This window comes from Takifugu rubripes, chromosome 21 (assembly GCF_901000725.2).
Source record: "Takifugu rubripes chromosome 21, fTakRub1.2, whole genome shotgun sequence".
Taxonomy (NCBI): domain Eukaryota; kingdom Metazoa; phylum Chordata; class Actinopteri; order Tetraodontiformes; family Tetraodontidae; genus Takifugu; species Takifugu rubripes.
Window position 1 is genome coordinate 7530477 of NC_042305.1, and position 275955 is coordinate 7806431.

General features: G+C 43.8%; 26 protein-coding genes, 4 long non-coding RNA genes, 1 other non-coding gene and 3 pseudogenes across 56 annotated transcripts in view; 18 read left to right on the forward strand and 16 right to left on the reverse strand.

Moving 5' to 3' along the window:
• Positions 1-3336: 3336 nt before the first annotated feature.
• eeig1a (estrogen-induced osteoclastogenesis regulator 1a) lies at positions 3337-17630 on the reverse strand. Its single transcript, XM_003974538.3, has 12 exons — positions 17499-17630; positions 17104-17408; positions 9053-9173; positions 8376-8405; positions 7527-7643; positions 6953-6999; positions 6592-6743; positions 6380-6484; positions 6075-6270; positions 5868-5989; positions 5649-5718; positions 3337-5537 (listed from the first exon to the last, which is right to left on the reverse strand). The coding sequence occupies exons 2-12, from the start codon at positions 17244-17246 to the stop codon at positions 5492-5494; spliced, it is 1149 nt and encodes a 382-aa protein (XP_003974587.2). The 5' UTR covers positions 17247-17408; positions 17499-17630; the 3' UTR covers positions 3337-5491.
• Positions 17631-21085: 3455 nt separating this feature from the next.
• Positions 21086-27161, forward strand: slc25a25a (solute carrier family 25 member 25a). The gene is made up of 10 exons (XM_003974539.3): positions 21086-21357; positions 22537-22663; positions 22781-22868; positions 22955-23066; positions 24305-24463; positions 25009-25161; positions 25249-25356; positions 25446-25613; positions 25695-25845; positions 25928-27161. Exons 1-10 carry the CDS (start codon positions 21196-21198, stop codon positions 26101-26103), a joined length of 1404 nt encoding a protein of 467 aa, XP_003974588.2. The 5' UTR covers positions 21086-21195; the 3' UTR covers positions 26104-27161.
• A 467-nt stretch (positions 27162-27628) lies between these two features.
• zdhhc12a (zDHHC palmitoyltransferase 12a) lies at positions 27629-29575 on the forward strand. Its single transcript, XM_003974666.3, has 5 exons — positions 27629-27926; positions 28162-28295; positions 28536-28622; positions 28777-28943; positions 29046-29575. The coding sequence occupies exons 1-5, from the start codon at positions 27830-27832 to the stop codon at positions 29359-29361; spliced, it is 801 nt and encodes a 266-aa protein (XP_003974715.2). The 5' UTR covers positions 27629-27829; the 3' UTR covers positions 29362-29575.
• Positions 29576-30419: 844 nt separating this feature from the next.
• LOC101077132 (serine/threonine-protein kinase N2-like) lies at positions 30420-39644 on the reverse strand. 4 transcript variants are annotated; one of them, XM_029829037.1, is made up of 20 exons: positions 38595-39644; positions 38193-38328; positions 37122-37273; positions 36477-36690; positions 35735-35857; positions 34889-35007; positions 33549-33692; positions 33325-33400; positions 33010-33202; positions 32802-32928; positions 32636-32706; positions 32498-32555; positions 32318-32409; positions 32052-32228; positions 31886-31948; positions 31736-31812; positions 31496-31638; positions 31303-31410; positions 31139-31219; positions 30420-30885 (listed from the first exon to the last, which is right to left on the reverse strand). In XM_029829037.1, the coding sequence occupies exons 2-20, from the start codon at positions 38326-38328 to the stop codon at positions 30682-30684; spliced, it is 2358 nt and encodes a 785-aa protein (XP_029684897.1). In that variant the 5' UTR covers positions 38595-39644; the 3' UTR covers positions 30420-30681. The 4 variants fall into 4 exon arrangements, with proteins under 4 accessions (XP_029684897.1, XP_029684895.1, XP_029684896.1 ...); XM_029829035.1 differs by having other exon boundaries at positions 34889-34998; positions 38193-38355; XM_029829036.1 differs by having other exon boundaries at positions 32654-32706; positions 38193-38355.
• LOC115247467 (uncharacterized) lies at positions 33627-34952 on the forward strand. Its single transcript, XR_003886521.1, has 3 exons — positions 33627-33699; positions 34337-34459; positions 34845-34952. It is a non-coding gene; the product is annotated as an uncharacterized lncRNA (long non-coding RNA).
• A 140-nt stretch (positions 39645-39784) lies between the features above and the next one.
• Positions 39785-43228, forward strand: LOC101067281 (protein SET). Its single transcript, XM_003974540.3, has 8 exons — positions 39785-40069; positions 41138-41195; positions 41420-41562; positions 41653-41756; positions 41842-41955; positions 42064-42234; positions 42338-42469; positions 42542-43228. Exons 1-8 carry the CDS (start codon positions 39997-39999, stop codon positions 42563-42565), a joined length of 819 nt encoding a protein of 272 aa, XP_003974589.1. The 5' UTR covers positions 39785-39996; the 3' UTR covers positions 42566-43228.
• LOC101077359 (protein cereblon homolog) lies at positions 42999-44703 on the reverse strand. Its single transcript, XM_003974668.3, has 2 exons — positions 43901-44703; positions 42999-43622 (listed from the first exon to the last, which is right to left on the reverse strand). The coding sequence occupies exons 1-2, from the start codon at positions 44322-44324 to the stop codon at positions 43465-43467; spliced, it is 582 nt and encodes a 193-aa protein (XP_003974717.1). The 5' UTR covers positions 44325-44703; the 3' UTR covers positions 42999-43464.
• A 161-nt stretch (positions 44704-44864) lies between these two features.
• Positions 44865-49639, forward strand: odf2b (outer dense fiber of sperm tails 2b). Of its 2 annotated transcripts, none has more exons than XM_011615353.2 (17): positions 44865-45265; positions 45425-45532; positions 45794-45921; positions 46029-46158; positions 46253-46384; positions 46451-46525; positions 46603-46674; positions 46749-46865; positions 46993-47178; positions 47568-47677; positions 47792-47927; positions 47999-48109; positions 48299-48562; positions 48642-48742; positions 48819-48981; positions 49056-49181; positions 49267-49639. In XM_011615353.2, exons 1-17 carry the CDS (start codon positions 45164-45166, stop codon positions 49411-49413), a joined length of 2208 nt encoding a protein of 735 aa, XP_011613655.1. In that variant the 5' UTR covers positions 44865-45163; the 3' UTR covers positions 49414-49639. The 2 variants fall into 2 exon arrangements, with proteins under 2 accessions (XP_011613655.1, XP_029684898.1); XM_029829038.1 differs by having other exon boundaries at positions 46749-46850.
• A 164-nt stretch (positions 49640-49803) lies between these two features.
• gle1 (GLE1 RNA export mediator) lies at positions 49804-54492 on the reverse strand. The gene is made up of 15 exons (XM_003974670.3): positions 54268-54492; positions 53856-54095; positions 53619-53774; positions 53218-53366; positions 53060-53120; positions 52363-52620; positions 51827-52049; positions 51622-51734; positions 51301-51513; positions 51023-51213; positions 50816-50945; positions 50623-50727; positions 50434-50516; positions 50274-50337; positions 49804-50090 (listed from the first exon to the last, which is right to left on the reverse strand). The coding sequence occupies exons 1-15, from the start codon at positions 54364-54366 to the stop codon at positions 50022-50024; spliced, it is 2154 nt and encodes a 717-aa protein (XP_003974719.1). The 5' UTR covers positions 54367-54492; the 3' UTR covers positions 49804-50021.
• Positions 54493-54730: 238 nt separating this feature from the next.
• ptgesl (prostaglandin E synthase 2-like) lies at positions 54731-57604 on the reverse strand. The gene is made up of 7 exons (XM_003974671.3): positions 57266-57604; positions 56714-56905; positions 56580-56635; positions 56349-56501; positions 56041-56241; positions 55821-55938; positions 54731-55669 (listed from the first exon to the last, which is right to left on the reverse strand). The coding sequence occupies exons 1-7, from the start codon at positions 57584-57586 to the stop codon at positions 55541-55543; spliced, it is 1170 nt and encodes a 389-aa protein (XP_003974720.2). The 5' UTR covers positions 57587-57604; the 3' UTR covers positions 54731-55540.
• Positions 57605-57948: 344 nt separating this feature from the next.
• Positions 57949-84836, forward strand: LOC101067502 (ral guanine nucleotide dissociation stimulator). Of its 6 annotated transcripts, none has more exons than XM_011615359.2 (18): positions 57949-58591; positions 76413-76717; positions 76811-76885; positions 77197-77390; positions 77645-77769; positions 77936-78151; positions 78316-78419; positions 78536-78620; positions 79926-80003; positions 80175-80261; positions 80337-80369; positions 80463-80584; positions 80905-81000; positions 81098-81302; positions 81433-81507; positions 81627-81893; positions 81988-82102; positions 82209-84836. In XM_011615359.2, the coding sequence occupies exons 1-18, from the start codon at positions 58571-58573 to the stop codon at positions 82382-82384; spliced, it is 2379 nt and encodes a 792-aa protein (XP_011613661.1). In that variant the 5' UTR covers positions 57949-58570; the 3' UTR covers positions 82385-84836. The 6 variants fall into 6 exon arrangements, with proteins under 6 accessions (XP_011613661.1, XP_011613660.1, XP_011613659.1 ...); XM_011615358.2 differs by lacking the exon at positions 57949-58591 and adding an exon at positions 62725-63246; XM_011615357.2 differs by lacking the exon at positions 57949-58591 and adding an exon at positions 63318-66359 and having other exon boundaries at positions 77197-77372.
• Positions 84837-85996: 1160 nt separating this feature from the next.
• On the forward strand, positions 85997-89292 carry smarcb1a (SWI/SNF related BAF chromatin remodeling complex subunit B1a). Its single transcript, XM_003974541.3, has 9 exons — positions 85997-86145; positions 86767-86878; positions 87003-87132; positions 87307-87444; positions 87804-87931; positions 88026-88192; positions 88286-88476; positions 88571-88702; positions 88868-89292. The coding sequence occupies exons 1-9, from the start codon at positions 86062-86064 to the stop codon at positions 88905-88907; spliced, it is 1122 nt and encodes a 373-aa protein (XP_003974590.1). The 5' UTR covers positions 85997-86061; the 3' UTR covers positions 88908-89292.
• A 71-nt stretch (positions 89293-89363) lies between these two features.
• Positions 89364-120837, reverse strand: sh2d3cb (SH2 domain containing 3Cb). 2 transcript variants are annotated; one of them, XM_029830127.1, is made up of 12 exons: positions 120680-120837; positions 117338-118010; positions 114765-114804; positions 113655-113783; positions 112625-113007; positions 112260-112357; positions 91598-92022; positions 91400-91515; positions 91145-91316; positions 90610-90721; positions 90329-90535; positions 89364-90259 (listed from the first exon to the last, which is right to left on the reverse strand). In XM_029830127.1, the coding sequence occupies exons 1-12, from the start codon at positions 120696-120698 to the stop codon at positions 90090-90092; spliced, it is 2544 nt and encodes an 847-aa protein (XP_029685987.1). In that variant the 5' UTR covers positions 120699-120837; the 3' UTR covers positions 89364-90089. The 2 variants fall into 2 exon arrangements, with proteins under 2 accessions (XP_029685987.1, XP_029685988.1); XM_029830128.1 differs by lacking the exons at positions 117338-118010; positions 120680-120837 and adding an exon at positions 116914-117066.
• On the forward strand, positions 93392-100314 carry LOC101068092 (UDP-glucuronosyltransferase 2A2-like). Of its 3 annotated transcripts, none has more exons than XM_011615363.2 (2): positions 93392-93544; positions 98526-100314. In XM_011615363.2, exon 2 carries the CDS (start codon positions 98540-98542, stop codon positions 100118-100120), a length of 1581 nt encoding a protein of 526 aa, XP_011613665.1. In that variant the 5' UTR covers positions 93392-93544; positions 98526-98539; the 3' UTR covers positions 100121-100314. The 3 variants fall into 3 exon arrangements, with proteins under 3 accessions (XP_011613665.1, XP_029685989.1, XP_003974592.3); XM_029830129.1 differs by lacking the exon at positions 93392-93544 and adding an exon at positions 94568-94596; XM_003974543.3 differs by lacking the exon at positions 93392-93544 and adding an exon at positions 94612-94699.
• LOC101068321 (UDP-glucuronosyltransferase 2B31 pseudogene) lies at positions 100488-103405 on the forward strand (annotated as a pseudogene).
• LOC105419352 (UDP-glucuronosyltransferase 2A2 pseudogene) lies at positions 103904-107030 on the forward strand (annotated as a pseudogene).
• On the forward strand, positions 107507-110763 carry LOC115247655 (UDP-glucuronosyltransferase 2A2 pseudogene; annotated as a pseudogene). The gene is made up of 2 exons (XR_003886735.1): positions 107507-107671; positions 108640-110763. The product of XR_003886735.1 is annotated as a UDP-glucuronosyltransferase 2A2 pseudogene (transcript).
• Positions 120838-132507: 11670 nt separating the features above from the next.
• LOC101078718 (spermatid perinuclear RNA-binding protein-like) lies at positions 132508-166727 on the forward strand. Of its 3 annotated transcripts, XM_029829513.1 has the most exons (19): positions 132509-132762; positions 144268-144354; positions 144743-144861; positions 146769-146992; positions 147885-148050; positions 148814-148958; positions 152545-152720; positions 153974-154069; positions 154153-154264; positions 155493-155590; positions 156969-157062; positions 157184-157252; positions 159847-160055; positions 160751-160894; positions 160990-161124; positions 161736-161876; positions 161944-162067; positions 162718-162768; positions 162873-164017. In XM_029829513.1, the coding sequence occupies exons 3-19, from the start codon at positions 144859-144861 to the stop codon at positions 162959-162961; spliced, it is 2076 nt and encodes a 691-aa protein (XP_029685373.1). In that variant the 5' UTR covers positions 132509-132762; positions 144268-144354; positions 144743-144858; the 3' UTR covers positions 162962-164017. The 3 variants fall into 3 exon arrangements, with proteins under 3 accessions (XP_029685374.1, XP_029685373.1, XP_011613666.2); XM_029829514.1 differs by lacking the exons at positions 144268-144354; positions 162873-164017 and adding an exon at positions 164381-166727 and having other exon boundaries at positions 132508-132762; XM_011615364.2 differs by lacking the exon at positions 144268-144354.
• On the reverse strand, positions 144002-144858 carry LOC115247514 (uncharacterized). The gene is made up of 2 exons (XR_003886590.1): positions 144725-144858; positions 144002-144119 (listed from the first exon to the last, which is right to left on the reverse strand). It is a non-coding gene; the product is annotated as an uncharacterized lncRNA (long non-coding RNA).
• A 5050-nt stretch (positions 166728-171777) lies between the features above and the next one.
• Positions 171778-176712, reverse strand: LOC101078944 (probable G-protein coupled receptor 21). The gene has a single exon (XM_003974675.3). The coding sequence runs from the start codon at positions 175926-175928 to the stop codon at positions 174858-174860; it is 1071 nt and encodes a 356-aa protein (XP_003974724.1). The 5' UTR covers positions 175929-176712; the 3' UTR covers positions 171778-174857.
• A 6086-nt stretch (positions 176713-182798) lies between these two features.
• On the reverse strand, positions 182799-187208 carry p2rx7 (purinergic receptor P2X, ligand-gated ion channel, 7). 2 transcript variants are annotated; one of them, XM_003974676.3, is made up of 13 exons: positions 187004-187208; positions 186382-186532; positions 186234-186305; positions 186068-186140; positions 185508-185604; positions 185177-185257; positions 184952-185087; positions 184665-184801; positions 184403-184493; positions 184160-184225; positions 183717-183821; positions 183525-183632; positions 182799-183391 (listed from the first exon to the last, which is right to left on the reverse strand). In XM_003974676.3, the coding sequence occupies exons 1-13, from the start codon at positions 187120-187122 to the stop codon at positions 182894-182896; spliced, it is 1734 nt and encodes a 577-aa protein (XP_003974725.1). In that variant the 5' UTR covers positions 187123-187208; the 3' UTR covers positions 182799-182893. The 2 variants fall into 2 exon arrangements, with proteins under 2 accessions (XP_003974725.1, XP_029686013.1); XM_029830153.1 differs by lacking the exon at positions 187004-187208 and having other exon boundaries at positions 186068-186154; positions 186382-186458.
• Positions 187209-187659: 451 nt separating this feature from the next.
• Positions 187660-189794, reverse strand: gstt1a (glutathione S-transferase theta 1a). The gene is made up of 5 exons (XM_003974545.3): positions 189570-189794; positions 188955-189042; positions 188698-188854; positions 188154-188330; positions 187660-187993 (listed from the first exon to the last, which is right to left on the reverse strand). Exons 1-5 carry the CDS (start codon positions 189673-189675, stop codon positions 187796-187798), a joined length of 726 nt encoding a protein of 241 aa, XP_003974594.1. The 5' UTR covers positions 189676-189794; the 3' UTR covers positions 187660-187795.
• A 1299-nt stretch (positions 189795-191093) lies between these two features.
• On the forward strand, positions 191094-192014 carry tas2r1 (taste receptor, type 2, member 1). Its single transcript, NM_001078602.1, has one exon. It carries the CDS (start codon positions 191094-191096, stop codon positions 192012-192014), a length of 921 nt encoding a protein of 306 aa, NP_001072070.1.
• A 5347-nt stretch (positions 192015-197361) lies between these two features.
• mmp11a (matrix metallopeptidase 11a) lies at positions 197362-213899 on the forward strand. Of its 2 annotated transcripts, none has more exons than XM_011615532.2 (8): positions 197362-197619; positions 205387-205613; positions 208286-208429; positions 208918-209051; positions 209203-209441; positions 209579-209783; positions 211249-211509; positions 211617-213899. In XM_011615532.2, exons 1-8 carry the CDS (start codon positions 197503-197505, stop codon positions 211733-211735), a joined length of 1446 nt encoding a protein of 481 aa, XP_011613834.2. In that variant the 5' UTR covers positions 197362-197502; the 3' UTR covers positions 211736-213899. The 2 variants fall into 2 exon arrangements, with proteins under 2 accessions (XP_011613834.2, XP_029685752.1); XM_029829892.1 differs by having other exon boundaries at positions 197362-197586.
• A 906-nt stretch (positions 213900-214805) lies between these two features.
• On the forward strand, positions 214806-218143 carry tor2a (torsin family 2, member A). Its single transcript, XM_003974677.3, has 5 exons — positions 214806-214969; positions 215473-215738; positions 215815-215990; positions 216103-216230; positions 216982-218143. The coding sequence occupies exons 1-5, from the start codon at positions 214849-214851 to the stop codon at positions 217224-217226; spliced, it is 936 nt and encodes a 311-aa protein (XP_003974726.2). The 5' UTR covers positions 214806-214848; the 3' UTR covers positions 217227-218143.
• Positions 218144-226130: 7987 nt separating this feature from the next.
• Positions 226131-226203, reverse strand: mir219-1 (microRNA mir-219-1). Its single transcript, NR_105372.1, has one exon. It is a non-coding gene; the product is annotated as a microRNA mir-219-1 (primary transcript).
• A 3861-nt stretch (positions 226204-230064) lies between these two features.
• Positions 230065-232933, reverse strand: ptrh1 (peptidyl-tRNA hydrolase 1 homolog). 4 transcript variants are annotated; one of them, XM_029830138.1, is made up of 5 exons: positions 232320-232933; positions 231816-232108; positions 231608-231707; positions 231400-231445; positions 230065-231241 (listed from the first exon to the last, which is right to left on the reverse strand). In XM_029830138.1, the coding sequence occupies exons 2-5, from the start codon at positions 232006-232008 to the stop codon at positions 230969-230971; spliced, it is 612 nt and encodes a 203-aa protein (XP_029685998.1). In that variant the 5' UTR covers positions 232009-232108; positions 232320-232933; the 3' UTR covers positions 230065-230968. The 4 variants fall into 4 exon arrangements, with proteins under 4 accessions (XP_029685998.1, XP_029685997.1, XP_011613668.1 ...); XM_029830137.1 differs by having other exon boundaries at positions 231816-232181; XM_011615366.2 differs by having other exon boundaries at positions 231816-232032; positions 232320-232931.
• Positions 232934-233263: 330 nt separating this feature from the next.
• On the reverse strand, positions 233264-235197 carry LOC101080080 (natterin-3-like). Its single transcript, XM_029829709.1, has 3 exons — positions 235079-235197; positions 234617-234725; positions 233264-234395 (listed from the first exon to the last, which is right to left on the reverse strand). The coding sequence occupies exons 2-3, from the start codon at positions 234720-234722 to the stop codon at positions 233302-233304; spliced, it is 1200 nt and encodes a 399-aa protein (XP_029685569.1). The 5' UTR covers positions 234723-234725; positions 235079-235197; the 3' UTR covers positions 233264-233301.
• Positions 235198-237041: 1844 nt separating this feature from the next.
• Positions 237042-238552, reverse strand: LOC101061072 (natterin-3-like). Its single transcript, XM_011615534.2, has 3 exons — positions 238527-238552; positions 238290-238383; positions 237042-238175 (listed from the first exon to the last, which is right to left on the reverse strand). Exons 2-3 carry the CDS (start codon positions 238381-238383, stop codon positions 237091-237093), a joined length of 1179 nt encoding a protein of 392 aa, XP_011613836.1. The 5' UTR covers positions 238527-238552; the 3' UTR covers positions 237042-237090.
• An 8900-nt stretch (positions 238553-247452) lies between these two features.
• Positions 247453-252467, forward strand: fam163b (family with sequence similarity 163 member B). Of its 3 annotated transcripts, none has more exons than XM_029830328.1 (4): positions 247453-247918; positions 249450-249538; positions 249891-250006; positions 250163-252467. In XM_029830328.1, the coding sequence occupies exons 3-4, from the start codon at positions 249914-249916 to the stop codon at positions 250604-250606; spliced, it is 537 nt and encodes a 178-aa protein (XP_029686188.1). In that variant the 5' UTR covers positions 247453-247918; positions 249450-249538; positions 249891-249913; the 3' UTR covers positions 250607-252467. The 3 variants fall into 3 exon arrangements, with proteins under 3 accessions (XP_029686188.1, XP_029686189.1, XP_003974730.1); XM_029830329.1 differs by lacking the exon at positions 249450-249538 and having other exon boundaries at positions 247453-247709; positions 247785-247918; XM_003974681.2 differs by lacking the exon at positions 249450-249538.
• A 665-nt stretch (positions 252468-253132) lies between these two features.
• adamtsl2 (ADAMTS-like 2) lies at positions 253133-267124 on the reverse strand. 4 transcript variants are annotated; one of them, XM_003974682.3, is made up of 20 exons: positions 266963-267124; positions 264185-264224; positions 262949-263054; positions 261359-261501; positions 261184-261259; positions 260769-260871; positions 260314-260459; positions 259984-260107; positions 259792-259872; positions 259492-259667; positions 259079-259382; positions 258165-258528; positions 256344-256447; positions 255977-256103; positions 255695-255908; positions 255470-255625; positions 255004-255174; positions 254732-254911; positions 254506-254650; positions 253133-254362 (listed from the first exon to the last, which is right to left on the reverse strand). In XM_003974682.3, the coding sequence occupies exons 3-20, from the start codon at positions 263045-263047 to the stop codon at positions 254235-254237; spliced, it is 2841 nt and encodes a 946-aa protein (XP_003974731.2). In that variant the 5' UTR covers positions 263048-263054; positions 264185-264224; positions 266963-267124; the 3' UTR covers positions 253133-254234. The 4 variants fall into 4 exon arrangements, with proteins under 4 accessions (XP_003974731.2, XP_029686067.1, XP_029686066.1 ...); XM_029830207.1 differs by lacking the exon at positions 264185-264224 and having other exon boundaries at positions 261359-261498; XM_029830206.1 differs by lacking the exon at positions 264185-264224.
• A 191-nt stretch (positions 267125-267315) lies between these two features.
• LOC115247611 (uncharacterized) lies at positions 267316-268887 on the forward strand. Its single transcript, XR_003886658.1, has 3 exons — positions 267316-267638; positions 268016-268067; positions 268373-268887. It is a non-coding gene; the product is annotated as an uncharacterized lncRNA (long non-coding RNA).
• Positions 268888-271060: 2173 nt separating this feature from the next.
• On the forward strand, positions 271061-274234 carry mymk (myomaker, myoblast fusion factor). The gene is made up of 6 exons (XM_003974683.2): positions 271061-271540; positions 271632-271746; positions 272489-272637; positions 272722-272838; positions 272950-273090; positions 273190-274234. The coding sequence occupies exons 1-6, from the start codon at positions 271406-271408 to the stop codon at positions 273397-273399; spliced, it is 867 nt and encodes a 288-aa protein (XP_003974732.1). The 5' UTR covers positions 271061-271405; the 3' UTR covers positions 273400-274234.
• The window catches only part of LOC115247708 (uncharacterized), a 4712-nt gene continuing 763 nt past the window's right edge, over positions 272007-275955 (reverse strand). The window contains exons 2-4 of the long non-coding RNA XR_003886810.1: positions 273320-273389; positions 272711-272828; positions 272007-272240 (exon numbers count right to left, since the gene is read on the reverse strand). This is a non-coding gene — a long non-coding RNA (uncharacterized lncRNA). The remainder of the gene's footprint in view (positions 272241-272710; positions 272829-273319; positions 273390-275955) is intronic.

The following is a 275955-nucleotide window of genomic DNA, read 5'->3' on the forward strand; positions in this document are numbered from 1 at the left end:
TGGGGAATCGATTTTATTTCCAATCGATTCAGTGACTGAATGTACCTAGACCGGGGCCTGAAAAGCTCATGTGTAATGGGTCATTTATTCGGGAGTCAGGATTCAACCTCGTGCTAAAATCTCTGAGTCCAGAAGAATCCGTGTACAGAAGAGAAAAGTGTCGAGTTAGAAAAAGAAAAAAGCTGAGTCATGTAATTGAATACTGGTGGGGAATTGAATTCTTTTCGCTGAATTGAAACTTTACACGTCTTTATATGAAACTCTATACCGTGCCTGTGTGGTTAAAGCAGGAGCTGATGAACGGAAACTAGGTTTGCAAAAAAAAAGTCTGCATGTCAACGTTCGTTCAAGGACCGATCGTGTCATCGTGTTATGTCACCGAACTCCTGCTCGCCCATCGCGTAGCATCCATCAGACCCTCGGCAGTTGACGTAAACAAATGTCTGGGATCACAATCCAACATGAACTCTGACCCTGACTCGACCACTTTATCAGGTCCAGCTCGCCGACTGAAGGTTTGAGGCCCTTTTGCCTTCAGGGCTGCCGTAATTCTTCAGACGTTCAACAGGCCGTTGGAGACATTCCTCAGATATTTCTTCCAACCTGCTGTCCAGTTTTGCTGAGGCGATGTGAATTAAAGCCTCACACATCACACAGCTGCTGCAGTTCTGTCAGCTGCACATCTATGATGGGAATCTCCCATCTCACCACGTCCCAAAGGTGATCTAACGGATTTAGATCTTGTGTCTGTGGAGGCCACTGGAGTAAGGCCAACTCTTCGTGTTCTGGAAACCAGTTCGAGATGATGTGAGCTTTGTAAAGTAGCCATCAGAAGTCGGTCCACTTCAGACCAGCCGGTCTGGCACCAACAACCAGCCGTTCTTCTCCATTCTGATGTTCAGTTTGAACTTCAGCGGGTTGTCTTGACTACCAACATCTGTATCCATGTTGTCAGATAGAGATCTGATCTGATCTTTCGTCAGATGATGATCCATATCAATGACATCAGCTTCCTCTTTTAAGGCCACTACTGAATTTCGCTAAAATACCACAACACATTAGCCACACCCTGTGAAGAGCAGCAAAAGATTCTATAATTATATTATATATAATATATTTTTATAATATATATAAATAATATATATTTTAATATATATTTTATCATACACACACATACACACGCACACAGAGTAACAGTAACACCCAAGCTGAGTATATGGCTCCAACAGATACCAGGAACCACATCAGAGATCTCTGTCCAGAAGAGCGCAGTCCTAGGAACAGCTAAGATCCTTCGCAGAACCCTCAGACTCCCGGGCCTCTGGTAGAGGACCCAAGTCTGAAGGATATACACACACACACACACATGCATTTCTATAGCGATTATATATATGTGTGTGTGTATGTATGTATATGTATGTATATATGAAGAACTTTGTTAAAGTGGAAAGTTAACAGCTGGAAATTACATCGAAGTCCTCCTGGAGGCATTGGCTTTTGCCACACCACCTGGAAGGCTGCTTTCAACAAAAACTCAACATGTTTTGCTTTTTTGGTCAAATGTAGTCTGGGGGCTGCTTCTTTGAATGAGCTGGGGGCGCTACACAGCCAGTACAGACACTCAAAGGTTAGCTCCAAGACAACTGTAGGTTTCTTAGGTCTTAACACGTAACGTAACCCTGATTTTTATATCTCACTTTAACTGACCTAAATCCTGTGGTGTTTCTCAAGGATCCAGTCTGGGGCCCCGTGTGATTCGATTAAAATAAAACATAAGTTTGAAGACCAAATACAACAATACGCATGATTTGTTATGTGTGAAAACTATAAGCAAGTATTTTGCATCTTGACCAAAGAAAAATCAACTATAGAACTTTTAATAAACTAGACGGCCTCACTCCAAATTTGATTTTAAAATCTGAAAAATCTGAATATAATTTTATTTAACTCTTAAACTGCCGACGAAATTATTAAATAAGACATTTACATTCAAAATGAAAACTTTTTTTTCTACTGAAACAGAAACTCTTGAGGGTTTTTTTCAATTAATGAAACTGCCAACCGCTGGTATATTTTGCAAATGTTGCAACTTTCTGTGGCCTGTTGTGGGACTCTTGACTCGAGCAACAGAGGAATGTTTAACACTTTATTTGTAGTCACCGTAAAGCATCGCCCACACCTCTGACGTACAAAACTGTACAGTTGTGTTGAAACCAAATATTTCTGCTCCATTTGATGTTGATTCAGGCAGCGCACATTTTCCTTAGCAACATTTTACAACCAAATATGGTAGAATTCACATCTACAGTAAACAACTGAACACCCGGCAGAGATTTTTACCTGTGATTTTCATTGTACACACAAACTAAACCATCAACAACTCACCGACCACTTTATCACGCCCTCCCGCTCAACAGCTTGTTAAGAGCAATATCTAATCACACACTCACGCGGATGCAACTGTAGACGCAGTCAAGACGACCTGCTGAAGGTCAAACCTGCATCACAATGGGGAGGAAAGGGAATTTAAGGGATTTTGAATGTGGCCTGAGTGTACCCACCAGACGGGCTGGTCCCAGTAGTTCAGAAGCCCTTGTTCCACTGGGATATTCACTCACAGCCATCCCCAGGGTTTACAGAGTATGGTCCAAAAAAGAGAAGACATCCACTGAACAGCAGTTGTGTGGATGACGAGGCCTTGTTGATGAGGTCAGAGGGGACTGGGCAGACTGGTTCCAGATGATTGAAAGGCAAAAGTAACTCGAATAACTGCTGGGTCCAGTCAGGGAATGTAGAACACCTGAACACACAGCAGGTGGAACCTTGAAGACGATGCTGTACAGCAACAGGACACCACACCGGTGACCCCTAATGTCAGCTAGGAACAGGAGCAGGAGGCTTTAATTCACACAGACTCTGCAAAACTGGACAGAAGGTTGGAAGAACTTTGGCTGGTCGGACGCGTCTGGAGATCAGCTACAACATTAAGGTTGGGTCAGAATACGACACAAACAACATCGTCACGGGGGGCGCGGGCTCTTTTAGCAATGGGAAGAATTTAAACAAATAGTATGTTTTAGCATAATATGTCCTAGATATCAGTTTGCATTTGCTACGAGTCCATCTGAACTGACCGAGACACGGCGCGTTGAAGGTGCAGCGCGCCCCCTTCTGTCCGAATAAAAGCACTACAGTGTCTAACTTCGGACTTGAATTATAGAGTGTCAGGAATCTACAGACGTCACTGAAACAGAACACATCCTTGTTCCTATCTTGGTAAATACTGAATCTCCCCGTTTGATTTTCTTCTAACAAACAATAACAACACAGGTTCTGCTGTTTTTAGATTAGGTCTTTATTGAAATTTCTGCAATGAAATGTCAAAAAACAAAAATATAGTAACTATGTGATGAACATCAGAACAGTTCCGACTTTGATTCTCTATAAATTTAGGTTATACTAACTTTGTTACAATAGAATAATTTGTTAGAATGACTAAAAGGGAAAAGGAGGAGGGCTGTGTGCATAGCTTAAAACCAACCTCCTGGGGAAAAAAAAAAACAGAATACAGAACATAAAATATATAAATAAATGCTTTAAGAATACTAAAGGCTGTGGTGACGTAAACCCATATTCAGACAACAGTGGTTCATCCCCAAAAGTGAGACCCTTGTGATGGATTATTGAAGATGGAGTGAGTAGTGTGGAGAGAATCAGCTTCTGTCTCTGTCTGGCTGGAGTCAACCAGCTTAGTGTGACGAACACGTGAACGCAAAAGGAGCCTTAAAAGCAGATTCTGATCGCAAACGAGTGGAAAAAGTCTGTCTTTTACATCATTTGTTAATATGTTATTCATTTCCTGCCTCAATGAGGAAAACTCAGTTGAGATAATGTAAAACTTGATGATTAAGTGATGCAAAACGTAGCTTAATAACAGATTACTGATGTTTAAATGTCCTGCATTTAAACTGCGACTGAAACGACAGCTTTTTCCCACATTTTACAAACAGGAATTAAGATTTTAAGACTCTGGGCTTGTTTTGCTTTGATTCTAAATGTGATACCCCTCCAAAAAGGTTAAAAAAAAAAATTAAAAAAAAAAAAAAATCAACCAGCCAGCTGGTTCACAGCGTTGCATTTCCTATCAGTTTCTGTGATTTTTAAGTTGCTTTTTATAATGATGTAAACAAACCAACAGGGGTGTCGTTCAGGGGGGCATTGCTCCACCAGGGGGCAACACAGGCTCAAGCAGCCCCTGCAGTTGTCCCTGCTCAGCTCCACCAGGAACAGTTTGTACCACAGAGCGTGTTAGTGTCGCCTGGCCTGACATTTTCTTTTCACTCAAGAGTTTTCATCCGCCATGGCGGAGGCGCAGCGGTGACGCAGTAGTAGACAAGCAGTGACAGTTACAACACAAACCACTCCAAAAGAAACAGAAGAGGCCATAAAACTAAGGGGATAGTTCTCTCCTCGCCCTCATTAGCAGCCTGTCGTCAGGGTTCTGTCGGCGCTTCGGAGTCACTGGAGAGAACCTGTACAGGCACACAACTCCCCGATCGAGAGGGACCAACAGTTCAACTGAAGCAGTTCTATAATGTTGGTAACATTCAGTGTTGGATCAGTGGAAGCTGGAACATCGGTAGAATTCTGATGCACCAGGAATGTGTAAACTGCATAGTTTTTTTCATGTTTTGGCATTTGATATCAGTGTTACAGAAAATACGATGGATCAAAATGGGTGGAGGCGTAAAAGGTCATGCGGATGTGGTGGAGGTTGATTACGGGTCTGGACCGAGCGTTTCTGTTCTCCACGCTTCCCTTTTACGTCATCAGCTGGCTTCAGTCCAGCCAAGCCTCTGGAACCTCCAATACTGATTACATTAAAGGCAAAATATCAAAAATGTTTACCTAAACCTGGAGCGCTTCCTCGCAGCAACCATGGCCCAGTTCCGTGTTTGATTGTAAGCAGGTTCTGCGTGTTTGTACAGTGACGGGGGTTTGATGGGCTGGACGTTCTGATACTAATGTCAGACAGTTATGGATGATTATTCCATTTACGCTTTGCAAGAAACATCGTTTTTGCTGACCCTGATGGTGGAAAAACGATGTTCGTTACATTTGTTTCCACCTTCAAACACAGTACTACTTAACAAAACCGCGCTTGCTGAGAGCGGCCCGTCCAGATTAAAAACTAAAACAAGAACTAAAGTTTCTTTCTTTCATCTGCTGACAGTAGTGTTGGTACAGAGAACCAGATAAACTGGGGACCTGCGCGTGTTTTTGGACGTCTGTAGTGCAAGATCCAAAAAACTGAACATCTGCTTTCACTGCAAGTGGCTTCAGCCCTCAGGGTGGCCGAAGGGAGCGCAGACGAGCAGACAGAAAGAAAATTCACCTAAAGTGCAAATTGACGTGGTTTTCCGCTTGTGGCTTCAGACCAGCTGAGGCTTCGGGGAAAACTAGCAAGACCAGCTCACCTACTGGTCTTTGCCTAATGGCTCTCGATCACCACAGGCTCATATCCGCCTGCGGACACCCTGCGGACACAAAAACACACCTGGTTTGTGTGTGTGTGGGGGGGGGGGGGTAGATGCAGAGGTGAAACAGGAAGGGCAAAATGTCGATTATGGATGTTTGAGTTCACTCACCTGTTCCCAAGTCTGATGCCACTGAGCGCTGTGGTTCCATCTCTGCTGACAAAAAGACGCAGGTTGCTGTCTGGGAAGACCCAAACACAAAAGAGACAAGATCACGTTAATAAACTGACCCCAAACTCCTTAAACTGCTTTGTATTTTGGCTTCTCAACACCGTCTAGACCTTTGAAATTACCAGGAGAGTCGATGCCAGATTGTTCTCTCTAATATACCTTCAGTATTGTTGATATCAGCAAAGTTTTGGCTTTGGACAATTTTTTCCACAATATCATCCGCATCCATGCGAGTGTCGTTGACCCAGGAGGGGTGGTTCTCCACGCTGTCCTGCTTCCTTCTGAAAGGCAAATGAATACAAAAAATGATGGTGAGACTTTAATACTTTTTTAATGTGAGTAAAGTAATCCTGCGCGTCCCCGTACCTGGAGGGCCTGTTCAGTAGCAGCACAGGCCTCGGCGGTCGGGGGGGTCTTTCTGGACGTCCAGCGTCCTTCTCACTCTCTGTAGGTGTGTCAGGATTAAAGGCCAGACCCCCAGAAGTGCTGCTTCCTGTGGATGTGTTCCTGCGATGTGTGAGATCTGACAGGCTGGAGGAGCAGGAATGCTCGGTGCTGTAGCCTGCAGGAGAGCATGGCCACAAGGGGGCGTCAGAACAGACTTTAGACGTGGTGCAAAATCTTTACATTTTATTCTCTATTGGCCAGAAGAGTTTCAGAACATTGGTTACCTGAAATTTTGCTTTGCTGGCTGGCATAGCTGGAATTGCGGGAGTGTCCGGACTGGAAGGCCTCTGCAGGACCAGGGTGGTTTGCTTCTGAGTCTTCAAGAAGACCTGAAGGTACAACCGCTGATGATTACCGACACACTTATGAAATATCCTCTTTAGGATATTAAGGAACCAAATTCTAAAAAACCCCAAATCTGTACAAACAGCTGTACCTGAGTTGATGATCGAGGGTCGAGGCTTTGCAGAACGACCCAGAGAGACTCCCCCAGCCGGCCCAGGTTCGGTTGTTCCCTCCCCCTTACAGTCCAGCTGTAGGGTGTGTTCCTGGCCAGGGATGGAAATGGATTTTGCTGTGCTGGGAGGTCTGCAAGGGGAAAAAAATAACACTTTTATCAGTCGGCAAAAGATAAATGAGCACAAAGCCTCAGTTGTGTTTAGCTTGGCACACTCAGATCAGATTAAATGAATTGACTTCAGGGAAACTTGGTCACCGCAGCAACAAACAAGACAGTGCAATTAATCCAGACAAAATGTTAACAAAGTGAAGAAGCGGAGACGTGCTTATACACTTACGTTTTAAAACAGGGATCTCCAGAGAGGAGGGTCATCCCGATGATCACCTTCAGAAAACAGGGGAAAAAAAGATAAATAAATCATTTTAAACTTAAGTCAACGTGTCTTTCATAAACAGACGTAGTGAAATAGGTTCCGACTGTTGGGATACACTGGCTCTTGTTCCCACTGAAGATCTTTTTCCACTCGTATCGCTGCACCACACACGTCTGTAACGGACCAAACTGCTGGCGCTGGCAGGACGGGCCCGCTAATCTGAACTGGTGTGTGGTTCTGTTTGGCAACAGTATTCCAGAGCAATTTGATGACAAATCTACTCGTGATTTTCTTGGCCCTTTCTCCAGGAGGGTTTCAGTTTTGGGCTCTTGGTGGCGCTCTAGTGCTCCTCAACTGTTCACCCACAGAGATACAGAACTTAATCTCCAAGTAAAACTGATCTGATGTCAGTGCCTTGTTAAACAAGGTCAAATTTTAACAAGAGTTGACATTTAACCTGAATTCCAGAAACATACAGTTAATAGCAAGTGAGATGTGTTTTCTCCGGTTTTGTGGTGGAACAACCACAGGTGCTTGCCTTCAGTATGGAGTTGTCCTGCCGTGTGTTCTTGGTGTCGTATCCCTCCAGCAGACAGCAGCGCACAGTGGAACCAGAACCGGCAAACTCAGCCATGTTGAGGTCTGTGAAGCCCAGCTGAGGTCGAAAAATTGGACATTCAGTAATGAGAAAGGTTTAACTGAAGTTTGCTGCTATTATTAAGCTGATGTTTTCAGGTGATCTGCTGCTTCTAGAGCCTAATGTATTTATAATAAGGGAGAAACATCAAGATCAACTGGTGCTAATTAATCCAGCTTGAGTCCTGGTGAGGAATGGGAATCTTTGAATAAATAAACGCGTTATCTCTTTGTCTTTTGAAAAGGAGGGAAATAACAATCCGCCAGCAGAGCACGTTGTAACGGGCCGACACACCTCTGCTGTGGAAACTGTTTAAAATGAGAGCAACCAGCTCTTCTGAGCCAAAAGGTTCCCAGTCTCCATTCTTCAGATTTCCCTTTCACTGGGCGCTTCTGTTTTCATAGGTGCATATTTAAGGAAGCCAACTTCTAAGGAGGGAAGCAGGGTATATTTAACTATGGGAAATCTAAATTGAGTACGGCTAAAAACAGAGGAAATGGTTCCTGTCAGGCAACAACGAGCAGGGACCAACTAAAGTTTATCTTGATGAGATCTGAGGCGTGACTCTATGTGACGAGCCCCTACGGTTACGCCTGGACTGGCCTTGGCTGGAATAGTGCGGGAAATGCCAGCTTAGGGAAGATGAATGTCACGCATGGCTAGTGGCGAACTCCCCGAGGTGGTGCGGGAAAGACTGATGTTTACAGAAGAGGGTGAGCTCACCTTTACAGGCAAGCTGAAAGCGCTTACCTTCGAATAAGCTTTTCCTCCTTTGAGTTCCTGCAGGGAAAACAGGAAGAAAGCGATGAATCTTGCGAACCAACCAATCTAACTTAGTATTACAGAGACTTTCAATTACAGCCAGAGGCCAAATTACAGCCCAAGCCCGCAACGCCGGATTCAACCACAGGTCTCTGCACTTCCTTGAATTATGTATGCTAGTGCTGTAAATACAGCTATTTTAAACATATAATGTCAAGTATTCAAGTCAAAAACACACTAACTCACAGTTCAACATCTGAGTTAAGATCAGACTCTGTAAAAGAAGCGGCCAATTAGTAAAGTTTTATCTGCTTTTAACCTGTTTTTAATTATGGTTCACTCCTGCGCATAGTGACAGATTTTCTTCTTTTGTTGCACAAGAGAAGAAAATCTGTCACTGATTCCCAACATTCCATTTTTTTTCCTCCTTGGAGTTTCAGGCAGGCAGGAACTTGCGCCGTCCTGCTGTTTTATAACCGCTCATATGCGCAGCGGCTCCGGTTAGAGGGCACAGACTTAACTTTCTGGGATTTTGATGTTAATTTGATATTTTGCGGGGAAGAAAGAGCAAGGACATCACAATAAAACAGGCTGGGCTGCATTTGTCCGTCAAATTCCAGAATGTAGATCAGAATCCGACGAGCTAAACTGAAGGAGAGTTTTACCTTTCTGACCGACACCCTGCAGACGGAGGGATCCAGGACGCCCGTGTGGGGATTGGCGCTCATTTTAGACACAAAACTAAACCTCTTTCTCCAGCGAACACAGTTCTCCTGAACCTCCTCCCTGTAGGAGAAAAACACAAAACACAAGAAGCATTAAATCTCAGTGGTTTATTTCAAAATGGCTGAAAATGACTGTTCTTTCCAGAGATTCTGATTAATAAAATGTAAAAAAATTCTTATTTTCCACCAGCTATTCTTAGACTGTCCTTTGACTGGTTATATCATCCATTTCTCACAGCCTTGTGACCACTGAGGGTCAGATTTATAAGAGCATGTTGAGTTAAAGCTGCTGAGCAGTGGGTCAGAACAACATATTCTGAGGAGCAAGACGAAGGAAAAATTGGGTATGTAGCAAAAACAAATAAATTATATTCTATTAAAGGAGGTTTTAATCATGCGAGATTAAATTAATTTTACCGCAGATGTGCTCACTATTAAAATGGAACAGAAGCCCAAAAGGCAACTACTTGTGTGGAAATGCATTCTAGCCATGTGCATTAAATCAGTTTTGTCATTTCATGTGTTTGCTTGTGACCTCCATAAATGTTAATATTTAATATGTGCTCGGCTTGACGAGACCTGTGACATCCCAGGTTCCCTTTTTTGTGGATGGCTGCAAGAACAGTGGGCTCGGGGTTAACAGAGGGATATCACAGAAGTGGGAAAAACCCTGTTTCCCCTCTTCTTTATGGACAGACAAGCTGTTAAGCAAACAGCAAACAATGGTCAATAGATGTCTGTGAAAACACCGGTGGCCTCGTGAGAAGTGCCAGTGGGAAACAGTCAGGTATCCCTCCGCTCAGACAAATAGATGTTTGTTTTTGCAAACTAATATGACATTAAGAAATTCCACAGAAAACATAAAACAAACACCCCGACGAGTGTGACAATGTAGACCTGTGAGGACAACATTCCTGTTTAAACGTTTACCAGGAAGACTGTGATGGAGGCGGAATGTAAGGGGAACGATTGCAACAAGAACGTCAACGAGAGCAATGACCGAAGCATCAGGCTGTAGAGCAATTAACCGCGCGTCCTCCCAAACTCACGCTTGCGTGCTGCTGCTCTGAGTTATCGTATGGGACAGAAGGTGCAAACAACACATGTAAAACACTAAAGCTCAGCAGCTGCTGCTCACACTTCCCCTCCCCCCTTCATCTCATTCCCAACACGGTCCGGTGTGATTTCAGCCATTACACACAGAGAATCAAGTCTTTCATCCAAATTGGGTTTTACAGACAAGTAATAACAGTTTCCTGTCGCTGGTCCAGTCCTTAATACATGGACAAAGCCACACGGGCCGTAATTGGGAATTTGAATGTTCTGATATCAAGGCAAATCAAGGCAGGAGTACATATTTTAAAAAAACAAAAAAAACATTTTGATAAAATGTATCGAGTCTGGACATGAAGGATTTTCTGTCAGCCACTGATCCCTGTAGTGAGGTTTCCAAAAAAGCCCCCCCACACACACACAGGCACACACAAGAGAGCTCTTATCAGACCCCCACGCTATTGCTGCTCTGCTGTGTTACAAGGAGAGTTCTGAAACTGCATTCCTCACTCCAGATGGCTTTGTTCAGCCTCCATGGAAACCTCACACTCCTCAAATCCACCGACGGTCTGCCAGCAGCTCGGAGGAGGAGCAGACACACACACACACACACACACACGCTCTGGCTTTGCTGGTGACATTTTTATAAGCCCTCTGTGTTCTGGTGTTAACCTTACCTGCAGCCTTTTCATCTCCTAACCTCTCTTTATATCCTGACACGTTTTATTTCAGGAGGAGTCAAACTTCCTTCTCAGCCGGGAGAATTTAATCCAGTGCAAAGAAACTAGTCCCCCCAAAAAATAGCATATATAGGAGGATTTTATGCATGCAGACTTCACAAAAATACTGGATTCACCCAGAACTGCTCAAAGGGAAGGTGGTGAATACACCCTAGCGGCAGATTCTCGGTGGATGCAAACCACAGTGACGGATGACCGGCGGGAGCTGCTCTCGCTGCAGCTGGAAAAAAAAGAAGAATGGCATAAACAGAAGACTCAAGGAGAAACCACACGTGTAAAAAAAAAAAAAAAACGCACTGTGCGTGCCTGATCCGCTGCAGACAGTCCTTTTGATTTTTGGTCTGCATTTGGATCAAATTAGTGTTTTAAAACACAAACTGAGTCAATCAAACATAATTTCCAACAGCTGAAAATAGAGCCGGCCTCATGTTTCCTACACACGTCATTCCTGAAGATGCCGAGCAGGAAAAAGTGAGACTAACAACGCCGACATCATTGAAACTCAACTCACAGTCGTTACTTTTAGCATTCATGCTAACGAGAGCACCAAATATGAGCTTTGGGATCAGCATCTGGAGCCAAACCAAAAAACACACAGACAGGTCTGTAGACCACCCCTCCCCCCACAGCAACAAGAGTCACACATTTACCAACATTCAGCAAAGGTGAAAGTCAAATGGGCTCAAATTCCTAAATCATCAACAACTACACGCAAAATTAGAGAATGGAGACAGAGTCAAAGGCAGCGCGAGCCAACAATAACTGGAACATAAACCCTGCAAATTTATAACATCCAGATGAGATTAGGAGGTCAGAGCTGGGATTCAATGAAAAATAAATGCCTGAAAACCTGCAAGGACATACCTAGCTGAAGCACCGCATGGGTGACGTAATTACAAATGTTATTACTGGAGTGCACCCCTCAAAGGTTATTTAGTGATCTATAAATCTTGGGGCGTGATCAAATCTCAGAGACTTGATTAAATCAGCCTGAATGTCAGAGCAGCGCTGCACGATTAGCTCAGACCAGGTGGGGTCCGGGCCGTCGGGCGAAGTGTCACGTGTTGCTGAGGGCATGTTACTTTTAGGCTGGAGTGACTTGCAGTAAGAGATTCCCACTTTATCAAAGACTTGGCTTTGAAATTCTTTGCATTTTAAAGTTTGACCATGGAGGTTTTTGCAAACATTTTCAATATTCCTGTGTTTTTATTGGCTCTTACGCCACTATATTTGGAAGTGTTTATGATTTGCATATGTATACAGATTGAAGTCATGGCGCAATTTGGCAGAACCACAGCAGAAGCTCACGTCTGCCAATCAAGCGTACGTGCTGCCCACAAACCCGACATAATGAGCTTGAGTTTGTTATGGCTTTTTTCCTGCTGCCAAAAATCTCCAGCGGAGAACATTTTGAGTCTGGATGCGACTGAAAGAGCAACTAAAATTAAGCAACAAGCCAACATGTCTGAGCTGTCACGATGGCCATATTAACATTGAACGTAAACACCAAGGCCTGACTTTAAATGGCCCACCCAACAAAAGTCAGCGTGTGATGACTCCATGTGTCAGCGATGCAGCAGTATGGGATCCTTATCTCCCATCCTGGCTGCACAGCTTCTGGGGCCCCAGGACACAGCAGAAACACAAACATCGGCCGGACCGGGTCGGGTCGCATGGAGGGCTCAGATAAACAGTCCTGAGAACAGAGTGCTGAGGAAGCAGACAGATCCTGCAGGGGGGGGCGGTGACGTAAGGACGGACCGGCAACAGTCAAGGTCGTTAGCGTCCAACGGGGTTGATGCTGAGAAGGTTCGTAGTGCTGGAGGGACTCGTGACACCGGCTGGTGTCATCTGACAAAACAGTAGGGATGATGTCAAAGTGACGTCATCAGGGACAAAACAGAGCGCACGATGATTATAATGCTGCCTTTGAAATGGGAATAATCAAATTATTTGATAAATTATGTTCGGTTAACCTGTTTTCATTGGCCACAGTGCTCAGTACCAAGGGCAGATGCTGTGGGTGTGGCGTTGCTGTGTGATTTAGTCTAGATAAACCTTCGGTGGACAAGAGTTTCACACCAATTCACCAGGATGAAGGAAATGTCTCGAATACATGGCCAGATACCAGAGGAACAGTGTCCCAAACACCCCGCGCACACAAACGCACCTTCCCCATCGGTCCCACCAAAACACTAAGTGCTGGGAAAGTGAGAGGAAAACAGGAAGCAGCTGTTGGGGAGCCGCTAGTCCTCATCAGTTTCTAACGCTGCCCACACGCTCTTCTGTCTTCTTTTTCCTTCCTTTTCTCTTCCCATCCCTCACACGGCCTCAGTTGCGACCGAAAGCTTCTGCAACACGGTGGAAAATGTGACACGTTGGTTCCCAAAAAGCCACCGCAGGTACATGTGGCTGATTAATCCTATAGACAAAGGTTCTTCCTGCAGTGGCTTCCTCTCTGTTCCGATCATCAGGTAGCTGTTTTGTTCCCCTTAATTTCCCCTAAATTGTTGTATCATCAAAGGAAAAATGATTTAAGAAAGCTCTGATTTTTTCAAGTGTTCCAACTGGACGTGTATGTGAGCCAACACTCACTCTGGTATGTGCGGAACGACAGGCATGTGAGGGCTTAAGGGCCCATCGTGGATCTGCTATAAAAATACTGTAACAGATTCTTGCTACGTGCAACTGCATCCATCATCTTTCCACTGTTATGAAACACGACTGAGAACAAGATGAATCACAAAGTTGCGAGATTCAAACCGGTCGGGAAGCTCTGCTGGTCGGGAAGCTCTTCTGGTCGGGAAGCTCTGCCAACTCCACCCAAGAAACAAAACCACGACCGTGAAGTCCACGCTGAAGCTGAGCCCCAGACTCACTGTCGGAATCCTCCAACTAGCCCCGACGTTTACAACTGAATTCATGTTGTAAACATTGACTCGATGCGGCATCTAGCATACAAGTTAGCATCATGCCATTAGCCGTTGAAAAGAACCACGTGGAAGGACCTCCACAGCAACACTTCAGCTTTGCTCCTCCAAAAATCGGACCTGGATCCACCAGACAAACATTAGGAAGTCCAGCTCATTTTAAATGGCACAAATGTGGTGGTGAAAGCTGATAATCAGCAGGGTTTTGAGAAACAGTGACCAAACCAAAGTGTGAATTGGTCGTGTTGAAGCCATGAAAGTTCAGAACCCTCTTGCTAAAGCACATCCTGCATCTGAACAGGAAATCAACCCGTTCTGAACGCGTTCCCCTATCAGAAATATTTACAGCAGCCTCTCAAATCCTCCACGTTCCACTTAAGATTCCTTCCTGCCAAAAACCAGCATCAACTTCTTTATCCACACCTTCTTATCAGGTGTGTTTAGCCTCTAGTTGTTCGAGCCGACACATGTTTCTTGACCTTTGACCCTCCCCTATCTCCTTCCCTCTTATTTCCACTGCTGGCACGTTGCTATCAGATGTGATCCCGTCCCGGCCAGTGTCAGACCAACGGGGTACTGTTTAGTTGACATGCAGTTTAAATATCTGCCTTGCAACTTGAAAAACAGAACACTGCAAATAAAATCTTGGTTGATGCAACACTGACGTTCTCCTGCCAAATCAGAATGGAAACCATATGTTTTATAACGCTGCTCATCCTCCAGGAAGGACCAGGACCAACACTTAAAGACCAAAAAACAATATTTGTTTGAAGGTTTCTTTGCACAAACTGCTACAAAGAGCAAAAAGGGAGCAGGGAGTAAATTTCTTTATTAAAGCAGCCTTTAACCCTTTTAACTGAAATAATCTCCTGGAACCATCTGCTCGGGTTTCTGCGCTAAACTCCCCGAAGATCTGAAAACTGGAACAAACACGGGGGGCGTTACGTAACTCCTAGTTTGCTTCTGGCTCCCCCCCATTTGCTATCGCCAAATGTTATAAATGTACAGCACTGTCTTGTATTTTTATCGCCGTTGCCTTAAACTGATTTGAAAGACACAAAAGGCCTCTGTCCACCGAGACATCAGTTGCTTTCGAAGGTTACGTCATGGCAAACAACACAGCAGCTTATCGTTAAAGAGGGCCTTCGAAGGGTGTAAATTCCTGCCATTAGGTGGGAAAAAAGTACATGTATTTAAATAGTTGCCTCTCTTTGTAATCAGGATTATTAAATAGCGCTATGCAGATTTGACATAGCGTCCCAGCTATTCGTGTGGCCGCCAGGACTTGAGACAAATCAAAGCTGCGCTAGCAGCTGCTAACACTGACCCAGCAGACGCCATGAACCCAAATGTTCATGAAATAGAAGAAAGTGGATTACTGCCAAAAAGTGGCAGAACGGCTCCTGACAGCCAAAGCTAAAACTGTCTTGATGTCCAGTATCAGTCAGCGGTGGACACTCGCACTCATGTGACCCTGGAGGGGGGGCAAAGTGGAGGGTGATGGGCAACCCTGCTGTTAATCCCACCACTGTTCTTGACCCGCAGTACAGCGAGGTCCAGGCCGAGTCCGTACAAAGAACGGGCCTGTCAGATCTGTGATATAATTGTAATCCGTGTCCACCGCAGAGGGACGGTCCCAGCGCCATCGCCTCCTCCTCCTCCTCTGAGAGGGCCTTGTTTTCAGTCACAGAGATGATAGCTGAGATGGCGAAGAGGGATGAACTCTGGCTGTTATGTAAGCTCCAGAGAGGAGATTGACCTCTTAGACCTCAGACATCAGCCCTCGGCCAAAAACAGGAACTGAGAGGGACACCGTCCAGCTCGCTATGTCTTCACAGACAAGCTGAGGTTGACAAATAAACATTTCAGGCAGTTTTGAACCAACCCTCCGCAGGCAGCACAATGTGATAAAGAATGTAATAAGACATTTTCATGTTTAATTAGACTGTTAACTTTATGACTAAACTGCGTCGCCCCTTTAATCCAGGGTTTTTATTCACCAAAGTAATGAAAAGTTGAATCTTTTGGAGTAAACACACCAAGACCAGAGATTATCTGCAGTTCACTGGAGTGTTTATCAAACTCCCACTCTGGTCCCGCTTCTGATGAAAGGTAAGAAAGCAGAGACCATCCTCTGAGACCATCACCCTGTTTATATCCAACAGTGCACAATTCAGACGATGCTACGTGACAACCTCGGTCGGCTTGGGTGGTTCGGCCATTGAAACGCCCGTCTGAACTCAAGTAAACAGGGACAAGAGGAGGCAGATTAAAAGGTTGAGTCACAGACGCCTGCGGCCATCTCTGAATGTGAAGCATCTTCTACAAAACAGCCAATTTGGGCACACTTGGGCCGGAAAGAAGCCACCGATATTCCCCGTCTGACACTTAAATGAGGGTGAAATATGACACAAGTGGTCTGCGATCTTTGTGTGTGTTTGTCTTCTTATCCAGCCCCAAATTGGCAAATATTCAGCTGGATGTTCTCTGGAGTAAACGGGCTGTCGTGGTTCGGAGGGTATAAACCTGGATTTATTCGAGGCTGGACTGTCTCATCTCGTGGCATTAAGACAAGGGAAGGAACAAGTACCTGATGGTGGCTTATGATATTAAAGACCGAGCTGGCAACGTCAGCAAAGGGAGCAGCCTGGCTCTGGAATGAAGGGTTATTCTAGAGAAGGGATAATTTGAGCCGTGTGAGCTGGTTTGAAAGATTCTGTTGTGTTTAGTCTGTCTGTGGAGTGGAGGTGCCAGGGCAGATACACACAGAGGCCACTTTAAACGGCAACACCCTGCACTTAACTTGACTCTGAGGATTCCAGCGTTTCATTACTGAGCTCAGCTCGCAACAACTGCTGCAACATGCATTTGTGTCAGGGGCATATCGGCTTTAAACTCACATCTGCAGGATAGTGACTTTTAGTTTTTGTACAGATGCAACAGCAAGATGTGTGTTCGGGTTGGACATCATGAAAGCAAAGAGGGAAATTACATCCAGTCCCAATGCCTAAGGTGTACTAAATCTTATAATGCCACTTCAACATGACCGTATTTAACATAAAAACACCATAAATGTTTATATGGTCATGTGAACTCTTAATAGCTACATCGCAGGAGTGGACAAATCCAATTAACCTGCTCAATAAGTCCAAAAATCCACCATAAACGCATGGAAAACAGCACAAACAGAACTTTAGAGGCATTTTAAAAACGTGTTATGCGTGTAAAAAAAGTTTGAAGGTGTTTCCGTGTGGATTGTGTTGTTCACCTGGAAGAAGTAGCGACAAAATCTCCTTCCAGAAGCCGCAGCTTGCAGAACAAAACCCCGTTGACAAAAGGCACTGCGGTCAGCTCCTCCAGGGTGAGATGGGTCTGAAACTTGAATTTCTTCTTTTTCACAAAGAAAGCCATTGTTGGGCCCTTTTTTATTCTCGCAACTTAAGCTAATGAAACCCAAAAGACGGAACAAACGGTCCGCTGAATCTAAGTGAAATGTCCCTCTGTTGTTGTTGGATCACTTCGTGTTTTCATGGGTTCTTCTGCGGTTCTTCACAGATGATTCAGCGCAGAAATCTGGAAATAAATCCGGTCGTTTGGGTTAACAACACGCATAAACGCGGCGATTGTCTCACGGTCGCGGTTTAATAACAGTTACAGTCATACCTGAAGACATAGTGGGTAGTTTCGGGTTCGGCAACAGCTGCGCAGCTAACAAAAATGTCAGAAAAAGACGCTTCACGTCTTCTTGCTTCTGGTACCGACAGTACTTTCGTTCAAAATGGTCAAGTTAGCGTTGCACTTGAGTTTCCGGGTATAGATTTCAAAATAATATCACCACCCCCACCGCGATGACTCAAGGTATCGTTAGTGTATTTTACTGTGTACTGTATTCAAAAAAAAAATTAAGCTCAATCACCTACTTTTAAACCTCTATTTTTCTTCAATGTGACTGTTTTTTAGTGTTACTCCTACAATTGTTATCAATTTGTTTCTATTCCATGCGCTGTTATTTATTCAAATTGAAGTCAATGAAAAGATTAATTTTAGTTTTGTTAAAATGTATTTCATGCAGTTCATTCTTCGTTATTCGCCTGCTTGCTGATTTTATTTTTTAAAACCGTAATTGCATGACTTCCGCTTTCACAGTACAAACGGACTTGACTCGCCGCCACTTTCAGTAGTTGTGGTAAAAGGAGTGAAACAGCGACGTTGTGTGGCGACAGTTTTAACTGCAGCCTACAAACAAGTGACGTTTTCTGTAGTTCTGAAAAAAATGACACAACAAAACTAATCAAATATGTTTGAAAGTCCATCACAGAGGATTGCTTTTATGAACTAGTTTACCCACTAATTTGTAATTTCATAAAATAAATCATGGTGGTATGTCCCACTAATGCTGACGTGGCTATCGTGACCGTCTCTGATGTTTCTAGTAGTACATCCATTGTTTGTGTTTAAATAGTCTTAAGCCTTGGATGACGTTCTAGTTAATTTTCACGGCAAAATATGTCACGACGGCTGAATTATATATCTTAAGTACTATTTAATGCCAAAGTGGGGAACTGCAGGTGATTTCGAGTGATTGATGGTTACTGGAAAGAAATGTAGCTGCTGTTGGTTGCACATGCAAGATAAATATTTCAGCAAATACAAGTGTAATAATTGTCTTTCTCATATATTTTTCCGATAATCGTACGGTAGAAGTGGTCAATGAAATAAATACAGCTTTGGCAGCAGAGGGCAGCAGAGAAACTGTTGAAAGATAAATATGACGCGATGTGACATAAGAAGATATGTACTAAAAGCTGACCGTGATGGAGTTACTGAAAGATTGATTTTGATTGAAACATCAGATTATGTTTTCAAAATGGTGTATTTCTTATTTATCTCTGGAGATTGTGATAACGCATTCAGAACGCCTTAACAACTTTATACTGGTACATTTGAATGAATTCCACTCTCAAGGGTTGATTTGTATGTACACATATTTAATACTTTACTAATGTAAAAATATCGATGGCTAGTAATGTAACGTAGTTGTCGTTTCACCCCATGGGCTCATTTTCCCTGTCTGCTCGTTTGGAGAGCAGAGATTTACGTAGCAAGTGCCACAATCATGTGACCAAGACAGCGTTTCTCCTCTTTCATTGTAAAAGTGAACATGAGCACGTGTGCGTACGTGTGTGCGGGTGTGGGGGGTGAGGTGGGTGGAAGGCTTCCAATTTCACCATCTTGTGCTGAAACTTGTTCCCAATTATTTTGGCGATGTCACAAAGCCCCCTCATCAACAGGCTCATGACCAAAGTCAGACTAGTTGAAGGAAAAGTAACAAAACAAAGAGCAAAAACTTTCACACTCATGTTCTGGAAATTATTTTTGCTACTGGCACTGAGGGTCAATGACACAGTTTATTCATAAAAAACATTGTGTTGCCCGCTTTAGCTTAAACAACAACATAATAATAATAATCTAAAAAGCTCCATAACTGAACTATAGACTATTACAACAACCGTGTTGCTATCAGATTATGGTGATTATGGTGTTGCGATATATCCTCACCTCTCACCTGTTTCTGTCTGATCCCGCAGGTTAAAGTGTTGCAGCTTGACCCAAACATACGCTTTTCTACCAGAGGTTATCGTTCACCTGTGTTGTGACGCAGATGCTGTTTTTCCTGTCTGTGGACTTTACCTGCTGGGTTTGTGGAGGGGAAATAATGGCACAGGGGGAATATTTATGAGTTTTTGCAGAAAGGACCATCAACATGTTTAGACTGAGGCCACAAACAAACAAACTCAAATATAATTTTGCTTGTTCAGGCCTAATTTGACATGAAATTGTATGAATATTACACATATATCATTATATCATAGTTATGATCTATTAATACATTTATTTTTAATGTGTGTGTGTGTGTGTGTGTGTGTGTGTGTGTGTGTGTGTGTGTGTGTGTGTGTGTGTGTGTGTGAGAAAGAGAGAGAGAGAGAGAGAGAGCTGACATCCTGGAGAGTTTAACTATCAGCTCTTGGCGAACTTTCAGAGCCTTTTTTGGCATTTGGAAGCCATCCTGGTTTTCCTTTCCTCCCAGGACGGTCTGCTGTCTCCAGTCTGACATAACATACTCAAAGCTTCTCAGAAGCTCAATAAAGAAGAGAATTACACAGCAAACCATGACATTTATATAGACCAGACAGGATCTGTGTGCTGTGTGCTTCCTCCACCTCTGCCGAGCATTTATTGGTGTTTCTCTGGCCTTTTATACATATTCCTTCACCAGTTGGTATTTTATAATAAAATCCAATTGACTGTGATGTAGAGAGCATTTAAAAGCACAGAACTCAACAGTAGGCATCTATTCATTAAATTATTACCCATGCCAAGGACAGCTGATTGTTGTACTTTTAGCGAAATAACTCAAAAATGAATGGATTTAAATTAAACTTTCGGGAGACGATGAACCAAAATCTCACAAAATCTTGGCCAGGAGCCCAATTACCGGTATAGAGGGATTTTGACCACTAATCATTGAACATTTTGATCTTCTAAAGATCATAGGTATGGTTTAGAGGCTTTGGTCAAAAAGAACACAACTATGTCATGTAACCCTGTTTTGCCCTGTAGGGAAACAATCTGCTTGTTTTTGTTGATCAACCTCCATTAAAGAAAGACAACTGAGATCAGTGCCTTGATTCTCTAACTGGGATAATAGTTTTTAATCTGCCGCTTCAATCAAAAATCATTTTATTGAGGTTCACCCTACAAGACCAGCAATAAACACTGGCAGACAAAATCAATGAAAGTATTCCAATTATTTGGAGTGTTATTTTGGGGTGTAACTCACAATGTGTGGGAAAATGAGCTGTTTGGGGGAGGTCTGCGCTTGCTGACTGCTTTGTTTCTAGTTACTATTATTATTATTGCTATTGTCTCAAATAATCATTCCTAATTTGGTATATCTTCAAATTAACACAAACGCATCTTTTTATGTCAAATGTCTTTGTCCAAACCAATATTTTGTGTTTTTACAGTATCAGATGTGCTGAAACGTTCATATTGTCCTCTTCTGCTTTCGCTAAAGTTTAATTCATTAAACGCGTTGTAAGAAGAATGTGGGCGTGGTCGGCGGAGCCATTCAATGGCCGAACTCCGCGATTGGTCAGCAGTGAAGCTACGCAGGTCTGTGGGCGGGGCTGTAAAAGGAACCATTGACTGAACGTTTTCCGAGAAGGGGTGTGGCCAGTTGTCACGCTTTAGTACCGGCATTTTGCGCCCACACTTCATTGAATGCCGGCAGCAGTCGCACCGAGGTGTGCTATTTATTTATTTATTGTAGTTTCTTTTAACTTATCCATAGCTAAACATGCTCGGCCTGTGCCTTTACGTCCCTGTTTCAAACTCGGATGCAGTTGAAGTGAAATATTTTGAGTCTAACGGACTTCCGTCTGAGCTCAAGTCTCTCTTTAATAAACTAAGCCTGTTCCTGCCGTCCGAAGAGTTTTCAACTTACCAAAAATGGCGACAGGTAAGGCAAAAAGTCCCATTTGCAATCGTTTTACCACTGACGTTGTCTAGGAGCCGTCGATATTATTGACCTGGCTACTTTTAAAGCTCCGGTTACTTTAATTAATCCCGTATTTCCGCGTAGCCCAAATTAGCCTTAAGAGCAGGCCGCGACGACACCGGCTTCCAAGGAATTCCTCAGCTCGGCGCTTAAATGTTTGAATGGAGGAAAACGTGCTAAAGTCGGTTCGAATGCACTTCCAGTCGATTCTTTACCGGTAACTGGACCCAATTTAAAGTGGGGTGAAAACATGCAAATTATGAGGGGAAAAATTCCCAAAACTATCGAATTCGTCGCCGCGCTGCAACGTCAGCCACTTCCAGGGAAATTCCGCCCTTCAGAGGAATGTTTCAGCACAGTCTGCTCCACAGAGTTAGGGAAGCAGCCAGTCTGATTTATACACACAAATGCATTGTAAATGATTACTTCACCATTCTAAACGGTAGTTTGATGTTTAAATCCTGTGTTTTGAGAGAATGCACTGTCTCATGAGTCGCTATGGAGATGGAGTGTTCTAGATCTTTGTCGACCGCTGGCGGTGCTAAAAAGTAGTTTAGTCAAGTAAAAGAAACTTTGGAGCGACTTTTTAGTTCGTTTGTAATCTACAGCAAACGGCCAGTCATTTGTGTGCAGAAACAGCTGCAGCAGCCATAAACTGCTGCAGGACCTGGCTGTTCTTTCTGCCAGCATTTGTCAGTGGCTTGGAAACTGGCTAGGACTATTAAATCCTTGTCCTGTTTCAAATCAGAAGTTCTGAGCTTTGGGATTAAAGCAGTTGATGTATGACCTACAATGGAGGTCAGAAATAGCCCGGTGTGCTACTACCTAATTCCCTTCCCTATTCAGCCCCAGGGACAAGGACGTCAGTCCTCAGTTATTCAGGACTCCTGGGTTAAGCATGTGGGTCATGCCCCAGCGGGTGGGCATCATCTCTGATGGATCTGTGTTTTGTGCTCCCTTGAGTTCCTTTATTGGTGCTTTTTCACATCTGCTGAGATATTCATCAAATGTCCACATGTAGGACCCAATATCAAGCTCTGACCATATCACACTACTTTTTCCATCTTTGGGATGTTAAAATGGTCTTACCTCACCTGGCTAGTCTGTATTAATGGGTTTTATTGCCGACATTTGTTTCAGAAATCACAGGAAATAGAAGAAAGTGGCTCAGATGACCAGCTGGCCTTCGAGGAGTTTGTCCATTACCTGCAAGACTATGAGAAAGACCTGAAACTGGTGGTGAAGAGCATCAACAAGAAAAATGCAGGTTTGTGGCTGGGCCAAAGTTTCACTTGTGCTTGATTGGGGTGTCTAAATGTTTGCCAGCAGCTCACATAGACCATGGATTTTATATATTTATCATATTATTTCATTTGTCTTTAAGGACGTATTGACCTTAAGGAATTCATGCAGTCCCTTCGGGACCTCGGTGTGCACATTTCTCCACAACATGCAGAAAAGGCCCTTAAAAGGTATTTCATAAACCTATTTAATTCACCCTGATATTGGGTTGTTTGATTAAATGTACAGTCTAATAACTTTGAATTCTATGTTTAAGTATGGACACAAATGGAGTGATAACCATCAGCAGTTCAGACTGGAGCCGAAATCCCATGATGGAGAAGATGGAGAGCATTCCGGAAATTATCCTCTACTGGAAACGCTCCACGGTTGGTTAACCCCCTTTCACTGTTGCCAACACCATTTGTCTGGCAAGTTTTGTGTGTCCCACTGTTAAATTGGTGCTTTCGCCAAAGTTGGGTTCTTAAACTGTGTCACCTGAAAAGCCAATTTAGTGACTGGTTCTGTCTGCACAAGTTGTGCGTCAGCAATTAAGCTGTGTCGAGCTGTGAACCATCGTGTCACTCCGAGGGGGATTAGGGTGGAGCATTTCCTGACCTGTTATGTAAAGAAGAGCGGCAGTCGATCTGGACAGGTGCGGACAACTGATACAGTACAGGTCCTGACACAAGACGATGGGCTTGGCTGTCCTGCCAAGACATTGTGCCAATTAGCTGGTGCGGTAACCTCAAATAGTCCCACAGGGAGACAGAGAAGAGAAAATGCTTGTAGAGTATCAATGAAACTCTACCAGCAGATTCTTTAAATAGGTGAAGAAAAAACCAGACGGTTGAGTCTGTCTGGTCACAAGTTTAACCCCTGCAACGGAAACACAATGTTCTAGGCTGTTCAAGGCCACAGGGCCACTTATTTTGACTTCTTAAGACTAGATAAGGAAGCGATGCAGAATCAAAAGCAACCCGCGGACATCGCATTGAAAAGAGGCTCATTCAACTAAAACTGAAAATGATGCAATAATATTAAGATCATCTTCCTTGTTACCCTCCATAATTGGGCATCAGAGATTTTGGTATATTTGTTCAATTTAATGGTTGATTGGTCAGGAGGGCCACACCACTGATAAAGGGGTCTAGACTTGGCAGAGATCCTGTGCTGCAGGTTCAAACTGATTCCGTGCCGACCATGGTCCCCGCTGAGCTCCTGACCTGGATCATTATGAAAGATCTCTTCCCACAGCACCAGCTGACCTTTGAAACTGGAGCCATGTCTCCAGTAAAGCCTCTCGAGCGAAGCCGTGCAATCGCCTGCAGTCAAATAAATTTTGCTCTGCGCAGTATCTGTGACTTTTAAAAAGTCTCAGATGACAGGAACATGCATTTGACCGTAACGCAAGACTGCAGTCATGAGCTTCAGCAGGAAAGGAGTCGGCCCATGTGACTGTGACTGTTTCACCAATTATATCTTTGTTGGGCCATTTTTATTGAATTCTTGTTCTGTGTGATTGATGTTATGTAATTGTCTGTCTTGTCCCAAAGAGGAAAGGTTATTTATGATTATTGAGATCCATTTTTGACTGATTTATTTCTCCATGTTGTGTCTCTGACAGATTATAGACGTGGGTGAGAACCTGATGGTACCTGATGAGTTTACCATGCAGGAGAAGCAAACTGGTATGTGGTGGAGACACCTAGTCGCCGGCGGAGGAGCTGGAGCTGTTTCCAGGACCTGCACGGCCCCGCTGGACAGGCTCAAAGTCATGATGCAGGTGAGGACTCCTTCCTTTGTCCAACTGCTTATTTAACTGGGCGTTGTTTAAACTGTGGATTGGGAAATGATTTAAGCGTCTGTGTGTGACCTAAATGGGACATTTTCTACAGTCAGTTGCTCAACTCCCAGTTACCCAAGCGTCATAATCAAGTTAATGTTTGAGCAGAGTCAGAGTCCAGCTGCTGACGGGCCATGCTGTCCTGTTCACCAATTATGGCTCACATACGTTTTACACACCCTCTGTCTAATGATCACTGGTGATATCAGGCTAAAGGTCTAGTTGATCTGAACTGAGATCTGTGACAGTTGCTGTTTGCGTCACCAGTAGTTTGGAGGGTTGTCTGATGCAATCTTTCATTCTTGCGATGCCATTAGAATAAACTGATTAATTATTTAATTAGATGCCCCAGTGAGTCTACACCCCCGCCTTTCAGAGTAAATTCAATTAAACAAACAACTGAAACAAAAGCTGCTGTGGAGGGAATTCACTTTCAGAGGAACTCTGGTCAAATTTCCGTTTTAAAGGTTTCATGTCCTCCGTAGGTTTATGGGTCTCGAACCAACAGCATGTGCCTGATGACTGGCCTGATGCAGATGATTAAAGAAGGTGGGATGAGATCACTGTGGCGAGGAAATGGCGTGAATGTCATCAAAATTGCTCCTGAGTCGGCCCTGAAATTTATGGCATATGAGCAGGTATGAGGAGTGAATTGTATGCAAATATATAAAATATTGAATCTGAGCTCTGTCCAGTCACTGACACGTCTCAATCTACCTGCCCAGATTAAGCGTTTGATCGGCAAGGACAAAGAAACTCTGAGCGTCTTGGAGCGGTTCGTTGCTGGTTCCATGGCTGGCGTCATTGCTCAGAGCACAATCTACCCCATGGAGGTGAGTCGGCGCTCCCTTTACCATCAAAATGACCCGTTAATTTTGAATATGAGAGTTTAAACGACTTCCTTCTCTGAATCCTCCCTCAGGTGCTTAAAACTCGCCTCGCCCTGAGAAAAACCGGCCAGTACGCCAGCGTCTCCGACTGCGCTAAGCAGATATTCAGGAGAGAAGGACTTGGTGCGTTTTATAAGGGCTACGTCCCCAACATGTTGGGAATCATCCCCTACGCCGGCATCGACTTGGCAGTGTATGAGGTGAGCAGTTGTCCACATCCATGTGAGTGGACAGGTAACAGTCATTTACGTATTTGAATGCTCTTTTTTTTCTCCCATCAGACACTGAAAAACTACTACCTGCACAACTACAGCGCCAACGACGTTGACCCCGGCATACTCGTCCTACTTGCCTGTGGCACTGTGTCAAGCACGTGTGGGCAGCTTGCCAGTTATCCTCTGGCTCTGGTCCGAACCCGCATGCAAGCGCAAGGTAGGACTTTTGCTCTCTGGGTAAATATTTGTTGTGTGTGCATTGTCGTTTGAAACTTAGCTGTCTGTTTCTCTTTTGGCAGCTGGTCAGCAGCATTTGAAAATGAGCGGACTTTTCAGGCAGATCCTGCAGACCGAGGGCCCGACTGGGCTCTACAGAGGCCTGACGCCTAACTTCCTCAAGGTCATCCCCGCCGTCAGCATCAGCTATGTGGTTTACGAGCAGCTGAAGATGCAGTTGGGGGTGACGTCGCGCTGAGATTCAGTCACATGACTTTCAGAGACTGAATGCAACAAGTGACCCCCCCATCCCCCAACTCCTGCCTTTGCCACCCATCCCAAGGTTATAATGTGAAGGGAATCCCAGGGGCCATTGGGGCCCCTCTGGGGGTTCATAGAGTCGTCTCATTCTGTGAATGTCGGCTGAGGAAAGATGAGAGGACGCTGAATGTCGGGCGTACAGAAGGTGGAAGAGTTGGACTCTGAGCTCGTGGGCTGATGACTACGACTGCTGCTAATTATGTTTAAGAAAACAAAGTGAGAGTCGAAATGTGATCAATTGAAATGATACACAAGGACCAAAAGTTTGTTAAGCTTTAATCGGCACTATAAGCTTTATTTAGTTCTTTAAATTTGACGAGGTAACTGTTTATGGCTGTAGTGAGTGAGAATTGTTCCCAAATGAGAGAATATTTGCACAGGTGAGATCTGATCTCTCTCCGTTTCCCCGTCCTCAATGAGTGAATGACTTATGGATTATTTATTTCCACCTATCCTCTATTTATTCATTTTATTGTCTGTCTAGATGACAGACATGGTGAAAACACTGCATGTTTCTCTTCTTTTTTTTGAAGAAACACCTTTTATATATATATATACATATATTTTTTAATGTGCAGTGTGACTACGATCAGGGCGTGGAAAGTGACACCATATATCATCCTATGTCACTGAACAAGTATGTGCTCAGAGTTCCTAATGAGTGTTGGCCTTTGAGTGCCTGAAAAATAGGAGTTGGTGCAAATCCCCTTAAAATGTTAGTTCACAGGTGTATTTGGGCTCGTTCATTTTGAAATGTCTTAACATTCACCTCAGGTATGAGAATGTGGTTGTTGTACATTGGAGTGTATCCATTTTTTTCTGCTCATGTTCAGAAATGAGGGCTTAAAAAGCTGAACAAAATGCACTTTAAACAATGGCAGCATCTGAATGAAGACATAAATCCAGGTATTAACAGCTAATTCTTTTTTGTTAAGAATGCATTTTAGTGTTAAAATGGACCATATTGATGCAAATAAATGCAATATTGTTACAATGGGTCTGAATTTCATGTCGCATATGTTTCAAAGATTTTCATTTAACTACACCCTGGAAAATATTTTACAGAATCTATAATCAGACGTTAACAGGCAATAAAGCAGCTGGGCCCTGTAGCCTCTATACATATGTTACATAAGAGAAGACTTTATAATGGGGTGTTCCATTATATTATACAGCATATACTTGCTATTTAAATTAGACTGAGTACGTGAACGGAAAACTTAAGACCAATCTTTGGGTGAAGGTGACCTTTGGAGATCAAATGAATGCCCTTAACATTTTCAAGGGTAGTTCATCTAACAAAACTAGACAACCAACCGTTTCACTATTTAGTTGGGAAATTTAATAAAGTATATTATTTATTTTAGAATTGTTCCACAACCCCTGTTTAAAAAACAAAACGTGGAACGCAGAAGTTTTACTCTACGTCTCGAGGTCACGTGGAGGCTTGGTGACGTTTAACGACGTATTTGACGTGCGACGCCGATGACGTCACAACCGGAAGTTTCTGGATATGATTTTCATTCGTAAATGTATCATTAGCGCCGTAACGACGTGACATAGACTTACCGAGAGTATCAAAATGTCAATTGTCGTCTTGGAGGGATTATGTTTTCGGAGCGGCTAACAGCTAAAACGCTGAGACAGACCGCTTTGCTCTCGGAATGGCTCAGAACATGTTTCGGAGCGGATTTCTAGTTCGGACTACACACACCTTGATCACCTGGGCTATAACCCTTACACTGTTTTTGCACAACACCGGTAAGTTGATTTACACGTGGCCGAAAAGCCAAACTCGGTAGTAAAATCTGAATTTAAACACCTAAAACTACAGATTCGGGTTTACTTCCGGGTCAGGGGTAAACCGCAACTGCGTCCAACATCAAAACGTTACGAAAGAAATATTAAAGCGAATGTAATCTATTAAAAGGCCCTTTTCCTTTAATAAATGATGAAAAGGAATCCATCCAAATGCTTATTCATTGTGCGTTTCCAGACTTAAGGAAGTGTGAGGAGCTAGGGGAGCTGCTGATGCCTGTCGTGTTCATCCTCCTGGTTGTGCTGTCAGTGCTACTCTACTTTGCTGTTTCATTAATGGACCCAGGCTTCGTTCTCAGTGACACCGAGAAGGTAGATATACACTGAAAATATGCCAAACTCACCAAAAATGCACTCAACAAGGAACTCCTGATAGATAGAACTGTAATACGGTGGTTATGCATGTTGTTAGGTAATTGTAATTGTAATTGGTGTCACTAAAAAGTCGCTGTTAAAATAAAAAACAAGCATTTGACCACATGATATGTCGATTATGTCACTGTTGTGACAACAAAATGCAACTTAAGCTCTGTGTCACTATTTGCTGCTCAGGGCTCCCAAGATTTAACTGAAGAAATGGAGTCGATGATGGAGTCTTCGGCTCCTTGGCTGCGCCGTTGTGGCTACTGTTTGTTGCAGGTAAACATTGGAGTAGAGGGCCAGTGATATGATATCAGTGTTTTCAATAATCAGAAATTTCTCTTCAAGTTAGGCTTCACAAAAATAGCATTCACCTGATGTACTACACTCTGGTGATAAACTTAATCTACATTTATCTCTTTCTTCTAAACAGCAACCGATGAGAGCGAAGCACTGCCAGGTATGTAAACGCTGCGTCAGACGCTACGATCACCACTGTCCTTGGATAGAGAACTGCGTTGGCGAGAGGAACCACCGCTGGTTTGTCATCTACCTGCTGGTGCAGCTGCTCGCTCTGCTGTGGGCCTTTCACATCGCTCTGTAAGGCTGCGCAATATCTTTTTATATTTAAATGTTTCGCATTAGCTGAGAAACATTTGATCTTCCAGCACAAGCTCACTGACGCTGACATTTTTCTGGCAGGTCTGGATTATCACCCAGTGTCACCTGGGATTTGTGGTTCAGAAGTAATGGTTTCCTCCTGGCAAGTCTGGTCATTGTTGGTATTTTCTCTGTGGCGGTGGTACTGCTGCTGGGCTGCCACCTCTACCTGGTGTCCATCAACTGCACAACCTGGGAGTTCATGTCACAACACAGAATCTCCTACCTGAAGAACTGTGACAGCGAGTACAGCCCCTTCGACCGTGGCGTCTTCTGCAACCTGTGGGACTTCTTCTGCACCTGCAGGACCGTGATGTGGGAGCAAACGTTCCTTCGGAAAAGCACAAGTTCTATTTGACTTTGCCCCACAAGGGCCCAGAAACCTTTTCGCTTCAGGTGTGGCCACTCCAGGTTTTTGCATGGTGACCATATGAACAACTTCATGTCGACTTGTCACCTTGGTTTTAATGATCAATGACAGTTTTGAATATACTGTATAATGGAAGATCTTTTTTACTGTACATATTCTCTTTGTATTTATTGACAAGGGTACATTAAAACAACGATATTCATCTTGTTTATAGAGTACAACTGTCGCACATTCTGAGTCATGATGCCTCAGATACACAGAGAAACACAAGACTGACATATATGTAACATTCACTAGCATTAACTTAAAGTGCTATAGTAGCTACATTGACTTCATCTGGTCGTTCCTCCAGCTGACAGGCTAACCCAGAGCAGGTCAGTGGGTAGAAACTTGGAAATGTGTGGATTTAGAGGAGTAATGTAATCTGTTTAAGAAATACTGGATTGAGTTGTCTGCAAAAAAGACAAAAACTATGAATTTGTCCTTCAAACAGGCCTGAGTTTATTATCCTAAAAAGAAACTTTAGGAGTAATTTAGCCTGGTCTAATTGCAGTGTAGTGCCCAGTAGATCCCCCAGCTCACTGATACCCTGCTTTTAAAAATAGATGGATGGAAATACTGGGTAATATAGATGTGTTCAAGTTTCCACCCTGCTGCCCTTTTCCTGCCTTTATTGCACTGACATCATTAAAGCGCGTTGTCACAGAATATGATTTGCTAAATTCAAAATTTCTCACTATTATGGCTATATTTATATACCTATGGCTTTATTCATACTGCTAGCAAATACAGGATTTCTAGTGCACAGGTTCAACACGGCGCCATGCTCGTCTACTGCTAGAATGGGAAAACAGTCGGCCCAGTGGCAGCTCGCATGGTGACATTGTTGCAATGGATTGGATTGAAATGGATTGTTCTGATTTTTAAAAAGTCTTTTTATTCCTTTTTAAAAGGTAAAGGCAGTGAGCAAAGCCTGTCACAGTGGTGCATAGAAATGGCGGGAAATAGTGTACCGCTGAGGGATAAATACTGTAAATAGAAGAGGCGAAGGCCACAAAGCTAAACTGAATCTGTCTCTGTTACAGAATGCTTGAAGAGGTTCCGAGAGGTTATCAGTGCAATTTGGGAAAAATTAAATAAACTTGTACATCAGAAAAGTTAAGAGATGTATGTTACACTTGGTAGTGTTGGGCGTGAAGGTGTTTCGGTAAACGAGTCAGTGAAGTGAAGTGAGAGGTACAGCTTTTCAGTGATGATAGAAATATTTACAGCACATCTGGATGTCCGTTCTCCACCTCCTTTGTCTTTTCAGCCATGAAGAGCGCAGAAGTCAAAGTCTGCAAAGGCCTCCTGCTGCTCCGCAGTGAGGATGAAGGGTTTGGGTGGCGGCGAGAGGACCGGCTGGAGCCGAGTGAACTCGCTGTCAAAGTTGCTGACGTCCACGGACTCCTTGATCGATGGCAGGAAGGGCGGCTTTACTCTCTTGGTCAGCAGGGCTTCCCAGTCGATCTCCTGGAGAAGAGTCCACAAAGTGAATGAAGTCAATGCAGATAACTGGCTACCTTCAATCAGGGTGAAATCACTGTTGGTTCAGCATAATTCAATCAGGTTAATACCACGGAATCAATCACTAACTCTAAAAAAAATAAAATAAATACTAAATTCTGACCAATATCCGCTAGATTTTTTTTAATATATGGAAATATTTGACATCCAAATACAGCTGGTGTATTTATTTATGAATTCTATGAGGGAAGGATTTTACCTCAAAGAACTGATCTCCTTTCACCTCGTTTGCGTCCCTCTCTCCCGCTCCGAGTCTTTTCAAAGGATTCTTCTTCAACAGCTGCAGACATGTTTGTTAGAGTTGTGTTCCACAGGATTCTTTGTTCTGATAGCTCATGTGAGCAACAGCAAAGAGACGCCCACCTTCTGGATGATGGGAACAGCACCGGGAGGAATGCACTCTGGATACTGCACGTCATCGTTGACGATGCTGTCGAACACCTCCTCCTCATCCTCACCAGGGAACGGAGACTGGCGGCATGGCAGACACGCTGAGTCACAAACCTACATTTGCAGTTCAAAAGCTGTAAATGTGAAAAGAGAGAACGCTACCAACCTCTCCCACAAGCATCTCGTAGATGAGGACGCCCATCCCCCACCAGTCCACCGCCCGGGTGTAGTCGTCATCCGTCAGGACCTCAGGAGCCAGAAATTCCGGAGTCCCGCAGAATGTGGAGGTGCGATCTCCATGCCCCATCCCTGGGTTGAAAATATGATTGCCTCGGGTTTAAATGGAGAATCAAGCACAGTTTTGACCTGCAGGATGCTGGTGGTGTGATGAACTAAATCAGCCGACCTTCTTTACAGAGGCCAAAGTCTGTGATCTTCACAAATCCATCTGCATCCATCAACAGGTTGTCCAGCTTCAGATCTCTGGGTGAAAGTAAACACTGCTTGTACAAACGGTGTCACGTCAGGTGGCTACCCGGGCAGTGACGCCACTTACCGATAGATGATTTTATTCAGGTGTAAGAACTCTAAACCCAGCACCACACAGGCCGAATAAAACCTGCGCAACAGCAACAGATTATGCAAATACAACACACAAAGCGGTGGCGCTTTAATACGTGTCTAATATTTTTATCATATAATTGAGAGGAGGATAAACAAACCTGGTCTGGGCCTCAGTGAAGACGCTGTTGTGGATGTGGATCATCAGGTCACCGCCTGGCAAATACTCCATGACGAAGCACACATGGTCACCGGTCTGGAAGCAGCCGTGCAGGTTGACCAGGAAGGGGTGTCGAGAGGCATTGATCATCTCGAAGATCCTCTTCTCACTCATGAGGCTGCAGCGTAAATAAAACAAGTGTCAGATTAACTGAAGTTCAGTGGCCCAGATTCCACCTACCCATTTGCAGGTTATCTCAACACGTACCTGTCCACCTCATCACGGGTCACGATGTCTTTTTTCTTCAAGGCCTTGATGGCGTACAGTTTGCCAGTTTTCTTAAATTCTGCCAGCAATACCTGGATGGAAACACCCACAACCAGCCCAGTGAGGAAAACCATAAGAGGAGGCTTCGATGGGTTGTGGTGAGCTCCAGAGAGATGTTACCTTCCCAAAGTGTCCTCGGCCCAGAACTGAGATATACTTGTAGTCGTCCATTTGCATCCTTATGAAATACAAATAAAAATCAGAACACAAAAGTGACAAAAGGGTTTATTTTTCTGCAGCAGATATTAGAAGGAGTACACTTGAGCAGTTGTGTACTTTAGAGTGGATACAGGCTGATCTTCACCTCCTTCCCTGTTGTTTAAGGATGTCTGCAAATAAAGAAGTTATTATTGTTAATGCATTGGCATTGTGATTACGACAAATGACTAAAGAGGAATTAAAAATTTGTCACTCTTCAGTTCACCATGTTGTCGAGAGTGAGGGTTGAGGGTTTGTTTGTTGTCGCGGTGATGACGGAGGAGGTGTTGTCTCCTGGGCTGGTGAGAGGGGCCCCATCTTCTTCAAAGCTGAGTCTGAAAACTGGAGCATCGCTGCGAAACAGCCAAAATAAGGCAACTTTAAACTTTGACAGACCCTCTCTGGGGTCTCTAAATGCATTAGTTGACTCCAACCTTGGTAGTGGAGTTGTGGTTTGATTCTCCTTCACAGTGGAATGCGGGGTGCTGGTGGCAAAGAGGTCAGGGGTCGCGGTGAGGGACGAGCTGAATGTCGTGAACGAGCTGTAGCGAGGTAGGATGCTCATCATCAGGTGACCCCATGTGGCAAAATTCATATTCATCTGAGCAGCTCTGAGGAAGTTCTTTCCTGAGGAGTCATTTGTGGGACGCAACACGTGAAGAAGAGCCTCTGAATAATTTCTGCTTGATGTGACCAACCATTGAAGATAAAAAGAAACAAGAAATTAAATAAAAAAAGGCCATCTCTACCTCTCTCTTTAGTGAAAATACATCTCTGGCGCCTTAGCCTTGGCTGCCGTTCGACAAAGCTGTCAAAAAATCGAAGCTGTAACATTCAGAATAGAACATCCATCAGCGGTTTGGTTTCTGGTTTAAATAATGTCAATATCCAATAATAATTAGAATATGTTTGCACTGTGTTATTGGAACACTTAACTTCCTGGAATAAGGCCACTATGTTCAGGTGTGTGTACCTTGGCATGGAGGACACCCTGGGGCTCCAGAATGAACTCGTGGTTGTGGTTTGGCTTGTACAAAATGTCTTCGAGTCGCAGGAATCGTACCGCACACATGGTGTTCCTATCCTGCCAGAAAACACTGACCTCCAACTCACGAGTCTGTTAAGTAAGATGACATGCACAAAGTAAATTCTCTTAGGATAAATCTGAAGTTGTATACACACCGCAATGTTTTTGAAAATGTTCTATAAATTTCTGATCTTAACATTTAAAAGTAATTGAAATAAAGTTTGAGTTTATTTTTACTGCTACCGACGTGCGGTGACAGCTAAACATGTACAGTGTTCGAGAGACACCTGCTGGTAACAAACAGAATTGCAGCAGCGTTCAAGTTGGACCGGTTCTGCTGTTAGAATTAAACAAATGACCCAATTGCAGGAAGGAAAACATTGTTACTATTTGAGAGTTGAAGAATCGAGGTAGGTGAAATAAGATCTGTATTTGTATTACACAGTTCTGATTTTTTTTAAAAATTGTGACAGGATAATAAGACAAAGAAATTTAATATTGTAACCAATCTAAAAATCTACTACTTTTGATAGAAATCCACCAAATGTTACAAAGAAAATTTATTTTAAACACTGTAACCTAGAAATATTACAGAGTACAATCAAAAATAATTAAGCAGCTAACAATATGATAAATTAAAACATGTTTTCCTTTTATTTTTGGAGAAGCTTTTAATTTCTTAGCAGAAACTCTGCATGTTTTACGTGCTGAATATGCCTGTCTATATTTTTCAGATACTGCCTGTCCTCCATGATGCCCTTGCATGGTCTCTGAGGTCCTGTAGGTGATATATTGTCTATGTCAGCACTTGCACCATTAAGAACGCTGCTGCTCGTACCGGCACCAATGTCATAGAGGTAAAGAGCTGCACATTTCATCAAACAAGGACAAGGCATTGTCTTACTTGGGATTACTGGGTGTCTGTAACTGGGTTATTTCAAGATGAAAGAGCATAATCAGGAAGAGTGCCTGAGTGTGGGTGGTGGTGGTGGTGGTGGTGGTGGTGTGGAGGTAGAGAACAAATGCTGTGAGCTCACAACAGTGTTTCAGTATGATGGTTGATTAATTATGCTAAATTTGTGGTGGATTTATTATCTATTTGCTTAATGACACATTTTCTTAAGAAAAGATACAACTATTTAATTACTGGAATACATCAGGCAACAGTGAAGGCTGAATATTCCCAAAGTTGAATTCTACATTGATATCTTTCCTCTGCTTCTTTTTTAATTTTACCTACAGTGTTTTTGCATGGTGATGAAGCACATCCAGCCCGCTTTACTCACCCGCTCCAGCTGGAGGCAGAACGTCTGATCCCAGCTCAGCCGACTGCTGGGTGCCCAGCGCGTCTGGCCGACCACTCTGGCGTCCAGCCTGAGCACGGCGCTGACTTCAGCTGCAGGACGTAAACCATGAATTCATCAGTCAGACGGAACCTTTGCATGGGCCTGATTCCAGCATCATCTCAAAGCTGTAAAAGCCAATCTGCCGGAGTGCAGGAAAACTTCTGACGTGTCACTTTTAGGTCTCCTGGAGGTGCTACAGGTTCCATTTTTTTTCCACCAGATGATTTTTAACTATAACTGTTGGCTAACTAGGAGTGAGACAGCTGCAAGAGCACAGCAGCTACAGTGGGCTAGAATACAGGAGACTGGAAACAACAGCAGGGAGACTAACAGACAAACACAAGAAGGTTTGAACAAAAGTAGGAATCTAGAATGTGCAGATACAACAGGTATGAGCACATGATCTGGAGGCTAATGTGGAAATGTAATAGTCTTTATGATGCTTGTCCCCCATTAACACAACAGTAAGGCATCACACTGAAAGATTCCATTTTAACTTGTTTATCAAATTTATTTCCAGGCCAAAACAGCAGCTAAATGTCAGACAAAATGATTTAACTGAGGGTCTTTCGGAATCATTGGCAGAGAAGTTGACCTAATAAAAACCATAATAGATTAACCTTTACGCATGACTCAATTTCAGTGATATTCTTTTAATAAATGTAAGGAAAGGGTCTCGATCGTGCCATCAAACCACAAATCACATCTTCATGCTAGTTAAATGTGCTCAACAAAATAAAACAGAATCTACACATTTTGGTGCAAGTGGTCCAAATCTTCACTCACCAGCTGGTTCTTCTGGCCTGTGAGCAGTGAAGGAGCTGCTGTCCTCTGTCAGATTTTCCTGCTTGGGATTTTTCAGAGGTTTTAGCAAATCCTCACATCCAAGAAGTCTGATTTCAAGCTTGCCTGAGGAGAAAACACCTAATCAGAGAAACTATTTACTAAATACTGGCCTCTCTGAAGAAGCGAGCTGAAGGCATTTCTGGTGTCTGGTGATAAATCTTTGCTATGACAGCGCTTGAAATTACAACCTCTCATTTGTTGGCATAAATAAATCTGTGGGACTGAAAGCTTCAATCAGGGCTGCCTGGAGTATTTCTGACCTGGTTTGGCTGAAGCGATAACAACTGCCGAGCAGAAAACCACCGACCTGAGACCTGTTCTCATTATTCGCTGCCAACGGAGCAACTCCAGGATTTGTCTCCTCGTTACATCATCAAAGGGATTTTTTTCCCCCCCAACTTCCTTTTGCATCGTGTAGGGAGGGGCAGCTTATAGCCAAAACTGTCCAAAACCAGCAGATTACATGTCCTGATTATCCACCCACCAGAGGTCAGCGTATGGTAAACCATGCTGAGTCCCCAAAAGGCACCAGAGAACCTGCTCATTTTCCTTAAAATGTATTTTAAAATCTGCTTTGTTGACATTTTAAAGCCACCACAGGCCGAGGCCTGTTTTTTCATCCACAGACCTTTTGAAAAATTATCAGTTTTGTTGTCACTATAAAATTGTAAATGATGCACACCGGTCAAGGATGCAGGCCTGATGGACAGGAGGGACGGGGACGTTGACAGGGGACACCTGGATGTGGAGCTGTGGGGGGACGGAGGTTCTTCTGAGCCGTCCGTCCTCCCTGCAGGCGGCTGCAGGCTCTCCTGGCTGTTTTCCTTCAGGCATCTCTCCAGAGACAGTCGCAAAAGCTCCAGCTTCTGGGAGCACTCGTGCACCCGCAACTGTGCCTGATGGGAAGATAAACGTCCTGGTGTTATTGTGCGACACGGTTGGCGCTGATCCGCCTCTCTGGGCTGATTATATGAGCCAAAGTAAACACAATCAATGTCAGGTAGCAGCCAAACACTCAAGTATTCTTTGACAGGATTTTGCTTTTATTCTGGCCTGACTTTATAAAGAAAGATGCGCTACTTTAGTCGGACTTTATGTGAGACCAGAAAACGGGCCACGTTATTCTGCAGAACGGCTGAGAAATGGAGCAGAGAGTTACATGAAATGTGCTGCTGAAAGCTGAAACCTTTATTTTTCTTTAGGTAGCTCGAACAACAGGACTCAACATGGGTACGCTACAGTTTCCTTCTATTTTTAAATGAAAGAGTCTAAAAGTAATGCGACGGCTCCCTGAGCTCGGGCGGAATCGAGCTTGGACCAGTTCTACCTCAGCCGCTGCCGTGTGGTCCAGCGACGAGATTCCCTGCAGCTGCTTTGCCACATCTTCGGCCAGCACCAGCGCATCTGTCTCTCTCTGAACGTAGTGCTGCAGCTCTGACAAACGAGCGTCTCTGGGACTGATGGCGAATGGAGAGACACCTGAGAGGAAGCCAGAGAGAGAGAGGAAACGTTTCAGCTCGGAGGAATTCCTTTTACATGAGTAACTCTCTTCGGTGCTGTGATCAATACCTAGAAGCCAAGTTGAGCTGCTCTTCACTATTAATGTAATGGTTCAGCAGGTGAAGTTCCTAACATTATGTGTTTTATGCTCCTGACATTTGCCTGGAACCTCTCTCAAACACATAAAAGTCTATAAAAGGTGGGTACAAATGGGAATGGGAAAAAGAAAAATCTTCACCTGTTGCTGAGTTAATATGAGGAAGGCAAATACAAGGTGAAAAACCCTCTTTGCTGCTTGGTTGTGTTATTGGATCCATTCATCATTATTTCCCTGAAAGGCTTGAAGGTCTCTCAGAATAATAAGCATTGATGGTTTCCGTAAGTGATTTATTTGGCTGGTTGTGGCAGAAACAGCAGATGTTTCACTTCTGCTCTCATTAGGTTTCATTATGCTTCCAACGTAATGATTAAAGTGCCTTTTCCACTTCTGATCTGACAGCGATGCGCAGTTCAAATGGCTGTTTTCGCTGGTGAGACTTCCCCATCTCAACATTATCAGGGATCAATAACAGGAAAGGAGGTCAAGGGTCAGAGAAAGAAAATTTGAGTCAAAGAACTGATGCACAGTGCTGATGGTCTAGTGTTTCACAGGCTGCTGCCAAGCCAGGAATCGCTTTGCAAATGTTAGTTTATGAGCAAACACGCTGGTTTTGCAGCCCGTGTAATTAAAGAAATCAGTTCTGACACAGTCGTGCAGCCAAAAGGCTCATTCCCCGAAGAATAACAAGCGCAAAACATTTTGATATTGGAAAGGTATTCACCTACAACCCCTACTCCTTTCTCTAAATGACTCCATTTGTTTACACATTATAAACAGATGTGTTTCAGGGACTCTAACCTCCACGTGTGAAGCTGTTCTGGTCGCCACCACTGTCGCTCTTGGTAACGCCGCTGCCGTCGCTGCTGCCAGCTTGGGTGACTTTGATAATTTGCAGACGGATCAGCTCAATCTTGGAGCGGCTGTCCTGCAGCATCTGCTGAGCGGTGGACAACATCTGATCCTGGATAAGCACACATCAACAAACAATAATTCCTGCTTCTTCACACTACTTTTGCCAGAACCGCTGAGACGGGAGCTTGTGTGTAAACACACACCGAGAGAAGAACCTTAATAACTTGGAGAGGGGAAGCAAAGCAACACTGCTGACAGAAGTGGGAAACACGCGTGCTGGAGAAGAACTGCCAGAGTGACAACATGTTAATTGCACATAAATGCAGCATGACTTTGCACGGCACTAACCTCAGGACGATACTCTTGCTTCCGGCTGAGAGGAGACTAATCTGTCATCTTCTGTGGCAGTGGAGGGGGACCTCTCTGGTTGTGCCTCTGCACCTTGACAATCCTCACAACGCTGGTCCCCTAGTGTGGTGGAGGATTCATAAAACCATTATATCTAATGGCGCTTGACGGTGCATCTTTGGACCGGGCTCACAGTCTGTCCCACTACTTGTTTTCGCCTCCTTGCACACTCTGCTGCAACATCCCCTTCCCACTGCATCCTCATCCTCTGTAACCAAATCCTCCTCCTCTCTCTCTCTCTTCCTCTCTCTCTGCAGGGGGATGGCAGTCTTCCTCCCCTGTGCCAGTGCTGCTGTTTCAGTGCTGACTGAATGCTCTGAGCTCGGCATTGGCCGCTGTATGACCACATGTCTTCGTGCTGTCGCCAACCAAAGGGCAAACACAGAAGCGCTGCAGTTGCTCTGTCTGGGCCAAGGGATGGAGCTTTTCGGGGTGTTTCTATTGCCACGAAAACACGGGGTACGAGAGGCACCCTGATCGATGTAAACATGCTTTGCGATTGAAGCAGGAGCAGCTACTGGCATGCTCGGTGGGATCCTCCTGCTGGGAGTAACTCGCAGCATTATGAATCTACACCGTTTATGTTTGCTAGACCCCCACTGGAAGGGCTCAGGTCGATATTACATGTCATAAGCGTTTGACTGTGGTTGTAAATATGTAATTACACAACAACTAGCGTGAAGGTCGCCTTCGCAAATAAAATGCAATAACGTTCATTCGAAGACAATTTTGGCGTGCTGACTGTCACACGCAGCCTAGAATTAAACGCGAGTGGTGTTTTTTGTTTTGTTTTCTACGAATATTTGTTTTGGTTCAAACAATTAGCTTAACTAACGGGCTAATTAGCTGTGACCATCAGAACGAGGCGACCCGCTAAACTGCTATTCAGCATCTTTCCAGAGTGCGCAAGTGCGAGTCGGTCCGTCGGAAGGTTTGGCCTAACCCCAATAAATGTTCTATTTGTCACGCAATGATCAAAACTCTGTTGAGGAAAAAAAATGTCAAGCGGTGTTTTGAGGATTACTTGGTTCGCAGGGAAATATTGAGGGAAGAAACGGCACTAAATCAGTAAATTGGAGTGGAAGAGGGAGACCTATTTTGAGAGGCGGAGCTCGTCTCCTCTCCACTCGGCGAGGCGCGTTCGTAATGAAAGGAGCGCGTGAGCAGCGCTTGCTGTGACTTCCTCGCGCATCGGCAGCTACATTGTGTGGAAAGGAGCACGTTGTTGGCTTCTGCGCGGTGAACTTTGCGCCGAATTTACATTCTCCTGCCCAAGGAGAAACCAGAACCACATCTACCAGATTTTGTCGGGCTTCTGTAAGTTACTCCAGCTTGCGAAAATATGTCTGCTTCGGCGGCAAAAGTCAGTAAAAAGGAGCTGAACTCAAACCATGACGGAGCGGACGAAACCTCCGGTAAGGGGAATGGCGGCCTCCTGTTCACCGCCATTTTCACTTTCTTCTCTAACATAATTTGCATTGCCACTGGCTGCTGTTTTTAAGCAATTAACGTATGAGTTGTTTTTATTTTTCTCCACGTTGTCGGCTCTGGGTTTAGGTTGGCTGCAAGAGCGGCTCTTCTGCGCTCGTCTTTCGGGAAGTGCACGTAGCTCAGGGGCTAACTCGTTTATTAGCATGCCGCTACTCTTGGCCGCCGTTGTTCCGCTCAGACCGGTGCCGAGAGGCCATGTTAGCTAGCGCACCTAGCATGATCAGCGTGGCCAGTTATGTCGTTGGCCGCCGAATGGCTGGTATTATGCGATGCTTTCCGGAGACGGCTGCCAAATTATATCAGATTGATCACTTTTCGCGTGCTCTAATATTTTGCTGTCGAATCACCTCAACTTTTGTGATTTCATTAAGACTTTAGCAGTTAGCAGGCTAGCTAGTGTTGTTGTTGTAATGTTACTTAACGTTGGCCGACGGCGTCTTGTTTTGTTTCTGGTCCAAACGCGTCGGTGTTGCTGTGCACGGTCCTCGCATGGCGGTGCGTGATTTTGGACCGGCGGAACACGCGTTGCACCGGTGAATGCAACTGCGTGACAAGTACTTTGTTCTGTGTGTTCGCAGCTAGGTCGCGCACGTTACGGCGGTTGTGTATGTGCACTCGGATGTCCCACATTTAAACCACGCGGCCTCGTCGGTAGTGCCCCTAGAAAACGGTACATCTAAAGAGCGAGAGCTGCAGCCATTGGCTACGGGGGAGCCCGGGCTTATGTCCCCGCTAGCTTCACCATCGTCATCGCCCACCGCGGGCGATCCTTCGGGGAGCTTTGCGAACTTACTAATGCTTAATAATCGTTGATTTGTGGCTGAAAAAGCGGCACTTTAAAAGTACACTTGGCTGCCACTAGAATAAGTTTTGGTGTCGGCGCGATTCGAGCTCGCAGGTTAATGCACGATTAGTGTGTCTTTCTTTAAGGTTTTCCACTCGTACGCTTAATCCTGATAATTAACAAGTGCACCATCTGTGTGTTCCTGCAGAGAAAGAGCAACAGGAAGCCATTGAACACATCGATGAAGTTCAAAACGAAATTGACAGGTAATGGATTTCTGCAACTTTTTATAGGAATATTACATTTTATTATTGTTAGGGTTGAAATCTTTCTTTCTTCAGGCCTCAGGATAAATTACTACTCGTATTGCTTGTGTTTTTTTTTTGTTTAAAAAGCATTATTAATTTCCTGTTAGTTCTCATTTCTCCGCTTGCAAGGTTGCTTTAAAGTATTGTGCGTTAGATTTGACTATTTTGATCTGAACCCTCAGGTTGAACGAGCAAGCCAGTGAAGAGATCCTCAAAGTAGAACAGAAATACAACAAACTACGCCAGCCGTTCTTTCAAAAGAGGTCAGAACTGATCGCCAAAATCCCCAACTTCTGGGTCACCACATTTGTTAACCATCCACAGGGTGAGCATTACATTATTTCATTTTTTTTTTTTAAAAGTTCTGTTTGTATTACTGCTTGATAAATGTGTAATGTATGGTGTACTTACACAGTATCTGCTCTACTGGGAGAGGAAGATGAGGAGGCACTTCATTATCTGAGCCGAGTGGAAGTGACAGAGTTTGAAGACATCAAGTCAGGTTACAGAATAGATTTTGTAAGTACAGTTGTGTGACGTGAGATTTTTGAAGGCCCCCCCCCCCCATCCTTTGGTTCTGACTGATGTACATTTTATTTTGCAGTATTTTGATGAAAATCCGTACTTCGAAAACAAAGTACTTTCCAAAGAATTCCATTTGAATGAGAGCGGAGATCCGTCTTCAAAGTCAACAGAAATCAAATGGAAATCAGGAAAGGTGTGATCTGATTTATTAACAAAACAAAAAAGTAATGAAGGCATTTTGAAATTTGATGTTTTCAGTCATTACCTATTACCCATCAGCGCACATTCTGGTTCTTTGCAGGACCTGACCAAGCGCTCCAGCCAGACACAGAACAAAGCAGGGAGGAAGAGGCAACATGAAGAACCAGAAAGCTTCTTCACTTGGTTCACTGATCATGCCGACGCCGGCGCTGATGAGCTTGGGGAGGTCATCAAGGATGACATCTGGCCGAATCCTTTGCAGTACTACCTGGTAGGTTAACAGAACGCTGGTGTGGGTGAAGAACGACGCTTTTTCATGTGTTGCACTGGGGCAGGAAAGCTTTGTCTGACAGGACCCTTGTATACGCGTCTAGGTTCCTGACATGGATGAGGAAGAGGGTGAAGGTGAGGAAGATGAAGAGGATGAGGAGGGTCTGGAGGACATAGATGAAGAGGGAGACGAAGATGGAGAAGATGATGAAGAGGATGATGGAGAAGATGGAGAGGTAAGTCAATTTTAAGGTAGCAAAACTGTTCCATCTTTGGTCCTGGCACTCATCTCTGACTCCTCCTTTCAGGATGACGAGGGAGAAGATGACTAAAATAAATAAAACTACCCGGACCCTCAAGCTTCTATTCCCTGTTTGTTTGTTTTTTTTCCACTCACAATTGGGAGCAAAGGTTTATTTTATAATTTTTTGGTCCATTTGCTTCATTTTCCATTCTGAGGCCTCCACACCTGTTGGTGCCATATTAAGTTCCTCCTTTGACTCATCTTAATTAGATGGCACTTTGCCCTGAATTGTGAGTACCATACCTGAAGTCATCTCAGAAATAAAAAAAAGATATAAAAATGGAATCAGCACTGCATCTTGAGTAGAATTTGAAGACAACTCACACAAGTCCTCCTGTAAAGGTAAATTGACCTAAAGCCATGGTGTAGTGACCCAGCGCTAGTTTACCTCAATATTTTCCCCCCACGTATTCTTTCCCCCAATGTCGGGACATTGATCCTTTGCAGCAACTGTTATTTTTCCCCCCATGTGGTTAATGAGAATTGGCTCATTCCTTCTGACTTGTAATGTTTTTTTGGGGGGGTGGGGTAAGCCGGGCTGTGGGGGTAGGAGCATGTTAGTAACTGGGGAGAGTGGTTATTTTGACACCATTTCTATGGGATTTTTTTGTTTTGTTTTCATTGTATTGTTTTACAGATATCCATGAGATTTGAAATGACATTTTTAATAAAGAACAAAATGGAAAAAAAACAAGCTTGTAAATTTTCGCCCCACTGCTTCATGGGTAAAAACGCACCTGTCTGAATAGAATTTAGTCGTGGTCCTTTATCCTTGGGGAAACAAATTGTTTAAATTGAGGTGTACAACTTGGTTTTGTTACATTAATAAAAGTTAATATGTTGAAATGTGTGGGAGTTTTCAAGAGCGTACACAGACTTGTGTAAGGATAAATTCAGGGCGGATGCAGGATGGGTGGTAAATCATGTTCACCGGCTCACAAAAGACTTTGGTGTCATGAGCAAACTGGATGCAAACTCTTCTGTTAGCAGTTGGTGAGTTATTAGAGCCAGAAAGGTGTTTTGGGACTCTTGGAAGCTGGATTTTGTGATCAGATCTGGCCAGTCACTGGGCTGAAAGGCCCAACCTGGAAAGAAAACAAACTGTCACATGGCCATATTTTAAAAGGTTACACATTTCTGGATGACCTACACAATTTTTAAAATGGTCACAATGTAACCATAAACACGTTTGTCCTACAGCTCAATGGACGAAGTTTATAGACAATCTTGTTACAAAATATGAATAAGCAGACTGGAAATGCTGGGCGTTCCCTCGAAGTTTTGCAAGTATGCAATAATCGTATTATCTTTTGAGCACATCCAGGTAATAAATGAAAGACTTTGCTGCTGGTTTTCTACCCACCGAGATGAGCTTTACAGCGAGGGCAGGTTGCTACCGTCCAAGAGAACCCCGGGAACCAGGAGAAGCGTTTGTCTGCCGGCCAGTGCTGCGTAATGTCGGCTTTTCTGAAAGTTATAACTTCGAACTGGTGTCCGTGGGGGTTTTCAAAGAGCTGGACATTAACCCTTCGGCCCCCGACCACTGTGTCGTTGCGGCTGGCAAGAGCCAGCCGACTGGGAACGAAGTGGATGTCCGTGCCGTGAGCTAGCTCATGTCCGCACGCTCGGCAGAGTATAAGGGTTTCTTTGCTGCTCCCTCCGTCCGTTGCCACAGCGGCACACGCCTCACTTTGTTGGTTCAACTCGGGATAAATCACAAATACTAATAAAATAAGGTGATATGGCATTTTTAGCCACGTCTGCTGCTGCATGGGCTCGCCAGTCATCCCTGTGATGGACGCACGCGGACTTAGCTGTTAGCCTGCTAGCAGCCTGTTTTTCAGCGGATGTGCGGACTCGTTCGGTTATCATTGACTAACTCGACGCTATTTTGATTTGTCACCCAAACATCTCAAGCCCATCGAGACTGATGTGCGAAAATAACAGATATAACTAACTGGTGTTGTGTTAACTTTGAGACGTAATAGGGTGACAGAGGGAGCGATGCAGCGAGGTAATGGCGAATCCTAACCCTGATATTCGGAAGTACTACTAAGAAAAAAAAAACAAAACAGGAAATGTAGTCATATCAACCATTTCTGATTCGTTTGATTTGTGCACGATTGTGAAGTGCAGTAAAACCGGTGTGCACATCTTATTCAGGCGTGGGTAGGGCTTTGCCCGAGCTAGCCACATTTTGTGACGAATAAATCACCACGCTGCCCCAGAGAACCACCATTTTGAGTGTCCGCCTGCTCTTATTAGCCTCTTTTCCTCGAGAGTTCGGATGCGATTGATTCGGATGAACCCTGGACGAACCCGCTGACGGCTTTCATCGTGTGTTTGTAATTAAACCTCGGTTAAAGCGTGATAACTCGTATGTTTTTAAATGTTATGTCCAGTGTCGCGGTTGCCATGAGCAACGTTGGTTTCGAAAGGCGCAGCCAATCAAAAAGCGCGATACTGCGGACCAGCCAATCGACGGTCGCGACTCAACAAAAGCGACCGTCTGGTTCTGACTGACAAGTCGTAACTTTCCACTTTGCTGAATTCATTTGCGCCCACAGAAAAGGGCATTAAAACGTAGTTTTCTTCGGTGGGAAGAATGTAATTCAAGCACCGCAGGATGAAAACGCGGGAATCGTCACCGCCGCCGGTCCACGTCCATGTTTCGGAGACGACACCCGTGCACGTTCATATGAGGCGGACTCCCAGCAAGACCTCACAGGTTACTGGATTTTAAAATTCCTAACTTTTAGAAGTTTTACGTGTGCACAACATGAAAGTATATACACATATGATGCAGGTTCTTCATTCGTTTTAATTTCATATACACAAAAACAAAAGTAATTCTATAAGCTGCATGTTATCTGGGGGATTCCTCAAGAACCGGACAGGTGATGCAGAGACCGGAGGGAAGCCGAAGTTGCAGAAGCCATGGATTCCTCCAGGGAGGCTGTCCTGTCGCAGAGATGTCGGCTCTCTCAAATCTCAGGTGTCTTCATACAACAAGAGTTTTAAAATGTTTATTTACAGCTGAGGAGACAGCAAGATGTTTAAGCAGGGATGTGCTCATCTGACAAGACAGACAGGTTTGCATTTGTAAAAGTGGTCACAAGAACTTGTACTGAATTTCAATTTTGTAGCTGTTTCCAAACACTGCAGAATATACTGCATTCCGCAGCCATAAAGCAAAATAAAATGAGTCATTTTGCCAGTATGTTTGCTAATCTTGTGCTTTGTTTGTGACTTTCAGAGGAGCAGAGTAGAGCATCAGTCAGTAAGTAGACATCAGTGCGAGGAAGAGGAGCAAGAGGAAGAGATAGCCACCCTGTCCAAAAACCTCTCTGCTCTTCTCAGAGATGACCGTGATTTTTCCAAAAAGTGAGAAAGTCTTCAACAAACTCACCCGCAGATTGTACCGGTAAATCATTTAAATTCAGTGTGTACACACGCCTTTGCCCCCTGTTTTTCTCTCATCTTGCATCCAGGTCAGTCTCTCGAGGTCAAAGAAGAGATACGGGTTTGCTCCTGAAGGCGCTGGTAGAAGCAGAAATCGATGGAGTAACTGTTTCTAACCATCTCACAGCTCTGAAAGACACTATAGATAGCCTTTCTAAGGTAAAGTTGATACCCTTGAGCAGGCTATACAGGATGGAGGATTTAAGGTGGAGTACAGTAATTATCATTGATTTAATGGATGATATTTTTTTAGAACAAGAGGCTCACGAGTCTGCACGCAGCTTCAATGAGGCGGCAGCAGGAGTCGTTATTAGAAAAGATTGACACGTTTGACCGGACGAATCGCAGCCTTCGAGATCTCCTGAGAGAGTGGAGTGATAATGAGGTAAGAGAAGACATTCACTGAGAACAAAACGCAATAACTCAGTTCTGACTGTTGTTGGATGCACAGAGGGAGTCCATGTTGTGGTTTGAAGAGAAAGATGCGTTGAAGAAGCGAGTCGCGGACTATGAGGCTGAGAATATCGTCAGTAATTAGAATCTTTTTTACGTGCAGTGACTTTATCAGCCAACACACTTCTGAGAATTTTTTTCCTCTTGCAGCAACTTTTATCCCAAATCAGTAGCATGGAGAATGAGACATCCAGGATTTCTGAACATTTGGAGCTGGAAAAGGTTTAAATTATTACCCCAGTTCATTTCAGCTTTAAGGTTGCTTTGGAGGTTCACTATGTTTCTTCCTGCAACAGGACAAAGCAAAGACCTCTGGAGAGTTTTCAAGAATCCTGCAGTCAACCCAGAGCCATTTGGAGTCCGAGCTGAGCAGAATGGAAACAGAAAAGACCCAAATGGTTGCACAGATGCAGGTCTTATCTGACCATTTCTTTGGCTTGATTGCTTCATACAAATATAGTCTGTCTCATAAGCCATAGTCTGACCTTTATTGTGCTGTGAACTGACAGAAATTCCTCTTTTCTTGTTTATGTGTCACAGAGGATGCAGCACAACCACAAACAGCAGCAGGAGAAGCTAAAAGCGCTGCAGGAGGAGCTGCAGATGAGAGAGAAGGAGAAAGACGAGCGGGGGCGTCAGGCACAGGAGGCGCTGGTCCTGTTGACCCAGAAGGCCGAGCGGGCTGAGGAATCTGCCAGACAGTTTTCATTAAAGCTGCAGGAGAAGGTCTGTATGCAGAAGGACTGTGGTGCAATAATGGATCCTGAAATAATTGAGATGCAAGTGGAAAAACGAGCACACGAGTGAGGTTCGGATAAAATGATAATCGCACAGCATCTATTTTTACAAATGACACGTTGAGTTGTCTGTGGCTCGTCCTGCATGTAGATGAGTTTCCTCAGTGGCTGCTGTGTCTGGTCTGATCGCACAGTTTCATGTAAATGAAGCTGAGAGAAAGTGCAGCCGGGTTAAGAAGCAACATTCTGATAAAGTTCATAAACAGGAGGGCTCTTTGTCTTCGTGTGTGCACGAACGGATGTTTTCTCTCCTCAGGAATATAAATATATTCCAGCTAGTGTGAAATAAGGTGGTTAAAAAGAACTGTTGTGTTGAAGGAGTTTGACTTGGCTCAGGCTCTGTCCACCTCCAGCGACTGGTGTTGTCGTCACTCTAAAGAGGCAGCTGCTAAAGCACAACTGGAGGAGGAGAACTCTGCTCTCAGACTGTGAGTGCACGTCACAGATCCTTATCCCCAATGCTCACTGCTCAGCTGGTGGGAATTACTGTCTAAATGGGTGATTAATAAAAATAATCATACATACATACCTGCTTTTATCAGTCAGCTGACCGAGCTGAAGAGTCAACTTCAGTTAGTGGAAGAGAAAAGTCGCACAGAGACCAAGAGCCTCATGGACCAGCTTCACCACCTCAGTGGGGAAAATGCCTCCACCAATCTGGAAAACCAGAGACTCAAGGTACTTGATTAGGATTTGTTATTATTATTACTGCTGCTGCTGTTGATATATTTTTCTAAACACATTTTTAGGGTGTGCTGATGTCATCTGAGGAGACACTCAGAGGTCTGCAAGCAGAAGCCCATCAAATGAAATCTTCCATCAAAAAACACGATAATCTGGTGGAAAAATACAAGAAGAAGGTATAGAAGGTCTTCAGCTCTCGAAAAACGTTTACAAGTCAATATCAGATTTTGTCCACTAGATTGTGCTAAAAGCTAAATACCTGCCATTGCATTGGGAATTAGTTAAGACGACATTTATTGAACAATTATAAAAGCGTCCCAATTCAAAGCAACTTGTAATTTGTAAAAAACAAAACTCTGTTCTAGATCCAACAGGTTCGGCTGGAGTCGGAGGAATACTGCGTGAAACTGGAGATGAAGCAGACGGAGATGCGGGAGACAAAGCTGAGTCTGGAGGTGGAGAAAGAGCAGATGAGACAAGAGCTGCTGGGTCGACGCAGAGAGCTGGAGACGATGGCCGACCGGCTGAAGAGAACTGAGCAGCAGCTCCGAGATGCACAGCAGGAAGCCCAGCAGTACGAGAGGAGGAACGAGGAGTACAGTTCTGGCCTCGCCGAAGTCCGCCAGAAAGTATGTATCTCTGGTTGTTCCTGGGATCATAAATACCAACCCAGCACAAAACTGACTGATTTTAATGGTTCCTGTAAAGGTAGAGCAGCAGGGCGCCCACCTGGAGACGTTCCAGCAGAAGAACCTGGTGCTCCAGGAGGAGAACAGTGTCCTCAAAGAGAAGATCTTCAACCTGGAGAGGTGAAGATGCTCACTCTGAATATACATCTAGCAATAATGCTTAAAAAATGTTTCCAAATGATCTTTGTGGCTTCAGGAAGCTGGAAAGCACCAAGGTTCAAAATGAAGAGATTTCTAAATCTCTGACCTCAAAGGAAGTCAGCCTCCAGATCTCTCAAAAGCAGCTGGATGAGAAGACGTACGAGTGCAGCGTCTTGTCCAGGCAGCTGCAGAGCACCCTGGACGACGCGCGGAGACAGGTTGAAATGCATGCTGATGAAATGCTTACTGTCGGACCTGCAGACATAACTGGCGTAAGTGTTCTCCCTTGCAGGTGGAAGACAACATGCAGAAAGTTTTGACTAAAGAGAGAACGTCTCAGTCCAAAACGTTGGACCTGCAGAGCCAGCTGAGCAGAGCCAAAGCTGAGCAGGGTCAGCTGCAGAGAAGCAAAGAGGAGGTCGATCACTAATTATACATCAGTAATAAACAGCTTTGGGTCCTGTAATTCACTTTGGTTTGAGTGCTGCTGTCTTCTTCTTCAGATGGAGCGTCGCTACCAGACTCAGCTGCAGAACATGAAGGACAGGCTGGAGCAGTCCGACTCCAAGAACCGCAGTTTGCAAAACTACGTCCATTTCCTGAAAACCTCATATGGAAACGTTTACGCCGACTCGTTACATACAAGCTGATTTAAAATGTGCCCATTTGAACACTTTTATAGTAGATGGCAAAAACCGCCTTTGAATTTTAGATCCAGAGACATAATCTTACGTTTTTTGCCATCTGAATTTTATTTACAACTGTATAAACCTGAGCATTCCTGACACTTGATGCTTTTCTTAAGATTATATTTCTCTTTTATGAAGTTTTAAAAATCAAGAACAGAAATGAAATAAAATATTTTAGATTTACCTATAATAAGAGTTTTTTTTTTGTTTTTTTTTAAATGTAGTCTGCTCCATTTAAGGCCTTCATCCCTGAAGACCTTTGCTCCTGCACACACTCTGTAGGGTTTGGTGCCAAGGAAACACTGGGACTAAATAAACAATCTGAAAAATGACATTAAAAGAACAAAAATAAAGCTTGCGTGTTCTCTGCACAAGAAAATAGTTTTAATTTTCCAGAGCCATCAAAGATCATTCCACAAAAAATGATTTAAATCAGTAAAATCCAAAGCAATAAACTTTCAAAGATATTTTAAAACAGTTGCAAAGTAAAACTCTTCATTACAGAAGCAAAATTCATCCAGCGGACGGAGGCGATGGGGGGCCTGCGCTCATGCCCCCGTGCAGTTCCATCACGACCTCCAGAACCCAGCGCTCAGCTGGCCCTTTGGTGGGCTAATGGTTCTGCTCCTAAGTGCACCCTGACAGGGATACAAAGGTCATCATAGCGGATCAACGCACTGCAACCCGTTGTAATAGTTTGTTGCTGTCAACTTTTATTTCCATCCCCCTAATTTGTACTATTTGTGATATTAAGATCAAACTGTTAAGACCTCTAAATAAAAATAAGCTGTTTAAAGACTCTAAAGAGTTAAATCTCTTACCTCAATAAAGTTTTTGAGCCTGATCACTGAACCCATCTGTCCAGCACAGGTTACTGCTTCAATCCTGGAAGCACGTTCAAGGTAAATAAAAAGGAAGGTGAATTATTACCAAACACACCTGAGAGACAGTCACTTTAGATGGCTGGTTGACTGCAGGTACCTCGGTAAGTATTCCTCTTTAAGGAGTCGGATGAGCTTCCAAAACTGGTCCCGGTACTGACTCATCAGAGCATTTCCACACACCTAAAAAGTCCAAAGATTCAACTCTGCTTTCTGCTGTGCGTGACCACGACATCACATGAACTAAGAGAAACAAGATGACCGAGCGGAGAAAAGGGGCTCAACCCACCTCCAGAAATTCAAATAGCAGCGTAGAGGTGATGTCCGATACCGGCTCCATGTTCAACATCTGGGCCAGCCAGCGCCAGCCGTGGTTTAAAGCGTGAGGGGGAGGCTGAAAGACATTAGAGAAAGCATCATTAGATGAATCAAAGACTTGAGAATCCAGCCGTGATATTTGAACGCTGTAACGAGACGTTTACCCCCTGTTTGGAGCTGAAGGGCCATTTCTGCTGGATGATGGCAGCATACAAACGGATCATCCCTGACATCTTCTTTAGGAAACTGTTCTGGTCCTCCACCCCACTGCTGTCCACACGGTAACCAAGAAGCCTAAAGAGGTGACAATAAAATATCTGATGAGAATCAGGTGACTTAGTTTTACTTTGAGCAGAAAATTTGCACTTTACCTCTGATAATCCTCAACGGTCGAGCCATCCTTCATTGCGGGGTAGTGTGGGACAGCGTACGGACACTTTTTGTGCAGATGAGCCAGAATCAGTTCTCCTACTTGTGGGTGCTGTTCCCAGATGCCCGACGCCACCATCGCAATGGGAAAAGCAGCCTCGAAGTGAGAAGCCACCTCCTCCTCTCCTTGTTTCTAGGGTGAAAAAAAATAAATTGTGAGTTTATTGCAAATGATTACCGGTAGTTTGTTTTCATCCATAACCAGTGGCTGTGGACTCACCACAAACTTCTCTGCCACCTTGTAAAAGGCAAAGTTCTGCGCCTGCGGATGCATAGAGGTGGAGACAGACTTCCCCTCCAACATCACAGGCTGCCCCGATAGAAACTGGTCGATTTTGTCAAAGAGTTCTTTAACTTGTGACCCCGAGTTGCTGGAGATTTGACTGACGGGGATGGTGGCTGCTTTCTGGAGTTCCTGCTTCAGCTTCTTTGTCTGAGTTCAGAGAAGAAGAGATGTATTCAGTATTATCACCAGATGCAGAGGAGGTTTACCGTGTGCCTGGATGAATACTTTCTGAAATGTAGCGAGGCAGAAACTAACCTGTGCATTTGCTGGAGAACTGAGGTCCTGGAAGGACTGAGCACACTGAGATGCTTTCTCCTGGAGCTCCTCGTACCATTTTATTGTGCTGTCATCAGCGCTGTTCTGAATCCCTGCAGGTCATATATTTACTCAGCTATTCTGTCGAAAGTCCACCGTTTGAACAATTTGCGATGGCAATCTTGGATAGAAGCAATCCTCCCACCTTTTTTCTGAGCCTTTGCTTTGGCCAACTGTGCCGCGGCCTTCTGTGCTTCCTGCTGCACCTGAAGCTCCACTTGCCTCTGGCATTCCTGCTCCTGCTCTAGTTGCTTCTTCTTCGTCTCTTGAAACTTGTTCACCTCCTCCTGCATCAGCTGAATCAGAGCCCTCATGTCCTGCAGGGCTCGCTCCACCACGCTCATGTCGCCCATGCTGGGAAACTCTCCCTAGGAAGATATTAAAATCTGAGGATCAAAAACGCACACATTAACTGGGAAAAAGCGCTCGGGGAGCGCCAAGCTACACCAGGCATGGGGACTCCTCCATCATTGTGACACAAGGCTGATATTACAGTTACACACTATATTAGGTTGTTTCATGAACAACCTAATATAGTATGTTGATAAGCCGTCGTATCTTTCAATTATTTTGTTGACGTCCAGACACATGGATGGATGGCTTCTGTCACCTGTCGCAACATGTTTGACCACAGAATGTTTCTCTAAAGTCGCTGCGGACCTCACGAAGTAAAGAACTGACCTCTGCCGTTCTGCGTACCACCTCAGACACCTGGGAGCACAGCTGGTTCCCGCGGGCGCTGAGGGGGGTGAGGCTGGCCAGGGGAGCATCGTCTTTGCTCAGGGTAGACGGATCCAACTGCTGGTTGAGCTGAAGGATCTCTTCCTGGATGGTGTTTAGGTTACGCAGCCTCTCCCGTCCTTCCACCTGCCGCTGGCGCTCCAGCTCAGCCTGACGGAGGCGCTGTTGAGCCGCTTCCCTCAGCCGCAGGTTGATTACCTGTTGCACAGGTAAGCACAACCATCAGTGCTGAGGCAGCTAATGAGACTACAGGTAGATTATTATCACTAATTCTGTAGTTCCAGTTACTATCCTAGACAGACAAATTATCATACTTAGGGGGTCGTCTAATGATTAGGTTAACATCTTAGTTATGCTGCTATAGGCTGAGGCTGCGGGGGTCCAGAAACACGATCACCTGACAGGCCTCTGTCACCCCACTGGGTCATGGTTTCCTCTCCTCTCCTCCTCACCAAGTAGACCAGTGATGTTATTTCTTGTGTAGTATGTATATAAATAAAGATTGATTGATTGATGATCAACTACACACATCGCAGCCAGAACCATCAAAGCTTATCAATCCCCACAAGCGCTCAGACAGCTGACTGGTTTATTGTTTCACATCAGCATCATTCCAACAAGTCTAACACGTCCACACCTTCATTCTGTGGCGGTGCTCTTCCTTCAGCTTTTCCTGACGTCCAATGCTTTCTTTAGCTCTACAGTACAAAGAAGCAGGAAAAATATATTGTTTCATGATAAAGTGTGCAGACACTTCAAATTCAAAAGGACAGCATCAATGCTGCACGGTCTTACTCTCTGTCCATCATGTCCCTGATGGCCTGATGCTCCTGTCTCTGTTTGAGCTCCATTAATTCCTCAAAACGCTTCAACTGCTCGGACTCCGACCTCGCCACCTCGGCCACCATTTTCTTCTGCATCTCCTCCCTCAGTCTGAGGGCCATCTGAGAATTTATGATGTAGAATATCAATCAGAAAAAGTATTCTTTTTACCTTCTCTCGAATTAACATTCACAGGTCATATATACATACTACTAACAATAAGGCTTTTTTTATGATATGACTCCAGGAAATCCTAAAATTAAAGGAGCTTAGGGGTTAGTATAATATAAGAAATCCCTCATTTTCTAAGGCATTTTCTTACAGGAAAAATAGTCCTTAATGTGTGAGACTTATAAGAAACTAAGATGGGTGACCTGGGCCTTTTCCCGTTGTTTCTTTTCAAATTTGATGATACAGCCTGCCATCTCCATGGCTTTAGGTGACTGTAGGGAGATGGAGGGAGGAGATGTAGGACTGGAGACAATAACGTCATCTTCCTTTGCATGTCCATCTGTCTCCTCATCAAGGTCCTGTGAGAAATAAGACGATAGTAGCATTCATAGTGCATTGGGTAAAAAAAAATTGCTTCAAAACAAAAGAGGACAACTTGCCCGTGGCTTGTTTGCTGCCAAGGTTTGGATTGGGGAAACTAATTTGTTGTCCACAGTGATATCAAAGCTGGATTTTGTTGAAGAGACAGAAGTCTCCACAGAAAGACCAGGACTTGAGTCTCCAGGGCTCAAGCTTGAAAAGAGAGACCTCTGGAGTTTCGGGGGAGAGTCGAGGTGGTCTATTATGGCTCCAGATCGTGGGGATAATCCAATAAATTCACTATAACCAGTCATGATGTCCTACAAAACAAACACATGTTTAAGTCCAGGTACTGGTATCAAATAGCGGATCGGTTTCAAGCACACAGAATTTGCGGGTGTAACACCGAGTGCCTGTACATAAAAACACGTAAATAAAAGTTTGCGTTTTAAATTTCAACGTCAGAATGAGAGTTTTGCTAGATCAACTCACCTCTCCTCTGTCCGCCCAGTATGGATCGTATTTGATTTTTCCCTTTGGAGATTGTTTCAAAGCTTCTAAAGCTCTCCATCGTACTGGACCGGGAACCATCGCTGCTGTGGGAATTGCTTAGAGAATCGCTTTCAGAAGGTTTGTTCGCTGCAAATCTTTTATGGAGTTTATGGGGTAACCGCCGGAGCAAGGCTTCTTTGCCGTTATCACCGGCTCTTTACGTGGTGGCGGTGAACGCATCATCGCCCTCTACTGTCCGGGAGTACATATGTCAAAAAATAAAACTGGATTCCATCTGCGTATATTTTTCTATCCGAAGCCACCTTTGAAAATATATTTAAATATGTTTGATATTTTCTATCTGCCCCCGTAAACACATTTTAGCAGGGATTCGTATTTTTTCTGCTTTGTCAAGTTATAGCTTTAATTTTTACCGTAAAAATTACCATAACATCGCACAATGTTTACATTTTATCTTTTAATAATTATGCTCATTGGGTACATTTCAACAGCCCAGTCAAAAACTTTTTTTGCATGTTACATTCATTTGAACCAACAATTAACCATTTTCGAACAGCTTTCTTCTCTGGAAGACTGCAAGTTATTGAAATATGCATCACAGTGGGAACACACAATACATCATTTAACCTGCAAACAGGGTAAAGTGGCGATGCCTTGTAATTAAAGTCTGTAAGTTCAAGACAAACTGCTGAGTACAGTTCCTCAATTATTTGTTTTCAATGTGTTCAGCTGAAAATCTGTTTTAGAAGCAAAAAAAAATTTAGAAGAAACATTTAGAAGAAAAAAAAATAGGAAACCGAATAGTTATTCTGTTAAATTTGAAGGGAAAATTACAGTTATATTTTATTATGAGGAACAGATTTATTTCCAAGACCTTTTTCTGACCTGTGACGTTTCAACAACTGGCATCGAATATTCTAAGGATGTTGCAGTTCTCACATTCCACCAGCAGATGGTAGTAAAATCAATTAACAGTATTGATGATTACAGTTTGTTCAATAAACAGTCCAATTAGATATCAGCAGCAGTATTTCCGTGCATTTGCCCAATATCTACAATCACGTTATTCTAAAAGAAACCGAAAAAACTGTTGTATTCTCATAAGTTTGCAGCTGAAAATATAACAGACAGTGGTGGCCATTTCCAAAGAACAGTTTCCATCCTGAATCTGATCACGGACCTCGGCAGTTATTGGTATTTTTGGAGCTGGAATTTCTTGGGGTCCATCAGTCTTTTGCAACTAATTTTTACTTCAGCTCCGCCCCTCGTGGTTCAGTGACGCTCTCTCTACACACATGTACCAGTTTTTCACCTTGGTGTTCTCCATCATGTCGTCAAAGGCCTGCAGGCCCTCCATCACTCTGAGGACACCAAACACAGCCTGCAGACAGAGGACATCGGTTAAAATATTGTATAAGTATTAACGGGGTAAATTTTGGCCACTATAGTTGATATAGTTCACTTCCAATTGTGTTTTAATTCAGGTTCTGTGGGTATAGAATCTACAGATGAAGACAGTTGCATGTCCTCACCAGATCTGCCAGGTTGGGTTGGTCTCCACCCATGAACTTCCTCTTCTTGCCAATGGCTGCGATCCATGCGTTAACGGCTTTGTAGAGATCCTGCCTGACATCATCCTGCAGGTTGTGTCTGTATCAGAAAAGCAGTTAAATCAAATTCTGACTTTAAAATAAACAGTATGATAACAGATCAAGATCTTCCAAAAAGAAGCAAAAAATGTGTTTAACTCACCGTTTCTTCAAACCCTTTGAGATGAAAAACATGGCAGCAGCACCGACATATTTGGCAAAAACACCCTCGTAGGTACCAAATTTGCCCTCACGGACTATATAGTCGAAGGACTCCAGGGCCTCACCGGGAGTCCGGTACACATTAGGCGATATAAGATGGACCAGCCAATCATCAGCCCACTGACGCCACTTCATTTCCTCTCTGATGACAAAAGTTAAAAAAAAACAGCATTACTTCAAACACAGATTTACAGATGATATTACCTGGGACATGATATCTTTATGTTTAGTGATCAGAGTATGATTTACTTCTGCATCCCCTTCTCAGGGTACATTTTCAAGTTCTCCTCCTCATTCAGCATCAGCCAGTACTTGTTGCTGAACTCTGTCACCTTCTTCCCTTTCTCATTCACAGACTTCAGCTCTGGGTAGTAACGGATGAGCTCAGGCATGCCTTTATTGCTGAAAGTGGAAAAAAAACAGTGGAACATTCATAATAAAGGCATATTTTCTCCAGTTTCCATGTGATGTGCCACTCACTTGTTAACTAAATAAGTCTTGAGGCAGCTGATGATGACAGATGAGTCGTTCAGTTGCTGCAGAGACAAAAGATTAAAAAAATATAGAGATTTTTCCTCCTATTTCCCCCAAAAAAACAAGATGATGTCACGTACCACATCCTCATTCACCATCAGGATGGGAACTTTTCTGTAGGTTGACCACTTGATCTCCTGCCTCATTACTGGGTTCACCTCCACAATTTCATATGGAAGCCCTTGGTAGTCCAGAAACGCTCGCACCTTGCTGCAGAAGGGACATGTTTTGTACTGGTATAGGGTCAAATTCAGACCACCGTCTTTGGAAGCCTGGGAAAAAGAAACAGACAGTTGGACATTATATATGATGTCCAAACAATACCATCCACATGTGTCTGCTGAGTCTGATTCGGGAGGTCATTGTGTAGCAACTGATGAAAGCCTCATGTTCATCTCTCATCAATAATAGAAGCTATGTGGTGAGACGGTTCCCTTAAGATCAGCCGTGGGACTATTATAATCTGCACTTTAAATAACATGCTTTATGCATTAGGAACTGCAGTATGGATTAGTTCCATGAGTATTCTTAGGTGACCCTTCAGGAGAAAAGTGAGGCAGCAGCTCCGAACAGCAAACCTCTGCACGTTTAAAAGAAATCTCCATTACTAAAACGGGATTGCAAAGCCTCACCTTGGACTCCTCTTTGGCCAGGTGCTGATGGATACTGAATTTAAGAGTTTGATATAATCCCAAACCTCCGCCGAGTAGAAAAGCACATCCCAGGAACCTTCCTCTTCCTCTCCGCACACTGGAAAACAATTTGGTCCGTACAGCAGTCCGGCTGGTACCGTATGCCCTTCCGAATCCATTGATACTAATGTTTCCCACTGGATATGAGAAAAAAACGGGCCGCCGTGCGACTGGAGACTCCAATATACTCCAGCCGACCTTACACAGCGTTCCAGCAAAGGCTGCCGCCATGTTGGTTTTGCATAAATTCCCAGAATGCATTGCGGGGGTGGCTTGAAAAGGGCTTTTTGACCTGCGCTTGATCTGACAGGCTTCATTCTGCTCCGTTAGTTCATAACAATTCAGAAAATAACTGAATAATTAACATTTAGAGGTGTAATGAAATGTAAACTATAGAATCTTTGTGTATAAAACGTGTCACTGACATTTGAGAGGTTTTTCAGTATTAGTTGGTGAAATTAGATGTTTATAAAAACAAATCTGAGCGCACATTTACATAGAACTTAAAAATAGTAAAATGTGAAGGAATTCACTTGTGTGAGTGTGCGTGCGTGCGTGTGTTCATACTTTATCGTGTTACGTATGGTGCGTTCACGAACATCGTTCTTCTCAGCTGCTCTGGTTCCTTCCCCACAGCAGCAGCAGCACCACCGCGGGAGAAAGGAGACATTCCCCCGCAGCCAGAACTAAAGCAACATCCATTTAAGCATCAGTATTGCGTTGGCAACAACGCCCCATCTTCGCTGGACGGACCAGTCCTCAGTGGGATGCCGTAACGTAGGGGTCTTGACATCAGATGTGAGAGAGGACGCTTCCGTCGCAATTTTTCGAGCGTGTCGGGAAGGGAGCGGGGCTGCGATGGATGGAGGCAGGAGACAAATAAAATTTTGATAATAGCTGGATCTAGCCGGCTAACGCTAGCACGCTAATGTTAGCTAGCTCGTAGTTGGTGGTCTTTTTCCCTCCCCCGTTCGCTGCCCGATGTGTTTTCCTCCACGAACAGACACATCGGGATGCTTTTTGTCGAGGCATGCTGAAGCCACCGAGGACAGATCGCTGAAGGATAAAGCACTGCAGCTGCCCACTGGGTTATTAGTTAGCCATTCCTAATCTCCCTCTTTTCCCCTGTTAATTTTTCTGTCGCTCATCCGTGAAGAATAAGATGCTGGCCGGAGAGGAGTGCGTCTAACGGTGAGCCTGGACTCGCATGGAGAAATCCTCCCTGAAGGTCATGATACTGGGAGAATGATCATGCTGGAAAAACAGGTAAGATCAAACTGCGAGCGTGAAGAGACCGGCTCCATATTTAAATGCGCACCTGACTCATTTGCATACGTGTTTATTGCAGTTTCCCATGTGTTTATTTGTAACAGTTCTGCAGTCAGTCCTTCCCATGTGTAATGATCTTCCTGTCTGCATATATATTTTTAATTGCACTCCAGGCAGAAGCTCTCGCCGTCTTTCTTCTGCTGCCATTCTTTGCTACATAATACAGCTCTTTGGGTTTATCTTTTGTTATTTTCAACGTGCAATCAATAATTTTCTTCTTGCTGAATCCACCCTGAAATGTTTCAATTGTTTTGTCAATAAAGAAGACACAAATTACAAGCTACTCTAAGTTCCCAAAGCCCAAGGTGACATTATGGTGGTGTTACCTTCAAATGCTAAATCAGTTGTAAATCAGTGCAGTCATTCATTATCACATTTAAGCCATTGGAAAAATCCAGTGCTAATATGGATAAATATATATGCTCTTGTGTCAAGGCGATGATAAGAATAGCAATAAAATCACGACTAATAGCTTTTCCTTCCTTAAATTGTGGACAAATATAAACTCAGAGTGAACACGTGTTCAGATTTTGACATGTTGCAAACACAAGGATTCGTCAACCGTTTGCTAAAACTGCACTGTTAATTTGATCAGTCAGCAAAATAACCACTAAATACAGATATAGCCTCATTTCCTGAGATAAAAATAACTTTGGTTTGTGGTTAAACTCAGCCCAGCTGCAGCCTGGAACCCCCCCAAACGTCTTTCACACGGGGGGCACTTCCTCTTTGTTTGGCTCAATAGCAGCATCAGTGAACATAAACCAAAGTGAACATATCAATAATACATCATAAGGGAGCTGCAGACATGTGAAGGTGGAGCTGATGCTGATCTTCTTCAGTGGGAAATGATTCATCAATGGATCCATTAGTCCCTCAGCCCTGAACAATCAATATCTATTAATTGTTTATTATTGATTGATTGGGGTTTTGCTCTCGTGCCTGCTGTTTAAGTGAGTTAGAAAATGTGATGGCATTTTAGAATTTTACTGAAGTTCATCTTTTGTTTATTTTATATTTTTACTGTTCCTCCTTTTTTTTTAGTTTTGGACCAGGAGCAGGAAATGAAACAGTCAAAATTAAAGCATCAGCAGTTTGCAGTTATGATTTCCTAAAATATATTTTCCAGTCTTGGGCTCAAAGTTTTGTCTCCATTGTGTTACAACTCCAAAAACTTTGCTCACTGTGATGAAGTTAACAGCTGAGTTTGTGCCATTTATTCAGAGGAACGTTAAAACGGACAAGCACACTCAAGTTCAATCCAGTAAACACATTTAGGTTATCATAAAAATCAGCCAAAGTCGTACAATTTTATGTTCCATCCCTTCGAGGTGCTGCCTCATGCAAGGATTTGCAGCTGCTTCAGAACTGACTACACAGTGCACTATAAAAACGACTTATCGGCTGGAGGAAAGGTCATATTTTACAGCCTGAAGCTAATTTCTGTCACAGCATCCGGTATGATGGAGCTGAAATCACAGACTGAGGGACCTGCCCCCTCCCTCGCTGGGAGAATCACCACATGTCGGTATGAATGAGCCAACTTTTAAGGGTCTGTGCACCATCATGGTATGAGATTTTAGAGATCCTGCAGGTGGAAATGAAAAATGCTAACCTGAAAAATGATCAGACACTGTTCAAATTAGCATATTTGCATTGGTTTTCTTTAAATTAGCCTTTATCAGGGCTGTGCTGTGTGTCAGAGGTCACCAGGGGGCCTTTGTTTTAAGATGCAGGAAAGATAAGCTCATTCAGGAAGTGAAGTACTGGGCACTTTTAGCTGCCAACACTTCCAGGAATGATAAAAGTGGATGAAGAGAAGCAAAATAGTGCAGAAATACTGCACATTTCCTGCACAGGGACTTTAGGCAATGCAGCTCCTGGGACCCTTGGAAAGTACAAGTCTGGCTCTGGGTGAAAGTTGTTGCATTGGAAAGTGTATTTATTTAACACTGCACGCACACACACACACACACACACACACACACACACACACACACACACACACACACACACACACACACATTGTAAGCCTTTTTGCCTAAATCTGTTTCCTCTCCATGTTTATTCTTTTGAAACATTCCCTGGGCTTTTTTCCACCATTGTATATCTTGTGTAGGAATTGTAGATAAAGCTGTTGGCTTTATTGCTGCTAACACAAAGCTCCGTTTTCTGCATAGCAGCACTTGGTTCTTGAAGCTTGACTTCACCCCGAGCGTATCTGACTTCATTGTCTGATGGAATGTGACAAGAATCAGATTTTTCTTTTCTATCCACTCTGACTCCCGAGGGTTCGCCTCATTTTTCTTGAGCATTAGTTACGTCTGTGGAAAGAGTCTGTCCTTGAAATCTCATGTCAGCTGCACTTTGTTCTTTGACAAGGGACAGGAACTGTGTTGCAAAATACAGGACTTGATACAAAATATTTGCTGTTCTTGGGCCGAGGTTTAATAGCTCTGGCGATTCTTCATATTGAACACAAACATTAGGACTCAAGTATAAACTGATTGGATTTCAGAGCTCTAGGTTGTAACTGCACATCCGTTCCGTGCTTGTGACTGCAGAATGTCAGGAATACATAAATGTTACACTTATTTCCACTCGGTCCCTGATGAAAACTAATTAGATTGTTCATTGGTTCATTGTTTCTATGATCTACTGTAACATTTTAGTCATTAGTCAAGAATTTGTTGGCTAATTGTAAGGGAATATCGCTGGATCTGTTCTCGTTTGGTCCTCATCAGGCTGTAAATCCTGTAGGTGCTGTAATGTTTGTGGTCTTACCGTCTCTGAGGATTGGCTAAAATGTGTGAAACATTTTATTTGTTACTTTGGTCTCAGCTTGGCCTCTCTGGATAAGTGTTACTTTCTGTAAGTTCCGTAAGTGCAGTTGCTGTCAACATACTCTGAGATGTGATTTTTAAAGGAATGTATTATTAACTATTGGATGTTTTCAATCTTTGTGCTCTCTATGATGCTGCTGATCACATCCTCCAGTTCCATTTTTTTCTATGTTGGGGCACCCAAACTATAATAACACACCATCATCATCCTAAAGCTGCATTTAGGCAGACCAGACAGTGCTCCGATCGTGGTAATAACAGGTTCTGATCACGTGGCCCAGATAAACTGCTCCCTTGTATACCTGCACCACCCGTCCTGTCTTTGTGTGGGGCTGCAGGAAGCTGAGCTGCAGGTTGGACTCCAGCTTCCTGTCCTGGCTCTGTCTGTAGAGGAGGAAGGGAGGAGTGGAGGAGGTTGTTCTTATATAGCACTATGAAGAGCAAGCTTTGCCTCCCTGTTTCCATGACAACGACTCTCCTACAGTATTCAGCTGTGGGACAGCCTCTGCATCTGAAAGCGTTTCCCAGTGGTGTCTCAGTGGCCCTCTGTATCTTCTTCAGCCGGTTCTCTCCTTCCTCCTCCTCCTCCTCCTCCCCCGCTACTGTCTGCGGATGCTTTAAAAGCAGCCCTTCATCTTCATTTTCTAATCACACATCATTCGCATCTGACTCAGGCTTGAAATTCCTGCGACTACACCTCTGAACCTGTAGCCAACACACTTTTGGGTGTCTTTAAATGGGCATTGAGTGCTCTATTTGCAGGAAATCTTCCCATAAATCTTCCTCTAATCATCTCAATCATGAATATGCACATGCACACGTAAGTGATGGTGACTGCATAACAAGAACCACGAGGTGTCATTTAGATGATTACTCACAGCTGCGTGGTGCAGAAATTTTGTCAAAAAAAGGGAACCTGTAAGCGATTATTTGGTTTTCTTTCCACAAATCCAGTAGCTTTCCAGACAAATAAACAAACTGGATTTTATGTCGGCGGCGATCTTAATCTCTGACATCTGAGGGAAATGGCAGCATCGAGGTAGTGGCAGGATTTTCATGTCGCAGATGGAAGAAAACAATTTTGAGATAAGATGTTATGTGCCTGATTCTCAGATTTAGCAGTCGGGAGACAGAGGGTTGATTCAAAAACAGTCGCCCTGATTCATTTTTAATGGGCTCACCCAGACAGTCTGCTACTAAAGGAGCAAAACAGAGTCGGTCCTCCTCCCTTGATTAAATTGCTGCAGCAGCAGAAGGAACGGGCGGCAGCTCTCCCTCATTTTTTTGTGGCAACTGCACCCTTTAGCCTGAGCATTAGAGCAGGGAAACGTTCTGCGGCTGTGGCACAACAGCTGAGCAGTTGGGAAACACCTCCAGAAGACGCTGAGACCAGAAAGCAGCTGCTGACAGTTAAGACGTTTCCTGGCGAGGGAGCAGAGGAGGCGGAGGGGGAGAGGAAAGACGAGACGAGGAAGAGGGAGGGAGTGCAGTTGTTGGAACCTGGAAGGAGGAGGAACAACGTGGAGGGGTTCCTCTTCTATTTCTGTGAATCCTCCCAGTCTTTAGCGAAAGGCAGAGTGAGAGATCTGTCGTGGGGAGTTCCCTTTTTTCAAAAAGATTTCCTCTGGTGGAGCGGAGCGTTCCGACTGAAGCATGGAGACCAAGTCTCTGTTCAACCTGCACAGAGCTCTCGCTCAGCCTGTCAAGATGTGCATGTTTGATTTCCCCGTCAGCATCCTGGACGACCTGGTGAGCTCAAACACCTCTCCACCGCACAGCAGACAGCTCCTTCTCTCACTCGCTCTGTCGACCCGAGTGCATTCCAATACGCTTGTGTAGGATTAATGTTTCTATATTTGCTCGTCCGTGCAACATTAATATGCATGTGTGCGAGTGTGTTAGAATGCTAATTTCTACCTATAAATGAGCTATGAGTTTATTTCCTGCGTTATTATCTGGTGTAGATGTGCTTGTGCGAGCATGCTTGTGCACTGCTGCATTGTGAGGTTGTGTATTTGTCCAGACCTGCAACTCTGCGCTCCTTTTGTGCCTGTGTCAGTATGTGTTCATACCTGATCACAGCGTTATCGCCATAGAGAGCTTGATCTGGTACATGTTTGTGCTTGATGAGTCTTCTTTCTTCTGTTCAGCACATTAGAGCTTGTAAACCAAAGTCACGTGACTCATTAGAGCTTTAATGAGGAGTTTTGGTTTAATAACGTGTTTTGATTGATGTCGAGCTCTTTCTGTGTGCGATATTTGACGTGTTTGGTCGTGTCTTTAATAATCCCACGGTACCTGATGAAAGTCTTCCCGTTCCAGCTCCCTAATAAAGTCCCCAGACTGAAAACAACAAACAGAGATGCTTCATTTCCGGCTGGTTTCTAGGTCGTAATGTTTATCCCACTGTAAAAAATGTGTCATTTCATTTGATATGATGTTTAAAAACCAGGGCGAGTCAAATGTGTTGATGGAGGTTATTTGCGATGATCTGAGGGCACCAGAGGTGAGGGGGAGCGAATCCCAATGGCCAGTATCTTGCAGAATTAGCCCGTGAATCTCTGTTTGACACTTTGCACCACAAAAATGCTCATTATCAGCGTGGAAAATTGATCTGCAATTGTAGCAGCACAGAACCTGAACTCATCTCTGTTTGAAAAATGCTTTTGGATTTGATATTTTCATGCAGATCGCCGTCGCTCTTCTCAGTGCCTGATTGTGTTTTCTCTTCTCTGACATGAAGGAAGCCGCAGTGCTTCCCTGCCATCAGCACATCACACTGTGGTGAGATATTTTTGAAGTACGTCCAGGCTTGCAATCATTGAGAGTTATATTTAAAAGGAACAGTCACTGTGTGAAGGCGCTGTTTGTCCCATTGCTTGTGGTCAAGCTTTGTGAGGTTTTAGAAGACAACGTGCCATTGACAGCATCGCTGATGTCACCGGGGTTACCTCAGCTTGAGCTAAGACCGTCTGTTTACCAGGGGATGAATATGCTGCTTTGTTATGATGGGAAATGTGGTATCAGGGATTAAGATGGAACTCCAAGCACCTGTGTGTTGGTGCGTGAGCATTGAATTACAGCAGACAACACAAAACCCTAATTTGTTAGATGAAAATGTCAACAGCACATCACAGCTGTCTGACAGCTCTCAAGGAAACCAACAGACGCATGCGGACTTCCTGATAACGTTCAGTCTGTTGATGTTTTAACGTGCAGTCTTTTCCAGAAAATGTCCAGACGTCCCGCTGGCCACCATGTTTTGTATTGTTTACAAGGTTATGCAGATTCCCTCCGTGAGGCTGTTTACGTACCAGTAGTCTCTGACTCTTTGTTCCCACTCAGTCCCGAAAGCCCACGATGAGCAACAGCAGATCACTCTTGCCAACCGGAAAAAAGCCCAGCAACAAACACACACGGTCCTCACAGGCAAGCAGCTCTAGGGGGACCTTAGCAAGCAGGCTAAAGTCTGAAAAGGGCAGTCAAGGGTCAAAAAACAAGATCGGCAGGATAAAAGCTGCTCCGGCTGTGAAGGGAACGGTGACTCCAGGGCAGATTTGTGAGTACAGGAAAAGTAAAGACGCCTTTGGGAACACTGGTGGAGGTGATTAGGGAAAGACGGGAGGCAGCTGGACGGGAGTATTGAATACAGACTAACAGAGGCTGCTGTTTGACATCTTCAATGCAGAAAAAGGGCTTGAAAGAATAGCCAAAGCCTCTTAATTGCCCCCTGGTGGTGGGCTGCACTAAAGGCGATAAGCCCCCCCTCCTCCAGTGTGCTCGTAACAAAAGGTTCTCATAGGATTTATGTTAAGGTGGATTTTTCGGTTGGTTTGAATCAGTTACTTTAGTTACTTTACCTCTACAGCATATTTGTGCCAAAGAGAAAAACTAAAAAGTTCATCCAAACGTTCCTACACACTAGAAGAAAAGTGTATGTTTGTCTCAGTTTTGAGCGTTTTCTTTGTTGTAGCTCTTAGGCGTGTTCCTAACCGGGCATTGGTGACAGCTTTGATCGCACCCACAGCTCACAAAGGAATAATACATGAAGGAGGAGACAGCAGATACTAAAACATGCTCTGCTTTAAGGAATGATCAGGCTAACAAAGAGAAAGAGCGTGATTTGTTTTTCTCCCAGCCCGGGTGACTGTTGTCAGGTGGTCTCACAGCGGAGTTCCTCTCCCAGTTGATCTCCCAGTTGGCCTTGGTTGGCATGAGAAAGCATTTCTAAATGCCGTGACCTGGACCTGAATAGTTCGCTGAAACAAAGCCAGGAGAATAAATCCAGAGGCTGCTTCTCTGAGGCTGAATGAGAAGCTTCTTCTCCTCACTCCCCCAGTTTCTGGTTTTCTCAGAATTCTTTTGCCCCTAAAATAATGAACAGAATTCCCCTTTTTTTGTGTCGAGAAATGTGATTTGTGGTGATCAGGTTTGATCCCTGTCTCATCCTTGTCATGCTAACGGCTTTAATGCCATCTTTGGTGATTCCATTGCTCTGTGTTTTAGCTTTAGTTGCAGTTGAGGTTTAATAAAAAGGTTCCTCTTCATATTGCGGAGATGATTCCGAAACCTGTTTTCTTTTTATTTCCCAGCAAAGGTTAATTTTTTTCCAGTGTTGTTCCTGTGGTTTGTTGACACAGCTGGTAAAGTAAATATGTATGGAGAGAGTGGCGGCTGGGGTTCGACCAATCTGTGACGGGGGCCGCGGGAGCTCGGTGGGATTCTGCTCCGCAAACGTTTCAGGTCTGGTTCTGAACAAAGACGGGATGTGGTGCTGCAGCCCGTGGACGTGTGGCCTGCTGGTCCGGACAGAAGTCTGCTGGACGGATTATTACAGGACGGTGGGGAGATCAAAGAGACAGGTTAGCTCTATGGATTTTTCCCTTTATCTCTAAACATCATTCACAAGCTGTGTTTTCACCTATTTATGATGGCTCCTTGCACTAACGTTAAGGTCTGGAGGTATTTTTCCACCTTTCACGGTGACTAAGTGGATCCCTGCTGGGCGATCGATATGTTTGGCTCACATCAACAGACAAATCTTTGAATCACTGGAGATTAAACTGCTGGTCCTTGCACGCCTGTTTTATCTATGTAGCATTTACCAGATGGAATTTAAAGTAATGCAATGAATGTGTTTGTGACTCTTTCTGCCATGTTTCACTGTTCACGAGAGGCAGAAACTGACATTTGAATATTTCAGAGGTGACACTATCAAGCCAATCACGCTGTTGACGTCCCAATGCTGCGATTTAAGTCGATTTGGATGATTAAAAAGGAGACTTGACAGCCTTTCTGCCTGCACAGGTGACACTTTTCCAGCAGAGAAATTCCACAAAGAACTGTTGCTTCCGGATTTGAATCTGCTCTCATTAAGCCTGATTATGGTGTGGAGCCGTCACGGGAACATGAAACAGTGCAGAGGTCTGACTGCAACTGTCTGCTCTTGTTATGAGATGTCAGGCTGAGACAACAAGGAGAGAAGGAGGGCAGCCTTTTCACTCATACCCGCACTGACCTTTAGAGTGTAAAACTCACTCTTTTTGTGTGAATCTGTCTCTCTCACCTGGTGGATACAGATGATAAATTCATAAACTCGAAGTAACAGGCAAAGAAAGTCCTGCATATTTAAGCCATTATAAATATGTAGCAGATGTTTGCTTTAAAAAAAAAGGCCTGTTTTTATGTCCTGTTAGCTTTGTCAGCTTGTTTTAAGCCAGTTTGTCAGTAACTTGGAACAGAGATGCAGTTAGAGCAGAGAAGATTGAAATAAATCAATGTAAGGGGGACTTACTTATCTTTCTGACCATTTTTTTTCTACTGGCACCACTGACTTTTATTTGCTGCAGATTTATTTGGACGCGGAACTCTGCGGGACTTTGCAGCATTAGGCTGCGGAGAGTTTTTAATCAAGATCTTTCCACGTTTTTTTGGTTGATGTTTGGAGTTAAAGCGATTAGCTTGTTCGTGGTTGTATTTAAAGGGGTTAAAAACAACTTTCCATAGCAACAAGACATTAAACAACAAAAATTGCCTCAATTGTTGCAAGGCATTTGGTATAGCACCATTAGCTGATCTTGTTAATAAGGAGAGAGACTGTTATAGTTATTTTATGTTTGGAATATTCAGTACAATTTCTCACCAAACTAATGTGGTGTTTTGTAAGCTTCGTGCATTTATCACTGATATGAATTTATGTTTACATTTGGATTACTTTGCTGCCTTTTAAAGTGTGTTTTTTGGGAAGAATCAATGCACAAACTGGAGACCCACCTGCAGATTTGCATGTAAAGAGGTGCCGCGGTGATTATGAGGCTGGATGACGATGAGAAAGCTCAGTGAGGTGCTCCTGTGCAGCAGATGTTTTTGTCAAGTTTGTTTAACCTCTTTCACACCAGCTCTTCCTGTTGCTGCTCTGAAAGGGGAATAAATATTGTTTACTTTATCTAAAAATACCCAAGAACATTTAAATTAGGCTTGCTATTTATTATTCATAGAACTGGACCACAGTCTGCTGTCTTCCTTGGAATTATACCCATGACAGTCATTTTAGGAGAATGATTGACGTTGGAGAAGAAATCTCCCTACATTGGCCAGAGGGAGGCAGTCTTTGACCTTAAACACACCTACGGCTACTGTCCGGTGGATCCTGCAACACGAAATAATGACTTCAAACACAAGTTGTGTTGTGTTATTGACAAGTACAAATTTTGATATGATCAATTTCTGCGTTGCTGTCTTGTTACCCCCCCCCTCCCCCTTCCATTTTGATGATTTTGAGGCTAGATGTCAACAAAATCTTTAAGACAAGAATCCTTATACAGACGTCTCCAAATAATATAGAGAGCATTTTATCATCTGTGTTTAACATATATGATCTAAAGAAATATTTAGCTTAATTTAAATCTAACAAGACATAAGGTAAGCTAGCATTTGCAGTGTAATAGTCGCGTGTACAACGGTGTGTTTGTTGCCTGAGTGAGAGCATGAGCACTACAATGCCGTCATTTCCCAGAGCTCCTCCTCCTAAGATCAGCGAGCTAACGTCGTCTTCAGGGGTTCCTCGTACACGAATCCCATTGCATCTTTGGAGTTATTTAAGTATATTTTCTACGGGGTAAATTTCACTTTTAGGCAACAGAGACGGATCTTTGTGAGAGAATTGTATCTTATTTTTCCATTCCAGGAAAATGTCATATGATAGAGAAGGAAGTTTCCGTTTTGTCTGGGAGGAATTAAATCTATTTTCGAATGTTTAATATGAATATATCATGCAGACTATTGTAAAACGTCAACCCCAGACAACAGTTTATTGGACTTGACTTTTATCCGAGAAGAATAAATCGGGAATGAAAAGTTTCATCAGTATAGTTGTTAACGTTCCTGTTATCGTTGATCTAAAATATTTCCGAGAGCCTTGAAGGCAGCGCGGGCGTGGGGCGGGGCTTAGAGAAAGTCCAGCCTGCTTCTCCTAAATGCAAACTGCAGCGATGACCCAGCACAGTCTCCGTCCTGCAGACAGGGGCGGCAGAACCCTCATATAAAAGCGCAACAAATGAGACAACATGCCGCCGCCGTTACCATGAGGGGCAACTAAGCTTCACTAAGCATCCATGGTCTATTTCCTGGGGATCTTAAGCGAGGCGCATCGCGTCAAGCCGGGCCAGCTGGTCGAAATGTTTGAGTCGTCGTGGAGGGTGCGGAACATTTGGGACGGTGTGAAGCTGGAGGTGGTCGAGGACCGCAGTCCGGTGGTCCTGCACAGCTTCACTCACCTGGACCCGGACCTACCGCTGATGGAGGTGAGAAGAAGGGAGGATGCGGTGATGAGGCAAATAGGGAGGGTTGATGCGTAGAGGAGAAGTGACTGAGGTGGATTTGTGGTTGTTTTGGGGTGCGGATCTTTGTGGACTGGTGCACTGAAAAATACCCGATATGTGTCCATATGCATGCTTTTGTTTTTTTCCCTGTCCATCTATACAGCCCATCTATATGTTCAGGTTATTAACCTCTTCACAGACTATGATGCTGGTGTGACAGAACACAATATAACATCTACATTTATATATGTTGGATTATAACTGTTAAAGGTTCTTATTAATGGGATAGGATGAGCATCAAATCATTAAGCAAAAACATGAGTTCGTGCTTTTAATGGTGAAACACTAACTCCTGATTGAAAGAGAAACTGTTGTGGAAGGACATGACTGTGCAAGTAAGACTCCTCTGGTTTCATCCCTGTGGTTGTCATTCCTTTCTCTGCATAAATGCTTTTTCAATACTGAAGAGATGGAGAGAGTGTAAAGTGATATGACTGAACCAGGTTTAGCGAACAGATCTGATACAGATATGAGTGATGATGAAAATATGTCAGTTTCAGGTCATAACACTGCTGCTGGTACTGAGTACCAACACTACTATCACCCGCTCTGACTCCAGCTGAATGGTTAACAAATTCAAGTTAATCTTATTTGGAGTTGTGGGGTGTTTCTGATGTAGTGGTAGAAGCTTTTTACATAAGAGTGTTACCTGAGTTGTATTTGTCTGAAAGTGACTGGTCCACGGTTCCATCCCACTCATATGGCCAAAAAACATTGTTTTCTAAATTCTACCACTAGTTTCAGTGTTTGTTGAGTTTTTAAATTTGCATAAGTCTGCAGCTTCAATAGCAACATTCATTTAAGTGATAACGCCTCACTGTTATCTGTGAAAATGTTCTCTTTAATGGATGAGGTGGAACAGTCTCAGTTGTCAGCTCTTAACATCCAGTACATTCATACAGATATGGGCTGAGATGAGTGATCATATTGATCGGTCTGAGGAGAGGCCCAGGACTGGACAAGGATGCTTTGATAATTGATACCACATGCAGATGGTTTGTTTTCTAGCTGCTGAGCCATGTGCATTTCTTATCCTCCTGTATTTTTACCAGTACCTCACTGGTTCTGTTTACCTTTGTAGGCAGTAGCTGTGGTTTCTCGTCTTCAGCAAAAGTGCCGCGCTTTATCTCTCCCTGCTCTAATCTAATCCCCTCCTCTTGCACAATTACCTAATACTTAATCCCCCTCACAGAGGTCGTGGGGGGTTCCTTCAGCCTTCTTCCCCTTAGTTTGTGTGTTGTTTCAGCTTGTGGGCCTGTTGCAGGTCAGTCACCCTGCGGATGTAGGTTTGGTTTGGAGTCTTTAGTTGATCCGTGCCTCCATGTAACCAGCAACAAAGTCAAGACTATGTATTATGTAGCTTTAAGTATCAAATGACAGTTTGCAAACAGCTCATGTGACTGCCGTGATATGGACTCTGTGTTATAGTTGTGTTACATATGTGCAGAACTAAAATGAGCACTGCTCGTTGGCAAGTGCTGCCAGTCAGATTTGAATGCGTCAGAAAAGAATTGCTGAATTTTAGTTCCTCATCTCAGGGTTGAACTTCTTGATGATACGTTTTATAGACATAATACACTGTGAGATATTCCATGTTTTTAACGTTGTTGTTATTCCTCAGCAACGTGTCAGATGTGTGTTTGTGCGTGTACCAGCCTGACAGATGTTGTTTGCAGTTCATTGTGTGAAGAAAGAACAGAGTGTACCAGCAGTATATCATGTGTCCAAACCCTCTTTTTCCGCAAGATTCTTTTATATAAAACTACTGAATTAAAAAATTCTGGCCAGAAATTAAATGACTAATTTTAGAACTTCGTAAGCCACACTGACACAGATTTTTTTTTTTTATAAAAGTTGCCGTTGAACAATACAAAACATTGCTTTCAAGCTAAAAATAGCCAGATCATTAAGAGTGGCGCTCTGAAGTTTTAAAAAGAAGGGATTTGAAAGTAGACTGCGGCTAATTGAGAAGGCCTTGGGAAATAATTCCTTCAAACCCCCATCTCATTTAGTAAGTAATCAGTTTGTTTTCTGCGGAGCAAATCAGAGATCCAGGCTCGTATCCTGGATCCTCGGAATAGGATGTCTCATACTAGACTCTGAACAACAGAGATGCTGTTGTATCTGTGACTTTTACATCACACTTGGACTCTTGTCTCATCACCCAGTCAACTAATGCTGCACTATCAGAGACTTTAGTCTGGATTCAGGTTCTCAAACAATGTAAATCTGGTTACACCTCATGGGAAAAAAGTGCTATGTAATCATCAAATGGCAAGATCAAAGAAAAAGCTTTGTAAAGCCGAGTACACAGCGCAGGTTTCTGTGCTGTTATGCTATGGCAATTTTATACCGTTGACCTCGATTTACTGTAAATGGACTTCAGCTAGTGGCCGACATGTGAGAAGGCAACATCCTACACTGCGGGGAAGGGGGAGTCAGCAGCGGTGGGCTCTAATCTTAGATGTAAGTATTGACTGCTTGCGCTCAATACTGAAGCTGCGTTGGTGCAAATGGAGTCTAAAAAGAGTCGAGAATCCCAGCGCTGGATATCGGCTCCAGGCAGAACGACAGAAACAGACAGCAGCTGGAATGTGAAGGCCCATTGCCTGGAAAACTACTTAAACGGTCCAATTTTTGCGCCGGCTGTGTCTCTGGTGTGCTCTAAATAGCAGGACTGTGCTTCTATTCCACTAGGAAACTTTTGAAAAGACATCAGCAAATGTACATTAATCATTTTACTCATGTGACACATATCAGGCCTTCCGATCAGCTTTGCAAGTCATCTTCAGTGATACGTTCTGGAAGCGTGAACGTGCAGGAAACGCGGCTGTAGCGTTTCTCCTTGTTTGTTTCACATTGATTAGGAGATAAAGCTTCTGGAAGATCTGATAACCAACTTTTCTTTGTGCATTCTGTGAGCGTCTTATACAGTAGCTCTAGACAAGTCTCTTGTAATGTATAAAATACTTATTATTGTTTAAGGAGGAGGGAAAAAAAGCTGTTATTGGTTTGTTAATGCACCATTTTGTGTTTGAAACGTTGTTTGATATTTTATGCAGAAAAATAAATGAAACAAAGAGGGCGTTTCTGCCAAAATCCCCATCAGTCGCCTGAAATATAAGAGGTTTATTCATCTAATGAAACTCTGTCCGTGCATGTTGGTGATTGATAATAGCTGACAAAGCCAGTTTAGCTGCTGGCGTGTATTACTAATACCTGTCAGAGCAGCTCTGTCACCAAGTTTTAGGCAGCATGTTGGCATAGAGTGAGCTTAGCACAGCTTTAATGGAGGTTTGGGTTGGTTGGTGTGTGTGTGTGTGTGTGTGAGGGCAAAAGTGGACCCATAACAAGTAAGTCAACTGAAGTTTTGGATGAATGTCAATAATTATCAAGAGAGTCAAGAAGGGAGGAGATGGTCTCCAAATCATTTTTAGTCTGCAGTCTAACTGTTGGTTTAATTTCACATATTCGTAACAGTTTTTCTGTGGACATGAAGCGAACAAAGGCATAAACACAGCCCAGAAGGAGAAAGTTCCAGATTATTTTTAGGTTAGCCTACTTGCAGAAAGAGTGCTGCCTTTTCTGGCCTCTGGGAAACAAAGAATATGCGTAGATAGGAGATTTGGTTTCTTCAAGGAAAAGAAAGTTGTAACTTATATAACATCTTCTGTCTTTTCGCCCCACATTCAGATGATCTCACCGGGTTTTCAGCGCTCATTGTCAGCGGGGGAAGTCGCTGGCTTGAGCTACGGGTTCATAATGGACGCACGCTATTGTCGGCTTTGTTTAGGAGCTGGGCAGATTTTGTCTTTACTCTGGGAGTCTCCCTCCTGGTCTACATTTAGATTTCGGCACAGAGGGGCTTTCTGAGCATCACGTGGGGCTGCTGATGAAGCAGGTGTGTTTTTCTCTTGAGGAGTTATGGCCCTCCTCTCGGATCTGGGGATTTGGCTAAAATGAGGGTTTACTTACCCCCACCCCTCTGTTTGTTTTAATCAGTTCTTCCACCGGCTGCTGTGTTTATTCTTTCCGTGCACTATCTGATGTCAAGAGGAGAGATTAGTTGTTCGCCAGGAAGATGAGTCAGCAGGAGCGTGAATCATAAGGACCACGATTGTGTTTCTGAAGGTCAGAGATCAACCGGTGCTGCAGCCTTTTAGTTTAGGGATGAATTTGTCCATATAGGTGAGTAGAATCATTCAAAGCAGCCACACAGCCAGACTATTGTTGACTTGTTCAGTATAAAGGTTTTCAACATGAGGGAGAATCTCTGCCTGAATTGTCATCATTCTAACTGGATTACATTTATGTTTGATAAACCAGGAAGTTTGGAGAGGTGTCACCTACAGTAAAGTTCAAATAAATGTCTGTCATTTATTATGAAGTGGCTTCCTAAGGGATAAAAAAGCATCATGTCGGTCTGTTTGCAAGCTTGGGGAGGGAGAGAGGGGGGCTGTTTTTCCATGTCTATGAAGAAATCAACACCAGCTGCATTTCCAAAATGTCTGTGGTTAGAATCAAAGAAGCACAATCTGTCACACCAGCATGTCCCACCAAGATGCTAAATATTCCTCTGTGCAGGAGAAAGAGTACTGAACAAAGGCGTTCCCGTCACATGCTGTTTGCTTTGCCATTTTCATGAATTATTACCCATTAGTGAGCACATTAGATGAGATTTGCAGTCTCATTCAAAAGTACACAAGAAAAGTCATATGTGAAGCCAACAAACCTGTTTAAACGTGCTATCAATTCTGGATTTTTCCAATATTTATTCACAAAAAATGTAAATATTTACATGAACTGCCTTTTATTTGTCCCAATATCGAAACCCGTCATCCATTTGGTCCTTATAAACAGAATGTATTTCCAAATTTCCAATATAAATACTTTCTGACCCAGTTTCTTTCCAAAGGGGGAACATATAGGGAGTGGATTTAGACCTCTTGGAGTAAATACAGTAATTTATCAGTCACACTCCTAATAACAGTTCATTATATCACAGAGTTACTGGGTTTCAGCGATTCATCAGTGCCTTTGTTTTCACTGGTGTGTTTATAATATTCTGGGATGTTCAAGAGAGTCTTAATCTTTCATGATGAATGTCCTCTTTAACGATGAGCTAATAGAAGGTTTGGCGATACGGATGGCGCGCTGACTGCTCAGAGGAGTCAGTTGTCAGCTGCCTTTATTTTATTATCAGGTTATTTTAATCTCGTCTCTATCGGACTGCCTGTTTTGGCAATATGGTTCGGGATATTTCGGGTCGTCGGCATTTAAAACCTCAACTTGTAACAGTTTGTTCTGGTCTTTTAATGTTGTCCAGGGTTTTTTAAATGAGCAGAGCCCTTTTATTGACCCGTCCCGCGTTTGTTCAGGTACTAAACACAGTGCACTCGTCCTTGCTGGAACAGGGGATGAATAGGAGCATTATTTTGGGAGCTGGCTCTTCGGATGGAGCGAGAGGCTGCCCTTGAACGCTGTCAGAGCTTGAAGTGATAGCGGGGCGGCCTGATAAGAACCTCTCCTGCTGTCAAGGCCCTCAGCTGCAGCTGTTCCTCTGTCTTCATGATGTACCGGATGTACAACGGTCCAGTGGTTTGTGTGTTTTCTCACCATTTATCTGTCATGCGCACACACACTCCCTCTGATTTAACCTCTTTTAAAGGGTAACGTGAGTTTAGACTCTGTAAACATCAATCTGTCTTGAAGTCTTCATCGTTGCTGTCTCTTTTGAATGTTTAGGAACAGGAATGTTTGCATTTTAAGCACGAGGAACACCACCAGGCTTCGTGTGTGCGTGTGTGTGTGTGTGTGTGTGTGTGTGTGTGTGTGTGTGTGTGTGTGTGTGTGTACGCTCACTGTTTGTGAGTTTCAGATTAGATGATTACATGTTGAGCATTGAAGGTCAGAAAATTTTACGTGTCAGTCATCCCGACCTAAGTGATCCACACATCAGATCCACCCACATCAAGACAGTCTAGTCATGCAGAGGCTGACAACACTGTTGCCCCAGTACCCCAAATTCAGCCTTTCTCAATGTCTCATGACACTCTGTTTGCCACAGATTTATATTCTTCAGTCTTAGAACTGTATGAAGATCGTTTACAGTGTTATTTTTAGTTCTCCGCTACACTCGTTTCAGCTCGTCACCATGGTAGCAAATACACAATGCAAGGCCTTGGCATTGATTGAGAGGGAACCAAAGATACCCCGACTTAAAAGGCAGGCGTGGAAGCATCCAGCCTTCGTGATGACTAAGGCTCCAAGGATGCATCTCAAGGGGGTGATGGATGCGTGTGGCAGGCCAGATTACATACCATTCCTCCTCGGGGGCCCTCGGCTGTGATGATTCACACAATGCTGTTTGTTCAGCAAGCTCTGAGCTCAGATAGTTGAGATTTATCTGTCAGCAAGCTGCTCATTAGAAACCCAAATTACGATAAGCTCCTGTGTTCCATTTTTTTTCTACTTGTAGTTAATATTAACATGAAACTTGGTGGAGATTTTGTGATAACAGGCAGCATAGAACTTTAGTAATGAGCTTAGCCTCTCTGGTCCTTAGATGCTCATGTGGGTCTTCAGCATTGCATGCAGGGTGGACGTCTCACATCAGTACTGCCTTGTTCTTCACTCACTTTTTGATGCTATGTTTTAACCAGAGAAAGCATCGTGAGTGGTCGGCAGAGCTCTCATACCTGCAACAAGCAGCCTGCAAAAATATCCTGTACAGGCTGTAGCATGTACTGCGCTGCCAGTGATATCCAGCGCATTCTGTTAACAAGCTATTGTTTGTGTGTGCACAAAGTATGACTCAGACAGGCCAAAAAGGAGCAGAGCTGGGTCACGAAAAACGGTCATAATTAAAGAGTCGGATCCCAGTGTGAGTCATTTTTAACTTGATGTTCTGCCTGGTGACAGCGACATTATTCCTCTCATCTCAGCCCCCTCTAATTTGTAGAGCTTGTTCCAACCTGAAACCTCAGGGTTGCAGAGCAGCCAAAAAGTCAGTTTTCCATTTCTTCTTTCCCACAGAGCTCGACGCAGGAGATTGGTGAGGAGGCTGAGGATGATGCCATCTTCACCATCACCCTGAGGAAGATGCAGCTTCACCAGTCAGCCAGTAAGGGCCAGCGGTGGCTTGGCGTGGAGACGGACTCGGCCCTGAGCCTCTATGAGACCTGCAAAGTGAGGACCATCAAGGCCGGGACGCTGGAGCGGCTGGTGGAGTACATGGTGTCGTCGTTCAGGGGCAAGGACTCCACATACGTAACCATCTTCCTCTGCACCTACCGCTCCTTCGCCAGTACCAAGCAGGTGTTGGATCTCCTGCTCAACAGGTAGAACAACCCGCCACCTCCCAGTACTTGTTCCCTAGTGTTCGTAATCCTTTTGTATCTGTAGCCGTTGACCTGCGTGGTTGTGTTTTCCAGGTATGCTAAGCTCCAGAATGTCCCTGCAGCCACGGCACACAGAGTCTCCCAGGACGACTGCACGGAGCTGAGAAAGTGAGTCCACTTAGCTGCCACTGTTCATCACTCGTAGCCGTGCCCCCTTCCCCCTCCCCTCCCTTGGTTAAAGGGATGTTGGCGAGGTCTGAAAGTGTTGTGCGTTTCTTTGCCTCACATCTGTGTCCAGATGGAAGAGTTGGAGGATTTTCTGTACATGAATGTAAATCAAACTGATAAGAAAGGCATGTTTTAGTGCCCCATGTTGCTTCTCACAGAGGTGATTCACTCTGTTAGCTAACTTCTGTCAGCTCATTTACTTTTGTAATCCTTTCCACTCAGATATCTTTTTTTTATTTTTTATGACGCAGCACTGTTTCGTCCATCCTGGGTGCATGGCTGGACCAGTACTCAGAGGACTTCTGGAGCCCCCCGAACTATGACTGTCTGCACCAGCTACTGTCGTACCTTCACCGCCACTTCCTTGGCTCGGACCTGGAGCGCCGCGCCCGCAACCTGCTGGCCCACTTTCACCGGCGACAGCAGTGTGAGCCTGATCCTGATGGTATGAAGGCAGGACAGGAGAGGGACTACAGGGCAGGGACATATGAGTAGCAAGGAAACTAAACTAGATGTGTAGAACTGAATTCCCTTCTGTCTTTGAAAGATCACATTTTAGGGTATATTTCATTTCAGTGCAGAAAGAGTTGGACCATGTGGTCGTATTTGTACAGAAGTGAATTTTGTGGCCAAAGGAAGGATAAAAAGTGCAGGAAGTGTGTTGACGCGGCGTTGAAATGAAGATTTCTCTCTCTGCAGGGGAACACATCGGCTGCCCTTTTGCCACGCAGGAAGAGAGCGGTTTTGAGGACGAGCTTCCTGCCTTCAGCTTCCTGTCGTTTGACCCCATCATGGTGGCAGAGCAGTTCACCCTCATGGACGCAGTGAGCATGTTTCCTTTTTTATTTAAAGCCCTCTAACATCTTTATACATCTAAATTTATGCGGAACCAAAATGATAGGAAAGTCTCAACGCTTGTAAATAAACTAAAAAATTAGAATGGTATTTAGATTAATGGCTTAATAATTCTCTCTCTGTCTGTCTGTCAAGGATCTGTTCAAGAAGGTGGTGCCCTATCACTGCCTGGGCGGGATTTGGTCTCAGCGGGACAAGAAGGGGAAGGAGCACCTGGCTCCCACCATCAGAGCCACCGTGGCCCAGTTCAATTCTGTCACCAACTGCGTCATCACCACCTGCCTGAGCAACCCAACGCTGAAGCCCAACCAGAGAGCCCGGCTACTGGAGAGGTGGATAGATGTGGCTCGGGTGAGTAAGCACCATATGGACTCCTCACTCCGTATGTGTAGCAGGGATATTTTTGAGGCTTCAAAAGTTTGAGAAGAGTTGTTGAAAGAAAAAGAGGTCGGGGGAAAAAGTGGTCACCTTAAATTAAACCTGAATTCTGACTCTATCGATTGTTGTTTGTCCAGGAGTGTCGGATCTTGAAGAACTTCTCCTCCTTGCGAGCCATTCTTTCTGCCTTACAGTGCAACGCCATCCATCGCCTGAAGAGGACCTGGGAGGAAGTGTCTCGGTGCGTTTCCATCTTTTTAAGGGCATAAAGCTGCATCATGTCATCTGCAGTATAAAAGGACTGAGTTTCTGGCAGCTTTGCTTTGTCTCCTGATCCATGCTTCCATTCACCTACAGGGAGAGTTTCCGCACCTTTCGCGAGCTTTCCGAGATCTTCTCTGACGACAACAACTACTCCCTTAGCCGAGAGCTGCTAGTGAAGGTGGGTCGCGAATTCTCCTTATTTTTGTCACTGGAGAGATTTTGGAGGTATCTAAATGTGAGAAAACCCTAAAGAATAAGACCAAACATCTAATCAGTGTTCCGTTTATATAACCTGAGTGTGTGGCAGATTAGCGGTGGCAGGAGGATGTATGGCAGGTGACCCGTCCTCTCTGTGTGTTTCCTCCAATCTGACTGAGGGGAAAATTCACCAATAAATACCCTGCAAGGGCAGAAACACATCACGCATCTGTATTGACATGCTTCATAATGGTCAATGTGGGAGTCCGTGGAGCCGACATGGGCAGTTTTCAGTTCACAGGAATGTTGGCACCTTCTGTGTTTTGCAGCAGAAGCCGACGTGAACAGAAATATCAGAAATGAGTGTTAAGAATTGACTGACATTTAACGCAGATCTTCTACAGAGATCTCTTGCTTGCGTCAAAGGTTCTTCAAACATAATTTAGTCACACCTCTAATAGTCTGGAAACTGTAACTGGGTTATCATCTACTGACAAATGCATGTTGTGCTCATGTATGACTGGCTTACTGCTCGTCTTCTCGGGGAATCCCTCCTGCCGTCACGGGGAGGAGGAAACCACTGGTGGGTGTAGATAACAACCCTGATCTTTTACCTATATAGAGGATCACCCCAGGGTGGTAATGTCTTCTGCCTCTATCTGCTCGGACCAGGCCGTGTACGTCTGACTGGCTCAGCTCCAGTTACATGGGCTGCAGAGAGGCTCTGAACATTACATCACTCAGAGGAATGTGAAGGGGAAACTCGTCTGAAGTTACACAGATGTGTTTTGATCCCATCAAAAGATTTGATTCAGAGTCCAAACATTAAAAGATTCGTGATCACAATTTATGGATCCAGAATCCACTTCTTACACAGCGGGGTTTAAATCTTTTGGGAGGATTTTAGGCTGCACTCAAAACATCAATGCAGGGAGTTTCCCATTGGCACCCCCTGACCCCCGAACCATCCGTAATCCAGCCCAGCTGCATGTGGCTCATGTAAAAACAGCAGAGAAAGAACAGAGAGAGTAGGGGAAGATGGAGATCTGTGGGTTACGTAATGTGTCATTTAAAATGCACTATCAAACTATAAAAATTCCTTTCATAATTAAGGATCTGTTAGTTAGACATTGTTGGTGGTTGCTTGGTCAGTTGTGTAATAGTGTATTTTATACTTTGACAAAATAATGTGATTGTAGAGCTTTGTGTTTTTTATCGGTAGGTGTTTTTTACCCCCAGTCTTGCATTGTGTGATGAAGCATGATCTTTGTTACTTGTGTTGCAGGAGGGCACTTCAAAATTCGCCACTTTGGAACTTAACCCTAAACGAGCTCAGAGGAGACACCAGCAACAGAGAGACCTGGTGAGTCCACACAGTCAAACAACTTTTTTTGTAGCTTTTTTCATCAGCTCCTTCAGCTTCACCTGCAGAAGTGGGCAGAAACAAATGCGCACCAACACCCCCGCCCTGTGGTTAGCTGTAGTACTGCAGGTAGTCGGCTTCCTCTTCTAATGTAATTCTTTTCCCAAACAGGGAGTAATGCAGGGGACCATTCCTTACCTGGGGACCTTCCTGACTGACCTGGTGATGATGGATACTGCCATGAAGGATTACACCGAGGTGAGATGCTTCACATCTTAACGTGCTTTCATTGCCTTGCCAGTTTCTTTAACGCAATTTTTCCCCTTTTCTCAGGGCGGTCTGATCAATTTTGAGAAGAGAAGAAAGGTGAAGGAAATCAACTTTGTGAAGACTATGTCAGGACTCATTTTGTTGAAATCAAATCTTTTTTAACTTGCCTGCTCTGCTGTGTGCCCAAAGGAGTTTGAGGTGATTGCTCAGATCAAACTGCTCCAGCTGGCCTCCAATAACTACAGCTTCACTCCAGACAGTCACTTCAGAGAGTGGTTCACAGGCGTGGAGAAACTCAGCGAGGCAGAGAGGTATTTCAAAGAGTAATTTAAAAGTCAGGAAATTAAAACCAGATAAAGGTTTATTCTTTGAAACATAAACCTCCACATAGATGGTGATTTTGCTAATTGGACCCAAATCCTTAACATTCTGAAGCTAAACAAGGAAACATATTGAAAGTTTAATGAGTTGTTCTGTTTTGTTGAATAGAATTTTTTTTTAAAAAAGTGACCAAACCAATTTTAAACTAGCTATGCATAATAAGGAGATCGTTCATGAGCACAATGGCTCTCATCCCAGTTGACATGAACTCAGAATAACAATTGTCCCGTCTGACTTCCTGTTCCTGCAGCTACAACCTGTCGTGCGAGATTGAGCCTCTGTCAGAGTCGGCCAGCAACACTCTCAGAGCCAAGAAGAATGGAGGCATCATGAAACGCTGGAGCGAGTAAGTGTCGGGGTGAAGAATGAGCTTTCTGTCCCAAAATGACTCCAATTTAGATCAGCAAATCTTAAAACTGCTTCATCTTCCCACTTGTGTACAGCCGGCAGTTGACAGAGCCCAGCTGCAGTGGCCCCGCGGGCTCTCATTCCAAGTCCTTTGACCACACACACTTCAGACCGTACCAAGGTGGTGGGGGAGACAGCGGTGACGCCCTGAGCGTCACCTCCGTCAGCTCCAGTGGTTCAGACCTGGAAGACGTCAACGCCAGCTTCTTGTCTGACTCTCCAGATGGGCACGAGAGAAAGGTAGGCTGGTATTAGAAGCACAGCACTAGTGAGGATCCAGGGTTTATTTGCGCTGCAATTGTTTCTGCTGATGTCTAATATGTCACAATTACTATTGATCTTTAATTCCACTTTCTAATTCACTCTCCAGACGTCGACTCCTTCGGTGAAACTCACTGTTGCCTCTTTGGGAAGAGACGCTCCAGCAGCAGATACAACGTCAACGGTAAAAAGATACCTCTTAAGCCTGTTTAGCAACAAAACACAGTAACTATCTTAATGTGATCGTGGTGCTCCAGACCTTCATCTTCACCACCTCCTCTTTTCCGCTCTGGCCCCCTCTAGTTTTGGGAGTGCACGTCGCTGTCGTCACTGGACACTTCAGGAACAGGTTCCAGCTCCGGTTCAGCCTCGGGCTCCAGCAGCGCTTCCTCCTCCTCGGTCTCCTGCTCCACTCCGCTCTCCGCCTCACGCTCGCACAAACGCTCCGTCTCGGCCGTGTCCAACTACTCGACCCTGTCGCTGCCGCTGTACAACCAGCAGATCGACGACTGCTGCATCATCAGGGTCAGTCTTGACGTGGAGAACGGAAACATGTACAAAAGCATCCTGGTAAGTTGGTTAAACAAAGGCCATATTTTGTTTTCTGATTGCTTGTTAGGTGTCTTGTAAAAAGAAGGACTAAATCTCTCTTCACTGACGACAGGTCACGAGTCAGGACAAGACGCCAGCTGTCATCAGGAAGGCCATGATCAAACACAACTTAGAGCGGGAGAAGACGGAGGACTACGAGCTGATGCAAAAAATCTCTGAGGACAAAGGTGAGGAGTGAAATTACCGCTGCAAAACTCTGGCATTCCACCTTAAATGTTTTTCATCTTTATGCTGACACGTTGCTTTCTCCCCGTCACTCTCTGGTGTCTGTAGAGCTTCGGATTCCAGACAACGCCAATGTTTTCTATGCCATGAACTCTACTGCCAACTATGACTTTGTGCTGAAGAAGCGGGGCTTGGGCCGACCAGTGCGGGCCAAGAACGTGGCCAGTTCCACGCTGCCCCGCATGAAGCAGAAGGGATTGAAAATTGCAAAAGGCATTTTCTGAGGTTGTATCGCCATCTTGGCCCCAGTTAACCCTCTCTGGCCTTCATTTTCTCAGAAAAACAAACATTTTTTTATGTCAACACTAAACTGGTTTGGACTGAGACACCAGAGGAGCGGAGATCAGTGACCAAGTATCCTCTCTGTGGATGAGCAGAAAGCAGAGGAGCACCTTTGCACTTAGCAACAACTGTCATGTCATCAGGACCCGCCGAGGACGCTCGAGGTTTGGGTTTGTGGCGGGATAACGCCCAGTTGGAGGCTGCGGGCTTGTGGGAAGCGGACCCCGCTGTGTCGCGTGCAGCAGCTGAACTTGCACTCACTACCAGATGAATTTCACTTCCTGCTTCATTACTTTTTGTTTACAGCCATTTACATTATAATATTTTCTGTTTTATTTTATTATTTTTTTTACACACATTACCTTTTGCACTCATTCAATTAAAGCATTGATTGAGTGCAGCCTTCTTCCCTCCCTGATCTTCATTTTTCACGCGCAGCCTATCATGTGAACACGAAGGCTGGCGGGCAGAGGCAGACGTGTCACCGTTGGCTGCTGGAATGTCTCTATTTTTTCAGGGAACTGCTTCCGAGTGCAGCGCTGCCTTGTCCACTTTGCCCCAGGGTTCCTGCTTTTGGCAGTATTTCTGAACGGTTCTTTTCCTCTCTGGTGTCAGGACTCGTGTTGGCATTGTGACACCGGTGCTGCAGATGTTGAGGGACCTGAACTCTGTTCATTTCCTCTGTTTCACAAAAGAAGGTCATAGCATGTGAAGAGGAAAGAGGAATCCAGTGGGCACAGCCGTCAGTCCTGTTTACTTTCTTTATTAATGAATGAATTGTAACCACTACACCGTGAAGGGCGCGGCCGTCCTTTAATCGCACTTAACCTGGACAGAAAATGAAAAAAACAACAGAGCTGATTTAAAAATTTAAAAACAAAAACAAAAAAGAACAGTGTAAATATGGATTAACATCAACTGTGCAGTATATACTTTTGGACTGGACCATGAGATTTTGTTAATAGACTCGACACTTTTGTCATTATGCTTTTCTTGCCGTCACTCTGCTCTTTATGGTGCTGCTAATTATCCTTCAGAATGGTTGTACAAGCTCAACTTCCTCCACTTCCTGCCTGCGTCCATGTTGGAACACACCATTTTACTTAAAAGCTCCAATTTTCAAACTGCTCAGAAATGGCTTGAGAATGGTTTCCTCCAACACGGCGTGTTTTCTTTCATATCCATCCATGACCACTCTCCAGACGTGCCATTGACATTTAGCATGTTGCAACTAACCCTGCAGGATTTATGTGCTGGTGTGGCTGCCGAGTCTTTCCTGTTGCTCCCAGAAAATCAGGCCGTGAGACCTGGATAAAAACGCGGATGAGTCCGTGATTAGGAGCCCCGAGGAACGACAGTGACGCTGTCAATCTGCACACAGAGAAGTGTTCTTTTCTTTTCTTTTTTACAAAGGAAAAATCCAACCTAAAACACATATTTTTTCAGTTTACTGTTGATATATTTAAAAAATATTGACTGATATCACGTCTTTGATTTGTTTCTAATGTTTTAGTGCTCTTTTCCAACACTCAGCACTGTCTCTCAACTCACACTTAATTGTTTGGACCTTTGGGGTTTTTTGTTTTTCCTGTTATTACCCGGTACATAATTAGTTTTAATCTTTTTTTTTTTTCATCTATCTGGCAACCTACTCGCCCCGCAAAAGCATAAAATTCAATTTCTCTAAGACACAAAAAAATGAAATACTCATTTGTCAAATTCAGAGTAACAGTTTAAAGTACTATCGCTCCTGAAAGATTCTTATTTTTACCCAAATCCAAATCTGGAATTGGAAGATTGAGCTGAGGTGGGTGGGGGCAACAATGTTGCCTTCTGGGAAATGTAGGAATCTGCCGATGTGGCGAGACCTTTGAAAGCAGTCGCTGGAGAAGAGGTTGGATTTTTCCTGAGATCTTTCTGTTGCAGCAACCCAACTTTAGATTTGTTTGGATTGCGCTGTGACCATGTGTTGCCTTTCTTTTGTTGTCTTCACTCACACAAAGCTCCAAATTCACTCTGTCATGAACAGATGAACCCCAGTCCCCCGCCCCTCAGAAACCTGCGGAAGCAATACCGTGGTGGGCATCAGGAGGCCAGTTGTCCAGCTATTGTGGATGTTGTTTGTGCCAGTTGAACACTGTGACATTTGACCTTTCATTCTTTCCTCTCTGCCTGTCAATCAGTGCATCATGTTGAGCACTGTGAACTTTAGAGAAAAAAGAAGCTCCTTCCCGTCTGGCTTGACCCCAATTGTGCCAAAAAAAAAAAAAAAAGAGGGAAGATTTTCTATTCAGAGATGAATTCTCAGCCTTTTACAGTAAAAAAGTACTTTGTATGTTGGGTTGTGGTTTAATTTTGAGTGGGAATGCAATAAAGACTCGACCCGTTTTCCTATAGAGTACTCAGTCTAAGAAACTTGAAGCAAAGCTGTCAGGATTGAAGCTGTTGGAGAAATCCTGAAAACTCACAAAACCATTTACTGTAGTTCCAAAAAAAAATCTCCCCATCAGTGGCACCACTGGGAAATATTAGTAGCAATTTATTATTTTAAGCCATTCGTTGAATATAAAGGTGTTCACGAATGTGTTTATAGTTAAAGCTTGATCAAATATGTCTCTATATTTCCTCTCTGGTGCTCAAGATTTTACATCAAACATTTAAACATTAATTTTGGGGAAATTTCAGGGATTAAAGCCACTTTCAAACCATTACAACTACACAAACTAATACCACCGCTACTTTTATCCAAACCCTAACACAATAAATCACTTTCAAGGTTTCTTCGTTATAAACAGACTTTCTGCATCAGCTCCATCCTGACTTGAGCATCTCTGTGTTCTTTGCGAATGTTAACATTGTGCGACTTTGACTGAATTTCCTGCCCTGAGACTGATGTTGGCCTGGTCTGTGTGTGTCGTTGTGGCGTACCATTTGTGATTTGACCCAAGTCTGTGCGAATATGAACAAAGATGCTGCGTTTACAAGAAAAACACTAAAAACTGGAAACCAGCTGATGTGCTGTTGTTTTTCTTTCATTTTTGTCCCCCTGATCTGTTTTCAGGTGCCATTTTGCATTTAAACAAGATTTCCAAACCTTTTATAACTGCAGTCTCTTCTTTCCCAACTTTTCCCCAACATGCAAAAACCCATGTAGAATACAAACTGTCCTTGATTGTGTCTTTATTTATTGATCTGTATATACAGGTTTTTGGGGTTTCTTTTTGTTTGTTTTGCATTGTACATTCTCTCCTTTCTTGGTTATAGATTAATATATTCATGTATATACAAATAAACATTAAGTTTCTAAAACTACAATGTCTTGGTTTTTGTAGAATTGTTAAAAGCTCCGAAGGCAGTTTTCTGCACGAGGGCAGCTCGAATAAATTGTGAAACTGCATTCTAACTGCATTTTCAAACCATTCAAATCACCTGCGAGATAAACCAAGACTTCATACAAAATAGTTTTATAAATTGGATTTAACGGACCTTAATATTTGTTTACAGTCAGTTATGATGCGGAAGCGATTGAAGGGAGAATGCAACGTCATCTCTGAGGGACAGGACGTAGTTTTCTTTGGCGCATGCGCAGTCGCACATAGCTTTGTTATTGCTTTTCAGTATGGCGCTGAGCAAGACGTTTGGACAAAAACCGGTGAAATTTCAGCTTGAGGATGGCGGGGACTTTTATATGATCGGCTCCGAGGTCAGTTTTTAACGTCTTAACAGACGATTGTTTTCAATATATTGGTTCCGTGAAAGAAATGTATAATTTAACCGGACAATAGTCCGCTAGCAGCTAACTGCTATGCTAGCAGAGATGGAATATAGCGCAAGAAGGTTCATTCATTTATTGTTGATTAATTGTTAATGTTACCGTGAGTATCCTAGAAATTATTCATATTTGACCAGTTAATTATCTGTTATTAGATCAACTTTGGCACAAAATACATCGCCTTATGTAGAAGTATGTATCTATTTCTTCGCTAGCATCAGCTAAGGCTAAACAACTAGCTCGCTCAATTATCGGGCAAATAAATTCGCTAAAATAAAGGATGGTTATATATAAATGTAAAAATAAACTCTAAGTTTGATCTGAAAATCCATGTAAATATAAGGGTGTGTAATAGTGACAAGTATTTTCACGTGGCTTTATTTTGTTATTCTTGATTAATCTGGCAGTTATTTTAACGAATTTTGTCATCAATGCTAGGAAACAGTCAATTTTACAAGACAAGAAATTTGGTACATATAACAAATTGTAAAGTTTTAGTGGCAATTAGTAACTCCTGACTTATATCGGACTTGTAACTCTGGTTTTGTTCAGGTGGGAAACTACCTTCGGATGTTCAGAGGCTCACTGTATAAAAGATATCCATCATTATGGAGAAAACTGGCATCAGTAGAAGAAAGGAAGAAAATAGTGGAGTCATCACACGGTCAGTAGAGAGCGCTGTAGGCTAATTTACATTTGCTGCAATAAAGTCTCGCATTCAAGTGTTTCTGCCTGCATTAAAGAGTGGAAAGTGATGTTTATTGATATGTGCTGTCGGTGTGGTTCAGATCATGGCTATACCCAGCTTGCAACTAGTGTAACCCTCCTGAAGGCTTCAGAAGTTGAGGAGATTCTAGAAGGAAACGATGAGAAGTACAAAGCTGTCTCCATCAGCACCGAGCCCCCCGCCTACCTCAGGTATGGTCTGCTTTCATGTTCTTTGGATTTATAGCTTCTTTGAGAAGCGCACATTTGATTTAACAGTTCTTTCATGAGATGAGCCATGACAGAAATGGGGATTTAATGAGATTGTGACCATCAAAGCGTTTTAAAGATATTTTTAAATGCCAGCTCCTTTTCTCTTTCTCCAAGGGAACAAAAAGCAAAGCGGAACAGTCAGTGGGTTCCAACACTCCCCAACAGCTCTCACCATCTGGACGCTGTGCCGTGTTCCACCACCATCAACCGCAGCCGACTGGGCCGTGACAAAAAGAGGACTTTCCCACTGTGGTAAGCCAGAACCTGCACTGGCTCCTGAGTCAGTCTTCACTCACGCGATTTATTGACTTCATGTACAGTGAGTACAGTTGCACAACAAAACACCAAACCAAAAAAGACATCTATAGGAAATAAAGATAAGCTGTATTCCTCACCGCTGATGACCCAGTAGAAGTAAAACTAAGATGGCATTTCTTGCTGACTACATTCCAAGCATAACTGGTTGCACGGTTGAATGTTAATTTTGGTATTGAACGCGTGTATCATGACAGGAATCAATGATGGCTAAAGCATCAGTCCTACCGTAACGTCAACAGTTATGGAGATAACGATGCTAATTTAATGAGTCCAACACTGTTTGTCTTGCCCAGTTTTGATGACCATGATCCAGCTGTGATCCACGAAAATGCATCTCAATCTGAAGTTCTGGTTCCAATACGCTTGGACATGGAGATTGAGGGACAGAAGCTGAGGGACGCTTTCACCTGGAATATGAACGGTAGTGGCCTACTGTCACTTTGACCTCGGTGCTAGAAAGTTTGATGTCAGAGTTTGTGGAATTAGAAAAGTGTAATCATTCAATGCTTTTACAGAGAAGCTGATGACACCTGAGATGTTCGCTGAGATCCTTTGTGACGACCTGGATCTTAACCCACTGGCCTTTGTTCCCGCTATTGCCTCCGCCATTCGCCAGCAGATTGAGTCTTATCCAACAGACAGCATCCTGGAGGACCAGGCAGACCAGAGGGTCATTATCAAGGTAAGACACCATGCTGCCAGGCTCTCCTTCAAGACTCTTCACACACAATGCTCAGCAGTGATGGAGAGTCATTTATCATGTTGTGGTTTCCAGTTGAATATCCATGTTGGGAACATCTCTCTGGTGGACCAATTTGAGTGGGACATGTCGGAGAGGGAAAACTCTCCAGAGAAGTTTGCTCTAAAGCTTTGCTCTGAGCTTGGGCTAGGCGGAGAGTTCGTCACGACCATTGCCTACAGCATCCGTGGTCAGCTGAGTTGGCACCAGAGGACGTACGCCTTCAGGTACTGCTTTCGCAGATTTGAGTAAAACCATGACTATGTATTTTGCAGCCTGGTTCCTCACACACACTAACTTGAGTTTGGCTCCTGTTTACAGTGAGAACCCACTGCCCACTGTGGAGATCGCCATCAGAAACACAGGAGACGCTGACCAGTGGTGCCCCCTGCTGGAGACCTTGACAGATGCTGAAATGGAGAAGAAGATCAGGGATCAGGACAGAAACACAAGGTGTGGAGGATGTCTGGATTTATGACGTTGTAGATCCATTGAAGCACAAGTTTATTTAAAAAAAAAACAAAAAAAACAACAACATAAATGTGGCAAAATGACACCTGAAAATGTAATATGGTAGACCTGTTCAGTGACAGTGACACACATCTTGTTACTCCACAGGCGAATGAGAAGACTGGCAAACACGGCCCCCGCCTGGTAAATAGAGCAGCACCAGTGCCCCCTCCTGTTGGTAAAGGTTCTTGTCCGAGCAAGGAGATTTATGGTCCCTCCACCAAGCGCTGGCAGCCTGTTGTGCTACACCACATCCTCAGTCAGCTGTTCCTCTTGTTTATTTTATTGTTATTTTCATCTTATATATCTGGCAAGCCCTTCCGCGCCCCTTTCCTTCCCGTTAGGAAACATCCCTCCTCTGTGCGTCCGTATGGGAAAAGCTGCTCTCTCACTCTGAACACTGACTCTCTTCACCCGAACACAGAGGGAGAACGAACCACACAACCAGGCTCAGATAATATATTGTTTGTTGTATTTGTTGTCTTTTTGTACATTTTATTAATTCTTACAAAATAATAAAAAGGTGAAACGTCTCAATTTCCCTTCTAATTTTGCAGCAAAATGTGAATTCTGGGGGGGGGGGGTAAAAGAAACAAGATTCTGAGGCTGAAAGATAAATCAGTTTAATCAGAAAACACTTGCTGGTGAGGTAAACAGAATTACATTTCACATTTTGGATAAATATTAGACATTAAATATGGTATTATGTAAAGAATAAAGGGTACCTTGCGGCCTCACCTCCAGGGTCAGGTAACCTTCAGTTCACTCACACAGTGATGTGACCCTTCACATGATTACATGATTTAACTCAGGAAGAGTAAAGATCAGGAAGTAGGCGGAACTGCGACTACAGCCGCTGTAATTACTTTAAATACCATCTTTGAAGTGTCAAAGGTATAAATGCAGTATGGTTCTGACCTATAGGAATGTTGCTATCTCACTGGGTGGCAGATTTGACCAAGTGGTGCAGAATGGAGGAAGGTCCAGCCTTCAGGCAGGCAGAAATATTAAGTTACACAAGTGAAGAGGCCGAGGCGCGGCCTCGATTCTCCAGCTATTGTGCAGAGAACACATCTCAGGTTTCCTGGACAGGAAGAAATCTGTTGTCCTGCAGGATAAACGGCTACAGCTACTTTTTACTCAGAATCACAGTAAAATCTTGCCTGTTTTGACCTAAATCGAGTACGGAGGAGGTCAGTCACAGTCAGCCTTCATATTGCAGTCATGTCTTTCTTCTAAAGATAAACCGGACCATTCTCCCAACAGGAACTGCTCCCAGTCCCACAGTCCTGAGGGATTAAAACGTGTTTGCCGGATATCCGCAGTGACCTCAGCCCGCTCTGACAGGCGGCTCCAGCTTGTTGGATAAGGCGGTCAACACCTGGTCGAATTTGCCATACCGCAGAGCCTGGTTCTCCTCGGCCCCTCTGCTCCCCCACAGGAGCCTCATCTGAAAGTCGGTCAGGAAGAGCTCCGTGACCTCTGCTCGCTCCTCGAAGCCTGACAGATCATCATCACCGTGAGAGATTTGATCGGAATTCAAAGACATGAGAAATCGCTCTGACCCACCTTTGAGTTTGGTCTCGGCGATAGAGCGGTAGACACCCCCTTGCTGAGCAAAGGTCCTCGCCGCCCCGAGGTGGAACATGACCACATCCACCCCGGCTTCCACAGTCTCCCACGGCTCCAGGGCCTCGTCTGCTGCCGCACTCTTTTCGAGCAGAAACAAGAGTGGCAAGACGTGGGGGAAGGTGGTGTTGGACAAGGAACAGCTTTCTGGGGAAAAAGACAGGCTCGTTAAGGAAAACAGAGCAATCATCTGAACCCTGAGACGCGGAGGGACCCCTCACCTCTTCCTTCGTTCAGACTCTTCATGAAAGGCCTCAGAGTTTTCTCGTAGAGAATAGCGCCCTCTGTGTGTCGCTGCCGTAATGCCGTCCACGTCTGCTCCAGACGGGATACCTGTAAGAGAAAAACTCACCATTAAAGAAATAAATATCCAGGAAATTTCTGACTTTGAAATGTCTTTTTTTCGGATTTTAGAGCCAATGAATGGTTTTAACGGGATAACTCCTCTTTGTTGCAATATCAAATGTTGCCTCAAGAGGTGTGCCACACTCTGTCAGCGCTCTGTTTTGACCTTATGCAGCATTAGTCAACTTTATAACAGAAAACAACATCACAATGAGGGACAGAGGTACTTCTAGCCCAGCAATAGTTAAGATAAGACCTACAGTTTTGTCCACATGACCGTGACCATCCAGAGATAACGTGGTCATGGTGCAGTCTCCGTAATATCAACAGGCTTGGAGTTGTTTGTACATACAGAGGTCAGAGACTAAATGAAACTCTTCAGATGCTGCGCGATTGTTTCCCTGGGTGTACCTGCGGCAGCTCCAATGCTCTCATGACAGCTGCAAAACCGAACATGTTGCCCATGGTGCTCTTGAGCTCGGCTGCGATTTGGATCATTTTGTGCAGCAAGCTGGCCCTCTCCTCGGTGGTCCCAGTGCATCCAAGCATTTCCACAGCCAGCGTGGTCGCCATGGTCTGGAACCTGATGGTGAAATCCATGGTCACGGTTGTGTCTGCAGTTTAAACGAACTATGTCCAGAAGCCTGGAGGTCCATCCTCGCTCACCTCTCCAGCAGGTCCAGTCTCAACCTTTGGCCATGTGGCAACGTGAGGAGCTCCATTCCGGAACTCACTCCCATCATCTTTTGCACCTCAGGGGTGACTTCCAGAATTCTGGCCACCTGGAAAACAAATGCAAAGTTACTGATAGAATCTGATCTACTCTGAGGTTTAAACAACGAAGCAGATCTAATTGGACGCTACCGTGCAGTCAGCTTTGGTGATGTGTTTAGCCGCCGTGCAGTGGTCAACCTCGGACAGCAGCTCCTTCACCCTCCGCAGGATTCCCACCTCCAGTGGCTTGTTTTCCTGGGCCATCAGCGGTGACATGTACATGCTGGGTTTAAAAGAGGACACCGCCTCCACCACTGGCAAGCAGTACGCGTCACCGTCCTCCACTCTGGGCTGATCACACTCCAGGAAACGCTCCACCCGCAGCCGTTCCACATAGCTGTGCGCGTGGGGGTAAAGCTCTGTGTAGCCATTCCAGTCTGAGTTGGAGGATGGGCAGTCCAGGTTCACCCGAATCTGGGGTCTACGCAGAGAACTGCTGGGTGAGGGCAGGGACCGGTGCCTGGAGAAGGACGGGGATGGAGCCACGCTGCCTGAGCGACTTTTCAACCGTGGAGCTACAGACATAAATACTGGTCAAATATTGGGCCATACAGTCAGCAAAAACACCATCAATAACATAACTTTTGAATAATAACGATGATTTTAATTGGTTTTTCTTACATAAAGACGGCATAGACACAAAACCTGATGCCAGTCATTCCTCCCCCTGCCACTATAACACACACACACACGCACACACACACACACACACACACACACACTGTGGACTTTGGTCCTGTTATTTCAGTGCCAGCACCCTCCGCTCTGATTTGACTGGATAACGGTTTCTAAAACATCCGCACGGAGGCTGAAGGCAGGGACCCCGAGCTCACACTGACTCTTGAAGTCCAATGTCGGCATTGACCTCTGTTAAATAAACAGCAGCCTGGTTGAAACTGGGTGGTTGTTTATGACTGTAATTTCAGCACATTACCGCGTCGTAAATTATGCGTTTGGAGCTGTACAGAAAAACACACAAGAGGGCTTCAAACAAACAACATCAACATCATACATCAACATGTAATATGCCACCACATGCTCAGGTGTTACAGTCTTATGCTCTCGATGCCCTGCAGCGATGTTCAGGAAGCATCATTTGCTGATGCAGTAAAATAAACCCATCTTAAAGTGACAGCACACCCAAATTAAGACTCACAGGACCAAACAAAAACAAAGTATCACCCCAGAAGTAGATCTTTTTAACGACCTCATGGACACTGTGTTAGGTTCAAACTGCAATGCTGTAACCACTTATTATCACTCCTGTGCAGAACCCTATGACCTGCTTTAACTGGTGTTCTATTGCCTCAGGATAGCAGGGGACAACCTGACCATCCTGCCATACTCCATTCCCTATTTTCTTATGTTCCTTTTGTATATATCATGCTTTGTTTTATCATGTGACGCTTACGCTTATTGTAATCTTACATGTTCGTGTGCTAATATAAAATAAACCTTGTCAAGGCTCACACTTTGTAGCTCACACTGCAGACGTGTGAGTTGCCCTTGCAGCAAGTAAACTGAAGCTTCCGTCTCATTCCTCTGAAGGCAACAGCACGGGGAGAAAACTAATCCTTTTCTCCCCAACACCGTGTTCCTCTTCCTCCACAGGAAGAGGGACAAGGGTCCCTTCCACAGCTCTCGGGTTAGGTTGCCCTCTCTGGGTATCTTCCAAACTCTCAGCTATCAGACTTCCTTCCCTTATGTAACGCCATTATCAGTGGGTGCAAGAACAAATAACTGTTCCCAAAACATACTCAAGTGGAAATCCAGCAGCACAGGAAGTCTCTAAGGAAACGCTCAATGTGCTTGTTTGCAGAGGTTTGTGGACATTGATGAAATGCAAGACAAGACTAGACAAGGTGAATAACAGTCTGAGCAACCAGCTCGCTGCAGCTGCATACCCCACAGAAGAACGTGCACCACCCACTGAACTTAAGTACAACCCCAGAGACAGCCCCCACTGTGCTGCTTCAGTAGCCGTCTGTGATGAACAGAGACAGGACACAAAGGCGCCACGACCTATCATCCTCTTCTGTAAGTGTCTTTATGCTGACTACTGTGCAGTTTATTTTATAGATTTAATCTGCAGTAAAAGCTGCAGTAATAGTTGTTTAATTAAGCTTTATAGAAAACCACAGAGAGACAGGAACAACAAAATATTGTTGATATTGATGATCATGGCAGTATTATATGGCATAAGAAATGCAAGAAATGGCGCTGTCCCAGGCGGCAGCCAGTAGTAGCAGCTCCCTACACTTAATTGTTCTTTTTTAAATTTTCGTAGTGTTTTCTATACTTGTTTACATTCTTTTCTATTTGGATTTACTTTCTTTCTTTCCATTTACAAGTGGAGTATTCAGACACCATGTTCTGGAGGCTCGAATACTTTTTTTTCTGTTTTGCGGTGCTTGGGTTATTCGCGGCCCCCATCAGCTGGGCCGAGAAGCGGAGCGGTATTGTCTATACACGAGACCAGCTGATGGCTCTAAGACCACCATCCTTCGTGGTCGGAGAGAAGCCCCAAATCCCTAAGGAGGTGAGGAGGAAACAACGAGGGACTAAGGCTGGAGTTAAACAGAGGATGAAGAGGCGACGTTTTAAACCCTGCGTCCCCGCGGTCATAACGAGGAATGTTGGGTCCCTGGCAAATAAGATGGACGAGCTGGAGGCGCTCCCACGGACCCAGCGGGAGTCCAGAGAGGCCAGTATCATGTGTTTCACGGAGACATGGCTCCATGGACTGATACCGGACTCTAATGTGACGATCGCTGGTTTCACCACTGTGCGAGCGGACCGAGACACCACCGCGGCCGGTAAGAAGAAAGGAGGGGGACTGGCCGTGTTCGTTAGCAACAGGTGGTGCAGCCCGGAGCATATTCACGTCAAGGAGCGCGTGCGCAGTCCCGACGTGGAACTTATTGCTATCGGACTCCGTCCATACTATTTGCCACGGGAGTTTACTAACGTCATCGCCATCACTGTTTATATTCCTCCGACCGGTAAAGCGAACACGGCCCGTGACGTTATTCACTCTGTCACGGCTGACCTGCACACTAAACATCCCGGAGCCTTTATCCTCATCACAGGTGACTTCAATCATGCCTCCCTTAAATATGAACACCCACTCTAATGCACAACATGGGTCAAAAATGACCCGCATTCATTCATTCGCATGTGTTTTCAGGCTGGGTGAGTGTTTCTTTGCTGTATTTTTTAATCAATTCATTTTATTATTAAATGTCCCAATTATAATTTTAATATCTTGTTTTTGATTAGTACAAGGTCAATGCTTCTATTTTCTGTTTATTATTTTAGGAATAAAATAGATTTTGGATTACTACACCACATGGGTAAAAAATGACCCATTTATCCAAATGTGATTTTGAATTAAATTACTTCAAACTATAACAATAATTTGCTTCAAATAATCACGTTAGCAATGCTTTAGGCCAAATAATCATACATTTTATCTTTGAAATGTGTTTATTTGTCACACAAACATGATCGTCAAATGTCAACAGCTAGCTAGCTACGGTAGCTCGCTAGCTAGTTACGGTAGCCGATTGAAAATTTTTCCCTTTCTGACAAGAAATGGAGCTACTAATTCTTCAAATTCAAATTAATTACAAAATCAATAATTATGCAGAGTTATCACATCAAATTTCTTATTAGGTAATATGATAATTATTGTAAAATAAGACTTAGATGGTTCAGGTCTTCAAATACAATCTTCTCCACAGTGGTAAATACTGTAAATACTGTATGTTACAAAATGTGGGTCTGACCCATGTGGACGTGGGAAAACTTCATGAAGACTGACAAAAGCTATGCTTATTCATAAAGGAAGAACAGAACACTTAATGTGAGGATTTGTGCTACATAAAACAATTAAAAGTTAATGAATAGTTTGATTAATAAATGAGTAAATACATAGATTATAAACATTCAGCTTAGAAACACGTGAAATAACATGGGAAATGATTACGGGTCATTTTAGACCCATGTTGTGCATTAGAGGGGTAGTGATGTAAAAAGTGTTTTTATTCAAAATGTAAAAAATAAAATTATACAAGAAGGATGAAGTATGATCAAAAACAAGTTAATTGAGGAATACCTGGAATGCTGAGTAATAAAATTAATTAATTGCAAAGATAAAGCAAATAAAACCTCAGTCGGGTCACTTTAGACCCATGTTGTGCATTAAAGGGTTAAGTCCACTCTCCCTACATTCCATCAGTATGTCCAGTGCAGCACGAGAGACAGGAAGACTTTGGATTTACTGTATGCTAATGTCACCAATGCATACACCTCCACTGCACTCCCTCCACTAGGCAAGTCTGACCATAATTTCGTGCTGCTCTCCCCATCATACACACCTGTGGTTCAGCAGCAACCAGTCACTGTGAGGACTGTTAGGAAATGGTCTGATGGTGCCATGGACTGTCTGCGGGATGCCCTGGAGACCACCAACTGGTCTGCTCTCTGTGAACCACATGGTGAGGACCTGGATGGACTGACAGACTGTGTTTCCGACTACATCAAGTTCTGCACTGAGAACTCCGTCCCCACCAAGAAGGTATGCTGTTACCCAAACAACAAACCATGGGTGACAAGTGACCTGAAGGCCCTTTTGAACAAGAAGAGGGCCTTCACTGCTGGGGACCCAGCTGAGCTCAGGAGAGTACAGAAGGAACTGAAACGCAGTCTGAAGGAGAGCAAGGACGCCTATAGGAAGAAGCTGGAGGAGAGACTGGAGAGGAACCAGACCAGGGATGTTTGGAGTGGGATGAGAACAATCACTGGCTTCCAGAAGAAAGGAATACGCTCAGCTGATGGGAACGTGGACCAAGCTAATGAGTTGAACCAGTTTTTCAACAGGTTTGATTCTAGCTCCCCCTCCCCCAGCTGTCCCAATATTCCTCTGGATAACAATGGGTCCCCTTCACACCTCCCAGAGCCCCCAACACCTCTGCCATCTTCTTCCCCCTCCCCCCTGCTGACACCCTACATAGATACCAACATGTCACCCATCCCCCCGACAGGACTATCCTTCACGTCTAGCCAGGTGAGGAGAGACCTGGAGAGGCCCCTTTCAAGACCCTCTGCAGTTTGCCTATCAGCCCAAGGTGGGGGTTGATGACGCGGTAATATACTTGCTACAGAGGGCTTACTCCTCCTTGGACAGACTAAACACCACAGTGCGGGTCATGTTCTTTGACTTCTCTTCTGCCTTCAACACCATCCAGCCAAGACTGCTGAGGGCTAAGTTGGAGAACATGCAGATGGATGCTACCCTTGTTTCTTGGATCGAGGACTACCTGACAAGTCGACCACAGTTTGTAGGACTGCGGAGCTGTGTGTGCGACCCCCTGATGAGCAACACAGGAGCTCCACAAGGAACTGTGCTCGCCCCCTTTCTGTTCACCATCTACACAGCTGACTTCCAGTACCACTCTGAGACATGTCATCTCCAGAAGTACTCGGATGACACAGTCATAGTCGGATGTGTGGAGAATGGACAAGAGGATGAATACAGGGACCTTGTGGAGAGTTTTGTTAGGTGGAGCAGGGAGAACCTTCTGCAGCTCAACGTGACCAAGACAAAGGAGATGGTGGTGGATATTAGTAAAAGCAAGTCCCCACCCTCCCCAGTCTGCATTAGTGGGAAAGATGTGGAAATAGTCTCATCTTACAGGTTCCTGAGTGTTCAGCTGGACAATAAACTGGAGTGGTCCACAAACACCAATGCTGTTTACAAGGGGGCAGCACAGAGGCACTAATCATGGCTGCACAAGAACAGGCCCTGAGCACCAGAGCAATAGAGGCCAGGGTCTACCATACCAGACAAGACCCCAGGTGCAGACTGTGTGGAGATGCCCCTGAGACAGTCCAGCACATCACAGCAGGGTTCAAGATACTGGCAGGCAAGGCATACATGGAACGGCATAATCAGGTGGCTGGCATAGTGTACAGGAACATCTGCACTGAGTATGGGCTGGAGGTCCCAGGGACCAGGTGGGAGACACCTCCGAAAGTGGTGGAGAACGAGCAGGCCAAGATCCTGTGGAACTTCCAGATCCAGACTGACAAGATGGTGGTGGCCAACCAGCCTGACATAGTGGTGGTGGATAAACACCAAAAGACAGTGGTGGTGATAGATGCAGCAATCCCGAGTGATAGCAACATAAGGAAGAAGGAACACAAGAAGCTGGAGAAGTACCAAGGGCTGAAGGAGGAGATGGAGAGAATGTGGGGGATGAAGGCAACAGTGGTCCCAGTGGTGATCGGGACACTCGGGGCAGTAACACCCAACTTCAGTAGATGGCTCCAACAGATACCAGGAACCACACCAGAGATCTCTGTCCAGAAGAGCGCAGTCCTAGGAACAGCTAAGATCCTGCCCAGAACCCTCAGACTCCCAGGCCTCTGGTAGAGGACCCGACGGGGATGAATAAAGTATATCTTAATCTTAATAAATACGTGTGTTTCTTTTTCTATAGATTGGATCATTCAGTTTCTCTCTCAGATTGCCCAGATGTGTTCCACTAGTATTACTCTTCCTCACCTGTGTTTGAATAAGACCACTCTGTCTATTTAATCCCGTGTGCTTGCTGACACCACGCTCAGCAGTGTGGGCTGTTGTGCAAATTATATTTATTTCTCTATCTTTGTCCTTTTCTTGTAGTTGTTGATTGTCTGAGTAGTTTGGGGGAATTGTTGGGATTTTATGTGACTGATGATTTGGACCTACTGTGAATGTAGCCTGTTGAAAGTGGAACCAGAAAAAATAAAATCCATTTTATTAATGATTAGACTATTGTGAATCTAATGTCGTTGCTATTAATTTTCTAAAACATTTTTTTTTCTATGGTCAAAGTGATATCGACAAACACACAGTCATGTATTCCTGATGATTTAAGCCTGATGATTTTAGAAAACAATCAGGGGAATTCCTTTCATGATGATCTAATAGCTGTTTTTCCATTTCTTTTCTGGTTCCTGCCTCTGTGTCCAGAATCTGCTTCAGAGATGCTTCGACCAACCTCGCTGCCACTCCTGTTGCTGATCTGCACTGTTTCGGTGGTGAATGCTGGAAAGGTGTTGGTGTATCCTTTTGATGGGAGCCACTGGATCAACATGAAAGTCCTCATTGAGGAACTTCACACCAGAGGTCATGAGGTCACGGTGGTGAGGCCGGCAGATAGCTGGTACATCAAGGCAGAGTCTTCATACTACAAGTCCATTACTCTGAACTACTCTGCTGGTATTAATGAGGAAACCCTTGGGTTGTACGTGACAAAGACTCTGAAAATGCGACGAGAAGGTGCTTCACTCTGGAGTCGTTTAAAGCTGGAATATGATCTGGTGGAACTGTTCAGGCAGATTCATAAGCATACAGTTGAGATGGTCGGGGAGATGTTTGAGAACACCCAACTGATGCAGATCCTCCGTGACGCCAAATATGATTTGGTCCTGACAGATCCTGCAGGGGGTGGAGGAGTGATACTGGCCCACCGGTTGGGTCTTCCACTGGTCTTTAATGTGAGGTGGACTGTCCAGGGTGAGGGGCATCAAGCAATCGCCCCTTCCCCATTATCCTATGTTCCCATGGCCATGTCAGAGTTGACAGACCAGATGACATTTTTCCAGCGCGTGAAAAATATTTTAGTCTTTGTTCTCAGTCAGCTTCGAATCAAGTATTTGGCAGACCCAAACTACAGACCGTTTGTTCATCGTTACTTTGGTGATGACGTGCATTACATGGAGCTGTTCCAGGCAGCTGATATCTGGCTCATGAGGAACGACTTCACTTTTGAGTTTCCTCGACCCACCATGCCAAACGTCATTTACATGTCAGGATTTCAGTGTAAACCCTCCAAGCCTCTGTCCAAAGAGCTGGAGGACTTTGTCCAGAGCTCTGGTGAACACGGCGTCATCATCATGACATTAGGAACCCTGGTGGGGAACCTTCCTGAGGACATCGTTGAGGACATCGCTGCCGCTTTTGCTCAACTTCCTCAGAAGGTGATCTGGAGACATAAAGGTAAAAGACCATCCACCCTGGGCAACAACACCCTACTGCTGGACTGGCTCCCACAAAATGATCTCCTCGGTCACCCCAAGACCAAACTTTTCGTGGCGCATGGAGGAACCAACGGAATCCAGGAGGCCATCTACCACGGCGTCCCACTCGTGGGCCTGCCCCTCATGTTTGACCAGCAAGACAACTTCTTCAGGATGAAGGTCAAAGGTGTGGCGAAAGTCCTGGACATTGCAACTGTGAACAAGGACAACTTCCTGGAGGCCCTGAAGGAGGTTCTTCACCAGCCCAGTTACAGGGAGAAAATGAAAACCCTTTCCAGCCTGCACAGGGATCAACCCATGAAGCCGATGGACCAAGCAATGTTCTGGATCGAGTTTGTCATGAGACACAAAGGAGCGAAGCACCTGCGGACGGAGTCTTACAAGATGAACGCCATCCAGTACCACTCCATCGATGTGCTGGCGTTCCTGGTGACACTTGTTCTGCTGATAGTAGCAGTTTTTACCTCAGCGGTAAAGTTTTTGTGGAGGAGGTTGTTTTGTAGAAGCAAAGTTAAAAAGGAATAATGAATGGCAAGAGAGTTCCTGAATTGCCATTTCATTCAAAGAATTCTTTGAGTTACAAGTTTTGCCTCAAATCTCCAAGTTCTGTTTCCACAGGATGGACCTGAATATTCTAGAAAATGTTTTAACAGTGACAAAAAAAACTGTCTACATTACATTGCTGCGTTTCATTTCAATAAAAGGATACTTAAACAAAAGGACACAGTACATTATAGTGAATGTCAATACAAAGCCTAGGTTTTGCTTATATATGTGTGCAAGGACAATGTTTTTATTAGGTTTCAGTCAGACGGTTTCAACTGTCGCATCTTTAAACATCACAGGACAGACTTGTCTTGATAAACCATCATGAACAGGAAGGCTTTCTGTAAATGTAACAAAAATCCGAACTTGTGTTTAAGTTTTTCAGCATCATGATGTTCAGTCAGTCAGGGCAGCCCTTCCTGCCATCGGGAAACATGTTTAATGATGTCACACTAAAGCCTCACAGAGGCTTAACTGGATCAAGTGAATTTATGTGCAGATTAGCCTTTGCACCCTCATAACCTCAATCTTATCTGGCCAGCATACCATGAATGGAAATAGTTCACAGTTGTATAAGGGGCTACTATCACTGCTGTATACACACTGAACTTTAGTACGGTCACTTCACTGTGGATACGAGGATCTGTGCAACACTGTCACTCAGTGATCTATCTGATCTACAAAAGCTGAAAGTACGGACGACAAACCATTACCGGCAGGTAAGTCTTCTGACCACATGGTTACCTGTTAACGTCTTGGAGAAATAGTTGAGACAAAGCTGCCCATTTTTGGAGCAAACCACCAACTGTAGTCCTTTTAACCTTAAAGCTGAATGAGGCTTGAGGGATGGAGGAATTTCTTTTTGGCAGGAAAAAATTAAGATGTCGTGGATGTGTTTAATGAATTGCTGCTAAAGTCATGAAAGATTTGTTATTGTCATTAAAACTTAGTGTCACATTACCTCAGTAAAGAAAAGCAGCAAAACTTGTTTTTATTGTCCAGTTAGTGTGTAATTGTTTTAAATGACGGGAAAAAAGTCAAATCCATTGTAAGTTTTACATGTTCTGATGTCAAAACTGTCAGAAGACTCGTTTTACGATGTAAAACACTGTCACAAAAAGACCTTTATACAAAAAAACTAAATTTAATAATTTCAACTTGTAGGATAATGTTGCCTTTTTAAGATGAAGGAATTTCTCATCACCTATAGTCATATTTTTGTTAAACTTTAATTTAAAAGGGTGTTGTGTCTTTCAGTTCATTGGGCCAGGCAGAACCCTATCAAAGATGCTTCTTCAAGCTGTGGTGCTGCTCTACTTAACGTCAGTGGTAAATGCCGGAAAGGTGTTGGTGTATCCATTGGATGGGAGCCACTGGATCAACATGAAAGTCCTCATTGAAGAACTTCATGCCCGAGGTCATGAGGTCACGGTGGTGAGGCCGTCAGACAGCTGGTACATCAAGGCAGAGTCTTCATACTACAAGTCCATCACTCTGAGCTCCTCTGCAGGATTCGACGAGGAAGGTTTTGGGTTATTTGCAACAGAACTGCTGGCCATGAGGCGAGAAGGTGCCTCATTTTGGAATCTTTTGACTCTAGAGTATAAAATGATGGAAACTTTCTCCATAATGAATAACCTGGTCATTCAGATTGCTGGAGAGATGTTTGAGAACACCCAACTGATGCAGAGCCTCCATGATGCCAAATATGACTTGGTCCTGACAGATCCTGCAGTTCCTACAGGGGTGCTGCTGGCGCACCGGTTGGGTCTTCCACTGGTCTTAAATGTGAGGTGGACTGTCCAGGGTGAGGGGCATCAAGCAATCGCCCCTTCCCCATTATCCTATGTTCCAATAGCCATGTCAGAGCTGACAGACCAGATGACATTTTTCCAGCGTGTGAAAAATATTCTATATTATCTCTTCAATCAATTTAAAATTTGGAACTTCATCGACCCCATCTTAATAACGTTTGTTCATCGTTACTTTGGTGATGACGTGCATTACATGGAGCTGTTCCAGTCAGCTGATATCTGGCTCATGAGGAACGATTTCACTTTTGAGTTTCCTCGACCCACCATGCCAAACGTCATCTACATGTCAGGATTTCAATGTAAACCCTCCAAGCCTCTGTCCAAAGAGCTGGAGGACTTTGTCCAGAGCTCTGGTGAACACGGCGTCATCATCATGACATTAGGAACCCTGGTGGGGAACCTTCCTGAGGACATCGTTGAGGACATTGCTGCCGCTTTTGCTCAACTTCCTCAGAAGGTGATCTGGAGACATAAAGGTAAAAGACCATCCACCCTGGGCAACAACACCTTACTGCTGGACTGGCTCCCACAAAATGATCTCCTCGGTCACCCCAAGACCAAACTTTTCGTGGCGCATGGAGGAACCAACGGAATCCAGGAGGCCATCTACCACGGCGTCCCACTCGTGGGCCTGCCCCTCATGTTTGACCAGCAAGAAAACTTCTTCAGGATGAAAGTCAAAGGTGTGGCTAAAGTCCTGGACATTGCAACTGTGAACAAGGACAACTTCCTGGAGGCCCTGAAGGAGGTTCTTCACCAGCCCAGTTACAGGGAGAAAATGAAAACACTTTCCAACCTGCACAGGGATCAACCCATGAAGCCGATGGACCGAGCAATGTTCTGGATCGAGTTTGTCATGAGACACAAAGGAGCGAAGCACCTGCGGACGGAGTCTTACAAGATGAACGCCATCCAGTACCACTCCATCGATGTGCTGGCGTTCCTGGTGACGCTTGTTCTGCTGATAGTACTAGTCTTTACCTCAGCGGTAAAGTTTTTGTGGAGGAGGTTGTTTTGTAGAAGCAAAGTTAAAAAGGAATAAAGTACTCTGGTGGCATCTTTTTGAACTTCTTGTCTTGTAAATGACAATATTCAATATATTATATTTTGAGGATTTATTCAGGAGCCCGGGTGGAACATACGGGAGTAAAATATTAATGAATATTACTCTGCAAATGCAATATGTGGCTTTTGGAGTGTAGACATCAATTATCAAACTCCAATGCTGATTTCTAAGTACATATGAAACAATGGCCCATTTATGACATTTCAGAGAGGTTCACGCTGCTCAATCCTGCCAAAAATTTACAATGAACCTTGGACACTCTTCTAAGTTCCATTCTAAGAAAGTTTTACATGTTTTGTTGAATCTTGAATTGGGTTTCTGCAGGATGTTCTCAAACATTTAATGCAGATGTTAAAAATAAACCTTAAATGTATCCCGAATGTATCCGAAAACGGCAGTATTGTCATTTTTTAAATAAAAAAATGATGCACAAACAGGCACAAACACAAGCTGTACAGTATTACATCCTCCTGTGAGGAGGGTGTGTTTGCACGCCGCGGGGAAATTGAACTGACTATAAGGTTTAATTACACTGTAGTCTGTTCTTAATAATCTGTAACACTGATTTTAAAAAGCTCCATTAATATCTTATTTGTGTTTAAGCAAAAAGTCTATACAGACCTGTAAATGGAAGTTTAATTCTCATAAAAGTGAGAAGTGTCACTTAAATGAATCAATATTATAATATTCGGCCACAGCCCCACGTCCAGGCAACAGGAGACAGAAGGCTTGTCGACGTCACTCATTGATGCTTCACCGTATCAACTTAACATGTGGCCAGAGTGGCTTTCGTACATTAATAACACACAAACCGCCCACTGTTGCATAACCGACATTATGGTGGGGGGAACACACACACACACACACTGAACTTTAGTACTCCTCCCTATCAACACCCTCTGTTGTCATCCGACCCTCATAGTTGCATAAAACCGTCAGTCTGTGTCTTGTTGGCGACGGCTGAGCGTCCAGACAGCGAGCTCGCGCTGAACTGAGTCGACCGAACCCATCGTTACCTGTAAGTGTTTCAGCAGATTTCACAGACTCACAGCAATTAAATGCAGACTAAGTTTGTTTATTTTACACAAGCTTTAAAAAGATTATGCTGGTGTTTCAATGCAGTTATTCCCCCCTTTTTAAGCATGTTTTTGTTCAGTTCAGGAACAGGGGCATTACCGTGCGTGCGCAGCTTCACAGTGCACGTTTCAGATGTTTCCTATTCACAGGTTCAGTGCAGATAGTAAAGCTCTTCTCATTCTGCTTGGGAACTCAATGAAACCCTTTCAATAGTTCCTGTCATCATGGCAGGAGCGACAAGTTATCGATAAGAAAGTTTTACCTGATGACTTAGAAAGGTCTCAAGTTTACAGAAATGCAGGAAACAACATCAAAAACACAACCGTCTTTCATTAGAAAAGAATGTTATTATTTCATAAAAGTTGTGGATTTATGTTTGAAGTCCCTTGAAAGTGTAAAAAAAAGCAGCGGCTGTTAAAGTCCTGCTGTAGCTAAACATCCTCAACACCAGCCAACCCATCAAATGTTGAGAGGGGGACCAAAGCGCTTTGGTTTACAACTGGGGATTCAGCCACTAAAATGCAAATCCTTGTGTTGTTGTCAAATCTGGAAACAGGTTGTGTAATTATGCAAATGAGAAAATCAGAAGTCTCTGTTGCACCAACACCTTCAGCGGATTCTTGCTGCCAGTCATAGGAACATTTGCAGCCACCAATGTTGACACTAATGGTCACAGGTTTGCATCATTTATCAGTCACAGCTGATAACAGATAATGTACAAGCGGACACATAGCTGGGAACAATAAAGTCCTTTTATAATACACAGATGACTATTAACACCCCCGACATAGACATAGGATGCACTTAAACTCCAGTTAAAGTACTCTGGCCTCTCTTTATTTATGACCGTCACAGTTTTACAGTGGGACAGTCCAGCAAAACTGAGATAATCTGAATGTCTATGTTTAGATTATTCAGGACAAATCAAGCTTTCCTGCCTCGGCTTCAGAGATGCTTCGACCAACCTCGCTGCCACTCCTGTTGCTGATCTGCACTGTTTCGGTGGTGAATGCTGGAAAGGTGTTGGTGTATCCATTGGATGGGAGCCACTGGGTCAACATGAAAGTACTCATTGAGGAACTTCACTCCAGAGGTCATGAGGTCACGGTGGTGAGGCCGGCGGACAGCTGGTACATCAAGGCAGAGTCTTCATACTACAAGTCCATTACTCTCAGCTCCTCTGCTGGGTTTGATGCGAAAGGATTTGGGTTATTTGTTGAAAGAATGCTGGCCATGAGACGAGAAGGTGCCTCGCTTTGGAGCCGTTTATCTCTGGAGTATGAAGTGGTGGAAGCCTTTTATCAAATGAATAAGCAGGTAGTTGAGATGGTCAGAGAGATGTTTGAGGACACCCAACTGATGCAGAGGCTCCGTGATGCCAAATATGATTTGGTCCTTACAGACCCTGCAACTGGGCCAGGGGTGCTGCTGGCTCACCGGTTGGGTCTTCCACTGGTCTTTAATGTGAGGTGGACTGTCCAGGGTGAGGGGCATCAAGCAATCGCCCCTTCCCCATTATCCTATATTCCCATACCAGGAACAGAGCTGACAGACCAAATGACGTTTTGGCAGCGCGTCCAAAACATTATGTACTATTTCTTCTCCTGCTGGCAGATTTGGTACGTCACCGATCCAAACTACAGACCGTTTGTTCATCGTTACTTTGGTGATGATGTGCATTACATGGAGCTGTTCCAGGCAGCTGATATCTGGCTCATGAGGAACGATTTCACTTTTGAGTTTCCTCGACCCACCATGCCAAACGTCATCTACATGTCAGGATTTCAGTGTAAACCCTCCAAGCCTCTGTCCAAAGAGCTGGAGGACTTTGTCCAGAGCTCTGGTGAACACGGCGTCATCATCATGACATTAGGAACCCTGGTGGAGAAACTCCCTGAGGACGTTGTTGAGGACATTGCTGCCGCTTTTGCTCAACTTCCTCAGAAGGTGATCTGGAGACATAAAGGTAAAAGACCATCCACCCTGGGCAACAACACCCTACTGCTGGACTGGCTCCCACAAAATGATCTCCTCGGTCACCCCAAGACCAAACTTTTCGTGGCGCATGGAGGAACCAACGGAATCCAGGAGGCCATCTACCACGGCGTCCCACTCGTGGGCCTGCCCCTCATGTTTGACCAGCAAGACAACTTCTTCAGGATGAAAGTCAAAGGTGTGGCTAAAGTCCTGGACATTGCAACTGTGAACAAGGACAACTTCCTGGAGGCCCTGAAGGAGGTTCTTCACCAGCCCAGTTACAGGGAGAAAATGAAAACACTTTCCAACCTGCACAGGGATCAACCCATGAAGCCGATGGACCGAGCAATGTTCTGGATCGAGTTTGTCATGAGACACAAAGGAGCGAAGCACCTGCGGACGGAGTCTTACAAGATGAACGCCATCCAGTACCACTCCATCGATGTGCTGGCGTTCCTGGTGACGCTTGTTCTGCTGATAGTAGCAGTCTTTACCTCAGCGGTAAAGTTTTTGTGGAGGAGGTTGTTTTGTAGAAGCAAAGTTAAAAAGGAATAAAGTACTCTGGTGGCATCTTTTTGAACTTCTTGTCTTGTAAATGACAATATTCAATATATTATATTTTGAGGATTTATTCAGGAGCCCGGGTGGAACATACGGGAGTAAAATATTAATGAATATTACTCTGCAAATGCAATATGTGGCTTTTGGAGTGTAGACATCAATTATCAAACTCCAATGCTGATTTCTAAGTACATATGAAACAATGGCCCATTTATGACATTTCAGAGAGGTTCACGCTGCTCAATCCTGCCAAAAATTTACAATGAACCTTGGACACTCTTCTAAGTTCCATTCTAAGAAAGTTTTACATGTTTTGTTGAATCTTGAATTGGGTTTCTGCAGGATGTTCTCAAACATTTAATGCAGATGTTAAAAATAAACCTTAAATGTATCCTGAATGTATCCGAAAACGGCAGTATTGTCATTTTTTAAATAAAAAAATGATGCACAAACAGGCACAAACACAAGCTGTACAGTATTACATCCTCCTGTGAGGAGGGTGTGTTTGCACGCCGCGGGGAAATTGAACTGACTATAAGGTTTAATTACACTGTAGTCTGTTCTTAATAATCTGTAACATTGATTTTAAAAAGCTCCATTAATATCTTATTTGTGTTTAAGCAAAAAGTCTATACAGACCTGTAAATGGAAGTTTAATTCTCATAAAAGTGAGAAGTGTCACTTAAATGAATCAATATTACAATATTCGGCCACAGCCCCACGTCCAGGCAACAGGAGACAGAAGGCTTGTCGACGTCACTCATTGATGCTTCACCGTATCAACTTAACATGTGGCCAGAGTGGCTTTCATATATTAATAACACACAAACCGCCCACTGTTGCAGAAACGACTTTATCTTGGGGGGAACACACACACACACACACTGATCTTTGTACTCCTCACTATCAACACCCTCTGTTGTCATCCGACCCTCATAGTTGCATAAAACCGTCAGTCTGTGTCTTGTTGGCGACGGCTGAGCGTCCAGACAGCGAGCTCGCGCTGACCCGAGTCGACCGAACACATCGTTACCTGTAAGTGTTTCAGCAGATTTCACAGACTCACAGCAATTAAATGCAGACTAAGTTTGTTTATTTTACACAAGCTTTAAAAAGATTATGCTGGTGTTTCAGTGCAGTTATTCCCCCCTTTTTAAGCATGTTTTTGTTCAGTTCAGCAACAGGGGCATTACCGTGCGTGCACAGCTTCACAGTGCACGTTTCAGATGTTTCCTATTCACAGGTTCAGTGCAGATAGTAAAGCTCTGCTCATTCTGCTTGGGAACTCAATGAAACCCTTTCAATAGTTCCTGTCATCATGGCAGGAGCGACAAGTTATCGATAAGAAAGTTTTACCTGATGACTTAGAAAAGTCTCAAGTTTACAGAAATGCAGGAAACAACATCAAAAACACAACCGTCTTTCATTAGAAAAGAATGTTATTATTTCATAAAAGTTGTGGATTTATGTTTGAAGTCCCTTGAAAGTGTAAAAAAAGCAGCGGCTGTTAAAGTCCTGCTGTAGCTAAACATCCTCAACACCAGCCAACCCATCAAATGTTGAGAGGGGGACCAAAGCGCTTTGGTTTACAATTGGGGATTCAGCCCCCAAAAATGCAAATCCTTGTGTTGTTGTCAAATCTGGAAACAGGTTGTGTAATTATGCAAATGAGAAAATCAGAAGTCTCTGTTGCTCCAACACCTTCAGCGGATTCTTGCTGCCAGTCATAGGAACATTTGCAGCCACCAGTGTTGACACTAATGGTCACAGGTTTGCATCATTTATCAATCACAGCTGATAACAGATAACGTACAAGCGGACACATGACTTGGAACCATAAAGTCCTTTTATAATACACAGATGACTATTAACACCCCCGACATAGACATAGGGTACACTTAAACTCCAGTTAAAGTACTCTGGCCTCTCTTTATTTATGACCGTCACAGTTTTACAGTGGGACAGTCCAGCGAAACTGAGATAATCTGAATGTCTATGTTTAGATTATTCAGGACAAATCAAGCTTTCCTGCCTCGGCTTCAGAGATGCTTCAACCAACCTCGCTGCCACTCCTGTTGCTGATCTGCACTGTTTCGGTGGTGAATGCTGGGAAGGTGTTGGTGTATTCATTGGATGGGAGCCACTGGGTCAACATGAAAGTACTCATTGAGGAACTTCACTCCAGAGGTCATGAGGTCACGGTGGTGAGGCCGGCGGACAGCTGGTACATCAAGGCAGAGTCTTCATACTACAAGTCCATTACTCTCAGCTCCTCTGCTGGTATTGATGAGGAAGGATTTGGGTTATTTGTTGAAAAAATGCTGGCCATGAGACGAGAAGGTGCCTCGCTTTGGAGCCGTTTATTTGTGGAGTATGAAGCCGTTTATCAAATGAATAAACATGTACTTGAGATGGTCAGAGAGATGTTTGAGGACACCCAACTGATGCAGACGCTCCATAATGCCAAATATGATTTGGTCCTTACAGACCCTGCAACTGGGCCAGGGGTGCTGCTGGCTCACCGGTTGGGTCTTCCACTGGTCTTTAATGTGAGGTGGACTGTCCAGGGTGAGGGGCATCGAGCAATCGCCCCTTCCCCATTATCCTATGTTCCCATACCAGGAACAGAGCTGACAGACCAAATGACGTTTTGGCAGCGCGTTCAAAACATTATGTACTATTTCTTCTCCTGCTGGCAGATTTGGTACTTCGTCGATCCAAACTACAGACCGTTTGTTCATCGTTACTTTGGTGATGACGTGCATTACATGGAGCTGTTCCAGTCAGCTGATATCTGGCTCATGAGGAACGACTTCACTTTTGAGTTTCCTCGACCCACCATGCCAAACGTCATCTACATGTCAGGATTTCAGTGTAAACCCTCCAAGCCTCTGTCCAAAGAGCTGGAGGACTTTGTCCAGAGCTCTGGTGAACACGGCGTCATCATCATGACATTAGGAACCCTGGTGGAGAACCTCCCTAAGGATGTTGTTGAGGACATTGCTGCCGCTTTTGCTCAACTTCCTCAGAAGGTGATCTGGAGACATAAAGGTAAAAGACCATCCACCCTGGGCAACAACACCCTACTGCTGGACTGGCTCCCACAAAATGATCTCCTCGGTCACCCCAAGACCAAACTTTTCGTGGCGCATGGAGGAACCAATGGAATCCAGGAGGCCATCTACCACGGCGTCCCACTCGTGGGCCTGCCCCTCATGTTTGACCAGCCAGACAACTTCTTCAGGATGAAGGTCAAAGGTGTGGCGAAAGTCCTGGACATTACAACTGTGAACAAGGACAACTTCCTGGAGGCCCTGAAGGAGGTTCTTCACCAGCCCAGTTACAGGGAGAAAATGAAAACCCTTTCCAACCTGCACAGGGATCAACCCATGAAGCCGATGGACCAAGCAATGTTCTGGATCGAGTTTGTCATGAGACACAAAGGAGCGAAGCACCTGCGGACGGAGTCTTACAAGATGAACGCCATCCAGTACCACTCCATCGATGTGCTGGCGTTCCTGGTGACGCTTGTTCTGCTGATAGTACTAGTCTTTACCTCAGCGGTAAAGTTTTTGTGGAGGAGGTTGTTTTGTAGAAGCAAAGTTAAAAAGGAATAATGAATGGCAAGAGAGTTCCTGAATTGCCATTTCATTCAAAGAATTCCTTGAGTTACAAGTTTTGCCTCAAATCTTCAAGTTTCCACAGGATGGATGAGAATAACTTATGACATTTCAGAGAGGTTCACGCTGCTCAACAGCAGTACTTATTTAGATGTATAGAACTACTATCATCTCCTCTCTCAAAAGTCTGAGTCTCTTGTTCATCAACAAAACTCCTTTCTAAATTTATGAAGTCTTTTTGCTTTAAGATCTCAGGATCACACGTCGATATGTTGAAATCAAAGCACAAAAACATGAAGAGCGAGTAGATTCAGGTGACTGTGAAAATCAGATCGTTCCAAAGAACCCGAGGGAGGATCCAGAGATTCAGCAATGAAAGGTCAAAAGAACTAATGAGCTGGCAGACAACTTGTGTGACCGAATGTTCAAGCACCATCAGAATCTCAGAAATTACAACAGAAAAATGACTGATGAAATCTGTGAAAAATAAAATTAACTTGGAGAAGATTCGAGTTCAGACGTATCAGTGTTACATATGAAATGTCAAGAACTATTTGTTTGATTATTTATCTTCAACGCTTTGTCTTTTGCAAGCATTACCTGGCCTTGAGCATAACAAACTCACTCTGTGTACACACACACACACACACACACACACACACACACACACACACACACACACACACACACACACACACACACACACACAGTGACCTTTATAACTGTTACTTCATTTGAACTGATTCACACTCAAATGAACCAAATGAAAACCTCCAACAAGCTCGAGGGATTGATCCAGGTTGTCGTATTTACAACAAAGCTGAACAAATGTGTTTTTTGGTTTGTTTGTTCTCTAACATGCTGTATGATTTTGTTATTGGGAGAAAGTCCTTCCAGATGTGTCCTATAGTGCCAGACCCTGACAGCAACTTCCAGATGTTTCCTATATATTAAGAGGCACAAAAACAGGAGTTGACCTGAAGGCAACATGCAGTCGCATTCACGCTGCTTCAGAAGTCCAGGTTATAAACTAGGGGAGGAACATTAGGAGTCTATGCCTGGCAGGAACCTTAACATGTCCCGGATGTGTTTGGAACTTAAATAGGTAGAAGCTCATAAAGCATCCAGGACATCATGTCCCAGAGGTGTTTGTAGTTTGAGGAGCCAGGAGCTCGTCCTCTCCTGGTGACCAACACAAACCCTCCTGGTATCATTTCACTATGGGAAGAACTTCTGACAGATACTAGCAGTCCAGTTCCTGAGCTGAAGCACGTCTCTACAGGTTCAGAGAACAGAACGTACTCCCCGTGCTGTTGTGTAATCGGGAAAGTGAACTGTGAATTTCCAGAAGTCTCAGAGGAAAACAGATCAAAAAAAACCCCAAAAAGAAATGCTTCATTGGGTGTATGATGGAACATTATGTAGACTGCTTGATAGCAATTTATACTGATAATAATGGTTAAGATAGCTCACATAAATAACAGTGACTAGCAAATATGAGCCAATCTTATTACAGTGTAATAACAAACAAACTCAACAATAACAAACTCTTCTCTTCCGTGTACTCCACAACTATCCCATTGTCTAAAATATTGCAGCGTTCTACCGAAGCAGCTGGTTGATATTAAAAATGTAATAGAGCTTAATCTTTATAGCTGGTTTATCCACTTTGTTTTGTATTTCGTGTTCATGCTCAAGCGCAGGTGATATATTAAATTACTTCTCAGCACACTGAAATAACACATTATTAAATAGTAATACCTAAGTACAGTGGCTTATAGGCATCTTGTTTCACTTGTGAAACCTTGATTTTCTCTAATGGAATCAGATAGTGTGAGCAGGATTAACCCTACCCACTGTATTGTGCTGGTGGACTTTTTGTTTTTTGCAACTTTCCCAGCTCCACCTGACAGAGAAAATGGACCGGAATCACACTGCACTTGTATTAAAAGGGTCTGAAATTGCACACCGCATCAGAGAAGAGGAATTTAATGTTGACTCACTGTTGTAGGGAGTAGACAGGAAGGATTCGCCTGCAGCAGCCTGAGGTGTCTCATCCTTGTCCCTGTTGAGGTCTGCCCCCTTGTGGATAGAAGCGGGACTGCATGGAGATGCGAGATTTGTGTTATAACGCTCTTTTATTTTAAGGTCATAGTTAAAGGGCAATGCAAGTTCTGGCTTAAAAATACCCCAGTGAAGTACAAAATCAAGTATGAGTGCACCCAGCTGGGGTCCAGCTATCCAGATGGACCTAGAGAAGTGATCTTTTGACCGGGACCCCAAAGAAGAGACCCGGTCAACTTCCTTGTTTTTTAAATTGAATATTTATTAATTAATTGATCACATGTGTAAATGTGTCTGATCTGACCTTCTGTGACACATTCGCGGCTGACCACACAAGCTGTCTCCGTGGGAGGACGGTGTTCCGATGATGGTGCCAAAGGCCGTATCCAGGTAACTGAGAGGCAGTGTCCTGTTTATGGGACGGTGAATCTGAGCTCCGCTCCACTGGGTCAGAGCCGCCTTGCTGCCCACGTAGAAATGAACCAGAGCCGGCAGAGAGTCAAAGGCCTCCTCCTCAAGGCTGTACTGAACACGAGTGTAGGTTTCGCTGGACTGCAGAACTGTCCTTCTGATTAGGAAGTGAAGAGTTTTCTGCTGCCAGTGGCAGGTCAGGACAAAGTCACCGTGATTGGACCGAGAATCTCGGATGAGGAATTCGCCATGATTCACCACCAGGCTCTCTGCCACCTGAGTAAGAGTTAAAAAAAAAAGAAAAGTTCCAGATACAACTTTGCATTTAGTTGGTGCCAAACTCACAAATTTGGAAAAGTTAGAGTTTATGAGGTTAGGTAAACTTGATAGACGTTCTCTCCCTCATATCTGCTTTTATAATTATCCATAAAAGATTTTCTTATTCGTTATTGGCCCCAAGATTTAAAGACGAAAATCTCAGATTTAGTGAGATTACGTTGCCCCCTGCTGGGCAGAAATAGAATGTTCAATTACAATCGCTTTTCACTCATTTTTCAGATCTCTGATCCGTTTATAGCGATATATTTAATTAATTCCGCCTAGCTTTGAGTATTTCAAACAAACTATGTGTAAACTTGGGAGAGGAACATTATGGACCAGACATACTTCATGACAACAGTTTGTCTCCATCTTTAGAAAAAAATATGCAAGATTATTGAATAATCTCTTGACATAAACTGATAATAGTTATGGACATACGTGTTTATAGAGCTAAAATGCTCTATAGATTAGATAAAAAAATGACTCAGAATCATAAGAAGCTGATTTCTGTTTTAGATAAGTAAGCATTCCTCTAAAAACTGTACAACTGAAAACAGATAAGCACTTGAGTCAGTACTGTGTGGGTGTGTGTACGTGCAGACCTCCCAGGGTACCGGCCCGTGGTACCATGCATGGCTCTTCAGGTTGGTGCCGCTCAGCCGCAGCTCGTCGTCTAACTGCTTCTTCAGGTTCTCCGACGGCGGCTCCAACCAGAATTTGTCTTTAGAGAACTTGAAGGTCATCCCAGGAGGATCGACATGAAAATACAACCAAACAGATACTAAAACAGGTGTCGACCAGCTCTCTGTCCTCTCAGAGGAAAAAGCATCATGGGTAAATGTCCTCCGCACTGTTTGGAGTAAGGGGACAGGGGAGGACAGGAGGGTGGGGTTGTGGCATTCCCACACTGGCATCCACTCTAGTGCACCAGGGGCCCGGGACCCCGACCCGTGCTAGAGTCCCAGCCTGGTTGCTGTGGCAACATTAATGTGAGGCGGGGGTCATCACTCAGCAGCGCTTTGTTTAACACATCTTCATGTAAGCACACATACAAAAGAATACTGTATATCAAGGCTTCACACCCACCAACGAGTCTGGAATGTTTGCGTCGTGACACTCACACGCAGGCATTATTGTGGTTACACTGTTATAACAGTGACATGTTGTCCCCTCAAACTCATCAGAATGGTCTCTCCCACTGGCTGTTAATCAAGGGCTCAAGACAAAAATGGAGCATGTGTGTGTGAATGTTTGTGTTTCTGTAGGTTTTTTTAGGCAAAACAGTGGCACAGTGTGTAAGTGGGAGTTGGGGGGGGGGGGTTGTTAGTCCGTTTAATTACATCAGTATTAACATTGGTGGGCAGCTTGTCCCATTCAGCCAAGTGAGTCTGTCAAGTGTCCAATTACGAGTCATTGAACTGGAAATTCTCTTGCTCTCTCTACTCTGTTTCTATCTTCTCAAGATGGGACGAGGCCACTGCTGTTACCGGCGGCAACGCCGGAGGCTTCAAAGTATCTTCCCCGTGATGCACGCATTCCCAGAGTCCTTCTGCCACCGATCCTGATCGAATTACAGCGCAGGTCCAGAGTGCAGAGAGGGGAAAACAGAAACCCACCGCCAGGCACAAAGAAAAGAGTCTCTCAAAAAGAGCGCGTGAGAAGAGGTTAGCGAGCGATAGACGGAAACAAAGCAGCTTTAGAAGGAAGCTTACCTTCACGTAATCTCCGCTGGTGTCTGCAGAACCCTTCAGACTGAAAAAAGAGAGGAAATGCTGTCATGAAAAATACCCAGTAACCATTTCAGACAGGGTTCCTACATGCAGGCTTTGGATCAGGAGGCTTTAGTTCACAAGGTCTCGCTGATCGACATTCAGCTGTTCTACATGTTGTATGAATAAATCACAATAAAAATCAAGGCAATCTAAATAATGAGCTCATTTTCTGGTCCATAATGTTCCTCCCGGTACTTTTGTTTTGATGAAAAGGTCTGAAATGAGGTAAAATCAGGAAGTTGTTCCAATAATTCTAAAGAGATCTGAGTCAAAAATGATTGTGGTTTGAAGGGGTGTTTGTCGAACAAATTCAGAGACATGTGACAACGAACGTGGGTGTTTCAGCTATGACGCACCTCCATCCAGCCACTTCAGCAACCTATCGGTTTAGTTCCAAAAATAAACTAAAAAACTATTAATGATCTGTCCTGAATTATTTCTTACAGATCTTTGAATAAAAATGTTGGTTTGGTGTCTATAACACACACATTTTTACAATATATACATCAAACTTATGAGCAAGAGGAGTTTATTGTTGTTATTATGCCGCCACTAAACCAGCACAGCACCTGTGGGCTCAAACACCTGATCAGCCAATCACAGCACAGCAAGATCAAAACATTCGACGAACCACAACCACAGACAGACTCTACATCCAAAAAAATGTGTCACAAAGCTCAAATGGCCTCAGATCGGTTTCCTGAATACACGAGTATCCAGGACACTCAGGACAGCCTCAGAGGTGACCGATGCTGGTCCACTGACATGTGGTTTGGTCTCTAAACTACAATCCCAAAACACTTTTCTGTAACCCTCCCGTCTTATTATGCAAGCGTTGTCCTGCCTCCGCCCAGCAACAGCTGCAACATAACACAACAAGCTTCTGATGGGAGGATGGGGAATACTTCTGTTGCTGCGTGAGCGCCCTGAAACCAGCCAAATGCTGTTTGTCAGAACAGAACCTTCCTGTGGCTGACGTCAGGGAGCACGTGCTAAAAAAGAAAGGGGAGAACAGTGAAAGTGCGTCTCAAGGCGGCCGTGTGTCGTGCGAATAAAGCTGCAACGTGTGTGAGAGGGAATGAGTCCTAATTCGCCCCACCCACGGTCGCCTGCACTGGTTTATGGCCCTTAATGCACCGAGAGACAGAGGACAGAGAAGGAGACATGGGAACTGTGGGCTAGTTCCCACAGCACTGTCCACAGTCTGTAGACCACAACACCACGAGGATGAGGATGGGACGCCCGAAACATCTGCATGGCTTTTTTTTTAGCGCTGAAGACACAAATGTCTAAGTCACGGATTTTTGTCTTAGGGGCTGTGAATACAGCTGCGGCCTTCCCCCCACTCTTCATCCACGGAATAGATCCCCCAAACCCCCCAACACGGGGGGAACTCCCACCGCCCCGGGGGCTGCAAACACTCCCCAAAACGGTCATCAAACTTTTACTGCGTTTCCTGCAACTTTACAGCGCCGCTTGACATCCACTGAGGTGCGGTTCAAAGCTCCCAGATAACCCAAAACAAATGTGACATCGCCAACATGTGTCTGGCCTCAGGGGAACTAAACAGCGAGCGGGAGAAGAAAGGCTGGTTCTGACCAAGGAAACATTTCAAAATGAAAGTCGTTGCTCACTTTGGACGACTGAATTCAACGAAATGCTGCATCTTTTTGAGAAACTTGTGAAGAAAAAGATGATAAATAAATTCCTCACATGCACTTCTCCACTGACTGTTTATGGTATTTGAGATTGAAACATAGCCCAAATTCATGTCAGGAGGGAGCAGGTAGAGCGGACAGGACGGGGAAAGGAGCTTCCAAAAAAAGCTTATCGCTATTCTGAGTGAAAGCAGCGCAGGATCAAATTCCTGCACTTATGTAACGCAGTCATGTCCAGAAAGACGCACGCACTCCGTCAGTACACAGACTCAGTGCGCTGGTTTTAAAGTTGGCCAAAGTTTTGGCATCTTTAACCAGGAAATCAAAGCGCCGCGTTGAAAACGTTTCAAATCTTTAATTCCAGTGGCGTTTGCGTGTTTGACCGAGCGCGTCTCTACCAAAACCGAGACCCCAAATTCCAATTTTCTCACCTGTTTTCTACCTCCCCGGAGCGGATCAAGACACGGTCAGTGCGCCCTGCTTCGCCCATCTTCTCCCGCGGAGTCCGATACGCAACCCGGCGAACTGCGCGCTGATGGCACCGGAGCGCAGCCGGTGAGCAACTAGTGCGCATGTCCGCTGACTCATTACCGTGAAATTAGCGGACTAAAAGCCCTGTCAGGGGATTTTAACTCGTAACTGTCACAGCGCTCACCCACTTTTGTAACTTGAAACAACTGCGTTCAACAATCACAAAGGAATTGTAATAAAGGCTGGATATTATTTACTTATTTATCTTCGTGAGGATCCTCAATGCTTTAATCTGTTTGGGGTTGTTGGTTTTTAATCCTGTCACCACAACTTTAAACAACATTCGCTAAAGATGTAAAAATAGTTCCCAATTCATCTTCTCACCTGCTTATGTTGACTTTCTTCGAGTCATTTGCAGCCTCTGTTGCTTCCTGTTTTCCTGCGATGCCTCTCCGAGTGCAAGCGCTTTCATAGATGGGATCCATCGGGACGTACAGGTCCTGCGGGGAGGCCGCTTTGGTCATGTTTGACGGCTTTCTCACACAGCTATTGGTGTCTGAAACATCTGTCTCTGTCCACAGCACCTCTGTGTGATCGAGGGGTTTCCTGCAGTGGTCGGCCGGTGAGGTCAAAGGTGAAGGCCTACCGGGGGCTGGTGTGCAGGGCAGCGGCCGGGACGCTGCAGGAACGGACAGAGACTGGTCCAGACTGGTCAGGCTCTGGTTGGACAGGGCGTGTAGCAGAGGGGAGTGTTGGACGTGTTCCTCCGCCTTCCAATGGCTCTTCGTCTTCTTTTCTTTCTCCTCTTCTTTACTTTTCTTCTGTTTCATTTCTCTGCAGCTTTTCTTCTGTGACTGACTGCGGGGAATAGTTCCCACATGGGTGTACATTTCATCGGAGTGGGCATAGTTGGGGCTTTGGAGGCAGGGCTCGATGTCATCCACAGACTGACCCCCCACTGCAGTAAGGCTTTCACTGCGTCCCGAGGTTGCCTTGATGTTGGGCTTCTCCGAGTGGCGGCTCGTCAGATTAGTGAGGCTCCCGAACCATTTAAAACCTGCGGAGGATTATGGATTTAATTAGACTGGCTCGAAATCTTTACACCAGTACAGAGCTGTCATGTTTAGGGGTTAGTGCGAGGGGACCGTAAACACCAGAGAGACATCTGGGAAATGCTGGCTGAAGTTATGTTCTCACGGGTAACGAGCTGGAGTGTGGGGGTGGTGGTGGGGGTGGGGGGGGGGGGACTGTTCTCAGTCAGCAGCAAATAGCATTTTCATGGAAAGGTCATGGTTGCGATTCTCAGCATGCAAATAATGACGCAGTTCTAACATAAGACACCGGCTCCCCCTTTCAGACCCGTCAGCTCGGTTCAGTACACCTCCTAGTGTAAACCTAAGGGGTGTCGTGTTGTAGCTGCTCGGAGACGTAGCACGAAACACAAAAAGAACCTCAAAGTGGCAGAGGACGGTGAGAGCTGCAGGGTTCACAGGCAGGGAAATTTTAATTTGGAATCGCAATAGCAGACAATCGAGTTGAGCTAAAATGAGAGTGCGGACGTTATGATGACTTCTTTTTCTTTTTACCCACAGCCGAAAGACCGGTTGGGTCTTTGTCTGGGTTGCGCTACATGGTGTTGTCTCATTTTAAACAGCAGAAGTGGTCAGAGGACCCACTGGCAAGCAACAGGAGGCTCTCCTACTCACTCAGCCCACACAGAGGAGCCTGATTAATCCTGAACACACTAATGAAGGAAACCAAACAAAAACGTGCATGTTTGCAGGCAGGTGACGCGTCACAGAATGGAAAATTTCATTTTACATATGATCTGATTATAATAGTGTAATTACACACATTACATCTGTTTTTTCTCTTCGCATTCTTTGAAATATGATGACTGTGGTAGGTTCTACATGTAGAAGGCTGTTTTTAAGAGGGTTTATGTCAATATAAATACGTTACTTCTGATGATGTGTTGTTTACCGGTACTTCAATAGCAAGTCATCTAGATTATCAGTAATGAACCACAGGAAGTGACTTCCTGTTCTTAAAACGAAAATGATGAAACAGGAAAACCTAAATGTGAGCAACTAGGACGTAATAGTTTAAATGTGCCAAAATCATCGACATTAATTTGTTGCTGTCTCCTGTAAAAATGAAAAATAATGTTAGACCTTTACGACGTCGGCTGCTCCAAAACACATTTAGTTGCTGCAAACGGACATGTTTTGTTTGTCCTGGAGTTATCTGAGGAATGTTGTTGTACAGTGACTGGCTAAAGCTCCCAGCATTTCTGTTCCAGCCCCTGCAGCTCTCACCAGTGTTTGATTATGTTTCTGCCCCCGGGAGCCATTAGACTCTGAAAACACTGACGGATATTTATGTCCTTCGCTAAATATAGTCAGATAAAAAAGATTTTAAAAAAGGAAGGTGGAAGGTCTAGATAAAAAATTTTAAATATGCAAACCTTTGCGATGTCAGGAAACTAGATGAATATGAGAAGAGTTGTGTGTTTTAGTGACGTCTAAGGGCTACATAATGCAACAACTTCCCGCTTTGCCTTTATCAGAAACTCCTTTTTTCAAGATTGATGCTATTAACTATTTTTCTTACACTTATTTGTTTATAAATCGAATTTTTAAAGGTGGTTAGTTTCTGTTTGCACTTGTATGTTTGACCTAGTAGTGTCCAGAGGGAGTGCACCTGTCCGCTAATTATAATAAAAATGCATTTTTGATTGATGCCGTGTACTTCATATAGCTATTGCAATTACATATTGCTGTTCTAATATGCCCACAAAGGTCCTTTTTTTTCTAATGAATGTATAAAAAATAAAGGCTCCATCACAGCATTTTCTGAAAGCTTTTCACTGCCGAGAAGACATAAACTGATTGGTTTCGAACTTCTGCCCAAAGCAAAAGATCACATTGATTTGTTTTTGTGGGTCTAGCCTCAGCACTAAATAGCACACAATTATCTTGTGAAGCAGCAGCAGAAGAAGAGGCGCACAGAGCGCCGTTGTCTTCTCAGACACTTGCTGTCATTTCTTAGCTTAACCCAGCGCTCCAGCTCAGCCTGGCTGCGCTCCATTCAATGTGCACAAAGGCGCCTCTATGTTGCCTTTACAATGGACCAAAAAACTGTTTGGAAGTGGAACAGTGAACAAAGACACACACAAACACACTCCAAACAAATGTCAATAGCTCACACTATTTATCTAATTACAGAAACAGTGTTCCCAAAATTGTCGTCTATTACGTGACAGTAGCTAAGTCTGCCTAAACAAATACAGGCCTAGTGCTTTTTAAGTTAAACTCGCCACTCTTCAGAGGAACATACTGCAATTTTCACCTCCACCCAGTCAATCATCTACCAAAGTTTATCTGCCTCAGTGCTGTGTTACATTATGAACCCTAGAACAGAGATCAAGGAGTTCGAAGTGACAAGAAATGTTATTTCACACGACTTGGTTAACTAACTTGGGCTTTGGTCCAGCAATTTGGTCCTTTTGTGAGGGGGTGGGGGGCATCTACTGTCCATAAATGCACAGTAAACACGGTCCTGCTGCTGGTGATCTAAATGGCATTTCAGTATTTTCTAGGTCGGCTGGTGTGTTACCGTTATGTGCAGCCAAGCGAACGTTGTCAGGATGCCAGATGAGGTGATAGTAAAGGGAAGTAAAGACTAAACAGCACGCAGCTTCAACAAAAGTCAATTCCAACTCACCCAGCTTTCGTTTGTTCATGTTTCTGAAGTGGAATCTGTCACCTTGGCAGAATGTCGGCGCCTATAAAACCTTCACGAGGGTCTGCATCTTCTGCTGCCTCGGGGTGTGGAAGCGTTGCGCCTCTTCACCCTTCAGGCTGCTTCCTGCTAAACTCAGCGGAAGTGTCGGAGGTTTTTTAAAGCTGGTTTTGGTGTTGATGCAATCAGGGGTCATTTTCTGACGGCGAGGGCAGCAGCCAGCAGCACGATGTCTCAAACTTTAAGTTCCTAATGAAGAATCCACTTTGCTTTAATGCGCTGGACTCACAGGCGGAAGCTCACAGAATCAGATGATGTGTGAATAAATGAGAAAATGATAAAAGTATTGACTGTAGGTTTTTGGAAGCAATTTAGATTCGGAGGAATTTGGGCTAAAGATGATGTTTGTTTTTACTCTTTTTGCCCAAGACTTTAAACATTTGCTCCAGCCGTGGAGAGCAACTCTTAGAAACTATGCTGCTTCTGCAGCTTTAATAATTGCCCAACTTGTTACAGTAAAATGTGCCTTTTTTGCTATTTTTATTTTGTAAAGAAGAAGAAACAATCCTGTCAGTGACTTTTGAGATGACCAAAATTACACATTTCACTTCTTGAAATTCCTGAAATTATTGGGTGGAGCTCCATCCTTGGTTGAAGTGACTTCTGCTTGACCTCAATGTTAAAATTACAGGGACGGTGTGAAACACGCCACAAAACATTCGTGAAACTGCACTCATTTTTGGAAGTTTTAATGCGGTTTCAAATCTTTTAGAGGAGAACCGGTTGCTAAATTTGGATTTTTGAAGCCACATTTGAAATCATTTTAAGAAGCGGGTGGAGGTAAAAGCAGAACAGAGTACAAGTGTCAGAGAAATAAAGGGAGGCTTGAGAAGGGAGAACATGTAGAAAAAGGTCATTTATCTGTCTCCGGGCTCTGTGGGTGGAGGCACACAGCTCTCACCATCTTGCAACACTTCCTGTCCACGTTTCCTGAAGAAGAAGCATCCCAGAACCAACAGAGCTCAACCACTCTCAACAGTTCTGCTCCTGTATGTTGATATTTTACTAAAAAACAATTTTGATCTTGTTGGCCTCTGTTTACTACAGAAGCATATACACATTGTTTTTTCTGTTTTTTCCCCAGCTTTTCTGAGTATTTTCCCCAAGAAAACCTCAACAAATAAATTAGTCAGAAGAAACCTTAGGCCCCCCCCCCCAGTGAGTGCACTACACTTAAATATTATATGACTATTGGCGTTTACTATAACTTATTTTCTTCTAACAACCACCCTGAAGCAAAAAACAAGTTAATTCATTGTTTTTGCAGGTGTTTTGCTGATTAGTTCGTGTTATCTGCCTTGTTATATAAAAGAAAATTAATTTATGAGGCTCTGCTGTGTGTTGTTTCCCTGATTTGACTCCGTACAACCACATAAATGTTCTTTTCCACCGTTTTCTGGCTGCAGAATTCTAATTAAATCCACCAGCCTGCAGCAGTGACCCTGTTTCTGTCTGTGTCATATAAGAGCTGTAATGTTTGCTGAACAAGGACGCTTCAGAATCAGAGATGAATGAAGACACATGTACCAAGTGGGTCATGTTACTGATGCTGAGCCTCTAAAGACAAACTCACGTGTCTGAAACTCCAACGAAGGAGATATTATTGATCAGATCTGAAGATTTGAGTCGGCTCCTTCCCGGAGGGCATAAGAGCTGAACTCTGAATCATTTTAAAAATAAAATAACATTGCAATCATGTACAGTTTAAATGTGGATAGTGGGATTCATGTTGGTTTTCTTACTCCAATGCTGATGTAATGTGAAACTGATGTACTTCTCATATGTCTGCCGAAAATCTGTAAAACATTTTTTTGAGAAAAACATTTTAAATGTTAAACTACATTTAAACCACTCTACTCTAGTCATTTAAAAATGCTTTTGATTTCTCTTTTCATTTGTTATTTTGTGACAAGGTTCACCATTCTGCTCATCCCTTCCTTGGTCACAAGACCTCCGCCTGTCACTCATATGCCTTCATATATCGCGATGCCAACAGGTCCTTGAGCTCAGGGCTCTCCCGTCAGCTAATAACTGAACTAGTTAACAAAACATCAATAAGATGTTTGAAACTAAAGATGTGATCCAAATTCAATTCAAATACGAATTTATTTGATTCAATTTTGATTAATATTGTTGTACCGGTAATATTGGTATGGTAATATTGTGGGTGCTGTTCTGATGGCGTAGACTAGATGGTAGCAGAGTAAAAATAAAGGCTGAAACCAGCAGGGAAAATAGGAAACTATCATTGCTGAGTATTTTAAATTACAAGCACAGAATAATGCATGCATTAGTATCAAATTCAGTTAAACATTTAAAATATCCCACAAACAGCTCATAAGGGATTTTGTGGTTTTAGTGCACGAAGGACAAAGGAGGAGAAATCATTGTACATGTTAGTTTTATGCTATTCTTGATCATGTGATATGAAATATAATCAAGACTTCTTTAAATCACGGATTAAAGACATTTGTGGATAAAATACTGTTGGCAGAAAAAGGATTTAGCAGCAGGATGAAAACATATCGGATCTTCAGGATTTACGGACAAATTCTGTCATTTGGCACATCACAGTGAGAAAGCTTTGCAGCCACTTCACCTCCAGATGCTCCGCACAATTTGGACTCTGGTCAAATGATTTCCCAAATGAGATTAGCCTCTGCCTGAGAAAATCTGTCCTAACATCTCATTTAATTTGTCCCTCATGAAATGTCATTTGTGCTAATCAAACAACTAAAGTGGCGTGACAAGATAATCTTCTTTCTCTTATAAGCCAGTTCAGGTCTGAGAGGAAGACACTTGTATTCAGATATGATTGGATCCTGTCAGCCGGGCAGAACTTCAGATGTATATAAGATAAAATGTTGCCATGATCCTGTCAGGGTCCCTTTTAGCACCAGCAAACACACAAGGAGGAGTGCGACTTGGTTAATTAAACACGGGTTTTCGTTTTTCTGACGGGAAGTGATTCTGAAGGGAATTCGGGATCCGATCCTGATTGATGAGGATGAGGATGAGGATGAGGATGAGTGAAGAGAGTATTGTTCATGACCTAAACACACCCTCACCACTGGAATCTTCATGTCGACCGTGTGTGGCGCTGTAGCTCCGGTAGGGGACGCTCCTGGGCGCGTTCTAATGAGTTTAAATGATTTAGGAAGGCTAAAAGCAGTTGTTTACTTTAATTTCCGACTTTTCTTACTTTAATTTCTCTATCTAAACGGTTTATATTTTAGTATTAGATGAGAACTGTTTAATAAATTGGCTACAATAATGTCAATAAAAATGTAATCATATTAATGTATACCAGAATCTCGTTTTAATTTGGGAGGGGGGTGGATAAAAGTTAAACAAGGTTTGCTCTCTTTGACTTTTACCAAAATCAGCCTACATACTTACACAAACAGGGATAATTTATTTTCTTTATCTTCTATCTTTAAGCTGTATTTTAAAGGTTTTAAGGTTTAAAATTGTGTATCCTTGCTTCACCACCAATTCCTCTTGGCCATGTTGCACACTTGTCTTGCAGCAATCTCTGTCTAAATGATGTTGCTACAGAAACGTCTGTTTAACAGTGGCCTCTCTGTCTGTCTCAGTGTCTGTCTCTGTCTCTCTCTTTTTGTTATTGCATGTGCTAAAATATTGATGCGTCTCTGTTTACACCATCTCTGTCTGGGATATTTGGCTCCGACGGATCAACAGGCAGGATGTTTACTGTTTGCGAATCCGCCCAGTCCAGTTTAAAAAACAAAACAAAACCAAACCCGAACAAACACGGAGATGGGGCGGGGGACCTTCCTGTGTTGGGAAGGCTCTTTCGATGTCGCTGCGATCTGGGTCCCAGTTTGTTGCTTTCCTTGAGCGTTCCCTCACACGACGCCTTTGTTTGTCACCTTCTGGAAGAGGCATGTTCTGCTGCTGACTTCACCCCCTCTCCTTCTGCGCTCCCTTCCCTGAACACATCTCCACGGCTGTGATTTATCACCACTCTGCTGCTCTCACCTAATCCCCCAGTGATGCTACCTGTCTTAACAACACCCGAAATAGACGACTTATCACCCAGAAGTAGGCTGTAGAGGCTTTGTTGTCTGAGACAAGGTGTGCGTCTGCATGCTGCTCCTCTGCTGAGCCGACGCACCGCCTGTAAAAAGGTTTCATCAGGAGGCGATTACAGCCTCGCTGACAGAACAACACTGCAGTATTTCGTCACTGAGACCGTCAGAGTGATTCTAACATGGCCATTAAACTGCTGACTTGCGTCCAGACGCCCATCACCAGTGTGATTAGACATAAAAGACTTTTACAGAGTTCTGTTTTTCAGTGTAAATCAGACTGGTGTTAAAGGAAAAACCACAGTGTTCGTGGTTGATGTCAGCAAGTGCACCTGAATCCAGGGCTGCTCCTGAGGATGGAAAAGAGAAAAAGATTTATATTGGATCTGGTAGCACAAACAACCATCACAGAACCAAGTTATCATAAACTAACAACAGAATGTATTTGATGGTCTGACATATCACTTATATCATCCCAGAGGTGCCAAAAGCAATTTTGGGCTCCATTATGCAGCATCTCTTGAGCACTGATGTGCAGACATAAAGCCTTACAATTCACCTTTATAATGCAGTTTTGGGCTCCTTTACACTCACTTTTTAACTGGCTGACGGGTACAATGATAAACTAACTAATTAATGGTTGTTTACATCAGGGTGCAGAGGCGGGATAAATGCTTTTTCGGTCAAATAAATCAGGTTTTGAATATTCTCATGGGTCTGTCTGCTGTCCTGCACCATGTTCGACAATCAAATCTCTGTGGCAACACTTCATGTGTGTCATGTAAAGAAGAAATCCTGGGCAGAGACAAACCTGAGTTCCCTGTTTGAGCTCAGGGAGTCGACTCACCTCCCAGAAAACACGCAGCAGATGGATGCACGCGGTTGCAGCACGTATATATCAGCACAGATGGAATGACGCCAGTGGCAGGGTTAGGCAGAATGTTTTGTGCGCTCCTGCTTTGTACGATCTTTTGAATTCTGCAGCTTTTAATTATAGATGGGTTAAGAATTGACTCCAGTGCTTCAAAGATGTGAAAGCAAGACACGCATCAATGGATCGATCCGGTGTTTTAGATACAGTGGATGTGGTGGCATGCTGCAAGCTGTTTGTGTGTGTCTCTGTGTGTGTGTGTGTGTGTGTGTGTGTGTGTATGTGAATCCCTTCACACTTTTTAAATACATATGTGCCTGAAAGCGGTTCGAGTTAGCATTTCTGTTTCATCTTTGAAATTGAAACATATTTATCCTGCTAAGAACCAGTGAGGCCTTCTTGGATTAAAGATTTTTCTTCAAAATGAAGAAAATCTGGAGAAAAGAGTGAAAATATTGAGGGGGAAGTGAGTTTCATAAGCCAAGCAATGTCAGAATAGACTCTAAAACAAAATTTTTTGGAACATTTGTCTGAAACATGAGCGTGTTTAAACTTTGTTTGCATGCAGCCATGTTTGAGGTTGATGGTGCGTGTGTTAGTATTTGTGCACGTGTTACCCTGTTTGTCAACGATGCATACGTGTTTGCATGCGAGGCTGCAGATTCTTCTGACCTTGGTCGTCTGTTAAGCTGCTGGAAACACACAGCAGCTCATCAAATATTTACAGCTCCATCTAATTCCAGACTTCATGTGGGCTCCCTTCGTCTGGCCTGGGGGCTGTTGGCCGCAGACTGTCAGAGAAGAGAGGAAAACATATCGGCACCGAAGTCCAAGAAGCGTTTCAAACACCCGAGAAAGTCAAGCGCATCATGGCGGAAGCTTTGAACCAAACTGTTTTGATAAAATATGGCCTTATTAGTAAAATGGACATGAGATTTATTGTTAAAATGGAAACTGATGGTTTTTGTCCAGAAAACACATCCCAAAACAAAATGTGCTCATTAATATATTATTATGAATTATTATTAATATTATTTTAACAGAGACATTTTTATTGATTAAAGAATTCAGACACATTTTCTTTTTCATATAATTCTGTTTTATGTTTCCACTCATCACCACACATTGGTCAGATGTAATAAAACTATCCCTGATTATTTTAGTCTGGGGTTAAATATCATAATTGACAGCACTTCTCTGCTTCCATTCATCGCCTGCTGGCTTATTTTTGCACATTGTGAGGAAGTGGTGGTATGTCACTCTAATCTTTGCCTTTAGCCTCAAATGTTATCGACTTTAGCTCTCTTATTAGAAAGATTACAGCCCCTCTGTTATCATGGTGTGTGTGTGTGTGTGTGTGTGTGTGTGTATTTTGCTGAAATTAAAACATAAAAGATTCACGTCCAGGCAAAGTTAGTTGAAACATCTGCCTGATGTTTATATCTTTCCTTCGCCAACATGTCCCAAGGGCTCCAGTTGTGGCCTATAACAGTTCGCTACAGCATGTTGCTATAGAATGAACAGCCCCTTCACTGAAACATTCCAGTGTGAAAATATCCTGTTCATCCACAAAGTTTTTGCCTGAATTGTCACTCCCACACATCCAATCTGCTTCGAGTCAGTGAATAGATTTGCAAGAGTATGACTGTGTGAGGTTCCTGTTGGAAGAGACAGGAATACTGTAGGGAAAACTCTTTAAGTAAAACCTAAAATAACTGAGGGGATAAAGGAGGATTTAGCTCCGATGAGTTCAGATTTCACTGCACCGGGGGGGCTGCAGACGGAAAAACAGAATATAAATGTGGTCCCGCAGATGGATGCAGACACTTTATCATCCTTTAGGGAAAATAAACATGGTAAATCTACAGAGAAATAAAACTAGAGTGCCCTGATTCTGATCAGCTTCTTTCAGCTCAATACTTTCTCATCTCATATTTAAACAATCTTGTGCTTTCGCACAAGGGAGTTTTAAGTCTATTCTGACCAATTACAATCATTTCCAGGATGTATGTTCTGTTCTTATAGGCTTCAGCCAGTCTCATTCCACTACTTTGATGGAAAAGAAAACTGGATTGTCAGTCAGACATGTTTGGAGAGGTCAGTCTCCTCACTTGTGATTGTCACTGACACCATGTTGCCCTGCTTCCACTCCTAACTGGTATTCACACATGCACACAGGAAAATTTGTCGTCTTGACAATGTGGCTGCTGAGTGTGGAATCTGCTGCATCAATGGAGGTTTTGCGGAGGAAAAGGGCATAAGAGAGGATGAGCAAACAAAAAAGTGATTATTTACAGGTTTTTTACCTCATCCTGTCAGTTTTTCCTGGCCGTAAAAGTTTCTATGGAAATGTTATCCTCCCAGGAAGAATGAATCCTGCCAGCTCTGGAGTGACTCTGTCCTGGTTATTTCCGCCATCATACAGCAGGTGATGTACCTGTCCTCTACGCTGACAGCCGATGTTGGCGTTGCTCACTGTCACTGTCATAAATATTTAGCAGCACTGTGAGACACCTGAAAACCAGCACACGTCCTTCGACTCTGCAGCAGCAAATCCATTAAGGGTCTCAGAGACGCACGCACACTCGCACACACGCCGGCTTGTTGATTAATTTCATCGCTGTTCTCAGCTGGATATTTTTTTCCCTTTTCTTTTTTTATATTGTCCTGATCCCTTGATTCTTATTCAGCAGTGGAGGTGAAGGACAAATGAAGGCAACGAGTGGCTCTGCAGCGAGCAAGAGTCACAGGAGTTCCCCTCAGGTAAAAGGAGTGATTAACGGCGAGGCTGAAGGTGACCCCAGAGTGCAGCCAAAGCACCTGGGACCAACAAAGCCGGATGTTGGCAACATCATTATTTTTATGTTGACAAGGCAGCGGAGTTCTCAGATCCTGAGCTTTAATTTCCTCGTGTCTGTCTTGCACACTGCATGATGACAGTATGGACTGGGATGCTCACTGGTGGGAGAGTGTGTTGTTGACAAACCCTCCATGAGAAGCATCATGCAGTTTCCATGGGAACATTCCATGGCAATTCATTATGCAAGTCTGAAATTGTCGAAGTCACACTTTATTGTCAGGGCTTAAAAATGAGAGCATTTAAGAGCCACGTCAGTAATTTCTCAGTTAAAGATTCTGAAAAACACAAAACAAAAGAAAAACTACCCAAATCTAAATTGTCCAAACTACAAATCACATCAAATTAATGACCCACTTTAACAAAATGGTGCTGCTGCACGGGGATGGCGTGCTTCTGTCTTTATTAGCGTCCCTGGTGTGATTCAGATAAATCTGGTGACATTTATTCGCGAGCTATTTCTCTTGTTAGCATCACCCGAATGCTTTATAAATCATCTCTACATTAAGGCCGATCAGCTTGGCGGATTGGAATGAGCTTTGGTGAAATGATCCATGACTGCATCCAAGAAAATGAAGGAGTTTAATTTGTCAGTTCTTTTATTTGTCCATTCTTAGTTTATTCTTGATCAGGGTCTCAATGGTGCCCATTTACACACACCAGGGGGGATTTTAGAGCCTGTAATGAACCAGATTAGGAATAGTGACAGCAGAGTTTGGATGTTAGCAGAATGATTTTTCTGTACTTCCTGGCTGTTATTGATGGGCTCCAGCCCCAGAAGAGCCTGGACATTCAGTGAGAGAGGGTGAGTTTGATGGAGGGTCACCGTGAACGAAGAAGAGTCCTGGGGGGTGTAGATGCAGCGAGGCCTTTTTTCTGCAGCTCATGTGACTCATAATAAATGTCAGCGTCAACTGAGAATTATTACCCCCTTATTACACATCTGCATTAATCTTTCACAGGAAATCTTTCATAACAGCACGAATCAGTAAACAAGAGATTTTTCATGGACAATAGCAACTAATTCTCTTCTCTGGCGGGATTCATGAGATTAGTGGCAGCAAAGTGGCAGTAAAGAAATAATATTTTGCTCCATGTAAATAGAGCGTGTTTGTGCTCACGGCAACAAAGACAAAAGGTCACCTGCTGATTTGCATTTGAATTACTTGGTTTAGATACTATAGTTTGGTCTTTTGTTTTTTTTGTTCCTTTATCAATGTGGGTTCCATTTTACAAAAGCAGGAGTTTGTGATAACGTCTCAGACGTGTCTTGAAACAAGACAACGACATTTCAAGCTCTGCAGTAACCTGTCGATGATGCTTTCATCACCCGATCGGCACAAATTGCTCGCACACGTTGCACAGAAACATTGATCGATGCTGTCATTGTGGTGAGAAAAGCAGAAACATCAGGAAAAATAGAGAATTGTCAACACAACACAGCTGAAAGGACTGACTGTTTTGTCTTAAATCAATGCAGGGATATTAAGGATTCTGACAGATCAGAGTAACAGAGGCAAAATTATTCAGGCTACACTAAGAGAGGGACCCAACATTTATTTCATTTTTCACAATCAAAGTACTTCAAGAGGGTAAATGTGAACCCTGACCTGCAGCAAAACCAACAAATTTATTGAGCCGCTGTGCTGACCGCCGACATCAGCCCAGTCTGGACCCCAGTCCTGAATTGATGGGAGAATATTTGTTCATCTGTTTCATCCAGATCTCTTACATTTGGCCCCATTATCCTCTAGAGATGGCCTGCCTAATTGGTTGTGTAATATAAATATATAAAAAACCCAACATGGATTATTTTGATGATGTGTGTCGTGTCTTCAGGCAGAGTTTCATTATACGCTTATCTGCATAATCTATTTCATTGTTTTGCATCAATCACATAATCTGATAATCTGGTAATTACCGTACACTCTCAGATCCTTTATCCATCATGAAAAGTGGTTTAGAATATGAAACACCAGGGGTGTGGTAGGATTGGGTTCCTCTGCAAACTGATTGTTGATTGTTTTGTACATTATGAAGAATTGCTAATAAAAGTTGTCTGTCTCTGGCTATGTACTAGCATACCACCTACCATGTGAGGATAATTCAAAAATATAACACCAAAAACTGTTTTACACTATATAAATAAACAGGATTCAAATGTGGAAACAGTCAAAAACTGATTCTATGGAAACATGCCAAAGTATTTCTGTGTATAGAGGAGTGAGACTCCCTCCCTCTCCAGTCCACCTGCCGCTCAGTGACGTATGCAAAGCTCTCTCTCTCTCTCTCTCTCTCTCTCTCTCTCTCTCTCTCTCTCTCTCACACACACACACACACACACACACACACACACACACACACATGCACACACTCACCCCCTGTAACCCAGCACTTTGCTTATGCAGCAGAACAACAGCCAGTGTGCCTCTCCATCCAAACAAGGTTACTTCAGCAGAGCTGCAGAGTGCTGCAACGTGATAGATAAGCATCCCCACGCTCGCTGCTGTAGGTCTGAGACATTGCTTGGTGTTATAGATAGATATGGGGGCCTAACGTCTGTGGGTCTATGCACTTAACAGATGGGGTGTGCACCACTGTGTGTGTTAACATAGGAGGGAAATTATGAAATGTGAGAAAGCCTGCATTAAATGTGAGGGGTATTAACAACTGTACAGGACAGTACAAAGGTGCCCTGATGGATGCCAGCTTTACATTAAAACATGACCCCATGGATGACTGTTCAGGTGCGGTTCTGAACAGGGCTGTATTTTCCAGTTTGCATCTGTCAGTAAACAAAAGGATAAAGAAAATCAAAACATCGCTCAGCTGTCCTAGGGGTCATCTACATTAAACAATCTCAGTTCAAGAGGCGTTTAATTACCAAGAAAGGGCAATTATACGTGCACGTTGCTGCTATTAATGGAATATTTGGTCACACCACACTGAAGAAAAGAAATGTCTTCTGATTTGACTCAGTGCACTTGTGGTTTCCCGGGTCTCTACCGAGGTGTTCGTCACTAACAGGCTGGTTGCATCAATCACCTTTCTGTTTGTTGGGGGACGATTTTCACACTTGAGAGGACAACGACAACTAAGAGGTGTCACTCTGATGCTTTTTCCCACAACAGGAAACAGTTTTCTTTATTTCTGACATCACATATTTTCATTTGTCATATTCCAAGGAACAAATGCCTATACAAGTCCATTACACTAAAACAATCTTCTCACATCTATGCTGTGAAATTTCACACAAATCCTGCTGGTCTTATGGGAGTGAATCCAACGTGTTTCTCGTCAAAGTGTTGTACAAGTGCAGTTAAATGCACAGATTTTCGGTGATTGTTTTCATATATTGTTCACAAAATACTCAACCTATATTTCAATCATAAATGCCAACAGAATTCTTAGTAGCATCTTTAAATGGCGAGTGATATTGAAATGTAAAGCTATAAAATTAATGTGTAATTTTGAATATCCAGTTGCAAATTTAGACCGAGTAGGGTTAAGTTAGTATAAATACATTTTTCATGCATACAGACTTTGAGTAAAATTAGTGGTTAAAGATTACCTCACACACAGCTGGGTTTAATCTGTACAATATTCAGTGACTATAAGAGTAATACAGCACATTATCAGTAGGGAGATTAAAAATGTGATATTTTGGAACATCTGGTTTGGTATGCAACACAACATTCATATTTGTACAGGTGCCTAGAAATCTGACAATGTCAACATGTAACAGCAAGCATGAAGGAACGCACATTTTATTGTATAGTCAATTGATCTTGAACTCTCCATTTAAAAATCAGTGTTTATAATTTTGGAGAACCCTCTCTTTAAGAGCCCTGCAAATAGGTGCCCGGTGACAGAATAAATTAACGACATATTCCGCCCTTCCTGTCTTTGTTCTGTGTAGATTAGCGCGCTATTAGACGATCTTTGTTTCGCAGCGGCAGCCGTAGTGCGCATGCGCGGCCGCAGCGCTGACAGCAGGCTGGCTGCGCCGCTTCTTCACCCGCCGCTCTTGTTATTGTCACTTCCGCCGCCGGTCGACGTGCGTCGAGCTGTTGTCCGGATACAAACTGTCAAGAACTGGACTTAAGAGCCCATAAGCGGAAACAAGGACACCACACCGGCAAAGGGTCTTTGCTGGTTTGGAGGCGCGGACCCCCCTTTCCTCAAAGCTACCGTCCCTCCCGCGGTAAACGGACTGTCGCTGGAGGTAAGAGTCCGCTTTTTTGGTGACACTTTCCGCGGCGGTGATGAGCGGGCTCCCGCTGCCGTGTTGTGCCCCCCCCCGCACCGCTGGGTCAACTTCAGCCGTCGTCCAGCTCAGCCGTGACACCTTGGTGGTACATTTGTGGTTCGGTGAAGTTTTATTGACCAAATGACAAATATGACAGCAAGTTTTACCCCGGGCGGTCTTTTCACTTTCCCGGACTCTGACTGCCCGAAACGTGGCGATTAGACGCTAAAAAGAGCAGCAAACCAAATATTTGTACAGTATAAAGTGTGTTGACTTTTTGCTCAAGTCCCCGTTAATTTGAAGTTTTCAACAATTACCTGAGCAAGTGCTTGTGGCGTTATCGGCAAATCAAAATGGAGGCAGCGCCGCACGGATACACCTGTACATATATTATAACATCCCGTGTTTCTATAAAAATCACTTTTTTAAACCTTTCAAAACTTGTGGGGGTTGACTTGGATTATCAAATTTGTGTTATCAAATTTGTGTTGTTGGCAACAGTTATCTTCCAATGTGGTTAAACGTAGATTGTAACAGACGCTGTTTAGATCAAGTTGAAGTGAATTAATGTTCATATATGAAGGATACCATTGATTAATCGTGAAGATAAGAAAAGACAAGGCCTCAGCAGTCAAACCTGCCCGAAATAAACGGGGAATAATCTACTTTGGAGACATTTTCTTGTGTGTTTTTGTTGGTGCGGCAGAATTTGTCTTCCTGCAAGAAGGTTCTGGTTCCATTCCAGCTATGTGGAGTTTGCATTGTCTTCCAGGGCCTGCACGGGCTGGCTCAGGGTGCTAAATTGTACTTTGGTGTGTGATAAACTATCCATGCTGCCTTCCTTCCTATATTCCTTCCTATGACCAATGTGACAGATCTCAGGGGTAGATGGAATTTAGCATCACTGGTGGCGCTTTTTGTTCATCACGCTGGAAAAGACCCAAGATATGAGGTAGGGGATGCAGCTGTCAATTAAAATATCTCTACTAATTCCCCCCTTTTCTTTTAGTGGAGTTCGGATGCTCATATCTCAATATTTTTAGTACAAAATGTAATTGAAATACCAGTCATGTTACTCAAAATAAGTCAACGCTGGTTCCTTATGACACTTTTGTGGTTACTTATTCCACGTTAGCCTCCCACGGTGGGAACTTTGCCTTGTTTTGGCTTCAGTATTTAATTACTGTCCTGAGATTGTTTTCTTTGACAGGATCTGAGTGTACCTCCTAAACGCGTCAAATGCTAAAAATCACCTGTTTAATCGTGTGCCTGCTTTTACCCACGCTAAAGCGACGAGCCATCGTGCTTTTGTCTCATTGTTTTAACTCTGTCTGGATGCTTCCGGTGGCCTGGTTAACGCAGAACAAACCTTGTGGTGGAGCAAGAGTTTTAAAATTATTTTTAGCTATTTTACACATTCCAGGTTAATACTTGGTATGCTTAGTTTGTGTAAGCAGTACTGACCAGAGCAGGTGGCTCCTCTGAGCCGAAGAATGTAAATAGAAATGGTAACACGACCCTAATATTTATCTGAGGCTGCTGCTCCCAGATGGCGCACTGTTCTGAAGAAAGCTGAAAAGTTAGCATGACAGTCTGGGTCGTGTTCTGTGTAAGAAGTACATAATGGAATAAAAATAAACTTGTTCCAAAGGTCTGAAAAGTCGATGGGCTCTGCACAGAAGCCTTGCCTCGTCTGGAAAGTGGGCAAGTCTTTCAGTTTTCTCAGCCTTCCGTCAACTGGATGTCAGAAGCTAATCCATAATATTGCTATGCAACTGCTAGAAAAAGGTGGCAGTTTTGCCACTTTCCCCACTCCAAAAAGAGCTCTGAAGTGGGTTTTATTGAATGAAAGCTATGGAGAGAGGAGTGCTTGCAACATGCAGCTAATTAGCATGAACGCGGGATGGCGGATTAGCTCAGCGCTGCTCCGTGTTGTGGGTTGGTGTGAACTGCAGTTCAGGGTTATGCAAAGATGCTTCGCTCTGACACCCACGAGTGAGAACTGTCTTCAGTGGCAAGTTGCTTAAAGTTATCGTGGTCGTCGGACCTCTTGTGACATCTCCTCGCACGTTAGTGCAAGATGGCATTTAGTTTTATGATAAAACACGCCTGACCACAAACACCGGGCATGTGTTAACACGAAGGTGAGTGTTGTCTTCATCAGGCGTGTGCCACCTGAAAAGTCGTTTGGCTGAATCACGAGCGCCAGCCAGGAAGCAACCTTGGGCCTTTGTGTGGAAGCACTTTTTCTGTCTCCTTTGATAGAAGATCAGCTCTATTTCTAAAAGAAAACTAGTGTGGACATCAGGCGGTTAAAACATCTCAGAAGCTTTTGCCCTGATGTTATTTCTATTAAAATGGTAAAACCGAGACTGGTCATGTTGCGTTAAAAATGTTGAAGGGGATTCTTTCAGAGGCAGCTTCCTGTCAATCAGCAGCCCCCACATCCATTGACATTAATATTTAGCAGTACCTGGATCAGCATATTGTTTACTCGCCCTGCTGCCAGGACTGAGCATCAAACTAGGCTTGTGTTTCTCCTGCTGCCGGCCCTGCTGCTGTAGCTGCCCCTCCGCGGTGCCACTGAAAGGGTTTGTTGAGCTAAAACGGTGAAACCCGAGCAGCGACTCTCCTGCTGCCGTCACTGCCATCTTCTCTGATTTCAGCTCATCCCTCGCCCTCTCTTTCGCCTTTCAGAGCGCTTGTAGAATCAAGGTGCTCGGGGTGGGAAACTCACATTTCCCCCGTTTTGGCGCCCGATGATGGCAGAATAGAAGACATCCAACACGATCCATCCGTGCCTCCACCTCATCAACCAGAAGGCATTTTCCCCGCAAGCGTCCCAGAGGATGTTGCTTCTCCTGAGCTGTTTGATGTGAAAAACAAACCCTGTAGCACTCTTGGATGTTTGATTTGCTGGTTGTTGCTAGTTGCTTGCGTTTGCCAAATCTGGAGCTCACTTACCAAACCCCACATGGACTTACATCACAGGGTCATCAACATATACAATACCTACAAAATCTTGTTGACAGATCATCTGAGTGGTTATCAAGTCTAGAACGTACAATTAATTCTTGGTTGGTTGCCTTCATGTCAAATACTGTTTTTATTGTAGTGAAAGGAGAAAAATAATCAGATTAAAGGGTATATGCTAATTAATTACCCTGTACTTTTGCATGGCTTCTCAGTCATTACGGTAGAGAATGACATGGTGCTGGTAGCAGTCGTAGCTAATGTGAGCTGTGGTCACAGTCCTGATGACCAGGCTCAGTTGGGCTCTAACAGAGACATACATCTGTCCATAGGGGCCTGGTGCCTTGTGGATTTAGCACCAGAAGTAGGTAGGGGTCCCTGGAGGACCAAGCTTTGGCTGCTCAACTGTGACCCCTGGAAAGACCTCGGATTCGCTGGAGGAATTAAGTTTCCCATCTAGTTCTGCTTTGGTGTTTTCCCAGAGGAGCTGCAGCAGCTGGGATAAGGACGTTCGGTCTGGGCTTCTCGGTGAAGCTGCACTTGTGCCTCGGACCCAGAAACGCTGGGGAAAACATCAACGGCGCCGTGCTGCTTGGAACTTCAGTGTTCCGGCTCAGGAATGAATCCCGTCACTCCCCCGATGAGCTCCCTCACATTTCATGAAGTATCTGTGCAGCTCGCAGAGGATGAGTGCTGTTTGTTTGAGCCTTTAAAAAAAAAGAAGAGCCACAGAGAGGCAGAAGTCTTTGCCAGTGATTTCACAGGTGGTGAAATATTCACGCAGACATTTCTGCTACGACAGCATTAAAGGACTTCCTCCCTATCCTCCTCTGTGCTTGCACAGTCTGCCGGCACCCTCAGGTGAAGGATGGCACTTAAACGCGACCCTCACAAGTCGGACCAAAGCAGAAAAATTAATTCCACGACTTAGATTATATTCAAATTTGGCTTTTTAATCAGGCTCGTCCTGCTGCAAACATTCCTGATTCGGTGCTACTGCCTCTACAAGGAGGTAAAATTAACGATCTGGTATCGGTAGTGTTGGGTCGGTTTAAAACATGGCGACCTTCCGTAGTACCAGATGACCGTATTGATTTGGCTCCGTTGCTGCCTTCGAGAGGTGGGACAACCTTGACCTCCCATTACACCACCGCCGCGTCTACACAGAAGAGGAAGGTGTAACAGGGTTAACGTCTCCTCTTCCACTGCCTGTGGAGACTCATGTATTTTTAGCTCTCTGTCAGCAACCCTAAATGCCTCAGACTCAATATTCTTCCACCAAACATCACAGTCTCATGGTGGCGTCTCTGTAGTCCACCCATCAGCGAACGTATAAGGGTAGGAGTGGTTGTTTAATCTCTGTTTTACACTTGGAGGAAGCAGTGCTGTGGAGTGAGATGTGATCTGTAAATGGGATAAAGTGAAGTGGAATAATACTGTGCATGTCGAGCTGCTCTAATGAAAAGCTACCGTATTTTCACGACCATAAGGCGCACTGTATCAAAAGGCGCACTCTCAGTTATGGGTGCTATTTCTGTATTTAAAACATACACAAGGTGCACCGTATTATTAGGCGCATGCTGAAACATACAGTAAAAAATGACAACGGAAGTTAAACAGTGAGTTTCGACACATTTATTGAACAAAATATTCATTCTTCTGCCACAAAACCATCAAAGTTTTCATCTTCTGTATCTGAATTAAACAGCTGCGCTATTTCAATGTCCAACATCCCGAATTCCTCTTCTTAATCATCTGAATCGGACTCACCGACCGGTTCCGGTTCAGCGTTGATTTTGTGAAAGCTCTTATAATACATGAAGACGGTGTCATAGCCCATGCGTCTACAATCCACCCGCATTGGTGGCATAACTTGCCTGCCGCTGCCTCATAGTCTTTGTGAAGGAGTGTTCGCCTTCCGTCATCCAGCGCTCTGTCCGTTTCCGTGGCAGCCGAGAACCACGGTGAACGACGACTTCTCGTGCCCCGTTGTGCGTTTCGCCACCGTGCCGTTCCCTTTTTCTCCACTTTGTGGGTCAAAGGGATGTTAAAAGTCAGAGGGATCTCATCCATGTTGGTGATGTGGCTGGCCGCGGTTATCTTCCGCGGCAGTAGGTGCGGAAGATGGCCGCCCTCTCCTGGTTAGGGTTAGGGTTAGGGAAGATGGCCGCCCTCTCCTGGTTAGGGTTAGGGTTAGGGAAGATGGCCACCCTCTCCTGGTTAGGGTTAGGGAAGATGGCCGCCCTCTCCTGGTTAGGGTTAGGGAAGATGGCCACCCTCTCCTGGTTAGGGTTAGGGAAGATGGCCACCCTCTCCTGGTTAGGGTTAGGGAAGATGGCCACCCTCTCCTGGTTAGGGTTAGGGAAGATGGCCGCCCTCTCCTGGTTAGGGTTAGGGAAGATGGCCACCCTCTCCTGGTTAGGGTTAGGGAAGATGGCCACCCTCTCCTGGTTAGGGTTAGGGAAGATGGCCACCCTCTCCTGGTTAGGGTTAGGGAAGATGGCCACCCTCTCCTGGTTAGGGTTAGGGTTAGGGAAGATGGCCACCCTCTCCTGGTTAGGGTTAGGGTTAGGGAAGATGGCCACCCTCTCCTGGTTAGGGTTAGGGAAGATGTCCACCCTCTCCTGGTTAGGGTTAGGGAAGATGGCCACCCTCTCCTGGTTAGGGTTAGGGAAGATGGCCACCCTCTCCTGGTTAGGGTTAGGGTTAGGGAAGATGGCCACCCTCTCCTGGTTAGGGTTAGGGTTAGGGAAGATGGCCACCCTCTCCTGGTTAGGGTTAGGGTTAGGGAAGATGGCCACCCTCTCCTGGTGATCCGCGGGCAGCCGCTGCGCAACAGTTGTCCTTGTGCGTATGGAGAGATGCTGCCTCATAAAGCGAAAACACTAAGATTGCTCGATTGCCATTTTCAGCCGCATATTCGATGTCCTGCAGTTTAAAGTAAACCTCATTCATACACGTCTCGCTTGACCGGCGCCATTTTAGGGGATCCTTACGTGTAGGTGTGCCGCTAATCGATAGGCGGAGCGTTTACCGTAGTGCACCCACCAAAGGCGCACAGCAGATTTTGGAACTCAGTCCACACACAAGGCACACAATATTATAAGGCGCACCATCGATTTCTGAGAAAATCTCAGTGGTTTGGGTGCGCCTTATAGTCTTGAAAATACGGTATTAGTGGACCGCTGCTCCTGCAGCCTCACCTGAGAGCCTTAGAATTTACAAAGTTTCTACTTCTGTAGGTTCAAATTATCGTTCACAAATATCACCCGCACCTGTTGCACGATAAAGTAACGCTGGAGCACATGCCTGAAAGTCCCTCATGGAGCACAAGACGAGGCAGCCGAGGTTTAATTAATTTGTACTGTGTCCTTTCGATTTAACTTGTAGTAAATGAGATGTGTCTACAGTGCAGCTGCTGCAGCAGCAAGAGTCCTTCTATTTTAAAAGACTCTCCTGCGTTTGTGATTCTTAAAGAGGCAGAAAGGACCTTTAATCTTTGTAGGAATTGTGGGTGATTTAATCGAAGGCCCTGTCTTTTGTTCATCACTGCCATTGGTGCATCAGAGATTGATTTCAGGATAATTTTTTTCTTTTTGTGGCTACTGGCAGCATTAAATGAGTGTGAAATCTGCTTTGATGTCAGATTATCAATATCCAACATTTGTCAGGTGACTAATGCAAAAAAGCTGCAGAAGTTGGTGGTCTGCAGTGGAACAAGTCTTCTTCCTAATAATGCTTTTAGGCCCTTGGATTTCTCATTTAGTGTTTGATTTTTCCAGAAGTCTTCTTTCAAGTGAGGTGAAAACTGAAAAATGGATTTGGTGGAAAAAATCTATTGTTTTTGCTCAGCCTAAGGGACTTTGTGATTACCATCACAATCGAGTCTTTGTGTATTTGCTGTTTGTCTCATGTACAAATTGATGGCTATATATCTGTTTTTGAAAAGCCAAAGGCTGAAGCTACCTGTAGGATTTAGCTTCATGCCGCTGGATTTAAACATGAGCTTTGAAGCCGATTTAGTTGATACCTCAGGTGTTGTCGAAGAAGGTCTGCTGGCTCTAATAATTTCACCCACTTTCTGGATTTTACGAGCTGAACAGTGTTGCCTTCGGCCCACAAAGGCTGCTTGGACCAGTGCCGAATGCTACGCTGCAGGATTTTATAATTAGCTTCTTGCTCTGAGATTTTATCCCAAATTCACCCAGGGCTGCCAGGTAAGTCTGGGAAAAATATCTGTCCATTAATGTATGGATGGCACTAAAAACAGAAAGGTTAGGCCAGTTCAAGGAAACATTGTTTGTGCCCATTTCTAATTGGCACAGCCCACCACGTTTAAAATTAGTGGGGAATATTATTAAATCAAGTAACAGTAAATTATAGAATGCCCTTTTAGAAAGATTAAAAAGATTTTTTTCCCCCCACATAAATCAACCCATTAATTAATTCTACATTAATATTAATTTGTCATTTAAAAAAAATGAATATATTCTGTTACGTGCAGGAATTCTAAACATATTCTATATATATATTTGAAGTTCCAGGGCAGGGACAGTCAGAGATGTATGGACAATAAAGAAGAGGAAGATGGTCGATAATAAAGTGTTATGAGCCTTGTGTTTTGGCATAAATGCCTAAGGAGGGGCAGCGATCCTCTTATCTTAACTTGTCTTTCTTACAATTTCCTGCCAACATTCCTGCTGCCATATTTATACTAGACAATACGTACCCAGAGTTTCACAGAATGAAAGTATTTTTATTGGATGTGTTTGGATTCAGCTGACAGATCTCCACTGTCATTTTGACTAACCGGTGGAGCTGAAATCGACAGGAAAAAGCCGTAAATTTAGAACTAAATGTTGCTGTTAAACGTTGCGCCTCTGTACTTCAACAGGATCGTCTCTGGTTGGCTCGAGCTGTGGGACAAGCTGCAGCTGGAAAGTAATGACGGAGAGCTGCAGCGATGAAATTACAGTCTTAAAAAGATATTTTCATCCGACTCCCAGGCTGAAGGTGTGTTAAGCATCTGAGGGCCCCGTGGATGAGGATGAAGACAGTGATTGGCAGCTGACTCCCCTGAGACCATCTGTGAAAATATCATCTGTTTCGAGCGAATACAGCCTGAACACTTCAACATTTCACTGTTTCCACGAGGCAGGACAAGCAGCTCGTTTTGCGTCTCTCAACCTGACAAATGCGCATTTTAGTAAAACAATTTTAGTCCTGGTTTTGACACACGGGCAGGATGGATGATGCTGCTGGGATGTTTTAAGGCCACCGGTGCAGGGATACTCCATTAATGCATTAATGAAGGCTTAAACCTCCGGTTAAAAAAAAAAAAAGTCTTAAGCTGCTGTTTCATAACGAACCAGCTGGGTTTCTGGAAGCATCATACAACTTCAAAGACTTGGAACGATACTGCCACTGGAGCTGCAGCGTCTTAGCCTATAAAACCAGAGCGTGCTGGGAAGTTACTCAAAGGTAAACGTAACTACCAGCTACGAGAGTGTTATTTCCTCTGCAGAACCCCCACCCCCGTGTCAGCTGTAGCTCACCTCTATTGTGTGGTGTTTGCAGTCGGTTATACCAGCCCTGCTGCAGAACCACACGTCTCCGTGCTGCTGAAGAATCCGATGAAATATGTCGCTATGCCGGTGGGAGTTGATGTGGAAGGTAATAGAACCTTCTGCTGAAAAACCATTATCTGCTGGTTGTTCCGCAGCGATGATGGTTTGACCGCATCAGAAATAAGGTTCAGAGAGGGTTTGGTTTGGCTGAGCTTCATGCTGGGCTTTAAACAAAGGCTAGGGGGATATTTTTCTTACAAACGGAGACGGTGGCTTGTGAGCCTAGCTCAGCCCAACCTGCTGAACCCTGGACGGACTGACGACAGAGACGGGTTTAGTCTGAAGTCAGCTTCCCCAAATATGACATAAATCTGCATAAACGTGGAAGAATACAGTCTCCCTGTCTGCTGAGGTCTTCTTTGAACGTTTACGTGCATGTTTATTGTTTGTGAGTTAGCGTTAGAGGCGAGGAAAAAGAAGTGACTATTTTAGGAATAATGATCTCATTAGCAGAAAGTCGGCTAGAGAAGCTCTCAATGTCTGCGTTGGTAGAATCTGACCGTTTTCTGTAAGCTTTTGTGCTTTTGAGCAGTCGGTTGAGTTGTGTTGAAAAACATGTGATACCAGCACTTGGATTATGGTGAGAGAGTCTGCGTTGCCTTTTGTTGTCAGATCAAATGTTAGTCGCTGAGGCGTTTGATGAAGGAAGGCCTTTTTTTTACTTTCCTGTCTGCAGCAAACTCTCAGCGCCGCTGCCTTAGTTGAAGTCTTGAATGCACATAAAAGCCTGCTCTTAAAAAAAGTTCCCTGCAGTGAAAACGACCTAAATAAACACACAGACCCAGAATATTACCCTCCCTGGGTTCAGCTGACCTTTCCCAAAATGGAACAGAGCAGACAGAGGGGATGATTTGAGGAGAATACCTGGGGATGTGATGATTTGGAGTGGCACAGCGTGTCCATTTGGTGGATATTTCTGTCCAGAGGACATTAAGTCAGAATGCCGATATCAGCAGGACTGAAGTCTCTTCCCTGACTCTGGTGCTACCCTGCAAAAATCCACTAAAAGCCCTGTGAGAGTGTCCCCCTGACGCACATGGCTCAGTGTAACTAACTCTATTTTTGATAATGTATTGATTAAAAAATGTAGTATGTGTTGTCCTATGCACGCTGCTCACCGATTTGTGAGCAGAATTCATAACTCAGTGGGTTCTCTGTACCTCTGGCCAAGCTCCAGCCTTCTGCCTGGAGCTTCTCCTGCAGGTGTTAAGTTAATTCTGGCCACATTCAGCAGAATACCAGCCGAGTTTATGCTACACATGAGCATTTTCAGGTTACTGTAATACACCCAGATTTCATCCTGACAAGCTCCTTTCTGCTCCTCTATGCTTACAAAGGCACACTTGGGTTTTTTAACACCTATATTGGAGGCGTTGTCATTCACACCTGCCAATTCTGTAGTTTTTAAGAAGTCAAATGCAGCTCCTGTGTCTTTTTTTATTTTATAAGTCTGTTGAGGACCATGAACAAAGTTATGTAGAAAAATCTATTTTTATCCAGGTTGGAATGGTTCTCTGCTCTCTTTCTAATCAGAGTTGTCTCTTTGTTGCGTGCTGAGCTCACCATCTGCTGCTCTGGCAGCCCCCATCAATGTCCTTAAAAAGTCATTGCTGTATCCTTAATTTTCTTTGTTTAATCACCTCCCTCTACAGGGAGATGAGAGGTTATTAGAAAATGAAGGTGTCAATGTGGCCATTGTCTTGCTGTTGAGTGCAAGTCATTCCCAATTCAAACCACTTGTATTTGCTTTAACCACTTTTTATAAGTTAGGTTTTATAACCAGGTGCTGTTTTGACTGTTTTTGTTCATTATTAGGACTTTTTAGAAGGACCGAATACAAAAATCAGGATTTGGGCCAAATGAAACATCAACAAGCCAAATCTGTTTGTGTTTGCAGGGTTTAAAATGGCACAGAATAGTATCTATCGCTTAGGACGGTGCTAAATATGGAGGCTGATGAAAAGGAGGAAAAAATAGGAATAGAATTGTTTATAGCTTATTCTACTTGCTGATTTCCAAGTTTACAAGCCTGTGAAGGAATTGTGGCATAAATTACTGTTTTTCTGGCCAAGTAACTGAACCAAAACCAAAATGTTTTAATAAAATATGACTTAAATATACTGAATTGAATCCTAAAGTGACAGATAATGTTGAAAATGTGTGGAAATGATCAGATTAATGACAAAATCTACGGCATCACTAAGCCGTGAGTCGGGACTGATTCCTTCACTTCTGCAGTTTTTGCATTCAGGTCTGGTGTTCCTGGCCACTCACGGTCATCCTCCATTATTGAGCGGGAGTAAATGCTTAGAAGTTCTCCTGTTTGAAGTCAAAACAGGCCAGAAGTGGAAACAGGAGGATTTGGATGAGTGAAAGCTGTGCAGATAGCTTAGTAATTTGTCTGCTTTATACTAATATCTCCCTTCATTTGTACTTTCTGGCTGTTGAACCGAACAGATGGGACTTCATGTCGGCAAAAGTCAGTGTCGCGTTGTCATTGAAAAAGAGGTCAAGGTGACAGAAGATCTAATTGATGCTGGTCCTAACCTCACACAGCCCTGCATCCTCCCCCAACACACAGTGAACATAATAAGAGTTTGGTATAATTAGACTAAGGTATAGCAGTTATATTTATTCTTACATCGGACAAAAGACTCAAACCCACAAAGATCCATAAAATTTCAACATAAAGAGATGCAGAACATCTTTATATTTAGGACTGGGACTGGCCACCTGGAAAACAAACAAGTGAAATGATTTCATATTAAATATTACAGCTCCACTTACAGTATCTTAAATATATCACTAAATTGCATTTTAATCCACTTTAAAACAGTAGTGCAGCCTTGGATTAACAAAAATCACTATTTCTGTTTTTAAGATTGACTTCTGAGTCTTTGTCTGGTGAAACCTGCGTGAGCTGAAAAGACGGCGTCCGTTGACGCTTTTGCAGTTTTCAGTTTGTGAGGTATGAAACGGTTGCGATTGTGGCATTTAGGATTATAATTTTAGGCTCGATAATGCAGGCCCATGTATGAAGCATTTAGATGATGTTTATTCAGAGCAGCTTAGAATAAGCCTTAAATCCGAGATCACCAGCTTTTATAAACGGCAAAATCGAAGAAATACAAAGGTTAAAGGTAACTCCGTGTGTGTGTGTGTGTGTGTGTGTGTGTGTGTGTGTGTGTGTGTGTGTGTGTGTGTGTGTGTGTGTGTGTGTGTGTGTGTGTGTGTGTGTGTGTGTGTGTGTGTGTGTGTGTGTGTGTGTGTGTGTGTGTGTGTGTGTGAAGTGAAGCGTTACCATCTGAATTCTAAAGGTGGGATTACTCATTTCTTACTTGTTTTCATCATTGCAGTGAGTCTGTGACCCAGAATCGGGCAGCCGAGAGACGTTTTGACTGCATGAAGAGGCAGAGCAGCGGGAACCTGGTCTTGACCTAGACCCCTTCTGTGACCCCTTCACTGCCTGGACATGGTGAGCTTCCTGCACACGTCCACCAGCATTCATGTCTTCTTGTCTTCTGTCTGCTCAGACTGAAACTGCAGCTCAGGGTGGCTGCAGGGACGCTGACAGTAACAGTCAAAATCTTTGCTGGTTTGAGTCAGACTTATGAGGGGGGGGAAACAAGCGCAGGTTTCCACAGCAACTCACTAAATGATTCACCTTTTGCTTGTCGTGGCCCCGCCTTAAGAGGTTGTTGAGTCTTTTGGTCTGCTTAACTGTTTGTTTGGTTTTCAGACTAAACCAGGTCAGCCGTTTCCACGCTCACAAACTTCTCAGTTTAGAGGCAGAGAACAGGTCGGTAGTTTAGTTTACCGTAATTGTGTGTTTGCGCTGTGCGGAGGAGGAAATCAATCCTGGAAAAGCTTGTGGCAGCCTCCATCATCACTGCCGTGGTCCAAAAGCATCAATGATTTTGTTCCTAAACAATAAACAATGTTGCTCGTTTTAATATTTGTACAATGTCTTTATGTGCAGATGACGTGTCTCTAGCAGCAGCTCGTTGGCCTTCATCTATTATGTAAACCAGGCAGGATTGATACTGTCAAAGAGTGTCAAATGAACTCCCCAGTGATCCGAATGGAACTGGAAAATGTTAAAGGAATGGTGTGTTTCGGATTAGAGCAAATGGCTCCCACTGACAAACCCCGCAATGCAATTAATTAAAGCGGTGAACGTCATTATATTCTAATTGCGGCGCGATCCTGAACTCCCAGCTGTCTTGCAGATGCTGGGCCAGTCTTAAGTCTTAATCTTTCATTTAGATCTTGTTAATGCGTATGTTTATGTTTCAGTATTATGGGTCTTGCCGTTGCCCACATCTGCTTCCGTGCAGCCCGGGGTGCCCTCGGCGCTTCGGCGGGAGATTAGCTAGGTCATGATGAATGACCGTGGCGACTCCTGCACAAGCCCCAGAGACTCATGTCCATGAATTATTAAGCACCATCATAAATAACTCGCTGTAATCAAGGTGTACTTAAGCGCTGCGGGTAGAACCACGGAGAGGAAAAGAAAAGACAAGGGGCGCAAATAGAGGACCCGGGGCGTAAAGGAAAGGGTACGACCGGGAAAAGTAGCAGTTTGACCTTGAACTGAAAGTGCCCCTTGGGCCGGCAGATGCTCCCAGCTTGGGAAAACGAGCACGGAAGTGATTTCGCACATTTTTTCCCCTCCTTCCTCTCGGAGGAATGAGCTCCATCCCTGAGTACATGTCATAAATGTTAATGTTAAGTGTAATGGGTTGTATCTAGGCCACGCAGCAGCACAGGTAGTTTCAGTTCTGACAACGTCTCTGAATCTGAATCAGTTTTTTTACAGACTGTATAAGACAATGAGCTGCTGAATAAAACTCCTGAGAGCACATTAATGATGGGGATTTTTCAAGTTCCTCTGTGCTTCATAATAAGAATTTTGCATGACTAAGCTGTGAGCTTTGGAAACTCTGTTCCTATGTCTTATTAAATTGTCTCACGCTGTTGTGGAGCTGTTTTGCAACAATAATATCCACCAAATCCCTCACAAGTTCTACATCTACATTCTCTCGGATCTAATCACTCGTCAATTGCAGTATTCTTTGAGCTACTTCATATGCAAAGTTTATATTAAAGCTATATTCATGACAGGGCTGAGAATTCAGAGGTTCCAGGAAAGCACATGTAGATTGTCACCCAGGATGACCGTAAAGCTGATTATTCATTCACAAAGCAAGCGTCTCAGAGGTCCTGAAGGCCACAGTTCACTTTCTGAATCATTTTTGGAAATATTTCTTCAATAAAAAATGGCCTCTGCCATGACCTTCTGCACTCATTTATAGTGAATGTAAGCATCAGTTAAAAATGCTGGAACCAGAAATGACGCTTCATCTTTGTGTCTGCTCCCAGAGGTTGCTTCGATCGTTCGCCAACGATGACCGCCATGTCATGGCCAAGCATGCCAGCATCTATCCAGTCCCGGAGGAGCTGGAGGCCGTCCAGACTCTGGTGTCCACTGTGGAGGGAGCCCTCAAGAAAGTCTCGGACTGGATGGACGGCCTCAACCAACCCTCAGGAAAGACCAGTGATGAAGCTGGGGAAAATATGGTGGAGAAAGACCCTGAGGAAGCAAAGTATGTTCTGCTGTCTGTGCTCTTATTTCAGGCTCGCTTGCTTTCTTTGCTATGATTAAATGCAGTGGTTCATCTGTCTGTGCTGCGTGCAGAGTACAGCTAATCAGAGTTTAATGTCTTGAACTTTGGATGCATGTGTTAAACCTTTAGCTAATGAAAATATATATTGCTCGTTTCCTTTTTCCCCTCTGTGCAACTTCAGCTGTTGCTGAGCTGTATCATTTCCTTCACAAACTTTGTGCCTGACACTAAAGTACTGAATCCCTGTTGATAACAGGGATCTGAAAAATCAGATCATCTAATATAAAATTAAACCTTAAAAATGCTTAACTATCGGCAACGCTGAAGCAGATCAGGACATCTCCTCTTGTATCGCACATGAAACCCTCCGGTTATTGTCGAGAAACTCATAACTGCACTCTTTAATTTCCCCCAGCTCCCAAACTATTTACTGTTTTTTGACTGGCTGCAGCATAAATGGGAAAGGTGTTAAAAAGATTTGGGATATCTGTAAAGTGTTCATGTCCAAGACCCACAATGGCCGATGACTGGCCATATGAACCATGCATTGAATGTGTCTGAAGGCACTAGCATTACTCAAGTGCATCATTAGTGGCTCGCATGCATTCATTTCTGGTAGGAATCCAGCGGGAGTAGATCGACATTGAGGATATGATATTTATAACCTCTGATTTCGGGAGTTATTCCAGACTTACAGGACCTGATTTCCCTTTGATCTTACTGGGATGAGCTGTCCAGTAAGTGTGCAAACATTAGACGTAAGGAGAGAAGCTTCAACCATCCGAGTCCTTCTTAAGTCATTGAGAAATAATGAGATATGGCAGAGGTGAGCGCACCAGTTCTGACTGCATCTGTGTGTTCCTGGCCTCAGGTCTGACAGCGTGCCGTTGCTCTGCGGGGTGACGCGTGTCGGTCTGGTGGCCAAAGGCCTTCTGATCAAAGGGGACATGGATCTGGAGCTGGTGCTCATGTGCAAGGAGAAGCCCACCAAACTGCTGCTGTACACCATCAGCACCAACCTGCCGCTGCAGATCCAGGTAGGCTTGCCCATGCAGACTTCAGCGCGCTGAATCATCCCTGTAAACCTCCCCAGGGGATTTCTTCATAATCTCCAGCAGGAAACTTGTGTTTGGGTTAAGGATTTGAAATTGGTGGACTTGCTGAACTGAAGCACAACATCATGACACAAATATTGCAGGAGCTAATGTGCCAAAATGGTTATAGACAGTAGGAAAAGGCTGCAAAATTTTATTTACATTCAGTTTGAAACAACATTTGGATGTTTTTCTTAGAAAATCCTGCAGAATATAATTATTTTCCAGAATCAGGATGTAAGAGACTATTTTTAATGTCTTTACTATCGTCTCTATACTCCCTGCACTTGAGACTGAGATTGTTGCCTTTTCATCCTAAAAGATCTTTTTCTTAACTCCCCCATCCAACATCTGTTAGTTAACAAAGCAGTGCCAATGTACACGATCGTAAAAGTGCTTCCTGCGCCACCGTCTGAGTTAATTACCTGCAGGAGCTGCTGTGTGCGCTTCATCATCAGTGCAGGAAACCAACTGAAGGTTTAATTTCCTGGGCCAAACTGTGAGAGATTGACCGGCACAGGGGGGATAGATGGGGGTCAATTCTCAGAGATGAGATAGCGAGAATCCACTTGAAAAGCTGGTAGTGCAGGTAAAACAAGTGATAGAGAGTGACAAGTTCTGCCTGCAGTTTCAATTACAATTAGAAAAGATACCGAGCGGTTCATTCGATTTGATTTGTAATTAATCCTGCGGTGCTGCTTCACAGACGATGACGGAGGACAAATATGAAGTGTGTTCGTGTGTGCCCGAGGCAGCCATCCGCGTGTGCCGCACCAAAGACCCCCAGCTGACCCTGAAGATCACCCTCTCATCTTTAACCATGAGGGAAGAACACGGCAGCAGACAAGAAGGTATCGACCCCACCACCACCACCCTTCCCCCTGTTTCTGAGAACCCAGTTTTATTTGACCTTCATATAACGTGGGGGTGGGGGGGGGCACTCAGGCATGTAAAAGTATGGATGAAACTCGAGCTTTATAGAGGTTTAATCTCGGGACGATACTTGGAGAGAGCTGAAAGCTTGGAAACAAAGAGGGATGAAATGGATCTGGTCTGAGTGTGGCTGAAATAGCAGCTGAGTGTCCACATTTATCACCCTACGTCGTAGAGACGTTCACCAGATATAATTCCCAGTATTACGTCAATGTTGCCTGGGAAAAAACAGCCTTTTGATAATGCGACGATGAATAAAAATACAACTCGCCTGCTTTCAAGCAGTGCTGGAAACTCTTTTGTGCACTGTCTTGGAGTGCTGTCACACATCAGTACTTCCAGCCTGTTTGTTTTCTCCCATGAGCGGGAGCAAAATTAAAAATGGCGAGCGATGAGAGGAGCTTCCATTATGGAGCAGAAAGTGTCATTGTGATCTCCCAGTGGGGCAGATGATGTCGAGGCATTGCTAAAGGAAGAAAAACGGATTATGGAGTCACATGGCATTTTAAACCTTTCCTCCTCAATGGACAAAGATGTTGCTGCTTGGGTTTTAGGGAAACACCCTTGTCTTCTGTCCTCTGGTTGTCCTCTTTGTCCTCTGATTGTCCTTTGTTTGGGTTTGGATCTGCTTCAGAGCTCAGTCACATGTCACTTTTTGCTCATGTTGTAAACCATCATTATAAATAGGGCTGACAACTTTACTCATATTTGACATTATTTTACTACCGGTATTTATGTTTAAACATCTTTTTATGTTGAAACATGTCTTTAATCTCATGCTGCAACTTAAGTGTTTTTTTTCCACACCAGAAACACTCTCTAGACTGCGCAATAATGTTTGTGAACACACAAGTATATCATGAGCAGCGTTAGCTTATGTGTGTGTGTTAGAATAACTCTGGCCGTACACCCCTGCTCTGGTTCTGATCTATTAACTCTAACGGGTCTTTAAGGAACACATTTAGGACAATGTTTTCTGGTGAGTAAGCTATAACTGCCTCCCGCCAGCTCACAGATGACTCTTGGTTATTACACAGTGCTTGGTGTCGCTGACCTCTGCTGACTCACTGTTGGTTTTGTTGCCGTAGCTCCGCAGGTCAGTGCGCTCTCTGGACTGACACTTCTGTGGCCCTGCTGCTGATGAGACGCGCCCCAACCAGCAGGAGAAAAGCCCGGGTACAAGGGGCTTCCCCAGCCATGAATCCAGCCTACCCCCTCTCTGCCTCAGATATGCTCCTCTACCCCCCCCTCCTCTGTTTCTGGAGTCTCATTTGCGTCACCATGAAATTCTGGTCCATGTCTACTACCGAGCAGATAGAATAAAAGGGCAAAAATGAGGGGTTTGTTTCTGGATCTGCACTGTTTATTAAAATAGTGGAAGAATTTTCATTGGCTCAGAATGACATTCCATAATTTCATGTCGTTAAATTGTAACCAAATTAATCTGACGTCCTGGTCACTAATCACAACCTCCCCAAGGCTGGTATTAGGGAGAATTTAGCTGTGTTGACCTGTGAGTGACAGTTCCTTCATGGACTGCCTCTGGGATACGGCCACCACAATTTTTGTATGCATGTGGATCAGTCACAACACAAGTCTGAACACACAACCACAGGATAAGAATGCATATTTAGCACCAACATTATTGTTTTTACTGATGGAATTGTTTAATGTGTGCTGCAGCTGCAGATCTACTTTACTCTCGAGCGGGCTGCATATTAAGCTATTCATCACATTATTATAGAACGTGATTGCAGATTGTTTGTGTAATTAAAACAATTTGTGATTAAAGGAAAACCAATTAGAATTCATTCATGTGTATACCAACAATAGCATCATGGCATCAGATTGATCACCTGTTGTACTTCTCAGTTGCTGCTGATACGATGAAACGTTCAGATCTGCTGTCAAGACATTTGCTGAGACATTTTCTGCCTGTTTTCACTCGTGTTCTCAGGACCTACAGCAACTGCGTACTAGCTTTACAGAGGTGGGAGTCTAAGAACCTTGTCTTCGTGAGGCCACGGTGATTAATGTCTTCTTCCTAAATCGCAACTTACAGCAAAAATAAATCTAATGATTAAATAATTCCAAAAGCAGGTTTGAGGCTCCATAAAATTGGGATATAGGTTAATGTTACGCCAAGATAATAACAATGGTTTTAATATTCAGTCCATAAATTAAATTATGTGCAACCTGAGGGAACTGCTTAGCTTAGCATCTATAAACACTGTATATATTGGTTAAATCAGCAACTGCAAAGTGGCAAATTAAACATTTGTTTGACTAATGTCGTCTTACGGTTGTGCCAATAGCCACAGATATACCGTCAGGGCTTAAATTTGCATTACCCAGAAGTCCCAGGGGCAGCACACGAAGGTCCTCAGTCTTGTGGTCTTGGAGGTGGGTGACATGGGACAGACCCTGTGTCTCTCATGGGCTCTGTTTGTCGTCCACCTCTTCCATCTTCTTCAGCTTTTACTGCGGTCTCCACTGCAGCAGACTGCTAAACCACACATGCGCCTCAGCTCAGGCGTTGCCGATGACGTGGATGAAGTCACATCCACAAACTGTCCATTAGGTCTTAACGGCAGTCGTTTTTATCAAGATTCAACGTGAACAATTTGTCAATCTTAGTTGAACAATCGAGATAAGATCTTTGATAAGCTGGGTCTTCTCAGCTGAGTTCTGCAGTGTGGTGTGCAATCTGTTCTCCCTTTTGTTTGTCTGCTTGACTGTCCCACAGAGGACACCCTCCCCCCAGCTGCTCCTGAGAACAAACAGCCTTCACTTTCTTTCCAGGGTGGCGTTCTCACTCTCAGATGTTTATGTTGTAGTTGTCATCTGCTGTCACTCTTCTTCTGCTGTCGTTCACCCATGGCTCGGCCTCCAGTCATAGCCGGAGTGCTCCCCACAGGATCCTGGTGTAGAGAGACTCTTTCAGTCAAACATAAACATCTGACCCCCTTTCCGCAAGAGTGAAAATACTAGCATGGCGCCCCAGAAAACTGCAGACAGAACAAACAGGATTCCTTTTCCTCCCACTTCAAGGAGAAAAGCTAATGTCTGCACTGTGTTCCAACTCCCCCCTGAGAGTTTTACACCATCCAGCAAATGTGTTATTTAAATTTTCAAATCCACCTTTTTGCCTCGACTCTGCCATGCTCTCATTTTCGTCCTGCGTCATAATTGATAACACACTAATCTGGCGTGTTTCATGGCCTCCAGCCACTGATCTGCATCAGGAGTGAGACTGCGGCCGGCCGGCAAGACGCATGCACTCACATCTTCTCCAGCTCCTCTTGTCAGTGTCATGACAGTTCCTGTCTTGTGCATGAGAAAACCAAACCAAAAAAAAGTGAAACATCTCAAAATTCCGCCCCTCCTTGTTCATTTGGTCAGATCAGTGGGTTTGCCTAATAATTATTTGTCCAGCCCTGCTGCCTGTTCATCTGAGAGAGTGTGTGGTTGGGTTATCTTCTTCTATCCTGTCCCTCTCTCCAGAGGAGGGTGACCAGGACAACATGAAGGAGCAGCAGCAACAGGAGCAGCAGCAGCAGGAGGAGCAGCAGGAGGAGGAGGAGCAGCAGCAGGAGGAGGAGGAGCAGCAGGAGGATGCCCTGGACGGGCAGAAGTGCCGGGCTGCCCTGGCTTCACTTCGGCATACAAAATGGTTCCAGGTGAGCTGATAAGGTGGTCACTTTTTGTGGATTTAAGCTCCGAACGCCGGAGTTGCCATTGTTTTATTCATTGTTCAGCGTTTTCAAACAACACAGTGAGACAATTATAAAAAAAAATAAAAAAAACTGGCTGATTCCCAGCTATGAGGAGCAACATTCCCTGTTCAGATGTACAGACCTCTGTTAACCAGTCGCAGTGACCACAATATTCAACCCAGTTAATTTTTTTGTTGCTGCTGGAATCCTATAATTAATTTTTTTTGAGCTAAATCCAAAATAATTGACTTCCCCCATGATCAAAATTCAAACAGTTGTGGTGCAACACTATAATTTCTACCTGGGCAGGTTTGTATCATAATACAGCTACAATCTGTAGGTATTTTACTCTAGTTTGTTTAAATCTTTAAACACGTTTTTGGTCAATGCCGTGCAGCGACTTGAGCTTCGCTGATTTTTGAAATCTCTTTAACACACTGAATCCAGTGGGTCTGAGATCTTTGCAAGCGTTGAGTAACATCCTGTACAAACCAGCATGTAAAGGTCTACTGAAGTGAAGGAAACGCAGCATGACAACAGATGAAAATTACACTTTTCCATGAGCGCAGAAGAGGGAGAACCTGATTGAAAGGTTTAACTCCTAAAGAGATTCCTCTCCACTCCAGGTTTCAGATAAATCCAAACACGGTTCTTTCACTCCTGACGAGAGTCAAGGGCAGGTGAAGCACTAAGCAGCTTCCCTCAGGGAATAATGCTAATGCAAAGTAATGCGGACAAAAGAATGATTCAAGAGCGATTCACATTCGCACAGGGCTAATTTGACCTGGAGACCTCCCCTGTTCTGTAAGAAACGCAGATGTCCGAGAGGGTCATGCAAAAGTCCCTGAATAAAATTATCTCCTTTATTGCGAACCATCGCCCTGCGCTAATTGAGCAGGCAGCTAATCCAGCACTGTTCTCTGCGCCCCACGCATTCTTCAAACACTTTCTTTTATCTTTAGTGGAGCATCCACAGGATGTTTGCAAAGTAATTTCACTGGATTTCACAGTTGCACAGAAGAGAAAACTTGGCAAAAATGAGAGGGCCAGAAGGGCATTTATATATTAAAAACCGCAACTTCCAGTTTGAATAATTAAAACAGCAGCATGCATTTTTAAAAAAAATAAAGCGTATTTTGGTCTTCTCATCACAAAAATGTTTGGATGCCAGTCTGGCTGAGATGCTCCTCATGTCTGCACTGAAACTCTTCCTTCAGGCCAGAGTCACAGATCTCAAGTCCTGCATCATCGTCATGAGGATTTTCAGAGACATGTGCAACAGACGGCCAGAGTGGCAGCCTGTCAAAGGATGGGTGAGTGACGTTGAGAGCTGGCGCTGCCTGGATGGTTTTTTTTTATGTGCTCTGAATATTAATTGTTTTTCTGTTTGCTGCAGCCTCTGGAGCTGATCTGTGAAAAGGCCATAGCCACCTGTAACCGGCCGCTGGGTCCTGGCGAAGCACTGCGACGCGTCTTGGAGTGTATCGCCTCGGGGATTCTCCTGCCAGGTCAGTAATGAGTCCCTCGGCGCGTCCTCTGAGCTCTGTTGTTTGTTTTGAACCCTCAGACAGTCTCCTTCCAGGTTAGATATGGAAACCCCATCCAGAATCCAGACACAAAGGCTTTCACCTTTAATTTAAAGGGAAAAGAAAGATATTCCCCAAGTTTTAAACTGAGTGGTACACCTGTGGTTCAGAGCAAGAAAACGCTGCAGTTGACCTCAAAGGTGTCGAGTAGGGGGCAAGGCTTCACCGAGGCTGGAGAACCTCTGCCTTTATCAGCCATATCGCTGGACATTTAGTGAGGTTGGTTTGAGGAGGCATCCTTCATTCCTCAAAGTGTGCGTCAAAAGTGCAGCAGTGGCTGGCAGACATGAGTTTTGGCTCCCACTTTTAAAAAGGAGAATATGGGACTTGTTTCAATTATCTGGCTATTGTATTCAGGCTGCCTGTGAGAGCTGGTTTCAAAGAACTGGATGAGTCTGACTAATCGTTGCGTCAGCGAAACGGTCACGAACAAATCTTCAGCGCTCCTCCTGCTAAAGTCCATCCAGAACCAGGGAGTGGAGGAGACATAAAAACTCGACTGGCCAAGAGGAATGGAACCGTTAATAGGGCTGTATGGCTTCATGAAGGAGTTGAGTTTTATGACGCGAATTAATGGCGCGAGGCTTGATGATAATTGTGTCATTTATCTTTCCATTATCACTCCAATGGATAGCATTTATTTAATTGCGATTAATCCACAGATACCCTGTAATTAATCTGATTAACCTCTTTACCTTGTGCACATGGACCTTTAAGACGAGCAGGAGGGACATGCTACTGCCAGCTGTCGTTGGATTAATTATTGGGCTGCAGTTATCGTTCAGAGAAGTCAGTGTTTACTTATCTTGTGTACGGCGGAAGGAAAATATAGGCTTATATTGGTTAAAAAATATATATATACGGAACGTAGAAGGAGATCTCAGATCTATATCCAACATATTATCTACACTGGAGCAGTTCGTGTGAGCTAATCTACTCAGTGAAGTCTCGGCTTCAGGTTCAGACTGAGTTTCTCTGTACAAATGTTTGTCGGTGACCTGTAGCTACCTCCCCTCATCTCAGATTCACTGACACTTGCATTAAGTAGGATAATATTTACATTACTGTCTGTTACTTTTATGGCTGCAACGTACTGACTGACTGCTGCCGTCACTTTCTGCTGACATGTTTGTGGGTTTTTTAAATGCAGGAGGTCCCGGAGTTCATGACCCCTGTGAGAGGGACCCTACAGACGTCCTGTCTGACCTCAGCCCACAGCAAGCTGACACCATCACAGACAGCGCACAGGTCAGCCACATCTGCTGCTGTCATCTTCCTCTTCTGCCGACTCAGCATTTCTCCTTTGCATGAGAAGTATTTCTGACATGAGCTCAGGATTACTCTGTGTCTCAGCATGAAGCATGAAAACTTGTGACCTGCTTGTGCTCATTTACATACACATAAAACAATTTATTGAATTTTTTTCTCCTCATTGTGATATTTTAGGCTGCTCAAGTGGGCGACAGTGGGCTGTTTTTATTTATTTATTTATTTATTTGGAATGTGCTCGTGTCCGGCTGGAGCAGCACAGGAGTAAAAGCACTGCTTAAAGGCATTTCTTTGAGCAGTGTTTCCATTAAACCTTATTCTGTCTTCCAGAAGCACCGGCAATAAAATCTTCCATTAGCAGGCTCTGATCTCTCTCCTGTGGGCTACAGACACCCGGGACATAACGGCTCCTTAACCGTCTTGGAGTGCCGAATAAAGAATATAAATCATAAAAACTGCTCCAGAAGAAGCTGCTTGAACTTCTGAAACTTGTGACACATTTCAATAGATTCTGGTATTTAAGTCCAACCTGGGTTGTTTTCCAGGAACACTGTAAACACAGAGTTCCTGATTTCAGGTGATATCCGTTGTGATTTGACCATTATGGATGTTGTCTGAACATCTCCCATTCAGAGTATTATGGAAGCGTCTATTTATCTGCTGGGGTTAATGAAGGCTGAGCAAAGCACAGAAAATCTCAGGAGTGAAACTCATGAGATGGATTCCTTCCACCACATCACCCCCTGTACCAAAAGTAGCTGTTCTTCAGGACATCATGGACATCTGTTCCCTAATGTCGCTTTACAGAGCCTTATTTAAAGTCCTTGGAAGTTCCAGATGAAGCCAACACCTCTGCGAGCACTATAAATATCTGTGTGTGCTGAAGCCCTGGACTCTGACCTCAGATCAGCAGCCCCTCCGCGCTGTGGACGCTTGGCAATTTAGCAGCTTTATTAGCCACCTAATGAGCGTGGGAACACACTTCCCTGTTCTTCACACCCACAGCAGCACCGCTACTATGGCTGCTGCTGCTGCTTGCACATCCGACTACAAAGTCTACCCGCCGGCAGAAAATGTACGCTCGGCACCGAGGAATAAGAAAACATCTTCAAATTCATCTTCTGGGTCTCTCTGTCTCTCTCTCTCTCTCTGCTAAGCCTTTTTGACTGTTCATTCTTCCTCTCACTAACAGGAAGTGTCCTCCCAGAGTTGGTCAATTTACACCATGGACCCATTTTTATAGTCATCTAATAATAAATATAAAATAAATACATTCATCATATCTACCTGTTATCTGACTGCAGCTGAATTTAGTTGCATTTGCACCTCATTGATGGGTCTTTATTCTGATTTTCAGCATGCGTTACGGCTCCTGGCCTTTGGACAACTTTACAAAGTCTTGAATATGGATCCTCTACCAGCCAGCAAACCCTCACCAAGGCTGTTAGAAGGTGTGTGATCAGTCGTGTGCGTTACATGTGACAGTGCGTGTTTACCTGCTCAGAGGTCGTGTGTGTCCTCTGCGCCAGCCTGTGATGTTTCAGGTGATCCTTGTGTGTTTGCACCCTGCAGGCGGCTGTCAGAAGAGGTTCCGGGAGGATGTGGGGTCAGACGACAGAGACTTTATCAAAAGGATGAAAGGTGACTTTGACACTCTTGTTTCACGGAGTCACAGCTGGATCAGAGAACCTAAATCCTCCCTAATACTTCTGAACCGTTTTCTCGACTAAAAATATTCATCATTTTTTCTTCAGTGTTGTTGATTGTCACCCGGCGTAATCTGAATCTTTAAACAGTCAGGAAGAGATTGTGCAAATACTTCTGCTGCTATGTTTGTGCATTGTTGGCTCGTGAAAAGCTCCTTCAAAACACAGAATGGATTCATTTTTCCTCCTGAAGCATCATCAAACTATTGTGACCGTCTGATCATCAAAGGAAAATAACGCTCTTTGGGTGCCAGCCTGTGTTTTCTGCTCATTACAGCTGTCAGTGCTGTAAAACACATTTGCCGCAGTCTAATTTTGATGCCATTTTAAGCTTTTCATCCTTCATAGGTTCAGAAAGATGGAATGAGAAGTGGGAGTGAGACATAAAACCCGTTCTTTTTTATATCCCCAGGCTACTAAATGCCCCCGACCTCATCAACGTGGGCCCTTTCAATCACCTGTGACACCAGATAAATTGTGCTAAAGTGGGGGTTCTTTTTTCCTCTTTTGAAATACCTGCAGCATATATTTCACAATCTACTGCCATGTTGTCTCTCCTCATGCCTTTATAGCAGATGTATCTTCTTCTTGTCGTCACTTAAAACTTCTATAGGTAGTTTTCATTCACTGGAGCTAAAAAATTTGAGATTTGAGGCTGTTTTTTTTTCTCAAATGTCCGATCAAAGCAGTTGCCGGGGTGAAAGATCCTCGTCGTCTGCTTTTTACTTCAGTCTCTCCTTTGAAGATGTTGCAGTAATCTGATGTAGTTTGGACAGGAAACATCTGTATATGATGGATCTCAGATTGTCATCGGTTAACCAAATCACCCTGCACAATGTTTTCTATGGAACAGATGAGTAATCAGTTTTCCACATATCTGCAGCTCAGATAGCTGTTGCTGGTAAGAATTCATAAGAATTCAGTGTCTCTGGAGCGTTGTGATGGTGTTGGTGTCAGGAAATTTAAGTAAAATACTTTAGATTACACTGACTGATAGAGTGGCAGGATTAGGTGACCTGACTGATATGAGTGTGCATGTTTTCAGTAGTTAGAAAACAAAATGGAGCCTAAAAATAGAGCAGGAAATGATGTTTGGAGAGCATTTCCTGGGAATACATTTCTAAAAGAATCAGCGAAGAAGTGCATCTGAGGAACTGATCCCATTGTGACCCCTCAGGAGCTCCAATTATATTTCTTTAATAAGCATGAAAAAAGTTCAAATATGGTCTTAAATGAGAAGTGAGTCTGCGAGAGCTGCTCCTATTAACTCTGCAAACAGGCTGCAGCAGCAAACTAATGAATTCTGTGACATCATCACACGGAGCCGTGATTGATGCCAATCCTGGAACTGCTGCTGCTCAGAAGAAACTCATCATTTCATCCTGCTTCCCCCTGCATCCTGATTTTACATCAAACCTCAGTGGGAATTTAGCATTTCAGCCCAGTACGAGAATTATAGAACCTTATTCAACTGGAATAATTAGTCCAGCCAGTGTCGAGGTTGTGGGTTCCATTCTGTGCACTGGTGAGAACACACTCATCTACTGTAGTCCCAGTCTGAACTCACCCGGAGAAATGGAACTGGGATCACTTTGAAGGTTGATCATCGTCTTTTCACCGTCCATCCTGATGCCGTCGTGGAAAATAAAGCCACCCTTGCTGGGACAGTTGTCCCCAGTCACTTGGCTCAAAGGAGGTGATGGAAGCAGAGAGAGTGGGATTAAAACTACAGGCTGCTGCCAGCCCATCGTCGCGCAGCCCCCCACCACCCACATGCACCATACATTAACACCTTTGTACTGGTTCTGTCCCTCAGCACAATCCCATATTCACACACGCTGACTCCCAGCGGCTGCACAGGACAAATGGAGAACAAAAGATCTCTTCAAGCAGCTGTTCTTCACCGACTTTGACTCTTTATTTCATTGTCACAGGTATTTTTGTGGATTATTGCGACACTTTTGACTGTAAGATTACTGATGTTGACCTAATTTCACTCTCGTCCACCATTTAAGAACCAGACAAATTGAACAAAGATTTTGGCCTCCGCCCTCTGAGTATCACTGTTTTTAAACGCATGAGCAAGAGAAAGAAACACGGTGCCACCCTTTGGTTTGATTAATCTGTTGGGGAGGGAAGAGCGTTCCTGTCAGCGTCAGTGTGAAGGTGTGAAGTTGTGAGTGTAACCACAGGGGCTGCGTCAGTCATCGCACCCTCATCAGCTTGGTATTTACAGACCTGAGGCTGGCCAATAAAAGTGTCTTTGACATGGACGGGTTGCATGTTACCCAAGATTATTCCGGTGATGTTCATGTGCAGCAGTGCAGCATTTTTATTGCATTTTGTGTCATTTTTGCTTAATATTTTCCTGGAAAAATCTGAACAGCGTGGCGGCTCGTTTTTAACCTTGAAGGACATTTGATTTCCCAGCAGGCTTTTTTCTTTCCTGCAGTTGGAGTTTGTCTTGTCGGGAGTTTAATGTTTAAACATCCTAAAACCCAGTTAACACGTCATGCTCTTTGGTTTCAGTTCTAGATTGGAGAATGATGGACCCCAACCATCCCATGAACGCTCTGATGCGTCTCAATCAGATCCACCCGGGCCTTCAATACCGCCTGTTGTCCCAGTCCGGCCCGGTGCACGCTCCAGTCTTCACCATGTCTGTGGACATCCAGGGAACCACCTATCAGGCCACTGGGAACTCCAAGAGAACTGCCAAGCTCCAAGTAGCTCTCAAGGTATTTATCAGCATCACTTGTTGTGTTGTTGCAGTATTCAGTACATAGAGTATTTTTAATAATGTACAAAACAGCCTAAGGTCAAAAGGTCTGTTCTCATTCACAAACATCCAGGCTAAAGATGGTATCTCAATGACCTCAAACAAGAGAGATCACATGTGGGGGTTTTGATTAGAGTCAGACAACCTTTTTAACTAGAATTAAAGACGTGACCTCTGTGGATCACTCTGTTTGTAATTAGCATATATTAGCAGTATTAGCATGGCTAAGTGAGCTGTCATCCCTGTTGGAGCAGTGAGTTAAAGACCCCGAACAGCAAACTGAAGAGAACGTCTGCAGTGAAAAGAATGACTGTTCCTTTTGTGATTAAGCTTCGATGGAACTTGTAAACTTGGAACTTGTTGGCAGCCCACGTGTCGTCATGGTCACACTCATTCTCACATCAGAGCTGCTCAGTACACTCAGTCTCTGTGGGGTTGATGGTCACTTGAAGGCTTTCTGCAACAGCTGTTCCCTCACCAGAGTGCTTTGCTCAAGGTCAGCTTAGTCAGGAATGATTAAATAATGATTCATTTCCTGTCCTGTGTTCACTGATCGGAATCTTTCCACACTAAATGAGACCTGATCCGGTTGCACAGTAAAAAGAAAAAAAACCGCGTCGTCGTCTTTTGATTGACGTGCATCTGCAATCTCAGGCACTGCAGGCTCTGGGCTTTGTGCTCAGTGGCGACGGAGACGTGGACTCGCTGAGCTCCGATGAAAAGTCAGACGGCGAAGGAAAGATGGACAGGATGTCGAGCAGCTCCAGTTCCATCGCCTCCTCCACAGACACGCAGGAGGTGAGAAAAGACGTAGAGGATGGACCGTGTGTATCGAGCTTCATGGTGGTGCTGGTGAGCGGAGGTCACCTCGGTGTCTGTGTTTCTGTCTGTAGTCCAGAGCTCCAGGTCCAATCCTGACGGCGGGAGGCAAGAACCCAGTGATGGAGCTGAATGAGAAACGACGTGGCCTGAAATACGAGCTGATATCAGAGAGTGGCAGCAGCTATGACAAACGCTTCATCATAGAGGTATACACACACACACCCCTCTTAGATTTCCTGTTTTCTTTTTTTTATAGTGTCATTAGGAATAGATGAGAAGAAGACTGTTTGATGTTCAGCACCTCGATTCTTTCTGCATATCAAAATTTTCACACGTCTCAGAAAGCAGAAAGACGGCTGCACATGAAACCAGATTCTTTGGCTTATTTTTTTCCCGATTTTAAATCAATTTCTACCTTTTTTATAGGGCCTTTTTTGGGTTGGGTACAAAATACAACAAGAGGGAATGCAGCCACTGATAGCTGCTGTTGGATTGCAATTTAGTCTGGATGGCATTTCATTTAATGCTGGTATGCAATTTTAAAAGGATGGAAAAAATATCACCTTGAGAGTAGCAAACGTATCAAGTTGCTGCACTAAAGAGAAAAGACCTTTAATTCATGCCTACATCAGTCAACAAATGCTGTGAAAATCAGGATAGAGGGCAAGTATTCCAGCCCAGTAAGCCCAGATGATGAAAATACTACATCTTCAGAGCCACTAAGGGGTTGTAGCTCCAAATGATGTTTTAATGGATCTTTTTTCAAACATGAAGCAATGAAAACAGTTTTTATAACAACCATCTTGTGTAATGACAGGTGGAGGTGGACAAGCAAGTATTTCGGGGAATGGGACCCAACAAGAAAGTAGCCAAAGCAAGCGCAGCGTTAGCAGCGCTCAACAGCTTGTTTTCTGGCTCCAAAACTGCAACAATTAAGAAGAAAAGGCCGAACCCAACAGTGAGTCCAGAACATTGGGACTAAAATTAGGAAACTTCCTGATACTGAACTGGTTGTGTTTGTGCAGCCAAAACGACCTTTAACCTCTGTGCTGACCCTGCCGGCTCTGGCTGCCAGCCCAGTACGCATGCCCATCATCCCCAGAGCTCCGTACATCAGCACGCCACCAGCACACGGCTACATCCCCCCAGGTGAGCTCCTCTGGAACACTGAACCATCTGAATTTTCCACTCCTCGGTCCCTGCAGGGGTGCTGCAAGAGAGCAGGTTGAAATTCTGACAGAAAAAAATGACTGGGATGACTATTTCCTCTGTTACCATGGTAACAAAAGTACCACCAAACTTAAGGGTTTTTTTTCTGCTTAATGGAAAAACTCAGCATTCTCTTTCATGTTGAACAAAGCTTTAGCACTATATTTGACTCTTTTATCCCTTTTGGGGTAACGGGACTGTCAGTTTTATTGCTCAAAGGTACCTCAGCAGTGCTCTGAGGGTGTCTGGCACCTTCCATGTTTTGTCTGTGCTGGGGCTTGAACCAGAAACCCTCTGCTTCTCAGCCCAGTCCCCAATATCCTGAGCTACCACTGCGCCCCCCTTCAATATTCCTCAGATAATTAACCTTTCTTTAGTCCCTCTGCAGGAATGCGGAGCGATTCCCCCCCCCCCCCAGAAATTTTCCATTTCTATTTACATCTCTCCGCTTGGTCATACAATAGTCACATTTCCCATCAGCCTGTGACACAAACACACCATAAAAACATCTTTCTTGACTGTGGGAGTGAAGCTGACCTCCAACCCTCCTGTAATTCTTGTGTACCAACCATTCCTCTTATGTTCCTCAGGTTTTGGTGCTCCGTATGGATACAGCCCGGCAGGAGCTCTCCCCCCCTATGGTAAACTCACAGCCTTCTCAAGCTTTGAATCAACAATCCATCTGTTTTATTCATCACCACATCATTTGAGTTCTTTCCTTTTTTTTATTTTTTTTACTCCTCAGGTTTTCCCTCCAGAATGACCTCAGTAGTTGTCCCCGTCATCAGAGTCCCCACAGCATACCCCCCCGTCACCCACCTCTACCCCTATTAGGACTCACCTCCACCCTCTTCATCACTTTAAAAAAGTGTTTGATCTTAAGTTCTGGACTTTGATGAACATGTTTCATCAATTTAATAGAAAGCTGCTTTATTCTCGTTGTCACTCCTTTAAACACATTCAGGGAATTAAGTAATGGCTACTGAACTGGACTGGATCAACTGGGACAAACACAAAAGTGAAGTGGATCAAACCCCCCACCATCAAGTGAAGGAGGCTGTGTGAGGAGGCTGTTAGAACCCAAAAAGATAAATGAATGAATAAACTAAACAGTTTAACAGTTCCTCCACGATAAACCCAATGAATATTTATGGTACTACCTCAGGGGGGAAATAAGTGCTCATAAATTCTAGATTATCAGATTCTTTCTATGCTTCCTCCAGCAGCCGTTTAATTATTTACTGTAGGGAATACAAAAATTCAAAAAGAACAACAAAGTTGCACATTCTACCCTTAATTATAGACCCAACATCAACATTTGAAATTTGATGATTCTAAAAAGCCTGCAGAGCTGACATTTGCAATATCAAATATGAATCAGAAATAAATGGCATTTAACCACAATGACCAATTATAAAATCTCCTTCAGGTTTAAATCAAGAAAAGAGCATATTAAAATAATTTTTTTTACAAAAGCATCTTTTTTATGAGGAATCAGTTTATATTTGTTTCAGATAACCGTCTATTAACCCACCCGGAACCATGCATCTGAATTTCAGCTGTAAATATTCACGCACCCACAGATACAAACGTTAGATATTTATTTCCTACTGCATTAGAGGCGAGGACGGATCCACCAAACTATCAGTTATTGAATCTGTTTTTCTTTGATGCTGGTTTGTATTTTAATTTTTCTATTGATGTTTTGAGATTCTGTGATGAGGAAAAAAAAAAAAACAGGTTTACATGTGGCGCACTGACATTTTTATTTTCTTTGGTTTGGAAATGACTGAATTACCTGTGCTTTTTTTGGTTTGCAGAGATTTAACAGAAATTTCATGTTGACCTGTTTCAGGTTAATCAAATAAATCAATATTTTTGGAGCTGCAATGTTTCATAAATCATTCACGATATTACATCTCCAGTTATTTGCCATTTGATTGCCTTTTATCGCCCATATTTGGGTAAATCTTCTATATTTTGAGTTTACCTGGAAAAAACGGCGAGCTTGAAAGTGACACTTATCACAGTTGTAGTGGGTCAATAATGCGACGCCCTGAACAAAATCTTTACCTGCTCTGCTTGACATCATCTGGGGGAACAATTCTAAATACCCGATAAAAGCTGCAGCCACAATAGTGTCGGGACTCTTCCAACATCCATTAAAGTTCAATCACATCAGCGGAACCATTCTGCCTGACAATTATTTAATTTCCTGTTAACCCAGCTGCTGCTGCTGTCTCCTGTCTTTAGGCGGCCTGTACGTCGACAGTGCCTATTACCAGCCGCAGACCATAGCAGCACCCATAATCATCCACCTGGGCCCCCAGGACCTTTTCTGACCCCACCATTGTAGCACAGACTGGCCTCGGAAACAGCCACCACCTCCCGTTTAATTCCTCACCCTTTATTAAACTCTGCCGGCGCCTCTCAAGCGCCGCCGCGCCGCTCTCCGGGGGCCTTCCTCCATCCGCAGGAGACGCAGCGACAACACTGAAAGCAATATGGAGGCGGAACGCCCACGCCCAGGGCGACCCCTGTCAAGTCCAGGTCGGATCTCAGAGGAGGGGAGCCTGCAGCTGAGACTTTTGACTCTCCAACGCCAATAAAACACGGAGCAATATTTCTGCCTACCGGAATCCTGTTGCGGTTGAACGTGACGGGAGTCTTTTTCAACTAATTCAACAATCGGATGTGTAAATACAATAGTTATTATCTGTACATGGATGTGCGTTTAAACCCTATATGAAATCTGCCCACTGGGTAAAATCCATATATTCTGAAAGTAAACAGTAGCTTTATGTTTAAGGCGTGTTTCAATATTGCTAAACGTTTTACAGAATGTCTATAATGCCATCTGGGTATGTTGATGATATATATATATATATATATATATGTTCTATTTACAGTTACTGTAGTCAGTTATGTGATGAATAAGCGCAGATAGATTATTTATCTGGAAATGCTGCTGCTGTTGGGTCCAGCTTCTCCCACAAAGGTTTGCAGGACAAATCTAAAATTCTTTTGGTTTTAAAGGGTGTCTAAGAGTGGGATGATCCTCAAAATAGAGGGAACAGGGTATAATATTTATAATATACTACTGTATACTATTCTAAAGTCTTTACTGTCTAAATAAATATGTTGTGTATAATGACGGCATTGCTGGGGAGACCTATATGAATGTTTCTAGCCTGAAGACGAAAGTCAAGGTTTAATATTGCCATTAAGATGTGATGAACCACACAGATCCTGATTCACACACATTGATCCAGAATTGATCCGGTTCGTCCAGAATTCAGAGAGACTTAAAGAGAATTCCTGATATTTGAGTCCATCAGTGGAAGATAACCAGTTTAAATCAAGGATGCAGGTGACGGGGAGGAGCAAATACACCTCATCTCATCCCAACAACAGGAGAGAAAAAAGCACAAACCTCTGACGCAATATTCAACTCAGGACCTTCCGACATGAAAATAAAAAATAGCATGAGGATTTCGATCTGCGGTGGACTGAAAACCTGAAGGTGTTTTATAGGTTAATGTGAAACCAGGAACTGCTCACTGAAAACACCCCTAAACTGCAGCAGTACTGTCAAGCAGTCTTCATTTACAGTAATTCCTCCCTTTTTATGCATCTCTCTGCACAATGATACCTGGAATGATTTAGATTCTTTTCTGCTGTATAAAATGAGGAAAATTGCATTCACAGCTTGTGTAACAGGAGGGGAACCGGCAGGAATCAGGTCCGAGAATGTTCTCACAGTCACGGTGCATCTAAAGATGCTGCAAAAGACATCTGAAAAGTGCTTGTTTTCTCATGTTGCATCGTGAACAAAATCCCAAAAATAAACCTTCTATTCTTCAGGGCCAATTCAGTAGTCTTTTCCACCCCCCCGCCAAGGGCTGGTGCACATCCGTGCTCGGACCCTGAGGCGGCGTTGTGACGGAATTGGTGTTAAAGGTGTTTGTGGGTTGTGCTTGATGGAGCATGTGGACGGACAGAGGACGGTATCAGATGGACCTCCAGATCTCTGGTATTTTTAGCGGGGAGAGCGGAGCCAGAAGGTGTCTGATTACGCAACATACCTGATGAATGCCAGTTTGTCATCTAATACCAACACTCAGGAGCTTAATGGCCGGCCTGTTGTGCTAAAAAAAACCCCAAACAAACAAACAAAAAAATTCCCAGTCACTTAAAATGATGCTAAACACTGATGGAGGCTTTCATGTCATTACATTTGAAAATGCATTAAGGTCGGTCAGACTGAGGATGAGAACTTCATCCAGGGGTCTGAACTGTTTAAACCTGGACCCTGCTAACAACAGAAGCTCATCCTGACTCCATAATTCAACCTGCAATAGAAAACCTGCAGATAAAGCTTCAAAAGCGCGACCACAGCGCCCCCTGTTGGTCACAGCAATCTCCAGCATTCCAGCAGGTCCGCGGTTCAAACACTAGATGGCAAAAAAGTCAGAGAATCCGAAAAAGACATCGCCAACATCTTTGTTTCTCATGCAGACGAACAAAATACCTTCTGTACTTGTGTTCTATTTTAATAAACTGCCCCAGTGAATCATTGAGCTCAAATAAAGACGACTGTTTTGCAGATGCCCAAATGTATTTGTGTGTTCATCACGAGGCAGTGTTTAAGTTCAATTAAAGAAAAAAAAGTCACATATTTGCCATCTTAAAAAGATCCCTCATGATTCTTGTGAAGGGGTGAAAAAAGCAGCTTTAAAAGATTTCACAAAAACTCCCACAGACTCACAATCTACTTTTATTTTAAAACAGACACAACGAATATGTTACATGTACAACCTTTTACAAAGATTTTTACGCGCGATGACACGGTTATTTCCTTCCATTGATCGACTAATGCAACCTGGCTAAGCCCCCCATCACCCAGCTTCAGGAGATTCTCCCATCCACATTAAGGCTGAACTCGGTCACATGCAGTGATGCCGGAACGGAGGTTCTGACCGGGCTTCGGCTGCACCTGCACATCATGAGACGGGCTGATAACAGAGCCGCTGTCTCTGGATCAACACTGGGCAGCATTGTAGCTAAAGGAGCCTCGGGCCGGTCATTGTATCCAACCTCAAAACCAAACTTATTTCCCCCCCGTGACCCAGCGATGAGAGCCTCAAAAATCACTTTAACAGATGTTTTCACCACCTTTTATGTATACTGTGGTCGGGCCAGTCATTTAGGAAGGTCTTTATATGTCTGCTTCACTGTCAAAACCCCATAGAATCCAAATTATTTTAATAAAAATACCCCAAATTTAAATATAAAGCATTGTTTTTCGGCTGAAGCTGCATTGGTGCAAAAATAAAGTGCATTAAACATACTTTTCAACACATTTCAACCAGTTTACTGTCCACAAAGATACGTCTGAAATATTAACGGCAGATTCCTCCAACTGTGATGTTGAGTTGAAAAAGGCCAGAATTAAAGTCCCACAAAACACATTCTGACATAAAACACACAAAAAATTAAACCTCAAAAAAAGAAAAAAGACTTTTCTGGATCTGTAAAGGACATTACTATTTTTTGTGGGGACAAACAAGTTTATTATATTTGATAAAAGCTGCAATTTGTAGCTGTAGGAGTTTTCATTATCTTGTTTTTATGCACTCTCATCATTTCCAAGAGTCTTTTCGTTGTGACCAAATCATTCTAGTTCACTTCGTGTTGTGCTTATTCTGTTCAGCTAATAAACAAAATGCTTAACAAAAATTAGGTCAATTTAATAAAACAGCCTAATTGATGGCCATCATTCTATATTCCAAACAGGAATTAGATTTATGTTATATGGAGATTTGACCTCAATATCATCCAGTTTATGTGAATCGAGTCTCTGAAGGACCAAATAAGATGAACAAATCAGCCATCTGCATCTGCTCATTCACATAAAAGGTGTTTATTAGATGAAGACTGATGGAGGAGAAGATGGGGGGGGGCTCTGCGCTGGCCGTGGTGCTGATGCCACTGATGGGAGTCAAAGAACGTCCAGAGCGTGCTGAGGAACGTACCGAGGAACATCTCCACTGCTCTCCACACACTGACTAAACCAGCTGCACTATTATTGATGCTCTGTTTTTGGATCCTCATCCAACACCGGCCCTGATCCCTTTTAGGGGTCGGGAGGAAGAGCGAGAGTCTGGTGCACCAGATGGAAGAAAAGACCTCACTGTCCTTCGCACCGCCTCTGGACCTTCCCTTATTTCCCATCACCTGACTGTTGTACAGAACAACTCGTCTTCTCCAAATCCTTGGCTCCGACCCAGCAGAGCCGCCGATCCCCCTGCCGCTGCTTCCGTTGAGCTAAACGTTTCACCTTTGCAGTTTTAAACCCACAACCAGCAGCAGGGCCGTTCCTGCAGATCTGAGTGGTATGAAGACGGATGTTAATCAGGATACTTCGGCTTTGTTAATGCGACCGCTGCGGTGCAACGCTGCCAAAACCGCAAGACTATCCAATTCAGAGGAAAAAACAGTATCACTGTGGCTCTCCTAATTACCGGAGCTGTGGAGAAAGCCCATTGAATGACACTTGCTCGGGTCGCTTTTAGTGTTTCTATCCCTGAACTGATGTTAACGTACACGTGGCATTAACATAAATGCATTTAAGCTGCATTTTTTTAAATAGAAATACATAAATATAAACACTCCCGCGTAGAAGATGAGCAGAACTGTTTGTTTTTTCTGTTGCATTTGTTCCGAGAAAGGTTTTTAGAGGCGTTCACCTCATGACCGCCTCAGTGATGTGATTAAGGGGATGTGGAACACGCCGATCACATGGCAAATGACATTTATATGGAGAGCAAAGCACAACAAAGCACCCTAGCTCACCACACACACACTCCATGTTGACCAGACCTCCTAATTCCTTGGATCCCAACACAGGGGCCTGTAGAGTTCATCCAATGTCTATGCTTTAATATCGGGGAGTGTTACAAACACGGCATTCAACACCAGACGTGTCCCTGAGGTACATCAGAGAATTTAAGTTAATTTAGAAGAGCAACTAGAGGAAAGCTTATGTAGGCTACGTGCAATGAATTCCACTTTGAAATCTGAAGATAATTCACATCAAGTCAACAGTAATACTACCCTAAAATGTCCATTCATAGGAAAGGAAGGTTCCCTGTTTGTGTTAAGATAAGCATAAAATATTTAGATGAGACTATCTCGAGAGTTTAGTCCGGAGGAGGATTTTACAAACAACTGAGCCTTTATAACAAACGGGATAGGATGAAAATGTGTCGTCACAGCCAAAAAACTCTGACAAAAACATCTTGTTTCTGAATGTGAACCGAGTTCGGTAACACGGATGTGTGACTGGAAGGTTGACAGGGACTCGCTTGTTCCTCTCAAGCTGCTATCACAGACACTTAGGGACAGACACGCTGATGTAAACAAATGCCCTCACACAAATATCACATCAGAAACTACTTGGGTGTCTGGAATTTCTCCTTATGACACACTACATTCATCCCTTATTTTGTCCTAAAATGGCTCGTTGGGCTGGTCAACGTGCCTCGTCTGAAATGAGCTGAAGCCGGCTGCTCAGAAATGTTAAAACTGCACCTAAAAAAACACTTTCCTGTTTTTTTTCTGAGTTCTGTTGCTGTTAAGGAACACATGCACTATTTTATATACATTCATCATAAAAAAATATCCTTGCAACGTGGCTTATAAGGTTGACCTTTGACCTTCTTTGCAACTGTGGTTGTTGGCCTTTAACCTCACATCCAAATCAGTTTAGAATCACCCACACACACCGGAGCTGTGGTTAAGTCTCCATCTGAAAGCAAAAACAAGAACCAGGAGCATTAGAACCGAGATTAACTCGCGTTCTTTGTTCAAGCACCTTTTTTTTTTTTTCTTTTTTAAACAAGAGTTCAGAAGAATGACAGGAAGTAAGGGAAAGGAACATAAAGGGAAGCCAAGGAATTTCAGCTTTCTGTCTTCAGTTCCCACCACAGACCTGCTGCTTGTTTCTGCTGCTGCTAATAAATTACTGAAATTTACAAGCCGGTAGCGCATGAAGTCAGTGGCTGGATCTCGTGGCCCTGATCTTCAGTCCAGGCATGTAGATAGACCCCTTAAAAGTACCCAGTCATGGTACCAGACATCTTGATTTTTTATAATCAAGTGCCCCACCTCTACATCTACATTTTATCTTTTCTTCATTTAGGTCTTTGGGATTGTAGCTAGGCGAGTCTTTATGGCTCCAGGCTCATTTCCTCAGGTCTAAGAATAACTGGCAGCATGAACAGGCTGGTTTCACTCCCTGATCACAGATAGGACCTCCACCTTCATATCGCTCAGGTTCCCAAACAAGCCGGCCATTCAAATGCACGCTGCAAAAAAACATCACTTATCAGGAGTGTTAAAAATACAGTTTCTATGTTTATGTTTCTATCCAGAAAATAAAGATCATGACTATAATCTCTCTTTTTAATTGAATAAACTGCACCGTTATAACCAAAATAGCAAACCAGAGGTCTTCTTACAATCTTTCCATATTTCACATGATTCTAACCGTCAGGCTAACGTGTTGTACCCGACACCGACCTGCAAATTCAAACATCGTTTTTGTTCCACTGGAATGCAACACTTATCTCACTTTTATTGCTCAATATTTAGAAAAAGAAAATACAGACCATATAATGAGTATATCTTTTCATATTACACCAATTCAATAAAGGTGCAGCGGATTTATCAGTTCACACTTTTGGAGGAGTTGATGTGTTCAGAGAAATTGGTTCATTCCAAGACAGACACAGTAAAATCTCACCCACTTCCAAGCCGAAGCACGCCACCCCTGACCTCCTACTGGGCTCAGTCTGGGTCCAAATTTGGCACTGTTGTAAACTGCCTTTGAAAAGGCATTTCCCTGGGGGAGGTCGGGGCTGTGTGGAACCCTCGGCCATAGTCCCGGTTTGACGATGTAAGGATTTTTCCCACAAGAAAATAAAAACATAAACTCTGACATGGCATGTTTTTACATCGGAGGATCAAAGATGCGAAAGCCAAGGGCCTGCGGGATCCGTCTGCCACACAACAAGGCCAGTGTAACACAGGAAGCAGCAGTCATTAAGTTTTGAAAAGTCCTCACACACTCAGGACATAAAGTGCCGTCAAGTCCAAACTGTGCAGAATCAAGAAATAAGAGACACGACTGTGGGAAAAGTGCACATAATTACCCGATACAGCGAGAAAAGTTTCTGTCTTCAAACAAATGTTTCAAAGACAGGATGGAGAAAGTTAAGACCCAGTAATGGATGAATTTGGTGCCATTTTGATTAAACCTTTGGATACATTTTGGACAGAATAATTTCAGATTAGAAAGCGTTTGGTCGGCGAACGTTCTATCGCTATGGGGATGATCTGGTGCATAGCCTGAAAAAGGTGCTTCACAGATGGAAAGAGATCTCGTCCTTCCATCAGGGCATCGTATGAATTTTCTTAAATAACTTTCCTGTGAGTCCAATCAATTGCATCAAACAAAGGTCATGTGGCAGCAGGCCGGTGGAGACACCGTCATGTGAGCCCAATTAAAAGACAAAAACAAAGAAACTGTGTAGGAAAGAAGAAGCCATCAGTCTGAAGGGTTTACACAAGAGACATCACTTAGATCCTACTGCTGAACCCAAAGCATTTTAATTTTCACAGGTTTACATAAAATTCTCAAATTAGTGACATAGATATGTTTGTTGCAAACCACCTATGTGCACACAAATGCAAAGAAACATCAACATACAGTCATGAAATGTTTATAGTGAACACAGTTGGGACAGAAATGTGAGAGATGCAGTTTCTTTGCTCTGATTTATAATCTTTAGAACTAAAACATGTGGATTTGCTGACCCAACTACGGACAAACCAGCTGTCTTCCCTCCAACCAGTGAGTTGACTGGTTCATGCTCACAGAATAACATCTATACCAGGGCAGAGTGAATGAATTTGCAGTCCATGTCACAGAACATGTGGTCAGGACAAACTGACTTTATTAACAACGCTGTGTTCTTTAGGAATGTCCAAGTTTTCACCAGTTGAGGAGGTGGCTGGTTCACAAATGACTAATACAGCGGGCTCATTTGGACAGATTAAACGTGCTTCGTGGGACAATTATCACTTTGATAACATTCATCATTTACAGTATTAAGCGTCATATTTTCAAACAACTAAAAATGGCAGACAAACTACAATTAAAGTCACTTGCATTTTTTAGTTTGTCTGGAACAACTGATCTTTTGTGGCTTGATGGGAAATCACCAGTAAACCATTCTGCACTCCAGTGTTAAAGGGCATTTCGCTGCTGGTGATGCAAAACTCCAATTATAATCTGAGCCACAGTTGGAACTTTAATGCAATCCGCTTGCGTAATTTGAACTTGTTTACTTGTTTTTTAACTCAAAAATAAAATTGAAAAATAAAGTACTGTCGCATCATATGTCCAGACAAGAGAACTGTGAGAAAATAGCTGGCATGCTGCAGGGCTTTCTGTGGTTTCTTGTTTTTTTTCACTTGAACTGCAAAGAGGAACTCTTTAAAGACTTGAACTGAACTGTTGCACTGCAGCACCCAGGATGCTAACCAAGAATAAACTTGATTGATCTAGCATCATGCAGTTAGAGGCATCCTTCGCAATACTGTCGACACTGTGCTGGAAAATACAGGTCGCAGCACAAACACGCTGCTGCAGAGAGAAAGTGGAACCGCTTTGATGAGACATATGAGGCAAAGCTGATTTGGTTTGTGACTTTACACCACGAATGTTTGAACTGTCTAAACCCTGTTGGTGAAACCTGGCTTAAAGAAAAAGAATGCATGAAAGAACCTGCGTTTAAAGTCACAGTGAGACATCTGCGCACTAGATGCAGCTGACAGTTTGCAGAGGACTTTTGTTATTTATCCCCTCATAGGAAATGAATAAATGTATATAATTAATACGTTTAAAAATGCGAGGTAACCATAATAAATAAAATTAATTGGCAAGTGCAAGTGCAAAGCTAGAGCTAACACTTTAGACTGGTTCAACATGTTATTTCACATTTTATGATAACAAAAATCAGCATTTTAAACATTTTGTTTTACAATAAAAAAGTGGCGCATTCACTACCTGAGACTAGCTTGTTTAAACTCGACGTCTCCATAGCTATAATTATCTTTATAATTATCTGGCTGTTTTAGAGTCGAGCGAATCAACTGAGTAGCGCCGAGTAAACTGTCGCGATACCTTTCATCCATTTATGTACTTTTTTTTACCCCCAAAACATCTCTGATAAGTGCGCGATCATTTCAGGAGCAAGTCGCTCTCAGAAACCCTGCATCATCGTGGACTTTGAATCCAAATACTTTCTCTGACAGTCTGAAAGCGCAGAATAAAGAACTGTCTCTCTTCCTCCTCCTCTTTAATCTCAAGTGCAACATGGTCCACCACTTGGCTGCGACAAATAAATCACAACACTTTAAGCACAACATAATTTCTAATCCAAGAGGATTTTGCATTCAAAGGCAGCCAAGATAATCTCCCAAAGGCCTCAGTGAGCTGCTGTTTTAAACTCCTTCGGGTATTTAAGACATAAAAAAGGCCACAATTTGTGGCTTTCAAAAGAGGTCAGAGACCCTCCGAGGTTTGACTTCCACAGTACAAAAACAGGACAGCTGTCAGTGGCTGCACGGCTAAAGAGCGACACAAGTGTTTAAGTAACAGGTCTAAAAGATGTCTTTATACCGAGGCTGGTCAGATTATAGCATACAGCAGATTATTACCAGCGCAGTACAATCGCCAGGTGACAATCTCACACTTTTACGTGGCTTGTGATTTTAAGAGTCATGCAATGTTTCAGCTGAACTCAGAGACCTAAAGAACTGCTGATCAACCTGAGGAGGAAACACAGAGGGAGAAGAAAACTCTAAATAAACACCAACGTCTCTGATAAAGACGCGCCACGTGGCCATCTTAGGAAAATAAAGCTAAGTCTTAAATCGAGACTGTAAACAGTTTCCCCACCAACAATCAGACTGGATGCAGAGGTCAAACACATACGTGCATAAATGTTCCTCCGATTTCTCTCAGGGAAAATTACATATCATCAAATGCATATTTTTAAAATCAAAGGGGGCTGATTATCAGATGATTTCTTGGCAAACATTTTTTGCCCCCCCTCCCCACACACATGCACACACACACACACACACACACACACACACACACACACACACACACACACACACACATACTTTAGGGTTATCTCACAAAAATAGATCAGTGATCTGTTTCAAGTGTAATTTTTTTTTTTTTTTTGCATTACCTAATTCTACCCTGAAAATCCCAACAGATATCTGCACAAATTGTCTCTCTCTTTTTTTTTTTTTTGCATCTGGGAGCTGTGAAGCAACAGCTGGGAGGCTTTAGAGCCGACACATTTGAGCTCTACGCTATCCTTCAATGTTAAACCAACAACAAGTTTCAACGTCGCCGCCACGCTGTCATCTTTGAAAAAGCAGCAATACAGTGAAAAGCATTCAAGTAAGACCCAGGACAAGTTTATCAACGCCCGGCATATTCACAGAAACCTCGTTGACATCCACGGAGGTGGACCCCAACCGTTTTTACTGTGGGACTCAGAGAGGGTCTTGCTATGCAGCCGAGAGAGAAGCCGCCACAAGGCTGGCGCCAAAGTAGGTGACGAGAAAACATCGGCATCGAGAGTCATACTTGGCATCGAGAGTCTGGCCGTGGACTGACTGGAGTTAAAACCTTTTTGGCATCAGCGCAGCTGAGGCATGAAGGAAGCAGTCGGCTAAAGAGACGGTTGAGGCCCTTGCGGAAGACGCTGTTGGACAGGCTGTAGATGAGACAGTTACAGAAGCTGTTGCTAATTGCCAACCACGTTGTGAGGAAGGATGCCACCGGGTGATGGTACAGCCCAGCACTCTCCAGAACAAAGTAGAGGATGTAGGGCATCCACAGCACGTAAAACACGCTGGTGATGCGGAAGAGCACCATGGCGTAGCGTTTGTCCGGGCAACCTTCACACCGCTCCCCTCGCTCACCTTTGTCACCCTCCGTTTGCGAGCTGAAGCGAGCGTGGCGCTGGGTGATCTCCCTCGTGTGCTGCCGACAGATCTTGAATATATTACCGTAGGTGTAGCAGACGGTGAGCGCTGCCGGCGCGTAGAGCAGCCCCACGATGAAAGTGCTGAACCCAGAGTTGGTCTTCCAGGAGTCGGCGCACCACTTGAATATGTCCCCGTGGTATCCCGGTTTCCCCCAGCCAAAAAACGACGGCAAAAAGATCACAGTAGAGTAAACCCAGATGAGGACGATGCACGCTCTCAAGCGACACGGTGTCACCAGCGTTGCATAGGACAGCGGGCGGGTGATGGCGATGTAGCGGTCGACGCTGATGCACGCCAGCGAAGCCATGGAGACGCTCTTCAGCACTGAAACCACATAGCCGAATCCCTTGCAAGTCAGCTCCTCATTAAAAGCTCTGAGATAATGGAGAAGGGACAGTGAGGGTACCAGACAGCTGACTCCTACCAACAAATCAGCATAAGCCATCGTCTGGATGAAGTGGCTGGTGGTGTGGTGGTGCAGCAACGGGGCGCAGTGGAAGACAAAAATCACCACCAAGTTGCCGGTGATGATGAGCACGGTGAGGAAGAAGATGATGACCACCTCCAGCACGCATGTATTCAGGCTGTAAGAGTAACCCACAGCACCCAGCAGGCAGAATGGGGGAGAACCACTTTGGTTCACATTGAAGGAAGAGTTCATGTTTGGAGATGGAAATGCAGGGGACACTTTTAGAACTCAGCCATCCTCTTCTCATTCAAGGCTCATTGTTTCAACCCCGGTGTCGCTCTTCACACCTTTGGCTCCAAGGCTACCAATCGCACCCCTCATCTTTGCATCTTTTCTCCTCAGTGTCCAAAAAAACTTCACGGAGGAGACGAGCATCAGTGCAGGTAGAGCACAGTCAGGCTGCCAGTGCTGCTGCTGCTTGTTGTGCAGTCATGCATCTTACCCTCCCTTCTCTGCAACTCCTGAGGTAAGCGCTCTGCTACAGCCAGAAACCTCCTAATGATCCAGAGATTCTTGCTATTTCCGTGCCAGGGAAAAATAAAAGCAATGGGAAACAATGTCAAGGTTCCTGGCCAGTCCAACGTTAACACTCCTCCAGTCCCACAGCTAGAAATCTCTCACTGAAGAAGAGGAAAGGATTCCGAAGGAGAGCATCAAATCTGGAAGCCTCGCCCATGGTCCGGTGACAGGGGGATGAACACACACACACTCCATCTGAAGGAAACAAAACCTCTGGAGGTGATAGATGAAGACGTCACCGTATTCTCCTCATTCTGAAGCTTCAGCTGCTCACGGGCAACCGGCAGACTCCCAGTTCATGTGCATCCTGTCGAGTTTACAACTGGAGCCAGAGTGCAGGAATGCCTGTGTAAGGGAGCGACAGATGGGGAGGCAGCCTCTCCTCTCTGCTGTGGTGGCAGTAGTGATGATGCAGTGCTGCCACCGCTGCCTCTCCTCCCCCTGCTCGCGCACTTTCTCTCCCTCTCTTACACCAGTGGTTCCTCCTCCCCTCTTAAATCCAGTTTCCCTCCTTTTCCTCCTACCTTGCTCTCTTTTGTCCTGCATTTCTTTCTTTCTCCTTCCCTTGCTGTTGTGCCTTCCATACCTCTGTATTTCATCTGTTCATTCTCTGCCTTCTTCTCCATTTTGGCTGCTCGTGTAAAGTTTATTGCATTCATTTGTGTATTATGTTCATGAGAAATGTCCCTGTACCCCTACATCTTGGTCTTTGCAGGCCACAGAGCAGGGCTCTCCCCCTACACATCTTAGCCAATAAGCAGCGAGCAGGTTCTCTTCTCCTCAGATACTGTTCACGCCCACCCACGTGCAGGCATACATACACCCTCCCCAGCAGGCTTCCCTCATCCACAAAGAGAATCCTTGCAGAAGAGAGAACTTGGCAACACATGCACACACGTGCCAAGAGACACAGTGGGGGAGATGTTCATGCATATTTATAATCTTCTGAGGAGGAGAGAATTCCCACAGTGCACCGGGAAGAAGAAGAAGTGATGGAAGAAAGAGGGTAAAAATGCTGAGCAAATCACTTTGACAAAGATGTAGTTGTGTATTTCTGTCACCTGCATCCGGACAGGACACACATGCACTGCACCCTGCAGCAGGATCATTAGGGATGCTCACAGTGATATCGTGGCCAAAGCAAAGCGTCAACATGAGGCTGACAGGCCCAGGATCTTTGCCCTGTTGCAGCCCAGCAATCACTGCCTCGGAATGTGGGCTCAAACATCTTTGACAGAAAGTGCTCATATGTCGCGCTGATCCAATGCTGCACATTTCCGAGGGGCAGGCGTCTAGTAAGGATGCCGGAACCAATACTTTGGTACCAAGCAGTATAGGGTACAAAAACAGCATCAGGGTATGATAGAAATGGAAAAGGACAAGTCGAATCTTGGGTAAAACAACCGATGGTGACAATAAAATAGGAGCTGTCATTAATTTGTGATTTGCTGCTATGATTGAAAGGTTTCCTGTCAGTCCAAAAGTGATCCGACGCTCCAGCGCCTCTCTGAGGACAGTCTCTGTATTACACCAAAGCCAAAATCCCTCTTTTACACAACAGGCACCAAAATGTGGAGTCACTGTACTAAAAATGGCACAAAGACCTGCTTCTGTGTCTGCTCCTTCTTCCGCTCAACACATTTTTTTCCTTGTCGCTTTATCTCCAATGCTGTGAGGAACTAAAGAGATTCCAGGGACTGTTATATGTTCACTTCCCAGAAAAAATTTATCTGCAACTGTGACCGTCATGTGGCTGCAAAAATGTTTCATAAAACACATCATACCTCGGTCTTAATGAAACGTATTGTTGCATTACACTATCATAAAACAGAATCAGCAGTGCAGTCACTGGACTGTCTGCTGATCTTTCTGCACCAGATGAGAACAAAAACCAAAAAGAGCACACACACAAAACTAAAAACATATGGTGCCTGCTGAAGGGACCAGGAGCCCCCACTCCCTTTTTTTCTGTGCCTATTTCTGAGGTCAAAAGTCAGAATCATCACATGTCAATGTGAAAAACACAAAAGGACGTGTCGCCATGAAAACCGTCGTCATGGTAATGCGTGAACGCCACACACATGACCATGTTTGAAATGTCAGCGTGGGCTGGCGGCTCGGCCCTGAAGGACATTTTGACAATGGCCTGGTGCTCTGTTCCAAGTATTTCCAGAACAAAACTAATATTGAAATACTTGGACACCAAGACGATGGCAGCTGAACAGTGATTTTTGTGAAGAATCTGCCATTTGTGCCAAATAGAGACAAGCTTAATTAGCCACTTCCACCTTTAAATGGGATTAAAAAAAAAAGATATAGCAACTACCCAACATGCTGTGTGTCTGCGCTTGTAGCCGGCGAATAAAAACTGTAAGATTGAGGATTTAGAAGGAAAAAATGTACTCTGCTAAAACCTTCATAGATCATACCGGGCTCTGAAGCTCATTTATAATTCATCAGCTCTTTTCTAATTCATATTCTCAGAAATGTCCTCTGTGGCATGTTTGGACTGTTTTCTCCAGGCGTCCAGCCCTCTGGAGCTCATGTCACAATTTAATTTAAACCTCAGGACGTGGTTCATTAAAGGGGGACCAGCCTGGAGCCACAGTCAATTAGCCTTTGCGGAAACACTCCACTTGCCTGGAGACACAACAAGCCGATCATTATTAAGAGTGCATGTTTCCAAATACATGATTAAGGCATAGGTCAATAAATCACGACAGTAGAACATTTTTTACTTCAATCTGTTCTTTATATATGGTGGAACAGCAGTTTTCTATGAGTGTGACATCAGTAGCTCAAATGGCTCAATGGCTTCTTCCACCGACCAAATAGGGGTTCAAATTTAAGATTCCTGTACGAGCATTCGGACGAGTTACACAACTGCCATGTCGAGGTTAGACATACAATTACCGGTACACTGCTGCAGGGCTGGGGTCCAGGGGGCACAGTTGGGTTCACATCATCACGCTTAAAGCAGCAGATCAATAATTAAACATACCGGCTCTGCTCACGTTAGCAGCATTTATAGCAACGGCACATTCATCCTGAGAGTGAAAGAGGATGAGGAGAGCAGAACAAAATGTGACGAAGGGAGGAATTACAGCCACAGCAGGTTATTATGGGCCACCACAATATAGATCCACACCCCATATTCCCCACCATAAATATATCCTGCATTCACGTTTACCAAACCAAAACACTGATAAAACCCTCAAGAAAACCTTGGAAGTGCTGCACAACTTGATGCTACTATGGTGAAGAGTGAAGAGTTTGTCTTATAGAAATATTCAAATCATTGTAGTTATCATGTATCATGTAGTTTATATGGGGCAGCCCCCATGCATTCCTCTGACACCAGAGCTCAGTTTTAATCAATTAAATTCTGTCTCTAGATAGAAGAAAATACTGCCTCACATGAAGGAATTTATTTTGTAGACATATTTAAATGAATAAATTAAGTTACTGGTTATTTAGACTATACTTTAATTGACTGAGAGCAACTTTACTTTTATCAAATTATTGTGATCACAAATAGCATTTATTGTTTAAATGTCTCTATCATATTAGAACTGGTGATTCTACCACGGGATTATGATACGTGGGATTATCTGGTTGCTGATAGATTAAACACAAAATGCTTTTGTGTTTCAGTTTGAGGCTCCAGCAACAACAAACAAAGAACACACAAAAGCAAACACAGAAGCAACAGCTGGCAGACTGGTGCTAATTTTACCCGTTAATTAAATTCAGCGCCTCGTGAATTCATCTCAGAGTGTTGATTAAAGAAAATCCTGTGTGGTGGTGATGGCGAAATGGAGAACGTGCTGCGAGATCTAATAGGGCGGCAGCTTTTCGAAGCTTAGAGAACGGACGGACGGGAGATCAGAGACGCCGTTTTCCACACAGAGATATTTTCTTAATTAGTATGGATGAAGTGTGCAGGCAGAGTAGGTTGAGAGTAGGGTGGGTGTATATGAGAGAGAGAGAGAGGGAGAGAGGGAGAGAGAGAGAGAGAGAGAGAGAGAGAGATGGAGGTTGGTGTGCACACCCAGAGCTTAGTATTGTGACCTTTTCTGAGGGTGTATAGTTATCAGGTGTCCTTTATTCGTACTGTATGCTGTAATGCGCACTTAGTGGATTTGTCAAGTCAAAATTATGCATCATATTCATCTGTTGGATGGATAAATGAATAAATAAATCCCACCAGCGAGAGCAGGTTCCGGTTACTGCTATCTGCTTTATGTAAAGTCCTTCTCGTGCATCCCTTTGGTTTGGTTTCAAACATTAGTAAATTAGGATTTGTGTGCCGTTCATTTCAGCACAAATTGATTGGCTTGCTGTTAAAACATCCCAGGACAGGGCAAATACTTGACAACAGTAGTAGTTCAATTCAAAAAGCCATTTAGAACGTTGATCACAGATGTATCTGAAGACCATTCTAAGGTGCACCTCGTTGTGCATTATTTAGTCATCCTATGGCAACTGATACGACAGAATAAATCACAATAAACAAAAAGAACGTCTACTGGGGCTGTCTCAAGATACGCATAAAAGGCCATTGAACCTTTATAAAAGACAATTTGAAATCACTAAACAATAGCAAATGTTGGTCAAGTACAGCTAGCTTCGCGCTTGGCAACAACAACGCAACAAGCAGCCAGATTTTGGTCACAAACACTAATAAACACCACTAAAACCGTCCAAAATCAAATTCTGAACAAGCCTACCTTTGTACAGTGCGATTTCGGGGCTTTTAGGGCAGAGAATCAGACTATAAAGTCCGTATTTTGAAGCAGGGGTCACCCCTCGGCTTTGCTGCTACCCTTGAGGAAAGTTGGGCATGTGTTGGTGTAGTATTTCATCATTATTTACATATTTTATGATTAAATAAAATGCTTTCAGTAGTAACTACGTGATAGGGATTCTGGGTAACTTTTTGAGTCAAGTTTTTTTGTTATTGAAATATTGTATTTTATTTTATATTGAATTTTAATGTGAAATGATTGAACTCGGGGATTTTATTATGAAAGGGCTCGGCACTCCAGTATAGGATATATTGTTCTTTCATTGCCAGTTTTAAAAATACATTAATTTCTCAGAAATCTGCATGCAGTCCAACATGTGATGCATTTTGTTTACCATGTAGTGATTCAGTGAAAAGTGTCTTAGTCTTTGACCTGATGTTACACAACTTCCACAACCATCTATGCATTCAAGCAATGTGCAGTTCTTCAAGGGAAAACAGATGTTAATCTAATATGCTGCAAAATTCCTCATTCTTGGGGTCATGGTTGGACTCCTGTGAACAAAAGCAGCAGCCGTGGATGAATTATGGGAGGAAGCAGGGACGCCTGTCCTGAAGTGGTGTTTATTTTCTTCCAAAGCACTGTTTATAGAGACAATGGTTGAGATCCACTTTCGGGTGCGTGGAGGTCTGAAAGTTCTGGCGAATGGCATAAATTACTCACCTAAAGAATGGTTTGGGAGAGAAGAGGAGCAATCTATTTAAAATGAAGTTGACGTGTTGATGGTTTATATTCAACATGTTGCCATGCGTTTAAAATAGCTGCAGGAAAGGTCAGGGTTTGGTTTTTTTGTCGATGGAATCAATTTGAGATCATCAGACCCTTATTAAAAGGACAGAATGCACCGTTTGCTCCGCAGTTTACAGAAAAGACCATTAAAGGAAGCAAAAGGCTTTGTTTTTGTACTTTGGTATGTATTTGATTCGGAAATACACATTAAATCTCCAGTTTGGCCACAAATGATCTGGTTTTCATCACCTTCAGAGGATCTTGTGTAGAACCGTATTTCAAAGGTGGGCTGTCACAGCAGGGATTAGGGTTGATGTGGGACCGACTCCTCCCGCTGCCTCCTAATTTGATGAACAACATCTTTTATCTAATATATATACTTATTTTGGATGGTGCAGTGTTTTCTCATTTGTCAGCCAGAGCAGCTCTTTTGATTTCTCAAAAGCCCCCAACTGTTGATGATGGCTATATAATCCACAAAACTTCTACACACACATGACAAAGGATTGAATCCCTGCCTTAAAGTCTCAGATACAGCACAATTCTGCTAAAATCTACAGTCAAGATAAATGCGATTAATGTAGATTTTTTATTTTTATGTTGACAAAAGATCCAGAAAAGAGATTCTGGATAAAGAAAGGTTTTGCAAGTTCATGTTCTATGCATCAATATGCTGGTATAACATTTAAAATGCCCACATTTTAACCATGATATTTGGTTAATTAAAAAAAAAAATGCCATCAACACAGCAATCTTGAGTAAACCCAGATTATGCGCATATTTCCCGGACACAAGCACAAATCTGTGTGTGGTTTAAACGCAGAAACATACAGTATTAGTGTACTGTTCACAGAGTGCCCTTTGTGGAGCTTTAATCATAACAGTTTTCTTTAAATGTTGCCTTTGTGGATGCAGAAACTTTGCTGGAAGAGGGAAACCCTTTGTGTAAACATGTTAGCAAAGTGCTATTTGGATATTTTTACAGAGCAGAGGGGATCTTAGAAAATGCAGGGATTTATTTATCGTTTATTATCGTTTTTCATTCTGGATTGTTATTAATGAGATTACGTTTTGGCTTTCACTCACAACAGAGGAACACCGTTAGGCCTCTGACACCTCTCCATTACTGATGACCTGTATGTTCGTGGTTTGTTCTGGTCTGAAGCCGCTGTAGCGTCTGTCCAGGCTGGGGTACTCCTCCCTGATCCTCCACACGCAGCAGCTGGGGATGACTGGGTGGCTGCCATCAGCCTGCTCCCCAAACCTCCAAAAGATGTACTGTCTATAGGCACAGTGGCGCAGGGTGGTGGTCTGGCCCGGCCCTGTGGGCGGATCCAGGGGGTCCCGGTACAGGAGGGCGGCTTCCAGCGTAGAGCGACGCAACACAAGCAGTTCGAACAGAGGCGACGAGGTGATGCAGGCGCCGTCACTCCTCCTGCAGCATAACTCTTCATGGGGGACGGAGGTGAGAACGCAACAGGCACACTTACACCAGGCAGGTGGGACGGTCTGTGGGCGGGGCTTGATGTCAGGGGGACAGTCTGATGTGGCACCAGACTGTAGCAGAGACAAAGCTGCTCTTAGGTGGCCGATGTCCTCCTGTAACAAATGGTTCCATTTATGCGTAAATGCTAAAAAGCTAAAACACTCACGGTGAATCCTATTAAGACTTAATCATCTGGTTATAGTGGGAAACAGAGACAGGACCAGTTATGGACGGCAGCTTGGTCACCTTTCGTGGTTGAACGCTTAGCAGTTTGCTGTCCTGTGCGCTCTTCTTCTGCGACTTCTTCACGAGCCAAATGTCATGCTCATCGACGTAGGACACGCGGAGGATGCACTGCAACAGTCACATCAAAAGATCCTCCTTATTAGGGACACACCCCAGATTTGTGAGCAAACATCTCCTTAAAGACACCGTCACCTTCTGTTTGTCTTGAACTGACTCCACTTTCTTCTTAGAGTAGTTCTGACCGACCTCCTCTGAGTAGCAGCTGGTTTGAATGAGCCAGTCGATCAGTATAGTCGTCTGGGTAAAAACCACAAACACGTTATACACCTCACATACACACGTCATCACAAGAATGGATTAATTATACTATTTAAAAGCTGATGTTCGTTGCTAATGTGTATAATTTACAATAGCTTTAGGCACCTATTGATTTTTAAATGTCATTTTTTAGGTGGTGTGGGTGGGGATTAAGGGCAACAGCCTTTCCCATGGTTTTACTTTGCAGTACCACTTCTACAAGCATCCTGCTTTAAAATGTTCCGACATGTGAATTTAATATTTCACAAAAAGTCCTCCATTTGCAGCAACAGATAGCACAGAAGACCGTGACGGCAGCATCAGCCTGCGTGTCTTACTAGAGCGTAGTATGACAGCGTTGATCCGACGTAAATGATGAGCTGGATGAAGCTGAACCTCCCGGCCTGGAAAGCAGCAGCAGACCGGTTAAAACTGCTGAGCTACATCCCTCTGTGCAATAAGTGAGGGGACACGGACAGCTGTCTGTGCAACACATCACTCACAATACTGTTACCAGCATTGGCACACTTAGTACAGTATATCAATAATGTAAACTTTGATTTCTAAAAAAAAAAAAGCACCTGTCCAAACACCATCACGTCAAACCTGATCCCAAAAGCCTTGTACAGCGTTCGTTCCTCCACTCCGTTTACTGTGTTGTACTTTGCGTACCTGCAAAAAAAGAGAAAAGAAGCTTCTTTAACATGAAGCAGATTCATTATTTATAAGGAACCTTCGGCTTTACTGAATCTGGGTCTCCGTCATTAAACTCAAGATAAATCTATAATTATGCATTAACAGCACCATCCGGACCTGAAAATGTGACTTTTGATCTTCCTTCACCTGAAATTTAGGCCAGGGTAGAGGGTCCTGTTGCTCTCCTTCTCATCCAGCCGTCTGAAGGAATATCTGGGAAGACAGTGGCTCCTGACCACGTCCAGGTTACAGTCCCACTTGATCTGAATACCAATAACGCCCCCCTGCGGTTGATTCAGGAATAACAAACACATCATTCTCAAAAAGAATTTCTAGGTTGTTGAATGGCAAACCAGAGCAGTCTGTGTTTTAGTTTTCTTATCACTGTATGGAGGCATTTCCCTTATGGGGTATTTAAAATCAGAGGACCTCACCTCCACTGCCATTTCTTGGAAGTTTTCCCCAGCCTCTCGAACCATGTCTCCCAGTCTGAAGATGGGACACAGCGAGTCGTTTTTTCTGTGACAGTTCTTCAGGTAGGTGTCGCTCATCTTCGGAAGAATGTTCCTCCTGATTACACATTATCTCCATTTTAAACAGCTCGGCTTTATAAACCTTCATTATTTTGCATTTCTCTGGGTTTGGGACGGTTGATTCACCTGGTGTAGTTGAATGCAGGAAACCTGATGTTGTTTTTAATGAGGACTGTGAAGTTCTCAGCTGCTGTCAACAAAGCAGGTCTGCATCATGGAATTAAGCACACGCAAATCCGTTTTAACATCAGAACTGCAGACAAAAAGCTACAGTGGCTTAAATCTAGGACACCAGTGGAATCAATAAACATAAAGGGTGTTTAAGAATAACAAAAACTGTTTTTCGATGTGGATAACCAATGAAAAACAGCAAGAAAAGCCAGATTTTGCTGAGAGAAATAAATTTTTGAAGGCATGTTTTATTAGCATGCTTTATTTTAAAATCCTCTGTTGTTACCGGGGAGGTTTGTTCTTGGTTTCTATTGGACACCACGCAGACACCTCACAGGTTTTCTTCAGTGCATCGAACCTCACGCACGATCCCGTCTGGATTCCTGTGGGAAGTAAAAACACACCCTGGATTTGAACCAATTGACGTGCTAATGAATGCCTGCAGAGGCTGTTAATAGTGCTGTTAAAGTATCAGCTAATGGCACAGTTGCTGTGAAGCCCTTGTAGCAACATATCTGACATGAAATATTGGATGTATTCAAGACCTAATGATTAAAAAGAGACTTGTAAAAAAAAAAATTCCGACCTACAAATTCCCCCTTTCATCCCGTTAAGGGAAAAGGTAAAGGATGGATGAGTGGACCAACTAAGCACATCATCCTTGGGTCAGAGAAGAGAGTTTAAACTTGTGAAAACTCTACTGTACGTAAAGCAACACATCTAACTATAACAGTGGATGAAAAGGTTTTGGAATTCAAGGAAATTGAGAAATTCATTTGAAAAAAATCAAACACTCCCAATAAATAACAGAGTGTCCTGTATAATAAAGACGTGAGGTTCCTGTACCGTGACTGTGCAGGTCCGAATAGCCTTTCTTGCAATCCTGGTCCTTGTTACACAATCTGCCGTTCTGGGGAATCTGGAATATAAAAGCTGTAGCAACATAAGACAATTTTGCCAACTAAAAATGAGATTAAGAGCACCAACTTGATCAAATATGATGGGAGAGCACCTCGGGGCATTTCCCCTGCTTCTGATTCCGCGTTACGAGGACGTTGGTCAACACAAAAAAGGAGTTTTTGCTCTGAAATGATAAAATGGAAGACTTTAAATCCACCAATGATTCTGGGATCCACGAGGGATGAGGCTTGTGCTTCTACCTGTGCTGCCGGCCCGCTGTAGTCCACCACGTCCCAGACCACCTCTCCAACCCCGGGCAGGTTAGTCTGGGCCACACCCTTCACCTTGGTGGTGACAGAGCTCACCACCAGGTCAAACTCCTGGTACTTTCTGTTCCATGTCATCATCACACTAGCAAGGACACAGATCAAGGATCTCTGATTTGCACGTGAAGCACAGAAAAACACCAAATCTTCAGAACGGGGACATTTTGGTCCTCAGTTAGATCAGGTCACACTTCTGTATTTAGGCTTTAAATGTTCGTGAAAGTTAAAAGCTTATTTTAGCACAAATCAAGAACGACTTACTTCCTATTTCAGTTTTGTTTTTCTGCAGGATTTCAGAAACTATTGCTCTTGTACACATTGTCAACATTTTTAAACGATATAAATTATTTAACACTGTATTAAATAGCCTGAATTTAAATCGGGAGAACCAGTGCACCAAAATCAAAATTCGCCCAGGTAGGGAGTGAAGACGCTCAAGCGTGTGCGTGCGTGTTTCCGGTCGATCTGGGTCGGAGACTTGTGCGCGGCTCATCTTGACAAATCCGCGTTTCCCCCGCAGATATGCGTGATTCGCATTTGGGGCACTTTCACTCACCAGATAAACAGAAGGATGAATCCGTTCAGGCTCCATTTCATGGACCCAAGCCGGACGCTCTGGATCCGGACCAATTTGTTGGTTTCGTACTGACAGAGGCTGCGAACACAACACGACATGACGGCGACCCGCTTCTGTGGAAGCCTTCCTCAAACGAACCTCTGACTCATTCCAGCTGCTCCTTCTTCCTGTTTGGACGGTCACATGTTCAGTCCTCCAGAGCAGCTCCGAACTCTGGACTCCCACACACCCTCTCACAATGATCCAGTCCTTTCCCGTCCTCATAATTCAGCCAGACAGCAGTTGAACATACTCATCACCTATGATTAGTAAGATAATTTAATATGCAACTGAATCTCTACTTATTTTTGGCTTGTTTTCCTTAATATAATTTCTCTATGTAGATCCATGTTTACGGACCAGTCCTAACTGGGCTGTCCATAACGGTGACATAAAGACTCTTTCAGTTCCCAGCAGAACACAGAGGAAAGTGAGCAGTGTGGACAGACGGTCCCAGGATGAAACAATAGTTCCACAGTTGAGTAGTGGAGCTGGAATTTGATACAGCTGCTACACCACTGCAGTTTTAGGGAACTTGCATTTCATGCATGAAAAGCTCTTGGTGAAGCGTGCGCGAATAAAATGGAGAGAAAATATAAAGGTGATGTAAGATTGGTTTAATTTTTTTTTTTTTGCACAAAGTGGACACACGACTGGACTTTTGCTCCAGATGTTTTGATAAGGTGGCGCCTTCATGGTCACCCATCACAGATCCACAGTCCTGTTCTCCCTTTAGCTGAACAACTTCTGGAACTTTGGCTTGAGCATCTCCAGCTGATCGCCCTGCAGCTTCTGTGAAATGCTCCCGATGTTCATGATCATCTCGTGAGCCTCGTCGAACAGCTTTTCGCCGATCTCCTTCTTCACGCGGTCTCTCCAGGCACTCAGCTTTGGGCGGCTCTCAAACACGTCAATGCCGGTTCCAACAGGCTGCAGAACAACGTTGGACAGGAGTTAAAATGTATGGCGCTGGTTATACGCACATAATTGAATGGTGCCATCCTCCATTTGCAGATTAATAAAAAAAAATTCTCCAGGGTTGTGTTATCGGGGGATTAATTGGAATGCCCCGTCTTAGCATCACTTTTACCTGCATGGCCTCAACAACAGCCACCAGATCAGCCAGTGAGATCTTGTTGCCCACGATGAACGGCTTGTCTTGCAGGAAGGTTTCCTCCAGCAGTTTGAGCGACTGCTTCAGATCCTCCATGGCGGGGTCCATCTTTTCCTTCGGTGCCTCGGAGCCCATTATGATAGGAAACAGACTCTGTTGAAGGGTGACAGGCTTCAGTCGCCTCCATAATCTGGTAGATACTTAGCTTCAAAAACAGAATCTCCCACAGTTCCTAAACATTATTGTTTGTTCGTCCACAATACAGAAACTGCTCGGGATGGAAATGCCCCTACCCAACCTGGACACGTGACGTCTGACCTCTGTATTTTGTTTATCATTTGGTAAAGAAGACCTTTGGATTCAACCCTGAGAGCAGCATTTACCGCTCACTTTGGATTGCCATCACAGACCTTTACCAATCCTGGCAGAGCTCGGTTTGTTAGATCAGTTCTAGACAAACTGGAACAAGAGGGAAAGTCCGCCCTTTCAGATGTGGAAGGGTCGGTGATGTGGGACGTACCCTGAGCAGGAAGACCTTTGAGCCGTGACTCCTGAGGTTCATGTGCTGCCAGGATAGGTACTCATTCACGCGAGCCCGCAGCTGCAGGTCGGCTGGGTACCAGTGATCGGCCACGGAAGATGAGTGTTTCTGCGCCAGGTACATCAGGATGGCAATGCTGCAAAAGAACCATGGGAGGAACATTCACAACCTTCTCCTCCTTCCTGATCAGTCCAGCTTTAAGTGATGCATTCAGAGAGGCAGGGCTGCCATTGTACCTTTCTGTCAGGATGAAGTTCCCATCTTTCATGACAGGAACTTTCCTCACGCTGCTGATTTTCCCAAACTCCTCGCTGAACTGCTGCCCTGAAAGAAAAACTCAGCCAATGTTTTCAACAAAAAACAGAGACATAGACTTGTGGAAACATTACAGGCCCTTTGTTTTTTTCCAGCACATTCTTTTATCCCCACTCTGAATGAGTTGAACTGTGACCTCCAGCTGTTTTGCTGTTCTAATCTGGGTTAAGTAACTAACTGCTCCTCACGCCACAGGATGAACTTGAAATGTGATTCAATGTGGTGGTATTAAATTATAGTCCAGAGACAGACCTTTTTATGTTTATGGTCTGCTCAGCACGTTCAAAGTGCAAACTTTAACTTGCAACTCCTGCAAACATGGGTTAAGCTTCATGCATTATCAACAAGACAAGCTCAAGGACTCAAAGCCACAATGATTTGGGAGTCAAATTAGTCAAAACAGTCATCAGCGCGTGCTTTGTTCAGGTTATTGTAGCCAGAGGCTGAGCTAAGAGCCATAAACATGCACAAATCAGAAAAGTATGGAGTCACATATCAAACTTCCTGTTCTCTCTCCTCAGCAGTGTCGGGCTTACCAGCGACAAGGTCGACATGCTTGAAGTCAAAAGGAATCCCGGCCACTTTTGCAAACAGGAAGACAGAGCGGCAGGGCTGGGAGAAGAGGTCGAGATAGAGTTCCATCGTGTCTGTAGGTTGCAGAAGCTTGCACTGGGTTCCCTCTGAGTTTTTCACTCTCCTACTGCGCGCACTCTACTACTGTCTTCCCAGAAACTCCGCCTTTCAACTGTGAGGCTCTGCAGCTTTTAAACAGTGGCGACAGTTCAAAGATAACAGACCGTCAGGGTTGAGCAGGCTGACCTTTGACCCCAGCCGAACCCAACATTTTGTCAACAAAGCCGGGATCATCACAGGTTTATTCTGCTGACATCTGTGACTCAGAGGTCATTTAATAATGAGGTTACAGCAGGAGGCGGGCAGAATGATCAAGTTTCACGCTGTTAAAAATGTGTGAATTGTTTTATTTTCCAATTTTGTTCTGTGGTGAATGCTTTGGTTTCACATTGTTTTGATCAAATAATCTACAATTTTCTATCCTAACTGACTGTTGAATGAGAATGTAGAGTGATTAACTACATTTACCTACCATGTTTACACTTAATTATTCTAATGCCATTGGAACCTTTTACTCCTCTACATTTTGAAAGTCAGATTTAGCATTTCTATTTTACATGTTTTTAAAAAATATATATTTTTCTATTGCTTGTATCATGATTAAAGTGGTTGGATTTTATTTGAATTATTTACTTTATTACTAGCACAATTTTAACATTTTGGTAATATAACTAAAAACAAAAACACCACAAGCTTTAGGAAAAAGGCTTGAACATTGACATCATCCTTACTTTTTTCATCAACAACAAAGTACATTTAAAGGGAACTAAAGAATAATTGATTTTTGTTGGGTTTTTATATCTGAAGTCAGAGGTCAGAGAACTCACAATAGAATTTTTATGGCATTTCTTTGATTCTTCAGATCAGAAAAATGTGTATTATGTAAATATTGTGTGTTTGAAGAGAATGATAAGCATTTGACTGAGAGTACAAGCACAAACGGGGGTGTTGAGTTGAATGTCAGCATAGTTCTCAAGCACTTATCGTCACAAAGCAAATATTAGAACATGCAGCTACAGAAATATCAGTGTAACAAAAGAACGAAGAGGCAAAGAAGAATAAAAGGCAATAAATCATGTGACATTTGTGATGCACTGGTACAGTGACGTTACCATGTAACCTTCATCAAAAGCAACAATAAGAACAACAAATCTCACAACAAAAGAACATGCTGCAAATGCTGTAAATTTACATCAGGTTAACTGGAACACCACTAATTGCTCAGTTTGTAGTCAGGCACAGGTGTTTAATTGAGGACAGAGGTCGAGTGTCTCACCTAAATGATGTCTAATTTCTTTTTACGATGCGCTAACATTCACCGGTGACTCAGATTTGAGTGCTACCAGCTTTAATTACCTTCAGAAGTACCATGGGAGAATCATTTTCTCCTGGAGCTAGAATGAGCACAGCCGTCGGGCTCTGCGATCATGCTTGAATCAGATGATTTGAAGCTGTGTGGCATCGCTCTGTTCCTTGTCCTGGGAGTCCTCGCCAACCTTTTCAACCTGGGTGCAATGCTGGGGCAGCAGCAGGGGAGAACTGTGGCTGTCATTATTTGCTTCATCTCGCTGGGCAATATCCTGCTCCAGACCTCCACGTGTGTCCTTGTGGCTTCCATCAGGGCTGGGGTGCTCTGCCGCCCTCACTTACCCTTCTTCTTCAGCGGGGTTCTGTATGTTTGGTTCATCAGCAGCTCCGTCAGCATCTGGTCTGTTGCCTGGCTGAATGTCTTCTACTGTGTGAAGGTCTGTAGGTTCTCCTGGATTATCTGCAGAACCCTCGAGGAGAACATCTCTAGCATCCTGAACATTACCATGGTGATAATGTTCCTGACCTCCTGCGTGATGTTCACCCCTTTCTTCGGCCTCCACTTCCAAGACCAACACGTGAATGCGACAGAAATGGGTGCTTGTGTCATCAGGAAACCTCTGCTGCCAGCCTGGGTTGACATCAACACCTATGTGATCACTTTTATCTGCTTCCTCACGCTGATGCCCTCCACCATCATGCTGCCCACCTCACTAGGCCTGGTGGTCTACCTCTGCAGACGTACGGCGAAGACGCAGAGGAGCAGCTCAGCAGAGTCCTACCTGCTGGTCTGCAGGCTGACAGTCGCTCTGGTTTGGGTTTACCTCACCACTCTGCTCATCATCTCGCTCTACTACTTCCATGCTCTCTTCGCTTCAGGGCTGAGTGCAGACGTGCTCTTCTCGGGCTTGTCCTTTTATTGTGTGGCTTGTGCAGCGCTCCTCAGCTGCTCCAACAAACACTTGAGAGGGAAGTTGAGAGCGTTGCTCTGCAGAGGAAAGAGGACAAATACAATGGTCATTAATGCAGAAGGGGAGTAGGAGCTGATTTGTAAGGCTTTCTGTTGATGGAGGAATCTGAAACCAATTATTTTTATTCTGTAACCTGTTTACTGTCTGAAGAAATGAGTGAGAAAAACGGATTATTTCTGTCAGCTGATGGTAAGATGCAATTTTTTGAAATCTGTTCAGTGGTTTTGAAGTACCACCTTGTCACCAACAGGGGGAGATAGAGACTTATCACCTCTGGAATATCTCAAGTCAACAGGCGGTTGCGCAGTATGGGAAAAACATTTAACCTCCACCTGGACTGCAAATAAATGACAATTCCCGACTATTTTTTTTCATGTAAGTGATGATAGTAATGTTAATAGAAATGCAATAGATGAATCCTGAAATATTTAGTACCCAACATTTAGGTACTTTGCCTAAAAACAGTTCATCACAAAGTCAAAAATCAGTCAAGAAGAAAGCTGACCACATCTCTGCTTAACGGAACAAGAGACTGATACAAAGATTGCAACAGTGCACAAACCCATGAATGAACTCTGGGCTAGCACAATTCAGGAAGTGATGACGACTCAGCACCAGAGCAGGAAGCAACCTGGGTTCTGTCCAAGTTTCACCAAAGTCCAAAAAGTCGGAAGCAGGGAAGATGTTAGCCTGAGTGTTAACAAAGCGCAGTCATCAGCAAAGCTGTAGCCTGGGTCCAAACTGGAGGGACGACCAACAAGAAAATTAGGATTTTTGGTGATTTGCCAGTGGAGAGGGACTATTAGGAGGCAGTTTAAGAGAAGAGGCTGGAGGCTGCCTTGAAGTTGACCAGGAGACATAAGAAAAGGCGAGCCACAGTGATGTATGAGCCTCTTTCAGTTTGGAATCTGTTTTTAATCGCAGCCAGATTACCAGGAGAGTCCCTGGAATTAACAACCTAGTAAAATTTGAAGTTGAAGCTTGCTGGATGTAGGAGCCAAGTGGCCCAAGATTAAATTTGCCACATAAGAGGTTCTGTCTGCACAAGAAGATTTGGTTACACCACAACAAAAGCAGAGGGAGCAGAGCAGAACAGGGCACATGCTAAAGATGCTAGGCATTTAAACTTCAATGATGCTTTTTGGAGTAATACAGCTCTATGTCCAGACACCAATTCTCAACAAGAGAAGAAGAAAAATTAGTTTATTTGGTTTTTTTATATGATGTTAAACAAGGTGCACATCTTCATCTTATAATAGTGGTCATAATGTTAAGCAGAGCAGATGGAATATGCAAATTAAAAATGTATGAAAAATATGACCGGTATAGAATTTACTAATTTATGCTTGACTTAAAATAGGCTAACTAAGCTCTGTCTTCCTGTTTGCAAAAGAGGCCGGGATTCCTTAAAAGATACCCAAACAGGACGTGACATCAAACACATCTGACCACAAGAAGTGCGGCGAGTTCTGACTATTCCTCGAACTGATGTACTCAAGGAAATATCATGATTTGATTGCAGAGGATGCTGACGCGTAGCACCCGCAGAAGAAAACCTGTGATTAGCTGCAGGAGGACACGGCTCTTACGACCTTTTGATCCCCCCCTACCGCCTTTCCCCCACCATTTGGACCTTTTTGTAATGCCGAGGTCTGCCACAGGTCAGACAGGGTCATGCAAAAAAATCCAGAGCATTAGAGTTAATGCCTTGAAACCCACTAACACCCCCCTCCCCCGCGTCCTTCCAACCTCAGAGACATTCTGCATAGCCCTCCACACGTTTGGATGTGGCGGTCGGGCAGCTGGTCGGTGATTTCCATCCACGCGTCTGGTTCACATTAAAGAGACACATGTGGTCTTTGTTTTGAGAAGTGCGGCTGGCATGAACCCATAACCAGCCAGATGAAAATGGGATTCTCAGGCAGCAGATTTGGGCCAATCTTTGTTCAGGGCCAGTGTTTCGCTTTAAACAGGAGGATTGTAATGACAGGAAGTAAATGACTTGATTCAAGACCTTCATTAAGGAAGTGGAACGGTGGATCTTGGAGAGAATTTGTGTGAGCGCCAGTTGATCCGATGTGAATCTGCTGCCAAGCTCGTGGATGTTGGCTGCTGCAGCTAAAAGTTTTACGTTTGGTGAGGAAGTCCAGAAAATATGTACATGATCTCACATCCTGAGTCTGCGGCTGCAACCTTCGACCTTCCACTGGAGCCAGCGAATATTTAAATGTGGTTTACAGTGAATGTTATGTAAAACCAAAATAAATTGGATTTTGGGGGCAAAACTAGATGATAAGTTTTTTTCTACATTACATTTTTGTGTGTGAGGCTGGTATTGAAGTCCCTTTTCATGCTGCATAATTAATGCTGAAAATTGTTCTCTAAAATCACAGGAAACACGTTCGATTACACACAGAATGGAAACTCATTTTCAAAGCCAAGGATATTTTCCTACCATTGATGTGTCGAGTCACACTCTGCTTCCTGTCAATCACCTGAAACCAACCAAGAAGACCGCTTTTTTCAGCTGACTGAGCTTCAGGAAGCACAGACGGGCAGAGGGCAAAAGGTCACACAGGGTCAAAATAATCAGGGGATTTAAACTCACACAAACTTTAATTTCCCAAGTTGGTTTCAATTATCTGATTTGGTAGATGTGAGTGAATTTTCTGAATTTGTTATGCGAATTTCCAGAAACATGTTTGTTAATTTTCGCTCGGAGCTCTCTGCTTAGCCCTGCCAAATATAAATACGAAGAACATTTGCTTGTTCCCACACCAACAGACACACACTCAGGACTGGAATGAGCCACGTTGTTGATGGTCTTTTTCGCCGTTTTTGCAATTTCACCAACAGGGTAAGCGCCGAGTTCCTCTGTGACGAGCAGAAGAATTAAACAGATGAAAGATGCTTTTCATATCAGATAACAGCTGCAGGAAGATTAGATGGAAACCAAAACATCCTTCCACTTTAAAGAAACATCTTTCTTTAAACTGACAAAGAGGGAACATGAGGTTGGATGTTTGTGTGTCTGCAGGTATTTCCCCCCAAAATAGTTTGAAACATGATTGGCAGAGATATATGACCTTGAAGTCATCATTCTCTGTGTCACATTACTGCCATCGAACTCCACAGGGTTCAATTTCATCAGGCATAATTCTCTTCTAAGAGAGCGGCTGTCGTGCCTTGGAGCTCTGCCACCTCTTGTAAAAAAGTACTGGGGAGTGAAACGTATTGAGACCATGTGTGGGTAACACGAGACGCCTTGTTTATAATTCATGCGAACACAATGGCGAGTGGTCTGATTTTTGATTTAGAGTCCGGAGAAGCTGCCAACCTTCCCCAAAAAGAAGTCATTAGTGTGTGCGTTGGTGTGAAATTACATTAAAATTCTTTCTTGGATGCCAATAAAAAACAAAAATGCGCTCAATATTTGGGCATAAGCTTATTAATTAAGAAATCCTCGATCTTTAGAGGACCAGTCAGCACAGCAGAAGTGCAGATACTGCCATGAAAAGTCACGTCCAGCCTGAGCTGGGTAGAATTTCTTGATGAGATGTGAGGTGTTGTGACAAAACGATCTGATAATGGGAACCAAACAGAGCCTAAATATTACCCTGTCAGCAGGATAGTGGGTCAAAATCCAAATGCAGCTTGAACTCTAATTGGCCAGCACACATCTGCATCCAGTAACTGTAATTACAGCTTCTTGTCCAAAAATTGGTAGTGTTGCTTTCTTATAAAGCCTTTCCCTTTTCTGCCTTTTTCTCTTTCATTACACTCGAAAGATAACAGGCCAGATGTGAGTTAATCAGAGTTTATTACAACGGCAAACAAACTTTATAAACAGCCTTTATACCAGAAATCTCCGCTACGTTCGTCACAGTGATTTGAGGTGAAAAGATTATTAAAGGAATTTTTCCCATTTTGCATAAGAGCCGTCCTGCCACTGTTGCAACTGTTCCGCTTTAGATTACTCATCTAAATTTTGTGCATGAGACATTAATGTTCAAAGCCTCACGTTGTAGCTCAGCAACTGGGAATAATAGAAGAGAATTTATGGTTCTAGTGGAGGTGAAGTGTTTGACAAAGTTCCCAGGACTTCAGTGCAGCATTTAAACCAGCTGGTTAACAAGCTACCAGCAGCCCCCCTCAAACCACAAATGGCCAGTTTAACCTCCCCTTTGTAAACAGATTAAACACACAAGATAAAACTTGTTAATTACTAAGAATTTGGGTTGACTGGTCAAACATTTTTTTCATATATCCCGTTGTGCATGTGCTGTATTAAGCTACTTATGCACGTGTCATATTGACGTCAGCCGCCAGTTTGGTGCCCCAGGCGGAGCTCGAACTCTGATTGGTCGTTAAAACTGTGTGAGATGAGAGTCGGAAGTGATGATATCAAAAAAAAAATTGACGTACAAACACACGTTTGCCAACACATGTCAATAATTCTCATATCTGGAACAACATTTGAGAGTTTTAGAGGAAACGTCATCGTCTTCCATCTCCCACTGCTCCCACTTTCTCTTTACCCGTAACACAGGCACGGGCGCATCACCTACCGTCAGGTTTGAGTAGAATCCCTAGAAGTCTCACCCTGACTCTGACCCCAGAGCACCACTTTCATGCAACAGCAGCAGGAAAAGACTCCCCTTTAATAGGAAGAAACCTTGAGCAGATCATGGGTCATCTGGAGGGTTCTGTTGCTGATGCCTGGAGGGTAGACGGGGTAAGGCGTCACGTGTGTCAACATGTGAGTGGTGTATGATCCATGTGCATCAGCAGGCCACTGCTCACCTGAACTCCATTAATTGCTCTAATTTGAGAACCCACAGATGTTTCAGCCATACCTGTTGGTCCCGGGAGGCTCGTCCCTGCCTGGTGGCTCGTTTATTGTGTCGTGCTGATGCACAGTGTTTTCTTTTATGGTTCCTTTTAATGATCACAGAGGCTGGTTGCAGTTAGCCTATTTTAGAGGTTCAGTCTGTGCAAGTGTCTGATCCCAGTGGCCAGACATACTGTTGCCTTTAGTCTCGCTGGAGCCCTGGAGTTAAACTTAATTGTCGTGAATCAGGATAATGCCCTCCTTATTTTAAACTAATAAGATCAGGTGTTCACTAAATCCCATTCCTGTTCATCTGTGACTGAATTTCTGGATTTAAATGGAATCGTTAGTTTGTTTTCTTGGCACATTAACTGCCCAAATCCCAATTAAAATGCATTCCAATGCAAAAGCGTGCATAATAAAGTAATCATTGTGCATTTTGCTCACGTTGTCGTTGTAATGGAATCCAGAGCAACAGGTGAGAGCGAGCAGCGAACCATCACTTGAAGGGCACACCGCAGAGAAAGGGTTAAGAGTCACATGGTAGCGGGTGGTATTATCAACCCTGGGCTGTAAAAAAAAAAAAAAGTGTATGTGGAGGAAAAAAAATCCTTACGAGAACAAAGAAATCAGAGTGTATTTAAAGAGCAGCGAGCCCGGATCCCGCAGCCTTGTGACTCCGCACAGCAGCGAAGCAGCCTCCGCCTGGAACAGTCGCGGCTCCCGATGGCGCTGAGGATGCGGGCTTCTCTCTTCATGTGCTGCTGCGTCTTGGCGCTGCAGTGCTTCCCGAGCACGCTCTGCTCTCCGGTGAGGGGCTCCAGCAGGTACAAGGTGGCACCGGTGAGTCGGAGGATGCTTTTAGCGCTCCTCTTTGTCGAAGCAGCAGCGGAGTTTGGAGACGTTTTGGACGTTTGCGTGCGCGTGAGCTATCGAGTGAATGCATTGAATAGATTTACGCTCTCCTACTTTAAAGAAAGTTAAACTTTCTTTTTTCCATTCTTTCCATTCTTTGTCCTGAGATGGACCCCCCCGCGCACACACACTCATACACACGTGCGCGCGCGTTGTTTTGTTGTTTGAATAATAGTTTTACGTCTGCATTTAATGCACTATGTCAAAGGACACTTAAGATATGAGTAGATTAACCGTTTTACGCGTAGACAGCTGACCTGCTACTGTAATAAAGCCTGGGCAGTCTGCGCACAACGACAACTATAATCAGCCTTTAGTTTTTCTGCCTGCTCAGCAGAAGAGAAAGCATGACTGAAGGATCCTCAGGGCTTCACCCCTGCATGCGTGCTGGATGACAGCAGCGTGTTTGGGTCTTGTCCTCATTCCAGCTGCAGGTCTGATCTCTGGGGAGAGGGAAGGAGGCAAAAGGCATTTAAAAAATGGAAAGGTTGTTGAGTTCCCCTGTGTGAGGGGCAGGAAACACTAATAACAGGTCTTACAGGCATTTTGTCAACAACATCATAAAGCACAGGGTTCCCCGTGTGTGAGGTGTGGAGATGTTTTGGAGATCATAGTTTCATAGCATTTTCTGCTAATGCTGCCCTAAATTGTTTCCTATACTGGAATCTGGCCGGTTTGGAATTCCATTAGATCCACCAGGGCCAATTCGTGCACCTTCTGTTTGTCCCTTCTGTTTGTATCTCCCTGTTTTCTGTTTTCTATTATGACTTCCCCGAGCTCTTGGCCTTTATTTACTCAGGACGGTGAGTGCCTCCTGACAGGAATGTCCTGTTTATAGGTAGACAGAAAATACATAATTTCTCCAAACAAACAGCTGACATGCAGACGGAGCGAAGAATGCAGTGAAGCCAGACTTTGGCAGCGTTTGTGAGCCTCAGTCGGTCAGTCGTCACGGAGCAACACTGGCAAAAGATTGACAGAAAAATAATTACACCATCAAACTCAATGTTAAGAGAATTAGGGAGCCGTGTTTTGCCTAAGAATAACATTTTTACCTGAGTGGAAGAGAGCCTGTCCTTGTCCAAAGCAAACATTCCAGGTCGACTCCTCCAGAATCCATTACCAGCAAAAACTATGAAATCACCACTTCCCCCCCTTTTGTTGTTTATAATATGTTTTATATTAACCGTGGCATCATTGCATCGCTGACCACATGAACCTGGTCCTGCTCAAGGTTTCTTCCTGTTTAAAGGGAGTGTTTCCTCCCAGTGTTGCTTGTTTGGAGAGGTCAGGCTCTGGGTTTCTTGTTGTTGTATAAATAAAGCTGAACTGGAGTCCAGTTGGACTTAAATTGGCTTCATCACCTGATTGACTACAAATATATTCAAAATGTTCTAAAAATCGAATCATTTCTCAATTACGAGGGTTTCAAGGTCCAAAGGTGACTCGAGCTAGAGGGCGTGCTATTCTTCTGTGTGTGGGCTTCAAGAGGAGGCTCGGTTAAGATGACATATATATCGATTCTGCACAGCTCATTGTGGGACGATTTATTTTGTGTCGTAGTTTGAACCCATGAGCAGCGTTATCAGAGCTGCGTTGCACCTGCAGTGACACTTTTGTTTTGTCTGCGGGTCATTTCGCTGAAAAGTCTAATCTGCAGTTTTGTCAATTTGTTCTCTTGTTGTTGACATAAGAGTGAGTGATTTCACAGGCCTGGACAGGCCTCCGAGTCTTTGGCATTCGGGGCAGCAGGATTCAAAGTGTGCCTGTTTTCTCTCAGAAGGAAGAGGAGGAGCCGGCAGCTCACTTTTCTGATGCTGCTTTTGTCAATAAAACCCCAGCGAGCTTCACTTCTCCTCGCTGTTTTGGCTCATGGTGTCGATGAGAGAGACGATTGGTGGGAGGACCGTGAGAGCAAAGGTGACATTTGTGCCGGCCTTAGTTCCCATTGAGCAGATCTAGGTCACAGCTGCACCAGCCTGCAAGGGGCTGATGGGAAACGACGGGGGGATGCAGTTAAAAGGCATCTCTGAGTCAGTGAACCGGCCTCATTGTGTGTCTGTTATTAACAAACTGAGGGGGAAAAAGGGAGAAAGTTCCCTCTGAGTGGACTGATGGTTCGGTCTATTTCTGGGCTATACCATAAACTTCTGTAGATTCTTGCAAACAAAGATGGAAACTGGTCAGAGGAAGCTGCCTGACCTTGGCTCTATTTGAAGTAGCACATTGCTAGCTGCTAACACATCAGTGTAACTGCTGTGACAACCGTAGGGGCGGAACATTATTTACACCATTTATCAAATATATGAGTGTGTTTCCATGTCAACCAGCTTCAGCATTTTTCTGAGGTATACGAGGGAGACAAGATCTCCTTCAGGTGAAAGTGGTGAGAAGTGTCCTGCAACCAAAGAAACCAGAATTTTTTATGTCGTTTACGGTGAAGCTGCTGAAGATTAAAATAGTTTTATACAACACAGATGTTTTAACTGCTGCACATCTGTAATATAATCAGGGGATTGTTAACCACTGTGAAGCTTATGAAGGCCAACTAATTTGGATCACATTTTCTCCACTGTGGCCGTTTTATCATGTTCCTCTACTACAGAGTCTCCTCAAACCTCAGCTACATTTCTGGAACAGACAAGAGTGACATTTCTGCCGTAGTGACAAATAATAGCTCTGATTTACTAAAGGTTGAAGCAGACCAACCCCTAATTCATCTGTGACATTTTGACACGTGTTATTATCCTTATCTAAAGCCGCCATCTTCGCGCTAACCATAGTAACGTGATTGGCCATCAATCAACGGTGATCTACGCTGGAATCAACCCTCCTGCAGACAGATGGACCGAAGATCTTCTCGCCTGAAGCGTCACCGCCTGAGGATTTTCCTGTGCCAGCAAAGATAAGAGATGGAAGGAGATAAGCATATGGTTTATATCACCATCACTGCTAGTTGTTTCTGATTTTCAGGATTTATAGGTTTAGCGGCGTGAGAGGGCTGATAAAATCTGGCACTACATAACCGCTGCCACTGTCTCTGTTGTTCGCATCCAGGCATTCAGCAGGCATTCAGATCCTGAGATCCCCCCAAACATTCCAGAACATTATTCTGTCTCCACCACAGCTGCTGGACCCGACCACAGGCTTTTTAGACTATGTATTAGTAATAAAAGCAACGCTGGCCAGGGGAGATGTGCATTTCTATGCTGAAGAGGCTCCTTCAGTGTTTTGAAAGCCAACTTGAAAGTTTACCGAGTTGAGTTCGGCCCCCTGCAGGTTTCGGCTCATGTCAGGCTAAAGCAAGGCGACCCGAGGAAGTGATGATGGCGGGTTTGTTGTCAGGCTGCTCCTCACAGGCGCCGTGTACAGACACGTTCCGCAGCACTGTCTGAATACCACTGTCAGATTCCCTGCACCACAGATCTTGTCATCACTGTAACCAGAAGCCAGATATGCCCACACTTGTAATGGACGGCCCCCACTCGCTCCACCGCCGCCATCACAAATTAACTCACGTGCATCCTGGCATGAAGACTTGACACCTTCGGGCACTGCGCGAACTTGGTGTGTCATCACAAGGTTCTTGCATTGTCAGCAGAAGAGGATGGGCTAATTGCCACCGTTTTCTCGCCCGGGTCGCAAACATCCTGACAAAGCCTCCCGACAGACGGGACTTAATGTCGTCTGCTCCGAAATTACACATAACCACGCAGGCAGGGTCACAAGGGTTCTGTCTCATTGGCTGTTGTTGGGGATCAACTGCAAAACAAACCTGAACGATTTAGTTTTCCACTCTGAAAACCCTCAGTTTAAAAGTTGATGCTACTGTAATTGTGGCCTTTGCTTTAGATGTTTCCAAAATGGAGGAATGGTATCTACTGGAAAAAGGCATAAAGCACTAAAGTCTCCCATCCAGTTTAGATTTGAGCCATCAGCCTTTCAATTGCACGTTTCTGCAGAAAACCAACAGAGCTAAAAGCTGGTTAAGGTAGCAATTTTCTCTAAATTGGCCCATTAGTGCAAAGTTTAGCATTCAAAACACCCCCTCCCAATTTTGGCATTAGCGAGTTTAGTGTGTTCTCCAAACTAGTCCTGCACATAGACAATGAAACGGTGAGGTCAAGAAGGTCGTAACAAATTCTGCTGTTTTTCGGGACAAGAACAGGTTTAAGGAGGTATCAGTTCAAAGCTTCGTCATCTTGGATCACCTCACATCTGTTTATCAAGAGCAGTGAGAAGGCCGGGGACGCACTTGTGCCTTATTAGGTCCCCTCTCAACCACATCACACAGAAAGAACATGTCAACAGGAAAGAGCAACTCAAAAATACAAAAATACATGAAGGCATCTGGGTCGCTGATCGCATCATAAACATACTGGTTCAGCAGAAGTTCAGCAGAAATTCTAAATATACTTGCTACTTACCTAATATTTACTAGCTACTCTGAGCTGCTGAGCGGGAAGTTCTTTGGTAGTTTTACGTCATCTTTGGGCCAAAGGGTTACTGAAGGCAGGTGGTTTTCAATGATTAGAATATATCAAAGGTGTCTGAGCTTGTTTAATCCAGGTGGGATTTGAATAAAATACCAACAAATTATTTTAATTTAGGTCTGACAAGAAGTAAGATTATATTCTAATCACAGGGTATCAGAGTTAATTAGATTCTGGTGTGGCTGGATCAGTTTAATTTGAAAAGAACAGAAAGTTTGAAGTTAATTTTAGCATTCAATTCTAATGGAATTTGCAGCAAATACTTGATTAATTAATAACATATTTTCAGGACTACAACACATGTGAATGTTTATGGTGCGAGTGAAATTAGCGGGATGGATTACGAGATTCACGTTGCCAAATTAGGCAGCATTTTCTGCATTTTTGGTAAAGAAATAACTCCAACACCAGATGTGCAGGTGCCCTAATCAGATTCCAACACTGCGCTCAGTCAGATGTTAAGATGTCATTCTCACAAAGCCCTGCGTAGGCCATTAAAGTCCATGTCTATTCCAGGTATAACACCTCATAAGATGATTCAGCCATTACATCTTGAGGATTTCTCAAGCTCAATTAGCTTAGCACAAGTTTGGCTCCATTGCTTGAAAAACAAAAACCTCTTTATTCATTTAGTCTTAAAATCTTTGGCTGTAACAAAAAAAGAATCCAGGAATTAAACTCCGAAATAACTTTTGTTGCTGTAAAGTGAAAAGGTAACAATGGGCTCGCTGAAATCCTTTAATACCTTTTTCATTAATCATATAATATGTGTGTCTTTATAAGAATTATATTAAATCCTACCTTAAATATCAATGCTGTATATGAGGGTTAATCCTGAGGGTAAATTAACCTCTAGCCCATGTTCTTATTTTTCAAATCAAGTTGACGCAATTGATCCACTAAAAAAGTATGAGAGATTGGGAGCTAAATCTCAGTAAAATCCTGATTTACACAAATTTTTTTAGGCAATGTTAATGTCGGGTTTGTTGGGATTTGACCTTGAACTCTTGTTTTGAACCCAGAAGGAATCAGACCAGTTTAGAGGTTTACTGGGCTGCGGGGGCAGGCTGGTCAAGCGGTCCATTTGACGCACAGGAGGGTGTCGGTGTGGGTGGTGGGGGTGGGTTACCCTCTGTAACCACATATTTTACCTTTTCTTCTCCCTACGTGAAATCACAATGGCGTCTCCTTGCACAACCTCCACTTTAGCCAAAAGGTTAACGGCCCTGAAAGCCGACGCTCTTTTTTCCTCGGCTCTCCGATGGGGGTCGGGCAGCTTAGGTCTAACCTGGTTCTTATTTGAGGACACAGGTCAGTGTGCATCCAGGTGATTTACACCTCGACCCCAGTCAGCCTACAGAGTGGGTGGTCGGAGGACATAAGCTTGTTTAGGCTGCTGATGAATGCAGCTTTTTAAGTTTCGCTCCAGAAAAAGAGCAACAGGAAAAAAAAAAGCCCTCTCTAAAGGTCACTACATGTAACAACCCCTACAAAGACCTCAGCAACGGCCACTCAGGTCAGTCCTATCCCTGATTTCCTGTAAACAATGATGGATGTCCAGAGAAGAGCCTTTTTTTTGCCTGTAAATGTTCACCAGGAAAAACCAACAGGGACTGAATTCCAGTATGATTTTTCCCAGTTTCGAGGCATCAACACGCTGCAGACGGGCTTTACACCGCGATAAGGCTTTTGTTGTTTATCTGAAGTTCTGTTGTCAGGCTCTATTCTGCAGGATCACAGATAACAGTGCAGAGAGACAAACCTCTGATGTGACTCATCACCCAAAACCTCCATAAACAAGCTGAGCAACAAGCACACTTCAGCGTGGGAGTTCTTAGCTGAGATTCTGTTTTTTTTAAATAAGTGCGTTCGGAGAAACCTTCTTAGTAATAGAGAAAATTCCCTCTTGGAAAATAGGAAGTTTGTGCAAAATAAACAACTAAAATCCCCTTTAAACAAAGTGAAACCTGACTTGCGGAGGGGGATGTACTGTTGTGTGATCCAGACCCATCAGTCACTGTGTTTCTGCAGTCTGGGGCACATTCCACAAGTCCTGCTGGGTTTTGTTCCCCTTAACTTAGATTGAGTCCTGCAGCGCTGGGCGAGCCAGCCTCATTTCAATTCAAGCTTTTTAGGTGACTTCAGAAAGACTTGGTCCATTTCGTAATTTTAGAATTAGAATATGTTTTTAAGGGGTGTGAAGGACCTGGGAGAGTTTAATTTAATTGTTGTGGGTCCTGCTGAGTCACCGTATTTAACACAATCAACTAATTACATAATAGTGATGATTTTGGGCCTTTTTAGTAGTCGTTGAAGATGGGCAGCGATACAGGCACTAATGACCAAAATACATATAATTCAGTCTAAATAAACGAATAAACAATCAGTTTTGTTGATACAGTTGGAGCTGCATTGAGGAGACACACCCGTTTAAAGTGCGTAATAACCCATTTAGACCATTTGCGGAAAAATAAATATGTTGTCCCCACATTTCAGGAGCTTTACAGCTAAAACAAACAACAAAACATTTTCCTGGACTGACGGCTGCATGCTGGCCCACGACTCCTGGATCCAACTGACCTGATTCTCATCTGTTTGCTTTGTGCACTCAAAACCTTCAGTTGTATAGGAGGAGAACATTCATATTTTTCCCACCGTCTCAAAAAAATAAAGTATTTTACTATTTTTTTTATCCAGTTAAGGATTGCAAAAGAAACCAACTTAATTAGCTTAATCTCAATGCGATTTATCGATAGTGTCTTTTTCCCACAGATTTTTCATAAGCCGAGTGGCGGAAAAGGAAATGCATATAATTTAGCTGATGGGAGGAGAACACTCTGGAGTTCCCTGGCTTGAATGTGGAGGTGGAGAACGGTCAGATGAGGTGCTCTGTAATTTGCTCTGTGGAAATGAACAAACTCATTTCCTCTGAGGGCTATTAGGAAAAATGGAACACCCTGGTAGTTAGTGTGTCCTTTAACTAGGACACATCGTGGCTCACTGACCTGATTATGAATGTGTTGCAGCACCAGAATCTCCATGTCATTCTTTTTTCTCCTCCTGGTTTTCTTCTAATCCGTCAACCTTTAATCCTCTAATTTCCTCCTGCTGATGACCTTTTTGTGACTCAACGGTATTTGTCATCCTCTCCGTGTTTTGTCCTTCTGATGAATGTTGAACAGAAACTGACCCCATGTTCCAGGTGTCTGAGAAGACCCCGGAGCTGAAGAAGGCTGGAAAGGCTCCACGCGCTCAGGGTTCCATTAAAGAGGCGAGTTTACCGGCCAACAGCTCCAGTGCGTGGAACCGACCCCGCTGCGGTGTGCCAGACTACCCGGCCCAGAAGGAGGTCCATTATCGCGTGCGAAACCGCCAGAGGCGCTTTGTCCTGTATGGAGGACGTCTGGACAGGACTGACCTCACCTACAGGTACAGAAATTGTTGTCCTGATTGTTTTCATAGAAATTATCTGGATTCATTACTCCTGCAATCATCATTAGACTTATTATCCATTTTAGCTCATCTCAGAAAGTTGTTGGATCACATTTGGCCACCAGGTGGCATCCAGGTGTCCTTCCTCTTGCCTGTGTTGCATAAGCATGATCTGGGGATGTGTTCTTGTGAACCGGCTCTGTGATTAACTTGGTCCAACAAGTTCCTAGAGTGGAAATTTTCCCACATGAGCAATCGTGATCATTAAAGTTTCAAAACAGGAATTTGTTGGAACGCATGTCCACGGGCCTTACGGATTGCCCGCTGTTTTACTATTCCGCCTTTGCTGGTTGCTGTCAGAGCATGTCATTCTTTTAATTGCATCGGTCAGCAGCTCTCTAAAATGGCCCTTGTGCAACAGCAGACAGACGGTGAGCTGAGCTCACAAACCTGACCCCAGATAAACGATCGCGCTTGTCTCTGTGGGACAATGATGATGCATCTGAGCAGCTCGACCCAAACACAGCCATAAACGGTAATCAGTGAGCTCAGGTTTAAAAGAAAAACATGTTCATGTATGATCGCTCATTATTACTACAATGCCAAGAATGTGATGACTGCAGAGGAGACATACAGAACAATCTGCACAAGTTTGCAGAAAATCAAGTCTTTTTTGGGGGGCTGTTGATTTCCTTTCATCTCCAGTCTTGGCACCACTGAACGTCTGGCCAGTTTTTGCCGGCTGCTGCCTCTCTGTCTGTGTCTCCCGGGGCCCTTTTCATTGTACGCATTGTTTAAGTCTAAAATCATGTCAAGACAGAACAAGGGTTCTTATAATATCTGTATTGGTCACAGGCTAATGAAGCCTGTCTGACTGCACCAATAAATGGCCCCTTGAGGCGACACCTGACAGAGCGATGTGGTCAGCCAGGATCAACAGTCCGTTAAGGCGGCATATAATTCTGGGTGGACAATGTGAGTGCTGACAGAATGGAGCCAGGTTAACGAGTGCCTGTGCCTTACATTTTATTTAGAGCATGCAGTATTTGGACCTTCTGAGGCAAGCCCCGACATGAGGTGCAAAGTCGTGTCGGGTGAGCCGACGGCGGAGCTGCTTTAAAGGCTTTAAACACTAAAACGGAGCTCTCAGCCTGCAAATCCCCCAAACCATCAAGCTTCACGTCCAGTTGCAGTCAGCGTTGCGTGTCATCCAGAGTCAAAGACTTGGCTTTTAGCTGGGAATCCCGTGAAAAGAAGAAAGACAGAAGTAATGTGACGTGCAACAATTACCCCACAACTCCGCCTAAGAGCTTCTGTCTCTGCAAAAGAGCCACTCTAAGCTCCTTGATGACATCTGTGATATACAATCATAAATATAATTACACTAATTGTGATTATTTTCCTCTACAGTATGTGAACTTTGCCCTTAGAAAAATCTCTTTGCACCTCTTTTGTGCCGTGTTTGCCCAGTTGCACTTCATGTTTAAGTGAAGACGTATGTTTATTTTCAGCACAACTGGGTTTAGAAGAACATATCTCAATATCTCAGTAAATAATTCAGCTCAATAAAGTAGTTGCTAAGCTAAGCGAGCTTTTTTTGTCATGCTCTACTCTTTACATGACAAACTTCAGCTATTTCTTAGCACCTAGTAAACAAATCACCCTGGTAAAACTTTCTCCATCTGCTGTAACAAAATTCAAGGGTATCCCGGTGAATTTATAGGTGTTTGCACATGTGCAGAATTTTCCTCCAGACCTGGATGGACACTTGCACTCCTGGCTGCTGGGATTGGGTAAACGGAGAGGGTCAAAGGTCAGTGTGTAATATTCATATAAATATTGACGCAGGTCCGACCTCCATGCGTGCTAGAATGTTTCTACAGATGTCAGGAAGGGACAGACAGACTTGAATGCATCCTCTTGTGTTCGTGACACGACTCGTTAAGTTGTCAGTCGTAAAGTTTAATTTTGTTTTTCACTGCTAATTTCTGATTACCGGTATATGCACAGACGCCTGAAACCACTGAAATACACCCATCTGGTATCAAGGTAGTTTGTGGATTTTCCTCATCAGCAAAATATGCTGTCAACATCAGGGCTGAAGGTTTCTGCTCATCATATGACTAAGAACATGGATTCCATCAAAAACTTTTAGATGTGATGATTGATATTGTTAAAGACAACAGATGGATGAAAGGATGGATGTCAAAGCCGCAGGCTGCACCTTCAAACCAAGCAAAATTACTACAGACTTGTCTCAATCTTGTGGCGTTGCCAGGAAAATATCAACTTTTGCATATTTAGACTGAAGTTCTTCCACCTTAAGCAACAACTCCTGGTTAAGTCAGCTCCTCATGGTCGTTATTCCTAAGTGTCTTCCAAGCAAATGTATCTGTTTTGGATATAGACAATGCTCTTACCTGATGCTACTGTATGTACTGTTGTATATACGGTTGGTGAGATAACATTGCCCTCCCATATTTCCAAGGTGGTTCTTATCAAAGCGAAAAAGAAGGAAAACCTGGTGTGATGTTTTGATGATCCTGAAGGCATCGCTAACAGCTGATGAGATGAGATAAGATTAGAGGAAGGACTGCGATTCTGGTGGTCCTGCTCTGCCACCGTGCACGCTGCATACATGCTTTGACACCTGTATTGCTCCCTGGCAGGATCGTGCGGTTCCCCTGGCAGATGGGCGAGGAGAAGGTCCGGCGTGTGTTCCGAGAGGCGCTGAAAATCTGGAGTGATGTCACGCCGCTCACCTTCACTGAGGTCCACAGCGGGAAAGCCGACATTCGCATTGACTTCACGAGGTGTGTGTGTTATTGTGTGTGTGTGTGAAGACTTTCAAAGCGGTTCAAAAAGATGAGTCAGCAGAAACGCTTAAGGATCTTTCAGCAGCACAGATACTTCAGAAGGCCACAAGGAACAACAGATGTTAACTCAAAATAGATGCAAAACTGCTGATTTATGGGAGATCTTTGTCATTGAAATGACTCACTCTTTCATCTATTATGGGTGCTTATCAAAGCATTTATTTATTCCTTTTTATTATCCTCCATAGCCTGAACTGTTGCATCCCTGCAAATTATTGTAGCCAAAGACAGCATCTGAGTAACCTCATATGTCCAGAAAGGAGTATTTCTTGAATGTATAGTAAGTTATAAAAATGAGATGTAAACATGGGGGCTGCTCTATTCTCCAGCTGGGTGTCTGGATTTTTTAAAGGTGTTTCTGGTTGTTTTCCCACCATTGTAACCTCAGAGTGGTTTGAATATGTGTTTGATTTATGCACCTGCAGGTACTGGCATGGAGACAACCTCCCCTTTGATGGCCCGGGTGGGATTCTTGCTCACGCCTTCTTCCCAAAAACACACCGTCAAGGTGACATCCACTTTGATTACGATGAGTCATGGACCCTTGGAAACCACATGGGTGAGTGGTAAGCAGAGAGCAGCCGTCCAGCTGCAACTGTGGGAAAGTTGAACAGGGTCGCTGAAGAGCGCAAACCTGAACCAGACAGTTTGGAGCAGATGGGGGAAGATGATGAAGCAAAATCTGTTACTGTTCTCCACATCCCCCGCAGGCACGGACCTACTCCAGGTTGCTGCCCATGAGTTTGGGCACGTCCTGGGCTTGCAGCACTCCCGTGAGCCGGGGGCCGTCATGTCTGCGTACTACTCCTTCTCGTACCCGCTGAGGCTGAGCGAGGATGACAAGCAAGGCATCCAGTATCTGTATGGAGCTCACCCCCGAGTTCTGCCCACATCACCGCCCCCACCTCCGCCCCCGGCAAACCCAGAGACCAATGAGATTGTCACCAATGTGAGCAGGGCACCATTTTAACCAGTGATGATTGAATGAATAATTGTACAAAGTTATAGAGAATTTGCTGACAGTAGCAGGATTAGCTGCATGAGGGTTTCTTAACATGATGAACAGGTTCTCTTCCTCGTCTCCAGCCCGATGCCTGCCAGACGGACTTTGATGCCGTCTCCATGATCCGAGGAGAGCTGTTCTTCTTCAGGTCGGGCTACGTTTGGCGGATCAGGGACGGCCAGTTGGAGAGCGGCTACCCGGCGCTGGCGTCCCGTCACTGGCGAGGGATTCCCAGCAACATCGACGCCGCATTTGAAGACAAGACAGGAAACATTTGGTTCTTTCAGGGTGAGCAGGAGGGTTCGGGCCGGTCTCGTGCAGGTCGGGGATTCTCGGAATGTGTGATGCACTGTCGGGCACGTTCGAACTGGTGTGATGGATAATGAAATTACAGTTGTGAAATTATTGGAATGCTGTCTAACACACTGCTGGTGTGCACAAACATCAGCTGTTTTCACCCGAATGTCTGAAATATTTGATGTCATTATCGGGTTCCTGTTCATGGTGGCGATGCTCCTTTTGATGCCTTTGATCTGCTTTTATCCAACCTTATGCCTTCAAAGAGGCTGGAAGAGGGAAGCCAGACGCTGCAGGGCTTCATCAGCTGTCATCTACACTGTAGCACCAACTGATCATTCAAATTAAACATGACACAAAAAGAAACGGGACGGGGATTAAATCTAACCGCCAGGAAGTGCTTAATTGGACACAGCAGTGACGTTTGAGCCATGTTCGCCCTGTTGGTTTGATCATGCTGAGGCAGACATGGAATCTGAATTACTGTTACATCTGGCTGAGCTTATGGCTGGTATGTATGATGCACAACAAGCTGCGTGCACTCGATCGGGTTTTAGCAGTCGCAGCAGAGATTAAATGTCTTTCACGTTAATACTTGATGTGATTTATAGGGAGCGAAGCGGGACAATATCTTGGCATTTAAATGCCTCGCTTTTATGAAAGAGCTCCTGCAGCTTAACATGATTTGTAATCTAGTTGAACCACTTTAAGCTGCATGTTGGAAACATTTCAGCCTCTAAGGCAGGCATGTCCAAAGTCCGGCCCGGGGGCCAATCACGGCCCGCGGTAAGATTTCATACGGCCCGCAACTTCAGTCTTACAATGTATTATTTATGGCCCGCTGGCACTAACAGAATAAATAAATCACTAGAATGTAATTCCTCCTTTCTTGTAGATCTTGTAAAAGACAAGAGCAAAATTTACTTGTTTTAAACTTGAATGATAACAGACAACTTTGTATTACATTTATCAAACTCATGGAAATTTAAGGTATTCCATACAGTTCAGTGTTCAATGCTATCTGACTCTCCATATATGAATTAAAGGCAGAATTGTGTTTTTAGAGTTGTTCACATCTGCCTGAGTGGCTTATATTTGGTTACACTGCCATTTGAAAAATAAAGAGAATTGTGACAATGAAAATTGTTTTATAATAGTGTGCATTTGCATGTAACTTTTCTGGTTAAAAAAACATCAGAAGGATCTACTGGCCCCCGGGCATCTTCACGTTATCAAATCTGGCCCTCTTTGCAAAAAGTTTGGACACCCCTGCTCTAAGGTCTGTTAGAGAACACTTTCATACATGGACATGTCCTGACCAACTATTGAACTGTGCTTGTCCTGCACATCAGCCATCTTGTTTTGATGGTGATGCGCTGAAGCACAAATGCCCTCAATTCATGCTAAAAACCCTTTCATACCATATCCACCCTCTCTTTTTTTTTTCTCTATCTAGGTGACAACTACTGGGTGTTTGACGCTGAGCGGCAGATCCGGGGACCAGAGTCCATCAGGACTTTGGGTCTGTCGGCATCGGGGATCCAGGCGGCCCTACGCTGGGGCCACGACTCCACCTACGACACCTACTTCTTCAGGTCGGGCAGCTACTGGAGGTTCAGCCCCCACCAAAACCGTGTGGAGTCTGCCTATCCGAGAAGCATGCAGGACTGGAGTGGCATCCCCAACGATGTGGACGCCTCTTTCAGGGACATTTACGGTACGAAGCGACACTGGTGTATTGGGATTTGGAGAATCGTCACATTGCCTGTGCAGGAGCGCCTCACTGAGTGACAATAAACGCCACTTATTCTGCTTCTCTTTCAGGCTACGCCCACTTTATCCGAGGACGACAGTATTGGAAATTCGACCCGGTGGGCATGAACTCGCTGGAGGGCTACCCTCGCTATGTCGGTGCGGATTTTTTTAACTGTAGAAACGCGTGAGTTAGGCTGCGGAGAATCAGAAACACATTTCCCCCCGATTTTTTTGGCATTGAAGAGGAAAATCTCGGATCAGACTTATTCAAAGTGATGAAACCCTCTCTTTAACTTTTACTCCTAATGTTCATACTCACCAGTTTCAGCATCTTCTCAGGAAAATCAAGGTTTGTTTCCTCAGACTTGGCACCTCCTGTGCAGCTATACACATATTTATTTTGAGTGAGATCTGGGTCCAGGGTTAAGAACCTCAGCTCTTAAGTTTTTCACCATCATCCATGTTCTTGTCGATCCTCCTGGGAGTGTTTGAAGAGTGGCGTCAGCCTGCAAGAAGGTAGATTTCTCTATCAGCTGTTTTATAAAGCTGGAAGAGATAACTTTTGTTATAATATGTTAACTTAACTGACGTTTATGATATTTTAGACATTTTTAAATCATCCAGTGTCCTGGGAATTTGACTCACATTTATCTTTAATTAGAACTCTTTGATAATTATATTACTTACAGACATCTGAAAACCTGTCATTTAAGCAGTCATTGCTGGTTTGAGTGGGTGGTCCTGCTCTGGGTACCAATGGAACGCCTCCTGTCAAGCAGCGTTTATTCCCACACTGAGCCCCCAATCTTCTGCATCCATCTAAAGACACGTGCACTCCTAAGACATAAAGGCGCAGTTCCATCTGCTGCTGCTGTGCACGTATTTGGAGTTGGTTGCATTGAGATGAACAGATTAGTTGCTCTAAAAAGGCTGCAGCAGGTGGATGAAGGGTGGCCAACAAAGGTGATGTGGATGAATGAATAACAACTCTGATGAGGTGCTAGCATGAAATGTATGCTCCTACAGTCACGTCTAACATAACAGGCCAACGCACATTACGTTCACTGAGGTGCAAATAGCAGCGTTATCCACACGGGTTAATGTCACTAATCTTAACCTTTTACTGTTTTCTGGTGCTGTTTCGCTTTATTTTGGTCATCAACCGTTTCACCTCAGTTTTCTCCGAGAAGCAAAAAAAAAATCTAGCAAAAGTATTGGTGTGTAAGATTTTTGAAATGTAAGATATATTCTGTTCATTTTTCATATTTGGTAAGTGTGGATAACCACAAAGGATAAAATTAAACAGTGTTTGAGGAATTTAGACAAAAACCCATTACGGTGTGTCAGTCCGGAGGTGGGGAGGCCATTAAAAACTCCAGGACGCCATCTGGAGTGTTGCCGTCTCCTTGCAGGAGGTTCCGAAGCGGCGCTTTACTAGTGCGACACATTCAGGGACAGCAGCTGCCGGGTGCATCAGAACAAACATTTGGTTCTTCCTCTGCTGCTCAGGTCATTTTGTTGAATTACTGGAATCGTGCTCATGTGATGGACGATGCTGGTGGAAAGTGCGGGAAATGGTCAAAGTGTGTCAAAGTCTTGACTTTGCTCATTTTGCCATTTCAGACGCAGACTGTTTTTATTCCTGCTACGTTCATTCCACAGTTTGGTGGTTAAACCTCACACTTGCAACGATCAGTGTGGTAAAACTGAAACCAGCACTGGGTTTCTACTAGGAACTCTCTTGATGTATTTGGGCTTTAACACACTGAACTACCGGTAACTGTTGGTTTGTGACCTCAAGGGAAAATGTTTAAATTATTATTTTCAGGCTCCATATTTATAGTTTAGTGACATAATCACAGTTTCGTGCATCAGTATTAACAATCTGTCTGTCATATATGCTTTATCTTTTGATTTCAGTTAAGGTCTTAGATGAACTGCAGTATTTTTACTAAAGGATCAGAGTACTTCTTCCACTGTTGGAGAGACCCAAAACAACCTGTGTAATGACCTCAGTCTGGGTCTTTGGTTCACGTTGAGACACGCTGATTTGGCACTTCCTCTGCCTTGACCGTGATTGGTGGCCGCACTTGAAATGTGAAGGTTCAAGGTGCAAGACGCTTGTGTTTGTCATGTTAGTTTCTCAGTGCAGGACACTGTGGACGTTTGATTCACTTCCGTCTCTCATTTCAACTGTTAGCCGGTGAACTCGACTTTGAAAAACTATTTATGACCAAACAACAGTTTGTTGTACATGTCTTTGTTTTTACTCACGTGTAACCTGTATTCTTGTCATTGAAATGTAGAAACGGTGCATTTTTTTTAACTTTCTATTAAAACTTATTTTAAATGAAACCTTTAATCTCTGTCTGATTACCTTAAAGTGAAAATGAAGACAAAATCAAGCTTCTCCACTGAGTTGCAGCTTAATTTAGTCTGTTCTTACATCTCATTTGATGTCAGTTTGAACCACTTATTGGCTACATGCTGTGGTATACGCTCCCATAATGGCAGAGTTCTCAAATGCATTTAAAATGCTTCATGAAACTGAACAGGGTTCCAGAAACATCCATAAAACTTCACAATGGTTGTTTCACGGCAGCCCAGGGGGACGTTTGTGGTAAACACATGTACAGTATCATTAACCTGGAATGTGAAAAAGAGCTTCTGGCAACAGACTGCTGAGCATCATCCAGGGGACACAGGTTGGATGTACACTTGAATATAGCTGCTAACTGATGACAAGCTCACTTGGCACCAGAATTTTTTAAAAAATGTAATTATTGTTTTAATATGTCCAATCATATTACACAAATTCCTTCTCTGTTTTTTTCCTGCAGAAGGAGAAAAAACACTAATGCAATATAGAATATATGATTCAAAAGTCATCATAGTATGAATGCATGATTCTAATAAAAAAATTGGGTGACTGAGAATTCTAAAAATAGAATATGTCATTTAAAACTAAATATTTTTTAAATGACATTTATACAGTTTGTACATTCATATCAATTTTCTGTTTGAATAGATACCTTTAAAACACACATTTACCCGAATGTTTTTAAAAAGCATGTCTTTGTCTTTGGACCGTGATCACTGTCATCCTACAACGTGGAAGTTGACTCATCGGTCGGAACACACGACTATGACCTCCCCCGGTACTTTCTTCTTTCTGGGAAATGTATTTTTCTTACTCGCTTCTTTCACTGTGGAGGCTATGTTGAGGCAAGAGTTAAAAAACTACAACTGAGTGGCCCGGAAGTGATCCGCAGAGACGTTGCTCTGCCAATAGGCAGGTAAAATGTTGACCACCCTGTCTGTACAGCTTTTATTTCTTTTTAACCCGGTTAACAGCGTTTTACAGCAGCTCTACTGCACCATAGCAGACAGCTGTAACTGCGATTTCAAACCGAATATTAAAGGTAAGACCATAAGCTGTCGCAGCTAGCTTATCTATGATGACAAGGGTAGCTTCCTGTTATCACGCCGGCTGGACTCAAGGCACAACTCACCAATATTCACGTTATTTATTTCTATTTTTGTTTATTTGTTGGTCAGTCTTTTAGTCTGTCGGGTACAACAGAACGTTAGCTAGCTTCTTCTTGTTGTTACGGTAAATGTGGTGTTCTCAGTTGGTTATTTCAAACCATTTGATGTATCATTTCACATTCGCATTTGAATTAATGAAGACACCGAAATGATGGAGTCATCTTAACTAACCGGAGTGATTTAGTTATTTGTATAGTTGCCTGAAAGAAATATCTACAAGGACAGTAGTGTCATGTTGACATTACTACTACTGACATTACATTAGCTACCTCAAAATGAGTCGGTAGTACCACTATCACACTCTCCTGTTTATCAGAATAGCATCAGAAACACTTATCGATGGTCTCAACACGTTATCCTTTTATTCCCTGACCAGGCCTGGAATGGGACCTCTACAGAAACCTTTATGGACAACATCTGGTCCAGGATATTGTTTCAGAGGAGGTGGCAAAGTTCCTCCAGAATAAAAACCCAGACCGTCCCCTGGTTCTGTCCTTTAACGGCCCTTCAGGGACAGGAAAGACGCTGGTCAGCTCCATGCTGGGAAATCATCTGTATGGGTCAGCAATGAGCAGCCCATATGTCCATCAGTTTGTTCCTACGTTGCACTTCCCTTTACCTGACCGGGTAAAACAGTACCGAGTAAGTTAGGAATTGGCACAGTTCTGCTCCTTATTAGAACTTTTGTGTGGCTGAAATTCTGTTTATTTGTTGACAGGAGGACTTAAAGAGCTGGGTGCAGGGCAACCTGACGGAATGTGCTCGCTCAGTCTTCTTTTTTGATGAGATGGAGAAGATGCCTCCAGGTGTCGTAGATGTCTTGGAGCCCTTCCTGGGGCCGTCACACGTTGTGTTTCGTACTAATTACCGCAAGGCCATCTACGTCTTTATTGGGTCTTTAACAATCTGGATTATTTAACAACTTTCAGTCTGAAATCAGGCTTTGCTTCTATGAGCTGTGACTTAATCCATAGTTTTTGCTCCCTTTTCTCAACTCTTCCCACAGCACTACTGGAGAGGAGGTGATTACCAGAGTTGCGTTGGAGAACCGTCAGGCTGGACGGGACAGAGAGGAGATCAAGTTGCATGACTTGCAGGAAGCCCTCGCACAAACAGTTCACAACAGCAGCACAAGTAAGTGGGGCTCAGATTTCATTCCTGGTAATTTAGAAGAAGCCATTTAAATCAGGCCTGCCAACGCTAACAGACAAAACTCTCAATTGGCTTTTACTGTTCATCATCGGCGAAGCTCTCGATTTACCGGTCGATCTTCCTTCCTACCCTCACCTACGGTCATGAGCTTTGGGTAATGACCGAAAGAACAAGATCACGGGTACAAGCGGCCGAAATGAGCTTCCTCCGTAGGGTGGCTGGGCTCTCCCTTAGACATAGGGTGAGAAGCTCTGCCATCCGGGAGGAGCTCGGAGTAGAGCCGCTGCTCCTCCGCATTGAGAGGAGCCAGATGAGGTGGCTTGGGCATCTAGTTAGGATGCCCCCTGGACGCCTCCCTGGTGAGGTGTTCAGGGCATGTCCCTCCAGTAGGAGACCCCCGGGGAGACCCAGGACACGTTGGAGAGACTATGTCTCTCGACTGGCCTGGGAACGCCTGGGGATCCCTCCGGATGAGCTGGAAGAAGTAGCTGGGGAGAGGGAAGTCTGGGCTTCTCTTCTTAGGCTGCTGCCCCCGCGACCCGACCCCGGATAAGCGATAGAGGATGGATGGATGGATGGATGGATGTTGGGATCATCAGTTCATCCATTCAATCAATCCAATAAGCCAATTTGCCAGTTAACTGTAGCGTCGTTCCAGCTGCTGTAAGTTCCGGTGATGTCAGACGAAGGGAACTGAAGGGGTCCATCTGTCTGGCTTCCTCTTTCTCTGCAGGTGGCTTCTTCAACTCCAGCATCATTCAGCAGAGGCTCATCACCCGCTTCGTGCCGTTCCTGCCGCTCTGCCGACACCACGTGGAGCGCTGCGTCCGCTCGCAGCTCTGCTCACAGGGCTTGTGTTCCCGCGATGACGTAGTGGAAGCAGTTGGGGGCGCCATGACGTACACTCCCTTCCAGGGACACTACTTCTCTTCCACTGGTTGCAAGGCTGTCACAGCAAAAATCAACCTCTTCCTGTGAGTGGAGGAGCAGCTGATTTTAACTGTGGGAACTACTAAAAAAGTCCATCCATTGGAGCTCAGAGCTACACCAGATCAACAGAGATTCAGAGTCAGAGACACATCCTGTAGGTCGAGTCAGGGAAATTGAACTCGCAAGATTCATTGTGATTTTGGAAAGTTATACTTTAAGCATCGGTACAGAAACGGCTCCTGCACGCCCGAGTGTGAGCTCAAAAGTTGGATTTTCCTTGAAGACATTGTGCTGCTGTTCCGCCGGGCGGACTCGGAGCAGTTTGGTTTTCCTACCAGTAGGTGGCAGCAGAGACTGAATTTCCATGCGTGAAGCGGAGCAGCTCGGACAAAAGTTGGAGAATTTACTTCTCCGAAATTGATATTATGTATTACTTTTTTAAAATATAAAATATTGTAACTATTTTGTCTGTATTTAAACGCACAACTCCACTTTAAAATGTGGTGGATAAAATTGACCTGATTTAAAAAGATGTCCGTGTTTGTTAGTGAACTTATCACTTTCAAGCATATTGGTGTTATTTATCTGTTGCATCAACAGGTAATAGTAGGAAAACATAAACAGCATTTCACTTAAAAGTGCAAAAATAAAGTTTAAATTGTAAAGTTGTAGAGCTCTAAATAGAATAATGCACACACCTTAATATTCTAACCCTAACCCTTTTCATCAAAGTTAGTTGATTGGTAAAATCTCTAAGATTCTGTGTTTATTATCTTTATAACACATGGGGAATCTTTAACCTCTGTCACAGTGAGCTACATTATGCGTTGTCGACATGTGGCATTTCAAACATGCTCTATTTGCTCTGTTGCCAGGACGTTGGTGACTGCAGCTTCCTCTTAAGGTCATTTTAACTTGTGCGCATACAGTATAATAAATAACACACCATGCTGTTTTTCCTCTCAGCCTTCTGTTCTGCAGGTTTTAAACCACCACAGTCGCCACTCTTAATGCTCTGATTGGGTCATCAGGTGTATGAAAACCTGCATCAAACGGGTGACACATCGTTGTTATTGACACTTACTTACGTGTACTTAAACCTATATTTGGAACTGAAAGATTCAGATTCAGATTCAGGTCCTTTATTGTCCAACACGGGGAAATTTACAATGCAGCAAGAGCACGCAGAGAAAAATAAGATACAATAGAATAGAATTTGGAATATACAAAGAGGATGTATATTTACAATAATCCAGGTAAATGGATACTCAGCCCCTGTATACCTGTACATAGTACAGAGGGTGAATACAATATACATATCAGAATATATAATATTCAGATTGTACCCCAACTTTTCATTAGCCTCCCATATCGGCCTCACTTCACTGTGATCCAGCCATGATGACTTTATCAACACCCACCCGCGCACACACACGTGCACACACATGCGCACCACCACATAGGCAGATTGAGGAAGATGGGGGGGTTCAAAGGTCAGCTTAGAGGCCTCCTCAGCCCAGCTGCTGCAACGTCATCGCTGTGCTCCGGACAATGAGACGCACATATGCATACATAATAATGCATTGATACACGTGCGCGCACACACGTTTGTGTTTGACCTTGGGGCCTGCTTTCACACGCTCCCTGCAGAACAGCTGGACTGACCGCTCGGTTCCGTCACTGCCAACAGTGACGGACGGACATTCCAAACGTGCCCGATTTTTGAGTTTAGTTGCGCAACAAACGTGTTTGCAACTCTTCTTCTTGACTTTCTCTTCTTCTTTCCTCCCTTCATCACTTCTGTCAGCGTTTGGGTGTAGAGAGCCGGCATTGCCTCGTCACCCCCTCTCAGCCCTGGCTTCTTCCTCCCCTCCATTGAGGGGTGTTTGGTAACAATGGGACGTTGCTCCTTCCTTCCCCCACCCCCACCTCCCCACCCACCTCCACATCTGTGAGTGCCCCTCTGTCTCCTCATTCTTCTCTCTAACCGCTCCATTATTGGGCCTCTTTCACTTGTAAATGTGGCCAGCGATACTTCTGATGGGTCTTTTATGCACGCGGCCGGGGTCAGCAGAGAGGTAGGGGCAGGAGAGGTGGGTGGGTGTATACAATGAGGGGGTGGGTCAGGGTAGAGGGTGGTGAAGGAGGGCTGCGGTTGTTTTAGGGAGCCTTGCAGAGTTTTTTCCCCCTACAGACCAGAGTGTGAGGGGACAATCGTGACAAAGAGTTAAATCCTTTTTTGTGGATGCAGTCATTTGGGACAGTTGGAACGGGCCCAGCTCTCAAATTCCTGCAGCCGGAGGGTCCATGATGGAGCGCCGACACGGGTGAAAGCTCAACAGTGAGAAATAGTTTACTGGTGTCCAGAAGGAGGAGACATCATATCTAAAGAGTGGCTATTGTGTGCAGAGCAAAGTCAGAATGGGGATTTACTTCCGGGTTCTGAAACTTTTACTTCTAAATACACAAGTATTACACTTTTGTTTTACTGCATCTATTTAACAACTGCAACAAGCAGATTTTCTGATTATTCAACACATTAGAACCAAAGAAATGCATTTTAAAATGATCAAACATGTTAATTGTGTTTTTTTCCCCACGTTACTTGAATTGGATACATACTAGAACCATCCCGGGAAGTCTGTGGTCATTGTTAAATTTATGCTTCAGATTTAATGACCAGTTGAAATAAATGTTCCCCTTGATTAAATGTTTAAAATGTGCATTATGTAAGAGTCACAGGAAGATGCAGAGTGAGAGAAAGTGCAGTAGAGGCTCTTTAGCATTGCACCACTGAAATCAGTCAATCGTCACCTCATCTGGGCCGAACCTCATGTGCAACCCTTCAAAAGTGTCAGAAAAGCCGTTTGAGTGCCTCAGATCATGGCCCACTGCTGTGTGCTTATGTAATGAGCAATAACACATTCAATGACCATCGACCGCTTCGCAAAAATGAGTTAATTTATGCAGCAATTTTCATTTGCAGAGGCCATTTTGGCAGCAGGCCACCAAAATATAAACGAAGCGTTCCCGTAATTGTTTTGTCCATTCTTGAGAGCAGCGCCTGAATGCATCACGCTAAAAATAATTAAAGGAAGACTCTTTGAGTCTTTCTTTGAGTGATTTAAGATTTTTTTTCTCTGAAATCCAAACTGCTTATTGTTACTGTAAGTGATCAATTTATCTGTGTTTTGTTTCCCCAAATGTGGAGACATTTGGAAACAGCTACGAGCCTCTGTGGAATTCTGGCTGGTCACAAAGCTGCTGTATTCTACTGGGCAGAATAATTCAACGAGGCTCTAAAAGCCTCATAGAAAACATTATTCTTTTAAAACTGATATTATCTAATATAACTGCAGCATGTCTTGGAAACTGCTACATGACTTTTAATTCAGTGGTGAGAGAAAAGAGCGTAGCCGGCGTGAACAGTTCGCCTCCCTGTCAATCACCTCTGAAAATGATATTCCGATGAAGGACAGGAAGTAGTTGTAGGCGGGAAACCTATCCAGTTACTTGGACATTTGAGTGATGGAAAGTGCTCCAGGGGGTTCCACTAATGGTATTTATGACCAACATTCTGCAAAATAAATCAAAAGTTTTGGTGTTGGTGTGATTTTTCTGCAGCATAGTTGCGCAACCAAGGGTGGTCTGAAGCGTGTGAGTCGTTTCTCAGTTATAGGAACTCCTTCGTAACTCCGCTCTAGTTTTGGGGTCCACAGAAGGATGTGCCAGTGATACAATATACATCGATCGAGTAAACACATTAGCAAAACACCACCAAACTCCATTTTTAAAATGCTGCGTCAACTCGCTGGAAAAGGGCCAGTTGTGGTCATTCGCAGCATTAAGAAGGCAGAAATGTTGGTACCTCCAGCAGCAGCTTCTGCAGACAGACGCCCTCTGGATTGGATCCTCAGGCTTGTGCCACCAAAACTTGGATGCAAAGCAAACTCGCCATGACAGGCTGCTGCTCCACTTGTGGTGTGATGGTTCCCAGAAACCAAATCTGGATTAAGAGCTAAAACTCCATGTGAACTCATCACCTATTTCAACATTTCTAAAAGGCATTGTGCAGGAAGAAGACGGCCGTTGTCTTCCTCTGAGGACATCCAGGCTTCTGTTGTGTGTGTGAAAGGGGTAAATCATCCCAATTAGAGACACAACAGGGAAGAAGTTCAACTTTTGTGCGTTACATTTCTTATATTTGTACCACGGAGATGAGGTGTGATGATGGGCTGTGATGTCCAGGGCTGTGGCTTCATGTTGGCCCCTGAGTGGCCTCCATGGTGTCATGGCCTGACCAGTGTTCCCTGGGATTATCTGTTATTTTAGCTTCTGCTCTGACCTCTGCCACACCGACACACATTCACACACATGTGCACAGCCACTGCGCACGGCTGAAGGGTGGTCTCGGCGGCAATTGAGTCTCCAGGACAACAGGTGGACAAAGGGGACGCGGCGGGGGGAATGTCAGGCGGGGGATGGAGGGTGTCTGGGTGGAGGTGGGGTGAAGGGTGACTCCTGGTGAACGCTGATCACAGATGAGAGGGTGCTGCTGGGTGTAGAGGTTGGGGGGGCTGGGTTGACCTTGGCCTCTGTGAGGTGGTCAGATGGGGTGCGAAGGCCACCGGCCGCGAGGGGGGCAGCGTGAAGAGGGGATAAAGGCTTTGACGCCTCCCGTTCTCTTCAAACCTGCAGTGATTAATGACAAAACACACAAACGCACAAGGCACGCCAGCTGACCCCTACGAGCCCTCTGCCGAAGCGGCGGCACTGGCGTCTTTGGTGTGGTCACTTTTCCAACACTTCTGATTGATGAGCCATTCCTTTCCCACCACAAATTATGGTAATAATGCGGCGAGAGATGAGGTGCACGTCTGCAGCTGCTCCGCTCGGCTCCCTGATCCCATACAACAAGGGCAGCTCAGCATTAGATATAGTTTGAAGTGGGAAAAGTGGGACGGTTTCATCCTCCCATCTGGCATGTTGGAGAGGGTTCTCCATCTACCATAATTGTATTCTTTAAGATTAAAGATTATGTATATCGAAGTCAAACCCAAACTGATGTGAAAACATATAAATCTGCCCCTTTTTCTCCTACTTTTCGCAATTTTTCCTTGGGCACTTTTGTTCCCTCCTAATTTACGGATGTCAAAATAAATGACAACATAAATGTGGCTTCTGAATTAATTCCCTCTTATGAGACAAAGGAGGGAAGAAATCAACGTGCGCAACATGCATTTCGAAATCAAAGCATCTGATTGAGTGACACTGAAAATGTCCCGCAGTCCTCCTGCACCTGTTCTCCACGGAGGGATCTGATTCCAGGTTCGACCATCTCGTCGCCTGAGAAGACTTTTGGTGAGAGCAGCCAAAATGTCCTCCTGTGCACAAACAGTAAGTGTTGCTTAAAATAATCAAGGATTGTGATTGGCTGGGGGGAAACGGTGATGTCACCGCGCCCCTGCCGAACTGCAGCTGTGCATCTGCAGCTGCATGGGGCTGAACAGTGGTGCAGTATGGGGAGGACGGCGGCTGCTTGATGCTGATAAAAGGGGTGACGGTTGAGGTGGCGGTGGTGGAGGGCTGTCGACGATGATGGCGGTGAAATCAGCCACTGAAATGTGGGAGACAATCCCAAAATCAACTATTAATAGCATCAAATTCTCCGTGCTGTAACGGCACCGTTGGGTGGGTGCCCTTTTCTGGTTATGGGTCCCTGTTCACGGTTTGTGTCTGAGGGGGAGGACGAAAAAGAGTAGAATAGCGAAGAAGGCGGAGTCAAGCATATAGACATCTGCAGTTCCCCCCCACCCCAATAAAATGTTAGCTTGTAGCACGCACGGTGGCGGTTCACCTCCAACTGCTGCTATTAACAAGCAAATGATGCAGATTAACATGAGAGCTACGCACACACTCACACACACACACACACACACACACACACACACACACACACACACACACACAGTTAATACATTGAGTCAAATTGACAAATTTCCAGAAAATAGCTGTTGTAATAAGCACATTCCTCATACGCCTACTGCATGTGTGTGTCTGTGAGTGTGTTTGTGTGTGTGCGTGTACAAAGAAAGACAGGATAGGGAAAAAGGTCGTGATGTGACGTCACCCCTGTGATGCTCCAGCACCTTCTCCGCCCACATCCGGTCCCCTCCCTTTATTATTTCTCCAACCTCCCTGCATTTTACTTTGCATCCGTGTGTGTGTGTATGTGCGTGTGTGACAGTGATGACACAGCTTTGGTCACGTGACTGTTTAGGGTTGATGGCGTTGGAGGAGGAGGACATGAAGGAGGAAGTGACTGACCCGGAGCAGAGCACAGCAGGAAGAGAGCTGCTCAATGCCATCCAACATGGAGGCCGCGAGCGGAAGAGGAGTTTTTGGGTTAGCGTGTGAAATCGCTTTTGTCTTCAGTGCTCTGACTTTATACACTGACCCAGCGACAGAGACTCAGCTGAAACAGCTCAATTTTTAAAAATGTGCTCAAAAAAAATCTGCTAGGGTAAGATTTATAGGCAGACAAACATGTTAGCTGTCTCTGTTGCTTTAGCACCGAGGGCGGGATGCTGATTTTATTTTAATTGTTTGTGCTGATGCAGAGGGTTCAAAAAGTCTTCATCTGATAAGGAAACTCACTGTTCACAAGAAGGGACGAGAAGAAAATCGGGTCTGAAGACCATCCCAATGATCAGTCATCAGCAGATGCCACTGAGGCTAAATGGCTGTAATGATCTCACTAATCATTACGCTGCTCCACTAATTGTTTCCTCTAGATATCTTTGTCATCAATATCACTGTCAATACTGATCAATTCTTCATTCCGGCACCTCAGTAACGCCCAGTGACAGACAGAACCTTTCTGCTGCACCATTTTTCTTCCATTTTTCAGCATATAGACACAGAAAAGGTGGGAAAAGATTATGTTTCAGCCAAAACAAGAATTAAATCTGTTTCTGCTGTGTTCGTTAAGGCTTTTTCACACACTTTTGTTCGAAAATATATATATATATTTAAAAAAAAAATGCAGATTAACATTAATTTAATGAGAAAAAATATTTTTTAATCCAACTTGTTTTTCTAAACTTACAACAATGGTAATCACATTTTCATGTATTTGCAAGAAAAAATTTGCATTATTATAGTAACATTATTGAACTCAAATATATACATTTAAATATCTAAATAAATATCTAAATATGTTTGTCAATGATAATTTATTATATTTCATTTCAATTATCTCGATTTTTTTTTTTACATTTTTTTGATGGTTTCACTTTATTTTCCTACAATAATGGAAATGTTTTATTAAATTTTTATAGCCCCTTTCTGTAATCCTAAATTTTCCTCTTTAAATACAAATAAAAGAAGAAATATTTGCAGGTCATAGTTAATTTTACAGAGCTTTTAAATTTATTTATTTATTTTTTTAAATTCATGAACTTTGACCTGAGAAGCAATTTAACCCTTTCTCGTCCAGGTGTGTGTTCAGGCTCAACCTGTGTGTTTCCCCCTCCAACTTGGGTGGTGGTGTTTGGACTCAGTACACACACACGCACGCACGCACGCACACACACACACACACACACACACACACACACACACACACACACTGATACAGACAACACACACAGATACAGACAACACACACACCTCCCCGCATTTTTTTAATCCACTGTTGTGAGTTCCATGCCAGAACCGCTCGGCTCCTGTGGCAACATGCTGGGAGAGGATTACAGCAGCAAATTAGTCTGAGGAGAGCTGAAGCATCCGAGTTAAGGTGATGCTCTGGTGTGAAAATCAAACAGACCCCTGTCCCAAAACACTAAAGAGGCCAAAGTCAAACTGAGGACTGATTTATCCTGCTGCTGACAGCTTTTCACTTTCTTCTTATGTCACACTCGCCCTTCTTATACAAAAAAGGAAACTTCACGAAGTCAAACCGTGGAAAAAAGTTGCAGCAGCGTGGCAAAAAAACGTTTAATTAATTCTGAGGATTTTATGTTTGCTTGAAATATGCTGATTTATTTTCTTTAGAGGTTTTCAATCAATGTTTTGTTCTACAAAAAAATAAAAAATCGGGTAAAATGACCGCGAATTTAGTTGCCTTTTGAGTTGTAAAGAATAATGTCAGTTTGCCAGACGTCCCATAACTAAAACTTTATTCGTAGAACAGAAATAACGAGGCCTAAAAGCCAAAAACATTAAACATTGAAACGATCATTTTAAACCCCTGCGAATATAAAATGCAATATTTATACATCTCATGCTGACGATATCAAATGAAAGACAAAAAAACCATACTATTTACAAAAACAATTGATTAAATAAATGCTGATTCTCTTAATGGTCATTAGTTCTTTATTATTCATCAACAGAAGAATCAGCAACAAACGAATTCCGTCTTTATTGGCTTGTAATGGCATCCTTTATCAAAGGGATGAAAGGGCTTGGAAAAGGTCACGGTTTGTTAAACAAAATTAAAATGATACATTCCTGAAGAATTATGCAAATTATAATCCCCAAAACGCCAACAAAAGGCGGCAACAAAAGCTCACCAGTGGAGCGACAATAAACCTTCCCTGAGAGGAAAAGTGCGAAGAAAGAGAAGAGCTGCGGAGCTGGGCCTGCCTGGGAAATATTAGTTTCACTCCAACAACTTGGAAAAAATGTCCCACCTTGTAAAATACTTCATTATCTCTCTTTATTATTTTGTGCTTGGCCAAATCTGCAGCCCAAAGTGTAAAACTTTTCTACTTCGGTTCATCAACCGAACGATCCTGAATTCGATTTATTGAACAGTTGTTAGTTAACCAAAGGAGTCACAATCGAAAATAACAACCACGCAGAGGGCTGATAACTACGAGGGGTTAAAACGCGATTATTGTGGTTATGATCATTATTATTTTCCATCTAAAGAGAAGAGCAGGAGCGTCCAGCAACAGATGTCCAGGCACAATTCTCGGGTAGGATTTGAATTTTCACAAGAATTGCGTTTGGACAATCAGCTGCTAGAGCTCAGAAAAATGGAAATAAATTGAAGACACATGATCGTTCGCTGGTCCGATTCCATCCAACCTTCAGCTCAGAGTGAAGCAGCAGCAGCAGCAGCGTGTTCACACACCAGCAGCAGGCCACGTTATCCAATTACTGCTGCCCATTAGCACCTTCCGAATTTATCGAGATTAAATGATCCCAGCACCGAACCAGGGCCCACGAATAACCAGGCTTCCCTTGTCAAGTGCCACACAGATAGAGAGCAAGTTGGAGATCAGAGGGAGGAGCAGAGAAATCCCGAGGTTTTGGACCAAAAGTCCTCTCCGCCATATCTGCACCTGTTAGGACGCATCTTTCTCCTCCATCCTTCCTCCCTCCTCCCTCCAACGAAAAAAGCTATAAAAAAAGGTACATTTAGCTGTAACGTGTGCCTTTCCCCGGTGCACAGCGTTTCACCTTGAGATAAAATAGAAGAAAAGGGTGAAAATGTCGAGGGTGGGGACGTCTCTCAGGGTGGTGCACCTGCTCCTCTGTGTGTAGTTCCAGGGTAGAATCAGACTACTCCAGCGGCAGAAGCGACCCGATGGTGGCAGGAAGGAGGCGGGCAGGGATGGCGGTAGTATCCCCCCTCAGGAAGGTCTGCAGGATGGCAGCCAGCGCCGCCGCCGGCTCGGCTTTGGCTCTGTCTGGACTGGGGGGCTTTTTCTGGGGCTCCCGCAACAATAGTGCGTCCGTGTCACCGAGAGAGAGCTCGGGAGTGGGGCCGCTGCGCTCATGGTACTGAGATTTGAATAAACACACAGATTCATAGACACGCACACACGCACGCACACGCACCGCGGGGGTGATGATAAATGCCCATTGTGGCCAGAGGAGGAGGAGAACTAATGAGAGAGGGTGAGAGAGAGAGAGGGAGAGAGAGAGACTGAATGGTCGAGCAGAAAACCTCTTAAAGAAATACAACAGTTTTATTTTTATTTTTCTCTCCATCACTTTTTTTCCTCCACTTCTGTGAACAATGATCACGATGTTAACCCTCCTGCATACACACACACGCACACACACGCGCACAAGTTTCCCTTTTGGTTGCCCTCAGCGATGACAAACCAAAATGTGCAGAAGATTCATGAAACATTAAAAAAAAAACTGGAATGATTTAGTATAACGTGCACAGCTTCAAAGGGGAAAATAATAATAAAGGTGAAATAATTAAATGTTGTCAAATAAAACCGGTTTACATGTTTTACCATTAAATAAATAATATTTTTAGCATTTGTCAGTCTTCATTTCAGCACTGTAATGTTTTAAAATGAAAGTAAATTGACGAATAAAATACTAAAATAACAAATATTTTTCAAAACTTTTTTACATCAAGAAAAATAACAGCTTTTATACATTTTATTTAGCAAATAAACATTTAATAATTCAGTTAAGGCTTTGTACTTGTACTTTACATTAAGGTTTCTGCAGGTTTTTAGCTGCCAATATTCATTCATCTGGACAATTGAAGAATAATATCTTGATTATGCTACCATCTGCAAATGTTCACATTGTGTGACAATTTATAAAAACTCGAAATGATTCATTCTTAAAAGTATTGAATTAATGATGAAAAAAACAGAAAAATCCCCATAATCATTGACAGAAAGTTGCAATCACGTTATTGATTCTTTCATTTATAATCAATCCCAGATTTCCCAATGCTCAAATAAGTATTGAAATTTCTTCCCTCATAAAAGATGATCAATTTTAAACTGACATTCAGGAAATTTGAATGACAGAAGGATAAAGGAAGAGCTGAGGGGAGCCAATGAGAGGAGCCGGTGCAGCCTGAGTCACATTCAATCCACTTGTGTTTCTGTTGGAGTAAACATGTCTTTAATAACCCCTAACCAGAACCTTGAATAACCAATACTGTAACACAGAAGACTGCGGTGATCAATATGGGCTCCCAAACTCCAGAGAATTTAAGAGCCAAACCACACTGTGGATTTGATCTGCTGATCTCTCACTTCGCCTCATCAATACTCCTCTCTAATTATAAAATCATCCTGGTTCCTGTGTAATTCTGGAATTTCCTCTCTCCTCCTGAATTTGAAGATACAGACAAATCAAATTGGTGGTCTCTGCGCCGTCTTCTGGGACCTACATCATGGATCCCAGGCATGATAATCCAGCATGTCAGCCTTTACTGTTGCACTCTGTGAGCCCCCTTTGTGCCAAACCATCAACTTAAAGCCAAATGTAAACAGTGAGACAAGGGGTTAAGGAATAAATTACCCAGGAGGCTTTGCCTGTAGAGTGATGGTGGACCTTTCCTCGCTCTCTCATCAGACATGTCATGTGGGCTCTCTGTTCCTCTCTGTTCTGTATGGTGAGCTAACATTTCCGTTGCTGGGAACATCTTTGCACGTTGGATGCTCATTTGCCTCTTAAAAGACCTCACCGCTGCCTTTTCATGGCCCTGTACGAATAATTTAGCGTGGGAGGCCCGAGATCACTGGAGATTATGACTATGAAAGGGGAGAAGGACGCGTTATTAATGCCACATCATCGCGGAGAGATGTGCTTGAGAGATTCCCAGTACTCACTGTAAGACACCACAGTGGGAAACCAGGACGCCGTTTTTTCTCTATATCATAGAATGTTAGGACTAATAAATAATTTACTTGTTTAGAGAAATAAAGAGTTGCAATATCTCAAAATTGGAAGTCAGGAAACATTCCAACCCAACTCAAAACTCTGAGGAACACCCCCCTAACTCTCCACACCAGTGGGGGCGCTGCCCTGTGCAGGGTTGTTTGGACATACCGTAATCAACATGCAGACAGACAGGCGGTGCAGGGCTCCAAACCAGCCCTGATCACTGACCATCCCCGCTTCAGTCCTCCTGAGACGCGGGACACCACATGCCTCTGCAAGAGCTCATTAATACGGCCGGTTACCACAGCAACAAGACGGGTAACTGTGTCTTGAGAAGTGAGTGCCACATGGAACCAGGAAAACCAGTTCTAACAAAACACAGGTGCCCCGTTATGGATGCAGGAGATAGTGCTCCAAACATAACCAGGGTGAGCTCAAGAGAACTGAAACCTAAATAAAGACTTCAGACAATTTGATTTGAACCAGTTTAAAATGATTTGTACATCACTGATTTGGATTTTTGAGTCCATATGTATTTTAAATATGGGGTGGGTTTTAGTTTACTCAGTGAAACTCAGTGACGTGGACTCAGACAGACGGCATTAGTGAACCCTGCTGAGACCCTCAGGTGTGGATTTGCACCATAGGAATATTTTTGAGGTCAAGAAAATGTGATTTTTATCATTAGAGAAAATAATTACCAGAATTTACAGCTTTTAGCCCATGCTAATGTGTCCCAGCTGAAACTAGATGGATACCAAACTGCATTATTTGTGTTTAGTTGGTTCCAGGGTTTTCCAACTTCAGGAGAGTTTCTGCTGTTTCTACACACTGAGGAGGAAAGACCCCCCACCAGGCCAGAGTGAGTCCAGCTTGGCCTGGCTGCAGGCCACAAGGGGAGGTTGGGGGTCCCATTCCTGAATAAATTTTAGTTCTCCTCTAAAGACCCAGGTGTCCAAACCCACTGGTGACCTCTGACCCCATCTGAACAAGTTATTGAAGCCACTGCTGAAGCCTCCTAAAGCTGACCATCAAGAAGGGGCTGGGAAAATGGCCCGATGGAGGGAAAGGGTGGCTCAACGGGGTCACAGCTAAGAAACGCAGGGGTTTAGGAGGGTGAGGGGTGTTCACGGTGTGTGTGGAAAGGGGGTGTCATGGAGTGAAGAAGTTTCCTTTGAGCAGCCCCCTCCTCCTCCTCCTCATGTCCACAAGTGTGTCCCTGCAGCTATTGTGACTCTGAGCTACAGCAGGACAGAAGGCCTCAAACAAACCGGCTCTAAACAATGTTTGGCCCCTTTTGTTTCTTCCCTGCCTTTCTTCTGCAGCCCTCCATCGCAATCTACTGGCCTCCTTTGTATTGATTTCCCTCATTCAGTGGCTCGTCAGCCTCTTTCCGCTGTTTTATATGCTCTTTTCTGGCTTTTTTGTGTCCCCGCTACCTCCCCCGCTGTACTCTCCTCTGGCATTCTCTGTAGTGTGAGAATGCAGCGCGCCTCTTGACTGGATGCAGCCCATTAAAGACGCCTAATTGATGAAGAGTGTAATTAGTGTGACAATCGTAAGGGGAAATCAATATGTTTTGAGCTAAAAGAACCAGAATGCTGGGCACAAGAGAAGAGAGAGCAGCATGTGAGGAGAACCTTAGGTTCTAGCGACAGCAGCAGATGGAGGCTCACTTTCTCCTTTTAGGCCCAGACGAGAAGAAAGTGGCCTTCAGGGACAGTTGATGTTTACAGTGCTCACACTCACAGCAGAATACAACAGTTGAAGAAATCATGACCCAGTTCTGTTGTAGTGGGTTTAAAAAACAGCAAAATTTTCTTTCTAGCAAGCAAAACAGGGACTGGAACAAACTTCAAATAAACAGATCATTTAAGGCCGAATCAGCTTAAAATCAGGCCTAAATAATTTTTGTCACACCATGTTTGCACATACAAATCGCTCACATCCAGATAAATCTGTATTAGTGACAAATCAGATTTGTTGGATCCCTTAAAGTGCATCAGACACAATGGTTTCTTGATTCTGCTTATTTACCAAGATAGGGATGCATTATCTTTATTACCTTCGATCACAGAAAATAAATACAGTCAGAATGAAAGTTCTCTTCATGCATCTCAGCCTGAGAAGCTTCAGCTCTGAGCAGCAGAATCTGCAGCTGGGGAAGCCGAACATTTCTTCTCTTTCCTGCTCGATGCTGCGTTTCTGCCCCCTGCTGGTGATGAGGGGGACTCCTTTTGGGAGTCCAGCAAAAAGAGTTCAGAGAGGAGCAGGTCCACGCTCTGGACCAGAACAGAGTCCAGGACTTTCTTCTCTTCGGATGCAAAGCGACCCAAAACGTGACGTTCCACTGAGGTTTTCCCGGCCGGCCGTCCAATCCCAACCCGGAGTCTTGGCATTACCTGCTGATTCAAATTAGCGTCATCTTCCCTCCATGTTTTTTTCAAACACATTTTAGTTTATTTGCTGATTATTTCACTGCTTAAATCATTTAGATGTTCCTCAGAATAGTTTTTCCTGTAATCTTATTTATAAATGAATGTGCTACAGCTTTTTCACTCACATCAGTCTGGAGACAGTCGATACAAGAGCGAACTCCATTATGTCCTCTGCAAACAATGTTTGGCAATCTTTTATACAATCATTTATTTCACCTCAATTTGTCACAAATACTTCATATTTCATCTAAAGTTGTACATCAATAGATTAACTAAGGCAACAAAACTGTGGTATGAAATAAAGTTGGGATGATTAAAACCTGAAAAAACAACCTGGCGCTTCCTCCACGTTTAATAGAGATTTTCCCCAGAGGTTTGTCCAGCTCGTCATGTACCAGCACAATATCTTCTGGCTTGATTTGGTATTTGGCCGCTAGAAAAACAAAGTTACTTTCATCAACTGCAGTATAACAGAAGTTCAAAAAGTATAAAAAGCCCCAATAATGTGCAGGTCAGGCAAGAATGTGGATGGTGACCTCACCAGCTTTGGCCACTGACACCCCGTTGATGTTCATCAGGAGCCTAGGACGGAGCAGCACCACACCCGTGTGTACTTCAGACACAATGACCTCACCAGACACGTGCTTGTCACCACGCCAACGATCTGCCACACCGAGACGAGCGGCGAACGCGCTGAGGACTGCCATGCCAACGCTGTGCCTGGTACCCTCCATCCTTGGGTTACCCAGTCCCACCACCTCTCACACCACCACAAGCACATTTACAAGATGTAACAACAGGGGACAGCAATGTAGATGGAGTATTCCGTAAATTCTACAAGTGACAAGTGAGAATGACATCAGCCCTGCCCAGTACGGATGGTACTGATGTACTGGTGAGAGCGGCTCTGTTAAAGGAATGGTGTGGAACACAGTAGTTTACCAATAATGTCACATAGAAAAGCTATATTTGAAGCAGCACATTATACAAATTCACTTGTTATTTAGTAGTTTTATCATTCAGGTTTATTTAAATGCAAACTTACCAGTTTCCGGCGGCCTTGTGTGTTTATTTCCGCTTCAGAGCCCATCGCTGGCGTAAACACCTTACTCAGCAAAACTCGGTTTATCACCCGTGTTAAAAGTCTTCGCATCTCGACAAACAGTTTCTTACAAAATATTGATAAGAATTGACGCAACGTAGGTAATTTATTCAATCGGGTCATGAAGTAACCCGATTCTACTGGTGTTAAATTTGAAATAATTTTACATGGATTCAGAGAAGCAGCTGTGTTTGACGGGCATTGTGTCACTAGAGCAATTTTGTCTACCAATTATGTTGTACTAAACCTATTTCACCTGTCTTTATTCACAAACTGATATAAATTAAACTGTTGATATTAAATACACTGCAACTGTGAGTATTAACTAACAATTCAATCGGATCTATGAAAGGGTAACTTCAGCGAGGCTGATTTGCTCCCTTATCACTTTCAATAAAATAAATGAGGTACAGACTAAAAAGCACAAGAGTGCAAACACACATCCCGCTAAAATAATTAGATCAAAGGAAAATCAAGTTAATTTTGAACTCACACGAGCTACTACTTTTGTTGTCACGACAGTGAAAGTGCGAAGAAGTCACTTCCTGCTTTGTGGGGCCACAACGACCCCCAACGGTGCGGATGTGCAACGGCAAGCTGAAATATTATCACCCAATTTTTAGATTTCATATATTTGCTTTCGACAGACCCATCAAATACATTTTAATAATTCAGAACATAATAGGCTGATTTTGACCCTTTATTTACGAAGTGACGTTGACTTGGAACGCAGGAGTCACTAATAAATAGTAATTGTTTGCAAAATATTACTTTCAGGTCTTAGAATCTTTCAGAGAAAAAAATACAAACATGGGAATTTTGTATAAAACTCAATTTTCTCTAAAAGATTAATTATGAACTTGATAAATTAAAATGACACAATACAATTAGAGGCTTAGATTTAGATTTTATTTGGAGATATTAATTATAATTTCTCAGCTGTTGGACAGGGAGCAGCATCAGTCACTGGCTGACATCGCTCCACCACAGCGTTGACCTCGCCAACGTTCACGCCATCGTAGGTGCCGGTGACATACGTCCAGTGGGTGTCTCCATTATGGTTGGTCCTGCTCAGCCTCGCGGTGAATGGAAGGTCTGCAGTCATCTTTCTTCCCTCCATCCTCACAGCACAGGAATGGTTGGGTGGGACCTTAAGTTCCACAGAGACAGAGTGGCTAAGTGACTCCACCATCTTGGTCCCCTCTGAGAAGGTGACCGTGTGCTCCTTGGTGAAGTCCACCGTCCCTGGGCCGAGGATGGGCACTTTGGCTGTCATGGTGGAAACGGAGCCGTTGCGCGTCTCTCTGCCAATGTCCCAGGTTTTCTCCACTGTGCTGATCTTCTCCAGCGTGACAGTCTTCTCCACAGAACTGCACTCCAGGTTGGTGACTTTGGCGAGTTTCAGGGCCTCTGGAGGATGATGGAACAGCTTCATCTGGTCAATGGCGTACTCTACATGGGATATGTGCTGGCTGTAGGAGTCCCTGTTGATTGCCAGGACTTGATATTTTTTGTACCAGTACTCATCGCCCTCCCAGGGAAGGAAGAAGGCCTCGTGTCGAGTGACCACTTTGCCAAGGCCATACTTGTTCTTGCCCACATAGATGTCCACGTTGGCGCAGGTTTTGATAGCATAACTGGGCACTGACCCATATGAATCTTCCACCCACATCAGGAACTCAAAGTGGTCCACATTGACCAGCATCTCAAACTTGGAGGATGCGTACTCTTTGTCTGCATATGGGTACCTGCAGAAGTTCCCTTTGCTGGGAGTGTAGAAACCAGCCTCACAGTTGACTTTGCAAACGTAGTCGGTTCGCTCAGTGTAGCCATTGAAGATGGCCACGGCGCCATTCGGGAGGGACCCATTCCACGTGACCCACTTGAGGTTAGTGTGTTCACTGAACATCGGCGAGGAGTGTACGCTCGCATCAGTTTCTGGAGTCTGGCCATCTATGGGAGGTTTGCTGACCTCCCTGGATGGGACCACATCTTTCAGACTGGGGTTGAGTTGTGGCTCTACACAATGAGACAGAGAGGAGACAGGAAAGCCTTCTATAAGACGCAGCTCTAATGCTTTAGAGTATAAATAAAAAGACAATAAAAAATAAACATATAGATCATTAAATAACTTGTAAGCATGTAAAACTCAAACGTCAACACTGGCTGTCCAGCTGGAACACGTCCTCATCTATATCAGCTCTATATTTGGGCATTTGTAGTACAATAATGAAACTCACTGGGTTTTTCTTGGACCTGCTGCAGCTGGTAGAGGACTGACGGGTCAGCCTGCAGTGCTGGTTTGAAGAGCTGCAGCGCCACTAAGGTGACAGCGATGCGCCACATTGTCTGAGTGAGAGAGAGAGAGCGAGAGAGAGAGAGAGATGAACATGCATGAAGAGTGCAGCAGAGTGTACCAGCAAATACAAATAAAATAACGACTTGATAGTGCTGAGTCGCCAATAAAAAACAGCACCTGTTCAATGAACAAGGATCAACCTATGAGCTCCACTTTACAACAAAAGGAACAACAGAGAAACCTGTAGCTACCAGAGAAATTAAATAAATATCTTATATGCAAACATTTGGCCCTGTATGCAACGATTAACGGAGTAATTAATTAATACGTGTGGGTAACTCTGTATGTAATGTTTAATGATGATTATATTTAATGCCAGACCCTCAGAAAACAAAGTTTTTACCTCAACAGGTTCCTCCAGCTGTGACGCCGTCTGCACAGGAGGGCTGAGCTTTAAAACCTCCCTCCTGAATTATTGCCTGCAATAAACAGGAAAGGAAACTGTGGCTCGGCTGTTGACGCAAAGCTCCAGTCCATGAATTCATGACAAAAAGAAAATCCCATACGTGAATCAATACAATAAAACGATTTTTATTCCAGTTATATTAATTATTTTTAGGAGTGGATAGTATGACCACATCATCCTAATTCCTGTGAGCCAATCACCTGAACCCTGACCCTGGATTATGTCACAGCCTGGCAGTAATATTGAAATGTGTTTAACACAGCAAAAATGGGGGATGGATGGATGATGGATGGATGGATGATGGATGGACAGATAGCATTCATTAAATTCTGTGTGACTGTCCTTTAATTATCTGAATTATTTTGATTGGATTGTTTGTTGCTTTTCTAAACATCAGGAGAAACAGGTCAGGTCAGACTCTCTAAAATCTATTACTTCTAATTTGGTTAAGTTGGGGGGAGACCTTCAGTTAGACGGTTAGGTAAGAGTTCCCACTGCCTTTGTCCTTGACATGAAGATGTCCTCCTGCTGCTGGATGAGTGTAGGACGTCCACCCAGATACCGATAAGACTCTTTATTGACCCCATTTATTGACACCGTTGGACGTGCTTCATAAGTGAATTTGTTTGGATTCAGCGTCCTGTATCTGCAGGCTGATAGAGGACCGCATGATGTCCAAAGTGCCATACTGCTCTTTCTCCACAGATGACAAGATACTGCAGATAAGATCGGCCTGGAACACAGCGATTAGATCTCCTGTAATAGTGGCTGATTGATTTGGAAGGTCTTAGTTGTGTAATATTGCTGGCTGCTGAGATTAAACCAAAGAAGAAGACACACAGAGCTGTCATTGAGATTCGCTGATGTCATGGCCATCTGTGTGTGTGCGTCCTTGAGGCAGACTGACCCTTATTATCAATTTATTTATTTTATATTGAATGAGGACTCTGTGAACGCGGATGAGTAAAGGTCATTTATGCTGGAACTGTGCTGTCACTGCCTGCAGCTGCTTCTGCCTTCAGACTGTGAACAAATTCACAGTCTGAAGGCAGTTAGTGGCCTTTGTTATTTTATTCCTCTAAATGCAGCAAGGGTGACAAAAAGCAATTCATCCTGATTTACAGGCTGATTATTTGCTCTGACTGTAAAATTTGCTGAATGTGTGAAGGGAGGCAGACAAAAGGTCCTTGTTGTGAATCCATCCATCTGCTGTCAGACATTTACACATGAACGGAAATAAGAAAACAAGACTAAATATCCCTTTAAATATTGACTCATTCCCAGTTACACAGATCAGGATCATTGTGTCTTCTCAGGGTCCCTGCTCTGTTTCACAAGTACTTGAGGGGCGTTGCTCAGACCTCCAGGGGTCACGTGCTGCCCCCCCCACCTGGGCTAGTGGATTAAGACCGTTTGTTAGCATCATTGACATAGATGCATAAAACGTCTCCTGAACCGATTGAGAGATTAAATGAGTGTCGACTAAATTCAAAATCATCCAGACCAGAACATTTGAATTGAAACTCATTCGACTGGGTCCACTGGGAGAAGTGTCAGCAGAAATTCTGAGTGCCCTCCAGTTTCAGGTTCACATTGTTGACAGATATGGACTCACAGGAACTGTTTGGGTCTATATTTACTTAAAGGGGAAATATTAATAGCACTACTAGAGAAATCTCATCTAAATTATGGTCCATTTTCTTCTATTTCCCTGGGTTTATTCATTCAGGCATAAATTTGGTGTCATTTGGTGCATTTATTTGTATTTTATCTCACACTGAAATAGGAGCGTAAGCTCTTTAGAGCCGTTATATGTTTGTGTAAATTTTTATCCTGTACATCATGTGTTTGCTTTTGGACACTGGCCGACAAGACAAAGTTTCCACACACCACATTTGCGTTAATCTTTTATTTGGCACAGATTTGCTCAGGTTCAGGTTTGTCGTTAATCAGGGGCAAGGCTTGGCATCGACCACTGCTTCGCAGCGGTCCACAACAGCCCGGACTTCCCCGATCTGGACGCCGTCATATGTGCCGGTGATGGTGGTCCACTGGGTCTCTCCATTGCGGTAGGTGCGACTGAGGCGAGCTGTGTAAGGGATGTCTGCCTTCATCTTGCGTCCTTCCATTCGGACCTTGCAGGTGTGGTTTGGAGGGACGGTGAGCTCCACGGACACGGAGTGGCTGAGTGACTCCACCATGGTGGTTCCTCTGGAGAACTGGAGGGTCTTCTCGGCACTCATCTCAATGCCGCCTGAGCCGAGGAGCGGGATCTTCGCTGTGATGCTTCCGGTGATGCCCAACATGGTGGCTCGGCCGATGTTCCAGGTGGTCTCCACCTCTGTGGTCTTTGTGATGGTAACCGTCTTCACCACAGCCTGGCACTCGTTGTTGGTGATGCCAGAGATGCGCATGGTCTCTGGGGGATACTGGAAGATGGCGGCCTCATCGATGGCGTACTTGACATCACTGATGTGCTGCGTGTAGGCATCCCTGTTGATGGAGAGAACCTGGTATTTCTTGTACCAGTACTCATCACCTTCCCAGGGGAGGAAGAAGGCTTCAAACTGAGGAACGACCTTCCCCAGGCCGTACTTGTTCTTCCCAACGTAGATGCCAACACCTGCACAGGTCCTGACTGAATACTGTGGCACCGAACCATAGGAACCTTCCTTCCATTCCAAGAACTCAAAGTTGTCTTTGTTGGCCAGGATCTGGAACTCGGGGGCGTAGTACTCACGGTCACCATAGGGGTAGCGGCAGTACGGGCCCAATTTTGGGTTGTAGAAACCGGCCTCGCACTTGTACTTGCAGACATAGTCGGTGCGTTCAGTGTAGCTGTTGTAGATGGACACGGCTCCGTTGGGCAGAGCGCCGTCCCAGGTCAGCCACTCCAGGTTTACATTATCGCCGAAAATGTTGGAGGAAATCAGGTCCTGCTGCTGACTCAGTTCGATGGGAGTCAGTGGAGCCGAGACCACAGCGTTACCCAGTGTAGGCACCACGTCCTCCCGCTCAGGGTTCAGGATGGAGACTGCCCCCAAGGGAAAAATTAGGTTAAATCACAACAAATGTTACAAGAAAACACAAAGAAATCCACAAAGATTCAAGAGTTGGCCTGTTGGATAGAGTTTAAATCCTTTTGTACCTTTTCGGTACTGTGAGCTCTTCTTCACAATGTCCTGCAGACTGGCTGAGGACAGAGCCAGGAGGGCCAGCAGCGTCAACGCCGTCAGCTTCATCTGGGGGCAGAAACTGTGTTCAAGACTTCTGCATCGACATGCAACTCTCAAGAAAAAAAGGCTTTAATCAATATTACTGCAGTTTAATAATAGTCGGATTAAATCGATTGTCCGTGTCTGATTGATTGAAGAACAACACTCACCGTTACAGTCGCTCCCAGCTGAGTCTGCAGCCTCCCTCCTCATGGCTTATATACACGGGTTTATGGCAGAACCATAAAGTTGAGTTGACAGTGCATTTTTCTGTCAGAAACAGAGGCTGGTGCAGGAGCTGACGGACAGAATTCCTGCTTCAACTTCCCCACAAAAATTAGGATACATGTCAGACTGGGTCCATGTGTACTGTTAAACTCCTAAACTCTTCACTCCTTTCATAGTTATTTATTATTTTGGACGTGTTGTTCCAGCACTGGTGAGCTGATGAGCTGATGAAGAATTCCATCCTGACTGGAAAACAAAGGTAACATTCTGACTAAAAAGGTTCAGTCTGGCCCTTATGAGACGGAATTAGGGAAAATGATAGTGAAAACAAATCACACATGATGAAAACATATCTGAACATCGATGTGGATAATAGCACCTTTAGAAAAAGAGGCGAGATAAATATAGATAAGATTAAAGATTATTAATGAGTAACCATTTAGGCTATCAGCCATTTGTCCTTTTGACTCAGATATCAATGACCTTCGGTGCATCATGCCATTGCTGCAACACTTCAATCAAGCTGCTGACAGACCTAAAATTGAGGAGTCAATCGAGATGTCAAAAAGCAAAAGTGATCTGAATATAGAAAGTAATGATTATCTGGAGCTCACAGATGGATCTCAGGCTGCATCGTGAGTGGATTAATTTAAAAGAACAGCTTTATAAGGACGGGTTGTTTTCGGTGTATTAAAAACATTTGGACGATCAAAGTTCTTACAGGATGATCGAGGACTTAATCTGGAAGTATTTACTGACACCTTCTGGGCATTTAAGATATTACACTGACATAGACGTTTAACCCTTACATTCATAGTGGCCACTACAGGAGAAATCACTGCTACGTCATGTCTGTCTACGTCATATTTTCTTTTATTCTTTTTATTCTTCATAACATCAGTGTAAAAACCCAAATGATTTTATTTGTGGCGATAATTACCCCTGACTGCCATCAAATGTCATACATTTTATTTATATATATATATATAAAACCTTTAAATCAGCCATCAAAAGTTGTTCCTCAACTTTATTAGTAAGTTGAACTTTTTTTGAACTTATGATCTGCACAGATTGCGGTTCACATATAAAACCAACAGAGGGCGGCAATGGACTATAGAAATTAAGTCGTGTCATGTAAATTTTTAAATCTTTTTTGTCCTATTAAGATAGACAAAATGTCAGTGTGGGACAAAAATGCTATTATAAAAAGCCTGGCTTACATAGATATTCTATGGGTCACAAATGTAATAATATCTTTTAGTTTCACTGTCCAGTAATTTTAGAAACAGTAACTAAAAAAAGAGAGAAAATGGTATTGATTAATTTAAATAATAATCAGAGCTATGAGAGACACATACAAGGATGCAGGGCTGTCCTGTCCAGCAGGTTTACTGCATCTCTTCCTGGCTTTTAACCAGATATAAATAAAACATAGACTCCATCTTTACCTTCTCTTTCCATTTATCTATCTATATCTGTGTCTCGTTGTCCGGCACACATATGCACTCAGTTACGCTGCTTCTCTAAACCTGAGTGATGTGGAGCTGCTCACACTGCTGCTTCCAGGACAAATTAAATACAATGGTGCTGTTATCTATTGGTGCTGTCGGCCATTAATTGCTTTGAGGTACATTAATAGTTTATTTTAAAGTGAATCTAATGGTTGTGAAAACATAAAATAGGTCCGATCTATCAGCTCAGGTGTGGCTGTTGTTGATGAAAGTAGATGATCCAACATTATTTGTGCTGGAGAGCTGCTGTGGAGCTGGTGGAAGGTCATACAGGCACTAGCACGTGTTTTTGGCCAGGCTGGACTTGGGTGTGCCCTCAAAGGCCCCTGTCAGAGCACGCTGTTCTGACTGGGCTGAATGGATGGCGGTGCTCAGGGTGATGACGATCAGGCTGAAAGCTCATTAAAAGCCAGCTGAGTTAGCAGGCTGTGACTGTTTTAATGGCACACTGACATTAACGCTTCGCCTGAAGCCACTTTTCTAGGAGGTAACTCATTTTCTGTCACTGACACGCATGAGGACAAATGGGTGGACGCCATCATCTTCTGTGAATTCATAAACAATCAAATATCCCATAGATCCTTATAAACCTTTCACAATTAAACAGTTTTATTAACATAAAACCCTTTTTACTGTGAAGCGAGACGATCAAATATTACTGTCATTATGGCGTCTATCACGTGGCATCAGTTGTGTCCGGAAAAGCTGGAGGTTGGAAGGGGGGGGGCTCATCCTCGGTGACTAAACTCAGGGTTTAAGGCACAAACATCGTCTTGCACGCTTCTGAGTCTTGGCCTCTCTGTTGATAGTCACGCAGGGTTTGTGTCTGCTGACATATAGAAGCTAATTCATCACCAGTATGTCTTTAAGCAGCACCATCTCCTTATAATATTTACATTACCTGTGCTGCGGGGCCAAATGTGTGTTGCTGACCCACCCGGGTGAGAGGCAGCACACAGCGAGTGCTCATTGTCATAGGAGCAGAGCTGCTCGCCATGAAAAATGCATCAGCTTTTTCTTTGAGCACATTTTGCATTTCAGAGGCTCATCTTACCTGGCATCTCAAGGCAGCATGATGCCATTTGCTCCCCTGGGTGTGATAACTATAACCGGAGGACCATAAGTGCTTTCTGCATCATCATTTTAAGTCCCCCACAGGTGTTAAACAGATGCTCCTTTCCATTCTGGAGATCAGGTGTAGACGTAGATTCTAATTATGCTTCCTGCTGCCAACACTAAAGCCCAAACTGCCCCACATGACTACATCCTCCTCTAAATCTGTTCTATCCAGACCCTGTCAGGCCCGCCCCAGTCTTCCGTGACTCGGTTTGTGAAATAATGGATGCTAACCTGCTGTCCCCTCCAGGCCCAATCTGCCCACTCCCTCTCCGTGTGCCCTATGATTCATCTGCTCCCCTCACCCTGATGTTTATGTCATGGCTATGCTAATATTCTGAACAGTATGCTAATAGCAGGGATGAATATTCATCAACATCCAGGACCACATTCAGAATGACAGTTGGGAGCTTGGACTCAGTGTCATTGGAGGAAGTTTCCTCCATCCAAACTTCCGTCCATGACTCACCAGGAGACTCACCACCAAGATCAGTGTTGCGCTGGAATGTGTCCAGTTAAAAGAGGCAGGGTTTCCATTGTGAGTCAGGGAGATTGGTGCTACGGCAAACAAAAGAATCAACTACTACCCAACTGTTGGGTATTGATAGTTTTACCTACTGACGCACAGCTCAGGACACACAAGGACAAGGCAAATAATCTCAATTCCAAGATGATACCAAATGGGTCCTCGTAAAAAGAACAAAACAAATCCTTGTTTACCAGCAGGTTTACTTCATTTTACATGAAAGAAGATTTATCCTTTGGAAAAGTTTCTGATTTCTATTAAGGATCAAATGTAAATGAGTCGTTCACATAAGGCAGAATGTGGTCCACATTTAAACTTAGATGGGACGGTGGTAACGTGAACATCTAGAATTGTGTGAGTGCTGAAGCTGTTTCCTCGACCTTCATTTTTAATGCAGCCCCCATTGTTCTGCATGAACACTTGCTTCTTTCCCACCTGGAGCTCATTTGCATAACTTAATAGTTCGACCTCACTTGTCTCCAGGAGAGTTTTTAACCTTCATGCTTTCCTGGACTTTTCCAACACTGTCATACTTCGTGCCGTTCCACATCCCAGAGGCTGGGATCCGCCAAGCACAGCCAGTTGGGGGCTTGTGGACACGGTCACCACAGCAACTGTCAGGACGTTTGTGTTCCAAACCACCCTTTGCTTCAATGTAGCAATTAACATAAATCAGGTTTAGGTTGAACGCATTTTCCGAGTCCAGAGATCTGAGCTGTATGAGCTCTGCTGGTTTATGAGGGCACACTGAAGGTCGTGTGCTCTTATCCAATAAAAGCCTCTGCAGAAAGAGATGTTCTCCATGCACTTCAGTGGAGATGGGCTGCAATAGTTTCTGAAAAAGCCATTTTTCCTTTCTATAAAAGGGGTCAGAGCACTAAAGAGGACACAACCCATCAAATAGAGATCTTTGTGTTTCATTATTAATAATGCTGTTGGCACTAAAGGAGCAGAGCAGGTGTCTTGGATGTGATACGTTCAATGGATACGTTGAAGTCCGCTGGCTTCAGAGGCACAGAAAAACTACTGGAGGTCGATCAATCTATGACGAGCAACTTTTAACCTGGTATATCATGCTGCAGAGATTGTCTCTGTGACATTCTTCTGGTACATTTTTGAAAGACAGAGGGAGCCCCAGTTAAGACCAGAGCGTTGTTCCGTTTGGTTGCATTTTGCACAGTTCAGTGATTTATGGAGAGGCTCCCTAATTTAAAAAAGAAAAGAAAAAGTTTCTCATATAATTTTGAATTCCAGTTGTTTACTCTTTGAAAAATACATGGAGAAGCACTTAATCTGCTCCCTAATGTTAGAATTTACTTTGGATTCTCATGCACCAAGGAATTTTAAAAGTTGGGCTTTTTCTTTGTTGCATCCTCGGTAAGAAGTCCGCAGCCAAGTGGTGTTTAAAATTAGCAACTAGCAACTATCTGGCCAGCATGAGGCATCTCACCCCACTGTTTCACCATTGTTAGCATCGGGAGCTAATATCTGGCAAATGAAATAGTCAATTCTGTGTTTCCCTTCTTTCATTTATGACTCATTCAGCACTTAAAACAGGTGAAATCTCATCTAATGTTAAAAGTTATGCCACATATATAATAATATTTTAGGCCTTATAAGAACAGAGCACAAGGAAGATGTGAGTCTCCAGGGTGAACAGAGCTGGAGCAAAACACATAAAAATGTGACTTTGGAAGATGGGCCCCTTTTAAATGGGATGGTAGGGGAGTGACACGAGAGGGGGCATGAAGGGGACAGGAGGGGCTGATTACGGGATCAGTTGGAGCTGAAGGCAAACAAAGCTCTGTAACACCTGATGATCCAGAACTAATTGGTAGGATTCTTTTAAAATAAAAAATCTTGATCAACAAGTGGAGTCAGTTGGAAATTTCTTATTCTCAGCGTTTGTACAACAAGAAGAGATGACGGCGGCCATGCCACACACATATTTAATAAAGTCTAGCCAATTATTAAAGAGCTCAAATGGATGAAAGAGGTGCTCTTGGAAAAGCTTTAAACCCTGTCTTGTCAGCTTTACGTCTGCAAAGCTAACACCCTGAGGGGAGGTAATTGATCTCCTAAAATTGCATTACAAACCTCAACCACTGGGAGCAAATCTCGGGACAGAAGCCCGTGTTTGACAACCGTAACAACACAGATTCTTTCCTCTGTTTTGTCTGGAGACGAGAGCCTGTTTGCGCAGCGTCCCCGATCAGACGGCTGTATGAACAGTTCCAGACTGTGTTCATGGCCGCCCAGACCGGCCAGTGACGCAGGGTTACGGTGCAAAGTGACACGCTGACATCACAAGCCGTAATGTGAGGAGACCTCTATATATTTGACAAACATTTGGGTTTGGTGGGAAAGCTACGGAGGGCTAATTCAGCATATCTTTTTCACTTTGCCCCATTCATAGGAGCCCATGACAACACCGAGGAGCCTCACTCCAGATGAGGCTTTTATTTCCCACAGAGAACCTGAATTCTGATGAAATGATAACAGAGCTGCTGGGTGCTACAGGCTCCCGCAGACAAATGGAGGCTCCTCTTACACTGGAATCCCTAGACTAAATAATAGAAGAAACAGGAGACACTTGGAAGCTGACAGGCCAGTTCGCAGAGGAAGTCGGTTCTAATTTCGCGCAGCTGGAGGAGGAGACGCCCAGAAAGCAGTGAGAAAAGTTCAGACACCATCTGAGGGCATCGGCAGATACAACCTTCATTTGCTCATCAATTTGGTACCATCGGGGGTCAGAAGTAGAGGAGATTTTCCATCGTGTAGTGAGACTGTTGTGGAAATGTACCAATTGGTGGAACCGTAGTTACTAACTGCTAAATGATAAGGTTCAAGCAAAGCAGGAAATTTATCACCATCTTCATTGATTTCTGCACAACCGGTTCTAACCGGTGACAGGAAAAACACAGCGGGGTCGCTGTTTATGTCTGCACTGAAGGAGCTTTTCCCTGAAAATATTCTGGCTAAAGGGGACCACTTTAGCAGCAGGGGTTATCTGCCTCTTAAAAAGACTGTGTAGAGTCCTGACAGGCGCAGTGCGCTCCAAACCTAAAAGGTCCCTGGACCATAAATTAACAATTTATGGAGCCATTTTGCAAAACAAGTACTCTTGCTTTGCATTTAGCAGTGTTTTTATTAGTATTTATTATTCTCGGCATTAAAAGAAGCCTGTCTTGATGAAAATCTGAAGATTGCATTACATTTAGGAGTATATTTCAGCAAGAATGGCTTAGCATTAGCATATCAGACAAAAGAGCCACGGTGTCTGCTAAACATGTGTAAATATGTCACTTTTAAGTAAGAAAGCAGAAAGCGTTGAAGACTGTCGTCGTGGTGACGCTGGGGTTTGTGTAGGAATCCAGAGGGAGACGTAAACATGCAGTTTGGATGATGTTGTGACTGAGAGAATGAGAGCTCAGATCAGTCGCAGCCTGCTGAACATGACAGGAGCGACACGTGTCACAGTCAGCATCCCGCCGGTCATGACAGGCCTGTGAACCCAAGTGGAAGGAACCATCCATGTTCCCTCCTGCTGGGTGGAACTCTACAGGCCAAGAAAATGATCTGTACGACAAATACATCTCTGGTTTGATCGATGGCCCTCAGATTTCCCTCCCTTCATTTCAAGACTAAATGATCTAACATTTACTTGTTTTTAACTAAGTTAGGGACATTTTATGGGGTTCTATGCAGTTCTCTGTTGATTGCTGCAGGTGGAACTCGTCCTCTGGTTATTCTATCAACAGATCCTCTGACAGCTGAATTTAATTCAGAATAATCCTATTAACAAAACCTCTATCTGATCTGGGCTCTAAATCTGAGACCTGTTCCTGCCCATTGCAGGTTTAACCACCTGATCCTCCACGACCCTGCAGTTCTTTGCCTGACATGCTGTGTGACCTTCCCATGTGCACCCCCTGTAAACCCCTCTATCGTCCTCATTTGGGATCGATGCTGACTGGGTGACTCACGTCGAGACCCACTTTGTGTTATCGAGCGTTATTATGGAGCGGCAGAGCGCTACCAGACAGAGAGATAGAGAGATTTGCTCTCTAAGCAAAGTGTTCAGACGAAGCGTTAATGTAACGATGTGATGATGTTCTGTAGAAGCTGTTGATCAGCAAAGGATGAAGTCAGAAGCTGCTTTGCAGTTAGATGAAAACATCCAATGATGAAGACGAGACGTCCTCCATTGCCGGAAACCCCACCTGGGTATTTTTGCATGTATTTTAGTCCTTCGTTAATGAGGGGGGAGCTCATTAGTTAGCTCATTACTCTTTGAGCTGGGAAGATTTGTCAGGGAATCGTACAGAATTGGTGATGATGATATATTGGAAGAGGAAGACGGCTGATTGATTTCTGGACCGTCTCCTTAACCTCAGCTCATTAACACCATTCAATATTCACGGATTTTCTCAGAGTAGTTTCTCAGCTCATCTTAACATCTATTGGTTATTTAACATGTAAACTGCAGATGGCATTAGGAGAGAAGCTGTGACCACCCTCTCTGTGCACATGTGTCCTCCCTGCTGGACAGCCCTGAAACAATTCCTCATCCCTCCTTCCTCAACTCATTTCAAACACGCAATATTCGCGATCTCAGGTGAGTGCCTAAACAAAGATTTAGGTTTGACCAAAACTGACGAGGAAGTCTGTGTCCTCATCATTGTTGCAGCGGCAACAAAGAGCAACAGACCCTTTGGATCAGATAAAGACACTTCATATCGCTTGATTGCGTAAAGGTGTTCGATCATGAACTCAGATTTTTGGTTTCCTGTGGAAGCAGCAGGAAGTGCAGGACGACTGCTGCCGGAGATATGGGGGGAAATAACCTCCAGCATCATTAATATTACACACTCTTGTCTGTACAATATGGTGGAATCTCAGCCTGCTTCATCCTTTAAATAATTCACACAATAAGATCTTTTCTTTCACTGCCTCCACCAGGCTCTCCTTTCCCTGATGCAAGCGCTGCAAAGAGAGAGAAGAGGCCAACAGAGCAGTGCTTAACTACACAGACGTCTCTTTCATCCACGTCTGTAAATGTCTACGTTTAATCTAACAACACTCAAAAAATCCTTTGGTACAGAACAAACTCCAGCTGATATGGATGAATGACTAACAGCTCAGCTTGATTTAATCTGTTTAAAGAACTTTAAACTGAATTTTTTTTTGTTCAGCCCCATGAAGGAAAAAAAATTGGAGTCTTGATGACAAATTAAAATGCAAAGAAAGAATAACAAGGAGCAAGAATGAGGAAAACTATAAAAACATAAATGATTTGACTTTTTCCATTAAATCTTGGACTTTATGTGTATCTTGATGCTGCCATTTAGGGATTCTTGCACAGCAATTAATCAATAACGTATTTATCTTTAGTGCTATAGTAAGAATACAAGGATTTGTGAACCCTCAACTTTAAAATGTTACCTGAACTTTAGTTTTATTTCAGTTGAGTCACATCACATCTCCAGAAAAATGTGATTGAAGGCATAAAAACTATGAAAATATGTAAAAATATGTACCAGACTGTCATTTTTCATTAATTAACTAAAAGAAGTGAATCTGTTGAATTGATGAAGGATAAAAGCCGTGTCAGGTGAATTCTTTTCTCTTTTTTGCCTCGCGTGCTGCCATGACGCGCGGCCACATCCAGTGAAGTCATCCAAATGCACGCGCTGCTTCACAGACGCGCGCGGAGAAACCGGAACTGTGGGGCGCACAAGCGTCCTCCAATTAATTACCTAAAGGAGCAGCTCGTTGGATCACATCTGCTCCCTTTATCGACTGAGCACCTGGATTTCAAATATAACAACATTTGGGATTTTTGTTTATTTGGAGAACTAGAAGAGCTACACCCTGGTCTGGAAGAGAGAAGTAGAACACCTGGAGGACGCAGAGGAGCAATTTATCCAAATCGGTGTAGAATTAACGTGAACAGATTCGCTCCTTCCCCTGTAAAGATCGACGCTTTTCTCTTTTTTGGGGCCGTCAGCCCGTCTGGATGTAATCACTATTTTGTTTTTCTCCAGTGACAGATTTGGTCACACCTCTCCGAACTGAAACAGCTCTCCAAATCCGAAGAGCCTCCACCTCTGCCCTCAAACCGCGGCGCGCCTCGATCCGGAGGTGCCGCCAAGGAGTGATCCAGCATCTAATGTGATGGGTAAGATGATCCGGTACCGGGTGACCGAAGACCAGTGAAAAGATTTTGGACCAGCGAAACATTTTTAAAGTTTATTTACGTTTAATTTGGTTACGATTTCTACATGAAACAGTCGGTGTATTTTTGACTACCGTCATAAGTAAATGATGCATACATAAAACAGCAGTTTAGATTTAGGATGAAAAATCGCAATTAAAGCTGCAGGTGTGTAATTAACTCGATGAAAAGTGGAACAAACTGATGGTTTTCGACGTTGAGTTGATGCGTAAATTTGCGCACAGAAACCGCCTCGACGCGCAGCCTCGGAGCAAACAGGCACTTTAATCGTTGATTTGTCCCCCTAAACGTAAATAAGAAACCCAGTCCAGTTGACAGAGAAAACTACCTTGGATTTGTCCCCCTACTAAAATAACCGTCACACTCTAAATATTTACCGATTTCACAAATTAAAGCTAAAAAAAAAATACTACTGACGACGCCGCCGTTTTAAGGTCGATACTGGTTTAACAGTGGAGTAGACCTCACCCCTTTATGGATGTTTTGGATAAAAACAAAAATAGAGACTCCCGTCGTTAACATACTGGAATGATACATTTATGTATCATTTCAGCAGCGGCCAATATTGTGTAAAAACATTGATCTGTGTTAGGCAGGAGACTCACTAACAGAAAAGTTTATATTGCAAATTAGCACGTTTAAAATCTATGCTTCAATGAGCAGGAGTTATTTAAATTTCTTTCAATTACGCTGTAGTTTCCAACACACTGGGGTCCAGAAGTAAACACGCCTTATGAATGGAGGGATCTTGACCTCTGAATGTAAAGCCCTTCCCAGTCACTTTCCTGTGGGTGTTTTGTGTCTATTCCAGCAGCAGCAAATGATAAAAGAAACTGTTCTGGTCTCTGTCACCTGATGTGATGGGGTGCAGCCATCCTCGACTCCTTCAGGAAAGATGCTAACTGTGCTCTTATACATGCTAGTCACCACACCTTCTATCTCAGTCACATGTCACTCAAACATGTCTGCTTGATACACAATGGGAAGATGGACTGCAGCTTCTAACTTTACACTTTATCCTCCTTTGGCAGCTACTGGTGGCACTGGTGCACACCCCAACACAACTGATGCCAGTGTATTCAGAAGGCTACAGAGGAACTGTTTAAATTCCCTCAACCCTTGCCTTCACTGTTGAATGTGTTGGTCATTTCATTGAATTCTGGTTGCAGCAGCATCTGGGCAGCATTAAAAACACATACTGTACAGTATAAGATAGTATTGCTTTGTATTAAACATGAAGCAAAATGAATAATGGAATATTTAGTCTCTTTCTCTTTTGCTAAAATAATGGATTATTATTTTAATTAATATTTATTATTATTTAAGAGCTCGTTTCTGGTCTCATTCTTCCAGGCCACTAGTACTTTTCTTCCTCTCCACTCCCCAAACTTGTAAATAAATTGACATCTGAGGTCAAAAATTCTGAAACTGATCTAATTTATTAAAGCAAAAATAATATTTTCATCCTCAACAGCCCTGGAGGCTACAGCTCGGCAGGTTGGAGAGTGGATTTGGGAGAACTCAGGCGTCAGCTGAAACATGCATATGGCTAATGGACTTCAGGTAGCTAAACAGAGACCTGAGTATATTGTCAGTGGGTAAAGTAATAATGAGATGTGTTTATAGTGTTTGTGACCTTCTGTTGCACTATACATTCTTCAGTGTATACAGACCACCGATATGAAACACGATATGTTTTTTTGGGCCTCATAATTAAGGAGGAGGTGAAGCTGTGTGCAACATGGGGACATACTGTAACAAAGAGAATGGCGTCATCTGCATAGAGCGATAAACTCTTATTGATTCAACAAACTCAAGAGATGAAACGTGATGGAATGGTGACATTTTGCCATAATCAGATGTTGTGTCACCTCTGTAACTGTTGGTGGCGCTCTTCCTGCTCCTCTTCCTGCAGGCTGTTGATGGAGAAGATTTCGAATGTCAGCCGGGACAGTGGTCATTGCAGGGGGAATTCTGGCTACAGTCATTTTACTGACCATCGTCGCTGTACTGTGTTTATGTAGGTTGCAGGTATGAACTGTCTTCCTGTCAAGCTGACTTTCAGCCATTTTGGTTTGCATTTAAAGTTTTGTGTTTAGCCTAAAGTTATGAAGTTTCTGTACATCACCAAAAGCCAAACAAGCCAAACTCTGATATTAATTTTCCCTCACTGTCACCAAATTCCAGTATTACTGCTGTAAGAGGGAGGAGTCTGAAAAGGGGGAAGAGGAGGAACCAGAGTTTGCCACCATGTCGCCGACCCGCCCCCTGGCTCTGTCAGCTCCCCCTACGCCGCCGACACCAGATCACTATAGTGATGAACCAGAGACCTACCCTCCCACCTTCCTCACCGAGGCCAACGGGCCGGCCAGCTTCTCCCCAACGCCGCCACCACGCAGGTGCCAGCGCTCGCACGCCTTCTGCCCATCCTGCGCTCGCTGCTCGCTGCCCTTTTACCTGCAGCACCCGGAGCGCCTGTGCAATGGTGGCCGCCGGATCAGCTACAGAACTGTTCACCAGGAGGACCTGGAACTGCCCGTGGACTTGGCGAGCTTGTACCACAAGCTTAATCTCATCCGCTCTGGCGGCACGAGGGGGGTGGTGAACAACAGCATCAGCACGGATGTGTAAGGGCGCCGAGTGTGGAGCAGGCAGACACGCTGAAATATCACAATCATTCCGGCTGCAGCCATACTGCAGCACTGAAGGCTGCAGGAGCCGGAGGCTGAAGGTCGGCATCTGCACAGCCGTTTTCTGTAAACACCCAGAAATGACTCTATTAATTCTGGATTAAAAAATGATCATTTTGTGATGATTATTGGACAACTAGTTAGTCAACTAATAATAATATCCTGTGTGTGTTTTAGATCATATCATTTCATGGTTTGTTAGTAGGTTAAATGTTGCACAGATTATGTTTGTTTAAATGCACTTAAAAGGGACAACTGCTGATTATTGTTCAGTAAATCTGTGATAGACCTCTAATAAGTCCAGTAAAAATATTTCCTTCATCCCTTTTGTTCTGTTTCTAAAGCTGCCCATCAGCTTCTGCTGGGCCCAAAGAAGATGCCATTGTGTTGAATTTGTAAACTCATTATTTACAGTAACATAGACTTTAAAAAGATCCAGTAATCTGCCAATAATTAGTACTGTTTACCAATTATTCAGGTGTCTATCAACAGTTTTAAACACTTTTATGGAATCATAGCTGCAATGCCACATGTGGCCACTGGGGCATTCGAATAATATCTGAATATTTAGCCAGAAAGTTTGTACATATTATATGTCTTACAAATATAACTCAAACTGTTGTGGACCAATTTGGGAGGCATTTGGCTTGTGTTTTTTGATGTGACTAAAAAACTTTTAATGGGTCTTTTTATTGGATTGGTTGAAGATATTTTCTAAACCTTTCACCACCTCACTAGTTTTGGAGGACACAAAACTTATGTTGGACTCTGTTCAAGCTGACCCAATCTCTGCATTCACAGAACCGAATTACCCACCTTTTACCACTGGACAGTGAGCATTTCCTGTACTATCCCTAATGGAAAACTTCCTGAAATGTGTTTTCTCATGCAACAACTCTACCTTTAGTTATTCACATTTATTTCCTCCACACACAGGAGCCAAATACTGTCGACAAATTATTGTCTAGTAAGCTGAATGGCTGTACAGGTGACTTTAAAGGTCTAAAAGAGTCTGAAGTACATAAAAGAATGCCTTTCAACCTTTATGATTTAGCTAAGAAAACTAAACTAAATCAGACGCACACTGTACAGTCATGCTTGATTGGTTGATTTTTAAATTTTGACACAAGAAAAGCAGTTTGAAATCAGAAACTTTGTTTAATCCCATTGAAAAACCCAAGAGTGTGTTAGGAATTTGTATGTTAATATGTGTTATTGAGAACATTTGACTTCAGCCAAATTAAGTTACATTTTCTGTTGCATTTAAGGATTAAAGAATAAAGAACCCTAAACCAATAGCTCTTTAAAATAACAGATTTATCTTTGTTAGAAAAATTAATTTTGAAAAAAAAGTGTGGCTCAGGCAGTTAAGATGTTTGCAGGTATTTAAACTGCGATGCAGAAAATAAATCTCATTTAAAAGGGCTTTTCTGAGGAGTTCATTGAACCAACGACTGTGATTATTGTTCTGATCTCCTGTAAAAATACTGTTGCTGGTGTTTTAAAGCAGAAGATTATTGTTCCAACTATCCCAAAACCAATGGAGAATCAAGTTAAAATTTATCTGTGAATTTAAAAAAAGTCATATTTTCAGATTTAAAAATTATGTTGTGTATTCGAGTCATTAAATTAGATAGTTTAGTGCTTCCTGAAGGAGATATATGAGCAAATGTACGTGATGCTGACATGATCAATCCTATGATACTGTGAAACCAGTTTAATGTTGCTACAATTTATGTACTAATCTGCTGCTAAACGGAAATAAACTAAAGTTCTGATGACTGTTTTATCCATTATATTGTGGCAATTTTGGAAGTTATGAACTCCTTCACTAATCATTTCAGGCCATAAACTGAATGGGAATCCAAAAAATGCAAGATAAAAATGTCTGGAAAGGGAAAATTAACGGTAATTTAACATTTTTGTCTCCTTTTTACCAGTAGGGGGAGACAATCGCCAAGCAACATCTGCTCTCGTTGAATTTAACCAGCAATTTTACAGGTTTTAACAAAAGACCCATTTCTGGGACAAATTACGATCTCCCTTCAACTGTTCAACCAACAAACTGACAAAAGTCTCTTTTTGTTACATCAAACACCTCACAACGTTATTAAATCAAACATCAGCTTGCATAAGTGTTGACCAAATCTGGTTAAATGAAAGTAAATTGATTGCCAAACATCCAGTATGCCCTGGTATTTTTGGTCAGAAAATAAGGTTTAGCATCCACATAATGGGCTATTTAGTTGCCTTCTAATGTGTTTTATTTTAGACAGTGGGAAGAAACCAGATCAACCAGAGAAAATGCACACAGATGTGCAAACTCCACAAAGACCTGAGCTGGGATCAAACCCCAATCCTTCGCTAACCACTGCATCACCATGCCAACCTGAGGTTCTGTGCTGACAAAAAACATTACTGAACAAAATCATGGAGTGAGCATTAATGACTATCAATGGACAAATTCATTTCCACTGTAATTTAATTGTAATAGAAGTCAGTAATTATCATCAGTACAAAATTCCCTCACTTAATTTTGTACAAAGAGGTATTGGTTTAGCCCAGCTGTGTTTGCAGGTCACAGATATGCTCCAGCTTTACATTTTCATAAATGGTACAGCATCACACTTCTGCTCTGGTCAGATTTCCACCTGGTAGGAAAAAATATATATAGCCACAAACACACCTGGTTACACTTGGTTAAAGTGGTTTTGAAGCACGTCGAGGTTTCGCTTCCCCTCCTGAGCCTGTGTGTACAGATGTGACGTGCACACATACGAAAGATGCAACTGTGTCGTGTTGAAGGCTTTACAACACTGACATTTTACCGCAATAGCTGGGCTTCTCAGGTATATAAAAAGTACACAGATTATTACAAAAGAGACATACATGTACAAGTCTAAATATAAAACATACTTCAAGTGTCAGGAATGTTCCATTCTGTGTTTTTACACTTTTCTTCCTCCGTCTCATACATAGACTAGTGCTGGCATCAGGTTTCCTGATGAATAAGTATCAGTTGGCATCAGGAGCGTCGCAGTAAATGTAAATATGACTAATAAATATGGTTCTGTATCCTGCAGGGCTACTGGCGGGGCACCAAGCTGCTGACATGCCAGAAACCAAATCAAAATGTACTTAAATAACATTTCATAAACAGTACTTAAATATTCTCATCATGCAGTATATTCGGTGGAGAAAGTACTTAAAACTCTCCTTTGTTTGATGTTAATCAACCCAACAACAGCTCACAAATGCAGATGATGGTTCATGTCAGTGTTAACTCAACTTCTCATCCAATGACGGGAGCTCTGTGATGCTGTGATGGAGTGTGAGTAGCTGCAGCGTCAAAAGGAGCTAAACTAGAAGATACGGCCAAAAGGAAAAAAAGAAAAACTCCGTCTTTAAAACAGTCAAATCAGTTGGAAAAACCCCTGTGTCGGTCAAAGAGGTAAAAAGCTTCAAGTTGACTTGTCATGCTGACACAGTTCATGTCCCTAAATGTACATGTTTCTTTCCTGGAGCTTAAGTTAGAGTCAGGGTGGTGGGAGAGGTTGTGCAGTCCTACGTTAGGAGGTGGGAGGTCGTACCACACGGCACGAGTGGCAGCAGGCTTTACTGTAGTACCAGTGGCTGCACAAGTTGACCTTCAGCGCCAGCAGACAGTTGGTAGAGGGACGATCCTGGCAGCTCTCATCTGGGACACAAGGAACATATGATGCAGTTCATGGCGACACTTTTCAGCAGTGGGTCAAACCATCACCACAGTCCAGCCATTTCAATTACAGACGGATAAACCGTGACACAATTGGGACTTATTGAAGGAACGTTGAAGGTTACCTGGTGGCTCAGTGGGGCAGGGCTGCAGGGTGCAGGTCTGTTTGGACACCGGTTTGGTGAGTGGGTCACAGCCTCGGACCAGCTCCCTGCCCTGGTAACATTTCACATCCCTCATCCTCACACCGACACCGCACGTCTTGGTGCACTGAGGACGTACGGGAGCACAAGCTTGACACACAACTGGGGAAACGGGAAGCATGGAGTGAGTGTGCCGTGCTGACCTCACCTCAGACCAGGGGGTGGTGTACCATTTGAAGCACGGCCTCTCAAAGCAGGTGGTCTCCCCTTCAGGTTTAGTCAGACTGCCTCCGCACGCCTCCTCATCGAACATCTGAAACTTTCCTCCGCTAATGCCCACGCACAGGACCACCCTTCGCTTCACGCCACGACCACAAGTTGTGTTGCACTGTGGAGAAAATATTTTGTTCTATGCTGCTACTGTGCTTTGTTGCTCCACATCTACACCTAAATGTGTCAGAAAACATAAATGTCTGTTACCCTCTCCCACTCTTGGCTCAGCCAGTTTGGAGCACAGTCTCTCCCCCCACAGGGGTGGATGGCCAGAGGTTTGTTTTCAACAGCACATTGGTTGTCGGGAACAACCCGGCCCTCCGGGGTCTTACAGTACACGTGACGCATCATCTTCCCCTGGCCACATGACCCCGAGCACTGCAACAATGCAGGTTAAAGGTCAAAATCAGGGCATTCACCTGCCTTCAGGACAGCCGTTTTCTGCCTGGGAGAACAGAAAACCCTGCTGGATCAGAGATCTCGAGCACTGGGTTGGGACATGCCGGGTCACAAATCCCACCCTTAAAAAATAAGCTCAGCTGGTAATCTGAATAAAAAAAATTTTACACTTTTTTTCACAGTTTGGACGTTTCATGAATGCTAATCCATTATTCAAGAAACGATTTACAAGCTAAAAAACAAAAAAAGCTGAGCAACGACAACACACACTCACAGGCCCCCATTCAGACATGGTCCAGTGGCGCTCGCAGGGTGGACCCGTGCAGTTTTTGATGTTTGGTGGTTTGGCCATTGGGTCACACGGTCTGGTCTCATCAGAGCACCGGACATCACGGGTCACCTGGGCCTTGCGACCACATTTAGCAGGACACTGGACGGAGGTGCAAAGAGATTATGTGATTTATTGTCTGCAGAGGAAATTATCAGAGATGGCTCATACCTCAGTCCACTCTGCCACCTCCCACTGTGGACCACAGGCAGGGCTCTTACAGGGTCGCCTCTCTATAGGCCTCTCCAGGTCGGCCAGGGTGCAGAGTTCACTATAGACTGAGCTGTCCAGGCCCGGTGAAAGCATCTTCCAACAACGAACTTGACGAAACTGGAAACCCTCCCCACAGGTCCTGGAGCACTCGCTCCAGCTGCTTGCCTCCCACCTGAGCACAAGCACATCATTACCTCAAGTACCTTTCAGGGTATGTCAGTTTTTCCTAGTGGATTCCACCTGGGCTGACATTCTCTCCCAATGCAGAAGTCGTGGACTGGTTCAGGCCGGGTCAGAGCGTCACAGTACATGTCATGGACCTCGACACCGTCGTAGCGAATACATGTGACGAAGGACTTTGAGATTCCTGTACAGTGAGCAGAAAGCAGACATTTGTGTGTGACATGAAAAGAGAATGAAACTGGAAGTGTTGTACTAGGAGAAAATGGACAAATACATTGAGATATAAAGTTTATGTGGTTGCTTAAGAATAAGTTTTTGGGAACACTAAATCTTTAGGATTCAGTTTCATAAATTCATATGTAACAGGTACTTGTGTACGTGTGTGTGTGTGTTCGTGTGTGTGTGTCTGTGTGTGTGTGCGCACCTATAGAGCAGGTCATGCTGCAAGGCTCTTGAGAGGAAAGTTTCCAACGATACATGTCAGCAGCACTCAGTTTCAGGTTCTTTTGGTTCAATCTTTGATTCCCCCTGTTACCAAATACACACACATACACACACACACACAGTACAATATACTGCAGCAGAGATTAAATGGCCACTGTTAAAACAATATATTATACCTATTATTCAATATTTTATAATACTAATAATAATAGTCTGTGTACAGTATAACTGTAGATAGATTCTCAGTCAAAATTCTTTTAAAGACACTCATACAGTAGGTAGAAACCCTCAAAGCCTCCCAGCTGATTCACAGACCTGGCAGATATGCATTTATTTCACATCACATAAAAATCATGTGCACATTCTTATCATAATGCTGCTCATTCTCTCTGCCAGACATTTATTTGAAAATCACAGGCACCTCAAGTTGTACCACGCCAGCATCCATCCATATAAAGCCAGAATGATTCCTGCACATTATTACTCTCCCAAGAGGAGACTACAGTCTGACAGCACACGTTCCCCCTTTGTATCATATTTTTTCACTTTGCTAGCGAATAACTTTGAATTATTTGTTTCAACGTGTGGCAGTGACCTGTGCATCTGTGCTCTGCTCATTTCCACTCCTCCCTGTCTCTCATAGGAAAGGGTGTGTGTGTCTGAGGGAGAGAGTGAAAGAGAGAGAGTGTCTGATAGTCTGTTTTATAGCTGCTGGCCCCAAAACTTTATTTTTTTTCAAGTGAAGACTAACATGCATTATACAAAAGGATCAGGTCCACCTGTCTGCTCTGTCCATTTACTCACCTATACTAAGGTCCTATATTTCTATGTCTAAATATGTATGTATGTTTAAACCACCTGACCTCTAATACATGCTTTCATATCAATTTGTACAAATATTTCATCAACAATGTACTGTGTGACCTTGTTTGTGTTGCTACATCAGAGGCGTGCTGTCGCCTACGCCTCTAGTGTCTACAAGTTAAACAGCTAACTGTCTGTGCAACAGCTATCATCATTGTGGCGGAAACAAAGTCATGGATAACCGGGTAGTGTTAAGCATTACAGTTGAAAGCCAATGGACATGTTTTCAAGCAAACACTATTGGGGGGACCTCTGTCACCAGTCAGTTTAGGCCTTAGCTACATCAAAGTGAAGCTGAGGTGGACGTTATGTGAGTCTGTTCATGCGAACTCTAAGGTGCTCAGAGAAGCAGATGGTTCTCCAGAGTATTTTTTGTGTAGCTAATTATTAATGAGCACACAGCTGATTTCTTCTGCATACATCCACTGATTCAAAATATCATTACAGTGACTTAAACACCATCAGCTGTCCTCTCTGACTGTGCATGATGACTGCACAACTCCAAACTGATTCACCAAAAGTCCTGGGGTGTGAGCTGCACAGCAGTCTGGTACCGATGGGCCTAAGGGCTTTATTACCATTCCATAGGCTTGTCTTGCTGCTTTATTGCCTGTCAGTACACTTACTTGTATAGCTACTTGGCTAACTTTACAATTTGGCTTTCTATCCCTCCGTATTTCAATTGTCTCGCTGAGAAAGTTTTGAAAAGAAAGGTGCTGAAGCCATCCAGTCAGCTCGCTGCCAGCGGCATATTTGTCTCAGCCAGCGGCAGAGACCCAGGGGCTTCGCAATGTCTGAACATTCAGGCCCAGAGTGACACTAACCTGAAGACATTCAGTCCAGACTTAATCCAGCCTGAAGGAACGCTGCTTTTCATCACTCCAAATGTAAATGGATCAGTGAGAAGAGCCACTCTTTTTTTGTTTCTTCTGCTTACCTGGTTCTGTTGGAGCGGCTGGAGGGCCTACCACCGCTCTGCACTGTTTTGTTCTGGTAGGGACCATCCCCGCTGTCATTGCGCTTACGACCCAGGGTAAACTCGAGTGTTTCGTTCACGCCAAGTGGCCCGTCTATCTCCATGCTGCTCGGGCCAGTCTCTGCTGGTCCCACCTCTGCTGAAAAGAAACTGTCTCCCTCTGTGAGCAGTTGATTGGTTGAGATGTTGATTAGCAGCTCATCGGGGCCAATCCGGTCACCCAGCAGGACCCTCCAGATGAGATTTGGGGCATCTGGCCTCATATCCAGGGATCCGCCGACAGGTACAGGCTTAGCAGTGCTGCCTGTGTGACTGCTGTTGCTCTCTGGCGGAAAAAAATTGAAAAAAAATTGTAAAAAACCCAACAAAACCCAAACTGTTTTCCTGGAGAGAAAACTGATTTATTTAAGTTCTATCTGTAATGTAGGTCTCATTCATTGGTCACTTGAGAATGTAATTTAATATTCAACTTGGACTGAGTCTCTTTGCAGCTGCATCCTCATCCTAGGTACTGTGGGAAGGAACACAATGAATTCGGCTCTTAAGTGTCATGCCTCTGTCATTCAAAGCAATCAGCTACAACAGTCTTTAACTATTATGTTGTTAGTCATGCTCTGGAAAAATATACTGCACTCAAACAGATTTAGGAAGCCTCAGTTATTTGCTTTCTCTTGTAACCTGATGATTCAGTGTCTGCACTTTTCAGAAATCCTGAGCGCTGAAAATGTATCATTGCCGACATTTTTGCAAAATGTTTCAGATGTAAAAAACAAACCAGGTAAACCCAAAGAAAGATTCAGAGGACATCAGGTCCTGAAGAACTAAAACACTTTTTCACACAGTCTAATGAGAGCCGACATTTTTCCGAGCTCTACCTGAGTATTTTGGGGCGGCTGCTGCGTCCCGGTCACAGTCTATGGCTGCCGACTCCTCATACACCTCATTAGTTTCTTGGCCCTTTTGCACTTCTCCACCTCCGGAGTCCAAATGGCCCTCGGGAGCCGCCTGAACATAGATGCTGCTATTAGGGGCCAGCAGACCCACCACCTCCACAGAAACCTCTCCAGCGGAGGTGTCTGCACCAGTATAGACAGGCGGGGGTGGAACAGGCGGTAGGGAGTCTCGTAGGACAGTATATTCAAAAGTGATGTATGGGGCACGTCCATTCTGGTTCCACACCTGTGTGATGGGCAAAAGGAGAACCATGTCAGCTTCTGAATTATATTCTATCCTGTCCAGTTGGAAGACTCAGACACCCTGTGTTATATGTAAATGATGCAGAATGTACCAGTATATTGATGGCCTGGTCAATGGGGCCCTTGGCGACAATATATTCGATCCCGGTCTCATACACATCCATGGGCCGGCGGTACTTGAAGACAGTTCCTGCGGCGTGAAAGTTCTGGGGGCTGTCTAACTTATAGGCTCCGTTGAAAAAGAAGTTGCCTGCCTGGTCAGTCACCGCTGAAAAACGAAACGCAAACCTGTGAGGTGCAAACACCAGTTGTCCAAGTGAACACCTGCAACTAGTGTAATTGCCTTATGAGTTCTTCTATTGTATGTATGGCACCAGACAGTGAGGACTCACCTAGAACATCAGTTGACTTCTTCCTCTCAATAATTTGGATATCCCATGCTCCTTCGGGGATTTGAGTTATAAAAGAGTAACCTTGGCAAAAGGTGAAAGTAATGTAATGAATCTTAGGTTACGTGTCAGAAAGAATTGTAGTAGTCTGTTTTCTGGAAAATATCTGACGTTTAACCTTCTCTTAGGGCTTACCCAGAGTCATGGCAACACGACGGAAGTTTCCAGCAACTCTACTACAGCTGCTGCCGTCTCCCTGGCAGACCCCACACTTATCAAGAGTGTTGGAGGAGAACAAAACTCCGTCACAGCCGATCGGCTAGAGAGAGGAAAAAAGCCATCTATATTCTTTTTCTTTCAAGCTTTTACTTTTCGTCATGGTTAAAAAGGCTTGGATAACTAAGAATCTTCATATTTCTACTGCTACAGCGATCTTTTCTTGGATTTTACTCATTTCAAACACACTCGACAGGCTACATGAAGTAGTGGAAAAAAGGGACAAAGTAAGGAAGATGCAGGACTCACCTCACACTTACCGTCCACGCAGACGCCACGATAACTACTATATTTGCAGGACGTGCCGTCTCGAGCCTTGACCATTAGCTGCCTCTGGCCGTCAGTGGTGGTGCAGTGAAGGTCACAGGGGTTACTCGAGATGTGAACGTAGTCATCTTTAGAAGAGCATGGGTTAGATGTTTTCATGAATTAGTCTTTGTATTGATATAATGTGTCAATATTAACATTATCTCCCTAAATATCTCCTAGTTGCTAGTTGTACATGTCTGACAGCTGGAGCTTATGAGGTATGAAAGCAGATACATTTCTCATGAATGTGCTGTGTCAGCAAAACTAGAAGGTGAAAAGGAGCAAAATACTTTTGCTCCCGTTAGTTATTTGAGCTCTGCAAATGACCTCAGTCACCTTTATTCTACTTGTGTTACTGAGTTGTCAAAGTCAGAACCCTTTATGGGTGTTCTCACCAGGATACAGAGATTTCCACTGGTAACTCCTTCCATTGTAAAGCTGGGAGTTGAAGGACCAGCACTGCTCCTCTCTGAAGCTCCTCCCAGTGGCAGGGCATTCCTACAGCACAGAGAAACAGCACAGGCCATTAAATGAGGTCTGTTTCCACACTTGTTAAGACTCGGTTTTACAGTCTGTTGTACAAATAAAGTCTTTTTGAGTGTTTATTTGTGCTGGGAAAGGTTTGTGAGAATGCACAACTGCTCTGAACCTCGACTGGCCTTATTTTCCAAAGAACTACAGGCAGTCGATGAGGGTGCTGGTCGCAACCACAGTCCTGTACTGTCAGCAGTGTAGTCAGAGGGAAGGCGTTTGTTTTAATAAAGATGTCACACAAAGTGATGACAAATTAACTGGAAGTCCGTGACTCACCTTAGAGTTGCAGAGATGATATTTCTTGGCAGTTCCTGTACAGGTCATATTGTCCTTCCCAGCAACAACTTTCTTTCTAAATATTTGGAGGAATAATATATTAAAGATATAACAGCATGCGCGTTTGGATATGCTGTGAGAAACAGCTTGTAATTTTGAAGTTAGACGGACTGACCTCTGTTTGAGGCAGTGTCTCTCCTGTGTCATCACTCCTCCACCACATGTGCGAGTGCAAGCTGTCCACTTGGCCCACTCGCCCCACCAGTACGTGGTCACCTCCAGTTCTTCCTCCAGACTGTTGGATGCCACACCATCCTCCTCAATACACACACGCAGAGTCATACAGTTTGTCAGTAATATAAAAGCAGTAGTGTTTTACATTTGAAACAGCCAGCAGTAAATCTTATAGTCTGCTTTTAGTTGAGCACCTTCTGTTGTTTATTATTTTTCTGGGAAAGAGAATATTATATCAGCTTAAATAACGAAATACTACGTAAACCTAAAAATAAGGATAGCCATATGTCTGTTTTAGCAATTTAACTGTTAACTGCGCCTCAGTATCCTCATGGGATGAGATGACCCAACCCAGAAACTAATTTAGACACAGCAAATGACATCAAGGTGGATGAAACACTGCAGCTTCCTCCTTTTGTGAAAACCCAACAACAGAAATGGGAGTAGACTGGCATTTAGACCAACCCAGGTTGTGTATCTGTGCTGAAACATGAACGAGTGGAAAAACAGCTGGGTTTGATGACTGCAATCGCCTTTGGAAAAAACTTTAGCGGTATAACTTTACTACGACATTACACCAGAGGAAGTGCTGTACTTGAATTTTTGGATATGCTGACAAAGAAGGACTGAAATGTTTTAACGTAAACATATTTATGTGTGTATACTGTGTGGACAATTATTTCCAGGACTACTAAGAGGTTTGGGATTGATCTTTCATTCCCTGGACTGCATTCACTCTGTAAATTCTCGTGTCTATTGATTGGCTCTCAGAATTTCCATCACATTCAGTTTCAGTAACTTCTTATGAGCCCATAACTCCAAAAACAGTTGAAATCCCAGCTGTCACTTAAGAGTTTAATCACCGGGAACATTTAACCATTTTAATCTTAATTTTATGTGTTTTTTGTGAAAGTCTGTTAAAGTCAGGGCAGTACTAGTCACCAGGGAAACAACACTAGTTCAGTATTGTGATAGCGCTGGTTACATTACCATCAGACCAGTATACGTAATGGTTTTAGCAGGATTTTAACTCCATTGAGTAAAACAGCTGTGCAAATGTTTGGACTGTCATAACAGCGCGTGTCAGAACCCAAGAGAATGACAGTAAATAAGCGTCAGTGTTGTCCTGTAATCCAGAGTGTAAAGACAGTCAGCATTTCACGCATTCCTGATGTGCAGGAACATCAATAATTTAGGCCGATGGCTGCGTCCCTTTATTCACACAGATTCATCGGAGTGACCGCTGGAATGTGCACTGAGCTCCTTGCAAAGGTGTGAGAGAGAGCAGACATGAAAAAGGATGAGAGACACTGGAAATACCAGACAGGGAGCGTAAGTGAGAGAGAAACAAGGAGAGACATTCGATAGAAAACCAAAGCAGAGGGGAAAATGTGGCTTAGAATTTAATTTCACATTCGCTTTTAAACTTGCAGTCCGAATAGGTTTGGCCGAGTGACATTAGGGTGTGATATCTTCAATGGAACTGTTCCCAGTGCACTTGCAGATTGTTCCTCTGTGGTGTGCAGCATACCTGTGGCCCTCTGGTGGACAGGTTCCCCAGAGACACAACCAGGGTCAGGAAACCCAGCAGAACCACGCAGCTCTCTCCAAATAATTCCCATGACCGCATCCTGATCCTAATGAATCAGAAAATAAGGGAATGTGAAATGTACATTACAAGACAGAACTTATTATTTGTCAGAAAAAAGTTATTTTAAAAACTTTTTATCTGTCAGAAGGTCTGCTGGTAACAAAGATGAACGTGGATCAACTGCTGACTGTTTACAGTATGAACAATGTCGATCTGTCCTGGAGCCTGAGGCTATTTCTTATGCACTGAGGCGACCAGAAGAACTTCATCCAATGTCCAACAGCACTATAACTGCACCCATTAAAACAGTGTTTATAAAGCTCCTCTGTGACTCACATTATTGCCTTGATTCAATTAGGGCTGAACCTTGCAAGTGCATATAAAGCATCAGGTGAACTGGGCTTCAAATCTAACCTCTTACGCACTTTCAGGTTTCCAAATACGTCAGCAAAACGCAGGACAAAAGGGAAAAAAATGACAAGTGTAACAGAGGCACAAAGGAAGGAAGACAATGTAGAGCTGAACAGAGGGTGCCGGCTGCATGTATTTAAATGTGCTGGCAGCATGTGGACCTGGCCTGGGCTTGAGGGGTGAAACAAACCGGTAGTCAGGAGGCACAAGTGTGAGAGACAAGAGTTGGACAGCGGAGGGGCCCATGCAAGTTAGAAAGGGCCCAATGTGCTGGAGGAGCCAAGGTAGGTTTCCCAGAAATGTGCACAGGTAGGCCTTTGTTTGGCTCTTCAGACTATAAAGGAAATGTAGATGTCTGTATGTAAAGGCTCACATGAACGGGTGCAGACTCACAGGAAAAGGAGGGCACTTAAAGGTTCCCTCCTTTTCCTGAGGAAGGTAGTTCTATGCACCAATTTAGTTCAATGAAGCCTTTGATTCAAAGTAACACAGAACCCAAGCCTATAGGTGCAGAGTAGCACTTATCCCGACTGTCTGCAAAGTGCTCCTGCTCAAACATCCCTGGGCCAGATTTCTTTTGTGGCTTTGCAGTATGCACCCAGCTACCATTAGTAGTTGGACATTTCCTGTTAACTCCAGATATGCGCCAACATCTGGTGAACATGCCGAAGTGACAGCTGAGGCAAAGATGGCAGCGAAGCAGGTGATGTCACCATCTATCACCAAAGTAAAGGACCTTCCGTCCACTCTGCAGCATCAGGATACCTCTGACTGTCAAAGATGATACGTCTCAATCGGCCAAGACCTGAGGAGAGCAGAAGATATATGGATGAGTACAACCCACAGAGATGCCACGAAAGCCTTCATCCCATGTCCTCGCGTCCAGTTAGGCAGCCTTGTTAAAATAAGCAAACATCTCGTCTCGCCCTGTTTGCAGTCTGGATTTCTCTGGCGCTAAATATTGGTGACAGGTGCCTTAGAGCCGGCGCAGCAGCACCTGGACTTCATTATCCCACCAGACACAGCTGGAGCTCAGCCAGCTGCCAAACACACATGGAGAGTGGAGACGGACATTCAGACACAGCTGCCCGTGTGTATACACTCAACCGGTGGCGTGACTGAGTACGCAGACACCGAGACTAACAGGTTGCCCACCGGCCACGCTCATGCTTCACTTTGAGCACGTGAACCTATGGCATGCAAATCACAAATGGTTGTGTTCCGAACCGCACGCAGACAAACACTTTCTAGTAGTGTTGGGGCTGGTCCCCCACCAGCAACATGTCAAGAGCCCTTCTTACAACAGCAGTTACAGTCTAAGACAGTTTGAAACTGTTGTGTCCATCACCACATCCCCACATCCACACATGACCGATGCGCCTTCATTAACCGCATGTGTTTGGCTGTAGTTGCTTTCCCATTTTCATCTTTCAGTTTGTCAGATTTTTTTTTTTTTTACCTACAACAGCCTTATTTTGTCTGGCTGCAGGACCAGAACTGGCCTTTGAAAGCAAGTTTTTAAAACGGCTCATGTAGTACAATGTCATCATCACGTCTCATCACTTTTACGCCTCTTTTATTCTCTCTTCCCTACTTTACGCTACATCTAAAATCAAAAATGAGACAAAACCAAAAAAAAGCATCGCTTCCTTCCCAGGCTTTTCACATGGTCATCATGCGTACTCAAACTCGCTTGTCCAAACAGTGTTTTTTCTCACTTCCCTTCACCTTTACTGTAATTTCCCACCCATCCCTCAGGTCCGACACAGTAATTAAAATAAGCAGGTTATGCCATCCCTGCCCTGATGGGTTACCGGGGCCCCTGGCCTCTCTGTACTGTTTTTGTAGAGCTAGCTCCAGACCAATACTGGAGGTTTATTATCTAATGATATCAGTCAGGCATGGTTGGCCAATGTGATCGTTCTTCCTTGTGACAATGAAAACATTTTCATGTTTACACTAAAATAATAATGTAGTAATGAGTCAATCATCTGCTGGATGGAAGGGGTGCAAAATTCCGTTTTATATCTAGTCCACATAAATATTGCCCAAACAAATATTGAAATGTCACCTCTGACAGGTTGTGGTTCACTGTCTCTGACTAGAAATCCAACCCTGCTATGCCCCTTATTACCATGAATGGTACCAAAATGAGTGTTTTGGTGTCACTCATAAAAAACCTGCATTAGAAAAACACACAAAGCACAAAAGACTGTGGTAGATGTTAGCTCCTATGTGCCTTCTCATATGCGAGTGCAACATGAGAAATTAGATCATATCCTCCACAGACTTTTGAATGGAGGCAGATAGACATGACACTTCGATGGGAACACGGACAGAGAAAGTAGATGATCATGACGAAAGATTACGCAAGACCGAGACGAATAAACAGAGCAGTCTGAGAAGTTGAAGAGAGGTCAAGAGAGTTCAGCTGGCCCATCTGCAAACAGGAGCCAGGAGAGAGCGCTTGCACTCAACTCTGACCGATTTATGGACCTGCTCTTCAAGGCAGGGAAAGTAGAATCAGGTGATTCATGTTTAAAGTTCTCATTTTAAAGATAAAATTTGAAATAAACTGAGGGAACACTTCCATACTTCATGTAAAGGAGTCTGTTAGCGATGTTCAGTGCAGTTTATGAAATGTTCAATTTTATGCTCCAGTTAAGCAGTTTATGTATCACAAGTACTTTTAAGTTTAGAATAATCTCTTAATATCATAAAGTGATAATCGATTTCAACTTTCTTTACATTAATGCGATTACTGTAGTAACCAAGCATATGTCCCCCTTTATTGGCCCAATATTTTAGCATGTGAATGTATTTTATGCATCTCTAATATCAAGTCAAGAGTTTTCAGAGACTAAATGTGGAAGCTGACAGCTAAAGTGAAATTTTACTCTGAAATGTCTGCAACAGTTTTAGAACCGCAACAACCAAAAACTACAGTTTGACAACTAGCAGCAGCTTCTACCTCACTGCTACCTCCCTCTCCCTCTCTCTCTCTCACTCTCTCACTCATGCATGCACATACACACAATTTCACATAAGCACACATAGCTCCCAACAGCTGACAAGTTTCCAGACGGGCCTCTCCACACACAGACACACACACACACACACACACACGCACACACACACACACACACACACACACTTCTGAAAGGGAGTCAGCATTATTTTGTGAACTTGTTTTGGTCTGGTGCAAATCACAAGTCTCATTGGCATGAATGTAGCTCATAAAACACACACACACACACACACACACACACACACACGCATGCACACACATGCACACACACAAACACGCGCGCAGGCACAAGCTCACACCGTGCAAATCAAAACCACACTGGGATATGCAATCCTACAAATTGTCAACAGGCATACAGCCACACAAACCCATGCACACAATCTAAATTACAAAACACATTACAAAAAACTTACACAATCTCTGACACACGCACACACACATACGCACACACACATGCACAAATGCACACACACACACACGCACAAAGAGGAGGCTTCAAATATTCACACACTCACCTCGCCTTCAGCAGTCCAAGGGCGTCTCTGCCTTTAGTGAGGATGCCTCTCAAAGTGTGTTCATATGTGTATATGTGTGTGTGACTGTGTGTGAATGTGTGTGTTACTGTGCCAGCAACCAGTGGTGTTTCGTTGGTGAGTGCTGCTGTCGCTGTGGAGTGAGGAAGGAGCAAGAGACAGACAGAGGGAGGAAAAAGAAAGGGAGGGAGGTAAGGTGTGCTCTCCCTGCATCCCTCTTCCTCCTCCTCCTTCTCCTCCTCCTCCTCCTCCTTCTCCTCCCCCTCCTCCACCTCAGCCGGCAGGAGCAGCAGAGGGACGAGAAGGTGGGATGCTTGAACAGGAGAAACCCCGGCTGAGTGGGTTCATTACTTTGTTACTGTTAAAGGAGTTCTGTGGAAGTATAAACTCTGCATGATTTTATCTTTATCCCCTTTAAACATGTCTCTCATCCATCTTTCTTCATGAACCTGTTGTAGGGAGGAAAAGTATCATGAGAAGAACCGGACGGATGGACGGACGGACGGACGGACGGACGGACAGACAGACAGACAGACAGACAGACAGACAGACAGACAGACAGACAGACAGACAGGATGGAGAGAGACAGAGTGTAATTACATCATAATTCCAGTCTCATTTGCCCAGCTCAGGGCGGAAACATCACTTTCAATCCCAGGTTGTGTCTTTAAATCCACAATGTTTTGAATGAGAGGAGAATATTTGACTTACACATTTACACATTGCAGCCAGTAGTTTTTTAGCTATTTTATAGCTGCAAACCATATGCTTTAAATGTAGCTATAATAGCCAGAGATTTGTAATTTTTGCTATTATCGTTCTTTGACATAGCATAGCATACTTTATCATTGATGACTGTTAGCTGTCGTATCTATTACTAATGTCCGGACAGGGACCAAACAACACAAGTCATTTTCTTGTCTTTTTATTTCATTTCTTTCTAATTAAATGGCTTGAAATTACATTGATGTTATCCTACCGTCACAATAATCCTGAAAACGATGCAGACCTGAACGTGGCCATGTATTTTTTCAGACATGAATGGAGGAAAAGGGGAGCTAATTGTTCTCGTTGATGCATCAGAATGGTATGTTTTACTTCTTTTTTGGCTTGTTTCTTATACTATTAATCATCACCCCTGCAAGTTTCCAGCAGTGGTTCCACCATATCTGGATATCGTCTTTTCAGTCTGTTTAAACTCGCCTTTCTGAGACTGTCATTGTGGGATTGTTGAAAAGAAAACTCTTTAACCATCACATTGGCCTTTTATCCAGTCATAGATGTGTCTGAGTGCATGAAATAAAACAAATGAACTAAACACATTTGCTGTACATTATGTGGAAATGTGTCCTTCTCATGACGATGACTTTCTTCTTTTTTTTTTGAACTAAGATGTTGAAATTTTAAGTGATGAAATACATCATCTTTAAGAGAAAATCTCCTTGAAGAGGAAATCTCCTTTAAGGATTCATCCTTTCCTGAATGACTCTGGGAAATGCAGCCAAGGGGGAGGGAAAGGACAGAAATTCAGACAGAGGAATGAAGGAAAGAAGAGTGAATGATGACAGAAAGACAAGCAGACGTCTGAGGACCACCATGTCTGCCCACCATGCTGTCTTCCCCTCCATTTCCTCATCCGTATGTCTGTCTCTCTCCTTCCTTCTCTCTGGCTCTATTTGGATTTCTCCTCTGCACTCATCTCCATATTTTTCTCCCTGTTATTTCTCACCACTCCCTCTCTTCCTCCTTATGTTTCTGTCTTTCCACTTGCTGTCAATACACCTTTGCTCAGTTTTCTGTTTCTATAGCTGCTCTATTTGTAATCGCACTTGTTCTTTTCATCCCACTAGCGTTGAAAATTTAGAGTTTTCTTCTTTACGTTAATAAATCAGCCCCTATGCACGTCTATACTGAGACACACGCACGCACGCACACACACACACACACACACACACACACACACACACACACACGCACACACACACACACATAAAAAGAACAGCAATACAGAAAATATGCAGCAGAACAGTTTACAGCGCTCCTGGGTTTATTTGTGTGCTCATTTGCAGGATGCCAGGATGGCCTCATTAGTGTCGGTGCATGCAGACAAAAGAGCAATTTAATGTGTTATAAATATTACCACAGAATGAGGAAAAAAATGAAATAAAAACAGAGTGGTGTAATTCCTAAAAATGCAGATAAAGAGGCTAACTCTCTATTTTAGAGGTGTCTGGTGCCATAGCGTCGTTAGTTGTTTTATTCAGTTGAGCTCGAACCTAAAAGTTGGTCTTTATTTTCTTCTGTGTGTGCACACAGCTGATCTGCTGGCGTTATGAGCAGGAGACACACCATGATTTCATTTATAAGCTAGGAGCGATCCAACATGCACACACATTTTGGCACTAACCAAAAATATATATTCTGGTTGGTTATATTATTTTATTAGTTTAAGATTTTATCCAAACACCCAGGAGGGTTTTTTCAGCTGGAAAGCTGAAATGCAACCATTCCTGAACAGCTCAGAAATGTTCCTGGGAAAGGGGGACACGTTGCAAGACATTTGGAAGACATCACGCACTGGTGATTGGCCGTCAATGAAACCTTTTGTTTTTTTCCCCTCAATACAATCTTTGAGTCATCACCACTGTCAAACACGATTAGAATATTGAGCACAGCAACTAATTTATCTGCATGGTGCTGCCTGAATTTAACATCTTCGGGAGGATCACACACAATTAACAGATTTAACTAAAACCCAGTTCTGATTTTGAATGCGGCAATTTCCTACACCGCGTTACAATATCTCTCTTTTATTAAAGGACATTAGATTACCCACGGTTAGTCAGATGCATGTGTGATAAACTCTTTTGTGCAGCTGTTTTCGGTCTGAGTGCTTTTGAAAAAAAATTCTTCAAAAGACAACATCTAAAAACAAGGCTTAGCTTTTAATTAAAGTTTGATGAGCAATGAGAACAGCCCAAAGACTCAGTAAGGAACCCAAATAAAACTATGATTTCCTGTTTATTTGGTAATTTCATGTGATTAAAATAACAAATAGGGGAATTACTGTAATTTAATCCCCAAGAAAGTTTGACAAATATATGACAAAGGCATCCATTAAGATGAATCGAAACAAAAGGTTCCAGACTGAACTGTCCACAATGGACACGTCAAACATTTGAGCGTTGTCCTCCAATTATTTATGAAAGAAAGCCTGAGGTTCAGATGTCACAGCTATTTATTACCAAATCAAAAGGAAGCCTGGTGTTTTTTCAGATGCGTTCAGGAAGTCGCTTCTACGTTCCCACACTAACCCGCCGTGTTTAGACTGAGGGGTCCTGACATCGAAGTCCAGCCTACAAACTCCTGGACAAGGAGGGTCCTAACATTTCACTGACGCACCAGTACACAAGATTTCGACAGAGCACCTATGAGTTCTTTGCTGTTGTTGATAAGGATGTTGCAATAAATAACTCTTCAGATAACATCACTTGCTGAATAATCGACCAGATGCAGGGTCAACGTGACAGTGACACTGGTGAAGACAACTTTATCGTCTCTGTTTACTTTAAAAATAACTTTTAACCAGCAGGTGTGATGAGTGTCCCCCAACAGTTAACTCAGGCTATGCATGTATTTCCTTTCACTTCATGTCTGTGTATTCTCTTTCGTAAAAGAGGATTTTAAACCATTTTGAATGCAGAGGGAGCTGGTCTTACCCAAACACTCAGAGAATGTGAAACATGGCGTAAAAGCCCTCAGAGATACTGCACCCTTTGTGTAGCTGTATCAAGCCTTTGAGCAGGTGTAACAGCTGAGAGGAGAAAGGAGGAGGCCAACTGCTGCCCTAAGGCGGAGGGCTTGTCTAAGACATTTACACTTACAGTCAAACATGGAGGAGACGAGCACCTAACGTAGCACAAGAAAACCTGTGGCACAAAGCACACACCAAGAATGTAAAAGTCCAGTGTCTGCTGCTGTGCCTGTCCTCTGATTTCTTTTCAGTGGAAACAAAATAAACCAAACAGTTGAAATGCTGTCTTCCTACTTCACATATTACTTTAGAAATCAAAATATTGCACAGATAATTACACAGATAACTGGAATTACTTCAAAAACATGCTCTGATATTGCATTGGACTCCTCGCCTTGCCCCTCCCACGTCACACTGGTATGCAGACAACTGTTGGACCATGACTGTGCACGTCCAGGCCTCTGTAGACCAGCCAGCTGGACATTTAAACTTTAAATGCCCAAACCGGACAGCTGGGTGTGTTACCAGTGTATGTGAGTCTACGTGTGCATGTACGTGCACTGATCGGCTCATTCAGTTGCTCCCCAGTGAGGAAACCTGCAGCATCACTAACTGTCCTTCTGAAGACCGAGGACCTTCACTTGGATCTTCAACTCCAACTCTTTTTCACCATGGGAGCGTTCATCGCCAAGATGTTGCTTCCAACAGTCAGCAGCCTGGTGTTCCTGCCTACAGCTAGCGTGGCTGCCAAGAGAGGTTTCCACATGGAGGCAATGGTGTACTTTTTTACCATGTTCTTCGCCGCGGTGAGAAATCTATTTTTCATCTGTTCTGCCTTTAGAAGATTTGTGTTTCCTTCTCAAGTGTATAACAGCAGGTACATCTGTTTGACCGTAGATCTATCATGCATGTGATGGACCAGGCCTCTCCATCCTGTGTTTCATGAGATACGATGTTCTGGAATACTTCAGTGTTTATGGCACTGCGCTTTCGATGTGGGTCACACTAATTGGTGAGTCCACACCAGTTTGACATGTCAGTGGTTGGACTGTGTGTGAAGCTTCATATGCATTGTGAATAAAACACTGACAACGACAAGACGAGGGGGTTTATGGGCTGCTGATGGCATTTAAATCAAAATTTACAGGCAGTCTGACACATTAGTGTCCCTAACCTGAGCTGCACCGCCAAATCTTTGGCTGGAAATTCTTGTTTTTATTAGATTTATAGCCAATTAACTCACCATGGGATTTTTCAGAACTCATTTTTTGATTTTACCATTTATTTCAAGGGGTTAGGATACAACAGTAGAGTTAATCTGCTCTGGCCACAGCAGTTGTTAACAGCAAATGTTGTGTCTGTGACTTCACCTCACATCTGTTCAGACATGCTTGTTGTTGGCCACGCTCCCTTCCCATCTAAGCTCCTGAGGTTTTCCAGCAAGTGTTTTCAATCACACACTGGAAATCTTTGACAGCTGTCCTCACTGATGGGTCTCTTTGGCATCTGAGGAGTTTTAAAAAAGGAGTCAATGTCAAATACAGCTTCGGCTTGTAAATTATAAATGAAAATGATGTGTTGTGCCCAAGCCAGTGGCATCAGTAACCCTGACGGCTGGCAGATTTTCTCTATTCTTATTCATCATTTGAACTTTAACAGTGTTAAGCTGACAAAGTGATGTCGTACAATAAGATAAAGCTCTTTTTAATGCTGCTCGTTCAACTTTTCGAATGCGAATATGAATGTTATTCCAGCTTTAGGAGACTTTGATGAACCCCAAAGGTCAAGTTTAACCATGTTTGGAGTGTTGACTATTGCTGTAAGGATCTACCAGGACCGCTGGGGCTATGGGATCTACTCTGGGCCCATTGGATCCGCTGTCTTTATAATCACTGTCAAATGGGTGAGGGGTGTTCTTTATTCTAACAATCAAAACAACCACTCTGTTCTGAGTGTGCCCTTTCTGTGGATATTACCTCTATTTCAGCTTCAGAAGATGAAGCAGTTGAGGGCGGTGTATCCAGAGAAGACGGTGTACACACAGCAGGTCGGTCCGGGCTGCTGCTTCGGTGCTCTGGCTCTGATGCTGCGTTTCTATTTCGAGGTAATTATCAAAAATAAATGCCATAATCTTTTCATCCCCACTTCTCTGCTTGTCATGGAATACATTTGTATAAATCAAGGGCATGAGTGTGCTCCACTTTTGTCACTACAGGAGTGGGACTACGCCTACGTCCACAGCTTCTACCATCTGTCTTTGGCTGTGTCCTTTATCCTGCTGTTGCCAAAGAAGAATCGCTATGCAGGGACGGGACAAAACGCCGCAAAGCTCACCTGCTTTACTCTCTGCTGCTGTGTATGTTACACTTATTATAATTAATAAGGGAATAGAGCTGAAAGAAAATGGGGTATTTTTGATGCTCATAATCTTGTTTTCTAATTGCTCACTCTTTAGTCCATGTCTCCTGGGAGCACCAAAGAGAAGACAGATAAGCCGAAGAAGTCTTCTAAGAAGACAAATAGGACCGTGTGGACGGTACCCACTGAGAAACTGTGGAAACGAGGAAGCAGCAGCACCACATTACCTCTTTACAGCCCCCCGCCCTCCACGCCCATCAAGGGGACCAGCATCAGCAAGCTTAAAGAGATGAATGGCTGGAAGTGAAGATGGAAACAAACTTTCAGACCTAATGTAGGAGGACTTTATACTGAAGAACAAGCAGTCGAATGGTTAGATATGCTCATACAACAGGAGTGTCATCCAACAGTTGACTGCTAATTTCTGGTAAATTTACGAGACTGACAAATCAGCAGGAAACCAACCACCGCGTGCAGGTTTCTTTCTACTTTGTAATGGCCGGCTGGTGGGGTTTGTGGGATGAAAACTGTATTTATACATCCCAGCTTACATGCAAAGGGACAAAACACCCCAGCTTGGTACAAAAATAAATAGCATCCATTGCCTTCAAAGGTCCAGTATGAGCACAGCTGTTTAAAACACTTGTCCAACGCAGAGGACAGGCAGCATGCTACAAAAGAACACACACAGCATGAACTGGGAGACAACCCTTCAGACAAGCCAGTAAACTGACTGGAAAATTTATGGGAAGAACCAATAGGCAGATGTTTTATCTCTCCAAAATATATAAATTGTCTCAAGAAATGTTCCTCATGGGAGAGTCTTTGTCTGCTCGCTTCTGTCTGTCATTTCCCCCTCCTCCTTTTTGTCTTTCCTGTGTCTTAGAGAAAGGAACCAGGTGGCTGAATTTGTCAGAATTACAGGACCATAAAGAAGGTTTCAGTGTTCTTTGTGTATCATCAACTTTCTGAATTAACAGGTGGATAATTGAATCATGTCTGAGCACTTTCTTTTGACTCCAATGTACATTTTTTAGAGTGTGTATTTTTTTTGAGATCTAATTTATTGCAGTATGCTTGCATGCATGTCCACTATTTTTCTTTGATAATTTTGTAAATAAAAGAAAAAAGCATCTATCTGAAGAAAAGAGCTCATTTGTAAAGCCTCAACCATGTATTGACATAACACAGGGATACAGCATATATTATACTTACAGTAAAGCAGATGCCAACAAATTCCTGGCTGGCACATAGAGTACTTCAAGACCTGGTCCTTGTCTAACGATACTAATCCAATTTTAAACCCACAATTCTCCATCCGCTTTCACTTCAGGACATGGATTTGCGCACACAGAGACTACAAACACATCCTGTATATCCTAGACACAACAGACTACGGCAAAAATGTGAATATCCCTCTTTACTTTGAAATGTCTTGAGTAGAGGCCAAGCCACCCAGCACGCACCCTGTGCCCAGAGAAAGGTGGTTTTGTCTTGCCTCAAAATTCAGACTGGCTGGGCCAGTGGCACCACCCGGGTGGCTGTACCTCCCGGCCCTGTAGAGCTCGTAATTCAATCCATTTTTTTTTTCTCGTTACACATGCGTGTGAAACGCTTCTCAGCTCCTCCACGACCACTGTCTATCCCGCACCCCTCCGCTGATGGGAAGAAGCCCACACACATTTATGGCTGTTTCGCTGGGTAAAATCCTGACAGGAGAAATTAATACGAACCCAGTCCCATAAAATGACACCAAGTTCAAGCTCATTGGTGTTATGAGGGTCATCAATTCGCACCAGCAGGGGCCTTTTTGAAGAAGGTAACGAGAAAACGTGTTACATCCATTTTCATTAAAGTGCTCTCTATGGAGTGAACCTGGTATTTTTGTGATCTTACCAATGTTGGGTGGATGTTTTATGTGATGTGACGATAGCCAGTGTGCCACAGGTCTTTGCTCTGTGTGTCAGCTGTTACCACAGCTGTTGTTAATACACTGAGGTCAGCTGCTTGTCAGGGAACGCTGCAGAGATGCAAGCATAACACATCCCCGCTGCTGAAATTCAGTAACTTATGACATTTCAGCTGCCCTTCAGATTTTACTACACCACAGGAAGAGAAAAAAAATTGAACCAATCACACAAGATTGTTGCTATAAATGGTTGCCCATGCTAAAACTGCCTGATATCACGATGATGCTATTTGGGCCAAAATCATTTTGTCAGGGTGTAGTCATGAAAACACTGGGGATGTTATGGAGTAGATCTGCTCTAAGCTGTGTTTGTCATGATGCAGTGATACACAGATAAGCAATGTACATCATCTTTTAAATGGTAACTAAGTACAACACCAAATTAGCAGACCGGCTAATATCAGACTCGTCTTGCATTGTAATCAATTCCCTGAGAAAGTGAGAATTTTCTTTTTTAGACCAAAACAGTGAAAGTGATTTGATTAAGGGTTCTTCAAGGGCCATATTTGGAGAGTTTCCCATATATAGGAGGATTTAATTTAATCACTAAGTCTTAACATGTATTAATAATTTATAGTAGTGAAAATGTGGCCAGAAAGATGGGTAGAGAGGGGGGGAACAAATAGCTACTGAAAATAAGGTAGATTTAAAAAGGTAGGTGATTTTAAGCCACCGGATTGAAATAGTAGGACATTCCATGACCGTTGTCTGAAGAAATTAGGGTGAAAAGGACTGAAAACTAATAATATCCTAAAATTGCGCTTCTGCTGCCACCTACTGCACAGAAATATTACGCCTCCTTGTCTTCCTCTTCTGCTGAAAAGAATTTAAAATTTGTGTTTTTTGTTGGTTGTTGGTTGGTTTTTGTTGGTTGTACAGTAAAAAAGCGGAAGA

Bases quoted from the DNA above. Each gene is read 5' to 3' on its own strand.
- eeig1a (XM_003974538.3), bottom strand. From the start codon at position 17,246: ATGGCTTTCTTTGTGAAAAAGAAGAAATTCAAGTTTCAGACCCATCTC. The intron at 7,644-8,375 runs GTAAGCGCTTTC...TTTCGACCTCAG, and splicing joins GAGGAAAAGCTTATTCGAAG to CTGGGCTTCACAGACCTCAA. The intron at 5,990-6,074 runs GTACGGGGACGC...TTTGCCTTTCAG, and splicing joins CTACTGAACAGGCCCTCCAG to AAGGAAGCAGGACAGCGTGG.
- slc25a25a (XM_003974539.3), top strand. From the start codon at position 21,196: ATGCTCGGCCTGTGCCTTTACGTCCCTGTTTCAAACTCGGATGCAGTT. The intron at 24,464-25,008 runs GTGAGGACTCCT...TGTCCTCCGTAG, and splicing joins GGCTCAAAGTCATGATGCAG to GTTTATGGGTCTCGAACCAA. The intron at 25,162-25,248 runs GTATGAGGAGTG...CTACCTGCCCAG, and splicing joins AATTTATGGCATATGAGCAG to ATTAAGCGTTTGATCGGCAA.
- zdhhc12a (XM_003974666.3), top strand. From the start codon at position 27,830: ATGGCTCAGAACATGTTTCGGAGCGGATTTCTAGTTCGGACTACACAC. The intron at 27,927-28,161 runs GTAAGTTGATTT...GTGCGTTTCCAG, and splicing joins ACTGTTTTTGCACAACACCG to ACTTAAGGAAGTGTGAGGAG. The intron at 28,944-29,045 runs GTAAGGCTGCGC...TTTTTCTGGCAG, and splicing joins TGGGCCTTTCACATCGCTCT to GTCTGGATTATCACCCAGTG.
- LOC101077132 (XM_029829034.1), bottom strand. From the start codon at position 38,349: ATGTTGTCCACCGCTCAGCAGATGCTGCAGGACAGCCGCTCCAAGATT. The intron at 35,858-36,476 runs GTGTGCATCATT...TTTTCTCCTCAG, and splicing joins CAGGCCTGCATCCTTGACCG to GCAAGCTTGAAATCAGACTT. The intron at 33,203-33,324 runs GTAGAGATGGCC...ATGACTCCTCAG, and splicing joins TATTTTCACTAAAGAGAGAG to GAAAGAACTTCCTCAGAGCT.
- LOC101067281 (XM_003974540.3), top strand. From the start codon at position 39,997: ATGTCTGCTTCGGCGGCAAAAGTCAGTAAAAAGGAGCTGAACTCAAAC. The intron at 40,070-41,137 runs GTAAGGGGAATG...GTGTTCCTGCAG, and splicing joins CGGAGCGGACGAAACCTCCG to AGAAAGAGCAACAGGAAGCC. The intron at 41,563-41,652 runs GTGAGCATTACA...GTACTTACACAG, and splicing joins ATTTGTTAACCATCCACAGG to TATCTGCTCTACTGGGAGAG.
- LOC101077359 (XM_003974668.3), bottom strand. From the start codon at position 44,324: ATGACTGGCGAGCCCATGCAGCAGCAGACGTGGCTAAAAATGCCATAT. The intron at 43,623-43,900 runs GTGGGTAGAAAA...TTTTCTTTCCAG, and splicing joins TCGCTGTAAAGCTCATCTCG to GTTGGGCCTTTCAGCCCAGT.
- odf2b (XM_011615353.2), top strand. From the start codon at position 45,164: ATGAAAACGCGGGAATCGTCACCGCCGCCGGTCCACGTCCATGTTTCG. The intron at 47,678-47,791 runs GTGAGTGCACGT...TGCTTTTATCAG, and splicing joins GAGAACTCTGCTCTCAGACT to TCAGCTGACCGAGCTGAAGA. The intron at 48,982-49,055 runs GTTGAAATGCAT...TCTCCCTTGCAG, and splicing joins TGGACGACGCGCGGAGACAG to GTGGAAGACAACATGCAGAA.
- gle1 (XM_003974670.3), bottom strand. From the start codon at position 54,366: ATGGTTCCCGGTCCAGTACGATGGAGAGCTTTAGAAGCTTTGAAACAA. The intron at 53,121-53,217 runs GTAAGACCGTGC...TTTGTACTGTAG, and splicing joins AGGGACATGATGGACAGAGA to AGCTAAAGAAAGCATTGGAC. The intron at 51,214-51,300 runs GTGAGTCCACAG...TTTTCACCCTAG, and splicing joins AGGTGGCAGAGAAGTTTGTG to AAACAAGGAGAGGAGGAGGT.
- ptgesl (XM_003974671.3), bottom strand. From the start codon at position 57,586: ATGCATTCTGGGAATTTATGCAAAACCAACATGGCGGCAGCCTTTGCT. The intron at 56,242-56,348 runs GTAAATCATACT...TTTTGTCATCAG, and splicing joins CCTGAGAAGGGGATGCAGAA to AGAGGAAATGAAGTGGCGTC. The intron at 55,939-56,040 runs GTGAGTTAAACA...TTTCTGATACAG, and splicing joins TCAAAGGGTTTGAAGAAACG to ACACAACCTGCAGGATGATG.
- LOC101067502 (XM_011615354.2), top strand. From the start codon at position 66,156: ATGGAGAGAGTGGCGGCTGGGGTTCGACCAATCTGTGACGGGGGCCGC. The intron at 77,770-77,935 runs GTGAGCATGTTT...CTGTCTGTCAAG, and splicing joins AGTTCACCCTCATGGACGCA to GATCTGTTCAAGAAGGTGGT. The intron at 82,103-82,208 runs GTGAGGAGTGAA...TGGTGTCTGTAG, and splicing joins AAAAATCTCTGAGGACAAAG to AGCTTCGGATTCCAGACAAC.
- smarcb1a (XM_003974541.3), top strand. From the start codon at position 86,062: ATGGCGCTGAGCAAGACGTTTGGACAAAAACCGGTGAAATTTCAGCTT. The intron at 86,146-86,766 runs GTCAGTTTTTAA...GGTTTTGTTCAG, and splicing joins TTTATATGATCGGCTCCGAG to GTGGGAAACTACCTTCGGAT. The intron at 88,477-88,570 runs GTACTGCTTTCG...TCCTGTTTACAG, and splicing joins CAGAGGACGTACGCCTTCAG to TGAGAACCCACTGCCCACTG.
- LOC101068092 (XM_003974543.3), top strand. From the start codon at position 94,624: ATGAACACCCACTCTAATGCACAACATGGGTCAAAAATGACCCGCATT. The intron at 94,700-98,525 runs GTGAGTGTTTCT...CTCTGTGTCCAG, and splicing joins CGCATGTGTTTTCAGGCTGG to AATCTGCTTCAGAGATGCTT.
- sh2d3cb (XM_029830127.1), bottom strand. The intron at 114,805-117,337 runs GTGAGAAGATGA...CTCTTTTTTCAG, and splicing joins AAGAAAGTCAACATAAGCAG to TCTGAAGGGTTCTGCAGACA. The intron at 92,023-112,259 runs GTGAGTCAACAT...TTATGTCTGTAG, and splicing joins CCTGTCTACTCCCTACAACA to CTCCACGGTTGAAAAGTCGC.
- LOC101078718 (XM_029829514.1), top strand. The intron at 160,895-160,989 runs GTGAGAAAAGAC...TTCTGTCTGTAG, and splicing joins CCTCCACAGACACGCAGGAG to TCCAGAGCTCCAGGTCCAAT. The intron at 162,769-164,380 runs GTAAACTCACAG...TCCTGTCTTTAG, and splicing joins AGGAGCTCTCCCCCCCTATG to GCGGCCTGTACGTCGACAGT.
- LOC101078944 (XM_003974675.3), bottom strand. From the start codon at position 175,928: ATGAACTCTTCCTTCAATGTGAACCAAAGTGGTTCTCCCCCATTCTGC.
- p2rx7 (XM_003974676.3), bottom strand. From the start codon at position 187,122: ATGTCGTGTTGTGTTCGCAGCCTCTGTCAGTACGAAACCAACAAATTG. The intron at 184,802-184,951 runs GTGAGGTCCTCT...AATCAACCGCAG, and splicing joins TCCAAGAAATGGCAGTGGAG to GGGGGCGTTATTGGTATTCA. The intron at 183,392-183,524 runs GTGACCAAGCTG...CATTTGTTACAG, and splicing joins TAAGCGTTCAACCACGAAAG to GAGGACATCGGCCACCTAAG.
- gstt1a (XM_003974545.3), bottom strand. From the start codon at position 189,675: ATGGAACTCTATCTCGACCTCTTCTCCCAGCCCTGCCGCTCTGTCTTC. The intron at 188,331-188,697 runs GTACGTCCCACA...ACCCTTCAACAG, and splicing joins CAAAGGTCTTCCTGCTCAGG to AGTCTGTTTCCTATCATAAT. The intron at 187,994-188,153 runs GTAAAAGTGATG...GTTGTTCTGCAG, and splicing joins CTGTTGTTGAGGCCATGCAG to CCTGTTGGAACCGGCATTGA.
- tas2r1 (NM_001078602.1), top strand. From the start codon at position 191,094: ATGCTTGAATCAGATGATTTGAAGCTGTGTGGCATCGCTCTGTTCCTT.
- mmp11a (XM_011615532.2), top strand. From the start codon at position 197,503: ATGGCGCTGAGGATGCGGGCTTCTCTCTTCATGTGCTGCTGCGTCTTG. The intron at 209,784-211,248 runs GTGAGCAGGAGG...TTCTCTATCTAG, and splicing joins AAACATTTGGTTCTTTCAGG to GTGACAACTACTGGGTGTTT. The intron at 211,510-211,616 runs GTACGAAGCGAC...CTTCTCTTTCAG, and splicing joins CTCTTTCAGGGACATTTACG to GCTACGCCCACTTTATCCGA.
- tor2a (XM_003974677.3), top strand. From the start codon at position 214,849: ATGTTGACCACCCTGTCTGTACAGCTTTTATTTCTTTTTAACCCGGTT. The intron at 215,991-216,102 runs GTCTTTAACAAT...CTCTTCCCACAG, and splicing joins GCCATCTACGTCTTTATTGG to CACTACTGGAGAGGAGGTGA. The intron at 216,231-216,981 runs GTAAGTGGGGCT...CTTTCTCTGCAG, and splicing joins AGTTCACAACAGCAGCACAA to GTGGCTTCTTCAACTCCAGC.
- ptrh1 (XM_011615366.2), bottom strand. From the start codon at position 232,499: ATGACCCGATTGAATAAATTACCTACGTTGCGTCAATTCTTATCAATA. The intron at 232,033-232,319 runs GTAAGTTTGCAT...GTGGTGTGAGAG, and splicing joins CACAAGGCCGCCGGAAACTG to GTGGTGGGACTGGGTAACCC. The intron at 231,446-231,607 runs GTTGTTTTTTCA...CATTGTTTGCAG, and splicing joins AAACGTGGAGGAAGCGCCAG to AGGACATAATGGAGTTCGCT.
- LOC101080080 (XM_029829709.1), bottom strand. From the start codon at position 234,722: ATGTGGCGCATCGCTGTCACCTTAGTGGCGCTGCAGCTCTTCAAACCA. The intron at 234,396-234,616 runs GTGAGTTTCATT...CTCATTGTGTAG, and splicing joins GCAGGTCCAAGAAAAACCCA to AGCCACAACTCAACCCCAGT.
- LOC101061072 (XM_011615534.2), bottom strand. From the start codon at position 238,383: ATGAAGCTGACGGCGTTGACGCTGCTGGCCCTCCTGGCTCTGTCCTCA. The intron at 238,176-238,289 runs GTACAAAAGGAT...CCTTGGGGGCAG, and splicing joins GAGCTCACAGTACCGAAAAG to TCTCCATCCTGAACCCTGAG.
- fam163b (XM_029830328.1), top strand. From the start codon at position 249,914: ATGTCAGCCGGGACAGTGGTCATTGCAGGGGGAATTCTGGCTACAGTC. The intron at 250,007-250,162 runs GTATGAACTGTC...ACCAAATTCCAG, and splicing joins TGTGTTTATGTAGGTTGCAG to TATTACTGCTGTAAGAGGGA.
- adamtsl2 (XM_029830205.1), bottom strand. From the start codon at position 263,665: ATGGGCCCCTCCGCTGTCCAACTCTTGTCTCTCACACTTGTGCCTCCT. The intron at 261,502-262,948 runs GTATGCTGCACA...GTGTGTATTGAG, and splicing joins TGTCCACCAGAGGGCCACAG to GAGGATGGTGTGGCATCCAA. The intron at 259,668-259,791 runs GTGAGTCCTCAC...TTCGTTTTTCAG, and splicing joins GAAGTCAACTGATGTTCTAG to CGGTGACTGACCAGGCAGGC.
- mymk (XM_003974683.2), top strand. From the start codon at position 271,406: ATGGGAGCGTTCATCGCCAAGATGTTGCTTCCAACAGTCAGCAGCCTG. The intron at 271,747-272,488 runs GTGAGTCCACAC...ATGTTATTCCAG, and splicing joins GATGTGGGTCACACTAATTG to CTTTAGGAGACTTTGATGAA. The intron at 273,091-273,189 runs GTATGTTACACT...CTCACTCTTTAG, and splicing joins GCTTTACTCTCTGCTGCTGT to TCCATGTCTCCTGGGAGCAC.